Source organism: Asterias amurensis, chromosome 13, assembly GCF_032118995.1.
Source record: "Asterias amurensis chromosome 13, ASM3211899v1".
Lineage (NCBI taxonomy): Eukaryota > Metazoa > Echinodermata > Asteroidea > Forcipulatida > Asteriidae > Asterias > Asterias amurensis.
The window spans coordinates 4,548,659-4,786,145 of record NC_092660.1 but is presented as its reverse complement, the minus strand read 5'-3'; the positions used below and the strand labels follow the sequence as shown (position 1 = coordinate 4,786,145).

The 237,487-nt window shown below is 38.7% G+C and overlaps 8 protein-coding genes and 2 long non-coding RNA genes across 18 annotated transcripts; 5 read left to right on the top strand and 5 right to left on the bottom strand.

Annotated features, from left to right (window-relative positions):
- Window positions 1-2,702: 2,702 nt before the first annotated feature.
- LOC139946551 (uncharacterized) lies at window positions 2,703-13,008 on the bottom strand. Of its 2 annotated transcripts, XR_011787262.1 has the most exons (7): window positions 12,908-13,008; window positions 11,696-11,864; window positions 10,882-11,025; window positions 10,064-10,297; window positions 8,976-9,180; window positions 8,247-8,334; window positions 2,703-7,904 (listed from the first exon to the last, which is right to left on the bottom strand). It is a non-coding gene; the product is annotated as an uncharacterized lncRNA (long non-coding RNA). The 2 variants fall into 2 exon arrangements; XR_011787261.1 differs by lacking the exon at window positions 8,976-9,180.
- Window positions 13,009-17,559: 4,551 nt separating this feature from the next.
- LOC139945728 (uncharacterized) lies at window positions 17,560-19,650 on the bottom strand. The gene is made up of 3 exons (XR_011787170.1): window positions 19,379-19,650; window positions 18,584-18,726; window positions 17,560-17,667 (listed from the first exon to the last, which is right to left on the bottom strand). It is a non-coding gene; the product is annotated as an uncharacterized lncRNA (long non-coding RNA).
- A 13,653-nt stretch (window positions 19,651-33,303) lies between these two features.
- On the top strand, window positions 33,304-87,318 carry LOC139945934 (prostaglandin E2 receptor EP4 subtype-like). Of its 3 annotated transcripts, none has more exons than XM_071943456.1 (4): window positions 33,304-33,773; window positions 79,842-81,943; window positions 82,529-82,980; window positions 83,694-87,318. In XM_071943456.1, the coding sequence occupies exons 2-4, from the start codon at window positions 80,999-81,001 to the stop codon at window positions 83,923-83,925; spliced, it is 1,629 nt and encodes a 542-aa protein (XP_071799557.1). In that variant the 5' UTR covers window positions 33,304-33,773; window positions 79,842-80,998; the 3' UTR covers window positions 83,926-87,318. The 3 variants fall into 3 exon arrangements, with proteins under 3 accessions (XP_071799557.1, XP_071799558.1, XP_071799556.1); XM_071943457.1 differs by having other exon boundaries at window positions 33,304-33,872; XM_071943455.1 differs by having other exon boundaries at window positions 33,304-34,315.
- Window positions 66,527-150,503, bottom strand: LOC139945935 (CAP-Gly domain-containing linker protein 3-like). Of its 3 annotated transcripts, none has more exons than XM_071943460.1 (9): window positions 150,385-150,503; window positions 148,977-149,273; window positions 147,706-147,961; window positions 146,493-146,836; window positions 144,492-144,627; window positions 142,199-142,336; window positions 141,170-141,301; window positions 140,655-140,778; window positions 66,527-66,815 (listed from the first exon to the last, which is right to left on the bottom strand). In XM_071943460.1, exons 2-9 carry the CDS (start codon window positions 149,256-149,258, stop codon window positions 66,797-66,799), a joined length of 1,431 nt encoding a protein of 476 aa, XP_071799561.1. In that variant the 5' UTR covers window positions 149,259-149,273; window positions 150,385-150,503; the 3' UTR covers window positions 66,527-66,796. The 3 variants fall into 3 exon arrangements, with proteins under 3 accessions (XP_071799561.1, XP_071799560.1, XP_071799559.1); XM_071943459.1 differs by lacking the exon at window positions 66,527-66,815 and adding an exon at window positions 70,010-70,095; XM_071943458.1 differs by lacking the exon at window positions 66,527-66,815 and adding an exon at window positions 136,983-138,448.
- LOC139946195 (uncharacterized) lies at window positions 89,290-97,354 on the top strand. The gene is made up of 3 exons (XM_071943819.1): window positions 89,290-91,696; window positions 92,074-92,098; window positions 95,836-97,354. The coding sequence occupies exons 1-3, from the start codon at window positions 89,802-89,804 to the stop codon at window positions 97,291-97,293; spliced, it is 3,378 nt and encodes a 1,125-aa protein (XP_071799920.1). The 5' UTR covers window positions 89,290-89,801; the 3' UTR covers window positions 97,294-97,354.
- On the top strand, window positions 120,240-123,843 carry LOC139946053 (uncharacterized). The gene has a single exon (XM_071943645.1). The coding sequence runs from the start codon at window positions 120,586-120,588 to the stop codon at window positions 121,672-121,674; it is 1,089 nt and encodes a 362-aa protein (XP_071799746.1). The 5' UTR covers window positions 120,240-120,585; the 3' UTR covers window positions 121,675-123,843.
- Window positions 127,581-136,188, bottom strand: LOC139945933 (uncharacterized). The gene is made up of 3 exons (XM_071943454.1): window positions 136,062-136,188; window positions 130,449-132,739; window positions 127,581-129,688 (listed from the first exon to the last, which is right to left on the bottom strand). Exons 1-3 carry the CDS (start codon window positions 136,147-136,149, stop codon window positions 129,371-129,373), a joined length of 2,697 nt encoding a protein of 898 aa, XP_071799555.1. The 5' UTR covers window positions 136,150-136,188; the 3' UTR covers window positions 127,581-129,370.
- A 128-nt stretch (window positions 150,504-150,631) lies between the features above and the next one.
- LOC139945979 (E3 ubiquitin-protein ligase RNF220-like) lies at window positions 150,632-168,938 on the top strand. 2 transcript variants are annotated; one of them, XM_071943542.1, is made up of 15 exons: window positions 150,632-150,815; window positions 151,618-152,089; window positions 157,432-157,552; window positions 157,768-157,810; window positions 159,548-159,628; window positions 160,060-160,102; window positions 160,768-160,910; window positions 161,259-161,394; window positions 161,926-162,103; window positions 162,862-162,899; window positions 163,831-163,888; window positions 164,403-164,504; window positions 165,619-165,748; window positions 167,177-167,251; window positions 168,445-168,938. In XM_071943542.1, the coding sequence occupies exons 2-15, from the start codon at window positions 151,681-151,683 to the stop codon at window positions 168,514-168,516; spliced, it is 1,629 nt and encodes a 542-aa protein (XP_071799643.1). In that variant the 5' UTR covers window positions 150,632-150,815; window positions 151,618-151,680; the 3' UTR covers window positions 168,517-168,938. The 2 variants fall into 2 exon arrangements, with proteins under 2 accessions (XP_071799643.1, XP_071799644.1); XM_071943543.1 differs by lacking the exon at window positions 164,403-164,504.
- A 2,625-nt stretch (window positions 168,939-171,563) lies between these two features.
- Window positions 171,564-189,071, bottom strand: LOC139946245 (EF-hand calcium-binding domain-containing protein 14-like). 2 transcript variants are annotated; one of them, XM_071943866.1, is made up of 13 exons: window positions 188,983-189,071; window positions 188,115-188,263; window positions 187,616-187,779; window positions 180,747-180,859; window positions 179,816-179,890; window positions 178,780-178,881; window positions 178,229-178,390; window positions 177,615-177,794; window positions 176,915-177,046; window positions 176,340-176,541; window positions 175,877-175,927; window positions 174,875-174,964; window positions 171,564-174,641 (listed from the first exon to the last, which is right to left on the bottom strand). In XM_071943866.1, the coding sequence occupies exons 2-13, from the start codon at window positions 188,234-188,236 to the stop codon at window positions 174,460-174,462; spliced, it is 1,575 nt and encodes a 524-aa protein (XP_071799967.1). In that variant the 5' UTR covers window positions 188,237-188,263; window positions 188,983-189,071; the 3' UTR covers window positions 171,564-174,459. The 2 variants fall into 2 exon arrangements, with proteins under 2 accessions (XP_071799967.1, XP_071799966.1); XM_071943865.1 differs by lacking the exons at window positions 187,616-187,779; window positions 188,115-188,263; window positions 188,983-189,071 and adding exons at window positions 183,501-183,649; window positions 184,421-184,758; window positions 185,673-185,924.
- Window positions 189,072-189,263: 192 nt separating this feature from the next.
- Window positions 189,264-232,663, top strand: LOC139946062 (phosphatidylinositol 3-kinase regulatory subunit alpha-like). Of its 2 annotated transcripts, XM_071943659.1 has the most exons (21): window positions 189,264-189,452; window positions 193,316-193,895; window positions 194,862-194,993; window positions 204,639-204,701; window positions 206,153-206,298; window positions 207,650-207,784; window positions 208,444-208,555; window positions 209,624-209,740; window positions 212,252-212,347; window positions 213,331-213,426; window positions 214,355-214,564; window positions 215,792-215,993; window positions 217,184-217,290; window positions 219,043-219,139; window positions 220,288-220,389; window positions 221,133-221,313; window positions 221,972-222,100; window positions 222,823-223,118; window positions 227,466-227,534; window positions 229,859-230,023; window positions 232,444-232,663. In XM_071943659.1, the coding sequence occupies exons 2-21, from the start codon at window positions 193,604-193,606 to the stop codon at window positions 232,661-232,663; spliced, it is 2,967 nt and encodes a 988-aa protein (XP_071799760.1). In that variant the 5' UTR covers window positions 189,264-189,452; window positions 193,316-193,603. The 2 variants fall into 2 exon arrangements, with proteins under 2 accessions (XP_071799760.1, XP_071799761.1); XM_071943660.1 differs by lacking the exon at window positions 194,862-194,993.
- The last annotated feature ends 4,824 nt before the right edge of the window (window positions 232,664-237,487 follow it).

The following is a 237,487-nucleotide window of genomic DNA, read 5'->3' as shown; positions in this document are numbered from 1 at the left end:
AGGCAAAATTTGACAAGTTCACGAGGCCTATAGCCTTGTGAACATGGCCGGGCAAAATGTTCTCAATGAGCCCCAAAATTCCACAACACTATTCATAGCCTTGCGTTGTTATCAAATTTTGGTCATATTTTGCCCCAAAATCTCACAAGACTATAGCCTTGCGTTTTCATCCAACTTTGCTCAAACTGTACCAAAAAATTCTCCAAGAATACAGTCTTTTATATTTGTCAATTTTTGCTCAAATTGTGCCCAAAAGTTCCACAAAACTATATAGCCTGGCATTTTTATCCAACTTTGCTCAAACTGTGCCCCAAAATTCTCTAAGACTATAGCCTTGCGTTGTTATCCAACTTTGCTCAAATTGTGCCAACAAATTCCACAAGACTATAATATAGCCTTGCTTTTTTATAATTTTTTTCTCAAAATGTGCCCACAAATTTCACAAGACTATAGCCTTGCGTTTTTATCCAACTTTGCTCAAACTGTGCCAAAAAATTCAACAAGACTATAGCCTTGCGTTTTTATTAAACTTTGCTCAAATTGTGCCCAAAAATTCTCCAAGAATACAGACTTGTGTATTTGTCAATATTTGCTGTAATTGTGCCCAAAAGTTCCACAAAACTATAGCCTGGCGTTTTTATCCAACTTTGCTCAAATTGTACCAAAAAATTCTCCAAGACTATAGCCTTGCGTTTTTATCCAACTTTGCTCAAATTGTGCCCCAAAATGCTCCAAGAACACAGCCTTGTATATTTATCCATTTTTGCTCAAATTGTGCCCAAAAGGTTCCACAAGACTATAGCCTGGCGTTTTTATCCAACTTTGCTCAAATTGTGCTCAAAAATTCTCCAAGACTATAGTCTCGCGTTTTTACCAATTTTTTTTTCTCAAAATGTGCCGACAAAATTCACAAGACTATAGCCTGGCGTTTTCATCCAACTTTGCTCAAACTGTGCCAAAAAATTCTCCAAGACTATAACCTTGCGTTTCTATTCAACTTTGCTCAAATTGTGCCCAAAAATTCTCCAAGAACACAGCCTTGTATATTTGTCCATTTTTGCTCAAATTGTGCCCAAAAGTTCCACAAAACTATAGCCTGGCGTTTTTATCCAACTTTGCTCAAATTGTGCCAAAAAACTCTCCAAGACTATAGACTTGCGTTTTTATCCAACTTTGCGCAAATTGTGCCAAAACATTCCACAAGCCTTGCGTTTTTACAAAAAAAGTTTTTTTAAATGTGCCCAAAAAATCCTCAAGACTTCATCCAACTTTGCTCAAACTGTGCGTTTTTATCCAACTTTGCTCAAATTGTGCCCAAAAATTCTCCAAGAACACAGCCTTGTATATTTATCCATTTTTGCTCAAATTGTGCCCAAAAGTTCCACAAGACTATAGCCTGGCGTTTTTATCCAACTTTGCTCAAATTGTGCCCAACAATTCTCCAAGACTATAGCCTGGCGTTTTTATCCACTTTGCTCAAATTTTTCCCAAAATTTCCTCAAGAATATAGACTTGCGTTTTTATCCAACTGTGCTCAAATTTTGCCCAAACATTCCTCAAGACTATAGACTTGCGTTTTTATGCAACTTGTTTCAAATTGTGCCAAAACATTCCACAAGCCTTGCGTTTTTATTCAACTTTGCTCAAATTGTGCCCAAAAATTCTCCAAGACTATAGCCTGGCGTTTTTATCCAACTTTGCTCAAATTGTGCCCAAAAATTCTCCAAGAACACAGCCTTGTATATTTATCCATTTTTGCTCAAATTGTGCCCAAAAGTTCCACAAGACTATAGCCTGGCGTTTTTATCCAACTTTGCTCAAATTGTGCCCAACAATTCTCCAAGACTATAGCCTGGCGTTTTTATCCACTTTGCTCAAATTTTTCCCAAAATTTCCTCAAGAATATAGACTTGCGTTTTTATCCAACTGTGCTCAATTTTTGCCCAAACATTCCTCATGACTATAGACTTGCGTTTTTATCCAACTTGTTTCAAATTGTGCCAAAACATTCCACAAGCCTTGCGTTTTTATTCAACTTTGCTCAAATTGTGCCCAAAAATTCTCCAAGACGACAGCCTTGCGTTTTTATCCAACTATGCTCAAATTGTGCCCAAAATTCCTCAAGACTATATAGCCTGGCGTTTTTATCCAACTTTGCTCAAATTGTGCCCAAAAATTCTCCAAGACTATAGCCTTGCGTATTTATCAAATTTTGCTCAAATTTCGCCCAAAAATTCCACAAGACTGTATCCTTGAGTTTTTATCAAATTTCGCTCAAATTTTTCCCAAAAATTCCACTGCGTATTTTTCCAATTTTGCCTAAAATGTTGCCTTGTGTCTGTATCAAATTGTGAGTGTTATTTTATATGTTCACAAATAAAGGCTGATGCTATTTACGGACAAGTCAACTATTAGTTGACTCGTCTGAACTCGAAACTGTTGTCTCATTATGTACTTGGCCGCCATGTTTTCCCAAAATGACTTGCTAAAAGCGACTAATATACGCACCCAATTACTGTGGCACCAAAATGACAGCCCGAGGGTCACACAGGGTAAGGTGGGCCCTCAATATTTAAGTTTGGGGGGGGGGTGGTAGGGTTAAGGCAAATAAAAGACAAGTTACAAGGAGAGTCATGTCCAATTTTTTATTGAAAAATTTGGCCCAAAAAACGCATAGTTGTGCAAACACCTGTGTCTGTCGGTGGACCCCGTCGGCCACCTAGAACTTGTGATGATTTAAAGGCCCAAGTGCAATGGTAGATATGTTTTATGTTCAGTGAAGTTCAATAAGATGTACCCCTAGTGTCTACTTCAATAATGTCTCACACAATGTAAACGAGCTAGACGCAATTTGTTTTTTAGACGCAAGTGTTGAGCAGAAGGTAGTTGTTGCTTGCTTAAATGAACTGATGCCCTCAAGGGCCAAAGATTTCACCAATTGTTGTCTCGCAACCAAGCTGCACTGGTGGTGCCCAGAGATGTCGAGGCTTGTTCAAATGGGATTCGAACTCAACAGATGATGACGACTTCTGTCCAGACGATGATGTGCTGATCGGAGAAACAAGTTCTAACAATGGCCACTAATTTCCCCCTTGCTTTCCATGGGGCTGCAATTTGGACGTTCAGCTGTAGTACACTGACAAAATGGCTACAAGTGAACTTGTTTTTTGACCAACTTTGATTAATAACAAAGTTTATGAGTGTTTAAAACACTTGATATGTATCAACCAAAAGCTCAGAGAAAAACACTTGACGTATTCACAAAAACGCTACTTTTTTGTTTACAGTTAAAGTACGGTGAATGGTGATGCTTTCTCACTACATGCTTGCCAATAAATAATAACAAAGATGACATTGGATTAATATAACTTCTACCATCCTAAAATAGAACCAGCTATGACCATAATGACCAAACATTTTAACATGGCTAAGATTGAACAAAGTCAGCTGAGACGCATGTTCTGGCAGACAGAGGAAAAAATAAGTTAACTTGTGACGTTTAATTCCCCCTCAAGTTATAATGTAATAAAATGAGGGACTATGAAACAATTTAGGGCACAACTGTTTCCTAAATTGCTGTCTTGTTATGAATACTTTGACTTTGGTTACATTAACACATTGTTGGCCTTGCAGATAGGAAAAAGGGACTAAATAAAATTAGGAACAAATTTCTTTGCAACTCAGAAACAACTGTTTCATACATTGTAAACTGAAGTTTTTGAAAGGAATATTTCCACTTGGTTTGCACTTAGAGTGACCTTACAGTACGACAAAACTTGTGTACAACTGATTTCCCCTCAAATTACTATCTAATAAGGCGAAGGACTAAAGTAAAACTCTTGGCAATTTTGGGCACAACTGTTTCCTAAATTGAAGGTTTTTAAAAGGAATACTCAACACACAAAGGAAGTTTGAGCAACTCAGAGTAACACAAGGGAAAGTGTCTGTACTCAACACACAAAGGAAGTGTGAGCAACTCAGAGTAACACAAGGGAAAGTGTCTGTACTAAACACACAAAGGAAGTGTGAGCAACTAAAAGTTACACAGGGGAAAGTGTCTGTATCAACACACAAAGAAATGTGAGAAACTCATGCAGAGTTACAACACACAAAGTGTGAGCAAGACTCAGAAAACACAGGGGAAAGTGTCTGTGTTCAACAAACAGGAAGTGTGAGCAACCCAGAGTTACCCACTCAGGGGAAAGTGTCTGCACTCAACACACAAAGGAAGTGTGAGCAACTCAGAGTAACACGGGGGAAGATGTCTGTACTCAATACACTAAGAAATTGTGAGCGACTCAGGGTTCTGTGGTAAAATTCTTACCCTAGAATAAGATTTAGTTTGGACTTAATTTTCATTAGAATTTTCCTATGTACACTGCCTTAAAAATAAATTAGTTGTACAAAGTGTGATTTTAAAAACCATGGTCTTAGATAAGTTGCCAATGTCTCCATAAGTTTTAGAGAACTTATATGATACTTTCTGTTTGGCATTGCTTGGCAAACTAAATCTGTGATCTCCTGCAGTAATTTGCCCTTGACCATGACCAGACCCTAAGAACCTTGACATAGACCTGACCTTTGACCTCTTCTAAAAACAACCAATTCAAAGAAACTACAAACTATAGCTATCCAATGTCATCTTTGGTATCAAAAGGCAATAAAATTGGGGTTCTTACTAGGATATTTTGGATGTGAAGTGGCATGACCAAGCAGAACATGTTTCTCCAGCCCTCATATCATCAACTGGATAGAAGTCCTCATCATCCACCAAGTCCAGATTCCATTGCTCAAGCGAAGACATCTCTTGGCACATTTGATGATCATGAAAGATCCCCAGTACAAACCTATTTACTCAAAAACAAAAGATTGACGTGACCAACAAAAGGCTAAATAATAAGGGGCCCTCATCCCGACGTCTTGAGAGATCGACCAGAACGTTTTAGGGACCAACCACTACCTTCCAGCTCAGGCCCTAGTATGAACGCATGCTTCCAAAAATGCTCGCTCTCGCTCGTCAAATTGTGTAAGGCATTACACCAGTGAAGGAGAACACTAGTTGTGCATCTAAAAGAATTTCACTGAACAAAGAACATACCATCCATTGCACCCGGGGCCCGAAGGACCACCACTTGTTCCAGGCAGCCGAGGGGGTCCACCAATAGACAGGTGCTTGCACAACTCTGTGAGTTTTTCAAAGGGTTTGGATGAGGCCCTAACATACATTCATCAAAATGAGGTGCTCCTACACAATGAGTCCATGTTTTAAATCTTAAAAATTTCATTAAAAACCCTGATCCGAAACAAACAAAATTGAAGAAACGCAAAAACAAAATGCTGTTTTCCCGAAAATACTGCTGAAAAAACAAATATTTCAATTTATTTTGTTAGAAATGTCCTCACCTGTGCAAGATACTGACATTTCCACAGTTTTGATGTCATGTTTGGTCTTTGAAACAAAATTAATGGCTTCGCTTGCAAGAAAAGTCATTTCTTTTTAAAAATTTGACAAAAATTTCCATAGTTGTATTTTTACGTTTGGTCATTAAAACAAATAATGGCTTCGCTTGCAAGAAAAGTCATTACTTTTTGAAAACTTTACTGCGATTTCCACAGCTGTTTTTAAAGGCAGTGTACACTATTGGTAATTGTCAAAGACAAGCCTTCACAGTTGGTGTATCTCAACATATGCATAAAATAACAAACCAGTGAAAATTTGAGTTCAATCGGTCATTGAAGTTGCGAGATAATAATGAAAGAAAAATAACCCTTGTCACACAAAGTTGTGTGCGTTTAGATGGTTGATTTCAAGACCTTAAGTTCTAAACTTGAGGTCTTGAAATCAAATTCGTGGAAAATTACTTTTTTCTCGAAAACTATGGCACTTCAGAGGGAGCCATTTCTTACAATGTTTTATACCATCAATCTCTCCCTATCACTTGTAACCAAGAAAGGTTTTATGCCCAAAATTATTTTCAGTAATTACCAATAGTGTCCACTGCCTTTAATGTTTGGTCATTGAAACAAAGTTAATGGCTTCAGTTGCGAAAAAAAAATCATTAATTTGTTAAAGTTTCACTCTTTTAAATGGTCTCGCTTTTGAGTAGGAGCAGCTCGTACTTGACTAAAATAATACAAAGACATATGATTCAGAATTGATTGTTAGTCAAAATAAACAAGAATGAGTTTGCATTTTTCATAAAATCAAGATCCAAAAGTTTTGTTTAAAACATCTGTTAACAGTTTCAATCAGAGTGCTCCCAGACTGGTAAAACTGTTTCCCAATAAGACAATCAGAGTGCCCTGATTATTGCAAGAGAAGTTGTCAATTATATTTATCCAAAAGTTCTGCCACCAGAATGGTTTAAAATGTCTTTAAACAGTTTCAAGCAAAGTGATCCCTGACTAGTAAAACTGTTTCCCAAGAAGACAATCAGAGTGCCCTGATTATCCGCAAGAGAAGGTGTCAATTATATTCATCCAAAAGTTCTGCCACCAGAATGGTTTAAAATGTCTTTAAACAGTTTCAAGCAAAGTGATCCCTGACTAGTAAAACTATTTCCTAAGAAGACAATCAGAGTGCCCTGGTTATCTGCAAACTGCAAGGGAACTTTTTCTTTGATTTTCAAATATTTTGTTTTGTGAGTTTGGCATTTACGAATCTGAATCATAATTTTTATATCTTTGAGTGTGAAAGGGACGGATCTTTATGAACTAAAGAGGATGTTTGAGTAGTATACCACACAGGGGGTAGTGTGGGTAACTCTAAACACAACTCAGAGTAGGTAAAGGGGCTAAAGCATAAAAGGGAAAGTGTCTGTACTGCACACACAAAGGAAGTGTGAGCAACTCAGAGAAACACAGGGGAAAGTGTCTGTACTGCACACATAAAGGAAGTGTGAGCAACTCAAAGGAACACATGGGAAATTTGTCCATACTCAACACACAAAGAAAGTGTGAGCAACTCAGAGTAACACATGGGAAAGTGTCTGCACTCCACACAAAAAGGAAGTGTGAGCAACTCAGAGTAACTCAGGGGAAAGTGTCCGTACTTCACACACACAGGAAGTGTGAGCAACTCGGAGTATGCAAGGGAAAGTGTCTGCACTCAACACACAAAGGAAGTGTGAGCAACTCAGAGAAACACAAGGGAAAGTGTCTGCACTCAACACACAAAGGAAGTGTGAGCAACTCAGAGAAACACTGGGGAAAGTGTCTGTGTACTCCACACAACAAGAAGTGTGAGCAACTCAGAGAAACACTGGGGAAATTTGTACGTACTGTATTTTGTATAAAAGATTTGACATTTCCAGAAGACCAGGCACAGCAAGACTTTGTGCTGTGTTTTGAAAAAATGTTATGGCTGTGAAAACCAAAACCATACAAATAAGATATTGCATGCCTGCTAATTGCTGATATATGAGATGGGCAAAAACCCCCGTGGGGAAAAGTTCCCATGCCGGCTCCACTATATGGCAACCAAGTTTGTCAACTCCATACATCAGCATACATCTAAATTTAGAGAGCTTAATGAATGTGCTACAATAGCGAAACATTCTTCCAACTCAGCCCTATACAACGTTTCAGTTTATAAACTTGATAACTCACGACACAAAGTAAAAGTATGAGCTACTCATAGTGGAAGTCGGAGAAATTCACAACACAAGATGGATGTGCAAGAAATTCACAACACAGGGGAAGTGCAGAATTTCACAGGGGCAAATGTGATCAATTCCCACAAAGGGAAAGTGTGAACAATTCACCACACCAACTAAAATCTACACCTGTAATCTACAACTAATTACAAACTATACAAACAGGTTGAGGCATCGATGTTGATGGTTGTATGATGAGCTGCAAACTCCCTGTGATTATCCGACACTCTCTGTCTGGATTTAGTTGATCTGCAGAAGATGGAAAAAAAGGGAACAAGAACAAGATTTAACATCTTTGTTGATATAGCAATCATCATTGATTAATTTGGCAATGCAAAACATATATGTGACTCAATGATCGAGGCACACCAAGGTAGAACTCTTAGTCGCACAAGTACTCATCAGAGTTTAGTAAATATCACCTCACATTATGCTTCTTTACTACAAGCCATGATAAAGAGGCAAAAGTTTAAAAGATTGCAAGGGTTTTTACGCTAGTAACCAAGGAATACCAGGGTATTAACCCAAACTACTTGGGTTTTCCGTAGAAATATTATGTCTGTTCGTCTCCAACCAATAATGTTTACATACCTGTAAAGTTGACTGATTGTTCAAGGCAGAGGACGTACTCCCACTCTGAATGAAGATCTGACACTCTCAAATGTCTGGATTAGTTGATCTGAGTAAATGAAACAAGGTTAGAAAAAAACGTTTAACATAACAGCAATAAAGCCATGTACAGATATTCAAGAGCAAATTCATTCGAATCTATAGACCATGTAACCTGTGACATCAACACATGTTTAAAGAGGATGCATCACCGAGGCTGGACTTCTATTCCTGCAGGCATGATTTGCACATGTAAGAAAACGTTGTATGATAACTGTAACATCTGATTTCTATCAACCTTTGATATGATACCCCCTGATACCTCATCTTAAACAAGTGGGAATTTGCAAGACAAATTAACAATAATAAGTTGGAAGGCTATCCTTACTTGCAGCTAAGAGCTGAATTGCGAAGGACGTGGATACAACATGTTCGAGAGACACGCATGCACCTCTGGCAGCCAGCCACATCAACTCATTGTGACCATGGAGCACAGACAGAAATCAAAAGTGTGTCATTTCTTTCCTAAGGGAGAAAAACCAGATGGTCTGGAAAACCCTTGTGGCACAGCCGTAAAATCAACGCACAACTCAACTAACAAACGGACCTGGCCGGCTATCGAACCAGGGTCACCTTGGTGAGAGGCGAGCGCTTTACTCGCAAGCCAACCATGCCACTCCGAGATAGTGTTTAAAAAGGAGTGCATCATACCTTTGATGGTATTAAAATCTATGAAGTCTACTTCTCAAGGTGTAGTATGGGTCAAGGCTTGATGAGCGAGACAGTCGGTTGACTCAATTGAGGGTTCGCTTCTCCAAGGGGTTTACTTGCAAAGGACGACCCAGTGGTTTGAGTTCATCAGGGTGCCTCTAAGCATCATCTCAGGACTCTGTTTTGTCATGGTCATGCATGGATCCTGTTTGGACAGAAAAGAAATAAAAACAATAAATACAATAACTTAGCACTGGTCTTAGGCAATGCTAAGAGATATAACCAGTCCTAAGTTAGGTAAGTTACTGGTCCTAACTTAGGACTGGTCCTATCTCTTAGCATTGCCTAAGACTAGTCCTAAGTTAGGACTTTTGCTTCTTCTTTTTCCTACATGTTAACGTCAAGCTATTTTCTTTTTATTGTTCATTAACTGGATTAAGTTTTCCTTAGTACAAGTTATTATATGTTTTCTGAACAATGTTATTACACTGTATTGATTGATGTTGACATGAAATAAATGTATCTGAAAAATAAAAATTAAAAAAAACCTGTGACATCAACACATGTTTAAAGAAGATTCATCACAGAGGCTGGACTTCTATTACTGCAGGCATGATTTGTACATGCAAGAAAACGTTCCATGATAACTGTAATGTCTGATTTTTATCAACCTTTGATATGATACCCCCTGATACCTCATCTAACACAAGTGGGAATTTACAAGACAAAATAATACTAATAATAAGTTGGGAGGCTATCCTTACTTGCAGCTATGAGCTGAATTGAGAAGGACGTGGCTACAATGTACGAGAACAAGCATGCCAGTGTACCTTTGGCAGCCAGCCACATCAACCCATTGTAACCACGGAGCAGACAGAGATCGAAAGTGTGCCATTTCTTTCCTAAGGGAGAAAAACCAGATGGTCTGGAAAATCCTTGTGGCACAGCCGTAAAACCAACGCACAACTCAACTCACAAACGGCCCTGGCCGCCTATCGAACCAGGGTCACCTTGGTGAGAGGCGAATGCTTTACTCGCAAGCCAACCATGTCACCCTGAGATAGTGTTTAAGTAGGGGTGCATCATACCTTTGATGGTATTAAGATCTATGAAGTCTCTCCTCAAGGAGTATGATGGGTCTCTGTCTGGGAGTAGGGTTGACTCTGGAGAAGGCTTGATGATGAGCAAGACAGTCGGTTGACTCTTGAGGGTTCACTTCCCCAAGGGGTTCACTTGCAAAGGACGACCCAGTGGTTTGAGATCATCAGGATGCCTCTAAGCATCATCTCAGGAATCTGTTTTGTCATGGTCATGCATGGATCCTGTTTGGACAGAAAAGAAATAAAAACAATAAATACATGCAGGGTTACAGTCTTTGTCAAACAATCATACAGTGTTGTAAAGCATTCTTAGTCTCAGCACTGAGTAAAAGTCTCTGGGCTGGATTTCACAAAGGTAGTCCTAACTTAGGACTAGCCCTAGGCAATGCTAAGAGATATGACCAGCATTGCCCAGGACTAGTCCTAAGTGAGCGGACTACCTTTGTGAAATCCACCCCAGAGTGTTTTTGATTATCAGAGTGTAGTTTTGAGTCCAAGCAGTGTCACTTGATCATGCAGTGGGTGTTTTCCTGGCTGATAAACTTAGTTAGGTGGTAGACCATTCAAACTGATAGTTAAGTGAAGCAAACACATTTATGCATCAGGCAATTACATCAACACAAACCAAATTGGTACACGCTGTTTTTTCCCCCAAACAGAGGACACTGGCCAAAATATACCCTTCAAGGCAATTTTACAGCTTGGAGGTAATTGGCAAAAATATGAGTGTCATCGGCGGCTGTCACCAGTAGCGAGGTTGGACATCTCATGTTTGAATGGGAAAGGAAAACAATTGTTTATCTTACCTTTGGTAAATTGCCAGCGTTCATGTTTGGGGCTGGAACGGAGGACGATGGTTTAACTCTTGGGTGGAGTAGGGGTGTCTCTCCTGAAGGCTTGAGCAAGAGGAGTGGTCGACTCTTGACGGTTGGCTTCTCTAAGGGGTTCACCTGCAAAGGATGACACATTAGTTTAGGTTAATCAGGGTGCCTCTCAAAAGCATCATTTCAGGACTGGTCATGCATGGATCCTGTTAGAACAGAAACAAATTAAACAATAAATACATGCAGGATTAGTCTTTGCCACGCAGTCATACAGTGTTGTAAGCATTCTTAATCTTGTGAAACGTTTGACCATAATTTGAATTAAGCGGTTAAGAGCACGGGGCCCAATTTCATGTTTATGCTTACAGCAGAATTTTGTGCTTACGATCACCATTCCCCGCGTGCATGGCAAGCACCATTCTGCGCTAGATGTGTAAGAGAAAAAAATATGCCTAGGGATGGAGTACGAACGCACACAAGCCAACATGCCCTGCCAACCTGTGACATACACATGATGTAAGCGAAGAATTCCCCGCTTCTGCAAGCGCCAATTCTTTGCTAACGATAAGCAGAGTCATGAAATTGGCAGAGTCACGAAACTGGGCCCTGGACTCATGGCTCTGACATTTTTGAGCATCAGTATTTGTGATTTCGAGGGCCAGCTATGGCACTTGTGTCTTTGACCAAGATACTTCACCATAATTGCTTTGTCTCAACTTGCTTGTGATTGGCGAAATTTGAGTGAGCAGGTCTCTCATGTTTGAATGGGAAGGGGACCAAACAATGTTTATCATACCTCTGGATTCTGGAGATTGCCAGCGTTCACGCTTGGGGCTTGGTCAGCGAGTCGGTTGACTCTTTAGCAGAAGATGATTCAGATGTTCCGCAGAGAGTGACACTGCACGATGATTACCTTCTAACTAAGGAACGGATCAAGGTTCATGTTTCATCACTGATGGATTTATCTGTTGAGCCCAAAAAGAATGGAATTATTTATAATATGTGGGCACAATTAAATTACAGTATGTAACATGCTTTTCCATGGGTCTTAAAAAAACCTGTATAAAAGAATGAGTTACAAGTAAAACATTTTAGTCCGATTGTTATTTTCATTTTTTAAATGTGATGAACTGAAATCTTAGCATCACCATGGGTCACAATAACAATGAAGTTGTTTACATCCAACCCATTTTGGGGTGTGATTAGATTTTCTAGACCATTCTGTTAGAAGGGGTGTTATGCTGCAGTGGGTGTGTGCTATATGCAAGAATGGCGGGCATCGTAAGCGGACGGCGGGCCGTCTTGTTGCGTAACACCCCATCAACAAAATGGTTTAGTCCAACTCGGTCCTGGCTCCGCAGTTCGGCAAGCGAGTAGGCTGGTGCCTGCGTGTACAGCGCTTGGTGAACAAAAAATAAGGCGTTTTAAGTCCTTTTTTTAAGGTGTTTTTTAATTTAACTCGACCAAAATGCCATACAAACATCATGAATGTATATGGAGTGTGTGGTGAAAGTTTCTAGAGTGTACTGTGTAGTACAAAAGAAACTTTAGTTATTGATGGCAAACGGTCGCAAAACTTTCACCTATCAACGTCGATTTTAAAAACGTATAGTTTTAAGGAGGTCCAAAATATTAGTTAGACCCCTATATTTTTCATATATAAAGCTCACGGGGAGCCTTTGTTTCTAGAACTTGTGTCAAGATACCTTCGTGTGTTATTGCCACAAACAGCTAATGCTGATTTCATACTATGTTACTTTTTGTATGAAGTGTTGCAGTCATAGGCATCCATCCGAATCCAACCAAAACAAAAATTACAATTAATGACAATTAATAAGAATAAGTTCATTAAACATTAAGCTCCGGCCATGGCCACCCAGAATGCAATGCGAATTATAGAAAATGTGTCTTTTTCTTTAAGTTTAATCTTTGAAGAAACAAACCAGAGGCTACAGAAAAACTTGATTTACATCAGAAATAACGAATCGAAAAAGAAACTAAAACTTACCAGAATGTTCCTAAACACTTTTAAAATATGTGGCTTAAAAGGTGTAATTTTTGATGGTTTTCCAGTCGACCGGCCTGGCAATTTGTCTATGTGTGTAGCGCCATCTTTTGGAAACGACCGCATAACACCTCAGGCAGAAAAAACACCTACGCCGGGATCTTCAAGTTCCTAGTAAAAACTACATTTATGTTGAAAAATGTATCCAAAGCGATCTTCAACTTCTGTCAAATAATTTAGCTTGGATTGCTGATGCCAATATTTAATAGCAAAAAGCTTCTTTATTTTCACAGCAAAATCTTTCAGGCGGAGGAATATTTCCCAAAGTAAATTTGGGACCTAACACTTTTCACCACGGGGGTGTTTTATTGTATTTCCACCACCACAGCAAGAAATAAAATGGCCACCGCTCTCCAGCCACCCAGAATACAATGCGAGTCATCGAAATATTGTCTCTTCTTAATTTGGAAGAAACAACTAGGTCAAAGAAAACAACTTTATAGTGAAAATTTAAAGAAAGATAAATCTCCTGAGAAAGTTTCAGTTGAATAATAGTGCCTACTTGTTGAGAACACGTAGCACATTTTCAAGCACTTTCAGTCAAAATTTGATAAGTATACATACCGGCTAGCCATGTACTTATCAAATTTTGTCTTAAAATTGTGCACTTTAATCAAAGTTCCTGAAAATGTGTACAAGGCTGTTATAACCTAATGTACTTATCAAAATTTGCCTGAAAATGTGTACAAGGCTATAGCAATGTGTACATGTCAAATTTTGCCTTAAAATGCAACAAATTTGCCATAAACTTGTGTACTTGTCAATTTGGACTGAAAATATTTACAAGACCTTGTGTACTCATCAAGTTTTGCCTGAAAATGTGTACAATGCAAATAATAGCCTGTTGCATATCAACCGTTACCTAAAAATGCAACACATTTGCCAAGAACTGCAACAAGGCTATAACCTTGTATACTTATCAAATTTTGTCTGAAAATGTTTACAAGGCTATGAATTGTTGGGCCTACTCATCAAATTTTGCTCTAAAATGTGCACAATTTTAAGACAAAATTTGATAAGTACACATGGCTAAAGCCTTGTTGTGCAGTTTATGGCAAATTTGTTGCAGTTTTATAGGCAAAATTTGATATGTAAACAAGGCTTTAGCCTCGTTGCATTTTAGGGCAGGTCACTTAAGATGGAAAGCATGCAACAAAAATGTACAAATATTCTGCATTCAATAATTTGATGTTTAATTCTCATTTTATTTCAATTCTTCAAACGAGTTACAGGACTTCCAATGAACAAACAAATAAACAGATCTTTAACATTCCTCTAAAGGACCTAAGAAGGTCAAACCGAGGGATTTATCTTTTTATAAATGCGTATAATTAAACAAATTATATAAATTAAAACTATCATTTCAAAATTTCAAATTGGTCTTGATTTTGAGATATCGTTGAAAAATTGCAGTGAATATTTCCATGGAGAATCCCTAAATACGACTACACAATCTAAGAAGCATTACCACACAGTTACTACATTATTGCTAAGTGAAATACTTCAATTCAAAATATACTATATCATATCGAAAGCTGCTGAGTAGGCTTCTAAACCGATATTTTGTTTGCCCTTTAAAGGGTCTTGTAACTTTTGTAGGACAAAAACACAATGTCCACAGATTTACACTAAACTTACACAGTTTGAAGATAATGATAGTAGAAAGCTTCCCTGAAAATACTATGTGCTGAGGTGCTGTAGTTTTTGGGAAATGAGTAAAACAATGTCATTAAAATAATTTTCGTCTCATGAGACGAAAATTATTTTAATCATTTACAAACGTATTTTCATTACATTGTTTTACTCATTTCTCAAAAACTACAGCACCTCAGTAAGTAATATTTGAAGGGAAGCTTTCTACTATCATTATCTTCAAACCCTGTAAGTTTAATCTAAATCTATGGAGATTTTTAAAAAGTACCCAAATCCTTTATGGCACTGTACACGTTTGGTAACTACTATGTTGTTGTGATTCTTGCCATGTCTTTTTGTTAGTTTGCATTTCTAGCGCATTTGGGTAACACATGCATTTTTGTCTATTTTGCACTCAATACACTTTGACTTGCTTCGCATACATCTTAATTGAATTGAACTTATTCAGCGATATGTAAAGTTACCCCGACTAGTTAAATTGAAGGGCCTAGGAACATATCCATTGATTTAATCTCACACACAAAAATGATTACCTCAAAATACTTCAAGAAAGTTGTACACATTAACATTGTAAATTAGTCTACATACTTTGTGGAGTTTTTACAATAGGCCTATCACACATTATTTTACAAAGCAGTGTTGCATATTAGACCTTTATCACAGTGCAGCCATCTTGAATTTCTCCCGATGATACCAATGTTACCAAACCGAGGCTGGAAGAACAAACTATAGCCTGGTTCCTAAATGCAAAATGATTATCAGCATTCATCATTGTTATTTGATACCAGGAACATGACCAAGATGGAGGCAGCATGATAAAGGTCTATACAGACTAAACCTGAGCTTTTTTTTTGTTTTCTAACTTTTCTGAGAACGTGATGTGCGAACAATTTTGTTAAATTCTCCAACTTCATTCAATAAAGTATTCAGATTTTTCCCTCACTTGAAATCAAAAGGCTTCTGCAAAAGTACAAACATCTCATGATTTAAAGGATTGTCTTTGGGTTGTTGTGTTTGTTTTTCTTCGCAAAAATTGCACCATCTTAAGAGTTGCATTCCTATAAAAACTACTTTGACACCATCAAAATCCAACAGGGTATTGTAAATAAATTTAATTGTCCATAATGAACTATTCATGCTTGGAATGAGGCCAGGCTTTAAGTACAGAGCTATTTGTACAATCTGTGATTGGATTTTGATGGATTCAAGATAAAATAACAATAAGGCTTCATCTGAATTAGTGGCTTAGGATTAGTCCTACTTAGGATGTGGCTTGATTGTCACATGTGCCAAAGTATAGAACGAGGCCCATAGCAACAGCTGCAGCCAAAGCCGTATAACCACAAACTCAGTTATGGAATAAGATTGTCCTCCCCTTGAGTGTCGACTTGAAGTAAAGCCCGGTTCATACTTCCTGCGACTGCGATGCGATGCGATGCGATGCGATGCGCTGCGATGCGCTGCGACGCGATGCGCTGCGATGCGCTGCGATGCGCTGCGAATGTTGACGTCAGATGGCTGTTTTTGCAGTAAAAGTTTCACAGGAGTTGGGCACAAGTCAACTGATGTGAATTATTCATTGTAAATTTGTGACATCACAATTGGTATCTCAGGAAGTATGAACTGGACTTTTGGGTGCCTTCATGGTCCAGTTTCAGTTGAGGTGAACCATCATTTGGCTATAGACTGGAGACAGTCCTTTCTACAGTTGGTGACAGTTCGAAAAGCATTGTGTAAAACATCACTATTACGTCATTTGTGACAGTTAAACTTGTAGTGGAGAGTCATCTAGCTAGAATTGATGGCCCATTAATTGACAGTTAAAGGCTCACAGTTAAAAGCAGTGGTGATCATCACGGAAAAATGTCACCCAAATGATGACGCAGTTCTTCAGTCCAAAATGTGGGGGGGTTATCCTCGACATCCCCTATATGTCACTTGGTAATAGTTCAAACTTGTAGTGGAGATTCATCTCGCTTTAATTGACAGTCCTACAGTTAACGACACACAGTCCAAAGGCAGTGGTGGTCATCAACATTATTATGTCACCTAAACGATGAAGCAGTTCTTCAGCTGTCAGTCTGTGGTGTTTATCCTCATGTCAGTTGGTAAAATGTTAAAACTTGTAGTAAGTAGCCATCTGGCTACAGACTTAACACAGTTCTTTCTTCCGATGGTCATCACATTCCAAGATCGTTGGTTAAAAGTATAACTTCCCTCAGTCACTTGAGTGGTTGAACTTGACGCAGAGACTTATTTAGCTAGACTTGCCACAGTTCTTCCTCAGCTGGTGGCACTTAGTCCAAAAAGTGTTGGTACGCCTCCAAAGATCAAAGGTCATCATCTCATCTGTGGTAGAAATTAAACAAATATAAAGATGAGTTTAGAGAAACTATTTTAATTACAAGTGTGCAAGGAAACTCTCCTCCATCTCAAATCACAGTTCAACTCGTTGAACATGACAAGACTCAACATTCCGGGTTTAGTTGGACTTTCTGTGTTTAAAACAAACATTTTCTGACAACTTTGACCTCCTATTTTAATGAAGTTTCATTAACAGTTAGTTGAGTGTGTATATTTCAAACTAACATTGTTTCAAATTGATGATGTGAAACCTTCACACAGGTGCTGATTTTGGAAACATTATCCCTTTGCCAAATTTGTAGTTGAACTTTGTGTGTTTTTTAAAAGTCCCACTGGCTAAAATTACTTCTATTTTGAATGAAGTTTTACACCAGTTCGCTGTATGGTGTGTTTATTGCAAACTTAAGGATGGGATGAATGTGTTCTTTCAAATCGATGACTTGAAACCTTGAAGATTGAACCCTTTCTTCAGAGAAAAGTTGTCTTACTTACACAGTGGTCTCAGTCCAAAAAGTGAAGCTATAGCCTCAACACCGTTTCAACAGTTGAATCTGTAGTGGGATGGGGGGGGGGGGGGGGGGGAGGTCATTTCTGGCTCACTTTACAGTAAACTGACTAGACTTGACACAGCCCTTCATTAGTCTAGATTGGCCTCAAGAGGGCATCTCCAAGGTCATCGTCTCAATCTTAGGAAGAAAAGAAACAAATTAAAGATTAATTTTCTCATAAATTCATTCAATACACTTATGAGTTGTTCTGAGGAAAATGTTTGAATGCTGCCATGTGTGTCAAAAAATCCTCCTCCAGCTCCAATTTTATTGAGCAGCTTAAGCGAAAGTTTTGCTTGAATTGTCGACTAAGCAGGTATGAGCAGGACATAATACTAACAAATTGTACATGTGACATGGTCATTCAGCTTGTAACCTCATTCTGGGCCCAATTTCATAAAGCTGCTTAAGCACAACATTTTGCTTCGTAAAATCAGATTACCAGCTAAGACTGCACTCAATTGTTATGCTCAGTATACAATAGCTAAATACCAGTCACAAGCAATGTATGTGGCATAAAATTTTGAATGAATGAAGTAACATGTGTAAAATAAGCAAGCTATATTCCTGCTTAAGCAAATTTTTTGCTTAAGCAGCTCTATGAAATTGGCCCCAGTTCTTCAACTCATTGCCCACTCGATCATGATTCCAGGTTTTGTTTTTAAAAAATCTTCTTCTGCCAAAATTGGCTTTCTCTTTAGAATTAAGTTTTCCTCCATATCGGAAAGTAAAGGATGGTAATGAATGTATTATTTCAAAGCAAGGATTTGAAACCTTAAAAGTTGCTAATTATTCAAACAAGACTTGTTTACTTAATTTGTTTTATGGGATATCACAAGGCTTGATACTTAACGTTGGCGATGCAGGCGAGGCATGAAGGGGATTGCCCCCATGCCCCCTGGTGATTGCCTTGGTGCCCTTGAAATACTCCAGTGGTAAGTTACAATTTCCTCATAGGGATGCCCTTTTCCAAGGAGAAATTCCTTGGTGCCCCTGCTCTTTCAAACATACAGGCCTGCGTCTACTAACGTCAACGTTTTGTTTTAAAACTTACCAAGTGGTGGTCTGTTGTTGGGTCTTTTGCTACTGTCAAAATAGCGAGATTTTGATATAGTATTCTTCAGCTGATGCTACAGTCAAAAGGAATTTAGCCTCAATGTTCTGGGTGTATGCCATCTCCTAGATCAACGTCTCAGTCTGAGGTAAAAAAGAAAACCGATTTCTAAAGATTAATTTGTACAAAATATTTTTTTATGTATTAACTATCGTTTTAGGAATGTGTGTTAGGACTGTAAACAATACTTTCCCGAGCTCTGTGAAAACAAATCATAGGCATTTTATTCGGGTGGGATTCGAACCCCTAACCTTTGCAATTCTAGAGCAGTGTCTCACCAACAACCAACTACAGGATTTGAGCTGCCTCTCTACCGAGCAATCCTGGTTGTCTAGAATAATATTCATATGATTCGTTTTCAAAGAGCTCTGGAAAGTGCTTACACACATCGTTGTACAATGTAAAATCAAAATTAAAATTTCTTATCCCCGATGCAATCTGTTGAATTGTTGATGTAGCTGTCAGTTTTTCGGAGTAATAATAAAGTCTAAATGCCATCATGTGCAAGACATTTCTCCGATCAGTTCTCAACCATGAACAAACACAGACATGACATGACACAATACTCCAGGTTTTGTTGAACTTTTGTGTTTTCAAAAATTCCCTGACTAACTTTGTATTTATTGAAGTTTTCCATCAGGGCCCGATTTCATAAAGCTGTTAAGCAATAATTTTCTTTGCTTAGCAAGTTTTTAATGCTTACATGCTGTATGAAATTGTGCCCTGATACGTTACCAGTCTCTGCATAACTCCAGTCTCTGCTAGTAGACATCACACCATCTCAGTGAAGACTTCAGCACAAGAGCTCCTTCACCATCCTGAAGAAAACATTCACTCTGTGGACAAAAACAAGTCTTCAAAGTTAGCATTTTGGGTCACATCAAAGGGAGACTTTTGAACGCTAGGTGGCAGCAGACTAACCCTGTTGCAAATACTCAGTACTGACGCGTTATGTGTGGAATGAGGTGCATGCTAGTCTAGCTAGAGAAGTTTGATCCTTAGCTAGACCAGCATGTATCTCATTTAACAGTTAGCGCGTGTGCAATGGGTATTTGCAAAGAGATCTACCTGGTAAGTCTGCTGCCACCTAGGGTCTTAGAAGTCTCTGATCAGCCAAAGTAAATTTCACCATACACATCCCACCTGGGGCCGATTTCACAAAGCAATAAAATTCATCGCAAGACAAATTTTCAGTTTCACCATAAAGTGATTTGTATTGTGACATCACGTTTTACGAAGCAATTACGATTGATTTGCAGTTATAATAGATGTTAAATTTTGCATCGGGATAAAGAATATTAATTTTGGTTTTTTTGCAGTTACTGATCAATCTTAGATCTTTGTGAAACCGGCCCCTGAGCTAACTACAATACTTTACCAAATGGTGTTATCCACAGAGCAGCCATTTCTGCAAATAAAAAAAACAAGCATGGTGCACTATTAGTCTCCTTTATTATTAATATTTGTAACAGCCTACAGGGAGAGAAAGTCTCAAATCAGCCAATGTATGTTTCACCATACACAACTGAAATATCCATAATACTTTACCAAACGACGTTATATCTACTGTGTCCCAGAGGTGCCATCTGCAAAAACAAGCACAAGCATGGCACATTATTAGACTTGAATATTATATTTGTAATAGCCTGTGTGGAGGGAATCGTTAATAAATTGTACCACAGAGAAAAGACTACTAAGTTTACTTTCCAACTTTACCCATAAGCCTTTTTTTTTATCATAGGTATGACGGATGTGATAGGAGTGTACATGTACTGGTTGGTTTGGTGGTATACGCAAATGTACCCAAACCTTACAGGGTTGTAGCATTGCGTCTGCCATAGACCAGCATGCATCTTATTTAACAGTTAGCGCTTGTGCAAAGAGGTCTACTTGGTAAGTCTGCTACCACCTAGGGTCTACAAAGTCTCAAATTAGCCAAAAACACAATACACAATTGAGCTAAATACAATACTTTACCAAACAAGGTTTTCTACAGTGTCCAAGGATCTCTGAAAAAACAAGCACAAGCATGGCGCACTATTAGTCTCAAGTATTATTATTTTTACAGCCTGTGGAGGGAATCGTTAATAGCTGTGGAGGGAATCGTTAATAGCTGTGGAGAGAAGCGTTAACACATTGTACAAGAGGAGAAAAGCCTAGTTGCTTTCGCAGTTAACCGATAAACTGAGGTATTGCGGACGTGATATAAGAGTATCTGTTTGGTTTGGGGGTATTCACACAAATTTACCAAAACTTTACAATGTTGTGCCATATCTCAAAAAGGCTTAATCTAACTGATACTTGACCAGCAGCCAATATCACAAAACTTAATGCAACTGCGTAAGTCCACTTGCGCAACATTTATGGCGTTGCGACTTATGTTGGATTTACGCAGTTGCGGAAAAGTTTTGTGAAGAAAGACTGCTGGTATACTCAACCATATGCTCCAAACTGCCAACCACCGACTTCCAGTCACTTGGGGACATCGGAGGGAGTCTTCATCGTCTACTCAAGTGCCGCGATTACCAATGACAGCGTAGTTCTTAGCCTTAGTTCAAGACAATATCTAATACTTATTTAGGGACTTGTTTTTACTGTCGGTAGCTGAAACTGCATTTTTTGCATTACAGCTTAGGAAACTAGATTGAGCATCTTGAAATCAAGACTAAGTACTACGCCAGTCACACCTCATACTTAACCTCATATACTTAACCTGTTGCGGCCACCTGTTGAGAAAGAAGAAAGTTAGTCTTATCTCTAGGCCTAACTATAGGCCTTTAATGGCTCATCATTTATACGTACCCAGGGTGCGCTTGGGCGGTCGCAACCAATAACTGTTTCAATTCTTTGGCCAGTGGTTAACCAATAGCCAATACAACCAAAACAGTTATTGGTTACGAACGCGCAAAACACACCCCTTGAAGCATCACTGACGTCCGGCTTTCTTCTCTAGATAATCTGCTCTCTCGCCGTCTTCAAGTTCTTTTTTCTTTATCTTGCTTTTTTTCTTCTTTTTTTCGCGGCAATCCAGGGAAGGATTTGCAATGAGCCCTAAGAGATTTAAACTAAGAGATTTGCATTTCGTGAGATTTTTAAAAGGCTTGTGTTCCTTACACGCCCCCCTCCCCCCCCCCCACCAACGCTTTAATTAAACCTAAATCTTTAAAATTTCTACACTCAGAATTGATGTAAACACTGATATTAGAAATATGTAAATACGTATTTTAGTTGTTCTAAAAGTATCTATTTAATACTCCTTAATCGAGCATTAACCATCACAAGAGCATTGTTGTTTATTAATTATCTTATTATTTTGTAATTTTTAAGGACTTAATTCAATGAACATTTTTACATACAACATTTTAACATTACTTTTAAGTTGAATTAACAATTAAGTTAATAACACAATTTATTAATATGACAACTGACAACTTAAAGTATCAACACCGACAGAATCTTCCAGTAAGACTAGTCTCCTAATTAAAAAACATCATTGGCTACGACCAATATGCATCAAGAAAATGCCAAGAAACGTTTGAAGACGCCTTGAAAGAATCATAAGTAAGGACAACATCAACAAGATCGCAGATTGGGGCAAGGGGGCATTACAAAGGGGGTGGGACTCTGCAAGAGAGCGGGTTAGATCTTCTCTTACACTTCGAAGTCTTCGTCTTGTCTTGGTCTTGATCTTGATTTAGGTCAACTTGCGTAATCCGACCTCCACTAAATTGGCTCTAGGATAACTTTCGGTATGGTGCCACTACTTTTTCACTAATTTTTACAAAAAGGGATATCTCATTGAGGTATGTTAGATACTATGTTATTTCCCATCGAATGAAAAAGTGGTGGCATCATACAGATATTTGTCCTGGCTCTATGAATAATTTAACTGTTGCTTCATCTTTTTGCTTTTTGAAAGGTCAACAATTATGACAGGTCAACAATTTTGAAATGTCAATAATTAAGGTCAACCGTCTTTCAGAATCATCGCAACTCATAATTAAGAGAGTTGTACTTGTCAAACAATTCAATTCAATTTTCAACTGAAATATTAATCATGTGAGAGCACGTGTTTGTTTTTCGTATAGTGCATCCATTCAACTTTTTTGTAAAAGTATATGTGTTTTTTTCTATCAACTTTACTAGTTGTTTTTTTACTGCCATTCCAGAGTTCTGGATAAGTGTACTGCATCTGTTAAACTTGCCATAAAAAACTTTTTGGAGACAGTCCATGCTTCCAAAAATCTTACTAGATTTTGTTTACTGCCATTCAAGAGGTTTTTTTTAACAGGTGAATCGTAAAAGCAAACTTTTAATTGAAAAGTGGAGGTCGGATACACAGCAAAGTTCTCCTTACCGTGGTCCATTGGCGAATCTCAAATGTTGTACGTCCACATACCACACATCCATAGATCTTCAACCACACATCCATAGATCTTCAACTCCCATCTGCCTGACCAAGATCTACATGCTGAGGTAAAAGAGAATCAGAAATTTAACATAGATTGAAATTTACATCTGTCCTGGGGTCGAATTCACAAAGAGTTAGGAGATATACATATTGCATGGAGAGTCCTAAGTTAGGACCAGTTACTGGTCCTAACTCGAGATAAGACTAGTTTTTAACTCTTTGTGAAATCCACCCAGGGGAGGATTTTACAAAGGTAGTCCTAACTTAGGACTAGTCCTAGGCAATGCTAGGAGATAGGACCATCCAAAGTTAGGATGAGATACTTGTCCTAACTTAGGACCAGTCCTATCTCTTAGCATTGCCTAGGACTAGTCCTCAGTTAGGACTACCTTTGTGAAATCCACCCCCAGATGTTGAGAAAGTTTGTTTCTTAATTACATTGTGTTTACATTGTCCTTTCTGGTCCTGAAAAGTTATAAACCAGCATACTAAAACACAGTTTGAGAAAAAAGATGACGGCCATTTGAAAATGAATTTAATTGAACACATCACTTAGCACATCATTATTACTTTCACAAAAAAATACAAATTTAAAAAAGGGACATTTTGCTGAAAAAGATAAACTGCTACTATACTAGGTTAAGAAATCGTAGCTGAACAAATTAAAGATGGTATTGTTTAACAATAACATAATTATTAATTTGCAAGACATCGTTTGAAAAATTACTCAAGTGCTACCAATGTAGTCTTGTAGCGACCAAAGTGGTCTGGGTTGAGCCTCAAAGTTGCCTGTAAAAGTTGCCTCTTGTCATGTTGTGACAAGACCTTAGTGCTCCCCGCCCCGAGCCTTACCTTAACCGACAGGGTCCATGTGTTCAGCATGCCATGGCCGTGATGTTCCTACAGCAATTCACACACCGGATCACAGCATGGAGGAAGAAATAGCAGCTACCCCCTCCCCCGCCCACGAAGAGCCAATTTAAAGCTCAAAATTTATTTTAAAAGTTCGTTGTCGGAACACGAGAACTTCGTGGAACTCTTGACATGTACGGGATGATCAACAGTGAATTTTGTGTTGAATGAGGAGGCCTACAGCAGTTTTTAGTGGGTTTTTTTTCTCCAGTGGCAAATGTGACCCCCAAAAATGAAAACGGTTCGTATTTCTTGTGTTCTATGTCTACAAGATTTTGGTGGGGAATGTCACAAACCTAAACGTGCAATAGCTTTTGTATAAAAACTTCTGAATGCATGAGGCCGACTATTCATGAATATCGTGAAATTTACAGATAAAGTTCTTCAGAAAACGCGACGTCCAAAATGAATGCCGAGAGATACGGCAATGGCGGTCCATTCTCCAGCGCGACTTGTCCAGTAATGCACAGCCGATGCCCATCCCATGCCATGCGGTATGTATTGACTACAGTGGCTGCTTCAAAAACGGTGGGCAGAGCTCCAGAACAATGAAGACGTTTTCAATTAGACATTCCAATCACATTCCTCAATCCTTTCCCTTTTTTTCTCCTGTTTGTACCGTATAGTTCACGCTTGAGAGGAGTCCACTTTATAATTGTACATTTATCTTTGGTTTTACAAGCACAAAACTGCAATCTGGGGCATCATTAATTCATCATGTTTCTATGTCCGAGTTTATAAACTTTTGGTAAAAAAAATATCACAAGGGGTAGGTCCAACACTTCCTCATTGTTGGGTCCAAAAGTTAAAGAAATAAATCATAACGGGTTAGTCCAACATTTTCATGATATTACAGTTTAGCATTTTTATCAAATTTGGGTAAAAAAAAAAAGTGGTTAGTTCAGCATTTTTATCAAATTTGGGTCCAAACATTGAAAAATAATTCTACCCAATTGGGTCACAAAATGAAAATTTCATTGGGGGTAAGTTCAACATTTTTATTAATTAAATTGAGTCCAAACTTTAAAAACTCACAAGGGGTATTGTTCGGCATTTTTAACAAATTTAGAAAAATAAAAAAGGGTAATGCTCGAGAAAAAAATACTGTACCCGAACTACACATTAAACAAACAATCAGCTTATTTTCGGATTTCAACAATTAAAGACAATGTGTTTTACATGTTAAAATTGAACGCTTTTTTTTTGTCGCTATTTATTTTACTCATCATTTAGGCCAACACTAGCCCAAGTTTGCACAGGATTTTTTTTTTGATTGATCACATTGGAACGTGCACTGTCCGTGACTATTTTTGTCCTTTCTTTAAAGGTACAAGACACTTTTGGTTATATTACTCAAAAGATATCTTAGCATAAAAACTTACTTTGTAATGAGCAACGGAGAGCTAGTAAAAAACATTGTAAGAAACGTCTCGTCTGAAATAATGTAGTTTTTGAGCATGGGGTAAGTTCTCACTCAAATATTTGAATCTGAACAAGCATGAAGCCACAAATTTTGTGCAACAAGGATGTTTTTCTTTCATTATTTTCTTGCAATTTCGATGACCAATTTGAGCCCAAATATTCACTGATTTGTTATTTTATGGGATACACCATGTGAGAATACTGGTCTTTGACACTTATTTTTTGCAATTTTGACGACCAGTTGAGCCCAAATTTTCACAGACCTCTTGACAGTTACTAACAATTTGGCCCAGGTGAAGCTGTTTTCTTACATCAATAACACGTTTAAATCCCACCAGCTAAAACGATAATTAACGCACTAAGTCTGATACTGGCAAATATATTATTTTATTTAAAGGCAGTGGACACTATTGGTAATTTCTCAAAATATTTATCATCATAAAACCTTTCTTGATTACGAGTAATGGGGAGAGATGGATGGTATAAAACATTTTGAGAAACAGCTCCCTCTGAAGTGACGTAGTTTTCGAGAAAGAGGTAATTTTCCACGAGTTTGATTTCGAGACCTCAGATTTAGAACTTGAGGTCTCGAAACCAACCATTTAAACGCACCCAACTTCGTGTAACCAGGGTGTTTTCTTCTTTTATTATTATCTCGCAACTTTGATAACCGATTGAGCTCAAATTTTCACAGGTTAAGTTATCTTATGCATATGTTGTGATACACCAACTGTGAAGGCTAGTCTTGGACAATTACCAATAGTGTCCACTGCCTTTAAATTCCACCAGCTAAAATGATAAATTAACTCACTAAGTCTGATACTGGCAAATATATTTATTAAACATCATCTTTGCTCAAAGAGCCTTAGTATTTTATTCATATTGATTATAAATAAACACACACAGTCTACATGTCTGCAAAAATCTATACGGGAAACCATTATACATCGATGATATGCAATAATTAATAGACACGCTTGATGCATTAGCTTGGGCTAAGATATAATGCAATAATTAGACACGCTTCCATTAGCATGGGCTTGGTACGGGCCGTCTTCTTCATTAGCAGCCTAATTGGAGAAATAACAAACCTTCACACGTTGATGATCAGCGGCACTAGAAGTTCACTCGACCCTTTTGTTTTAAAGGAACTAACTGTAACAATACTTTTTGTTTGTTTGCGAACAAAACAGTTAATGGCAGTGTATAGAAGCACTTTATGTCTTCCCCAAATACAAAAATGGCAAACATTTAGAAGTTTGAAATCGATTTGCCATATGGGTCACGAGAAAGTATATTTAGTGAAAAACCGATTGCACATTTATACTTGCATGACATCGACTTAAAGAAATAATCCGGAATGTTTTCTATTATCATCGTCATTAGACCGTGTAAGTTTTATTCTATGTTCCTTGAAGACACATACACAATGTTTTAACACAAATAAAAAGACTAGTTCAATAGAAAGGCTCACTATCCAACTCCTTCGAGAGAAGACGACACACAGTTACGCAAACGAGGGCCGGTGTCACATGCAATTATTTCTTCTATGCAATACTATCCGGAGGACATTATTGCATATGCAATAATGTTTGCCGGACGGTTTTGCATATGCAATCGTGTCCGGCCGGACTCTGCTGCATAATGCAATTGTGTCCGCTCGGACACATTTGCATATGCAGTTGTGTCCGCCACCGTGCAAAACCGTCCTGGCAGTAAATTAAACGCCCCTTGGTCGACCGAACACGTTCGCCATTGTTTGCAAGCTAAGTGCATGTCTTGAAAGAAAGGTTCGGCCGTTGGGTATTCCCTGCAATCATAAAATACGTGAATATTCATGCTGCATAGGTTCAGTGTGTGCACGCTCGCTTACGCGCGCACATACATGTACAGTCATGTACATGTCCAGCGGACGGTTTTTGCATAGCCCCGGACACGATTGCATATGCAAAAGTGTCCGGAGCGGACAGTATTACATGGCGGACACAATTGCATCTGACACCGGTGTCCCATGGAAGTCTGCCCGAGATCGCGTCCCCTATAATGAAAATTTACATGGGCTGAAGGTGGATGATTCACAAGAGGGCGCTAGCAGAGGAAGTTTGTACACAGATCGCAATAATATTTTTTTTTAAATGGGGGTGAACCCATTATGCCTTAAATTTCAAGTTAAACCATACCATGCACCCAAGAGAAGGGTGTCAACCAACAGGGGTCAGGAGAACAACGTTGTCATCACTGAATTTTTTTTATGTTTTACCCGATTCTAAAACATTGGATCATTAAAGGCAGTGGACACTATTGGTAATTACTCAAAATAATGATTAGCATAAAACTACTTGGTAACGAGTAATGGGGGATGTTGGTATAAAACATTGTGATAAACGGTTCCCTCTGAAGTAACGTAGTTTTCGAGAAAGAAGTAATTTTCCGCGAATTTGATTTCGAGACCTCAGATTTAGAAATTGAGGTCTCAAAATCAAGCATCTGAAAGCACACAACTCCGTGGGACAAGGGTGTTTTTTCTTTCATGAATATCCTGCAACTTCGACGACCAATTGAGCTAAAAAATTTCACAGGTTTGTTATTTTATGCATATGTTGAGATACACAAAGCAGCCAAGTGAGAAGACTGGTCTTTGACAATTACCAATAGTGTCAAGTGTCTTTAAAATTAATAAATTCACTCATCCAAAAATTAACCCCCAACCAACTTTTGCAAAAAGTTCCATAAGCAGGCTGTATGGCTTGATGAAATGAATTTTTTACGCCAATATTTTTACTTCAAAATGAGCAACCTTTACCATCATTCATTTTGTTTTATAACATCAGTCTCAAGGCTGTTTCGGATGTCTATGGAGGTCTCCAATTATTGTTATAATTCGCATTTTGATTGAAAAAAAAAACCTCATGACCGTGGCGTTTCAATGAAAGGCAAAGTAGAGGCTATTTTTAGTAAGCAATAAAAACGGGATTTTTTTCCTTCTATAAAGACTTGGTCAAAAAATATACTGATAGCTTAAATTTATTTGAGGGTTGAACAAAGACAAAGGGAGTAGGACAGGACTTGAACCTCAGACCTTCTGATTAACGTGCCAAGTTTGTGCTCTCCTTGTTAGGTAGACATACGTTTGGTTACATTCTTGTAATTAAAGGCAGTGGACACTATTGGTAATTGTCAAAGACCAGTCTTCTCACTTGGTGCATCTCAACATATGCATAAAATAACAAACCTGTGAAAATTTGAGCTCGATTGGTCGCCGGAGTTGCGAGATAACTATGAAAGAAAAAACACACACCGTTGTCACACGAAGTTGTATGCTTTCAGATACTTGATTTCGAGACCTCAAACTCTAAACTTGAGGTCTCGAAATCTAATTCGTGGAAAATTACTTCTTTCTCGAAAGCTATATGTTACTTCAGAGGGAACCGTTTCTCACAATGTTTTATACCATCAACCTCTCCCTTTACTCGTTATCAAGTATGGTTTTATGCTGATAATTATTTTGAGTAATTACCAATAGTATCCACTGCCTTTAATGGCAATACAACGTTTTGGGTACAGAAGCCTACAGCAGCTTACGACAGTATATAAAGCACTCTGAGAAACGTTTTTTTCACTAGTCTTAATGATCATGCAAAAAGATATCAGTTGTTATGCCCCCAAAATGTTTTATCTGAGAATAACATTTATCGGATTGTGTATTCCCTTTACGGATTATTATCCCTGGACATAATATTCGCTCCAGATTTCCGGCGATATCTTAAATATTTTCACATGCTAGTTTTTATAGTAGGCCTATATAAATGTACAACGTGTTCAAACAATCCAACGGTTCTAAAAACCAAAGGTAAACGTACCCTTTAATGTCATTTACCATTTTTTGTTGGCAATTGCGGGGTACGATATTTAGGGGCACGCCCTCTGCCCCATTGGCACCTTAGTTACGCCACTAAGTGCCCCACCGAACGAAGATGCATCATGAGGTAAATCCTAACTTGAAATCCACACGTCGGCATGAACGGATGATGAAATATCACTGACAATCGCTGATTTCATCACCACCATAAAGGTAAATGTACCATACACATGTTGATTGTTTTACCACTAGAAATACCAGTGTTGCGTGAAAGTACATCGACTCCGGTGATCTAGAAAAGTGGAATTTATTAGTCCCTGTCGGTTGTTCGTTTTTTTGTCTCTAAATTATGCGGGTATTTTTTTATGATTATATTTTTGTATAATATGTTTTGCATTTTACAATTTTCGTATACCCCTAAGATTCATAATTCACTCATGGTTGTGAGTCATAGCCATGACGTGGAACGAAAACCATTCTGTTAAGTATTTTTTTTTTTTTTATATTTTTTTTTATCGTATGGATGCTTAAGTTATAAAACCTCCAATTAGCTAGAAATGTTGTTCCTACATATTTTAGCCATGGTTCCTAAAAGGTAGTGGACACTATTGGTAATTACTCAAAATAATTATTAGCATAAAAACATACTTGGTAACGAGTAGTAATGGGGAGAGGTTGATAGTATAAAACATTGTGAGAACTGGTCCCTCTGAAGTAACATAGTTTTCGAGAAAGAAGTAATTTTCCCACGAATTTGATTGCGAGACCTCAGATTTAGAACTTGAGGTCCCGAAATCAAGCATTAGAAAGCACACAACTTTGTGTGACAAGGGTGATTTTTCTTTCATTATTATCTCGCAACTTCGATGACCGATTGAGCTGAAATTTTATGCATTTGTTGAGATACAAGTGAAGACTGGTCGTTGACAGTTCCAATAGTGTCCACTGTCTTTAAGACTGTTTCGCTACACACGGATTGTCAGGCATGTTCCAGCCTATAAGTACACCAATCACAGGCGATTTCTGACGGAATTCAACATGCCCTTATTATAGATACCAGTGACCTAACAAAACGGTGCACACCAAACGGCCCATTAAAGGCACTGGACATCTTTGGTTATTGTCAAGGACCAGTGCATCTTAGTGCATCCAAACAAAAGCATACATATAAAACCTGTGAAAATTTGGTTTAAATGGTCATCGAAGTTGCAAGAAAATAATGAAAATAAAAACACGCTTCTTGCACAACTTCGTGTGCTTATAAAAAGTTGCATAATAGAATCTGAAGCCTTTTTATTATTTTAGTGAGAATTTGCCTCTTTCTCGAAAACTATGTTAATTCAGAGAGAGCCATTCCTCAAAATGTTTTATACAATCAATAGCTCTCAATTGCTCAGTCCAAAGTACTGCTAATATTAACAGTAAGTAATTACCGACAGTGTTCAGCGCCTTTAACAGTCGCACGGATTTTAGCTACACTTCATCTCCAGCAAAAATGGTCAAAGTGAAGGTCATGTTCTGATTAGGAATTTCCCAATAATTCTCATGTTTACATAAACATTTCTAAAGAAAATAACCAACGCACGCACACCTTTGGTATGATTTTTGCAGACATTTTACTGGGGAAAAATGAGTTTATAAACTATCCACACCAGCCATATCTGATGAGCGTATGGTGACGAATGGAAAGACTGTGCATCAGGCATGCTTACACATGTTACTACCATTCATGCTAAATAGTTTTGCTTTTCACAAGGTTACGACGTTGTAAACCACTTAATAAGAAAGGCAACCCACAAAAAGCACAATTATTTTGAACAAGGAGAAAACATTATAAAAAACATTCGACAAAATATTGCCTTTGCTAGTTTTCTGAAGTCCTTGCGAACTAAGGTCAGTTCAGATAAACACAAACTTATTTGAAGGCACTGCTTGTTAATAATGTCAAAGCCCATTGGTCTCACTGGGTGTATTCCAACATAGGCATATGCATAAAATAACAAACCTGTGAACATTTGGACTCAATGGGAGACTTTTGGGACGCTTGGTGGCAGCAGACTTACCAGGTAAAATCCATTGTTCTCGGTCATGTGCACACGCTCAGAACTACGTAAACAATGGAAATTTACCTGGTAAGTTTGCTGCCACCTAGCGTCCCAAAGTCTCCTATTGGTCATCGAAATTGCAAGAGAATAATTAAAGGACCTTCTTCCACATATTTATGTGCTTTCAAATGTACAATTAAAGACTTCAGGGCTCAAGTCTTTTATTATATTGAGTGAATAAAACCTCTTTCTCAAAAACAATGTTACCTCAGACAGAGGGAGCTGTTTCTCAAAATTGTTTAAACTATTAACAGCTCTCCATTGCTCGTTACCAGGTAAGTTTTTAAAGGCAGTGGACACTATTGGTAATTGTCAAAGACTAGCCTTCACAGTTGGTGCATCTCATAATATGCATAAAATATAACAAACCTGTGAAAATTTGAGCTCAATCGGGCATCGAAGTTGCGAGATAATTATGAAAGAAAAAAACACCCCTGTCACACGAAGTTGTGTGCGTTTAGATGGTTGATTTCGAGACCTCAAGTTCTAAACTTGAGGTCTCGAAATCAAATTCGTGGAAAATTACTTCTTTCTCGAAAACTATGGCACTTCAGAGGGAGCCGTTTCTCACAATGTTTTATACCACCAGCTCTCCCCATTACTCGTTACCAAGTAAGGTTTTATGCTAATAATTATTTTGAGTAATTACCAATAGTGTCCACTGCCTTTAACCTAACAACTATTTTGCAGGAGTAATCACGGGTGGATTTCACAAAGAGTTAAGACTAGTCTTATCTCTAGTTAGGACGCGTTACTCGTCCTAACTTAGGACTAGCCGTACAGTTTTCGTATCTCCTAAGACTAGTCCTAAGTTAGAACTAGTCCTAACTCTTTGTGAAATCGACCCCTGTGCCTTTAAACGACGGTTGCGGTTGAAAGGTTCTTAACTCGGTCAGTCCCTCGGGGATGCCCAAAGTGAGTGAGTGTGTCTGTAAAACGTCTTTAATTATTCACGAAAACAATTCATATTTACAATCAGACCTTTCGATTTTGTGTTGTTTTGGTGTGACGTCGTTGACGGCTGTTGCATCCTATTTTATTAAAGGATCTATGCATAATTCAACTAAAATTACAGGTGTGTGGACCCTTCACCCTGAGACTTATTACAGATGTAAATTTAAACAAGGATAAACGGTCAATTTACATACAATATAATTCTGAGAAAATAGAACTAGCTGTTGCAAACTGCCTACCAACCAAAAGGATCTATGGTATAAATGCAAAAAGCATAATTAATGGCCAGACGTTTTGGCCCTTTCATAGTCCGTTTCTCGGACTAAAAAAGAAAGAGCGTCTATAAGTATTTCGAACAATATAATTATATCTATATAGCGCAGAGAATTTTAAAAAAAACCAATGAAATATACAACTAAAAATCATCATGAAATCACACCTTTAACCGTAGTGCTTCGTACAAAATAAAAACTCACTATGCGCAACAGCGTAATTATGTTTGGATACACCAAGTGAGGACATTGGTCTTTGACAATAACTGAACGTGTCCATCACCATAAAATCAGGTTACACATTTATCCGTAGTGCTTCAAATTAAAAACATGAAGGGACATCATGCCTGGAGAATGGCCTACCCAATAATAAAAATGCATAATCAAATATACTGGAAAATAAAAATCATTACCATTAAAGCCAGTGGACACTATTGGTAATTGTCAAAGACTAGACTTCACAGTTGGTGTATCTCAACATATGCATAAAATAACAAACCTGTGAAAATTTGAGCTCAATCGGTCTTTGAAATTGCGAGATAATAATGAAAGAAAAACACACCCTTGTCACACGAAGTTGTGTGCGTTTAGATGGTTGATTTCGAGACCTCAAGTTCTAAATCTGAGGTCTCGAAATCAAATTCATGGAAAATTACTTCTTTCTCGAAAACTATGGCACTTCAGAGGGAGCTGTTTCTCACAATACTTTATACCATCAACCTCTCCCCATTACTCGTCACCAAGTAAGGTTTTATGCTCATAATTATTTTGAGTAATTACCAATAGTGTCCACTGCCTTTAAGTGAGGATGCAACTTTAACCGCAGTGTTTCATGCACACACTGAAATCGTCATGCAACGGCCTTTGTAGATACGACGGGAAGCATTAATGCGAAGATAATATCCCACATTTAAAAAAGGTTACGTAGAATAAACTAAAACATAAAAAACATCGCCATGAAATTAGGTTGCACCTTTAACCCTCAGTGCTTCATATAAAAAACTCCTCATGCAACAGCCGTTGTGAACGCATCGGCGGCAACAATCGCTCATCCTCCCCTGCCTCTTTTCAAACTGTTGCCTGCTCACAATACGCATCATTGTAGAAACAGGTTCAGCTGGTGTTACTACGCCGCGGGGTGGACACTACAATCGTCAATGGACAGTTTTCAGCAGCCTCCCCCGCTCAGTGGAAGGTAAGCCCTTCATTAATTCTCATCCCTACCTGAGTTTGTCTCCAAAATAATGAACCAACAAAACCATCAAAGCTCACCCGGTGTGTTTCCGCCACGCAGGTTAAAAAAAAAAACGTATTGATACACGAGCGCGTGAGTTTATATATATTACAGTCTAGTGCTCGCATCGAAGTGAAAATTATTTCAAGCGGGAGTTATAGCAACGCTGGTCCGCGTGTGAGCTCGTGTCACTAGCTACCAGGCCTTCACCATCCTGGCTACCCGCTATTCCTTATCAAACTGATGCCATGTTATTCTTCAACGTGCAATCTACATTCCTGCTTTGAGAGCTTGGTTTAGGTGGACAGAGTGCATCTCTCTCAACTGATATTATCGTGTGTTATTAATTGACCGTACATATTGGAGTTAACATTGAGTGTATAGTCTATCTACCATGGAGTTTTTAATTACATGCTGCGCTCCATAATCGGCTGGATTATTAGATACAACACCCTACTGTTTGAAAGTCCCCAATGGTTCAACCATACAGCTGCGAAGAAGAGGTAGATATAAATACAGTGTTAGATTTGGGATGATTTAAAGGGAAGGTATATGTTTGGTAATTACTCAAAACAAATATTTAAAAAACTGACTAAACTTAAAAAACTGCCTTGGTAACGAGCATTGGCGAGCTGTTGATAGTATAAAACATTGTGGGAAACTACTCCCTCTGAAGTAACGTAGTTTTTGAGAAAGAGGTCATTTCTCACTCAAATAATAGAAGACTTCTAGTTAGAAGTCTTTTATTCTTATCTGAAAGCACACAAATTCGTCCAACAAGGGTGTTTTTTTCGTTCATCATTTTCTCGCAACTTCGATGATCGATTGAGCCCAAATTTTCACAGGCTTGTTATTTTATGGTTATGATGGGATACACCAAGTGAGAAGACTGGTCTTTGACAATTACCAAACGTGTACCTTCCCTTTAATCAATATGACCACGTATCATTATGTCGATTTTTTTGTCGAGTTTTCTCAATGCAATGGTTAGGGACTGCAGTAAGGCCTTCTTGATAAGACGTGATAAGAGGGGCTTAAGTGGAACAAAATAAGAAGATCTTTTAAAAACCAGGTACAGCTTGCAAAGAATGTTGGATGACAACTTCTAAAATCTTGTAGCAAATACAGCTACTGTTGGTTTGGTTTAATCCCCTTCCTCTTGCTGGCTTATAGCCGGGAGGGATTGATGTCAAACTCCGGGGAGGGGAAAGGGGATACATCAATAAGCCTATATGGTGGACACAATACTACAACATTATTAGGTTTGGGTAAATTTGTCTGTACACACCCAAATCAAACAGTGCACTAGTGTCCAACATATTTCAAAAAGGCTATTGGGGCTTGAGTTAATAATACATAATAATAAGCATGTCGAATATGCCTGTAACATTAAAGGAACACGTTGCCTTTGATCGGTCGAGTTGGTCTTTGAAAAGCGTTTGTAACCGTTTTTTATAAAATGCATATGGGTAGAAAGATGTTGTAAAAGTAGAATACAATGATCCACACAAACATGCCTCGAAATTGCGTGGTTTTCCTTTTACCTCGTCGACTAACACGTCGGCCATTTATGGGGGTCAAAATTTTGACTCCCATAAATGACCGACCGTGTTAGTTCGCACTGTAGAAGGAAAACCACGCAATTTCGAGGCAAACTTGTGTGGATCATTGTATTCTACTTTTAAAACATCTTTCCAACCATATGCATTATATACAAAACGGTTACAAACGCTTTTGTTTTGACCAACTCGTCCGATCCAAGGCAACGTTTCCTTTAAATAGAACTCCATTGCAATATTGCATGCTCTTCTTCAAAAACATATTTTCACGTAAACAGCGCATAGCGACTATCAAAACTATATGCACAAAAATGTTTCGGTTGTGACTAAAGTTGGTTTGAGACTTTACAGGGTGGATTTTACAAAGAGTATAGGACGAGCTACCCGTCCTAACTTATTCCTAGGGCTATAGTCCTAAGTTATGACTACCTTTGTGAAATCGACCCATGGCTTGCCACGTTTGGTAATTGACAAAGAACATGCCAGTTACCTCACTGTATCCCAACACATGCATAAAATAACAAACCTGTGAACATTTGGGCTCAATGGTCATCGAATTTGCAAGAAAACAGTGAAAGAAAAACAACCTTGTTGAACAACGTTGTGTGCTTTCAGATGCATAATAGGCTTCAGGCCTATTATATTATTTAGTGAAATTACTTCTTTCAAAAAACTACGTTACTTCCGAGCTGTTTCTCACATTTTTTGAAAATACTATTACCAACTCTCCTTTGCTCGTTACAATACCAAGTAAGTTTTTATGTCAACAACTATTTTTGAGTTACTAAAAGTGTCCAGTGCCTTAAAATATTCTCATGCAAGCGCAAAACTGTACGATACTTATGCCGTGAATTGTCGTCGGTTTCGAAAGTCCATAATACTTGTTTATTGCAATGTTCTTCCCCCAATAGACGTAGTTATAGAGCAGCGAAAATGTATTTCCTTAAGGCAACAAGGTATGCCTGGCAGTGAAGTGCTTTTCAGATTCTATTTCTATATTTACTGAGGAGGCGGCCGTACAAATAAATTCAGAGGAAAACAGCACATCCCAAATCTTGAAAGACAAAAAAGTGAGCGATCAATAACCATTTTTTTCGATAGCCTTGTTTTGAAATCGATAATGAGTTGTGTTTGAAGTATCGACTTGCGTGGCTGCTACAATGAGACATGTTCTGGGAATACTACTCCCAGCATATGCCCAGCAAACACCTTAACATTTGTTCTCTTTTGTTGGAGTAATGCCCACCAGAGGGCAACCGGGGATCCTACACAAGGTCACGGCATCTCTCGGTGGGTGCAAAAAGGATAACATATAGGCGTATCCTGAGCTAATGAAAGCTTTTCGTACGGGGTTCTGGAAGTGCAATCCGATTATGTTGAGGTCCTGAGATGATTTACTGCAGGATGATGCGTCATGAGAATATTTATCTGAGATGATCTAAGATGAAGACATCTTCAAAGTATAGGATGTTGTCTTCCCAAGATAATTCATACTTGGGGATGTCGACGACTTACTTGCATGAAGTACAGTCGACATTAAGATGAAATACTTCTTGGAGACGACATCTTACTAGTAGGATGTTGTCGTCACGAGATAAATAATCTCATGTTATCTACATCTAACGTTTATATTTATAATGCCATCATCTCGCAGTAAATTATCTCAGGATCGCAAAATGTTGGATGGCAATTGAAGAGCCATGTAACCTTGGATGCGTCATCATACTTTTAAACGTGAATAAGTTTCATTCCGAACTCCGATTGCCCGAGTAGATTTGTGACATTACACTCAATGACGTTTGCACACAAAACCTTTTGCGAATCGTCTGGTAACCTACCCCCCCCCCCCATACCATACACCCATTCGTCTGGTGCAATTTGCTTCCACTCAAAGACAACCAGACGGGGGTTACGAGAACAACAATATTATTTAAGACGTTTCCTGAGAATGGCGATAGAAGGAGCATGCCTGATATTGATGGGGAAAGAGTTTCATAGTTTAAGACAGCTTTCTAAGTCTCAAACTAAGTTTTCAGTATAACAAAAATAGCTAAAAAACCTTTAAGACTATCTCCGATACCAGTATTGAATAAAACATGTTGATATTTGGATGGTCAATGTATACCTGATTATGCTATAATTGATTGCAAATTGTTACTTAATGTTAATCCGACAGGTAGCTCAATTTTAAGCCTGGATAGAAATTTCAGTTGTGGATTAGTTGACTAGAATATAAGCAAGAGCAGTTAAGTGGTTCATGGATGCAATTATGATGCATGATATTGTATGTAAAGAACAATTACTTTTGGTAATTGTAGCAGACCAGTTTTCTGACTTGGTGTATCCCAACATTTTGTATAAAATAACAAACCTGCGAGAAAGTGGGCTCAATTGGTTATCTAAGCTGCAAGATAATAATGAAAGAAAAAAAAACACCTTTGCTGCATATAGAATTGCAAGATGCTTGCGAAATAATCTCATCCTCTAAAACTACAATACTTGAGAACTTTTTTTTCCCCTTACCAAAAGGATACTCTCCCTTTAAAAATTCAATCAGATATACATATTATGGGACTACACGAAATGTCCATATTTAATGGGCAGACAGTCATTAATGAAACAATTACAACAACGGTGCGCTGAACACTGCAGGAAACATGGCTCTTACGCTGTGCTACGTTTCGTGATCAATCGTTCTTTCCAGTCAAAATCAAACTCTTTACTAAATTTGTCATTTTTCCCTCTAAAAGGGGCGCAAAGACTTCATCCTCAGCTAGGAAAAAAAACCTCAAGTATAACAACCAGGACTAAAATCATGGTAATTATCAGTAATTTCAGCGTGTATCTTATTAGAAAGGTTTCAGACACAATTATCTAAGAACACAGAAAGGATTTCCAAAAACAAGATTCAAAATTCTGATAAATGACTTCTGTCTCCTTCTCATCAGCAATTCACAGCAATCCATCTTAAGACTATCGGAGGATAAGCAGTAAGGCAAAAAAAAAAAGAGAAACAAAATGGAATTTTTTTTTATTAAAAGGGGTTTCAGACACAATTATCCAGGAGCAGAATTTGTTTCCAAAAAACAAGATTCGAAATTCTGATAAATGACTACTGACTCTGTCTCATCAGCAATTCGCAGAGATCCATCTCAAGACTTTCAGAGGAGATGTAGCTAGCAAAAAAGAATATAAAAAAGTGGACACACTTTTTTTGTCAGCGTGTTTTTTATTAAAAGGGGTTTCAGACACAATTATCCAAGTGCAGAATTTGTAAAAGAAAAAAAAGAAAAAAACACAAGATTCGAAATTCTGATAAATGACTACTGACTCTTTCTCATCAGCAAATCGCAAAGATCCATCTCAAGACTCTCAGAGGAGATGTAGTTACATCTTGACAAAGAGCTCTTCTGGTTATTTGTGACTTGCCGTCCTCCCCTGATATGATCAACCCATCTTTCCCAGGCTTATTATTATACATAGGACCCTCTTTTATCATTCGGTTTATAAGACGCGGGTTGTATAAAATCAAGGCCTTAAAGGCAGTGTTCACTATTGGTAATTACTCAAAATAATGTTTAGCATAAAACCTTTCTTGGTGACGAGTAATGGGGAGAGGTTGATAGTATGAAACATTGTGAGAAACGGCTCCCTCTGAAATGCTATTGTTTTCAAGAAAGTAGTAATTTTCCACGAGTTTGATTTCGAGACCTCAAGTTTAGAATTTGAGGTCTCGAAATCAACCATCTAAACGCACACAACTTTGTGTGACTAGGGTGTTTTCTTCTTTCATTATTATCTCGCAATTTTGATGACCGATTGAGCTCAAATTTTCACAGGTTAGTTATTTTATGCATTATGTTGAGATACACCAACTGTGACGGCTAGTCTTTGACAATTACCAATAGTGTCCATTGCCTTTAATATGAAAATGCTTTTAACATTCGAGGAGAGTGAGTTTGGGGGGATGGCGTGGGAGATAATTGCTCTGTGCAACTCGATTCTGTCTCCATCTTTAACAGAAATGATGCCTGGCGCTCTGATGCATTGATGTGATTTAAGAAATTGAGTAACAAATCTTTTGAAACAGTTTACAGAATTTTTTGGTTCGCATTACACAATGTAGCCCGATTATAGTCGATTACACTTGATTATAGCTATAGGATCGCCCAACCATAGGTGTGTAATTGAACAGATAAGATCCATGGCGCTGCAGCATTGATGTGAATTTGGAAATTGAGTCACAAATCTTTTGAAACATTTTACAGATTTGTTTTGGTTCGCATTACACAATGTAGCCCGAATGTAGTTGATTACACTTGATTGTATATGTAGCTATAGGATCTTCAAACCATAGGTATATTGAACAGACAAGATTCATGACGCTGCAGCACTGATGTAAATTTTGAGAAATGGAGTCACGAATCTTTTGAAATATTTTACAGAAAAAACCGGAGTAAAACATAATCGTTATAAAATGTAGCATATGACTGTAAGTGGCATTGAAATGCATTAGCGTAGAATCGCCGGACCAAGGTATCTTGACCAAAAAATGAGGTCCGAGCATTGATTTGATTTTTGAAATGGAGTCGCTAATCTTTTGAAATATTTTACAGAAATTTTGTTCACATTACAATACAGAATGAATGTAGTTAGTCGCATTGGAAGGAATTTTATTGTAGCTTATGACTCGCCCAATCAAAGGTACATTTTGTCTTGAAAAGAAATTATGCCCGGCGCTGGGACAGCGTTGATATGATGTTTGATATCGAGCCAGTAATCTTTTGAAATATTTTGTACAGAAAGAAACAACAATCGCAATACAATGTAGCACAAATCTCTAGTTAGGCCGTGTCCGAAACGACAACTTTGGCTACAGCTACGTCTAGATCAGCGCGTCTACCAGTGTTGGAGAATAGGCAGACGCGCGCGATCTAGCCGTAGCTGTAGCCGAAGTCGCCGTTTCGGACAAGGCTTTATAGTTACATTGGAAGGCATTGCTTGATTTTGGATCACCCGACCATGGTATATTAAATAGAAGTAATACCCGGCGCTGCAGGATTGATGTTGTTTTTGGTATTAACCAACTACTCTTTTGAAATATTTTATAATAAAAAAAATCCCTCGCAATACGATGTCGCTTGAATGTATTTATGTAGCATTTAAAGGCTTATATCTGATTGTAGCTTGGGATCGCATGAGCAAGGTAAGAAGTAAGACATTCACTGTACAAACCTATGTGAATTTCCACTATCCTATATTGGTGTACAGGGCAGACATTTGCTGTACAAACCTATGGGAATGTCAAAATGTCCAATATCGACATACACGGTATAAACCTACGTGTGTCCAATGTCCAACATCGAAAAAGCAACATGGGAATGTCCGAAATCCAATATTTAGCATTGAAAGGCTTATATTTGATTGTCCAAACCTACATGAATGTCCAATATCCAATATTGATGTGCAAGGGTAGACATTTGCTGTACAAACCTATGGGGATGTCCAATATCCAATATTGATGTACAAGGCAGACATTTGCTGTACAAACCTAAGGGAATGTCAAAATGTCCAATATCGATGTACAAGGTATAAACCTGTGTGTCCAATGTCCAAGATCGAAAAAGCAACATTGGTTTTCACTGTAAAAACCTATGTGAATGTCCGAAATCCAATATCAACCTAACTTTACTGTCATGGTGAAACTTCATGGTAAAAAAAAAGTTAAAGTTTACTGTTGCTTATTTCAATAGCATGTCAAGCGGCCTTTATAAGAGAGGTCATTCTAACTAGCCTACCGGGTGGTCCTTCCCAGGAGTTATGAATGAAAACAAATAACCAAAATAACAAAAATCGCCACAATAGGAAGCCTACAAAATTGAAAATCCATCAATTAACAACCCTCTTTTCCAGAGTGACCTAAAGAACTTCTAGGTTCTAAAACCCATCGATCCTTTGCCGATGCACGAGGGGCGTAGTTGACAACCGCGGGACCAGCGGCGCGTGAGTCCCCATAACCGGTCAGGCCATAGACCCGTCGCCATCCGTCACTTCCGAGCCCCAATGCTCTCTTCAATCAACACACACTCAGATCGGTACTTCACAACCGCTAGATACCTCGAATTGACTGTCAAGAAATCGCCAAAACGGGAAATTAAGATGTGGTTTCGTATCTTGCTCATACAGTTTGAGATAGGATTTTTCAAGCATTTATGGATCGCAAAATTGGAGTAGACTCCATGATGTAAAGCAACTTTTGCGGGTTTTAATTGTTTTTAACGATTTATATGGTTAAAAAATAAATAAAGTTGTGTGAGGGGTGACTCCGCCTACCCCTTTTGTGACGTCAATCGAGATAGACTTTGCCTCGATCGAACATCGAACACACGTACGTTAAAATACATTCAAGTCCAAGTCGTGAGTTTGTACGTTTCGAAAAAGTTTTTTTCTTGCATTTTGCCGGCAATATTGACCAGGGGCCGATTTCACAAAGATCTAAAATTAATTGTAACTGCAAATCAATCGTAGTTGCTTAGTAAAGTGTGATGTCACAATACAAATCACTATGGTGATACTGAAAATTTGTGTTGCGATGAATTTTGTTGCTTTGTGAAATCGGCCCCAGGTGTAGTGCTGCTGGATGCAGCAAAACAACTAAAGATGGGGTCAGTTTGCAAGTCTTTTCCAGCGCTGTGAGCTGAGGCAAACACTTCGAGCCGTCGTGCTTCGAGAATCCGGAATACACCTCACATTTTGACATGAAGAGAAAAGTTCTTTTCTAAAACATTACGCCATCCCAACAATTTTTTCCAGCTAGTGGGGAAGTCGATGAAGGTAATGAAAGACGTAACGAACCTTAAGGAGCATTTGCCTTGCGTGAAACAAAATCAGGGATTGTTTCAACTATGAGGGCATGTTTTAGCTTGCGCAAAGCGTCACTATCTTGTGTTGGCACTGCCTCGATTGACGTCACGAACAGCGCCCTCTCGGGTCGGGCTTATTTTCAAATTTGATAATAACATGGAAACTAATTTTTTGTTTACCTAGTTAATTGTTTATTCATACTCCACTCATCAAAACACATATTTAGAGACAAAAGCTTTATTTTGACAAAATACCACTTCCAGGTGACTTTAAAAGTGATTAGGCCTACCAAATGTATATCTTCCCTTAAAGGTTATGCCTCATCACGTGAATCATAATTACGTGTTTGTATGTCCAATTTGAGGTGAGCGATTACTTAATATTAAACGTCCAATATTACCGAACCTCTGTTTTGTTGCTATCAATCTTAGTTAATGACAGTAATTACAGTTCATTATCTTAATTTCTGTAGTAAACTGCAATATACAAACTGCCACGTTAATTAAATCGCCACATGGTCATCAGCCAACATCTTTTCGCGCGTAAAAAAAAACAAAAAAACTTAATTTCCCGCCATTCACAAACACTCTCGCTGAACACCTTTAAAAAAGCCCCGGGCAGTTCAATTTCTCAGCCCTGTCCACGGTACGTGACACTAAGGTCTAATCTACCAATATAGCCCCGGTGCATCACTAGCATATACTTGTAATAGTTCCATGCGAGTGGCGTTCATGCTGTTTCTTGCATGCATAATTTGGTCACAATAATTAACCATGTATCGTCGTGAATTGACTTCAGTATTTTTTTGTTAGATTTGAGAGATGATCATTGCTGTGAGTCGTGAGTAATCTTAGATGTGGTTTAATGATTCGTACCATATTGACCTGTTGTTGAGTAGATGACATTGCTTAAGTATTCCAACAAACGCCGCCATCTTGTCGCCGTTATTATCGCCATGGACTTGACTAAAGAGTTTTATTAGAGGGGGTGTTGCATTAAAGGAACGCTACATAATTGGTATGAAACAAAAATCGTGAAGACCACAGATTTACATCAAACTTACACGGTCTAATGATGATGATAGTAGAAAACATCCATTGAAATATTTCTGTCTGAAATGTCGTATTTGATGAGAAATAAATAATCTTATTTCGCATTTGGAGTTTATCGCTCAGTGAGCGTTTTATTCATTTTTGTTTTGCCATCGATGCAATGCAAAATATGTAATCGGTTTTTCACTATTCTCTCGTGACCCAGATGGCCGATTGATCTCAAACTTCAACAGGTTTGTCAGTTTATGTTTATGGTAGATTACATAGAGTGCTTACACTGCCAGCAATTTTTTGTGCAAGCCAAACCAATTCTGTAATGTTCCTTTAAATTCCAGTTCACAACCCAGCAATGTTTTTTTTAGCGATGTTTGTTGGTGGACTGTTAGAACAACAACAACAACCACAACACCCTGTAATCAACACAAACAAGATTTGAATATTGACCTCTACACCATCAGTTACTGTACAAAATGTCATTTGTTTTGCTATTCAAGTTTTAGATGATCAAATTCAAAGTAATTTCAGTAAGCTCAGCGGGAATGAGCACCAATGCTTATTTTCATCCACATCTAATGCTGAAACGTTCTTCCCTGTCTACTCTCCAAGGTTTTCTTTTGGTTAAGTTCACTTTTGTTATAGTCCTAGGCCTCACAACCAGAATAAATGAAATTATTTGAAATTAAATGAAGACAATGACTCAAGGCACTCGACACGTATGATAACTGCCAAAGTATTCTCATTTTGTGTATCCCCCATAAAATAACACAATTTGGACTCAGTATTGATCGTCGAAGTTGCAAGGGAATAAAGACAGAAAAACACAATTGTTGGACAAATTTGTGTGCATTCAGATTCCTGTGGGCTTTGGGCTTCAGACCTGATGAAGTCGTTCATTATTTGAGTGAGAAGTTACCTCTTTCTCAAAATCTACGTCCTTTCAGAGGGAACCGTTTCTCACAATGTTTTATACTATCAACAGCTCTCCATTGCTCGCTATACCAAGCAAGATTTTATGCTAACATATATTTTGAGTAATTACCAATAGTGTCCAAGGCCTTTAAAGGCAGTGGACACTATTGGTAATTGTCAAAGACCAGTCTTCTCAGTTGGTGTATCTCAACATATGCATAAAATAACAAACCTCTGTGAAAATTTGAGCTCAATCGGTCGTCGAACTTGCGAGATAATAATGAAAGAAAAAACACCCTTGTCACACAAAGTTGTGTGCGTTTAGATGGTTCATTTCGAGACCTCAATTTCTAAATCTGAGGTCTCGAAATCAAATTCGTGGAAAATTACTTCTTTCTCGAAAACTACGTCACTTCAGAGGGAGCTGTTTCTTACAATGTTTTATATCATCTATCTCTCCCCATTACATGTAATCAAGAAAGATTTTAAGATGATAAATATTTTGAGTAATTACCAATAGTGTCCACTGCCTTTAAACCTACAAATTCCCAATTTGAATAGTGAATATTGCATCAGTAGGCATTGACATTCTAAATGAACTTCTGATGGTCAAGGTGTGTTCAAGTTCAATGCTGATTATCCGCTTAGAAAAATCCGAGAATAAAAAGCTAATTACAGTCAATATAAAGGTCGAATATTTGCAAGAACCTAACACGCTTTCAAAACATTAATCACAAAAGTTCAGCTTCACTGACCTTTAATACATTAAAGCACAGGCAACTGCCTGATAATTAGTTTCCCAATGTCATTACCCTATTCACTTCTATAGCACCATTAATCATATTACAGTAACCCAATATACAAGTCATTATATTTTCTGCGGTGAGCTGTTGGTATTGAGTTTTACTCTTCCATCAAATTGATTCACAGATTCTTTCTGCCAGATGTTATTGATGAAACAGATACAACAAACTCGGGGGAAACAGTGTGATATCAACGATGACTAGTCAAAATTTCTGATTCTATCAGTTGCATGCTGATAGCAAAAACAACAATAGTTGGTTCTTATAAATTAGCGCACATATCCTTGAAGCTATAGCTATAGATCAAGGTACTTTATGGCTTTATTATCCCTGTTCATATGGCATGCTTTGGTATAGACCAAACCTCTAACCTTCTCCACTCCCTGTTGAAAATACACCTTATTTCACGTATTTCTGTGAGCTTTTTTACTGACATGTTCCCGCGGCCTGCTTACTTTTGCACTTCATAGTACGATATTACCCACACGTGAGGCTTGTACTCGTATAGAAAGAAGAAAAGAAAAAGAACACACTCCCTGTTGAAAATACAACCCAAAGCTATGGTGGCCCTGACGGGACACAGCCAGTCGTGAATATTTTTGCGACGTCGTGAATTTATTCACGACAAGTCGCGAATATTTTTGCAACGTCGTGAATATTTTTGCGACGTCGTGAATTTATTCACGACAAGTCGCGAATTTTTTCACGACTAGTCGCGAATTTTTTCACGACTAGTCGCGAATTTTTTCACGACTAGTCGCGAATTTTTCACGACTAGTCGCGAACATTTTCATGACGTCGTGAATATTTCTGCAACTAGTCGCGAATATTTTTTCAGTAGCTTGAGTGTGTAATTACTGTATTCGCGTTGACGGCTTAGTAAGACTAAGTAAAAGCTGTCCCGTACGATGATGATGGATCCGGAGGAGATATCCGACTCTTGCAAATCGATGGTGGGTTATTTAAACAAAACTAACGTTGACGTATGGCCCTTACGGTAGGCCTAGGCCTAACGTTATAGTTTTACTAGTACTTTAGTAGGAGTAGGCTATCCTATGCTAGGCAATAAACGTTGGCACTTTCACTCTTCAGATAAAACATAACGTTATATGTCACCCGCTCCTTCTTAATGATGAATATCGAGTACATTTTATTTTTGAGTTTATATCATAATAATCCCAACAAGCAAATCTCAACATTTTAAATAAAATAAAAATCATGATCATACGACCTTCCTGTCTAAAATAATATGTAATTTTCGATGACCTTGACACCATAAATTTTACGACCCGTTTTGAAAAACACAAACACTAGAAAAACTTACTTTTAAAAGTGCGACGTCTCACCCACTCATGAAAACAACTATTTTTTTAAAGAAATGAAAACATCTATTTTTAACCCCGGCGTAGTCGGATCAACAATAGGTAAATTTTACAAACAACCCAATGATAAGTTTAATTATAATGTGTTGACAATTTCAGCAAATAAATTTGAAAATCTTTACCTGAAATGTTAGAGCAATTTGCGTTGTTATTTCCAACTTGAAACGCGAGTTCGTTCCGTCACGGCAGGGTGCAACGCATCACGTAATCCCCCACCAAGTTTAACTGAAAGATTAATCCTTTAGCATTCAGAATTATTTGGGTTTGGAGCAATTCAACCTTGAAAACCCCCGAAATATTGATGAAAATCAGACACTGTTTTTTCGAACTATGATAACAATTCTACTGGATAAAACATGGGCCCATTACACATAACCGAGTGGCTACAATCGTCATAGATTGGCTCTCTACGCGTGCCGTGTAAGAATTACACACTCAAGCTACTGGAAAAAATATTTATGACTAGTCGCGAATTTATTCACGACTAGTCGCAGAATTATTCACGACGTCTTAAAAAATATTCGCAACTAGTCGTGAAAATATTCGCGACTAGTCGTGAAAATATTCACGACGTCGCGAAAATATTCGCGACTTGTCGTGAATAAATATACGACGTCGCGAAAATATTCGCGACTAGTCGTGAAAATATTCGCGACTTGTCGTGAATAAATATACGACGTCGCGAAAATATTCGCGACTAGTCGTGAAAACATTCGCGACGTCGCGAAAATATTCGCGACTTGTCGTGAATAAATATACGACGTCGCGAAAATATTCACGACTGGCTGTGTCCCTTCAGGGCCACCATACAAAGCTGCTTCAGTTAGTGCTAAGAAGTTAAGCCAACACAATACTATCTAAGCTGAGGTTGTTAATCCAACACATATACTGTATCAGGCCCCTCGGGTTCCCGTCTCTACATCTGGGTGAAGAGGACCTGATGTGGCGGAGTGTCTTGCTTAAAGACATACGAGTCATGACCAAGAATCGAACCCCAACCCTGAAGATTCAACCACTCAGAACAGTAGGCCAATCGGCCACGACAAACAACAGACGCAAAGAAGTGTTGTTTCCCCTTACATGTTTCTCTTGCAATTTCGATGACCAATCGAGTCAAAATGTTCAAAGATTTTCTATTTGATGCATAATGTAAGGACAACACCAATTGAGAATACTGACAATTACCAAAGGTGTCCAGGGGTGGATTTCACAAACGTAGTCCTAACTTAGAACTAGTCCTAGGCAATGCTAAGAGATAGGACCAGTCCTAAGTTATGATGAGTTACTGGTCCTAACTTAGGACCAGTCCTATCTCTTAGCATTGCCTAGGACTAGTCCTAAGTTAGGACTACCTTTGTGAAATCCACCCGGTCGATTTCACAAAGAGTTACGACTAGTCCTAACTTAGGACTAGTCCTAAGAGATATCAAAAACGTACAGCTTATCCTAAGTTAGGACTAGTAACTCGTCCTAACTCAAAATAAGACTAGTCCTAACTCTTTGTGAAATTCACCCCAGTGCCATTAAACAACACTACAGATGGAAAGCTATATGCAACCCTAATGCATTGAATGAAGAGTGTTGGTTCGCAATAGCCCCCCTCTGTGACAGACACTCTCGATCAATAGCACTCCTTAGCATCTCTTCCTGAATCAAGATCTTATGTCCCGCGGGGGTCACTTTCTTCATGTTAGCATGAAAACAGACAAAATCCATTTTATTGACCATTTTGTAAACCTCTACGAGCAGAAGTGTGCAAAGGTTAAACTCTCTTTAATTTTTCATTTCTTTAAACCTTGAAGGTATTGCTCTGGAATAAAGGTTAAAATAACCGTTTGTGACGAGACGCGACTATAAAGTGCATTATAATAGGACTGAGGTTGCAATTTAGACATCGATCTTGTCTGTGTTTTGATGTTCAGTTATTTTCCTAATTCAATCATAGTGCGCACATTTTTTTTGATGGTCGTTGTGCGAGTGATGTGTAGGTCACAGAGCTGAAAACGACGCCGTCAGATGATCGGATTGTACGGCGGGGATTAGACGTCCTTTTAGGAGCTTTACCTGACGATTAGTTTCAATTCATGCATTCAAAGTGTTACAATGGTAATCAACCTTGTGGCCATTATAAAAAATACCTTTGATTCGTTAACAAAAACGGGAAAAAATAGATTCCTACTGCGAACCAAGTTCATGAGACCTAAAAGTCATTTGATTTAGGGCACGAATCAGCAACTATACATATTTGAATATGAGAGTCATAAAATAAATCATATATCACATTGTGTTTTATTTTTGCTGTACAAATCTGCTAAAAGGAAAACCCACGTGAATGGCCTGACGTTTCGAACCTAGCCTAGTCTTTCTCGAAGGCTAAATTGCAACACAACAAACATGAACAGAGAACGGGTAACTAAGTGTAACATTGCAGTGGAAATTATGAAGAGAGAGAGAGAGTCTGGGGTCGATTTCACAAAGAGTTAGGACTAGTCCTAACTTATGACTAGTCCTAGGAGATAAACAAATTGCATGGATAGTCCTAAGTTAGGACGAGTAACCGGTCCTAACTCGAGATAAGACTAATCCTAACTCTTTGTGAAATCCACACCAGAAAGCACACAGAAAAAGCAAGAGGTGAATAATGAATATGAGGAGAAAGGGGGATGGGGTGGAAGGAAGGGTGGTTCGATCACAAGAAGGGCGGACAGATTAAGGACAATATCGAGGTTTGGAAGAGGGAGAAAAGTAATTAATTAGCGAATGAGGCAGACTAAAAAAAAAGGGTCATCTGTGGGAAAAAGGAGAAGGCAAAGACAGAGGGTTATTAATCACTTCCTTATTGGATGCTCAGACCATGAAGGCGCCTTATACACAGTTTCTCCCTATACCCACACGAACAGTCTCTCGGTGGTTGATAAAAAGGTCAGAAACACACCACGCATTCACAAGGCGCTCCTTATGTACCAGTAATCCACCCAAACAATTCGCACATCCCGAGAAAGCAAAAAAAAAAAAAAAAACAGCAAATGAATTCATGTGTTTGTATTCGCCATACTCTGTTCATCCCATCGCAGTTTAAAGGCTATTTACTCTGAGATTACCGACGTTTCAAGACAGAGCAACCCTAATCACGCCATTAATCTACGGGAGGATTTGTTAGCCAATTAGTGTAACCGGCAACGCTTGATGACGTGCATGAGTTGCAGAGGCAATGTTAAATGGGCAGCAATTTAATCGGTGCTAGCTTTCTGATATTGTCGTATAAACAGTCAAATAATTTATAGAAGAGTTTGCGGTAACACCATGTAATAACTATCTCTAAATGAGTTTGGGTGGTTCTGAAAAGAACCGTTGGTTTAACTCGACGTTTCGATCAGTATGCTCTGATCGTCTTCTGGAGAATGACGATCAGAGCATTCTCAAGAAGACGATCAGAGCATACTGATCCAGAAGACGATCAGAGCATACTGATCGAAACGTCGAGTTAAACCAACGGTTCTTTTCAAAACCACCCCAACTCATTTAGAGATAGTCATTACATGGTGTTACCGCAAACTCTTCTATAAATTATTTCCACCATGCAAAGTTTCAAATCCTACTAGTCAAATAATTATTCCATTATTATACTATAACTACTTTTGTTTTTCTCTTTTGTATGATTGGGCAAGGGGAAAACACAATTCATCAGTACTTTTTCATGTTTCACATCGGTGTGTATGGATAAAACAAAATATTAATATTATTTTATTGCCTAGGCCTATAGTTTTTCTCTTCTTTTTACCTATTTAAAGGCAGTGGACACTATTGGTAATTAATCACAATAATTGTTGGCATAAAACCTTATTTGGCAACGAGTCATGGGGAGTGGTTGATAGTATAAAACATTGTGAGAACCAGCTCCCTCTAAAGTGACGTAGTTTTCGAGAAAGAAGTAATTTTCCACGAATATAATTTCGAGACCTCGGATTTAGAAATTGAGGTCTCGAAATCAAGCATCTGAAAGCACACAACTTCTTGTGACAAGGATGTTTTTTCTTCCATTATTATCTCACAACTTCGAGGACCAATTGAGCTCAAATTTGTTATTTTATGCATATATTGAGATACACCAATTGAGAAGACTGGTCTTTGACAATTACCAAAGGTGTCTAGTGTCTTAAATGATGGCTTTTTATTGTTCGCATTTTCAATTCAATTTATATGTGTAGGCCTGGTTTTTAACGTTACTGTGTACTTATTTTTTTCTTAAAATAATAAAGTGTACAGCGCATATACCGATCTTGGGGTTTTACATGATTTGTTTTGCTATGTAGGCTTAAATACTACATTTTCATTATAGCTATACAAACCATATTGAAGAACATAACAAATATCGCTTTATTTATCTTTCAAAATGGAGAAAAAACGCATATTCACAAACAGAGACACTGCCAATTTTAGGTTAGAAATCAGGTTGTTGAGATATCCACAGTCCTGAAGTTGTTAATTTATACAAAAATGAGCTGTTCTGTTCCTTCCCAACTTGAAACAAAACCCCCTAAATTAGACCGAAGGATTGACCTATGTGATCCGAATGGCGCTCTGCAGATTAGAGATGGGCGTTTCTAACTGATCAAGAGCGATTGTCAGTGCCCTCGGAGTGAAAGGGGGAATTTATGTTTCTATGACCGCTATCAAACAACCGTCCATATCAGCAGAAGTCATAAACTCAAAGAGTCTTAAGGGTTTACTAGTCCCTATAAATCAAGCCCTTGATTGCTCCCAATTTTCCGCAATGTCAGAGATTCTAGCTTAAAGATAATGTTTAGGTTACTTTTTATTTTACCTCGGTGGGTATAGCACGAATGAATGTTGCAGCGATCTAAAGTGAATGTACTTCGATTTGTCGTTCCGTTATTGATAAAAGTAGAGTGTGAAATAGAATGAAAATTGTGCATTTTTAATGACGAATATTAATTCTAAAGCATCGTCTTAACTATCCGGCCAGAGCTGCCAACATTAGCATCTTGCTATGAGGGAGATTTTGTACAACAACAAGGGAAGTATTTAGAGTTATATTCAACATCTGGAAAAAGTTTCCAAAATCAGGGAGATTTTTATATTTGTTTCATGAGAACATGGAGAGGTTTATTTTCAGGGAACTTACTGCAGAACCAGAGAGAGTTTCTAGCAATGTGATGAGGCCTTAATAATCCTTTGCTCTATGAATAAACCAAATTTGGTTCTTGTCAGGATTACCTCATTGTGAGATTGGCAAGCTGACACATACCTCTCCTTTAAACTAAAATGAGCTCCTTCCACATGGTTTGCATGTGATTGTCGAACATGAGCTCAGGTCCCCATCCCCCAAGGCACCCATTGCGAGGTAACTGCAGCCCCCAGGGTTTAAGTATTCGATCGCGGTGTAAGTTGATGCATCTAGACTATACATCAGTTGCTCAGACAGTATGCCGACTTATTTGATAAAGTATCCATTTGTGGTATAACTGAGTTTAACAGAGAGAAATATTTATTGGTGAATATGCCATTCTTGAAGGCAAAGATAATTTGAACGAATGCTTCAGCGTGCGCTATAAAGGAATAGAGACTTATAGGTGTCGTATTTCAAAAACGTAGCTCCACAAACCGTACAAAATACTGTGAGCGCTTTGATACGTCATTCGTGAGTGATAGAGTACGATATAAGAACCTCGAATTATGGTTATTATTATCAGGTTTCTTTGCCCGACAATATAGGATTCAATTCGAAATTTATCGGCATTCTTGCAATTGTCAGACATTTGTTGCTCAAAATTAAAGGAACAAACCAGCCTGTAAAAGTTTGAGATCGATCGGCCATCTGGGTCACGAGAGATAGTGAAAAAACGATGACAAATTTTGACCAGCTTGCTCTATAGTCATGGTGGTTGTTTGTTTCCTCAACACTCACGAAGCCCCAAATAATCTCATCAGATCATCCACTTTCATCACATGGAGTATTACCTCACCACCTAGCTACGTGATACGATTCTAAAGACGTCAGTACCTCGTCAATGAGATCGAGAAACTAGAGTGTGGATGGTATATGAATACTAAACATGAGTTAAATTTACATAAAGCTAGGGGGTTCGATACTATATCGTCTCGCCTCTGGAGATCATTTCCATGTCCAATATTGTTTCACATTGTACAGAAACAATGTTCCTCTCTGATTCAATGGCAGAGTAAATACTTTGAATTTAGATTATATTGCTCAGTAGGCCCTTATAACTAGACCTGTGGACAAGTCGTTAAATCGGCCCACGCGCTGAGATAGTGGTCTCGCGAGATCACTGTTCTCGCTCCCCGATTTCAGGAGTCGAAATCGGGGAGCCTTCAGTTCGCGCGAGAGCAGTGATCTCGCGAGACCACTATCTTAGCGCGTGGGGCCGATTTAACGACTTGTCCACAAGTCTACCTTATAGATGAATTATCTGATGAATTCAATTCGGCGTACCAATCTACTCCAGAATATCTACGGAGCCCTAGAGGGACATGTGGAGAAAACAAATTCATGTACGAAGAAAGAAATTTACTTCGAGCATAGGGAGTTTATTTTTAGCGTACGAAATATGTTTTGAGTGTAAGAAATAATTTCGAGTGCAAGCAAGAAATTCGAGTGGGTGAAATGTTGTCCCAAGTATAAAGAAGTGGTTTTACTTCTGGTTCGTGAATTTAGTTCATCTTCTGTCCCTTTAGGGTCTTCGTCAAGAAAGCATTTCGTCCCTTAAGGATCTTCGCCAAGAAAGCATTTCAGAAAGTAAGCTGAGGAATGGACAGTGCATGTCAATGGTTCCACGCACCTTATTTTAATTGTGCTAAGGAAACATCCTGAGAACGCGCAAGACTCGCAGAGTATTTACGGATAACATCATGTGATTTACAATCGATTCGCACAGATGACACACTAAGATCAAAGAAGCATTTCATCTGAGCAAAGTCGTATAATGTCCACATTAGTCACTTTCATTGATAAGTTTTAAAGGTTGATATCTCCTTCATTATGTATCAAAAACATGGATATCTGATAACGATCGTCAAAAAACATGGGCTGACTTAATTGGTAAAACAGCAACAAGAATGTTGACGAGTATTAACAATGATCATGATCAACAATATTTAAAGGGAGTGTTCACCTTTTGTAATTAATCCAAAAAAGTATGACCATAAACTCCCTATGTAAAGAAGCACTGCTTGTTGATAATGTATATTTATGACTATTTGAGATAGAAGAATTTAACAAAATTTCAACTTGAGCAACGAATCATAGATTGTGTATTCCGATAGCGGATTGTCATTCCTGTGTGGACATATCTGCCCCAGCGTCAAGAAAACGCTTCCACATTTTGAAATGATTTTTGTTTGTTACAGATTATAGTTTCATTGCATAAGAACCATCTATGGCAACATTCAATCACAGAAGGGCAAAAGTCATACGTCGCCTTTAACATGTTTATGGCCAGATAATGATCACCAAGCCTTGGATACTCATCGAGTCTAAACTTGATTTAAATGACTGCCACTGTAATAAGATATCTGTCATCAAAAAACTCATTCAAAGTCCATCTGAAAAATATACATACCTCAACATCAAAAATACATATTTTCAAACCTATTAACCTTTGCATAAAGTGTGTCGCATCTAGTTCACAACAGCCCCCCCCCCCCCAGCCCCCCCCCCCCCCCCCCCCAACCCACAAGACGTGACTACACACCACAGTGGTGTAATAATATTTCATCTAATCTTAAGGGATTTAATCATAATGATAATTATCATTTTAATTGCAAGTTATATCATACATGGCTATACGTGACTAATATCTTAAAGGCAGTGGCAAAGACTAGCCTTCACAGTTGGTGTATCTCAACATATGCATAAAATAACTAAACTGTGAAAATTTGAGCTCAATCGGTCATCGAAGTTGCGAGATAATAATGAAATAAAAAAACACCCTTGTCACGCGCAGTTGTGTGCGTTTAGATGGTTGATTTCGAGACCTCAAGTTCTAAATCTGAGGTCTCGAAATCAAATTCGTGGAAAATTACTTCTTTCTCGAAAACTATGGCACTTCAGAGGGAGTTTCTCACAATGTTTTATACCATCAACCTCTCCCCATTACTCGTCACCAAGAAAGGTTTTATGCTAATAACTATTTTGAGTATTTACCAATAGTGTCCACTGCCTTTAATTAATTTCCCCACCATACGGGAAGGCATTGCCAGTATGAACTTCTTGAATAAGTGTATAATTTATAACCATGAATTTTCACACTGTGTGAATGTGATAGCTCTGTGTGTAATCTGATAGAACCAAGAGTGTTGTCGTCCATGCAGAAATACCCCTAAGCCATTGTGACGATTATCAAGGTTTTCGATAAATTAGCAAAACAGCAATATTCTTTGACTTAATTTAAGATCAATCTAAGCAAAGATATGTGAACAACGCTATTTTTTTATATATTATATTATATTGTGTTGGACAAAGAGACCATATTATGGTTTTACCCATTTACAACGATTAATAGCAATCATTATTCTGTGATTTAATTTAAGATCAGTCTGAGCACATAAGTGACATCAGTTTCCTTAACTTGCCTGATTTTGTTAATAAATAAGCAAATAAGCGACACGTGACTTAAAGGCAGTGGACACTATTGGTAGTTACTCAAAATAATTATTAGCATAAAACCTTTCTTGGTGACGAGTTATGGGAGAGGTTGATGGTATAAAACATTGTGAGAAACGGCTCCCTCTGAAGTGCCTTAGTTTTCGAGAAAGAAGTAATTTTCAACGAATTTGATTTCGAGACCTCAGATTTAGAACTTGAGGTCTCGAAATCAACCATCTAAACGCACACAACTTCGTGTGACAAGGGCGTTTTTCTTTCATTATTATCTCGCAAGTTCGATGACCGATTGAGCTCAAATTTTCAAAACTATTTTTAGGTATTTTATGTTATTATATTATATTGGACAAAGAGACACCAGTTTCCTTTTTGCCTGCTTTTGTTTGATTGATAAATTAACAAACAAGCGATGTTCTTTGATTTAATTGCAGATTAATCTGAGCACAATTTTTTGAGAAAAACTATTTTTTAGGTATTTTATTTTATTATAGTGGACAAAGAGACATCGGTATCCTTGGCTTTTCTGATTGGTTGTGGTTAAATTAGCAAATAAGCGATATTCCTCGACTTGATTTAAGATCAATCTGAGCACAAACTTATGAGAATAACTATTTTTATGTATTTTATTTTATTCCTAGACCTTTCTTCTTTCGTTGTGATTTATACATTAGCAAATAAACGATACTCTGTGACTCTGAGATTTATCTTAGCAAAAATATCTCAGGAAATTTATTTTAAGCAAAGGTATGAAATCGTAAGATAACAATTCCCACAGGGAGTACACTGAGTTTTTTTTAGTGTGAGGCAAGATCAAAAATTCACAGGGAGTACATACATGGTTGAGGTCATTGCCCCTACCTCGCTATTTTTAAAATCCGTTACAATCTGTTTCCGTTTTGACAAGAAATGAAGAATGATTTCCCAGGGACTGAGCCTCACACCTGCCCGATGCAGTTTGATCAATCAAACTCAAACTAAAGTGCCCCAAACCCTGACTGCATAGCGGGCTCAGTCTCCTCGAGGTGTTTAATACAGCCCGTGTCATGACGCTCACCCTCGGCCCGGGTCTCGCTGCTGCTGCTGCTGCCGCGACTGTGAGTTCGGTACAACAACCTGACAGTAAAGTACTCTCACTGATACGAAAAGGTTGATTCATTCAGATTGGTAGCTACTCACACAGTCAGTTTGTTTCCGTGTGTGTCTTATGTGGTTATAAATTATAGCTTTGTATAGTGAGTTAAAGGCAGTGGACACTATAGACCTTATGCACATGACGTCATTTCAGTAGGGCGCCCTCACCTAGAGGTCAAAAGGAGGTTGTTCATTGGCCAATCCTGTGCGGCGCGCGTACAAATCTGTGCGTTTCAATTGTTTCGTCACCGTTTTTCCACTAAGATGGCCGCTGGATGACGTCAATGCATAAGGTATATTGGTAATTACTCAAACTAATTGTCAGAATAAAACCTCATTATGAGTAATGGGGAGCTGTTGATAGTATAAAACATTGTGAGAAACGGCTCCTTCTTAAGTGACGTAGTTTTCGAGAAAAAGAAGTAATTTTCCACGAGTTTGATTTCGAGACCTCAAGTTTAGAGTTTGAGGTCTCGAAATCAACCATCCCAAAGCACACAACTTCGTGTGACATGGGTGTTTTTTCTTTCATAGTTATCTCGCAACTCCGACGACCAGTTGAGCTCAAATTTTCACAGGTTTGTTATTTTATGCATATGTTGAGATACACCAAGTGAGAAGACTGGTTTTTTACCAATAGTTACCAATTACCAATAGTGTCAACTGTCTTTAATCATCCAAACAATTTGCGTGTCGTTTTAAATTATTTCTTCAAATCGATCTCAAGAGAGAGTTCCTCGAAAATAACTGCCCGCTCGGAAGGAAGTTTTTATTTTTATATATTTAACTACGGGGTATAGGCCTACTAAAAATTATGGGCCAAGAAACATTTGTTTACAGAAAGACTGAAGACGAACATAGCATACGGCTCGAAACGTCGATACCACACCGGCTCTTCTCAGAGCCAACACTCCCACTAAAGCGATTTACACATGGTTGTACCCGTTTACTATTTATTCATAGTTTCTTCATAAAAAAGAGTGATCGTGTACATTCCTGGGTATTTATGGCAGACAACATACACTTAACATACGGGGAAATGTTTACACATTTCGTGTCATAACTTTCCAAGCTGAACAAGTTTCAAAACGTGCCCCTTTCTTTATAAATTATCACGAGTGGATAAAAACAACCGCCATAAAATATCAGATTTTCTTCCTTTCAGCTGCATGCATAGGCTACAAATCGTTACAAACAGGAAGTCCATGCCCAGTGGCGCTTTTGTAAACCTGTAAACCTGTGTCACATGTCCTAGAGCTATAGTACAACATTTGAGAAGATTTAAGAGAGGTTATTGAACGCGGCAAATGTTGAAAGAGAACGTGAAATTAAAGTTGAAACCTTTTAAAATGTTGACCAAAGTATTATTGTATTTTTTTTTTTGTCATAGAGGGCAAGGCTATTTTTATTTTGGAAATTGAAATGAAAATAAATGGTTTATTGATAAAAACGTCATCGCAGCATGAAGCCGAATTAAGGTATTTTTACGGAAAAGAACATTTACAAATATTTATTTAAAAAAAAACAAAAAAACATCGAGTACAAAAGCACTTATATTTAAAAAATCTATGGGAAACTTTTGAAGGGGCACCAAGGCACTGACCAGGGCAATGCCCCGACCAGCAGGGCAAGGCCCCGACCAGCAGGGCAAGGTCGTGTTCTTCTCTGACCTCCGTGTAATTCCAAGCCTATAATGAAATTCCATCATCAATGTTAATTTAACGATGGTGTAAATCTTCTTCCTATATAAGCTGCCTTTTCATTTAAAATAGTTTTCAATTTGACACAAATAGTTTCCAGATTCCTGCCCATTAATTACTTCAGGAATGGGTAAACAACATGTGTTTATATATTCTTGACCAGAAGAAATTTCATAGAATCATGATTTGACCTGCACTTGTTTGCATTTACATACTATTTTTTCCTTCAAGAAAGCTTCATGAAACGAACGTACTTATTACACATTAGTACGGTCTGTGTGATAGTAGTTATTTGTAATTCTAACCTGAAGTGTCTTTGCTCTACTGTTACAATTATAGTCAGGCAGCTTAGCGAATGGATGTGGACGTTCCGGACAAAAGCACCAAATTTTGTCCACGTGTTCCTTATTACCTAAACTTTGCATTTTTGATAGGAACCACCTCACCAAGACGTTATATGGCGGCCATCTTGGATTTCCAAGATGGCCGCCATTTAAAAACCTGTTTTTGCCAGTATCTCACCTCCTGGGTCACATAGGATTACAATTATGGTATCTAGATATACATTTCCATGGTCAAGGAATACATCTTCACCACTTAGTAAAGCAACAGTGCTTTATTTCCTTAGTATGGCGGCCATCTTGGATTTTTAAGATGGTCACCATATGAAAAAGCCATATTTGCCGGTATCTCGCCTCCTAAGTCACATAGAATCAAAAATATTGTGTCCAAATATATATTTCCATGGTCAATGGATCCAAGTGTACCACTCAGAAGAGCAGCAGTGCCTTCTTTCTTTTATATAGCGGCCATCTTGGGTTTTCAAGATGGCCGCCATATGAAGAAAACACATATTTTATCAATATCTCACCTTCAAAATCACCTATAACCACTATTATGGTGACCAAATATACATTATCGTGGTCAACGAATCTAAATGTACCACTCAGAAGAGCAGCAGTACCTTCTTTGTTTTATATAGTGGCCATCTTGGGTTTTCAAGATCTTACATGTAACCTTGTAAGTCACGTCAAATACATATGCATGGCCAACGCATACAAATAGAACAGCATAAACGTTTTCTTTTTTATGGTGGCCATCTGGGAGTTTTAAGGTTTATTGAAGGCCTTGAAAGCACCAGGTAAAAAAGTCCACACATGAACCAATAATTGGCTGTCATCATCGAGACTCACTCACTCACTCACTCACTCACTCACTCAGTCGACCCAAGTTGTCGCGTTGCAGCATGTTTGAGTCGGGCTCTATGTCTGACACGCCACACAACTCTATCCTGCATACAGCTGATTAGCTCCTCCTTGTTGATTACTCCTGCGTTTTCAAGCAGGGTCTTTAGCATAGTCTTGGTGGGTCTTCTGGGGCCGCACCTGCCGTGAGTGGGCTCCCACACGATGACTTTATTGGCTGGTAGCTCTGGGTGCCGTAGACAGTGACTAGCTCCAGGTTGGTGATGTGATCCCTCCAGGAGACATTCTGTGCCATCCGTAGCATCCTGGTGTAGCATTCTGGTGTAGCAACCACTGATACATTTGGTCATCGCATTGTGGAGAGTCCAAGACTCACACACATACAGCAGGATAGTTTCTATTACCGCATGAAAGAATCTCAGCTTTAAACCATTTGGGAGCTGAGATGTCCAGATCTTCTTCATGTCATGGAGGACTTTCCATGCAAGCGCCTTATGGACTTTGATGTCTTTCTCTGTGCTCTGCATCGTGGAGCCGAGGTACTTGAAGTCGTCCACCTCCTTTAGTGATGAACCTCCTAAGGTCTTTTAGCGGAGCATGATCCCCAATGTTGTATACCATATACTCCGTCTTCTTGGCTTTGAGATGGAGACCAACCTTCTCACACTCCGACTCAACTCTGCTGAGTAGCTCTTGCGCCTCTATGATGTTGTCAGACAGTAGGGCTATATCATCTGCGAAGTCTAGGTCGGAGAGGGCCACTGGGCCGATTCTTCTAAACTTTGTTGGGGTGATGGTGAAGCCTAGATCCTCGTGTTCTTTGAGGGCTCGTCTCAGGGCATAGTCAAGTGCAATGATAAATAAAAATGGAGCCAGCGTGTCGCCTTGAAGAACTCCAGCCAATATTTCGAACGAGAGTCCATCCTTAGTCACTGGAATGTGTGGGTTTTTTTCACTCTGCTGTCACTCCAATCTTTTAGGCAACTCGTGTTGCATGCTGCAACAACTTACAATTTGGGGATCTCCATTGCCTCTCTTCTGGCTCAACCCCTCTTTTGTTTCATTTACATGTTTAAGGTCACTAGACGTATCATACTGTACAATAAGTAGTTTAAGAGTGAGGAGAGTCTTGGCATGGAAGGCACTTCATGGCATGAGGCGAGTGAGGTCTCAACGGTGACATCAACAGTTGCCACAGTTGAGTCTGTACTTCTGTAAGGAGCCGAGGCATGGACTCTCGACAGCCAATCAAGAATGCGCACTAGATGCTCACCTGGTGTAGCCAGACCTGGCTCAGATCTAACAACATCTCACCTTGTGTTGCCAGACCTAGCTCAGATCTAACATCATACCTGGTGTGGCCAGACTTAGCCCAGATCTAGCATCATCTAACCTATGTTGCCAGACCTTGCCAAAATCAGACATCATCTGACCTGATGTGGCCAGACCTGGCCCAGATCAGACATCATCTAACCTGCTGAGGCCAAACCTGGCCAAGTTCTAACATCATCCAACCTTGTGTGGTCAGACCTGGCCCAGATTTACTATTATCTGGCCAAGACAATGCCATCAAATCACCTGCCACGTCTGGACCAGATCTGGGCCAGCCATACATGGTTGCTGGGAAGAGAGAATACTGGTCTTTGACAATTACCAATGGTGTCCAGTGTCTTTAACAGCCACAGCTGGCACAAGGGTAGAGTTGTCTGACAACTGGTGATTTTTCGTTTAAGACACAGCCAGTTTCATTTCATTTTGCTGTTCTCTCAAGTAATTTGAAACATGCAGATTCCAGTGTGCTATGAAATTTAACCTTTTGCAGTTGTACTAGGTGGGGTATGACCCAAGTTGTCAAATAGCAAATTTGTGATCCAGATCAACGAACGAAGGAGGTGAGATATTGAATGGGTTTATACTTGGCAGCAAGATCGAAAGTGATCGATGGCCTGCTTCTCCAAGTGGTACAGTTGCACTCCTTGACCATAACAATATATATAAGAAGCCATTATTGTGACTCTAAGTGACTTAAAGGTGATATATTGGCAAATACGTTTTTGTCTTCTTATGACGGCCATCTTGAAAGCCCAAGATGGCCACTACATAAAAGAAAGAAAGCACTGCTCTTCTAAATGGTACAGTTGGATTCCTTGACCATGAAAATGTACATTATTTTGTTAACCATAATTGTAATTGTGATTATAAGTAATTTAGGTGCGATATTGAAAACAAATATGGGTTTTCTTCACATGACGTTAATCTTGAAAACCCAAGATGGCCGCCATCCAAAACAAAGAAGGCACTGCTGCTCTGAGTGGTACAGTTAGATTCGTTGACCACGATAATGTATATTTGGTCACCATAATAGTGGTTATAGGTGATTTTGAAGGTGAGTTATTGATAAAATATGTGTTTTCTTCATATGGCGGCCATCTTGAAAACCCAAGATGGCCGCTATGTAAAAGAAAGAAGGCACTGCTGCTCTTCTGAGTGGTACAGTTGGATCCATTGACCATGGTAATATATATTTGGACACACTATTTGTGATTCTATGTGACTTTGGAGGCGAGATACCGGCAAATATGGGTTTTTCATATGGTGACCATCTTAAAAATCCAAGATGGCCGCCATACAAAGGAAATAAAGCACTGCTGCTTTTCTAAGTGGTGAAGATGTATTCCTTGACCATGAAAATGTATATCTAGACACCATAATTCGATCCTAGGTGACTCGGGAGGTGAGATATTGGCAAAAACAGGTTTTTAAATGGCGGCCATTTTGAAAATCCAAGATGGCCGCCATAATACGTCTTGGTGAGGTGGTTCCTATCAAAAATGCAAAGCTTAGGTATTAAGGAACACGTGGACAAAATGTGGTGCTTTTGTCCGGAACGTCCACATCCATCTCAAATATGGTCATAAGCTGCCAGACTATTAACCTAGATACCATACTTGCCAGTAACAAGCAATATGCAACAATAGGAAATTTGGTTGGTAATCCTGTTTTTTTTATCAAGGAAGAAATTTCATGCAAAGCAAATTTTTGTGCTTAGCAGCTCTATGAAATTGGGCCCTGGTATTTCTGATCCGCAGAGAGTATACAGTTACGTGTGCCATTCTGTTTTGAACATATACGAACATTGTTGCAAGTCAAGGGAAAATACAAATGCAGCGAAAGTGAATTGAAGAAAAGTGAAAAAGAAAAATTATTTTCTGGCAACTGTTTCCACCCGCTGTTATGTCATACTTCATGCATGAAACAGTCGTCTCCTTCACCGTTCCGTGCCAAACGTGTCATTGTTTCGTACAATGAATCATGGGGCGGGATAATTAAATACGCTTAAAGAGGACGCCATGTTAGCGAGCGATATCATTGTTATTTCATCCCTTAAAGCGCGATATTAATATTTAGTCGGCGCTATTTCATGGTGTATCTGGTCATGTCTGGACGGAGTCATTAGTCTATAGCAGAGATGCCAACGGTGTGTCTTGAATAAGTAATTACTTTACCATTATCGTCTGCTCAGAACTGTTACGGTCCTTTAGTGCAATTTATATGGATTTCAAAAAAATGCTTTTGCATAATTTTGAGCTTCGGGAAAATGGAGTTTATTGATCAATTGAGAAGTCTTGAAACATTCATATATTTTGATTTTAATTATTTAACAATTTGTTTTACACAAGAGTAAATGACAGTAAAGTTAATTCGATATTTGATGTTATAAGTTCAATGTTTGTACATTGTATTGGTAGTGGACATGAAACTAAATGTCAAATGTACAATATCTAAAAAAAGAAACCTTGACAATCACTGTACAAAAATATGCGAATGTTGAATGTCCCGAATAGATTACTGTCATGACTATTGTCCATCTTATTATAAGATAGGCACAATGTTCAACTAGTAACTACCTCCTGTCTCATCTATCTATCACCTTTTAAGGCTGCGTCCAGCATGATTGTCCAATGTCCAATATAAAAAAAATGCAACGTTGACATCTACTGTACAAACCTATGTGAATGTTCAACATCGAACTACATTGTATAAACTTTACTGTCATGACATTTACCATCTGTTTATAAGATAGGCACAATGTTCAACTAGTAACTACCACCTGTCTCATCTATCTACCACATCTCATAGATAAGATCTTTATGACAGCGTCCAACAGTGTAACTCGGGGCTTGTCTGGGGCTTGACTACATACAATGTTCAACTAGTAACTACCACCTGTCTCATCTATCTATCACACCTCTAGATAAGATCTTTATGACAACGTCCAACAGTGTCCAACTCGGGCTTGTCTGGGGCTTGATTACATACAATGTTCAACTAGTAACTACCACCTGTCTCATCTATCTATCACCTTATCTGTATGACTGCGGCAAACATTGTAACTCGAGGCTAGTGTGGGGCTTGATTACAGGAGTGCTGTATAATGATTTTAATTAGTGGTTCCCTTGAATGTTGATTGAAACACTGGTGTATATGCAATCCATTAGTGGTGTATTGTTTTACATCGTCTCAGCTGTATTCTTACTTTTGAGTTGAACACATAACAATTGACTAGAGCGGGATTTGAACCCGCAACCTCCAGATTAACGTCTCACATTACAACCCGGCTGTGAGAGGGTCACCTTAAACATTTTCTGAAGCCGAAATTTGCAGGAAACCGGTCACATTGGACATGTTACATGGTATTTTGGCTGGTAACCTTGTTCTGGTAAGCATAATGTTGTTGTGCTTAGCTACTTTCTTTGCTTAAGCTTCTCTATAAAATCGGGCCATGATTTTACTCCTTCTTCCAAGCTTAAACATTATACATTGAACCAAAATTTTCGTGTGTCAAAAAACCCATATTGTAACCACGTGCAGTGATACACAAAGTTGCTTCGCTTTGCCTTATTAAAGGCAGTGGACACTATTGGTAATTAAGCAAAATAATTATTAGCATAAAATCTTACTTGGTAACGAGTAATGGGGAGAGGTTGATAGTATAAAACATTGTGAGAAACGGCTCCCTCTGAAGTGGAGTAGTTTTCGAGAAAGAAGTAAATTTCCACGAATTTGATTTCGAGACCTCAGATTTAGAATTTGAGGTCTCGAAACCAACCATCCGAAAGCACACAACTTCGCGTGACAAGGGTGTTTTTTCTTTCATTATTATCTTGCAACTTCCATGACCGATTGAGCTCAAATTTTCACAGGTTTGTTATTTTATGCACATGTTGAGATACAGCAAGTGAGAAGACTGGTCTTTGACAATTACCAATAGTGTCCAGTGTCTTTAAAGGACTTTTCCATATGGACGCAAAAGTCAAGTGAAAAACAGATTTATAGAATATAGTCCGACTAAGTCTGGGATTTGTAAACCATTGTCTCTGAAGATGGACACGTGTCCCATGGGAATCTCACTGCTACGTGACCAAAATACTAAATTAAACGTTCAAATCAATAATCCCCAAACCCTTGTTCACTTGGCAGATATGAGGTTATAAAAGATGAACATAGATTTTATTTGGCAGTTTCCTTCCATTCACCATAAGGTTTATAGTGCGAATATAATTTGCATAAATGAACAATTTGTTGGTTCAAATTGCTATATGCAATGTCAACGGACTATTGTCATTGTTTTTTTTTACACAGCATGCACACGACTTCAGGACAGTAGTTTATATGAAACACAGGACATCCATTCTCCCTTGTTCATACTGGTTGAATACATGAATAAATGAATAATTTGTTGGTTCAGATTGCTACACATCAGTACTCTTGTCATTGTTTTTAAGTGCATTAACCACAAGACATCCATTTCTCACTTATTCATACTGGTTGAATAAATGAATACATGAATGATTTGTTGGTTAAAATTGGTATGTAATGTCAACGGACCATTGTCATTTCATTGTACTTTACATTGTATGTTAATGATACATCAGCTTTTATTATATTCAGTGCATGAAGCGAGAGACATTTATTTCTCCCTTGTTCATAGTGGTTGAATAAATGAATAAATGAATGATCTGTTGTTTCAAATTGGTAGGTAATGTCAACGGACTGTTGTACTTTTCATAAAATGTAAATGATGTCAGTGCATGAAGCACGAGACATCCATTTCTCCATTGTTCATACTGATTGAATAAATGAATAAATGAATAATTTGTTGGTTTAAACTGATATGTTATGTCAATAGACTATTTTACATACTTCAGTGCAGTTATCATTATTTTTAGTGCACGAAAGCACAACACATTCATGTTACAATGCTTCATACTGTCTGGTGCATGTAAATTTGTGTGTATGCACCCAGACCAAACAGTATATTCCTATCACGTCCGCCATATACCTCAATTAAGGCTTATGGTGAATGCTCTTGCCCTCTCGAAAAAAAATGAAGCATATGGGTCTGCATCAGTACTTTTCAGATTTTCACTATTAGATCATTTTAGGGATCTTGATGATTAATTTTGGCTTTTTTAGTCCCATACACCAATGTGTGTTAGCACTGTATACTCTCCCGAGTCATGTGAACAAATATCACAGGCATGTTACTCGGGTGGGATTCGAACCCACGACCCTTGCAATTCCAGAGCAGTGTCTTACCAATTAGACTACCGAGGTTGCCCGGTAGAGGCAGTTCGAATCCTATGTTTTGGCAGCGGGTACCGCGCAACGATATAAGATCTTGATTAGTTACGTGTCATATAAACAAGCCCCAACGATGGCGATTGCCTCATTTGTGCATTACAAATGCGCTAGTAGAAATTTACAGGGAAAATGCCTTGGTGCCCTTCCCCTTTCAAAACGAAGCCTACAAGCGTTTCAGATTTTCGTATTTAGATCATCTAGGCAAGCCGAGGGACGGGACAAGGGTGTTATTTGTTCCAGCCAAATAGATTGAGAAGCATGGTCTCCGGTACGGCCTGTCAATTGAGGCATTGCCAAACCGTCTTAAATTACATCTTAGATTTGTTGAAGGGTACAGTCAACCAGAGATTTCTAGTGCAAGATTAAAATCAGGGTTTCACACTCTATCTATAATACCAGGATTGTACATGGCTTTAAGGAACAGGGGTGGATTTCACAAAGGTAGTCCTAACTTAGGACTAGTCCTAGGCAATGCTAAGAGATAGGACTGGTCCTAAGTTAGGACCAGTAACTCATCCTAACTTAGGACTGGTCCTATCTCATAGCATTGCCTAGGACTAGTCCTAAATTAGGACTACCTTTGTGAAATCCACCCCTGGACACGTTTTTGGTAATTGTCAAATCTTAGACTATTTGGCGTATCCCAACATGTGCATAAAATCTTATCTGTGAACATTTTGGGCTCAATTAGTTACAAGAAAATAATGAAAGAGAAAACACCCTTGTTGCACAAATTTGTTTGCTTTCAGATGCCTGAGAAAGGCTTCAGGTCTGAATTCATCAGATTAAAATAATTTAGTGAGAAATTGCCTCTTTCTGAAATACTTCAGAGGGACGTCGGACTCGTTTGGCAGACTATCAACAACTCTCCGCTGTTCCGTTTCTTTTTAACGTGTAAGTTTATATATAGATGCAGTATGTTTTATATATTACCCACAGGTAATTACAAAAGTATCCAATGCATTTGAGTCAAAAAAGAAGAAGAAAAAAAGGAAGAAACTGAACTTACATTCTTAATAATTCCGCTCCTTCACACGATGTCCCGATTCCGACAATGAATTCTGCTCACGTTTTCAAGAAAACCTTGAGACTATACCTCGAGGCAATTGCTGCAACGAAAATAAGAAATTCATTGAAATAGAAATAATGCATCCTTCTTTCTGCACAAATAGCTTTGAACTTTTCCTGAAACGAAGATGTTTTAATGCAGTGTTAGGTTTCTTTTGAAAATCATTATTTTTGTATCATTGGATTGGAACTTGTATTGTGTGTGCTTATATCGTTGAATCCACACCAAGTGTATTTTAGCCTTCGAGAAACGCCAGGCCATTAAAAACTAGTTTATTTGCATCATCGCATAAGTCCCTTTGGCAAAAATGTTTGCAACCGATAACTATATATGCCATTGTAATTTGAGCAATCGCACAGCAAGGCTGTATTGAAAATAAATCAGCAATGAAAACTAGCATTATGCAAATGAAAATACGTCATAATTATGTATGACATAAAAAAGGTAACCTTGTTGTAGTAAGTCAGACTCTTTCAATTTGGTTGGTCATGGCCCAACGTCTTTAAGGTCAAATCCCTCAGAGCAATTTACAAGTAACCAATTCCGGGTAATCTCCAAGAATAACAAAAAGTCACATTCTAACTTCCACAGCATTGTCTTGGGACAGTTATAGTAAAGGGAAAATGTATTTTGAACTACCGAAGTGCTCCTTTTGCATACAGTGCAGTTAGCTGCCACAAAGTTGCCAGTAAAAATTGCTCTGTGTGTGTGGTGGGAGGGGTGTTTTTTTTTAATAAATCGGAGCAATTTACAGATAACCAATTCTAGGCAACCTCCAAGAAGAAAACAAGACATATCTAAAATGTCTTGGGGTAGTAAGATAGTGTATTAGGAAAATATATATTGTATCGCATTGTGTTGGGACAGTTGAATGTATGTTGTATAGACGGGAAATGTATGTTGTATAGACGATGTGACCTGTGACCTGTGACATCACATGTTTACAAAAGAGACACAGAGCCTGGACTTCCTGCAGGCATGATTTGTACACAGCTCAATGGAAGAAAACATAAAATCTTATATTTTATGGAGATTGCACTGTCTAATTCTTATAAACTTTTGATATGATGAAAAGGGGGCACATCTCAAAACTTTGCCAGCTTTTACTTCATAACTCTTGGTTTTATGTGGAGATTATGACACAAATTGTCAACTTTCCCATATAGGACCAGTGTAGTATCTTGCCTGCCAGAATACTCAAAGAATGTACAAGGTCACACTTATTGTAAACAAGGTTCACATGGTCTATCCAACATGTTCCTTTCACAATGCAGTGCAGTCGGTTGCCTTCACAATCTGCTCTGTGTTGGAAAGCCTTTTTCACTCACTCAGCAATTTACAGGTAATTCCAGGCAATCTCCAAGAATACAAAAAAAACCACGTGTCTTGGGACGGTAAGATAATGTAAGGAAAATGTATGCTGTACTACAGTATTGCTCCTTCCTATGCAGTGCAATTAGTTGCTCCTAAGTTGCCGTTTAAAAATTACCCCTTGTGGCAAGCAAGGCCTTTTACAACATCCACGTCAAACCACATTCGCCCCAGCTACTTATTTTCCATGCAACAAATTTCAGCTACTAAAATTTATTTTCGCCGAGAGAAAAGGGCTGACCTACCTATTAATTGGTAGGGTTAAATAGAAATCTCAGAATATAGTTTTGCTAAGGGAGGCCTCAAGCGTCGGAAATCAGACTCAAAAAGAACATCCAGCCTGAAACCAACAAAGAGATACCCCAGATCCAACAATGTTTAACCTACATATTTAAAAAGTCATTCATGAGTGAATTGCAAAGAGCCTGCGAGGCTAGTTTAGAAAGATGTAAGTATGTTATTTACATGGGAAAGTATTCCTAACACATGTAGCAGGTGAGATGCTTTAAGGGGCATTGTTGACGGACATCCGAGTGCGAAATAAAACCTACATTTCCGGGGATGAAGCTCTGACAATGTTGAGACGTTCTATAATCCCATCTCTCAATGCTATGCATTTATAGGATGCTAAAATACGTCAACTTGTCGTCCATGCACACTTGCAGTTCAGTAAAAAAGTCAAACACTATTATGGTCACGAAGATAACATTACGACAATAATGGATTCACAGGAAATGTTTAATGGCTGTCATACTTATATAGGATTTGAGGCATTGCATGGTGAGGTATCAATGTATATTTTGTTTGCGGTAACACCATGTGTGTATCTTCTTGCCAGGTAGAGTTGTTCTTAGAGAACTGTCTTGCTGTGTTCTACTGCCGCGTAGTAGATAATCGGAGGTTCGGGAGACTTCTCAGTTCTGAAAAGAACTGTCCTGCTTTTTAACGATTACCAGGGCGGATGGTATAGACAATATACTGTCATACTTGAATTGCGGATAATGAATATAAATTGCCTTAAAAATATAGTATATAAACCGATGTGAATTAAGCATTGTGTACTCGGTACTTTCCAGAGTCAGGAAAACATTTCTTAACGATATTGTTTTCCTAGCAGAAATTAGCAGGATATCGATCACCAATTCTACACATGACATTGTAGTTTGGCTGGTAACCTTATTCAGGTAAGCATACTTTTGTTGTGCTTAAGTTAAGCGACTCTATGGAATGGGAGACTTTTGGGACGCTTGGTGGCAGCAGACTTACCAGGTAAAATCCATTGTTCTCGGTCATGTGCGCACGCTCAGAACTACGTAAACAATGGAAATTTACCTGGTAAGTCTGCTGCCACCTAGCGTCCCAAAGTCTCTCATTAGGCCCTCATCACTATTTTGAATACAGCGTACGTTTGTTGAAATTCATGTGCATGTGTCAAATTTCAGAGTAATTTTGTTTTGCTGTTTCTATATCTGATAAAGTAGTTGTTGCTACGAAAGCCATGCGGGCATTTTATCGGTCATTGGGTTCTACCTCTTATACCTTTCCTATCTACTTCTACAAGACCATCTCCAATCATAAAGTGTCAAAAATAGTTGGCACTTTTGCCATCAAACATTTCACAGTATCTAATAAATAATTACATGAATAAAGCGTGGACATAAATATTCTCGATCGGTGTGCTATAATACCCCTCCGTAAAAGTCCACGGGCGAAATATTCTTCATTGCAGAGAAAATTTCTTTTTAAAAAAACATCGAAGATGACTTCCCAGAATAGAACCGTTCTAGTTATGTCCCCTCCGGGTCAGAAATTCTTCAACCAGAAATGTAAATTTTTCCAGAAGAGAGACTGGGGATATTTTCTCTTCCGAATTAAGACAGTATTATGCTGACTTCACTCCATTAGAATTGAATCCAGCAGAAAGGTTTAAATTCGAGCCCGGCAAGTGCCTGTATCATAATGAGATAATAAATAAAAAAAAAACATTCCAGTCAATACATTAGAAAGATTCTTAGCATAGCTGCTCTTTCCCCGGAGGGGGTGAGCTTATTGGGAAAACGCCTCTGGGGAAATAAGAACCCATTTTTTTTTGATACATCAGCGACATGAAAAACACAAGTTGATTGTACTTGAAGTGCACGAATTCGGTAATACAAAAAAAATCGTACAGCGTAAGAATTGTCTGATCCTCAGAATGATAATATTAAGTGACAATCCATGCAGGGGGAAACACTTCTGCTTATCCGACATAGCGTGTATAAATAGCCCCGGCTTAGGCATGTATAAGACTGTCTGGGTTTTACCAATGAGTTTACACGTCGTCTTACACCTTGCCGTTATTTTAAATGGGGTGAGGCTGAGCAAACAGGAGAATGCTGACTGTTACCGCAAGAATACGATCCCTTCAAAATATGTGATTCATTTACTTATTGAAAAACGTCACATTGAAAACATGAAACTGCTTTGCGGTGTTTGATTGGACAGCAACGCCAACGTTCAGAAAAACCGGGTTCCAAGGGAACTGTATAGAAAACGAGCAGAAGCAACAGCACCACAGCATCAACACCTCACTGAAAAAAAAAATCTAGAAAACAGCAACAGCAACCACATCAACATCTACATCAACATCATAAGCAATTAAGCAACAGCATACACCAGTACTGAATATACATTGCTAAACACGCATCGGTGTAAGGGTGAAACCAAAAATAATATTCTTTATCCCCGATTGCAAATTTAACATCTTTTAAAACATACTCCAGCCAATGCAAAAAAAAAAAAAACAGCGGTGACATGGCCAAGTCTAACGATCAGGCAAGGGAACTATCTGTTAAAGGACAATCTTTAACGTTTAATTGAAACGTTTAGTTATCAAATGACAATTTGAGCGATTATTAAGCAAAGTCTTTTACTCAAAATTCAGCAATCAACATTGGGTCTCGTCAAAAGACAGTTCTGCAAAGAAACCAGTAATTTATTGAGACTTTCTGTTCGACTGAACCGACTTCTTTAAATCGAACCATAACATAACATTCCTGGCACGATCAATTCGTGAGGACGCATAGCAAAATCTGTTGACAAATATTTGCCTCTTTGATTAATAGAATAAACCAGTGACGCAGTGAAATCCACGGAAGTCTGACGGGTAAAAACCAGAGTTCATAGTTCACATATAGATTGACATGACAATAATTGATCTAATAAAATGCGGACATTTCACGTGTGTTTTTGTGTTGCTTGGTTACAGCACGTTTAACCCATAAGGCGAGAGTCGTCTGCTGCCTATGGCTCCCGGGTGCTGTTTTAACATAACATTTTATAACATGTACTATATTTAATATATTTCATAACATTTCCAGGTATTCTAAAAATTACCAAATGTATTCTCTAATAAAAAAAACCACCCAAATTGAAGTATGGAACAACACAGACGTCTCATTTTGATCATACCTTGTGATTTAGCACTCTCTCTGGCTGAAATGACCCATGTTATTTCCAAGCTGTGGTATTTATTATGTATGTAAATTCCTGCAGCTAAAGGTAATTCCAACAATATTGAAGGCATATGCACCACACATGACTCTCTAAATCAAAGTTCAAAATGTATAACACCTACAGGTATAGTAGTACTATGCTGCCAGATATCTTAAAGCAATATGTGTTTTTGTGCATTTCAACCTCTTTATAAATTGATTTTTTTTCTGAATGTACTGTGGCATTTATAAAAATAACAGTCGAGAGGCGTTGTCTCCTTCATGGTTTGATCTGTCTTTTCTATTACACGAACCCCTAGACTGTACAAAAAAAACCCCATCTGAGGTATGTAGTTAGATACTGTAAACTACGTGCGTTTACATGGGTTTGGATAAACACTCCAACCTGTAACTATCGTCATACGATAGCACGGTATCTCGATGAGTGCGGTGAATGAATCGGGCGCACTGTGCGCACACAAAGCAAACATTCATAAAATTGCCTTGCTCTGCTTGGGAAATAAAGGTAATTGAATGAATTCTTGACCAGTATAGAGCAGTTCCATCCAGATTGGTTCTCAGTACACTGCACAATTGAATACGTGACGTGTTTTTTTAAATGTTAAAACTGACTGTACATGGAGTTCTTGTTTTCACTGAGTTTTGTTTGCTTTAATTTTATACCACTTTAATTTATTACTACAAGATGATTTGTCAGTCTCGACCGGTATTGGTCGAAGATCGGGTTGATGGCTTTTAGTATAGCATTACTGATATGTAAAACTAAGTATATAAACACCACTTTCATCAAGCATTACGCTTTAATTCAAGCTGTTGTAGAAACCTTCTAATAGATTATATCTAAAATGCTATTTACGGTTTATGAATTCAAACTGAACATTGTATTATTATCCAGGTTGAACACTGATGACCTAAACTGCTCGTACTTTCAGGTGCTTTCAAGCATATCAACAATTATAGAAACAGATGTAAGGCAAATTAAATTAGTGCCAGGGGTCGAAAACATCGGAGATCAGTTTGATATTTTGCAGTTAACCAAATAATAAATTTGTTGACATATTGACAAAGGGGTTCGGCTGCTTAAATTCACTTTACTATCTAAATTATCATCAGTAATAACACAGACTTTTGTTTTCAATAGTGAATTAATTTCCACCCTGTGGTTTTCACTATCAAACACTCCACCACAACCAACCTTAGAAATTATCATCAAACTCTGTGGTTACCACGAACAAAACCTACTGCTTAAAGACCTATTTGAACGAAAACGTCATCAAAACAGGTTGATCTTTTTTCTGAAAACCATTTAAAACGTTTTCGATCGATCAGAAAATTAAGTTCACATTATATTTTGAAGAGTTTAATTGCAAAAAAACAAAACTTCGGTGCTTTTGAAAAAGATTAGCAAAAATCCCTTTCAGGTCATCTTTCATGTGATGTTGAGTGCTACCATTCCCGAGCAATATCCAACAAATGACGTCAAAGGTCACTTTGACGCAAGCCGTCAACGACAGAAGTGTTTCTATTTTTTTCTTCAAAACCTCGAGGTTTTCGCCTATTTTGTTGATCGATAATTTTTCCTTTTAAATACATCCACCGTATCTAGACGTTCGATATTTTAAAAATATGTATTTATTTAAAATTACAATGTTGGACTCGGCTACAACACATTGAGCCAAAACTATTCATGGTCATTTTAGGTGAACGCTTTCAGTTAAAATAGTTAACATACACAAAAATGTTGCATTGGTTCGCACTGCACGTCATCGTTTCATGGTGCACCATACCTTATAACACATAACGACTCTCAACAGTATTAATATAAATCATCAATATTCCATTGACACAACACTATGCTTACCCGAAGGCCCATTCTTTACATGTATTTGCCTACACTATTGATTGGCAATTTTAGAGTCCCAGCCACTAACAAATAAAAAGGAAATTGAAAAGAAGTGGTGTCTTAGGCTGTACGTGCTGGTATGGACTCCTAAGCGTTATTGATTCCCCTTCTCTTGTGTTAGTCAAAACCAAGACGTCTTGATGCAAAGGTTTAATTTGTCAGCGATAATTGTGCTCCAGACGTCGGGGTTGTTAACTAATTAAATAAAAGTGTTCATCATTAATGCTGAGCAGACAAGAGATATGTTTACACTGACTCAGGTAAGGGTTCGAGATGTTTTCTATTTGGCCGGAACGATCAGTCCGGATTGAAGTCGCGCGGTCCGGTTGTTCGGAACGCTGCTTTTTTTGAACACCGAGTGATCATGCAGGGCGCGGCGGGCGGGCATGTCAACAAAACAACACTGTGTATACACGATCCGTTGATGAACTTTTCACGACCAAAATCACCCTAAAAACATGGTGTACTCTCAGCGGCCAAAGAAATATTTTACATTTTGTGTTTTAACGAATTGGATGTTCACACTTAGCTGTATAAAGAAGTCACCAAGCGGAAACTCCAAGCTAAAAATCGTTAGAAAATCCTTGGGATCTGGAACCGGCAACTCCCCCGCACGCTGTAGGCGTCTGAATAACTTGATTAGGTTTTGAAACTCCCTCCCCCCTGACACACCCATCCCCGCCCTGCCCCTTTACCACACAGTAGCTTACAAAAAAGGTCCCTTTGATAATATTCAACCTTTTGGCAGCATGCGTGATCAAATTTGGTAATTAACTTAATGGGCTCTCTCTAATTATACATTTCCAATTTTTGCTGGTTGATATTAATTTGTTTGCTTTTTGCCTTCAAAAAGGATGAAGTTTGTTGTGTACTGTATTCCTAAAAAAAAAATGAAATTGAATATTCAATATTGTTTATGGAACCTTTAATAAGGGCTAACGTTTGGGATGCCTTTTCCTTGTATTTTTATGGAAATTCTGGTGTAATCCAGCCCATATCCTGCATTGTCATTTTTGTTATTCAAATGCAACACATAAAATAAATGAGCTATAATATATATTTCGACTCTCCATTGAACCTCAGAAAGACACACGTGCTGTCTCAATGATGTGCAGATCATAGTTATACCGCTAGCGAGTTGTCCTTGTTTGCAATTTACTCTTAACAAGGAGTTCAAATTTATTGTGTATTTTATTCATAAACAATATTGAAGTTTGTGTATTATGGTACCTTAAAGGCACTGGGACTATTGATAATAACTTATGAAATAAACGATAGTTTACTTGGTGACGAGCAATGGAGGGCTGTTTAATAGTATAATATATTGTGAGAAAACGCTCCCTCTGAAAGTTACGTAGTTTTTGAAAAGGAGGTAATACTTCAGCTGAGGTATTTTATTGTGCATCTGAATAAAAGTTCACAATGGTGTTTTTCTTTCATCTCTCGCAACTTCGATGACCAATTGTGTCCAAATTTTTACAGGTTTGTTATTGTATGCATATGTTGGGATACACCAATTGATAATACTGGTCCTTGATAATTACAAAAGGTGTACAGTGCATTTAGTGGCTGTCGTTTAAAATGATCTTTTCTTGTCATTGTATGCAAATTAAACTGTATTAAATTCAGCCCATGCTCTGCATTGCTATAATTATGTTATTCAATTATAAATGCAACAAACAAATTAAATAAACCATTTATAATAACAAAACAAACATGAATAATATATGTGTTTGTTTTAATATTATAAATATTATTATGTCTAAGTTGAACCTCAGTCAGCAGACAATACGTGCTGTCGGAATGATGTGCACATCATATACCGCAAGTGAGTTGTCCGTAAATTGTTTTTACAATGTTTTAAAGAGCAGACCTCAACCTTATGTCAAAAAGCTCTCTGAATAAATATTCACAATTTGTTTTGTGGATCGATTCGTGCAATCGTCAAGTCCGTACCAACCGGCTGCGCTGTTGCTGGAGGGTCTATATCCCGTATTGCTGTATAACACAAACTTGGTGTCATACATTTAAAGGGTGGTTTGGTATTTTGAAAACATTGGTAAGTTTCAATCCAAAAGCTTGCTTAGAGGGTTTGTGATGTTTTTGTAGGACACAAAATGCAATATCCAAAGATTTACATTAAACTTATATACACGGTTTTAAAGACAATGGACACTATTGGTAATTACTCAAAATAATTATTGCCATAAAACCTTTCTTGGAAACGAGTAATGGGGAGAGGTTGATGGTATAAAACATTGTGAGAAACAGCTCCCTCTGAAGTGACCTACTTCTGAAGAAAGGAGTAATTTTCCACGAATTTGATTTCGAGACCTCAAGTTAAATCAAGCATCTGAAAGCACACAACTTCGTGTGACAAGGGTGTTTTTTTGTTCATAGTTATCTCACAACTCCGACGACCAGTCGAGCTCAAATTTTCACAGGTTTGTTATTTTATGCATATGTTGAGATACACCAAGTGAGGAGACTGGTCTTTGACAATATTACCAATACCGTACCGTACAATGTCTTTAAGGAACATGGTGGTAGAAAGCTTCCCTTAAAAGATTACTTGCTGAGGTGCTGTAATTTTTTTTTTTTTAATGAGTAAAACAATGTCACGACAATAATTTTCGGCTCAGGAGACAAACAATATTTTAGCATGAACAATGTATTTACCAGTACTGGTAAATAAAATAATAAAATGATACCGTATTTACGCCACTCTCCGGAAAACATCGCCCTTCACCTTCGTTCACAGTGAGTAGGGATTAATGTCATGGCCAAAAACTTGATCTACAAAAGGTATCGAAACCCAACGTTCATGGAAGTACCGATCCTCCAGAAAAAATTCACTCAGTCTAAAACTGTAATTCAAATACATACGAGGACCCCAACCATCCCCCATCCCCACCCACACACACACACTTATATCATATATTGCTGCTGCTTATTTTGATTGCCACATACTTTATGTCAAAACACCTATATCCTATTTGCTAATAAAGTACTCGGTTTTAAATGTGTCCAAACTATCGACTACGGATGCGGCTGTGGCTAAATCACCGCCCCGCATGCGTTAAAGTCCGTATATAGCAACGCCCTCATAGCAGCAGACGTAGCCATAGCCGTAGCAGCTAAACACAGTAACAAATTGAAATTACGTCATCTCGACCTTGTGGACGATAACCGAACAATGCATGATGTCATTCTGATTGTGTCAGGCAAAGTTAATGAAATCCTTATTATGAATTGTGACTTGTGACTAATCATTGGTAATCCCCTGTCATCAAGTTGTTACCAAACAAAATTATTTCGTGGGTTAAGCGTTCAGAAGACAATGTTACACACAGAATTGTATACAGAACTTGTATCTACATGACATAGAAGATAAGCATAACCTAGAAAATATAATATAACAATTTGAATACTGATGACGCCATATTGCGATAGACGTGCACGTGCTTACTCCACATTAAAGACCATTTTTGGGCTCAAGGGGAGATTCCCCACTAATCCCTATAGCCATGGCGATCCATACATTGTCTAATCCCCTCAGTAGGATGCCGTTAATCTCTCCAAGATCCCGGCTATTGTTTTTACCCCAATCGGCGCACGTGCAAGTGCTTTCCCCACATTACAGACCATGTTTTGGTTCAAGAGGGGATTCCCCACTGACCCCCAGCTATGACGATTCATACACTGTCATCTAACCACCTCAGAACCCCCTTAATCTCCAAAAGATCACGTGTTATTTACCAAGCATCCACTCTCTGCCGATATCACAACATGGTGTCTTAAGTTTCCCGCGTTTTTCTTAAGTAGCAATAATAAGAAGCGGTTCAAGTCTGACCGCGAGTGAACACCTTGTGGGCTTTGACACTAAATGATGTTATCTTAAATCGTGTGAGAAAACAGGACCAGCAGTCAGACGTCTCTGACAACATATAGCCTAACAGAAATATGTATTGCTTAAAGGCACTGTACACTATTGGTAATTGTCAATGACCATTATTCTCACTTGGTGTATCTCAACATATGCATAAAATAACAAACCTCTGAAACATTGGGCTCAATTTCATCGAGGTTGCAAGAGAAAAAAAGAAAGGAAAAACACCCTTTTTGCACAACTTTGTGTGCTTTTAGACGCAAAATAAAAGGCTCCAGCTGAAGTCTTATAAATATTTTGAGTGAGACTTTAACTCTTTCTCAAAAACTATGTTACTTCAGAGGGAGCTGTTTCTCAAAATGTGTTATGCCACAAACAGCTCCCAATCGCTCGCTATAAAGTAAGTTTTTATGCTATTAATTATTTCAAGTAATTACCAATAGTATCCAGCCGTATCGCTTTAAATTAGTATTGGAATTAGAAAGGAATTATTTTGCCAACCTGGGCAGTGTGAATTCTTGTTTTTGCATGAGGGAGACGTCATACGTAGCAGCGCACAGCAAGTCAGCTAATTAAAAGCAAACTATATATCCACGCCAGAGGAGTTTGTTTTGACGGTTATGGACGGGCAGGCAACGCACGTATGGAGGATCAACATTTCTTTGCAAAATGCTTCATCAATATTACTCATGCTGTAGGCCTATACCCTTTCACGGTCGGGCAATGTATAAGAGGAATGCTTTTAAGAAACTTCTTAAGTATCTTTTTCAGAAATGTGTCTTTAAAGGCACTGGACAATATTGGTAATTACTTTAAATAAAATTACTAGCATAAATACTTACTTCCTCTGAAGTAAAGTGCAATTTTTGAGTAGGATTTCATTATCTTAATCATTCAGATATTAAAAAAATTCAGGCCTGAAGCCTTTTATCTAGGCATATTAAATGTGGACAGTGGACATTATTGGTAGTTAGTCAAAATGATCTTTCTTGGTAAACCTTTCTTGGTGACGAGTAATGGGGAGAGGATGATAGTAAAAAAAAAAACATTGTGAGAAACGGCTCCCTCTGAAGTGCCATAGTTTTCGAAAAAGATGTAATTTTCCACGAATCTGATTTCGAGACCTCAAATTTAGAACTTGAGGTCTCGAAATCAACTATCTAAACGCACACAACTTCGTGTGACAGGGGTGTTTTTCTTTTACTATTATTTCGCAAGTTCGATGACCGATTGAGCTCAAATTTTTACATGTTAGTTATTTTATGCATATGTTGAGATACACCAACTGTGAAGGTTAGTCTTTGACAATTACCAATAGTGTCCACTGCACACAAATTTGTGCAATTGGTGTGTTTTTTCTTCATGATTTCAAAATAACAAAGTGAAATAACAATCTGTTCTAGTATGTCTCGTTTATGAAAAATGCATGTTTATTTATAGACCATATGCACCAGTTATTCTGAAGAATATACCACAATGCATACGGGTAAACAGAGAAGTTAACAAGTAAACCAAATAACTCCCAATAAGCCTTTTTGAGGTATGGCGGACGTGATACTTGCGCGTCACACGCTGCGACTGATGCCAGGCTCACCCTGTTGGTGGTCATTAGGTTTACGTGTAAACGCCACGTTGCCTAAAATGCACACTTCACTGAATAACATACGTTCTATTTCTATGGTCCATACGCACAAATTTACCACAACTTTACAGTGTTGTAGGTGGCCCGCCATACCTCAAAAAGGCTTATAAAGATGCCATGCTGTATTTTAAATGTAAATAAATTCTTTTGAACCACTATACAATAATTTATAGTTGTGTGCCGCATCGCTTTCAAAATCAGCGCGCCATGGTGATGGTTAGCAGTATTACTTGGACTTGGATGTTACCCAGAATCCATTGCGTGTCGATCATGCGCATTAGGACATGCATAATTATGGGAGCTTTTTCTGTTTAAGAATTAATCATCGAAACTATTATGATAATTTTTGCCATTATTTGTTTGTCCTGGTAAAATTGGCTCCACGTCTGAATTTACCTCACGATAAAAAGCTTAATGTGGACAATTTTCATCTACATTATAGGCTGATGGATCAGGCTTCTAGACGCCCTTCGGTAAAAAGACAGACAATAATTTACAACTGACATATATATATGCTATACACTCCATCATATTGTAATATACGATGAGTTATTATTTATAGTAGTATCTTTTAAATTAATAATGTGCGTATCCCCCTACTCCTTTCCCTTTTAATATGTGGTAACTCGAGAGTCTGTTTCAACCAGTGTGACTTCCACACAGCACTCAATTGGTGACAGTCGCCCCATTTAACTCTTGACCGCGTTCATATTGAAAACAAATCGTCTGAAAAAAACTTTCGTTTTTTATTCTCTTTCCTGCCACAGAATTCATCCGACAAGGGAGATCTGAGAGTGCGTGGTTAATGCGGAATGAATTGATGCTTGTTGGAGAAAATCGCTTGCCAACCCAATGTTTATTACTCAGTGAGCTACAACATTAGATATTCAACTCACGAGTTTTGGAGGAACCATACGTCTACGGTAGCAGTACATTGGAAGTAGATGCGCAATAACGTATTCGGTTTCTACTCCAATTGTCTACAGGGAGGACCCAATTTGATTCTTGTTTAATTGGATAGCTGTTAATACGTTGATTACTCTATGAGTTTCAACATTAGGTATTCAACTCACGAGTTTTGGAGGAACCATATACGTCCACGGTAGCATGTAGTGACATTGAGAGGGAATGCGTAATAACGTATTCGGTTTCTACTCCAGTAATCTACAGGGAGGACCCAATTTGATTCTTGTTTTTAGTTGGATAGCTGTTAATATTTGACGGTGGGTGAGGAGGAGGACGAGGGGAGTTCAACTCGCCCGAGAGTTATGACTAATTAATATTGGAGAGACTTGTTTTATCGAGTCCTCTGTACTCGAGGTTGAGAGAGACGCCGATAAAAATACATGACGCTGTAGACATACAGACCTGACAAGAATCAATCACCGACGACTTTATGGATCGAGATCAAGCGCGGGAAAACATAGCAGCACATTTTGGAATTAAAGCGAGGGAAATATGCCCCATTGAAATCGTCTGCAAATAGTATTGGTGTTTGCTCATACGCCCCTCGTCAACTCGCCGGCCCATCCAGTAATTTACCGGGAATATATTTTCCCTGTCGTCATCGTCTGGGTGACTGCATAGAAACGTGAATCAGACGAGGGAATTTTTTAGATTTGTGTTTCATGTCGTTCAAGTGGGGTGTTTAGGCAACGCTGGCATCCAGTACACACTCTGCTTGATTTAACTGAGGATGTTTCTAATGCATTACAGACACATACCGTCCTTGCTGTATGCAGATACTTAATAGTCATAATCACACTGTAGCATACCAACTCTGTGTTTGATTAGAACCAGGTTTTTATATAACAAGGGATGCTGGTGATTTGATGGTATGTGTAATTTGGTTAATGGATAACATCAATTCAATAACTGATAATATGTGATTCTGCACTGCTGTCACGGACCAAAAAGCTCGACAATGTCGACTCTAGCACCGTATATCCCGGAACCCCAACCTGCACCAAACATTGCTGCCTTTGACTCGGCCTCTGGGCTAAGTTCACCCATGGATTTGGAGGGCAAGGGAACCACAAACATGGTAGACACAGACGACATGGCCAATATGACAAGCATGGTGGCGCTGATGCCTAGCGTAAGCGTCATAACACCCATCTCGACGATGGGAGTTGGGATATTCGGTAATGTCATAGCCTTAGGGATTTACAACTGCTCATGTAGGGCCCATCGTAAACTCCCTTTCTACGGGATACTCCACGGACTACTATGGACGAATATCTTTGGATACATAGCCGTGTATCCGCTTATAATTGCCGCATATTTCAACGGTTTACAATGGATCGGCGGGAGTCACACGTGCAACTTTCAAGGACTGTCACTTCTGAGCTTTGGTATGTCCACTTCACTCCTAGTTGGTTGCATGGGGTTCGAACGCTTCTTAGCCGTCTGTAAGCCACAGCTTCATGCTAAGCGAGTTGAAAGGAGGAAAATCCCGTACTTGATTTTCTTAGTATGGGTGTTTGCCGTCTTCACAGCGTTCATGCCGATCGTGGGGTTTGGTGAGATGGTTCAACATTACCCCAACACGTGGTGTTTCGTAAATTGGCGGCACCAACAGACCGTTGGTAAACTGTATACCAGTATCCTCGCTGCTGAGCTATCTGGTGTGTTAATGCTAGTGGGGTCCTGCCTGGGGGCCGTCGTTAGCATGACTGTATTCAGAGCTGTGTGTCTGAAACATGGACGTCCCGGTGATATTGTGGAGGTAACGGGAACAGCCATCAGGCGCCTGTCTATTCGGACTGCCAGACGGCATGGGATCAGCCCTGCTATAACCTCAGTGTGGTTGACTACACATTATGTTTTATTCGCCGTTGCAGTATTAATCTGTGTTATTCCAATTGTGGTAAGTATAACGGTTTCAAGTGTTCCAATAGACCTCTGTACCGATGACGTCACATTTTGTTTATCACATAATTTGAGCGCTGCAACTGGGTACTGCATTACCGACAGTATTCAGAGAAGTAATGTTTTCCAATTATGTGGTAAACAAAATTTGACGTCACAAGTACGTAGGTCCACTCTTCCAAAGGTTTTACGAAAATAGTTTGTTTTTCAAACCAGTACACGTATTCTCTGCAACAACTTTGTAAGAGTTGTGTAAGGCAATTTCAAAACTGTATATTGGGCCTTGCTTTTACTAGCCTCCGCCAACACATACCTGAGAAAGCCAAACTGGGGTTTCGAAAAGGCCCAAACCCAAACCGGGGTTTCGAAAAGGCCCTTGTCTTTAAAGTCGAGGTACAAAAAGTTCAGATATGCAAAGAAACTACATTGTACAAAATAAATGGTAAAACGCCACAAGTTTACAAGCAAAGAGCCAAGTCACTGTATAGCGTACAAAGAAATTATGTTCCTTTTTCTAGAGTATAGTGTTAATTTGGATCTCAATCTGTACTTAAACCCTCTCAATATTGTTTATCCACCATAGTTGAGAATAATCCTGAATGTGTCAGGCCAGCCGGAGAATCACTTCGCAACCTTTTTAGCCATGGGCTACGCCGAGTGTTTCCCCGCCGCCGCCCCGTGGATTTACATGCTGTTTCACCGTCAGTTCTGGAAGCGTGTCTTGCCGTGTTGTTTCTCCAAGAAGCTGACGAACTCAAACGGCATCCACGCCGTCAACTACTACCACCGACCGGTATCAAGAGGCAACGACATCTCCGGTGGGGAGGAGGACCACGAAGACGGGAATGCAAACAGTATACTGCCCAACAGTAACGGGGATGATATGAACACGTTTGCGGTGATGAGTGAGGAGGGCACCACGGCCGATATTTTGACGATAGGAAATGAAGCTCGGCAGCATCCGTTCAGACAGGGGTCGGTTGAGGCCACACCGTCTTGGAAGAATTACGTGGAGGCGCCCAACTCCAATAGAAGGTGGGCATCGGGTTACTCTATATTATCGAGTGTTCAAAACGGTCACCCTTTGTATGGCTATCGTCATTTTTCAATATCCATCAGTTATGGTCCTTGCTCTATGATCAGACAAACAAGGATACTCCTTTTGACAATGCTGAGATGTAGAACAAAGAGCCAACCAAAAACCCTGTGTATTACTGCTGCAATGAGTGCATCCCCTTGGAACTCCTTGATGCAGTTGCCTTTTGCCTCCAGCCTACAACAAGACTGTTTTAAATTAATAATTCCTGCCGTCATCTCCCTCGAGTTGTATTCATCTTAAACATTTTCCTCCTGTAGCTATAGCTTCTTGGGGGGCTAGGGTGGCAAGAGTGGCTGTTAGCCTCGTTTGAACCGAACTAGCCTGAACACGCAAATGACCGGTCAATATCCTACGTACATAACAACATACATCCATTGAATGTTCATAACTTTAGTTACACACAAATCACAAACATTATCAACGCTGCGTCAGACGTAACAAAAGTACAGCGGACAAACATCACATCGGACCAATCAAAACACAGATAATGGAAAGTTTACGTTACGTCACTGCAGGATTATCCATGAAATCGCTGATTTGGTAAAACCAACACTGTCTTTACATGGCCGAACTTGCATTAAACAAAAATACGAACAACGACTATTCTATGTTTATGTTTTTTACTGTTGATTTCCTCTCTCTATTATAGAAACAATAGCACATCAAGGGTACAACCGTATCAGGACAACTCTAAAGTCTGTTGTCCTCCTCATCACGTGACAGGCCACAAGAGCCACCACTGTCCCCATGGCAACATCGCCCGAGTAGAATACCACGCACTCGTCCGGATGATGGATGAAGACTCGCACACAGAGGGCGCTATTGACGGTACTTCGGATCTGGTTAAAGCATGTACATTTGGCAAGGAGTCCACTATCTAATGGCTACTCACAGAACGTTTTTAGGATCCTGCTTGAAGACACTGGACACCTTTGGTAATTGTCAGTTTTCTCAATTAGTCATCGAAGTTGCAAGAGAATAACGAAAAAGAAAAAACGATGTTGTTACACAAATTTGTGTGCTTTCGGATACCTTAAAAAGGCCCCAGGTCTCAAGTCTTATCATATTTGAGTGAGACAAAAACTCTTTCTCAAAACCATTAGTCACTTCAGAGGGAGCCGACTCTCACAATGTTTTATAGTATCAACAGCTCTCCATTACTATACTGGTTACCAAGCAAGTTGCTTACAGATATTTTGAGTAATTACCAATAGTGTCCACTGCCTTTAGAGTTTAGATATTTTGAAGGAGGGCACGATTATTTATTGGCCATGTTTTTTAGTCGTTGGAATATTGTGTGTAACATTATATGTTAACTTCAACGGAACAGGCTGAACGTTTGTAGGTTTTTTTCACTTTGGACATAAATACAATGAACAAATCAAAAAATTAACACTGTTTGTTATATACAACTTTCAAAGTTAGTTTATATAATTGCTCACGTAAATTGCATGCTGTATCATATCTATACGAAGATAGTCAATGCATGAAGTATTATAAAATAAAACAATATGTAGACCTTACTTTGTTATAGGGAAGTCTAAAATTTGTAGACTTCAGTCAAGGATCAAAAACAAACCAAATCGTTGTTGATTTAAACTCGCCAGTAACTGTACATGGACTTCAAAACTGCTTGTTTCCCAAATTGGCCTTGCACCCGAGGCAATTTACAGGCAACAACACTCTCCAAGAAGATTCACATTTCCACGTTCACCGTTTTGATATAGTGTTTGGAACTCATGTGCTACCTACGTGGTCATGTACCATGCACAGCAGTCGGTTGCATCGGAGTTGCTTGTAAAAGTTGCCTCCTGTGACAAGGCCGCTAGATTTACAGAATATTAACTTTCATGATAGCACCTTTGCAAGCATCTGCCGCCATCGCTTAAGTCAAACAATGGCGGCGGACACGCATGTATTTCGCTCGTCCCCAGCGCCTTGCTTTAACCAAAGGCGCTGGGATGGGCAAACGTATCATGCACTGTCATTGGTTTCATAATGCGCAGTCCCATCATGCATCACACTCACACTGCGCCATACTTCTATGCACTGCATACGTGACGTACTTCCTGAACAAGAATTTGTTCAAGCGATTAGCCCATCCCAGCGGTCCTGGATAGATAGACTGGCCGCAGGGCCGAGCGAACGCATGTATACGCACCGCACACAAGTTTTAGCCAATGATAGGTGATCGTTGAGGGCGCTGTTTGGGCTATTGGCGTCATTATGCAAGAGGTCTGGCTTTAGGCTCTGTCATTATATTGAAAGCGTACATATTTCGGTTGAAACAGAGGACGGTTCTTAAAGACACTGGACACTAAGTAATTGTCAAAGACTAGTCTTCTCACTTGGTGTATATCAATATAATATGCATAAAAAAACAAACCTGTGAAAATTTGAGCTCAATCGGTCATCGAAGTTGCGAGATAATAATGAAAGCAAAACACCATTGTCACACGGAGTTGTGTGCTTTTAGATGCTTGATTTCGAGACCTCAAATTCTAAATCCGAGGTCTCGAAATAAGATCCGTGAAAAAATACTTCTTTCTCAAAAACTACGTTACTTCAGAGGGAGCCGTTTCTTACAATGTTTTATACTATCAACCTCTCCCCATTACTCGTTACCAAGTAAGGTTTTATGCTAATTAATTATTTTGAGTAATTACCAATAGTGTCCATTGCCTTATCGAAAAGGCCTCAGTGTTTACCAGCCGTTGTGCTATTCTGGTTCAATGGATTATACACTTCCTAGTCTTTCTTTGTTATTACTAAGCAGAAAATACTGTTTAGCAAATGTCTATGCTAAGCATTGATGGGGCATGACACCAATCATAAGAATATAAACCTTATGGACTTTTGGATAGTAACCAGTTTCTGATAAGCAGTACTTTGTCTGCGCTGAGCAAGTTTTTGTGCTTGCATGCATTTGGGCCGTGTGTTTATAAGCCAGTCATTATGCGTTGATTACATTAATCATACTTTAATAAATGTTCATGGTTTAATACCCTATTTTGAATCATTAAATATATTTTTAATAATGTTCAATTTTCAAGATACAGAAACAACAAGAATGTATTAATTCAAAGCAGGTATAGGCCTAATCGTTGTCAGGTTTCTTCTTGTCGACACATTGACCTGTTACTTTGAAAGTGTTCAGAGGTCGATTTCACAAAAGAGTTAGGACTAGTCCTAACTTAGGACTAGTCCTAGGAGATATACAAAATGCATGGCTAGTCCTAAGTTAGGACAAGTAACTTGTCCTAACTTGAGAAAAGCTAGTCCTAACTCTTTGTGAAATCCACCCAAGATTTTATATTCTTCTATTTTATTTGAATAAAATGGACGCACATATTTGAAACCGTTAAAATATATATATATATATTTCCCAGATTTGTCGTAGTATTTAAATTAGTGGTGCAGGCTTGATGCTTGATTTCTGTAGCATTATTTGTTAATATTAATGAATATCTTCGCTACACGGTGCTGGACCACCGAAACTCTAAAAATGACTTTTCATTGCGATAGTAGAAATTAACATCGAATGTCGAATGAGTTAATTTTGATATTATTTAACTAATACTGGTTGATTTCATATGAACAAAGCAGAACAGTTGGGTGATGGCAGTTATTGAAAGTTACCAGGACGCTGGAGAGAGAGGACCGGTGTCAACGGGAAATTTGTCCCCGGAGATAATGTATGATTGTGTGCCCCCCCCCTTTCACTGGTACGAGGAGGATTATTCAACAGAGGGCGCTATCCAGGAGAGGTGTGTACAAAGTTTGCCACATCAGAGTATCTCCGGGTGACCGAATCTCCTGCCACACCGAAACTGAACTCTGGACGACTTTGTTTATTAACTTGTTAGCTTGTTGGCTATTGTGTGCATTTTGAATTATCATAATGATTATTACTTAAAGACCTGGACACTATTGGTAACTGTCAAAGACCAGCCTTCTCACTTGGTGTATCTCAACATATGTATAAAATAACAAACCTGTGAAAATTTGAGCTCAATAAATTGGTCGTCGAAGTTGCGAGACGATAATGAAAGAAAAAACACATTGTCACACGCGAATCAAATTCGCGGAAAATTATTTCTTTCTCGAAATCTGCGTCACTGTAGAGGGAGCCTTTTCTCGCAATGTTTTTTTCTATCAACCTCTTCCCATTACTCGTTACCAAGTAAGGTTTTATGCTAATAATTATTTTGAGTAATAACCGAAAGTGTCCACTCCCTTTAACATAATTATAAACACAGTTTAATCATTGGATAAAAGAGGAAACACATGTACAGTATTGCTTATTTTACTGTTATTTTGTGAAGATTTCGGCGTCGAGAGATGTGGAAATAAATTTATTGAAATTCTTTGAATCAAAATGGTGTTTTGTGATTCACTCTGACTTGGGCATTAAATTGCACTGGGCGAATTGTCTCACATTGTTGTTTAACCCTGCGCATCGACATCGTTAACCTAGCTGTAGCTAGCCCCCAAAATCACTAGGTTTTTTTTGGTTAGCTAACAATTGTTTTAAAGGCAGTGGACACTATTGGTAATTGTCAAAGACTAGCCTTCATAGTTGGTGTATCTCAACATATGCATAAAATAACAAACCTGTGAAAATTTGAGCTCAATCGGTCGTCGAAGTTGCGAGATAATAATGAAAAAAAAACACCCTTGTCACACGAGGTTGTGTGCGTTTAATAGATGGTTGATTTCGAGACCTCAAGTTCTAAATCTGAGGTCTCGGAATCAAATTCGTGGAAAATGACTTCTTTCTCGAAAACTATGGCACTTCAGAGGGAGCCGTTTCTCACAATGTTTTATACCATCAACCTCTCCCCATTACTCGTCACCAAGAAAGGTTTTATGCCAATAACTATTTTGAGTAATTACCAATAGCGTCCACTGCCTTTAAACAAATCGTTTGGTACAATCTTCCTATCTGAGAAAACCCGTTAAGCCGTTTGAGGGCCTACAGAAATCAAACTTTAAATATCCTATAATGAGGGCACACGAATCACTAATAACTTCAAAAAGATGTTAAAGTATTTTTTTTTAGTGTAAACAGTGCGTGTTACGTTTCACTGTCATGGTCATTTTACCAGTAAGCTTGCAGGATTAATGTTTACATTTTTGTGTTTATGTTGGGGAAATGGAACAGAGATAGGTCCAAAGGTGGTGAACACAATCTTTCACTTCTTAAAGGTTATAACCGAAGAATGTTGCATCATACAGGCCCAATGGAGGGCGCACTTGCGTTTACTTCACTCCCAATCCAATGAACTCATCTACTAGTAACAATTGGTAACTCATCTTCAACATCCAAAAGAAAACATATGTGGGTGAAGGATTCAAATGAAAGCATTCATGATATTTAGAAGAAAAAAAACCTTGTGAAGTCTTAAAAGGAAGCTTCACACATACGACTCTCTTTAGAACCTGTTCAACTCCATGCTATGACATTGACAGCGAATGTCCCCCTATTCATTGTTTACCCCCTGCTTTTTCTGTATGCTTTCTAACCACATTCATGTATTTCCACTTCACTGCTTATGTTTCACTTAGAATACCTGTTCATGTTTGTTGTGTTGTCATTTAGCCTTCGAGAAAGCATCTGCTAAAGTCGAAACGTCGGGCCATTAACTATTTTTTGCAGAAATAAAAGACTTGATACTTCAGAAAGTACCTTTTAGTGATGACGGGACGCAAGGAATAATTGCTAACAAACCACACAATAAATTAACGAACCAACGACCTCCGGATTAACGTGCCGGCGCTCTACCAACTGAGCTATCTAGCCCTACATATGTTGGAGGTGTCCCTATTTTGTCAATATCTTTGTGCGGGGTGCTAGTCAGAATCCATACAACCGTTACCTGCCGTGTTAATTAATAACATATGTGGTTAGGCTTAAAAAAAAAAAAAAAAAAATGGCGCAAGCTGGATTTGAACCAGTGCCATTGAATATTTACACACACATTTTATTGAATCTACTGAGGCCGATGATTGGCTAACGCAGAAAATGTCACACCACCGATAGTCTGCCACTTTAAGGGACAGGTTGTTTCTTGGTGATGTTGTACTGTAAAATCAATCAATAAGACAAGACAGGGGGTCCCAGCCCGTCCCATAGAAAACTATTAAATCCTTTTAGCATACCCATTGAGCGAGAGATTAAGCCGAACTATATACTGACGTAACAACAGTTAGTGAGAATGGTGCTAATCTATACTATATGGAGGTATACCTACAACTTCAAATTTGTTCATGGTCACTATGATTTTATTTACACCAATATTTGTTGTTATGATTTGGACGTCATTGTAACTAGATCGCCGAAAGAGACAGGGAAACACAACCACCCATCACGCCCCATCGACTACGCAAACAAAACAGGATTTCTTGGGATTCCTAAGCATAGGGAATTCACTGGAGATTGTGTGCTGAATAAGTTGTCAGTAAAGCTCTATGGTGCAACGTGTGGCACGAGTGGTCACTAGTTTATTTACCTAGGATACACTCTGATGCAAATGTGGACAAAAAGATACTGCCGCGGGACGCCAACGCAAGTGCTCGTCACCATTTTCGCTGTACACAAGGGCCTTGCTATTGTGTTTTAATGTGTCGTAAATCGATGACCAGCCCCACCATTTGCAACTGTTTAAACATGGCATAAACAGTCACTCAATTCATTTCACTTGTTGTAATCAGTTAACGCTCATTGAATATCACGGTGTGGTGAGAATACAAAACAATGGAGAGTGACATAATACCACCCGAGCCAGTTCCTGGGAAAATCGGGGTATGGAGTAACCACCAGTCTGACACTGTTACCAAAATCAACCCCAGTATACGACTACCGGACATCAGTGTAGGAGGGACCATGGCTGCCGCAAACTCCTCCAAACCATCGGCAGAGCAGTCGATACGATTGAGCCCACGACCAGGCCGTAAGCTTCGCCTAGCTCCCGGTGATGAAGGGGAGCGGCTGCGGTCCACAAGCCCTCATTCTCCGAGGAAACCACGGACCTCTAAGTCACCAAGCAGAGACATTTTGGGTTACATCTCTGATAGCCCGCCCAGATCCCCTAGACGAATGAAATACAAATCACCATCCCTCGAGGATGAATCACACGTAATCAAAGGAACTTTTGCATCGAGTTATTCACCGCAGCCAAGGACAAAAAACAGCACACCCGTTTCCATTCCGAAGAATCTATCTTCAGACGACTCACCTAATACCGTTCGTCTTAGGGTAAAACCTGGTGATCTTCGCTCCCGTTCCATGACCAGATTGGGCGCCTCCAGTCCAATGAATTCCCCCACGCCTCGTCGACCTCCCAGATTGGGTAAGACTATAAGTTGGTCCACAGACTCTGAGGAAGACTCCCCAAGATCAACCAAACCACTGTCATTAATCTCTTTATCACCAAAGAGAGACACTCCACTCAGCTCCAGGAACGGACTGTTTGAAACTAACGACAAAAACCACGATGAAGTGAAACAACTTTCGGAGGTGTTTTTATCATCAGGAGGTAAGTCGTCTCAGCAATCACCAAAGACATCCCTAAGATCCATTCTAAGAAAAAGTGCCTCTTTTGAACAAGAAGACTCTCCTCAACCTGAGCCCGTGAAAACCGAGAGGAAATCCCATAAGAAACACTCCAGCAGCCCAAGGACTTACAACTTGATGCTCAAAAAACAAGCCTCATTAAGTGGCGCTAGTGAACCTGATGAAGAAGATGTGACTGATGCACTCCTAACATCATTCTCCCTACCAGAGCGTGCCCCACTCCCGGACACCTCCTCCATATTCCAGCAAGCTCTTACCAACCTGAACAGCCGAAAGCCAAGTGAAAGCAGCGACCCGGGTGACCTCCATGTCCGCAGATCATCTCTCATCACCAGCTTCATCAACTTAACTGTCGATAGGCCTAGCAATTCACCGACAACTCCTCCTTCGAGTGGGATAGACTGTTTGTTCGATGTGATGTCAGAAAACGATACGGACAAAGAGCCGAGGTTGTCAAACTCTGTACGTCTGAAAGTTTCAAACTGGACCGGCAAATCTCGAAAGAAATCAGCCCCATCAAAGATGGTGACCGTGGACCAAATACCTCAGAGTTCATCTCCCCTCACACCTTCACCGCCAAGACGCAGGAGGGTAGTTTCTGAGGTAGCTCCCCCTCGCCGTGACCTCCTGGAAGGGGTGGACAATCCCCGTCCCAAGAAAAGTACAGATTCAATGAGCGAATCCAGTGAGGGAACTTCAAGCTCAAGCCAGAATAACGTCGCTCAAATATCACGTCCCTTGATTAGCAAAACAGCTATGAAATATATTATGAACTTCATCTCCAAAGCTACTGTCTCTGATGTTGCCCCGGCAATAAGCACGAAATCCACGGCACACCAGCATGGGAGGGAGAGCGCAATGTTTCCGGAAATCAACAACTCCGGATCGGCTCGCCGGGCTCGGAGTAGACGGGACTCCTTGAGAGCAATTCAGTATTTCATAAGTGGAGAAAACACGGTAGGGGACACGACCGAGATAACTAGTTTTGATGATTTAAGAAATTGTAGGTATATTCGGGACTTTAAACCGACTGGAAATGAGGTTAAAAATGGCAAACGTACAGCATACCACGAATGGTAATGCTGGTTATTTTATGCGGTAAAGAAACATTTTTAAAAACACTAAAATTATTCCAAAATAATAATTTATTGTTATGACAATTAATACTGTACATAGAAAGTTGGGTTTTGAATCCCAACAAGCGTAATTGAAATGCCAAAAATATCTTCACATATTGTCAAATTATAATGTGTCAATGATTTTTTTTATGGATTGCTTTACAAAAGTTTAGCAAATTGTATGTAGTATGAAAATATCTTCCTTTTTTAATTTCTTTATTTTGCATGTATCTTGTTTTCTTTCTACATTTACTTCGATGATTAGTATGAAGGTCATAACATTTTGAGTCAAAATGTCTTTAAGATGTTTGTATGACTTATTTCTTCTATTTCAGTTTGATTGTTGAAATCTTACATAAGGTACACAAGATTGGGCGTATATGTTCACTGATCTGCACATTGCCAACATCACATTAGCTATTTTCACGATGGAACATTATTGTGAAGTATTTTTGTCTGAAAAGTTAGTTGTTGTGACATGAGAAGTTGATTTAAATTTTATCTTTGCGAGTCCAAAAAAAGAGCCCATTTTTTTTATAGAGCATGCTTCAGCAGACACTAATATTGCTAAACAAGTTTCTATTTTGCCAAAGTTAGCTGGACACCAGCCACAAATGTTACATTTGACATGGTAATTTGGCTGGTAATCTTAATCCGGTAAGCATATATAATAATGCTTTTGCTTAGCCACTTGTTGTGCCTCAGCAGCTAACATAAATTTGACCAAGAAGGCCCAATTTAAGAGAGCTGTTTGTGAACACAACCAACAAAAGTACGCTAGATGGTTACTAATATGAATGGAATCTAACATGTACCATCAACGACTGGTATCCTGCTAATTTTTACTTAGCAGAAATGTATATTGATAGTAGAAAGCTTCCCTTAAAAAATATTTGCTGAGGTGCTGTAATTTTTGAGAAATGGGTCAAACAAGTCACAAATATGTTTTCGCATGTAAAAACACGTTTTATATGTTAAAACTGGGACGAAAATTATGTTCGCGACATTGTTTTAACTCTATCCAAAAAACTAGCACATCAGCAAGTTATATCTTACGGAATAGCTTTCTACTTTCATCATCTTCGAACATTGCAAGTTTAATGAAAATCTGTGGCCATTGTGTTTTGTTTTACAAAGAGTACCAACATCCCAAAACTAAGTTTACACTGGTTATATATTAAATCCCTGCTTAGCAATGAGCTGGAAACCCCAAATCAAATTTTACATGTTAATATATATTTTGGCTGGTGACCATATTCTGGTTAGCATAACTTAGTTGTGCTTAGCTTATTTTTGTGCTTGAAGCAGTTCCATGAAATTGGGCCCTGATGACGTTTAATGTATTAATTTAATGTGGTAGTGACGAATGTAACTTCGATTGAACTACTTCTGTGACGTCACTCTATTGATGTGCTAGAATGGCGAGGTTCTTGTACACGTGTGCAAGAATATAATTTCAATTCAACTATTTCTGTGACGTCACTAAAAGTTCGCGTGTGCCAGGTATGGGTCTATTACATACATTACCATGCCGTACTTAACACAATGGCGAGATTATTGTGACGTTTATGTACACGTGTGCAAGAAAATAACCTCGATTAAACTATTTCTGTGACGTCACTCTATTTTATTGAAGTGTAGACTGTTTTTACACATAGACTCAACTGTACGAATCTACACTGTGTTCATGAACAAACTAAGGTGAATGGCTTAACATGAAAGACTGAACATGTACATGTTTTTCAAATTTACCAGACAAATCCGGTTAAACATTTTACTTTAGTAATACAATTGTAAACTTTGTGTTCGATATTATCTTGAAAGCACTATAAAGTATGCCTATACATTTTGAAAATCAGTTATAAATGTGACCAATTGTCGTTATGTTAAACGAACTACACATGTACAATCGATAATAAGATGGAGTAATTCTTTGGCATATTAAACGTTAAAAGCACTGGACACTCTTGGTAATTTCCCAAAATAATTGTCAGTTGACAGATAGAGACGGTATTTGAATATGCAACAGATTATATACAGTACAACCGCAAGTTTACTAGTTTATGTGCCTTTTATCAAGTTGGCGTGTCGGTATCTTGCCTTCCATCAGCTCAAGGACCCCGTTACAAATCCCATCGGGGGCACTATGTGAACTGCGTTTTCCGTGTCTGCTTGAGCCTAGGTTTACTCACTGTGATTTTCTTCCCAAAACTGAAACTTTCTTCAATGCCTTCTCCCCACATGGGTTATTTTGCTTGGCTTCCCAATCAGAATTAGTAAATTAAAAATGAAATGAAACAAAAGGTCCAAACATCATATTACCCTTACTAGAATAAAAAAGCAATAGAGGGCGCTGTTAAAGTCGCCTCAAAGGGGTCACCCCACTTAATAACCGCAGTGCAAAATGCAAAATAATAAGTAAGTAATAATAAGGACAATTTATATTGCGCATGTATCCACCTAATAAGGTGCTCAAGGAGCACGAAAAGAAGAACACAGAAACAGACCAATAGAGGGAAGAGGAAACATCAGGAAAACACAAGAAAAAAACTACTGAAAAGCTGTTTGAAACACATGAAATTTCAATTTGTCTTTAAAAGTGTCCACGGTGCCACTATCCCGAATGGGTGATGGCAACTGATTCCATAGGAATGGTCCAGCGTGCGCAAAGTATAACAGCTGTCCCCCAGTTAGTCAAAAAGACAAAAAAAAAAATACTTTAGAAGTCTCGTAGTTTTTTACAGTAAAGAAAGGAGACCGTATCCCTTTACCTTGGGTCTCGGAGGCCTATAACACAAAACAATGAGGCCGACGCAAAGCATTGCTCTCTATGTAGTGGGGTGCACCCTGAATAGTGTTGGATTTTGCTAATCTGTGACCAGACGTACCAATAATCCTACAATGACATGGGAAGATTAAGACACATATGAAGATGTTTTCCAGACGCCAGAATTGAAGGGTCTTATTTACGTGTTTGCATACACGAGAGGCATATCCTTGGATGCATGTCATTGAGGTAGTAGAAAGTCACTCGTAAGAGCATTCATCGTGAATTTTAAAGCAAATTTATTCTGTTCAGCAAATATTTGCAAATTAATCGACTTCGTTGTAGACGGTTTGGCTTATACACATGTTAAGTCACAGCTTTCTAAGATACACCCAAACGATGCGCCATAGCCATATGCAAGCTTATTGGTGTGTGGCTTATTGGGAAATGTTGACTGTCTTGCGCAATTTGAAATATTTTCTTAGAAATGGTAAAATGTATGCCTATTATTCACATAAAATGGTAAGCTAACAATGTTCTGCTGACATACTGCACAATCTCAATACATCGGAATGTATTGCATGTGACTGGGCAGCAATGTTTACATATGGGCCCCCTTATGTTCATGTTACCCGTGTCCATATTTAAATAAAGCTTGAAATCTACCCTTAAAAATACCAGTTATAGTTGGTGCTATTGTGCAGTATTTTGGAAAGATTTTGCTTTGCCTCTGTTCAGGTCTGATCCTTCACTGATGAACGAAGGCGATTGCATCGGATGCCCCCTGGTCATTGCCTTGGTGCCCTTGAAAAGCTTCAGTAGAAATCCACAACTGCCTAATATAGGGTGTCTTTTAATTTACCAAGTAGAACATGCCTTGGTGCTCTTGCCCCCTTTCAAAAACGAATCGTACAGGCCTGCGTGTTTGTGTATGAATGCTTGAATTCGTGTCGGGAGAGCAGCAGCAGATCAACGGGTTTCCGATCAGGAAGTAATTTCCACTATTTATTCGTTTACCTGGTAACCCAGGGTGATCAAAGCCATAATGTTTTGAATAACATAAAACGACTGTACAGTACCAGGAACAACAATACGTGAGCATGTAGTCGGCAACGTTCATGCTGACGAAAAAGAAAGGCTGTTTTGCCAGGGTTTTATTACGATACTGGGCTATAAATTACAGAAACCTGATTGTTGTGATTTGTCTTTTGTTAGCGCCGAAGAATTGCAGTTGGCTTTTGTAAATAATCCTTCAAAAAATACTTTGCCTGTTGCGCACCGGAGTTACATGCCATTCCAGTCACATTAACTACCAAACTAGACAGTGTGAAACATGGCTACCCCCAACATACCCAAACCATCGGCAGAGCCGTCAGCGCGGCTGACCCCACAATCGGGCCGTATAAAGCTTCGTCTTGCTACCGACGAAGGGGAGCGACTCCGGTCGACAAGCCCCCATTCTCCGAGGAAACCACGGACATCAAAGCCACTGAGCAGAGGCATAAGTGTGGAGTCTATCTCAAGTAGCCCTCTAAGTTCCCCAAGAGATTTGAACCACAGCAAATCTTCACCATCCATCGGCGATGACGAACCGCCACTAAACAGTCCCGTCACAACTCCACAGTTTGTGCTTTCAGACAACTCGCCTAAGCGCGCTTGGCCTCTGGAAAAACCTAGTGCTCTTCGCTCCCGTTCTACAAGCGATGACGCCTCTAGTCCACTCACTTCTCCAAGACCTCCCCAACCTCCCAAGACTGTAAGATGGTCTACAGACTCCGAGGAGGAATCCCCAAGATCTAAACCTCTGCCTCCAATCTTCCCATCGCCGAAAAAGGACGGTTCAATCTGCGCTTGGGATGCATTGTCAGAAAATAAAAGTGACGCGAGTGATACTGATGACGATGAGATTGAATCATTCCCACCAACATTCCCCCTTCCAGAGCGTGCCCAACTCCCGGACACCTCCTCCATATTCCAGCAAGCTCTTACCAACCTCCGAAAGCCAAGCCTATGTGACCCAGGCGACCTCCATGTCCGTCGGTCATCTCTTATCACCAACTACATGAACTTGGGTAGAAAATCAACCACAACAACTCCTCCGAGTGGGTTGGACTGTCTGTTCGATGCGATGCCGGAAGTCTCAGAAAACGACAACAGGAGCAAACAAACAATGTTGTCAGATTATGTACTTTCGATACTTTCAAAACGGACCGGCAAATCTCGGAAAATATCAGCCCCACCGAAGTTGCAGCCCAGGAGTTCCTCTCCCCTCACCCCTACACCGCCGATACGCAGGAGGGTAGTTTCTGAGGTAACTCCCCCTCGCCGTGACCTCCTGGAAGGGGTGGACAATCCCCGTCGTCCCAAGACAAGTGTTGGTTCAATGAGTGTATCCAGTGAGGTAACTTCAAGCTCAAGCATTAATGTCACTGAAATCGCTCGTCCCTACATGAGTATGAAGTCTATGAGTTATATCATGAACTTCATGTCGAATGCAACGGTCTCCGAGGCTGTCCCGGGGAGGGGCTTGAAACCAACCCGCAAGCCACCACCGAGGATGAAAACAGTACTTCCGGCGATACCCAACTCTGTCTCGGCCCGGAGAGCTCGGAATAGACGGGACTCGCTGAGGGCAATCCAGCAGATTGTGAATGAACAGAACCCATTAGGGGACACCACGGAGATAACTAACTTTGAAGATTTAAGAAATTGTAGGTATATTCGGGACTTTAAACCGACTGGAAAAGAGGCTGGAGCTTCGAAACGTACACTTTACCACGAATGGTAATTCTGTTTAACTCCTTAACATGCCACAAGATAGTAAGTAACCGTTTTGAACACAGTTAAAATACAAAGGATTTCTTTTAAAATCTTATAAAATATTAAATTCAGATGTCCTAAATTCCGGGTCCCAGTGGACCTGAAGCAGTTCATTGGGTCAAGCTGACCCGGAAATGGTTACTCTAATTAACGTGCGTCACCTTGACCCTAGTTTCAACTGGGTCAGTATATGTCAAGCTGACCCCAAACACGATCAGGCCAAGGGACCTGGATCATGGCCATTGTAAAAAAAAAAAAAAAAAAAAAAAATCTTTTTGTACTCTGTTTATATCAGAAACAGAAAGTCTAGCTAATGAAAACTGCTTAATATCAGCTGTAAATATTTTTTTTTTTTGTGGTACGGGAAATTACTTCACAATACGAGAAGCATTACTGACAGTAAAGTGTTTGGGGCAATTTTACATAACTACATTAAATCTAAAAGTGAAATGCTTCTCAGAATGATTTGCACTATCGAAATTATGTTGACTTCATAGACATCTACGCAGTTTTAATTGCAATTAATTATTTTGAGTGATTACCAAACGAATACAAATAAAGTATTCGGTGCTTGTCACATGTAAATAAAAAACGAAGAGCACTTTTTCTTAAACAAATTCCAAATGTGCATGCCTTTCTGATTGGATAGTGCCTGTAACTGCATGTTGCTTGTAAAATGCCCCCTATAAAGTGACACGGCCCTTATTGTAATTATTGATGGATTTTGTCGACGAATGCTTATAGGCACAATATGGAAACATAAAATAAAAGTCAAATATGAAGATTTTAAGCTGGTTACAATATCTACTTGCTGAGTAATTAGAGGGGGAAAAACTATCAAAAAATTTAAGTTGATTCCATCCGCGTTTGGCGAGGGTGGCAGCGGGCACCAACCGCACCTCTAGCAGCAGCATTTGCGAACGGACACCAGTCCTCAGAAATCAGAGATCAAAAATCAGAAATCAGAGATCAGAGATCAGAAATCAGACATCAGAGAAACGATTCCTATTCTTAGATTCAAATGTTTTTGGGGGGTGAATAATAATATCCAAACCATTACTTAGAAGGGAATCTTTTTAAAATTGTTTACACTAATCAACAGCTGCAGTAAGCCTAGTCTTGGCCCAAGACTATGGTGCTTGATATTGGACAGTGTACTACGCGCGATTGAATCGCAAAAGCGCGCCCGCCACGGTATGATTTAGTTAACTGGACGGCTTGAAATCTAGACTATACTGGCAGGCAGCTACCCAGTATAGTCTAGATTTCAAGCCGTCCAGTTAACTTAATCATACAGTGGCGGGCGTGCTTTGGCGATTCAACCGCGCGTAGTACACAATCCAATATCAAGCACCATAATCTTGGGCCAAGACTACAGTAAGCCCAAACCTGCACAAAGTCAGTTTTTATGATCATACGTTTAGAGTATTTACCAATCTGGGACAGTGACCTACCGTCACCTCTTTGTGTGGCAAATTGAATATCACATTCACCCTGACTACAATTGGTGAAGTCCCTAATTCATGGTGACGATAAACCACTGATCTATTCAGTGCGTTAAATGGACCGAGAGCCCTGGGCTGGATTTCACAAAGAGTTTTAATTGAGTCATATCTCGAGTTAGGACGAGTTACTCGTCTCAACTTAGGACTAGCCACACATTTTGTTTATCTCTAGTCATTAGCTAGGAGTAGTCCTAACTCTTTGTGAAATCGACCCCTGAGGTATCGGAAGACTAATTCGTTTCAACATGAGTTTACCAGTGGGGTCAGTATGCATTAGAGGTAGGTACATGTAGGTTTGGCGGAGTTTTCCAATAATAATTTGCTCGTTTTCCAATAGGGCAAGTCAATATAGCTCTATGGCCAACACTTTTTGAAAAGTATATGACGAAATAAGGAAATGTGTACATCTCCTTTCTACACATTTATATTCCAGATATGTCAACGAAAAGCAATAATTGAACAGAACTATAAGACATGCCACTGAAAATGTAATAATTGCTGTTCACATAACACCACAAAGCGACAGAGGGCGCTATACAAGCGCTTTCGCTTTTGCGCGACCAACGTTAATAATTGGATTTTACTCATCTGAACCCAGATGAGTTTACAATAAAAATACAATGATAATGGGTTCAAAGGCTTAGACACACTACAGTGATCTTTTCAAGGTGCAAGCTTAACATTCGTTCAGAAAATAGTTGTATAACCTTTTAATCTGCAAGCCTGTGTCGTCACTAGGTAGAAATTCAGTGGAAGGGGCAGTTGTCGTGTCTTAACACAAATTTATTTTGTTCGGCAAACATTTGAAAGTGAACAGACTGCATTGTGCAATGTCTGGCTTGGCGCATGTACGTCACAGCTTTCTTGGACACGTACCCAAGATATCGCAAGTCATATTCATACAACCTTATTGTATGGCTTAAGTTGGTATTTTGTTGTCTGTGTAAAGTCTGAAACATTTTCTTCGAAATGAAAATAGGCCAACCATGTTTACAGAAAACTGTTAACCTCTACACTTTACATGCTGTCCCGGGAAAGCTTTACGCTGCCCCATTTATGATTTGACGCTTGAATTCACGCGAGAGAGAGACAGGGGGGGGGGGGGCAGTTTTTAAGTTCCGCATACAACTTTCGTTTACCAGTAACCAAGGTGATCAAACAACACAACACAAGTCAAGTTTACATTGCTTTGATAACACAGCGACAAAGAAGCTACCCGTGCGTGGCTGTAAGGGGTACGAGTGACGTACAATTTTAAAGCTTACGGGAAAGGAATCTTAACCTTTCGAAAATCTGTTGTTGTTTTTATTTTATTACTGAACCGAATAATTAAACTAATTTAAGGTCCAAATAGTGAAGACCTCTAGTCACGCAATCTGGTCTGAATGTGGCATTGCCCACATTGTGACAAAGACTACATTAATATTTAACTAAAGCTTTCGGAAAAGTCAGCCAAACATTAAGAAACTCTTTTGTGGTTTTCATTTTATCATTAATCCAAAGAATTAAACTAATTAAAGGTGCAAATAATGGAAATTTCCAGTCACGCAATCTGATATTAATGTTTTGATTATGTGACGGAAAGGAAAAGCTATTTAACTTTGCTTTCGGGAAACTTGGGAAGCTGAACTTTTACAGTTGTGGTTTTAATTTTGTAATTAAATGAAAAATTAAACTTATTATTGGTCTAAGTAAAACAAAAAATTCCAGTCACGCAATCTGAAGTTAAGGTTGCATTACCCATACATATTATTTGACGGAACAGAAAAGCTATTTTAACTTTGCTATCGGAGAACTTGGGGAGCTGAACTTTTAGAAAACCTTTTGTGTTTTTTATTTTGTTTAACTAAGTGAAATAATTAAACTAATTATAGGTCTAAATAATGAAAACCTCTATAGTCACGCAATCTTATATCAATGTTGTAATACCCACGTGTAACGGAAAGGAAAGACTTAATCGGAGAACTTGGGAAGCTGAGATTTAAGAAAATCTGTTTTATTTATTAAACCGAGAACATTCAACGAATTGAATCTCCAAGTAATTAAGATTTTCAGTCACGCAATCCAAGGGCCCAATTTCACAGAGCTGCTAAGCATAACAAATTGCTTAGCATGAAATTTCTACCTCGATAAAAACAGGATTACCAACCAAATTTCCACATGATTTTCGGGATGAGCAAACAACAGTCGAATACCAGTAACAAGCAATATGCAACAAATGGAACTTTGGTTTGTAATGCTGTTTTTATCGAAGGAAGAAATTTCATGCTAAGCAAGTTTTTGTGCTTAGCAGCTCTATGACATTGTGCACAGGGCATCCCGTGTGACCATTATAGTCAAAGCTCATGGTGAGAAGAAGAAAATAGTATACAAATACTTCGCCTCGTGAAATGGAAAAGTCCAAATTTTACCTTGCGATAATATTCCTCCCATTCCACTCTGAGCCACTCAATATTTGTTTTATATAACTGACATATAGATCCTTGTCTATTGATGTATTTTAAAAGTATAACACTATGAAAAATCACACTTAAAACTACTGACAACCAAAAATCATATAGCGCCTAACAATGCACAAGTCGGATCACAACCTTTTGAACAGGTGCTCCTTTGTTTGCGCGGCGGCGCTGTACTGCTCAAAAACATTGGGAACAAGGATGATCCTAACTGTTGAATGGGAAATGCTACTCCCCACGGACGAATAGGTCTTTTTGATCGCCGTTGCAGATGGGAGTAATAGTGAATGTCACGTGAAGTAAGTTCCACCAATCAAATGACAAGGATCTGTATGTCAGTTATATAAAATATTTTAACAATAGAGCGAGGACAACTCTACGTTTTTACATGTTTTCGCGGAAAAGGTTTTCGCAAAAAAGTAAGCTAAATATGTTGTGATTTATTTTTACATAAGACCGAAGCATTATAAGTCCAAGTCATTAAACCCTCTAGTCACGCAATGTGGTATGAAGGTTGCAATACCTACTTGTGACGTAAATTTAGGCTATTTTTATTTAACTGTAAGCTTTCAAGAAAGGAAGCAGAACCTTTAGAAAATAATTTTATGTTCGTAAATAATTTAGTAGTAAAACAATTTTAGTATCGAAAATAGGCGACAATATTGAAAATGTCAAGTCACGCAATCTGGTCTGAAGTTGCAAAACAAATTCCCTTTCCACGCTGTTATATTCCACTGTTACAACATTCTTTATTTAAAAACAGTTTTGGCATATTCTGAGCTGAGAGATGGAGAGCTACATATTATTGAACTGTGTCTAAAACTATATTTTGGATGTTATTGCTTGAATTTATTATCTTATTTCATGTATGTATATTAGATCCATACTTGGCACAGGCGAAAGTCAGTGATGGTTGCGAAGCAGCAATGTGGACATTTTTGTTTGCTCAATCGACCAAACAAAGGGAATGAAGAAAAAAATATAGTTAATTTTAGTTTCAGATAAAAATCCGCCCGCGGGAGGTCTAACATATCAAAAGTTCAATACACTTCCCCTCTTATGTACAAAGATTTCATCAGATTACAGTTTATTTATTTATAGCTGAACATTTAGAAAAGCAACGTCATTCTACACACATCACGGTATCTGAAATCACAGGGCAACAAATCACACTTTGATCACGTTCTCTGACTTGAACGTGTCATTGTGCCGAATGAGTAAACTAACACACACACAAAAATCACTCTAAATCCACCTCGACCCCCCACAAAAGCCTGGCCTTGATGTTGTTCCATTCAAATGCGGATTTTGCTTAAAAAAGCCACAACAGAACTCCAGAATTGGATACAGAACTGAACGACGTTTCCTATATACATAGAGCCGTTGAAATACTTCATAGCGTACTTTATGGATAGATCCGGGTTCGCAAGAATCTTGTTTTTAGTTTCTCTCATCTCAGAAACTCGAGCTCATTGTTCGAAACTGAAGCTCATCAACGCAACATTTAATTGACAGTGCTTTTTATACGATGGGGCTTTCACTTCGACCGGTACGCACTGGTGGCTGAACTTTCCCGTACTATCCGCTTACCTGTAGACAGTGAAGCTGCGTTATGTTTTCTGCTCCAAATCTCTCCTTGGTTGATCGGGACTTTGGATTCTTCATCCAAAGCTCCAGTCCACCACGAGAGGTTTTAAACAGCTACAAGCCTTCTTTTAACCACACACCCATCAGCATGGGTCGGTCAGCTAATAGTCTCTCCCCGGTGCATGAGGGAAATGAGGAGGATAATGGCGGTAGCCTCAGCATCCACAACCCTGTCTTTGTTCCTGTCATTGCCACGAGTGCCGCTCCAAGTGAGACTTTCTTAAAGCTTACAATCAGCGGTGTCTTCAAGAATCCCGCTGAAGAGCCCTTGGATGTCGTGGACCTGGAGTTAGCCCCACCGGATTGGGACAGAAGTCCAAAGATAGGGAACAATCTATCATACATTACGCAAAACATTGGCCCCAGTACCGGCTTGTCCGATGACCCAAGTGATGCCTCACTCAAGCAAGATCAGCAAGAAACGGTTCTTCAAGACGACAGCGAGGTTGAAACAAAAGACACATCAGATGCAACTGTTCCCCACGACCCAGATCAAAGTGACCCACCCTCGCCCATCACTTCAGATGTTAAACTCTCTAAAACAGTCAATAGTCCTTTAACCCGGCCAAAGATGAGGAGCAACAATTTAAAAGTTGTCCCACCGCCCAAGCAGCAAACCAAGAAGGCGTCACCCAAACCAAGGCGATTACCGGGAAGCAGATTTGCATCACAACCGTCTTTGCCTTCAGTGGAGCAAGCAGTACACCGTGAACGAGTGAACTCTCTCCCGCTGGCAGCTAGCCCTAAGCCTACCCTCAAAAAAATCGGTCCTCCGAGTATTACAGCACAGGCTACCAGTTCAACATCTCGAAAGCCCACAACCTCAAAAGACAACATCCCCGTGGCCAGAAAAATCAGTCCACCACACGCCCCTCCTAAAAACGGTCAACGCAAGACATCCGTGCCAAGCCTGGCTTCACTTCACCCACGATCTGATAACGGTACCCCACAACGGAAAATCAGTCCGCCCAAACTACCACCACCAAAGTCAAACCCATCCCGGAAGATCACCCCACCCCGCATGCTCAGAGTGACCACACCCAGTCACATTGAGAAGCCCCAGAGAAGAAAGAGCTTGCCTGATATCATTCTGGACCACTCTCAAGCAAGCACTAGTAAACCCATCACAGTGAGCCGTCCCGTGGGTAGTCCCAAATTATCCCCTCGTCCGGTCCCGCCAAGACGCAAGATATCAGAGCCTTGCTTTCCTTCTTCCCCGTTAGCCTCGACCTCACCCTCTGATCGCCAACGGGGAGGGATCTTCTCTGATCCCCGTTACAACCCCATGATTGTCACCCCAAAGACCACCAATCCCGGGCCCGATTTGGCCAGGAAATACGCTGAAAAGTGGAGGGTTTCCGTGGACAACCGACCCCTTGCCAAACTGTCTTCCCCGGACTCCGAAGGATCGGTTACTAAGACACGTTCAAGCTTCGACGACGACGAGTATGAAAAACTGAAAAACTGTCGTTATATTAGAAGAGCTGCTTGGAATATGAACGATTATGTGCCAAATGCATAGCTATTAATTATAATTTGTATATCACTTTTATTGGGTTTGAGGTAACACCATACACTTGCCATGTAGATTTAGTTTTTTTTTTTTTCTTCAGTAGAATCTAAAGCAAGACAGTTCTCTAAAGAACAAAATATACCTGGCAAGTAGATACACACGTATGGTGTTACCGAAAACCGTTCCATTCAACGTCCAACCATATTGTTATCACTACCATTCAGCGATCAAATTTGGGATGTTTTTAAAACATTAAATATTACGCATTTGGATACCGGTACCTGGGATACCGGTACACTTTAACAAACTTTTGTGTCAATATTTGACCTGGGTCCGGGTCCTGACTAATTTCTGGGTCAGTTTGACCCGGAATCTGTGACAAAATGTCAAAGAAAGGGCTCAAACTGACTCATAATCATTAGTTATAATCTAATTTGTAACTATTTTCTAAGACAGCCTGATCCAGAAATGGGTTGGTCCCATCATGGTACCTGGAATCCTGGTAAATTCTTTCTAGACTGTACTATAAACCAGAAACTGTGATTTTTATTTGCATGTCCTAAAAACTTTGCTTTCAAATCTCTTCACCGACCATTCCAGAATAATTGTCACCAATGCTTTGATAAGTTCAATCAAGTTTGTTTGAAAACTTGATTGAATTTAATACAGGCATGATAGTTGTTACTGGGAAAAAGTAGGAAAGGGCAGTGCAAGGGCAGAACTACACAGTACATCATGATGTTTAAGCTTTATTCAGAATATTAATTTAGAATATTTACTCAGAATGTTTATTCACAATTTTTTCTGATGTTTCCAGGGGCAAACAATGGAAATCAGACTTAAGTTCGAAGAATACCATGACTGGTAATAAACTGTATTCCGTCTACATCTCAATTTTGAAGAAACAAAAAATAAACAAGCAGATTCTCACTTGAAACTTCAAAGGGCACTTCAAGCAATTGCCTCTGTTGACTTGGTGCTCCTTATTAAAGTGTTAAGGTAGAAATTTGTACATTCTTCATAGTGGTGTTATTTGATAAGGAGAAAAGGAGAAGCAACAAATTGGCAAAACTTCCGGGTTCCTTTGAAGAAAATTGTATTATATTGTAAAAAGAAGATTTGTTTTTATTTGAAATTAAGTAATTAACACTGTATAAAATACCCCTTCAGATTTTTAATTATCTGTGTTCTTGACTGCTAATTTAGAAAAAGATGTTTCAGTTTTGATGGTATTTTTATCTCAGCTGCTCAGCAATTTGTTTATATTCAGATATAAATTCAGACATGGTTTTGACAGAACATGTAGTTATTTGTTTTGTTTAGTAAAAAAGCCTGTTAAAATTAATGCAATTTGTTAAAACAAATTAGACTTGCCATAAACAAACAAGTTTTATTTTGTATATTTGAAAACCCATAAATGCTTTATTATCAGATTTTGTAATATATTTACACAACTACCCAGTGTTGGTCACGCAAAGAATGTTGAAGTTATTTCTAGTTGTATAAAGCCTGTATAAATTAAAGCAATTTTATAATTTATTTGCCATATTTTTTACGCAAACATGTTTTTTGTTTGTGCCTATAATAAAGCCTGTATAAATTAATGCAACAATGAATTTGCCATCTATTTTTTATAATTTATTTGCCATATTTTTTTTACGCGAACATGTTTTTTTTTTGCCTGACGTTTCGACCCAGAGTCTTTCTCGAAGGCTAAAATGACAGCATAACGAGGCCATTTGTCGCCCTTTCTTTTGTTTACCTTATGAACTTTTAGTTGGTAAGCAGGATCCAATTTCATAGAGCTGCTAAGCACAAAAAATGTGCTAAGCATGACATTTCTTCCTCGATAAAAATTGGATTACCAGCCAAATTCCCATTTGTTGCATAGTTCTTGTTAATGTTATTCAGCCTTTGTTTGGTTATCCTGAAAATCATGTGGAAATTTGGTTAGTCCTGTTTTTATCAAGAAAGAAATTTCATGCTAAGCAAATTTGTTTGGTTATCCTGAAAATCATGTGGAAATTTGGTTAGTCCTGTTTTTATCAAGAAAGAAATTTCATGCTAAGCAAATTTGTTTGGTTATCCTGAAAATCATGTGGAAATTTGGTTAGTTCTGTTTTTATCAAGGAAGAAATTTCATGCTAACCAAATTTTTGTGCTTAGCAGCTCTATGAAATTGGGCCCGGTTTACAACAGCTAACTATATTTCCTGATCATCAGATACTTCACGGAGGCAACGAAGGCGATTGCCTCCGTGGCCCCTGGTCATTGCCTTGGTGCCCTTGAAATGCTACAGTACAAATTTACAATTTTCCTCATAGGGTGACCTTAACCAAGGAGAAAATGCCTTGGTGCCCTTGCCCTGTCAAAAGCGAAGCATACAGGCCTGATCAGATCTTGCATGAATTTGCATTATTTCTAACCCAGGGTTGGTACAAAAGAAACCCTGTGTGTGTTTATGAATCAACGCTGGAATAATGCCTCGGGGCTTCTGCAATATACATTTATAAACACTCAATTATAAACGTCATAAATAGTATTGGGTCGAGGTCGGAGATCGTATACTTATTATCATTATCGTTTACACATTTTTAAAGGTACGGTTTGGTAACTACTTAAAATATGTATTAACATAAAAATTTACTTGGTTACGAGCAATGGAAAGCTGTCGACAGTATAAAACATTGTGAGCAACGGTTACCTCTGAAGAAACGTAGTTTTTGAGAAAGTGGTAATTTCTCACTCAAATATTTGAATGCATAAAGCCTTTCTTAGGCATCGGTTAAAAGCGTACAAATTTGTGCAACACGGTTATTTTTTCTTTATTTATCTCACAACTTCGACGACCAATTGAGTTCAAATTTTTCACAGGTCTGTTAATTTATGCAAATGTTGGGATACACCAATTGAGAAGACTCTCTCTAGAGGCGGTGGACACTATTTGGAAATTATTGTCAAAGACTAGCCATCACAGTTGGTGTATCTCAACATATGCATATATAAGATAACAAACCTGTAAAAATTTGAGCTCAATCGGCCATCGAACTTGCGAGATAATAATGAAAGAAAAAACTTCGTTGTCACAAGAAGTTTGTGCGTTTAGATGGTTGATTTCGAGACCTCAAGTTCTAAATCTGAGGTCTTGAAATCAAATTCGTGGAAAATGACTTCTTTCTCGAAAACTATGGCACTTCAGAGGGAGCCATTGTGTTTTATACCATCAACCTCTCCCCATTACTTGTCACAAAGAAAGGTTTTATGCTAATAATTATTTTGAGTAATTACCAACAGTGTCCACTGCCTTTAACAATATTAACATCAGTTCTCCAATGCCTTTAAAGCTGACGACAATCGGAACAAAAGTGTCAATCGTACTTTCTCTGGGTCACTTGAATAAGCTTTTCGTCTCTTATATTTTTTTACAGTCCAATTTATTATACAATCCAGTTTATTTAGTCACGGCATAGAACCGTCCAGGCCCATACGTTTGGCATGAGCTGTACTTTCTTTAGTTAGTGACAAGGATAGAGAAAAAAAGGTCTCATCACCCATATTGCATTCATTGTTTGTAAACTTCATGTAAACAATTTATGGTACTTTTATTTATTAATGGCAAATCTCATTCAAAGAGTGCCATCACCGGATCAGATTTTACCAACTGAGTTTGGCAACAACAGTTTGAAAGCCAAGATATAGCGCACTTTCCTTTAGATTGAAAAAGTTGAGCAAAAAAAAAGGTTTCATCACCCAAGTTATATTTTTGTCTGCGTATTTTACGCTAATTTGTTTTCGATAATATCAAACATTGCTAAAATCTTCCTAAAAGAGCGTGACCGGATCATCAATTGAGTTTGGCAATAATAGTTTTAAAGCAAAGCTATATTTAGTGTTCTTTCCTTTGGATTGGAGAATAGGGTCTCATCACCATCAACCATGATACATGTCTACGAATTTTGCCCTAAACATCAAAACAATTTATGGTTTGAAGGCAGTGGATACTATTGGTAATTACTCAAAATAATTATCATCATAAAACCTTTCTTGATTACGAGTAATGGGGAGAGTTGGTGGTATAAAACATTGTGAGAAACAGCTCCCTCTGAAGTGACGAAGTATTCGAGAAAAAAGTAATTTTCCACGAATTTGATTTCGAGACCTCAAGTTTAGAATTTGTGGTCTCGAAATCAAGCATCAGAAAGCACACAACTTCGAGTGACAAGGGTGTTTTTTCTTTCATTATTATCTCGCAACTTCGACGACCGATTGAGCTCAAATTTTCACAGGTTTGTTATTTTATGCATATGTTGAGATACAAAAGCTGTGAAGACTAGTCTTTGACAATTACCAATAGTGTCCACTGCCTTTAATACTAAAAAGATTGACACAATCTCCCTAAAAGAGATGACCGGATCAGATTGTATCAAAGTGTATTTGACAAGGCAGAGTTGAAAGCGAAGCTATATTTAGTGTGCTTTGCTTGAGCGTAAAAACAGGGGGGGGGGGGGGACACACAACATGTCTCACCACCCCATAAGGAGACTTTTTGGGACACTAGGTGGCAGCAGACATACCAGGTAAAGCTATTGTTATCGGTAATGTGCGCATGCTCAGAACGACGTTAACAATAGCAATTTACCTGGTAAGTCTGCTGCCACCTCACCCATTACGTGCTTACGAATATTGACCTTAAACTATAGAAAGCAATTTATTGTTAAGATTGGCAAAATCTCCCAATAAAGGAGTGTGAACGGATCAGATGTTATCAAGCTGAGCTTGCCAATAACAATTTGAAAGCAAAGCTATAGTGTGCTTTCCTTTATGTGTAGTGAAAAGAGAGAGAGCGAGAAACAGGTCCCACCACCTAAGTTGAACTTATTGTTTGCAAGCTTCTCCCTAACTTTTCGATGTAATCGATAGGCCTACTTTGGCAAGTCTCAAAAAAACAGTGTGACCGGATAAGATTTAATCAAACTGAGTTAAGATATTCCGTAAAATGTCCGACTCGTAAAAGTGAAAGTGACCTTTTGATGACCAGGGCCGAATTTCATAAAGCCTGTAAGCACACAAATTTGCTAAGCAAAGAAAAGTTTTGCTTAACATAGCCAGGTTACCTGCCAAAATTACATTTAGTTTAAGTTGTTGTGACTTGTGCACCATGCATTTCTTTGCTAAGCAGGATGAGAAACTTTGCACGGTGAAGTTTTTAAAGCAATGGATACATTTGGTAGGTGTCAAAGACCAGGGATCTCACTTGGTTTATCTCGACATAAATATGCACAAAATATTGAACCTGTGAAAGTTTGAACTCAATTGGTCGTCGAAGTTGCAAGATAATAATGGAAGAAAAAAAACACTTTTCACACGAAGTTGTGAGCTGTAAGATGCTTGATTTCGAGACCTCAAAATCTAATTCTGAGGTCTGGAAGTCAAATTCAAATATTTAAGTGGCAAATTACATCTTTCTCGAAACTACATTTCTTTAGAGGGAGCCGTTTCTCATACTGTTTTATACTATCAACAGCTCTCCATTGCTCGTTATTAAGTGAGATTTTATCATAGAGCTATATAATAGCTCTATGGTTTTTATGCTAACATGTATTTTGAGTAATAACCAATAGGGTCCAGCCGTCGACGGCAGTGCCTTTAAAGGCAGTGGACACTATTGGTAATTGTCAAAGACTAGCCTTCACAGTAGGTGTATCTCAACATATGCATAAAATAACAAACCTGTGAAAAATTGAGCTCAATCGGTCATCGAAGTTAATAATGAAAGAAAAATAACCCTTGTCACACGAAGTTGTGTGCGTTTAGATGGTTGATTTCGAGACCTCAAGTTCTAAATCTGAGGTCTCGAAATCAAATTCGTGGAAAATTAATTCTTTCTCGAAAACTATGGCACTTCAGAGGGAGCCGTTTCTCACAATGTTTTATACCAGCAACCTCTCCCCATTAATCGTCAACAAGAAAGGTTTTATGCCAATAATTATTTTGAGTAATTACCAATAGTGTCCACTGGCTTTAACTAAGAGAGGTTTGCGATGCACCATGTGAATTTCTATTTTTACCAAATTGTTTCCGTCACCCAGAGTGTATGGTTCTAGTTGCACCATACGTAACTGTACAATTAATTGCTTCGTTGATAATCTAAAAATGTTATTACTAAATAGTTTATATGATAATGATTAGATTAATTCAGTTAGTCATACACAGCTGGTAGGTAATAAGCCTCCGCCTGCCACAAAGAAATATAACAATAAGCGTTATTTATACATAAATATTTATGACTTTTGTCGAATCAAATCTCATATCAATACACATCCGGTATTGTGCTGGCTTACTGTAAACAACTATTGCGTGTGGACCTCGACACTAGATGGCAACCGCACCAATCAATTCATGCAATGCAAGTACAAAACAGAAACTAATCACAATTGACGGCAATTCAATGAGTCTAAATGCATCAACATGTTTTCCCGCCCGGTTCATACTTCATGCGAACACGAATTCGAAGCGAATTTGACGTCACACACTCCTTTCGCAGCGATTATTCGCAAGGGAGTAGAGCAGAGGGCAACTGCTGCGAATTGCCCGTAGCGAATTTGTGACGTCAAGATTCGCTTCGCATTCGCATTCGCAGGAAGTATGAACCGGGCTTCATTATAGTGTTGTTTCATCGTTTGCCTTTTGTTTGTATTCAAATGGATTTGAACCATTTTAAATTATGATTTGCAAATTTAGTACAGCACCAATAAGTTCTTCAAACCCCAACTCCAACAGGACTGCATGTGTATTTAAAGTAAAACATAATCAGAATAAACTGAGATCTGACTGCCGTTTAGTGTTCGTCTCTGATTTAAATTTTAGCAAAATCCTTTTTAGGATATAACTTTAAAAATTCTATCCTCACAGACAGGCCCGATTTGACATGACCTCTGACCCTTGGCCTCTGAATATCCAGTTAGAAAACACTCTACATAGGCTTGTGCAGAAAAACTCTGCGGTATACAGTGTAAACACACTAATTAGCATTAACAACAAATGTAATATTAAGTTGGGTTTTTGTGTCAAACTGTCCCTTCAGTATTGGAAACGGTATGAGCTTTGCAAATCATTTGAAATCAACATTACAACCGAGTTATTCGTTCGGTATGGCATACGTGTAAATCTGACATGGGCGGGCATAGGTTAAAAAAAACATCGGCGGGGCATAGGTGAGGAAAAAAAAAACCTCGGCGATGAAATTTTGTCACGAAACAAGTTGTCATCATTAGCCATTATACTACGATAAGCCTGATTACTAATGAGTTTCCCCCCTCCAATGTGGACTAATAGAACTCTTATCGAACAAACAACCCACTTCAGCGAGCTCTTAACTGATAGCCCGCGCCGTCTGAAAGCTCAATAAGCCCGCTCAATTTATTACTGTGTTCGCTGGAGAAGTCTTTGGTGTAAAATGGTCGTATCTTTTTTTATTAGTGGTTATAATGACATTATTTCGAGTAGGGTCACTGATTTACCAGATTCGTATAATTATTATCTAAAGTATTTTGATTACTATGTGACGTAGTAGGCAATGTTCAACTGCACTGATAATGACATTGTTCATTGTTAAAAAAATACATTTCTGTGTCGCAACTCAGTGGTTGTTGGCTGTACAGATAAAAGTAACCCCGTGAAAGAAAATGGAGGAAACTTTGTTTGGCATGGCTCAAGTAGCGACAGCATCCTCCAGTGTGGTTCCTGTTGAACTACCAGACATCCATGTTACAGATTGCCTAAACGCAAATGGCAAAAAGGTAACCATTAAAAAACTGGGGAGGACCGTGGAACCACGAGAGTGTTGGACGGGCAGATCGCTTTTCATCCGGGCAGATGAAACCAAGATATCCTCGGTGGCGAAACGTCCGGGATGTACGCCACCATCGACATCCCCATCGTATCTAAGGAGTCCATCTAGTCGATCTTCACCCCGATTGTTGAGGAGGGCTGACTCTACAACAAACTCGGGTCATATTCACTCGGAATCAACACCAGGCATGAGCTATGCACGCAGATACTCAAGCCCAAACATTTCCCCTGCTACTTTCAAATCTTCCGCAAAGCAGACTTCATCTTTACCGGGAACTCCCCAAAGCCACCGCCATCAGGAGCCTCAGATTTCATGCAGTTTTCCCATGAGTGAGGGGAGGGAAGCAATATCCCCTCGTTCTCAAAGTCTCAACGCTAACTGTTTCGGCCGTAAGCCTCACACTGCTTCTGATAGCCAACGACCACTATCATCACTAAAATCTACCAAGCAAACCAAACTGCAGCCGAGTTTCAAATCAGTCTTCAACGATCTGGACATGAACCCCGTCATAATTTCCCCCCTGCAACTCCCAACATCACCAAATAACATGCACAAGCGCGAGATTGGATTCGAACTCCGGCACCGTGTCATGCGAAGAGCGTGTAGGCTGAGTGATTTGTCCACGGCAACGGCACCAGAGGATCCCGGGACGCGCCACCAGCAGAAACGCTCCCCGGAGTTCGAAAGTCAAGCACCAATTGAAGAGAAGAACTCGTGCGTCGTGAAGGACATCAAACCTAAAAGTCTTGAGGAGCAGTTCAAAGTTCTTCAAAATTGCCGGTATTTGCGAGGCCCAGTTGATAACCAACTGTGATCTGAATTAACTCTGTTTGTACCTAATTTAATATAAATAATATCTTTACAATGGCATTGATTGTTACCGATTACTGTCGATACTGTCGATGATTTTTGAAAAGTTGAAAAGCGTTGTTTTCCTTTTTAGCCACAGCTTGGTAGCATTGCTTTGTTAGCAAAGTGGATCAGTGTGATAAAGGTGTACTCCCTAACCTTTTGTTTAAAGGCAGTGGACACTATTGGTGATTACTCAAAATAATTATTAGCGTAAAACCTTTCTTGGTGACAAGTAATAGGGAGAGGTTGATGGTATAAAACACTGTGAGAAACGGCTCCCTCTGAAGTGCCATAGTTTTCGAGAAAGAAGTAGTTTCCCACGATTTTGATTTCGAGACCTCGAGGTCTCGAAATCACCTATCTAAACGCACACAACTTCGTGTGAAAAGGGTATTTTTTCTTTCATTATCATCTCGCAAGTTCGATGACCGATTCAGCTCAAATTTTCGCAGGTTTGTTATTTTATGCATTTGTTGAGATACACCAACTGTGAAGGCTAGTCTTTGACAATTACCAATAGTGTCAAGTGCCTTTAAGTAAAAGGACACATCTTTGTTTAACCCAACCAAGCTTGAACATCACATATCATAAAATAAATAAATAAATTAAAAAAACGCTGTCCAAAGTTACAGCTTCGGCAGAGTTCTGAAAATGCAAATATTAGGCAATATTTTCCACTGCATGCAGCCAGCGGTCATATGATACGGCCTTTATATGACAATTTTTGCCTCCATATGCACGACAAGAGTGTGTATTATTTTGTGGAAAATGTTTCCTTATCGCTAGTTGTCGCTGCTTGCTCGGGATACATCCAACTAAAAAGGGGAGAAAACAGAGCGTCGGCATAACTATTTTTTTGTAGGCAGGCCCTCAAATCTTACACATCATACTTTTTTTGTGATCCCAACAAAAGGGATACAGAGTAAAACATTTGCCCACTTGTGACCTTGGGGTTGTTGACTTCCAACTAGAGGTTTTTATGATGGCATAGGCCCTGACATAAATGGTCCTTATCCGAGAGGTGTAGGGAAAATGTTCAAGATTGATGATTGGATGTTGGAAAAGTTACACCGGTGAGGGGGTGATTCATATTGAGGGAGAATAACTCGACGGGCCTTGGGACTCCCCACACGTCAAATTGAGCAGAGGATACAAGTTCAAGAGTCAAAAGATATTTTCTCCTTTGCTGTCAAAAGCTGTGAGACTTCGAAATAAAAAAGTGTGTTTTGTTCTGTTGAATATAAACAAGTTACACTGTTTTATTGTTATTTTCAGTAATAATTAGTGGTGTGCCACAAGCTGCTGTGCGCCACAGTCAAATACCGCCCTCTTTTGGCCGACCGAACAAACACCATCATCTGATTTTGGATAGGGCGTTATTGTACAAATCATCCCAAATCTGAGAGAAAATCTACCATGTGTCGCATTGTAAATTAACTGAGATAATCCAGAAATTGTCCCAATAACTGTGTAGAGTTACCAGCATTTGCGTCTTGCAAACAGGGAGATTTTTTATTCAACAACAGAGAGATATTACGAATTGCAACAACATGACGGAGGGAAAGTTTTAATGTTATGGGAGATTGTCAAATATGTTCGACACAGAAAAATGCAACCATATCGTTTTTGAAGGAAGTCTTTTTGAAATGGATGCACCACATAGTATTTGTCTGTTTATAGCTCTTCACTCTTGGTGCAGGCCGAGTTTATTGCAATTGTCAGTGTCACAGATGGAGTGAAAGCTTTGCGATTTTGTTATAATTACACATCAACGTCGATCAGGTCAGCAAGTAAACATTCAGTTGCAGAATTGAAAAGCGACAAACCTACAGGACTTATACCTTGCTGGCAATTAAATTTGGATGTGTGCTTCGGCGTGAACTTTTAAAAATATCCAAGGAAATAAACATTTTTTTATTATTTTTTTTTAGTTTGAAGGGAGAGAGAGACTGCTAAGTTAAATTGAAAGTTGCTCTTCTCACGATGATGTGTTAGGCTCAAAAGGCACTGGACACTATCGTTGATTACTTAATGCATTTGTTAGCAAAATAGTCTGTTCAATGAGCAATAGAGAGCTGTTGGTAGTATAAAACAATGTGAGAAGTAACATAGTTTCTGAGAAAGAGGTAATTTCTTACTCAAATATTAAAAGACTTAAGGCCTGAAGCCTTTTACTAGGCAAATGGAAGCAAACATCCTGATGTCATTTGAGAGCTGTTGGTTATAGTATAAAACATTGTGAGAAGTAACATAGTTTTTGAGAAAGAGGTAATTTCTTACTAACTATTAAAAAACTTCAGGCCTGAAGCCTTTAATTAGGCAAATGGAAGCAAACATCCTGAAGCCCTTTGTTAGGCATATGGAAGCAGACAAACTTGTGCAACAAGGGTGTTTTTTGCTTTCACTATTCTTTATTATACTTTCATTATTGACCAATTGAGTCCAAATATTCTCAGATTTGATATTTAATACATATGTTGAGATACACCGAGTGAGAGTACACGATCCCTTGACAACTACCAAAAGTTTCCAGTGCCTTTAACCCTTTTGCCTAACAAAGGGCTTCAGGATGTTTGCTTCCATTTGCCTAATTAAAGGCTTCAGGCCTGAAGTCTTTTAATAGTTAGTAAGAAATTACCTCTTTCTCAAAAACTATGTTACTTCTCACAATGTTTTATACTACCAACAGCTCTCAAATGACATCAGGATGTTTGCTTCCATTTGCCTAGTAAAAGGTTTCAGGCCTTAAGTCTTTTAATGTTTGAGTAAGAAATTACCTCTTTCTCAAAAACTATGTTACTTCTCACAATGTTTTATACTACCAAGAGCTCTCTATTGCTCATTTAATAGACTCTTATGCTAACAAATATATTGAGTAATTACCGATTGTGTCCAGTGCCTTTTAAGTCTAACACATCATCGTGAGAAGAGCAACCTTCAATTTAACTTAGCAGTTTCTATCTCCCTTAAAGGCAGTGGACACTATTGGTAATTACTCAAAATAATTATTATCATAAAACCTTTCTTGGTGACGAGTAATGGGGAGAGGTTGATGGTATAAAACATTAGGAGAAACGGATCCCTCTGAAGTGCCATAATTTTCGAGAAAGAAGTACTTTTCCACGAATTTGATTTCGAGACCTCGTATTTAGAACTTGAGGTCTAGTCTCGAAATCAACCATCTAAACGCACACAACTTCGTGTGACAAGGGTGTTTTTTCTTTCATTATTATCTCGCAACTTCGAATAAAGGATTAAACTGCTTATTTTTCCCATGAACCGAACTCAATATTTGACATGAATACACCCCACGTTGTCCTGATAACACTTGACATAACCTGCTTTTGGCATCCTCTCAATTCCGTTAAAAAAAAAGTTAAGCTCTTTTAATCTAAGAAAAAGCCATTGATCTAAACCCTAGTAAATAAGCAGTTTAATTTCGACGTTAAAAGGAAGGTATTTACGTTGTGGTAATCACTCTTACAACTAATGACCACTCATCACAAAATTACTTTTTTTAGAAGTGCAGCAGCTTTCGACAGTGTGGTTACGGAAAAGTATATTATATCAATAAAAGTTTTTATTGCCCACCTTCAAATTTGAAGAATCGTTACTGGCAGTTACGGCAGCTTTGCTGCTTAAAGGCATTGTAAAACATTACTGAACGTAAACCTTAATTATAAAGGGCACTGCGGAGAGCTGTTGACATTATAAAACTTTCGAGGAGGCTACTGTAGTTTTAAAAACACTGACACTATTGGTAATTGTCAAAGACCAGTCTTCTCACTTAGTGTATCTCAACATAAAATATGCATAAAATAACAAACCTGTGAAAATTTGAGCTCAATCGGTCGTCGAAGTTGCGAGGTAATAATGAAAGAAGAAGAACTATGTCACACGAAGTTGTGTGCTTTCAGATGCTTGATTGCGAATTCTAAATCTGAGGTTTCGAAATCAAATTCGTGGAAATTGCTTCTTTCTCGAAAACTACTTCCTTTCAGAGGGAGCCGTTTCTCACAATGTTTTATACTATCAACAGCTCCCCATTACTCGTAAGCAAGAAAGGTTTTATGCTATTTTGAGTTTGAGTAACTATACCAAAAGTGTCCACTGCCTTAAAACCAGTTCTTGTCAGAAAAGTTTGGCCTACCCGAATTCCGAAAATCTGCTCCGCGGCAGTAGAATAAATATCAAGTCAAGTTATCAAAGATCAAAATCTACATAAAGAACGCAGTCACAGAAAAATCAGTAAAAACAGCTGTTGAAAACTGCTCAACCAAAAGGTTATGGTGATGCAACAACAAATTGAGGCCTGACGTTGACAGAGAAATTCCCGAAGCCCTCAACAAAGACGATCTGCTGTACGAGTCAAAACGTCGGCCATTAACCTCTTTTTTGCAAAACTGTGACAAAAAAATCAAGCTAGGTTGTGTACATTGTACAATGGCTGTATGGTTACCAATGACAACAACTATCAAAAACACTATTAAGAGTTAAAATGGTATAATTGGAATTTCCCCATTTTGATTTTTTTTTTATGAAGATACAACCGCAGTTGCACGAGCAAAATATAGAGTAATGTTCAATGAAAAACCAGAGATAGTCATTTTTCTCAGGAGCCATGAATCATGAAACTCAGGCGAATATGCAAGGAGACCTATCCATCAAAATGTAACCCGGTGTGCCACGCTATTTTAGTATAGGTTATCAATCTCTTTTGAAATGTGTTGTTTGACCCAATCAGCCACTGGCATCATAAATCCCAACAATAACAGGTTTCACCCTACGGGTCAACTCACTGGGTTGCAACCAACATAAGAACTTTGACTGAAAATTTTACGAGCTTGCTTCTGAATTATGGTTGTATTTTGCCCCCGTTAATAGCGGCCAGCGGGCAACCCGGTCATACGATGCAATGAAGACAGGATCCTCGCACTGTTATTCCCTATTATCGACTACAAAATCAGGCCCTAACCTAAAGGTTTTGAAAACCTAAAAACACTTTTGCCGTTGACGGCGCGCGTGATAGGACAATGTTGCTGACGTCATTTGTGGGAGTTTGCTGCAACAACGCGGCTTTACAAATTGGAGCTCCCAACTATGACGTTTTTCGCAAATCTCCCAGAAAAGCGATGGATAAGGGTATTCGAAATGATTGTTTTGTTTACACAATTAAAACCTATTTATAATCATATGACTCGATTTCCTTATTCGTTGAAAACATTTCAAATGAAATTCACGACTTGACATTTTCACATTGAAGTAATGCGGTTGTGGAAAGAAAAATATCAGTTTTTATTCCAAAACATTCAATACAATTGTGTATTCCAATAACGGATTATTCTTCCTGCATTCGATGACCATAAGTGCTCCGGTTTTTCGGCAATGTGACCCGAACATTTCACAGGTTAAAGGAACACGTTGCCTTGGATCGGTCGAGTTGGTCTTTGAAAAGCGTCCTGTAACCGTTTGTTGTAAAATTAATATGGTTAGAAAGATGTTGTAAAAGTAGAATACAATCTACACAAATATGCCTCGAAATTGCGTGGTTTTCGTTTTACCTCGTCTACAAACACGGTCGGCCATTTATGGGAGTCAAAGTTTTGACTCCCATAAATGGCCGACCGTGTTAGTTCGCGACGCAAAATGAAAACCGTGCAATTTTGAGTGATAGTTGTGTGGATCATTATATTCTACTTTTAAAACATCTTTCTAACCATATGCATTTCATAACAAACGGTTTCAAACGCTTTTCATAGACCAACTCGTCCAATCCAAGGCAACGTGTTCCTTTAACTTTATCGTATATATTATATTTATCAATTGGATATGATTAAATTTAAAAAACCGAATGGTTAGAAACACAAAAGGTAGCTAACTTTAATACTTTGCCTAAACAGTGTTGCACTTAAGACCGGTATACACACTCAAGACCAAGACCAAAACCAGCATATCCAAGACCAAGGGGGAGACCTAAAACACCTCCTTTAAAACAGCGCACAATATTGCATACTGAAATATAAATTGTTGTAGGCCATTCATTCATTTTCAGAAAACAGTCCCATTCACCCATTTTCAGAAAAAAAGTATCAGTGCCTTCTCAGAAATTTTGCTTTCAATAAAATACGATGACGTCTAAAAGGGTCAAGGTGATTCAGGTATAGGGGTGTTCAAGACCGATTGGAATAGTTTTGTTTAGGTCACGCAGAACAAAAATATTGTCTAGGGGTTCTGACCAGTGTGGATATTAACCTCCAGCCATGCGGGTCCATTTATTATTTTCCTACCAAGAAAAAGTTGGTATCCACCGGCGAGTAGTGACGCAGAACGACATGAGCCAATGATATTTTGTTGACAGCTGCCAGGGGTGCTTTTACCCAGTGAACTCCCAATCCAACGCGGGAGAAGGGGGTCAGCATTGATAACTACAATTTCTCTTGTCTGTTTTGTGTTGAACACGAATTGCGGCTCTCATTCTGTGGCTTTGTGGAAGTGCAATCAGGTTAAACCCCCGCGTGTTTAGATCAATGTGGGTATCGGGACCTGGATCAATGCAATATTGAATCAAATACCCATTCATTGATCGTGGAACTGTGCGATCGAAAAGATTACATGCGTCTGAAGGGTCGGAAGATGAAACTGCATTTGCATTTATGCATCACCCTCTATCACTACCAACAACTTCGTCCCAGCAGAGGACATGTTTACACGTGTGAAACATGGACGTCAAGTCATGGACTCGTTTATCGTTACCTCCAAGGTGGAATAAATTGACGGGAAAGGTGGCAAAATTTACGCCGTGAAGGAGCTTCAATTACACGGGGAGATTTCCTGCAGAGTTTGATCAAACACCGAGAAAGGAAAACAATACCGGAAAAGTAGTGCGACAACCGCTGTTTCTAATTTCAAGCTCACAGGACATCATGGAGACTTTTCATGAAAATCACACAGATGTGATTATTAACTCAAAACAACATTATTTCAAGAATATCGTAGCGGGTGACGACGGGTATAGCCTTGAATGTGATTCGAATCCCAGGAAGGGGACTTTTATCTCCGGAGAGTTGATAATTGGAAATGCTCCGGGGATTCGCTGCGTGTAAATGGATTCTTACATGAAAAGTACTGTCAATAAGGTACATTTCGGTAACTTTTAAATATACCTGAACCTTATTGATATGAAAGTAGTGATACGAACAAAATGATGCAGGTGTTGAGTTTCGCCTGTCTTAACCACTCGATTTAACCATTGCTCTATGATCTACTCAAGAGCCTTCCTCAATGATTCAATAGCATTACTTACTATGTTACTAATGGTCAGTACGGCGCCATCTTCGATCCATTACAAAAGGCGGACCCCAAGCCTGTATAAATCTCGCTAATGGACTAGATTCTTTCATACAAACAGTGTTTACAAACATTTGAGTGATTTTCAATGCAAAACCCGCAGACACCATACGAGGATATTATAATACCACTAGACATGTCGTCTCTATCGGTGAAAGCAAAGCATGGGACGGACCCAACAATGCAGTTGTCCCCATCAATGCGACGCAAAGTAGTGAACCCAATGTATACACTTGATATGAATCGAGCCAAGACAGTCAACAACATTGAAGAGCAACAGCTGAGCAAGAAACTGAAAGACTTGGAGAAACAGCAGAACAAGATGAGATCGGATATGCTGCAAATGAAGGCGAGTTTACTCCCTGAGATCACTGTGACATCAGCATGGGGAGATAAAAACACCAATGCTGGTGGGTTGTTGACCGGTGACGCCTCGTCAGAACGCACCCGTAAACGAAGCGGGTCTCTACCCCCTCTCATCACCAGTCCAGAGACGGAGAAAGCCAGGCTGGGTGGCTCATCATCAGAAACCACCTCATCAACCAAATCCTTGATTGCCCCGACTCCACCGGCACAACCCATTCACCGTTCCCGTTCAATGAACGAATTCGACCGGGGACGGCCGCGGGTACGGCCCAAGTCAGCCATATGCCCCGTTTCGGCAACCAGTGCCGAAGCCAGGCGCCAAAGCTTCCAGACCTCCAAAAGCGCCAACTCATCAGTTGAAAGCCTCCCATCGGAGCTGTCTCGCAATAAAGCTGGCTCTAACCCAACCATCATCGGAGACAGTGGATCACATGAGGATGTAACAACAGGGAAACAACGCACAAAATCAACATCTGCTCTTTTACCACTCAGAAAAGCTAAAAGTACCTCAAACCTCGCTAAAGTCCGTCGTGCAACGGTTGACTCTGCAGAATTACCCATTAAACATGATAGGAATAGTATTTTCCGGAACTCTTCTTACAACCCGGTCCTTCTGAACCCTACTCTACCCCCATCTAAAGGGCCCAGCACATCAAATAGTCGAAGGAGGAGCAGCCAACTCCGGTTGAACCAGTTGAGCTTGGACAGTTCCGAATCACCCACTGCCAATAGCTTACCGTCCCTCGAGGCACAGTTTGAACAACTCAAAGCGTGTAGATATCTTCGTGTGCCATCGGATGAGAGTGATTAACAATATCGTAAACATTCATTTAACAACTGTAAATATTACAAATTAATGCTGTTTTTAAATTGCCTTAAAGCTGCACAATTTTTGGATGAATCCAATCTCAAATTTGTTACAAGTATGACATATTTAGGTGTTTTTAAAGACACTGGACACCATTGGTAATTGTCAAAGACCAGTATGCACAAAATAACAAACCTGTGAACATTTAAACTCAATTGGTCGTCGAAGTTGCAAGAAAAGTATGAAAGAAAAAACACACATGTTGTACAAAATAGTGTGCTTTAAGGTAGGAATAAAAGGCATCCTGCCAGAAGTCTGTTATTATTTTAGTGAGAAATTACCTCTTTCTCAAAACTGCGTTACTTCACAGGTAGCCAGTTCTCACAATGTTTCATTCTATCAGCAGCTCCCCAGTGCTCGTTTCCAAGTAAGGTTTTATGCTAATTTGGGGATTTTGGGTAATTACCAAACTAGTACAGTGCCTTTATTAACTGATGATTAAAATGAATGATGTTTCTAAATTACACGTATATAAATACATTGTACGTGTACATGTATATAATCACTAACATAAAGTTGCAGCGAAATTTGCGAACCACTCGGAATTGAAAAAGTTAAACAAAGTTCAACAATTATCGCTGTTGGCAGTTTCGTTGGTGTTGGTTCTTTGTGTTGAATATTGCAAGTTTAAAGCCCGAACCACTTACAACGATAGTCGTAAGTTGAATCTTGTAATCAATCATACAATAACATAGCCTTGCAAATACCCTTGGCTTGACGTCTATACCTATAAGGGATACCGTAGTTCAATACCGTAATTGATTGGGCTATTCAACGATGACTTGGGATAAAGCTCTTTTTTAAGAATTATCCAAGAGAGATCAGCCTTTTCAACTCGAGCCTATAATAGGATCCTGGTTTTAGACAATGTGCATCAATTAAGTTGTCTGTATTCTTACAACGGTACATGGGGCAGGTGGTGATGGAGTTGGGCATTTAGAACAACCTGCCTCTTGATGTTCGTCACATGTCATCTATAAGCCTACACTGTAAGGTTTGGGTTAAAGGCAGGGGACACTATTGGTAATTACTCAAAATAAATATTAGCATAAAACCTTTCTTGGTGACGAGTAATGGGGAGAGGTTGATGGTACAAACATTGTGAGAAACGGCTCCCTCTGAAGTGCCTTAGTATTCGAGAAAGAAGTAATTTTCAACGAATTTGATTTCGAGACCTCAGATTTAGAACTTGAGGTCTCGAAATCAACCATCTTAACGCATACAAATTCGTGTGACAATGGTGTTTTTTTTTCTCTCAAAATTATCTCGCAAGTTCGATGACCGATTGAGCTCAATTTTTCACAGGTTTGTTATTTCATGCATATGTTAAGATACACCAACTGTGAAGGCTAGTTTTTTACAATTACCAATGGTGTCCACTGCCTTTAATTTGTGTATACACCCAAACCATGGAGCTATGCCCACCCTAAACAGTACACTCCTATCGTGACGTCCGCCATACCTCAAACAGACTTACTCATAAGTTCATATAGGGCTTTTAAAGGCAGTGGACACTACTTAGTAATTACTGAAAATAATTATTAGTAAAAACCTTACTTGATTACGAGTAATGAGGAGGGGTTGATAGTATAAAACATTGTGAGAAACAGCTCCCTCTGAAGTGACGTAGTTTTCGAGAATAAGGAATTTTCAGCGAATTTAATTTTTTTCCAGACCTCAGATTTAGAATTTGAGGTCTCGAAATCAAGCATCTGAAAGCACACAACATGAAATAAGCCCGAAGTGGTGACGTCACACTAGCGGATCAGAAACAACACAATTTGTTAATGTTCACGTGTTTGCTCACGTGCAGCTAAACCTCCCTATTACCGCAATTTCACACAATGATCAAAATGTAAATAAATGAAAAATTCAATTTAAAAAGAAAAAAAAAAGAAAACAATCAATATCAACAAATACAAGTTTCACTTAGGAACTGATTTTTTGTTTTGTTTGGGGTATATGCTGAGACGACTCTTGATCAATACACGCCATTTACAAGGAACTCCAAAATATGCAAGAGCACTATAAGAAATTCATGCAAATTACACGCAAGTCACCTGAAGCTTTAGAAGACGTACTCGTACTAATTCCTTGATTGTGTCATCAAAGGCACCCCCTCCCCCCCCCCCCCCCCCCCCCCCCCACCGGCCATCTGCCACATTAATTCGTCATGTAGGGGTAAACTCCCCACTAAATATAGGGAGTAAACAGAGCGTCATCCTCGTTATTGTTTTGTAGGCCTTCAAAATGTTCTATTCTGGACAGATTTGAGTTACCGGGTAAAACAAAGTGTGTCTAATTATTGTGGCCTGGGGGTTGTTGACTTCGAAATTAAGGTATTTTGGATGACATATGGCCACGGGATAAATAGTCAAATTTGCCGGGAGACGTATGGAAATTTTTCAAGATTGATGCTCGGACATTTGGAAAATTACACTGGTTTAGGGGTGATTTTATTTGAAGGGCGGATGCATGGAGGTAGAGATAGGGTTATTTCATGGTGGAAGGGGTGGGGGCGGGTACATGACTCGACGGGCACTGGGACTCACAATTTAAAATTGAGCATCATTATGATTACTCAATGAACAAATTCCCCTCTAATTTTAAAAGCTGTGGGACTTCAACATATTTGTCGTCTATTTATGTTTTATTATTTTAAATAACACTTTGCACTGTATGAATGCTATATGAGTTTACTGAGTAGGTTATTTCATGGAGGCAGAGTTGTTATTTCTACCTCAGACTTTCCATGGTTCTACAACAATATACCGTCCGGTCTATAACCAACTTTCAGTTAAAATCATCGATCACAAACACACCATAGGTTCTATTCAACAAAGAACTCACATGACATTTTTGTTTACAAAAACCCTAGCCTCCTATTGTATCCCTGTACCATGCAAAGAATTTATGGTATTCATTTTGAAAAAATACTATCCCTTAGGCCCATGTCACACGAGGCAATTTACAGACAAGCGAAATCTACAAAAAAGATATTCCATGTTCTCATATCTTGCTGATCGTAGTACTCATGTGCTATAACAACAAGTTGTCCTGTGGCAAGCATTGCAGTTGCCTCCAAATTGCCCGTTAAAGTTGCCACGTGTTCAATGCTCTAAAAGTAGGCAGTGGACACTATTGGTAACTGTCAAAGACCAGTCTTCTCACTTGTAGTATCTCAACATATGCATTAAATAACAAACCTGTGAAAATTTGAGCTCAATCGGTCATCGAACTTCCGAGATAATAATGAAAGAAAAAATACCCTTGCCACACGAAGTTGTGCGAGTTTAGATAGTTGATTTCGAGACCTCAAGTTCTAACTTGAAGTCGTGAAACCAAATTCGTGGAAAATTACTTCTCTCTCGAAAACTATGGCACTTCAGAGAGAGCCATTTCTCACAATGTTTTATACCATCAACCTCTCCCCATTACTGGTCACCAAGAAAGGTTTTATGCTAATAATTATTTCGAGTAATTACCAATAGTGTCCATTGCCTTTAAAAGGTCATTACAACTGCTGGGATAACAACATTTTCATTTTGCAATCAGGGATCTGGTTGTATACAACAGTCAGGGAGATTAGTGTTTCATTCAACATACTTATAAGGAATACGTGTCTGTAATCAGAGAGATTATACATTAATTTGTTCACCGGAACACAGAAAGATTGTTCATTGTCAGGTAAATCTCACGGCCGCTCTTTTAATTGCAAAAACACTGGACGAGTGGCACAATTCACTCTACAAAAACAATGCTGTTTTAAAAACACTGGACACCTTTGATAATTGTCACAAACAGGTTTTTTTTCACTTATTGTACCCCAATATCATGCACAAAATAACAAACCTGTAAAAAATGTTCATCGAAGTTGGAAGAGAATATTAAAAGAAAAAAACACCATTGATACTCAAATGGGTGTGCTTTCAGATGCCTAATAAAAGGCTTTGGGCCTAATGATGTGTTTTAATATTTGAGTGAGGAATTACCTCTTACTCAAAAAACTACGCTACTTCAGAGGGAGCCGTTTCTCACAATGTTATATGTACAATCAACAGCTCTCCATTGCTCGTTACAGAGTAGGTGTTTATGCCAACACTTGTTATTTTGAGTAATTACCAATAGTTTCAATGCCTTTAATAAACCCTTCTCACCTTCAGAGTGTTAATGACAGTCAACAGAAAAACTCACCGTCTCTGGTAATCACCACCCTTTGTTTCTCTTGTTATTTTTTTATTTATTATATATTTTCATGTACATTCTTTAGAAGGTATTGTTTTTCTAAAGCAGTCTGCAGATATCACTCATGAACACAACAATTCTTGGGAAACAAATTATATTTAAAGACAGTGGACACTATTGGTAATTGTCAAAGATCAGTCTTCTCACTTGGTGTGTCTCAACATATTGTAGCGTTGACCGTGGGTTGCGTTGTACACAGTTTAACGACACAATTGAGGTACAATTAACTGCCTTTTCTGTCCGTTTCTTTGGAGGTTTACTTACACATCAAGTCATGAAATGACACGAAACAGAAACCTAAGCCAGAGAGCGCCCTCTCCGGTGAGCAGACACGATCGGCTTGTCTGGGCCACCGCGGTGCTCCGACGGGGAGTCGATCGGCACCACCGCCGCTACTACAATATGCATACAACTCATTTGAAGGGAATGCTGTGCGCGTCGCGCGTAAAGCGTGATGTGGCACAACTGTCCCCCGGCCGTTAAACTCGACCAATAGGAATGAAGAAACTGTCTTATAAGCACAGGTGCAAGCTCGCGTGTCACGCCCATGTTTCAACACGTTTTGCTGGTCATAAACAAAGTTTTAAACACACCCACGTGACGAGCTCTCCACCAATATGAATAGCGAAACTGTCTGAGGTATTTATGAATTTGAGTTATTACCGATAGTGTCCACTGCCTTTAATCTCTGGAGGCTATAATGTTTACAGTTTTATGACCCTCAGGGGTTTGTTTTAAAATGCCATTGCAGTATTCACACATGAACAGGCAGAACGAACTTTCTGAAACGACTGAAACTATTGTGTCCTTTTTGTTTGCGTCGATATGAGGATGAACTAAACCACAAATAGTAATATTTGATTTATATTAATATATTTAATAGTATAATAAATAGGGTAGATGGCCTTAGCTTTCGATCCAAACCGGACCTTCTTCAGAGGCATAACACCAATAATAGTTAAATATACAATTGGGTGTTTGTGCATGGTTTTCAGCTTTAAAATAAAATACAAGTGGATTCCCTAGTATTAAGTGCGAAGGGTTATATGCTTTTACTTCATGCATACATGTACAACAAAATGCAAGTTCAATCAGCCGGTAATTACGTTTTGAAAGAAATAGATAAATTGCGTTCTTGAAATTTGATAATAATAATAATCATTGTGGCTTCTTATATAGCGCACATGTCCGTCACTCAGTGACGCTCCTGGCACTGTAACATACAGTATTTCCTGCAAGATGTGGGACTACGTTTGAATTATGAGACCTAATTCTGATAGCATCATGTAATGTTTTACAAGGTGCTGTGGCGCAATTTGCTGCCGATCGGACCAGGAACACCGGGGCGAACCCCTTCTCTTTTCGATAAGTGCACTAGGTTCTTTTACATGCGTTACATAACACATGGGACCAACGGCTTAACGTCCCATCCGAAGGACGAAGCAATGGTGAAGTGTCTTGCTTAAGGACACAAGTGTCACAGCTTGGGACTCGAACCCACACTCCGCTGATCAGAAACACCAGAGTTTGAGTTGGGTCCTCTTAACCACTCGGCCACGACACTTCCATGATTGATGATTGATGATTACATTTCTTGAACAAGAGAGAATTGAAATCAGTAAGATTTTCATACAGGTTTACTCGATCAATCCTTTTCGAGTGTTATCTGTCAGTGCTAACAAAAATACAACATATCATGGAATAGTTACTTCACATACAATATCACTATGACATGGAATAAAACCGAGTGCTATTTATTTTAGAAGAAGCGATCACTGTGTTATAATCGCGCAGCCATCTTGATTTTCTCCCATTGACCCCAACGTAACCAAACCGAGGCTGGGAGAAAAATAGTCTGATTCCTTTTTTGTACGATGAATGTAAGCATCCATTACTGTTACTGAATACAGAAAACACAACCAAGATGGTGGCAGCAAGATAAAGGTTTACCATAACTGTACTTGCATACTATTTACAAGAAGTATTCGTGAGGTAAATAACTTTAAAATAAACCTATATATAACTATTTCCAAATTAATTTTGAACCTCAGCCAAGTCTCTTGCGAACATTAAACTTTCGTAAAGTACTTTCGATTTATAATAACTCTGGAAAAGCTAAATTAAATCCAGCCTTGTACATCCAAGCAATCCGGACAAAACTACCGGTACGGACGTCCCGTATGGCCCATTAACTTCAGGGGTATCGTTTATACACGGTCTAATCACTATGGTTACTTCTGGAGTGGTTTACTAAAAGGGTGGAACAGACTGAATTATAGGCAAATTACGAAACTTAATCGTGTTATTTCTCCCTGTTCATTTGAACCAAAGTGAGTTAGAGGACAACGCTCCTTGCAGAGACTGGTCTAAAAATAATGAAAAAGAGTTAAATGTTTCGAATTATGGATGGACCGACACGTCAAAAAGGAATTGCAAACAGGCCACACAAAGAAAAACGCACATACAATGAGTGTTGATTACTATACCCTCAACACCTTGCCATAAGTTACAAATAAAAGGTACGGCACTACTCCATTTTACAATACAGACAAACGAAGTTCCAACCAAACTACGCTTTTTCAGCTTCAACGACTAAAACTAAGTAGTCTTTGTTCACATTGCCGTACATAAAAACAGTACATGACATGAACACACTTTTAATTAATCGAATGGTTAGTCAAAAACTACCAAGTCACCAAACTTTTCACTAAATTAACTCCAAGTGAAACACTTTTGTAACATCTATCTCGACAGCGGACCACTCTATGTTGTAAACAATCCGGCGGGTAAACTACCTTGCCCGGGCCAGCCAAACTTAAAATTATGTTTCTCAGGTGTATTCTCTTAGAAGTCAGGGAAATAGGATTTTAACTAAATTCATACTGTACACAGGGCAATTACAACGTGTTCAGTTAGCCAAATGATACCTGTCAGTGGGTTAAAGGCAGTGGACACTTCTGATAATTGTCAAAGACTAGCCTTCACAATTGGTGTATCTCAACACATGCATAAAATAACAAACCTGTGAAAATTTGAGCTTAATCGGTCATCGAACTTGCAAGATAATTTTGAGAGAAAAAAACACCATTGTCACACGAAGTTGTGTGCGTTTAGATGCTCGATTCAAGACCTCAAGTTCTAAATCTGAGGTCTCGAAATCAAATTCGTGGAAAATTACTTCTTTCTCGAAAACTATGGCACTTCAAAGGGAGCCGTTTCTCACGATGTTTTATACCATCAACCTCTCCCCATTACTCGTCACCAAGACAGGTTGTATGTTAATAATTATTTTAAGTATTTACCCATAGTGTCCACTGCCGTAAAGGGTCAAGCCAAGACTTTAGCAAATGCCGTTTAGACCGATACGCTAAAGATTTCAACCCACGAGTTTATTCTACTGAAGCTTATCAACTCCCGGTCGCTCATCTTGCATCTGTGGCGCATCTCCTGACGTTACTGTGACGTTGACTAGATTCACGGGGGACGGTTCTGCCCCTTTCTTTTTTCGGTGACGACGTCGACATGAGATGCAGAAAATAACGGTTAACTTATTCCTCCAAAGCGTCATCATCCTCTTCTTCAGTAAGAACAACATGCCGATGAGGGCGCCCTGTAGGGAATTCACAACAACCACGATGTACCAGAGGATGGGGCTGTTCACCAAGTTAGCAGCAAAGAAAAGTGACCACGTGACTCCAGTAATGACGATAAGCTAAAGAGAATGAGTCAATCAATACAAGATTGAGATCTGGCAAACTTTAAATAAGTAAATAAATGAGGCTTCTTATAACACGGCGCTCGAATCCGGCATCACTGAGTGACGCTCACTGTGCTCGTACATTACCCCGGGAGTGGATTTTAGAAGAAGTTAAGACTAGACCTATCTCGAGTTAGGACGAGTTACTGGTCCTAACTTAGGACTATCCTTAAGTTTTAAATATCTCCTAGGACTAGTCCCAAGTTAGGACTAGTCCTAATTCTTTGTGAAACCGACCCCTGGTCACTTCACCGTCTCAGCTCCTTGGGAGATACAGTCTGTGTTGCCAAATGTAGCACATCACACTAAAGCTGAATACCCATTTACTCCTGGGTGAATAGAAGCAGTTTACAGTAGTGTCTTGCTCAAGGACACAAGTGTCATGGCCGGGATCGGAACCCACACCCAGATGACTTAGCCACCAGAACTTGAATTATGTGCTCAGTTAAAACCACTCGGCCATGACAACTTATATAAAGGTGGACAGTGAGTTCTAAGGGCCTTAATTTGTGTTGGTTGTTTCTTGGCCTGGAAGAATGGTTGCAAATTGCAAGTGCATCGTGACAAAAGTGGCTGTGTTTTTAAGTGTGTTCTTTCTTTTCCGTACACTATTTAGTAAAATATGATCAACTCGCTTCATTAGACCGCGAGCCTAAAGTTAGGGAGGGACGAGTTCCTGTAGCTACAAGGAAAGCTTGAAGGGTACATTTCTTACCTTAAAACACAACAGAAGTTCTGTTTTCAAATTGCACGAAATCTGTGCAGCAGCAAGCCTTCTCCGATTCGAAGAAACCTTGTAGATCATGAACACAGCCAACATGCAGTTGATGATCAGAAGCACCGCTACGGGCACACCGAATGCAAGGAGGGAATGGAAGGGGTCTACAATCCAGCATTGATCGCCACCATATTCAAGCCACCCCCATGATTGGTCTTCACTCAACCTGGAGATCAAGTAACAGGCACAGACAAAGATGGTTGGGGTACCCCAGGCCACTATACCCAGCTTGACTACTTTAAAGCTGGACCCACTGCGCTGGTCAGGAGGCGATTTGGATGTGATGCTCTTCGCCAAATCAGACGCCATCACAGTCATCCAGACGAAGACAGCCAGCCACGAGAAATGAAGCAGAGCAGCTCGCATGACACACAGGCAATGCACGGACACTTTACCAACCATCAGGACAGCCTGCGCTAGGATGAAAGCCACCATTAGATTCATTATGATTTTTCCTGGTTGGTTTTGCAGGACAGGGAAGATGACGAATGTCAGCAGAGATAATGACAGAGAAATCAACGAGCAGACACTGCCGATGAAACTTACTGTAGCGAGTTTAGTCAGCCATGTTGGAGGAGACTCGTTGTCCAATAGGAACTCACATATACGTAAGGTTTGATCGGGTAACTGCCATACGTCATCAGAATGGAAAGACTTCTCCGTGGCTTTGTGTACAAAAACGGTATCTTGCCCAGAACCTAAAACAACGAATTCGTTTCGATTGAAAACTGCCACAGGACAACTATTACCAAAAGGACTACACAATCTTAAATAACTTTGCCTGGATGTTTCAATAGATCCTCTATTTGCCGTTTGGTTATACATTGTAAGATGCATGAGTTCCATTGCTTGGTAATGGTAGACGACGCCACTGCTGTTGTAGGAGTAAACACCATCTGATAGGGTTATTTCATCAATTTTGATGTTGTCTACAGTAACTCCCTCACAACCAAGAGTTGGCAACCAAGAGTCGTTAGTGCCGACTCGAGAGAAGGCTAGCACCGAAAGTGACGTAGCATTGCACGGAAAACAAGTGTCGTTGTCGAAAATAATCTGTTCAAGAGACCATTGAAAGTATACAGCAACCAAAAAATCAACATGGATCTCGATTGAGTACGCCTCAATAATGTTTCCCTGGACGATATCATTGGATGTGAAGTTGTGTGCAGAATCGAGGGTGTAGATTTGCGAAAGGAAATGTTGTAGACAGGTCTGTGACGAGTGGTTGATGTTCGGTATGTCTTTTACCGCTGCGTTGACGCACATACCGGTATTTAGTCTGGTGCCGCCGATGGGGCAACGCAGGTCTCTGCAAACATTCAGGAAAGGGTCATAGATCTGCCAAGAGCTGCATGATCCCAGTATCTGAGGTTGTTGTCCCGGAATAAAAGACTGCTCCACCATGACTGTCAGTTCTGTGAAATCAAACAGCAGAGTGAAAGAAATTGACGGGTCGAACAACGGTCTCCAGCTGACTCGGCATAAGATCCGTTTACCAAGATTCACATTACATGCTACACAATGGCGATTTTTGTACGATATCGCCACACCCTCAATTATTGTGAAAACACGCGAAGTAGAATTCTCGCATAGTGCCGTTTGGGACTCCGTAGCGTTGGGGGAACAGCTGTCGATAACGTTCGGGTAACAATGGTGAGGTGAACTGCTCACTGAAGATGGAGGAGACATTATAAAGGAAGCACAGCGGTCGAAATTGAACAGTGTGGTACCTGCTAATTTGTAACAACGTGATAAACTAAGATGCCATGGGTCGAGTTGGTCATCCGGGATGCCGTGACAAACTGCACAGAACACATTCTTGAAGACGATTTCATCTGGCCCGTTTACAAGCATCGTCAAAAATTTCTGAGACCTCGCCAAACTTTCGTTCTCGCAGTTGTTGCGGACGGTATCCCTTGGCCATTCGGCTGGGCAACTTCCAACAACAACAAAACTCTCTAGAATATTTCTTTCGTCCAAAGGGGTGACGCATTTAAAATACGAAGAGAATCTGGAACTCACTACAGGTGGATGCGTCTCGTTAACACAGTGCTCTGAATAATCAACGCAGCAATCGCCGTACAAGGCGCACCTTCGATCACAACGGCAACTCACCCGGGTTTCGTTAGTATTCGAATCTGGTTGGATTGTCACTATGGGAGAGCATAGTGGGCCACAATGCGTAAACCGCACATCACATTCTCCCGATGCAATCTCTGTCGACCGAACTGGGGAAAAAAAGGGACAAGTGAACAAAAAGTATTAAATCGTAAATAAGCTACAACATAATATAACAGGCTGTAATTTGCATCGAGGATAAAGAATATTTATTTCGGTTTTACCGATTATAGAAAGCAGCTCTGTGAAATTTGGGTCCAGATGATGCTGTTTTCCACATTCAGAACACGTTTTAAAGGCACTGGACACTATTGGTAATTACTCAAAATAATTGTTAGAATAAAAACTTACTTGGTAACAAGCAATGGAGAGCTATTGATAGTATAAAACATTGTGAGAAACAGCCCCCTCTGAAATACTGTAGTTTTCGAGAAAGAAGTAATTTGCCACGAATTTGATATCGAGACCTCAGAATTAGATTTTGAGGTCCCGAAAACCAATCTGAAAGCAAACAACTTCGTGTGACAAGGTTTTTTTTCTTCTTGTACTCCTATCTCGCAACTACGGTGACCAATATTGAGTTCAAATTTTCACAGGTTTGTTGTTTTGTTCATATCACTAAGATGTTGCAAATACATATCTGTCAAAGTATAATATTCATACTGATGTTAAATTGCATCGGGGATAAAAATCTTAATTTAGGTTTAACCCATGTATACACCTGTGTGTGTGAGCACTTTATACTTAGTACTTTCCCGAGCGATGTGAATAAATCACATGCATATTACTTAAGTGGGATTCGGACCCACGACCTTTGCAATTCTACAACAACAGTTAATTTCAGTACCGCTTCGATACTAAAAACAAGTTTTTCCCCAAATCGCTTATTGAGTCCTTCCATGATAGAGAAACAAACACTCCCAATTACTTTAGACAATCGCAAAATGAGTATTAATGTGGGGTAAAGTATGACAGGATCGGGCACAACAATATAATATGTAGTCATTACGCCGTTATTTTGTTTGACACATTTGGTAATTGTCAAAGACCAGTGTTCTCATTTGGTGTATCTCAACATATGCATAAAATAACAAACCCGTGGAAATTTTGGCTCAATGTAGTCATCGATTTTGCAAGAGAATAATGAAAGCAAAATACCATTGTTGCATTACGTTCTGTGCTTTCAGATGCATAATAAAAGGCTTCAGCTCAAGTCGTTTTATAACTTAAGTGAGAAATTACCCCTTTCTCGAAACTACGTTACTTGAGCCGTTTCTCGCAGTGTTTTATACTATATATTATCTCCATTGCTCTTTAAGTTGGTATGTCAACACTTATTTTAAGTAATTACCAATAGTGTCCAGTGCCTTAAATGTATAGTGTCAAAACACTTGTTTTACCGCCATACTACCTTGCACAGATTCATATGGCGGACAACTCTTGGACCGAAAGACGCCGGAAAGACGTCGTTCCAATTTCACTCAAAAAGAGTGACACGGATTTACTTTCATTCAAGAGCGAAACTGACACCAGTCGGACAAAAGGGTGAATGTTCACTCTTGTACTCGCCGCAAGTTCTGGGCCTGGGGTGGATTTCACAAAGGTAGTCCTAACTTAGGACTAGTCCTAGGCAATGCTAAGAGATAGGACTGGTCCTAAGTTAGGACCAGTAACTCATCCTAGCTTAGGACTGGTCCTATCTCTTAGCATTGCCTAGGACTAGTCCTAAGTAAGGACTACCTTTGTGAAATCCACCCCTGGACTCCCCCCTCGTCACCGGGGACGCTCGGTGGTCCATAGGTGCGATCTGCTTGGTCATGGGTTCGTTTCTCGCCAAATAGCTTTGGATTGTATAACTTTATTGGGTAAACCAAAAATAACCACTCTGTATTCCCCGCATGCCAAAAACAATCATAACATCATATACAAAAGTGTTTCTAATGGCATTTTGACCAAGACCAGTATAATTTCAACAAATAATTTTGATTCACATCATTTTCTAAGGGAATATACTGAGTTATTATAGTAAAGGCTCGAAACAGCAAAGAAAGATCCACAGACAAGACAAGGGACAACCATATGGGATGTAATAAATAAACAACTTACAAAACAACTCACAACAGGTTCAATTGTTTAATTGTTCACTTTGGGGGTTAATAAAGGAACTTTTTTTGAAGTTCTTTTAATAAATAAGGTTGAAATTATGCTGTTTTTTTATGTTTCTTTGACAAAAAAAGGTAAGAATCTGGTGCACAAACCTAGCCAAAAAGAGTAGGGAATTGTCAATTATTTGTTGCTCAAACCCAGCCAAAAGATGGAAGAATATTATATTATTTTGTTATCTCTTGTAACTCGTTCAAACATGACAACATGAGCGATATAGGGGCCTATTGCTTACAAGTAAAATGAATTTATCAACTTCAAAACTGTAAACACAGAAAAATAAGATTGACCCCTAACATTGTTTTACACACAATTGGAAGGATAATGGTAAAAGACGAATTCGTTGCTTTAAAATCCTTTTTTCGATAGCAATTTTCGGACGAAATTGAAAATCTTATAGCCGTAAAATTTGGATAATGACACAAACATTGTTAAAGTGCAGTTAAAAATGAACCCGTCTAAATGCTTTTTAAGGGCCCAGTGTCATGTTTTCACCGTTTTGAAGGCACTGAGCATAATTATGTTTCTGGGTTTATTCGTGGGGGATCTCGGGTGTACTTGAACATCGAGGGGGTCTCATGTGCCTCCCCCTATACGCTGCTGATTTTCAAGCAGCCCTTAAAGGGACACATTGCCTTGGATCGGTCGAGTTGGTCTTTGAAAAGCGTTTGTAACCGTTTTTTATAAAATGCATATGGGTAGAAAGATGTTGTAAAAGTAGAATACAATGATCCACACAAACATGCCTCGAAAGTGCGTGGTTTTCCTTTTACCTCGACGACTAACACGTCGGCCATTTATGGGGGTCAAAATTTTGACTCCCATAAATGGCTGACCGTGTTAGTTCGCACAATAGAAGAAAAACCACGCAATTTCGAGGCAAACTTGTGTGGATCATTGTATTCTACTTTTAAAACATCTTTCCAACCATATGCATTATATAAAAAACGGTTACAAACGCTTTTGTTTTGACCAACTCGTCCGCTCCAAGGCAACGTGTTCCTTTTAATTGCCAAACATGGTCAACAAAAAATATATAAAAATAATAACAAAACGTCTTATAGTTAATCACTTTTGCTGATATTTATACCAGTTACAGTTACTTGATTTCAATCTCATGTTAATATTGTACGAAAAGACTCTACGAAAATAAAAAGAAAAGAGTTTGAAAGCAGACAAATTAAAACAATATTTAATATCTCTATAGATACGGATACAACTTTAAGATACCAACATTGAGAGAGAAAAAATTCGTTCAATTGAACTCACCTGCATGCTGGTTAATGAAGGTAGCGATGCAAGCTAAAGCCAACAAGGCCCACGGCCGAACGGTGATACTTATTCTTAGATCTTTCATCTTCTTCTCAACTGTATTCAACCACCTTCAACATGTCGTCTTGGAGCTAAGTAAGTGCAGCACCAACATCTCGCGCTCTTATAAAGGCCTCCGTGTGCGTGACAGTCAATAATCTCCCCTATTACTTTCTTATAAGCAGTGGCATTGTTTCCAACTAATTAATTTGGAGAGTTCTTATGGGTTTTTTTTTTTATATCTATGGGTTGTTATTTTGTTAACGAAACAAAATTGCATTCTCTAGCTAGCCTGGAACCCTGTCTTTACGCAAGGGCAATGCAGTGATTGTGACGTAAGCTTTCCATATCTGCGTTATGATTAGTCCGAGGTGATGTAAAGTCAGCTTGTACATGGTGTATCTGCGTTATGATTAGTCCGAGGTGATGTAAAGTCAGCTTGTACATGGTGTATCTGCGTTATGATTAGTCCGAGGTGATGTAAAGTCAGCTTGTACATGGTGTATCTGCGTTATGATTAGTCCGAGGTGATGTAAACTCAGCTTGTACATGGTGTATCTGCGTTATGATTAGTCCGAGGTGATGTAAAGTCAGCTTGTACATGGTGTTTAGGCCAACATAATGCAGTGTTGTATTGTTCACTTCGCATACACAAATAGTGAATGTTTATGAGTGTGTATTTTTGTTATGTGTCCACTCGTATAAAGTCACAGATTTACATAAAACTTACACGGTTTTATGATGATGATAGTAGAAAACGTCACTTAAATATTTCTGTCTGAAATTTCTCATTTGATGAGAAATAAACAACGAAGTTACTGTTTGGATTTTATCGCTCACTGAGCGTTTTATTAATTTCTTTTAATGTGTAATCGTTTTTTCACTATTTTCTTGTGACCCATGCCCAGCTGGCTGATCGATCTCAAACTTCTACAGGTTTGTCAGTGCTTACACTGCCAGCAACGGTTTTGTTAGCAAGAGCCAATTCTGTCATTTTTCGGTAACTATTTCTAGGCAATAAATTCTTACATTCTACTTTCCTACAATCCATAATTAAAATGATGACTTTTGTGTCCTCTCCAGCCTTCCTTTATCATGAACCATTGGTCTTGTTACCAGACCCCCTACTCCTTGTAGCAACAACTAAACAGGTGGTATCACCACCCTAAACACAATTCTCATATGGCCCTAAAATAGATCTCTGCGGCACATAAAAACACGTTCTAAAGATGGTGCCCTGAACTTCCTTGTGATACAATAAAAATATAACCATAATATGACAGCCTGTTGCACAGTATAAACTAGAGAGGGTTGCAGTTGAACTTCAGTAAAAATGGCAAAATAGTGAATATGACAGCCTGTTGCACAGTATACATTAAGGAGGTTTGCAGTTGAACTCCAGTAAAAATGGCCATGTAGCTAATAATATGACAGCCTGTTGCACAGTATAAACTACAGAGGGTTGCAGTTGAACTTCAGTAAAAATGGCCAAATAGTGAATATGACAGCCTGTTGCACAGTATACATTAAGGAGGTTTGCAGTTGAACTCCAGTAAAAATGGCCATGTAGCTAATAATATGACAGCCTGTTGCACAGTATAAACTACAGAGGGTTGCAGTTGAACTTCAGTAAAAATGGCCAAATAGTGAATATGACAGCCTGTTGCACAGTATACATTAAGGAGGTTTGCAGTTGAACTCCAGTAAAAATGGCCATGTAGCTAATAATATGACAGCCTGTTGCACAGTATAAACTACAGAGGGTTGCAGTTGAACTCCAGTAAAAATGGCCATGTAGCTAATAATATGACAGCCTGTTGCACCGTAGGACCTATACATTACAGAGGTTTGCAGTTTGAACTCCAGAATTTGGCAATTCAGTAGAAATGTTCGTGAAAACATTCTCACAATGTTTAAAGAAATACAAACTAACTTTTACTCCAAAACCATAAATACAAGATCGATGAGAATAACATTAACTAAGTCAAGATAAAATCAAACGTCCATAATAGCCAGTCTTTTGAAAGTGAACTGCTTTCCATAGTTCAGACACGAATTGAATACTATTCGTGCAGATATGAATCTATTGCATGCGCTCAGTTTAATAAATATGTATTCTTAATCATTATTATATTCTTTTTGAGTTGCATATTATGTGTCAAGATAATTTACATTTCAGTTTGTTTCTAAAAATAAATAATAAAATATACAGTTGTAAAATACGAATACTTTTGGTGAGAGTTGAATAACTTGCAAGTTTTGTTTATTTCTTGATGGCAGCTTTTTTCTCAAGGCCTTCACAAGACACCGAACTTTCACAAGAATCCCTTAGAGATAGATTGCATCTGAAAATACATTTGGGCAAAAACAATTGGGTAAACATTTTATCAACAAAATAGGCCCTTCATTGTGTTTGTTCATGTAGCTTGTATTAATGTGTGTATAAATCAGTCACTATTCTAAGATGATAAATGTTTGATGAAATTTGTGTATGTGTTAGCTTAGCCTGTCCCCAAAGAATATGATGCAAATATAGCCCTATAAAAGATCTCTGCGGCAAGATAAAAAAGCATGTTCAGAAATAGTGCCCTAACATATGACCCTAATATGGCACCTTGTTGCACAAAAGGGTCATGAATGGCTCCCATGTGCACAACCATCTTCACTTGTTAATGTAAGATGGCGCCATATGGCAATACACTGTGTTCCATAGATTGTCTTGTTTGGGTCATTACACACCAAATCCATTAAGATATACAAAAAGCAAAATCCTAAAACACCAATATCCTTAAGACTGTGCCCTATGTCACAACATGAAAACCTTACGTTACAAGCAGTATCCTATGCACAATATTCAACGTTATGCACTAAGGTGTGACACAACTAACAAAAGTGTCCCTAAGACAAAGTCCCCTAATGCAACACTTGGTAAGCCTTAAGATGTGTAGCTCGCTGCAGCTAAATATTCAAGTTGTGGTCCTAAAACTGTAGCGTATGGCATAACTAGTATGGCACAAATAACAAATACACGAAATAAGATGGTGCCTACAGCCAAGTATACACAAATACCTAAGACACCAAAAATGTGCTGCATCCTCTGGCTGAATTTTCAGTTGTGGACCTTAACTGGTACATTATTTGTCTCTGGGTGGTTCCTGTAGTACTAATTACGGTCCTATGAATGTATCCTGTGAAATAAATTACACAAGTGGTCCTAAAATGGTGCACTTTGGCACACTGTAAAGGTGTGGCCTTGCTGCCCTAATGACATTCTGCAGCAAACAAAACACACTCGTCCACTAAGTCCACCTTAACTACTAGTTACAGAAGTGGTGCTAAGATGGTGCCCTGTGGCAAACTGAACACAAGTGGTCATAAGATTGTGCCCTGTGGCAAACTGAACACAAGTGGTCATAAGATTGTGCCCTATGGCACACTGTACACAAGTGGTCCTAAGATGGTGCCCTGTGGCACACTTTACAGGTATGGCCCTGATGACATTCTGCAGTAAAAATAACACACTCTTTGCCCTAACACGGTCACATTAATACTATTTAAAGGCTCTATCAATGTGCCCTGTGGCGCAGTATACAAAAGTGGTCCAAAGATGGTGCCCTGTGGGGCAGTATGTACCAGTCGTCCTAAGATGGTGCGCTGATAAATGTATGAGGCAAACACACTTTGCCCTAGGTCGTCACAATGGAGCTATTTTAGGTATGGCCCTATGGATGTGCTCATTGGCAAATACAAAAGGGGTCCTAAGATGGTGCCCTGAGGCGAAGTATACCTGGTTCTAAGATGATGCCCTGTGACACACTGTTCAGGTAACTGGGTTAAAAGGCCCTGACAATGACATTCTGCGGCAATTATACATTGTACACTCTTTGCCCTTAGTTGGTACCAGTACCAGTAGTCTATTTAATCATGGCCCTATAAATGTGCCCAATGGCTTAGTATACACAAGTGATCCTAAGATGGTGCCCTGTGGCACACTGTGCAAATGAGGCCCTGACATAACATGCGGTGGCAAAAAATGTGCCAAATGGCTTAGCTTACAGAAGTGGTCCTAAACAATATGGCACCCTGTACAGGAGCGGCCCTAAGAGGATATTCTACATACTCTATACTCTGAAGATGGTCTCTGTAGCACAGTACATATGGTCCTATGAGAGTGCCCTGCGGCACACACTCAGTTCTAAGATGGCACCTTTTAGGGCAGTCTTACAGTGCCGTGTTTAGGTTTCTGACCAGCTACTGAACCCTGGCTTAGTTTACACTAGTGGTCCTAAGACTGTGCCCAGCCATATGGCAGACTTTTAGTGCAGTGTTCACTCAAGGACTTAACAAGGTGGTCAGTGGAAAAACCTATAATAAATTGTCCCAAAAGTGCCCTGTTGTGTGTTATTAGAATATTAATAATAACCATTGTATTTTAATACAATGGTTATTATTAATATTCTAATAACACACAACAGGGCACTTTTGGGACAATTTATTATAGGTTATAGGTCCTTCATCAGTAATCATAAACATCAGAATGAAACACCCTACCTTGTTATCTTGGAAGGATGAGCGAAGACTCCATGAAGTAAACTGCAGGTAAAGTAGCGAACACCTGCCACTGAGCCATCATTCTTACCGTGTGGCTTATCCAACTCAATACCAAACCACCATCCTGAAAAAATAACATTCATATTGTTAATAAAAGTAGCTAGGGTCCCCGGAGTTCTGGAACACCATCAAGATAAAATTTGTAAACAGACTGTAAAAAGTTACAACTACGTCCACTACAGTTAAAGCCCGTTTGGCTACATTATTGCCGAACCTGATTGCGGCTTTGGCAATACAATTTGCAAAGTATTTTTTTCTTCTGATTTACTGCTTTGTGAAATTGGGCCATGGTGGTTCCACAATTATTTTGTTTTTATACTTGGTTTGGTGAAGGTGTGAAAGCATAAGGAAATATCAACATTTAATCTGAAGTTTGTCTCAATAGTGGTTTTGAAAATTATTGCAATAGCAGAAGACCAAAAGGACATAAATTCTTTTAGGAAAGAATCTGGTACCTGAAGCAAATTGAGTATGTCCGCTGTATCTTACATTGCCGTGTCTAGGTTCCTGACCAGCTACTGTAACCCTATCTCCTATTTCAATATCGTCCATTCTGTTGATTGAGGAAAACACCCTTGTACGAAGACCTATATTAAACAAAAGCAGACAGTATTTGTAAATTTGCAACTGATATCAATTTTCACAATGCAAATGATAAAAAGCTAATTAAACCATAGCACCAGTGTATTGGAACTCCAGACTACACTCTGCTGAAAACACCAGAGCTTGAGTCCCTTGTTCTGATTTGCTAGGCTGGGACATGCCACAAGTTCATCAAACTGGTTTGGATTTATAATTCAAAGTTCTTCAAACATTGTTTTCCCTATCACTGGACCATTTAGTTCATTCCTTAAATGAACACGTTGCCTTGGATCGGTCGAGTTGGTTTTTGAAAAGCATTTGTAACCGTTTGTTATAAAATGCATTTGGCTAGAAAGATGTTTTAAAAGTAGAATACAATGATCCACACAAACATGCCTCGAAATTGCACGGTTTTCCTTTTACCTCGTCGACTAACACGGTCGGCCATTTATGGGAGTCAAATTTTTGACTCCCATAAATGGCCGACCGTGTTAGTTCGCACAGTAAATGGAAAACCACGCAATTTCGAGGCAAATTTGTGTGGATCATTGTATTCTACTTTTAAAACATCTTTCTAGCCATATGCATTTTACACTTTTTATAGACCAACTCGTCCGATCCAAGGCAACGTGTTCCTTTAAATCATCTCAGCTCCCCTGGGAGTATATACAGCCTGTGCTATCAGCCTAAGCTAAATCAATCTAAACCATCTCTGCCCTCACTGCACCCATTTACCCATGGCTAGAGAGAAGCGATAATTTAAGCGTGTTGCCGAGGGACACAAATGTCATGAACAGGACTCGAATCCACACTCTGCTGAACAAAAAACACACCAGAGTTAGTGAGTTCGGTGCTCAGCCACGACATCCCACAAGTTGATAAATAATAACTAGTTGGCTTACCAGTATCAACACGCGGGGAAACATGTGAGACATCAATCTTGCGGTGGATGACAGCAAGAGGGACTCCTGAATCAGCCTTAGGTGTACCAGGTCGAGGGCTACCATCCTTGCTGATTTTAGACAGAGGTGCAAAGATACCTGTGGAATAAAATATTAAATGTGAAATACATGCATCAAATGTCACCATATGGAAAAACTGACTGGGTAATTTATTTTTTAAGAGTTGGGGTTGAACAAACACATAGGGTACCGTCCTTGCTGATTTTGGACAGAGGTGCAAAGATACCTGTGGAATAAAATTACCAATGTCAAATAATGACCCACATGAAAAAATGACCAGGTCAGGCCTGATACTTCACGGCGGCACTGGAGGCAATTGCGACCGTTGCCCCTTGTCATTGCCTTGGTGCCCTTGAAATGCTCCAGTAGAAATTTACAATTTCCTCATAGGGTGCCCTTTGAGTTTGTGTCTTCCTATTTTGTCAGGGCCATGAGCTAACCACGTGACCAACTTTAGTCTGAACTTCTGGTAAATATAATAATTACTAAACACCCCAATCTAATTGGTCGCAAGCTGAAATCGACTGACTTGTGGCTAGGTGCAGTCCGCTGCCCAACCACAGCCATGCCTGGCTGGTCTATTACATAACATAATTCATAAGTAAATAACAATTCCTGCACTAGGGGGGAAACTTCTTCAGTGTACCATATTAATTATTACTACACCTCATACATATTCATGACAGAGAGTCAAGTTCTCATTGGTCCATTCATCATCACGTGCCAGGTGTTAGTTTTAACTACCAGGCACGCACGTAAGTATTCACGCAAGTGGTAAATGCGCATGATAAGTAATAGTTCCCCGGGAGCTATTCAACTTATCATGGGCATTACCATTGCGCGACGTCATCCCCCGGCGCTATTGATCGTGGCACCGTTTTGTATACACGCACAAACAGCGCTCTCTAAGCGCCATCCCACACATGAACAAACTTATCATGTGCATTTTGTTTAACAGTAATCATTTTCTCTTGCTCAAAACTCATGTTCCAGTAACTGAATATGTATGAAGTATAGTAAAACAAACACAACATGGTTTATTTCGGGTGACTAGTCGATGAGCTCCCCTCGGTATTGGAAGTTGACAAACTAGTTCCCGAGGCGAAGTTTGTCAACTTCCAATACCTCGGGGAGCTACGACTAGTCACCCTCAAACCATGCTATATTTGTACAATATTGCACTCTCTCCAGGACCAGCCTGTTTGAGGGTGCATAAACAGTAACAAATATCGTACGAAAATTACACAGCAAGAGTTTTACCATGTGAACATCTGGAGTGTACCTGCTGGTAAATATTTATAAGTATTAAACACAGTCCAATTGGTCGCATGGTAAACACACAGTTGCAAACAGTTGTGCTGTCGCCCAACCACAGTCAAGCCTGGCTGGGGTTGTTATGGGGTTGTTACATAACTATACATGACATTATATAACAATGTACATAACAATCACTGCACAAGAAAACCTCACAAACTAACCATATTTTTATTTATTTAAAATAATATTTAACCAGAGTGACCCATTCAGCACGGCTAGCTAGGGCCCTCAAAATATATAAAAAATATGTCCAAAATAAATTAACACAAAAAGTTTGTCAGAAGGCCAGTAAAACGAAAAAAGATTACTAACAATTAACAAAAGGCCTATTACAAAAGATCAAAGAGGAATTAAAGGCAGTGGACACTATTGGTAATTACTCAAAATAATTGTTCACAAAAAACCTTTCTTGTTGACAAGTAATGGGGAGAGGTTGATGGTATAAAACATTGTGAGAAACGGCTCCCTCTGAAGTGCCACAGTTTTGGAGATTGAAGTAATTTTCAATGAATTTGATTTCAAGACCTCAAGTTTAGAACTTGAGGTCTCAAAATCAACCATCTAAACGCACACAAATTCGTGTGGCAAGGGTGTTTTCTTCTTTCATTATTATCTCGCAACTTTGATGACTGATTGAGCTCAAATTTTCACAGGTTTTTTATTTTATGCATATGTTGAGATACACCAACTGTGAAGGCTAGTCTTTGACAATTACCAGTTGTGTCCACTGCCTTTAAAACATCCTAACAGCCAACAACACAAAAAGATGGAGATTAAAAATGCGAATCAAAAGAAACGAGCGCCACCCATCCTCCCAAATGCAGACAAACTGCAGTCTACCAGCTGGTAACTATAATAATTACTGAACACACTACTAGAAATGGAAATGTGATTGTACAAGGTTTGTACACAGTACCATGATTTGAAGGACATTCAAAGTAGGAGATTCCTGCAACTGAGCCATTATTCTTCCCGTCTGGTTCGTCAAGAGCAACTCCAGCCCATAATCCTGAAGCAAAATGGGTCGTCCCACAGAACTGTAGCGTACCAATCTACACAGAACAAAATATGGCAACAACAAAGATATAAATAAGGGGAAAAAAATATATATATATTTTTTTCTTTTCTTAAATACCCCAGCCACTTGTCTTTGGATAGCCCAGCCACTTGTCTTTGGAAAAAGAAAAAGAAAAAAAAGGCCTTTCTCCTTCCTTTTTTCAAAAAGGCAGGACGCTAAACAACTGACCTTACATTTAAGTTGGGGTCACGCACAAACTTTAGGGTCACATAATGTGGGGTGTAGTGGCCAGGAGGTTTAGAGCACCGGATTCAAGCTGGGGCAAATCTTATAGAGCTTAAGCTAATAATACTGCTTAAAGGAACTGGGATGGGCACTATTATATTGGTAATTATTCAAAATAATTGTTAGCATAAAAACTTGCTTGGTAAAGAGCAACGGAGAGCTGTTGATAGTTTAAAACATTGTGAGAAAGGGCTACCTATAAAGTACCATAGTTTTTGCTTATGTTTTTCGAGAAAGGGGAAATTTCTCACTCAAATATAAAAAATTAAAAAGGAGAAGTCCCGGCAAATTTGCTACCTTCTGCCCAGGTAGAAGACAACAAGCAGGACAATTTTTTTTTTCAGAAATGAGAAGACTCCCGAATTCTCAAAATCTACTCCGCAGTAGTCGAATATAAAGCAAGACAAGTTGTCATAATATAAGAACAAAATCTACAGCCTGGCAAGTAGATACACTCATGGTGTTACCACAAATCAAACGCCTCGAATACCATTTATCTTCAAGTACGCGCTAATCCACCAATCAGAATTGCAGAATGGAGCTTGGTGAGAAAAACCTATATTGCACGGCTAATATCACTACCTGCGTCTTGTGTGTTCTATGTCACACGCCAAGTTTGCTTGAAGATAAATATGTTATCACACGCGCTCATGGAAAAACGGAAAATATAGCGGGTCTGTGTCCCATGTCCAACTCGACCTTCAGCCTCGTTGGATAAGGGACACAGGGGTCGATTTCACGAAGAGTTAGGACCAGTCCTAACTTAGGACTAGTCCTAGGAGATATACAAATTGCATGGATAGTCCTAAGTTAGGACGAGTAACTTGTCCTAACACAAGATAAGACTAGTCCTAGCCCTGGCGGCCTTACACTTTCGTTTTGTACTACAGTGACGCCCTGGACATCAGGGTACGTTTCTGGGGCGGAAAATTTTCACAGCTTCATAACTCAAATCTTACCTGCAACAAGCCATAAAGTTCAACAGATTCACATTCTATGGCGGCATACATTTTGTCTGCGGTGGGTTTCGGTCCTCATATATTTCTCACAAATCCCTCATTTTCGTGAAATAATGCAGTTCCAACGTTAAAAAATTCCTGTTTCGATCGTTTTCCCATAGTGTTGTCTGTTGTCATGCGTACGCGTATACATTTGCGTGCAAGACGCATGATGCAAGCTTAGACGCATGAGTTCTCGGTCACCGTATCTTGACTGCACAGCTTTAACACGCAACACAATTCAAAATTTGCGCGTCGTGCGTGCGTCTTGCGTACACACGGCAGACTGTACAAAAATGGGAATTCCTTATCGTTGGGAGCTGCATTATTTCATGAAATTGACGGATTTGTGAAGAATAACTTACGATCAAAACCCACCGCAGAAAAACATATGCTGCCATGGAATGTGAATCTGTTGAAATTGGTGCTTTCTTGCAGGTAAGATTTAAGTTATGAAGCTGTGATTTTTTTCCGCCCCAGAAACGGGCCTCAGTAGTTAGTACTCTGTTCCTGTGTACAGAGAAAGAGTCCTATATAGGGCTAAGACTAGTCCTAACTCTTTGTGAAATCCACCCCAGAACTCACAAGACAGGAGATATTGAACCATGTGTCTTACCTTACTGTCACCCACATACACTCGATCCCCTATTCGGAGACCCTGCGAGGACAGCAGAACTTTACTCGGCACATCATCATAAGTCTGCGGTGCATACTTTGGTCTCTCAAACGTCGAGTCTGGATGAAGCAGTTGCCTTAGTTTACCAGCGGTTACTTCCCAACCAGACTTCATGAAATCGTTAGAGTCAGGAACGCAGAGGAGTGGAATACGACCTCGGTCATCCTTGGCTCGACAGTTAGCTCCGAGCTGTAGGAGACATCTAACTGACTCAAGGCAACCGTTGGATGCAGCTATATGGAGTGCCGTGCCATTGTCAAACTCACTGCATTTATTCTCTATATCTGTGGAAGGTTAAAGCCATCGGACACTTTCAAAAACTCAAAGTTCACAGATTTATAAATAACTTTACAGGATTTATAGAAGGTAATGGTGACTTCTCTTGAAATATTATTCCATGAAATGCTTTACTTTTTGAGAAAACATTAAAACAATTATCAATTCTCGATATATCGAGAATAATGGATTTATTTAAAACACATTGTCATGACACGGCGAAACGTGCGGAAACAAGGGTGGGTTTTCCCGTTATTTTCTCCCAACTTAGATGACCGATTGAGCATAAATTTTCACAGGTTTGTTATTTTATATATATAAGTTTTGATACACGAAGTGTGGGCCTTTGGACAATACTGTTTACCGATCTTGTGTGATTGCTTTAGATAATAATAATACAAATTTGATTTTGAGACCTCAGATTTAGAATTTGAGGTCTCGAAATCAAGCATCTGAAAGCACCCAACTTCGTCTGTAAAGGTGTTCTTTTTTCTTTCACAGTTATCTCGCAACTTTGATGACCAGTTGAGCTCAATTTTTCACAGGTTGGTTATTTTATGCATATGTTCAGATACACCAAGTGAGAAGACTGGTCTTTGATAATTACCAATAGTGTCCACTGTCTTGAAGTGATGAGAGTTTCAGACACTATTTTTGTCAACTGTTGTGGCCACTGCCAGTGCCTATCTAAAAGATTCTTTGATAATATTGAATTTGCCATCATTTGAGGCTTTTTTATACGACGTTGGGAATCCGGTTTAAAACAGTCAGCCTCAAACAGTTTTTGAGTTTATTAACTGTAGTTAAAATCTTCTAACGTTCATTATTGTGTCATGTTGGAGCTTAAAAAAAAGTGTTCCAACGAGTCAGCTCTCACCTTTAACCTCTGTCGCCTTCAAAAGTAGTCGGATTGCTGGAACCACATCGAAAAATGCGGCATAGTGTAGAGCTGTCATGTGCGTCCAGCGACATTGTAAATCTGGCGTGGCTCCGTTATCTAGAAGTGTTTGTATGAGCTGGAGGGTCCCCAATCTGTCACCAATACCTTCAGATCCTGCTTTCGAGGCATAGTGAAGGAGCGTCATATCCGTTAAGCCGTCACGATCATCCACATGGAAGTCACGCTTAAATATCTGTAGGATTAAAGGCGAAGTGTACCTTTGGTTTTTTGAACAATTTGATTGTTTTAGTCAGATGAAAATGCAGATGTCATACAATAAAACTCATAATGTGAAAATTTTATTTTTAATTTGTTCATTGGCATTCATTTTAAGAGTGATTACCAGATGTATTTTAGACAATATAATTGGTAATGGCAGGCCGAAAGGATGCGTTTTGCTGGCTACTGCTACAGGAGCAAAGACGAACCAGTGTCCAATATTGATCTGTGGACCCCTAAGCATGGGAGGAGGAAACCTGGTAGACCGGCAATAACTTACACTGACATTCTCAAAATAGACACAGGACTTTAATCGACAGATTTCTAGTCAGCAATGGGGGACAGAAAGGCTTGGGGAACCATCGTGATTCGAGGACATCACTCGACTTAAGCAATGGCAGGCCTGATGCTTCAGTTTTTGGAAAAAAGGGTGCCAGATTATACCTACCAGGTTCTGTTTCGTACCAAACATGCAATAAACGTATTTATAACGCGCCTTTTCCAAAGACTACAAAGCGGCAAGTATTTACTGCAAGGTGAGTGGGACAAAGTTTGAATTATAAGACCTAACCCTTAGCACCATGTAAATGCCTGTGGCGCAATATGCTGCCAATCCAGCCGGAAACACCGGGGTGAACCCCTTCTCTTTTTCGAAAAGTGTACTGGTTCTTTTACATGCGTTACACAACACATGGGACCAACGGCTTTAAGTCCCCTACGAAGGAGGAAGCAATAATTAAGTGTCTTGCTTTAATAGGACACAAATGTCACACAAGTGTCACGACTGGGACTCGAATCCACACTCTACCAAGGGGTGGTCATCCTTTAGTTTTTGCCAGTGTCTGTTGGATATACTGTCTTAAATGTTGATACCTTGCTTTACTTGTAATTGCAAGAAGTGAACAGTTTGGACATCCATTTTTTGTAAGTTTCCTGCAAATTTGGACACCCTTTTAGTTGACCTGACCCTGGCTTAAACTTGACCTTACCTCCTGACTAATTGCACATAAACTCCTCTGCACTTGGGGCACCCATTGTCTGACGATAGCAAAGAGTTCTCCGACACTCCTCTTAGTATCCTGTGCTAGGGACCAACATCCAGGGCACTGGGGGTCAAAGAAGGCAAGTTGAAGGTCTCTGCATTGGGCGCAAAGAGGTGCCTCTGAGACTGGGTGAACTGTTGGTTGTGTTCGGCAAGATGGGATGATGGTGAGATTCGGTGACGATGACAGCAATGATGTGTTGTGTTCTGAAGTTTGGTCTTCTTCCATTTTTTTTATGAGTGTCTAAACAGAATTTGAGATTATTATTAATGGACAAGAAAACATTACTCAGGGAGGTACAAGTAATTGTTTTAATTATTTTAAAGTCAATCTGTGGAGAAGACTTTGAAGAATAACAACAATGACATCATCACACAATTGTCTTTTCAACCAGTGCAACATACGTATTTCTGCAAACATTCTTTTTACCATAATTTCTGATTGGAAATGCAAGTTTCGTTTTTTAAATTCACAAAATAAGCTTTTATCGATATTGTCTAGCTATCAGTAAAATATTGACGATAAAACTTGATGGAAGAAATATTTACAGTGCAGGTTCAACAAAATAAACTTAAATAACAGGGCACTGAGAAAAATTTGATAATGTACAAAATGTTTTAGTTTGAAAAGGCCACTAACTATGAACAAAAATGTTATAATCCAAAGTTAATTTTGACTGCAGAGCTAACAAATCAAATATATTTTTTACTTCAATTCAACTTCCAGTATTTCCACTTCAGTTTGATCAGGAATACTACATATGAACAGTAGAATGAAGGTTAAGTTTCCCATAGGCTATTTCATGGGGATTCTATCTCAAATGGAAAATAAGTGCATACAAAACAGAATACGTACTTTAACGCCTAGTAAGTAGGCCTATAGCTAGCTAGTAAAACAATTCATTACAATATGTTCTTGATGCCATCACTTCCATTGACGAGCAAAGGGTTAAATTGTCAATAATTATAAAGGCCTAGTAAATTTAGTTAGAGTAAGATAAGACTCTGTAATTTTGTTAACTAAACCTCAACCAGTCCGTGGCAAATTAAATTGAATATTAAAAATTACTAACTTGTATTATCATTGTACATTCACACTCTCTAACTAATTCTAAACAAACAAATTATACACAACTTCTGACAACATTTTTGTACCTCCCCGCTAAAGTCTCTCATATGGAGCTAAGTGTGACAGACAGAAGTGAGTGACTACAGTTTTTCACGCACGGTCAGTGACAACAACAGAAAAAGTGATCGAGAGAAAACAAATTAAACTTACACTCAGCAGGTACTCTTCATAAAAGAAAACGTTCTTTATTCCCACAATACCACTCGCTACTAACATAAATACTTACTCTCAAGTGACAGGAGACACCAGAATTCTTGTCATTTTGCAGCAAAAAGCAGCAACCTGCTGGCCGGTGTGTGTGTCTTTGCGTTGGAAAATTAGCAGACGGTAAAAATTAACGAAAAGTTTCACCCCAAAATTGTGGTCTCATAAATAGCGCCACCAATGAAGTTGCTGGAAAAAAAAAGTAAGAAGAAAACTGCAAAAAGTGGTGGAATTGCGCCACCAATTGACAAAATCTCGCCAGTGTTATTTACCGGGGTCCAAAAATTGTGACAGTGAGTTCTTGATTCCCATAATTTGTTGTCATTTGCATCGTAACCGATCGAAGCGATCGCTCTTCTTTTACTCCAGGCTGCGGTTGTATTGAGTCATGGAAACTTGAGGGAGCTTCCTGAGTTCTTTATTTGCAGTCAAAGAGAGACATTGAAGTAATCGGTGAGTAATGAACATCAACGATGAGTTACTTTTTTGAGTAGGTAGTTGAAAACGGTATTGCGGGCCGTGGAGCATGATTGATGATAGGTTGTTGTTGTTGTTGTTGATGCTTATGATCTTTCCAATAACTTGGGAACTCGGCAAAGCTTCAGATGGAGGTAAATGTCTTCTCTACAACTTATGAGTATGATCAAGGATTATGACTTGCAGAAATATTTTATGTGAAATTGTGATTCAGTTAAGTAATTTAACTAAGTAAAACTAGGTCAGCTCAGCTGTAATTTCCTTCCTCCATCTACAACATTGTCATTAGACCTATCATCCTCCATGATTAGAAAAGTGTTTGGTTATAAACATCATAAAGGTTTCCTTAACAAATCAAGGAAAGTTTGGGAAAGTTTTTGTATCATTCGAAAATAATCATGAGATATCCCTTTTTGTAAAAAACTAGTGAAAAAGTGGTGGTGCCATACGGAAAAAAAATTACTTTTATTATTTATATCATAAAAAATAGACGTAATATTTGTTATGGCAGAATGTTGTGCATGTAAACTGTAAGGGAACTGAAGCATAAGGTTTATCGCGAACAGCAAAATATCAAGAGAGGGCGCTGTTGAACCCACACAAAGGTATAGGCGTAGCGTGCGCGAGTCGTAGAAACTGCTTAGAAACCGCCCCATATTCCTTCCCACAATGCATTACGTTTCTGAATCGCGATAAACCTTATGGGAAGAATTGAGTGCCTGTGTCTCATGCAATATATAAAAACAAATTTTATATGTATACTCTCTACGTTTCACAGAGAATCAAGTGACTCATCTTGACGGATGGAAATATTTTGAAAGAAGAGCCTTTTTATCTTCTGATGGAAGGGGCACCGTCAAACTCTGTCAAGCATCAGGACATGGATTCAGCAACGCTCCTCCCCTCCCAGCACCAACCCCTAGAATCCCACCACCGACCTCTCACCACCTCGACCAACACCCCCTTCTTCTCCACCCGACAAGACCGAGAACCAGCCTTTGCCATTTCCGATTACGGTAAACCGATACTGAGATCGTCACACTCCCTAGCGGGCGGGTCCCGTCTAGAAGGAGCGCGGAGGTTGAGCGGACATATACCCGGGACAGGTGCGTTCCATCCTGTCCAACCACTCGCCATCCATCGCAACACAGAACAATTCGCAAACACTTTGACGCCAACAAATGGAAGTCAACCTTTCCATTCACATTTAGCTGCCGAAGAAGTTACCGAAGATAAAAGATTATCGAAACGTAAGTAATGTTTCTCCTTTGACTTTTAAAGCTACAAGTAATGTGGTTTTAAGAATACTTTTTGTCTGCCAAAATGCTTACTATTTTGCTCATTTTACAGCTCACCAGTTGAAAGCTAACAAAAATGTGGTCCAGGTATGCTTTAAATGCCTTTTTTAACATTTGGAAACTTTGGAAAGGAGAGCTGTAATCTATTTAAGTTCATATTTGCTTGAAGAAACTGATTTGTCCATCAAATTGTATCATGGACACTGGACAGATATGCAGTTTTTATTTCCTGCCCAGGGCCCCATTTCATAGAGCTGCTAAGCACAAAAATTTGCTCAGCATGAAATTTCTTCCCTGATAAAAATAGGATTACCAACAAAATGTCCATTTGTTGCATGGTGCTTGTTACTGGTATTCAGCTAATGTTTGCTCATCCTGAAAATCATGTGGAAATTTTGTTGGTAATCCTGTTTTTATCGAGGCAGAAATTTCATGCTAAGCAAATTTTGGTGCTTAGCAGCTCTATAAAATTGAGCCCAGCTGGCCGGCCATACTGCCACAAAATACCACAGGAGACTGTAGAGACTACCTTGTGAATGGCAGTCAGTGGTACATGTACAAGTTTCTAGTACTTACATAGGCGTGGAAAGTCTGTGGAAAGTCTATGGTATCAGCGTATTTTTTTTAATAATGTGTCCATGATTATTGGGGTTTTTTCAAGCCAAGACGAGGGCCCAAACAAAGTGCCTTACAGTCATTTATAGCTGTGATTTATTAGGCAAAATGCATTTTAAATTGCAAGTGATCTTGTTCATATCCTACATAGTGTACATGTAAGTGTACACAGACTTGATACTTTGTTTGGGCAAGACAGTTTTTGTTTTTTTTTCTACTATGGGCACCAAGGTGAGTGGCAAGTTCCATGAAGTTGATTGCCTAAAGTGAAATATCAGAGCCTTTGCGGTCCTTTTAAAAAACAAAAACAATGCAGGGCTGTATGCTTCGTTTTTGAAAGGGCAAGGGCACCAAGGCATTTTCTTTTTGGTAAAGGGCACCCTATGATTAAATTGTAAACTTGTACTGGAGCATTTCAAGGGCACCAAGGCAGAGACCAGGGGACACGGAGGCAATCGCCTTCGTTGCCTCCGTGAAGTATCAGGCCTGACAATGAATCTTATATTATGCAAGATAATTTTGGGGTAAGTTGAGGTTGTTTTTTTTTTTCATTTCAAAGTTTCAATAGGCATGATAACTGATGGTTTTGAATGTCCTATCGGCTTCTTTTTACACTTTCATCCCTTTAAGTCAAAACAGCTTTTCTCGCTTTTCTTAAAATGTTATCTTTCGGTTTAGGTTATTTTACCATGGAAGGGCCTTGTGTATGCACACTGTGTGTTGTAATTTACAGTTCAGACACATACAAGACACGAACAGAAATACTAACAAATTGCTTCAATTTAAAATGTGTCAAAAACGCAGCCCATAAACAATTCGTGAATTTGTTTAAAAAGCCGAGACATAGCCCCCATGTCGCTCATTAGCGGCTCCCCAACTTAAAAAAGAAGCCGTCAAGTTTCTCTGTTTTCAAATTGAGAAAACGGCGAAGGAATAAATAAGCTCGTCGCAAAGAAAAGTGAGTCCTCGTGGGACCTCGTCGTGGTCATTGAACCTCAGTAGTGAGATACGTCTTAAATAAATGCAGGATTTTGTTTCGTAAATGCGTCCCTGTGGCCATATTGCGGTGCTCTGGAACAGCAAAGTAGAGATTGTTACATAGTTAGCCCTTAGGCAATTTTGTACTCCTTCAGACCGGAATGGAGTCTGTACATTTATTTTGGGAAGACACAAAAGTATACAATAATAATATTAGTATTGAATTTTTCAGACCTTCTGTTTCATTCAAAGATAAGCTTATAATTCGTCCAAAGAAACAAAACACTTTTCACTCAATTTTGTTTTAATGTTAACAGTGTAATTGGTAACTTTGTGTAAATGTTTTTCGGTGAACAAATAAAAAATGTCTCCCGTCCATCCCTACTGTGGGATTTTCTGTGTGAGGTAAAATTTACATGTAAGGCATTGTCCAAAATGGCGGCTACAGCTACGGTTACATTTTGGTCGCTGCGGTACTAATATGTATACGTATCTTGCCTGTAGAGCAAATCTGAAACGAACATACATGTAGGTCACTCTTTTTGTATTCAAAACTTGAATAATAATAAAGTCTTTTATAGCGCACGTATCTACCAAACTTTCATGAGGAAAGGTTATTGCAGTGATGAACTCTGAGACACAATTATTTGCGCACCTTATAAGGGTTTACAAGGTGCTTCGGCGCAAACAGCAGCCACAGCCAGGAACTCGGGGCGAACCCCTTCTCTTTTCGATAAGTGCACTGGGTTCTTTTACATGCGTTACACATATTGTATACATGGGACCAACGGCTTTACGTCACATCCGAAGGACGAAGCAATGGTTTAGTGTCTTGCTCAAGAACACAGTGTCATGGCTGGGGATTCGAACCCTGACTCTGCTGATCAGAAACAACAGAGTTTGAAGTCGGTGCTCTTAACCGCTCGGCCAAGACACTTCCACTTGAATGGTCTCTCAAATATCCAGACCATAGAGCAATCATGGCAGAGGTACCAATCACTAGTAAGTCAAATGAAGGCAGTATATACAGAAAAACCTTATTGATTTTTGGGGTTGAACAAAGAATTGACTAGAGTGGGATTCGAACCAACGACCTCCGGATTAACGTGCCGGCGCTCTACCAACTGAGCTTTCTAGCCCTATATTGGCGGTGTCCCTATTTTGTCAATATCTTTGTTCGGGGGTGCCAGTTGTTGAGTCATTTGAGGTAGTGTATGACTGGGTGAAAGGGGGGTGTGGTGAGGACCAAGGCCCAATTTCATAGAGATGCTAAGCACAAAAACTTGCTTAGCACGAAATTTCTTCCTTATTAAAAACAGGATTACCTAACCAAATTTCCACATGATTTTCAAGATAAGCAAACAACAGCTGAATACCAGTAACAAACAATATGCAAAAAAATTGACATTTGGTTGGTAATCCTGTTTTTATCAAGGAAGAAATTTTATGATCAGCAAATTTTTGTGCTTAGCAGCTCTATGAAATTGGGCCCTAGTCTTGGGAGGCAAGGAACAGCAAATTAAAAACGATTCTCTTTTAGGAATCCGTGTACAAACAGTTGGTCCCATAAGTCATTGGATCGGTTCTTTTGTTACTACAGCGACACCACCTCCAGAGTTAAAACGATTCTCGTAACAGGCTCGGTGAACGTGATGTGAACTAATGGACAGTTTTGTCTGCGACCAATCATACCACAACCGTGACACTTTGCCTCAAAACCGATTCCCGTTTGTAGATGCAACTATTTAGTCTTTGAAAGCCATGACCAGTTTAAAAGAAGGGGGGGAAAAAAAACCTCTGAATATTCTGGCAATTATCGTCCTGGACGCCATGGGGCATCTTGAGCTAACCCACATGGGCATTGCCTCCATTACAGCCACTTGCTCTAGGCGAGTGAAGATTCCGTAAATGAAGATGGTGTTGGGTAAACGACTCCAGTCTCCTGGGAGTGACTCCTGATGATACGGCCATGTGTGGTTGTAATTTGCATGTTAATCGGATTCCACAGTGTGTAATTCGAAAGTGTGGATTTTGCTTGCGCTGGTGACATATTAGGTTTTATTAACACGTACATGTACAGTTATTGTTTCCGAATAGCCAATTGTGTAACCTATTAGCTCAGTAAGTTGATGCCTTTATCAGCAGTGGCCTGGTACTTCATGGAGGCAATTACCTCAGTTGCTCCTGGTCATTGCCTTGGTCAGTGTTTTAGCCACGGTGGGCGGTGCCGGGCGGACCTGCCCAGCGCTCTTGAGCAAAATACACTGTGCTGCCCAGCAAAGATTCCCCCAGTGCACTTCAGAAATGATGGCCCATCTGCCCACGGTCCTTAAACATGAATAGTTTTGTTAAACAGCTTGCCCTCGGTGGATTGAATTGGATTTAAAGTCCACCACTAAAATTGGTCTCGCTATAACACACAGGATTTGGTGACCCTTGAAGTGTTCCAATAAAATGTTAGAAATGTCCTAATAAAGATGCTCTTTACTTTACGAAGGAGAATACAATATATGCCTTGGTGCCCTTGCCCTTTCCAAAACAAAGCATCTGGCCAGTTATGGTGATTTAAACAATCAGTACTTAAACAGACTGACCATATCTGTTGTTTCTTAAAGGCAGTGGACACTATTGGTAATTGTCAAAGACTAGCTTCCACAGTTTGTGTATCTCGACATATATCCATAAAATAACAAACCTGTGAAAATTTGAGCTCAATCGGTCATCGAACTTGCGAGATAATGAAGAAAAAACACCCTTGTCACACAAAGTTGTGTGCCTTTAGATAGTTGATTTCAAGACCTCAAGTTCTAAATCTGAGGTCTCGAAATCAAATTCGTTGAATATTACTTCTTTCTCGAAGACTATGGCACTTCAGAGGGTGCCGTTTCTCACAATGTTTTATACCATCAACCTCTCCCCATTAATCATTACCATACCAAGTAAGGTTTTATGCTAATAATTATTTTGAGTAATTACCAATAGTGTCCACTGCCTTTAAAAGAAAAGTTACATTTGGTTTGATCAAATTAATCAACACTCATTGCGGGAAGAAACAAGCATGACAAGATGCGTTCAACTTTTACAAAACAAATTGAAATCGATGTGCTTTCAAATTTATGACTTCCATAATAAGTAAGGTTTAGGTTAAATGTTTTTAATGAATTGTATTATAAATTGTTATAAGGTTTTGTGATGGCGTTGTCAAATGTACAGTAGTGTGCTTTGTTCTGTCATGTGTAGTAAATTTGTCAGCAAAATATTAACAAATTGAACTTTCCTTTTCGACCGAGCTACATGTTCCAAACTCACATCATCAATTTCTCTGATTTTCACAAGAATCGTGGTATGCTGAGTGTGAAGTAGGCCTATGTCAACTTGCCAAGAAATGGCTCAATTAACAAAACCACTTCCTGGGGTACCCCATGGGTGTCGTTAGCAAACCCTGCCGCTGCTGTGTGTACATTATCCTCAGCTCGCCGGGAAAATAACACAGAGATGAAGTTAGTATTTTGTCTCAAGGGGTCTCGGGCGTCTTAAGTATTCTCTATTTTGGCACCGGAATTAGGTTTTTTCGAAATTGTTTGCACCGCAGAAGTTGATTAAAGATTTGGAATCGGTTTTCCTATTTAGTGGATTACTAACACCGGACAGGGTGGAAATGTCGTGAACAATCATTGATTTTTGTGTTTGTGTTATTTCAGGAAAGCGTAAAGCCAATAATCTGGTCGGATCTGTTTGTACGATTTGCGGAGTAACAGTACGGCCGGTGGAACTACCTGCTCATTTTGCCATTGAAATAGAGAAACTCAATAAGATAACGAGGTTAGTTACCAGACTATCAAGTGTCGTAAATACAAGACTATGGAATGCAAAGTGGGGCTTGATTCTTGAATTAAACTGGTGCCTAGCCAGTCCATCATTGTGCTATTTCAAAAATAATAATGACAAGATTCATGACCGTTTTCACCAATAGATTTCTTATGTTTATAGATTTCACCGCTTTTGTATTTTTGTGTGTTTTTTGTTGCTCCTTTTAGATCAGGAAAGAGTAGCAGGGAAACTTCAAGTCAATCAAGAAAGGTATTTCTAATAAATCCATTCAAAGAACTTTCAGCAGAAGCTAAAAAGGTCGTTTTTGTGTTTGACAAGAACAATACATAATTGGTTTTTGGAAACATGTACTTGCTGGGTATATACATAATCTACCCATTAAGTGTTACTGCAAACCAAATATACATGGATACCTTACCGTGCAATACCTCAAATCCAATTGTTTTATTTTGTGATTTGATAGTCTGAAAAGTCTCTTAAAGACGCTGGACACTATTGGTAATTGTCAAAGAATAGTCTTTACAGTTGATCTATATACATAAAATAACAAACCTGTGAAAATTTGAGCTCAATTGGTTGTCGAAGTTGCGAGATAATAATGAAAGACAAAATAACCTTGTCACACGAAGGTGTGTGCTTTCAGATGCTTGAGTTCGAGACCTCAAGTTCTAAATTTGAGGTCTCGAAATCAAATTCGTGTAAAATTACTTCTTTCTCGAAAACTACGTCACTTCAGAGAGAGCCGTTTCTCACAATGTTTTATACTATCAACCTCTCCCCATTACTCGTTACCAAGAAAGGTTTTATGCTTATAATTATTTTGAGTAATTACCAATTGTGTCCAGCATTTGTCCAGTGTTTTTAAAGCCATTGGACCCTTTCGGTAAACAGTATTGTCCAAGGCCCACACTTCGTGTATCACAACTTCTATATCAAACAACAAACCTGTGAAAATTTGGGCTTAATTGGTCATCGGAGTCGGGAGAAAATAACGGGAAAACCCACCCTTGTATCCGCGCGTTTCGCCGTGTCATGACATGTGTTTAAAATAAATCCGTAATTCTCGTTAACGATAATTGATATTGTTTTACTGTTTTCTCAAAAAGTAAAGCATTTCATGGAATAATATTTCAAGAGAAGTATTTCACCACTACCTTCTGTAAACCCTGTAAGTTATTTGTAAATCTGTGAATTTTTTTTTTTTTCTGTACCGAAAGGGTCCAATGGCTCTAAAGCATACACCATTCATTATTATTTATGCAGGTCAGCTGTTTTACTGATTAAATGATCCTGCTTACTAAGATGTCATGCCTGGGGTTGATTTCCCAAAGATCTAAAGATTGATCGTAACTGCAAATCAATCATAGCTGCTAAAGTAAAGTGTGATGTCACAATACAAATCACTTTGGTGATACTGAACTGACAACTTGTCTTACGATGGATTTGATTGCTTTGTGACAACGAGCCCAGAGTTGATGGATTTCACAAAGGTAGTCCTAAGTTAGGACTAGTCCTAAGTTAGGACTAGTCCTAAGTTAGGACTAGTCCTAAGTTAGGACTAGTCCTAAGTTAGGACTACCTTCGTGAAATCCACCCCTGGGCCCAATTTCATAGAGCTGCTAAGCACAAAAATTTGCTTAGCAAGAAATTTTTTCCTTGATAAAAACAGGATTACCGACCAAATTTCCATTTGTTGCATATTGCTTGTTACTGGTACTCAGCTGTTGTGTGCTTATCCTGAAAATCATGTGAAAATTTTGTTGGTTATCCTGTTTTTATCAAGGTAGAAATTTCATGCTAAGCAAGTTTTTGTGCTAAGCAGCTCTATGAAATTGGGCCCTGGTATTTGGCAGTTTCAAAACAGGTCCATTGGGCCCCAAAATCTACCTCTTTGATCTACTTTTAGACCTTGGGATATTGTCCCTGAAGCTCATATTTTAAATCTTTGCAACTACGTAAACAATTTCAATCCAATTCGTCTTGTAGGTCACCCCAAGTGCATCGTCCACGAAGAGGAGGCGGGAAAGTAATGAAGACGTTCTTGAAAGCAGAGAGAGTAGGCACGAGGTAGGGACAAACGTAACCGAGGTATATTCTGGGCCCAATGTCATGGAGCTGCTAAGCACACAAATTTGCTAAGCGTGAACTTTCTTCCTTGATAAAAACAGGACTACCAACCAACTTTCAATGTGACACTCAGGATAAGCAAACAACAGCTTAATACCAGTAACAAGCAATATGCAACGAGTAGAAATTTGGTCGGTAATCCTGTTTTTATCAAAGAAGAAATTTCATGCTAAGCAAATGTTTGTGCTTAAAGCAGCTCTATGAAATTGGGCCCAGGTCTTGTATAAAAAAATGTTGGTAAGGAAAGAATTTTGAGCTAAAAGCCCTACATGCCGTCATTGTGGATATTCACCCCAACTGAAAATAAGCCCTCTGTGTTGTATGCCACTTTTTTCAATTTTATTTTTTCATTTTTTTTATTTTCATTGCAGGAGCATAAAAGAGTGAAGCGCAACAGACTAGAACGGTTGAACGGTAATTATTTATTTTTTAGAAAATACATTTTAAAAAGTAGTGGTGAGCACTTTAAAGACATAACATACGCGGTGAGACGTACAGCAGCATTGGATAGTACAAAGCGTTTTGAGAAACATTTCAGTTCGAAGTACTACAGTTATGGAAAAAGATATCTTTTTGTTTCCTCAAAACTAAAATAATAAGAATAGACTGTGTATTCCTACAGGGTTAATCTTCCTCCTCATATTTGCTCCAGACTTTTTGCCACCTTTTTAAATGAATTTTCAAAGGGTAATTTGATTGTAAACATGTATCAAGATTAGGGCAAGAAGGCTGAGACTAGCAGGTCACTGTCTCAGACATGGTGAGCTGGCAGTGAGCAAGCTTGTGCTTTGGGCCCCTACTCAAGGTCACTGTTCCAGAGGCAGACCACAAACCACCTATGATGTGGACACCTTGTGCCGGGACTCTGGACTGCGTCGGGAAGAACTGCGTACAGCAATGGAGACCCAACGTGTTTGGAGGGCCATCATCCGATGCTCCGCATCCACTGAATGAATGAAGGAAACAAGTATCAGTTCTAAAAACCAAATGTGACCTTTGCCCCTAAGATGCCCTTCGGGTGTGAAAAGTGCTATATGTGTTATTATTTAACGATCACTTTATCCTGCCTTGCATCACAGCGCGTCTTGGTCGATGTCGCAAGGGCCTAAAGAGATCGTCAGATGAGATTGCGAGCAGCGTTGCACTATGTCCAATCTGCCATGAGGTCTTGACTGGTTCGGCGGAGGATAGGAACACACACGCTGTGGCCTGTCTCAGGAAGGTATAGGCTTTTAATATTCAGGAATGAGAAGTTTCAATATTTTATAGGAATTCAGAACTTTTCATGTCTGACATTTGGAGCTTGGTTGTCACCTTTTTGTCAGCTATGACTTACACCCCTTTCATTTTGTTCTGGGCAAGTAAAGTTTACGTGTATTAATGCCGCGTTGCCTAAAACGCGCACTTTCACTGCATAACGCACATCATAGAGTCATATATAAAAACGTACAGTGAAATTGCCCACCAGTATGGCGCATTCAAGTTTTTTTTTATGATGACGTCAGGTGAAATGGGTCAATATAAATACTGTTTTATTATTATTGTTATTTGTCTTTGTTATTGTTGGCAGGTCAACCCAGGTCAGGAAGATGTTGATGAAGACATCGATGTTGATGGGGAGGAGGAGGAGGAAGGGTTTGAGGAGTATACGTGGTGCGGCCAAACCAGAGTACGTGCTACATCAATGCTTGACTCAAGATTCAGTGGTAGGTCCTTAATCATTCACTATAGAGGCATTGGACACGTTTGGCAGTTACTCAAAACATATATTAGCATAAGATTTTCTTTTGTAACGAGCAACCGAAAGCTGTTGATAACACAAAACATTGTGAGAATTGACCCCCTCTGGAGTAACGTAGTTTTTGAGAAAGAGGTATTTCCTCACTAAAATAGTTGAATCTGAAAAAGACCTTAGTCCTGAAGCCTTTCTTATCCATCTGAAAGCACACCGATTCATGCATAAAGGGTAGTTTTTTTTCCTTTATTTGTCTTGCAACTTCGATGACCGAGTGAGTCAACATTTTCACAGATTTTTTATTTTATGCATATTTTGGGATACACCAATTGAGAAAACTGGTCTTTGACATTTACCAAAGATGTCCAGTTCCTTTCTGCAGATGGATTATGAAAACTTGACCCAGTATTGCTTCACCATGATAAAGTTTTCACTGGATTATTACTGTACTCTGAAAATACTTTAGAATTTCCAGTTTCCAATTTCACTTTTTACTCATCAGAAGCGGGCTTCGAAGTTGGTCGTAAAGAAACCGACTGCGACGCAGAATTGAATGTTGACGATGACGACACGGCAGAGTTTGGACCAGAGCAGTTTACGGAGGCCGACATTATCCCGTGTCCGTCAGACGATTCCACCGAAGATAAGCAACGACAAGCTTTAAGGGACGCTGTTGTAGGGTGAGGGAATAGTGTAGTAGACTGTGCAAGTCTCGTGAGGATTCAAAATTCCGGGACTAGGTTGGTCCCAACCAGATTGAGTTTTACTTGTGTGCGATTCTGTTTCTTCAAATACTTTAGTTTAACATAGTTTATGGCTGTTAAAATGATATCATATCAGAGGGTAGCTTTGTTATATATGAAAGTAATTAACGCAAAGTTTACAAGTCAACAAAGAAAACCTGACAAAAAGACTTGACCTCCGTTTCCGGTTACTTGTAAACAATCAAGAATTTTGCCAACCATGGAAGGAAATTCAACTCGCATTCATGTTGGCAGGTATACATGTTACATAGTGAATAAAAAACTATACATGCATGTACAAACACATGCTGCATGCAGACGATCGAAAGTGCAAGCTGACAAACTACATCATCTCGGACCAATCATACCAACTAGACCACCGAGATTTCCCGGTAGCTAGAGGCAGTTAGAATCCTATGTTTTAGCAGCGGGTACTGCAAATGGTTATAATAAGATGTTAAATTTGCATCGGGGATAAAGAATATTCATTTTTTTTTTTTTTTTACCCATATACACCGATGGGTGTTAGCACTGTATACTCGGTACTTACCCGAATCCTGTGTGAACAAAAAATCACAGGCATATTACTGGGGTGGGATTCGAACCCACGACCTGTGCAAAAACATAAAATGTAAAAGTTCCATTTCAAGTATGCATTAAGTTTGTTTTATTTTGTTTGATTTTCCTTTTTTTAGTAATGATGGGAGAACTAGCCCCCTGGATTCAGTTCCAGGTAAGCATCAAAACTGACTCGGAATGAAAATCAAGATTTTGCTTTTTATTGTTTTTTGCTCTTTATAGCAGTTAGTCCGATGGGTTTGGGCAAATTTTTTGGTAAAATCATGACTGTACAAGTCATGAGCAAATTGTAGTAAACATACTTCAGCAATTATGGCTTTGAATTCCCAAGCTATATTCACAGATAACCAATGTTGAAGTCCTGCTGTAGTAAATTTGTATTCGGTTTCCCTTGTGGTGTATTACTTGATATTTGAAGTCTTATCCCCTTAAGGTGATCCCTCTCCTGCCACTGCCCAGGTTTGGTCCTTAGCTATATAGCAGTTACAGGATAAATGGCTTCAGACATGGCACCCTAAAGCAACAATATTGACAAATAAGGGAGACTGTCAACATTATGGCTAAGTAGCTTAGTTGGTAGAGCGATGGGCTCAATTTCATAGCGCTGCTAAGCACAAAAATTAGCTTAGCATGAAATTTCTTCCTTGATGAAAACAGGATTACCAACCAAATTTCCATTTGATGCATATTGCTTGTTACTGGTATTCAGCTGTTGTTTGCTTATTCTGAAAATCACATGGAAATTTAGTTGGTAATCCTGTTTTTGTCAAGGAAGAAATTTCATGCTAAGCAAATTTGTCTGCTTAGCAGCTCTATGAAATTGGGCCCTGGTGTCGTAACTTAATCTGTCCCCCGTCTGGGAAATTAACAGAGGCTTGGCTAAAGGAGTTTGATTCAATAGAGGGCGCTAATCTTACCACACCGGCATGTCAACCTGGGTGTCGCAGGTTCAATTCACACCGACTCAAGTCAGAGAAATATTTACAAATGCTCTCGTACCACGTTGAAACATGGTATCCCTGTCACGCATTTCTTGAGAGAAAATTCACTCACGATTGAAAAATGTTAATTTGTTCTATTTTTAGATCCCTGGTTGCCTTCCACCAGTAGTGAGCAGTCGAGCGACAGCAAATTACCAAACAGGTAAGAGACCACCCTTCATGAACACTTGATTTAAAAAACGTTTAATGACCCACTTGGAAAAAAACTGTCACCACACAATCTCTGCTGTAATTCATTGAAAATGTTTTTCAATCAGCAAGGAAATTGAGGTCACGTGAGATGTAACAGATTTTAAAGGCAGTGGACACTAATGGTAATTACTCCCAAAATATGATTAGCATAAAACTTAGGGAGAGGTTGGTAGTACAAAACATTGTGAGAAACGGCTCTCTCTGAAGTAACGTAGTTTTCGAGAAAGAAGTTATTCTCCACAAATTTGATTTCGAGACCTCAGATTTATAATTTGAGGTCTCGAAGTCGAACATTATTGTCTTGCAACTTCGACGACTGATTGAGCTCAAAATTTTCACAGGTTTGTAACTTTATGCATATGTTGAGATTCACCAAGTGAGAAGATTGGTCTTTGACAAATACCAATAGTGTCCGGAGTCTTTAATTGTGTAAACAAACAATCATTTTGAATACCCTTATCCAGTGCTTTTCAGAAAGATTTGCGAAAATCCCTGTTATGTCATCACTCATGGTACGTCATATGTGGGAGCTCCAATTTGTATAGCGACTTTGTTGCGGCATTGAGGTAAAACAAAGCAAACTCCCACACATGACATTAAACTATTTTGTCATTTTACACGAGCTGTCAACGGCAGAAGTATTTCTAGTTTGTTTCAAAATGCTTATGTAGCCTACCTGTTAAAAAGATTTTGCATTTCAAACAGTCGATGGTTTGTAATTGCATTTGTTGATTTCCAGCGTTGATTTATTTTTTTTTTTTTAAATCATCCATAACTTTTGTATTGATTTCTTTTCATGCCATTATATTATTTAATTTAATGCGAATGAATACCTCTGTTTTCTTAAACAATTAGCTCGTTTTAATCCTACGTATAAATGTAGATACATACAACAAAACTAACTTGTGAATATATTAAAGCGTTTATGTCGTGCAGAAAGAATAATCAATAATTGGAATACACAATCTGAGACCATTTTATGACAGAAATGCTTCTCAGATTCAAATTTGTTGGGGGAAAAAAAATGTTTTACTTAACCATATTGCTTTGAAGTGAAATAATTCACGTTTGTACATGCTGAAACAATTTTCGTCTCACTGATACAACAATTATTTTGTGACATTGTTTTGCTAATTTCTCAAAAACCACAGCACCTCATCAAGTAATATTTTAAGGGAAGCTTTCTACTATCATTATTTTCAACTGCGCAACTTTTATGTAAATCTGTGGATGTTTGTCTTTTTTTTGTGTCGTATAAAAAAGGACCCAAACCCTTTAAAGGGAAGGTACACGTTTGGTAATTACTCAAAACAAATTTTAACTTTAAAAAACTGACTTGGTAACGAGCATTGGAGAACTGTTGGTAGTATAAAACATTATGGGAAACGACTCCCTCTGAAGTAACATAGTTTTTGAGAAAGAGGTGATTTCTCACTAAAATTATTTGTATTCCTATCTGAAAGCACAAAAAATTCGTCCAACACGTGGTGTTTTTTCTTTCATCATTTTCTCGCAACTTGGATGACCAATTGAGCTCAAATTTTTCACAGGTTTGTTATTTTATGCTTATGATGGGATCAGTTGGATGGGATACACCTAGTGAGAAGACTGGTCTTTGACAATTACCAAACGTGTACCTTCCCTTTAACATCTATGTACATTGTATTCTTCTCATAACAGAACAATGAATACAGGCAGCATGTCAGCCCAATCAGAGACGATCATCGATTGTTTAAAGACGAGAGTACGAGAGCTACAAGAACAAGTGGATTCTGCTGCTGCGTCGAGAATCAAATGCCTTATATGTATGGTGAGTATTGCTTACTCATCATTGACATCATACGTTTTAATTAGCCCTCGGAGTAGCCGAGGGGCATGAGTGGAAGGACTCATCGTCAATTTCACCCAACTCTTCCTAACTTAGGATTAATCTTAGGATTTAGGACAAGTTAAGTTCCGTATCTGAAGACATAAGAATGCATTGAACCCATCCTAACTCAAGATAAGATTAATCTTAGCATTTCTTAAAATCGGCTGCAGCTTTATACTTTTTTTAATAACTACAAAATATGTGGATAAATTTTTCTGGTTTTTGTTGTTCGAACTACCCTTTAAGGAACACGTTGCCTTGGATCGAACGAGTTGGTCTATAAAAAGCGTTTGAAAACCGTTTGTTATAAAATGCATATGGCTAGAAAGATGTTTTAAAAGTAGAATATAATGATCCACACAAGTATCATTCAAAATTGCACGGTTTTCCTTTTACGTCGCGAACTAACACGGTCGGCCATTTATGGGAGTCAAAAATTTGGGACTATGCGTTGGGACCAACAATGGGTCGGGGAAAAATTAAAATGCCAAAATGATCTTGGGGTTGAACAAAGAAAAATTGACTAAAGCAGAATTTAAATCAACGAACTCTGGATTCACATGCCAGCGCTCAACCTACATGAGGTATCGAGCTATCTAGCCATTTTGTTAGTGCTCTCGTTAAATATAATTGTTTCGTTTCCTTAGAAGAACAGGGGAATGGTTCAAGTTAGTGAAAATGTCTTGACAAGGCACCATCTTCAAGGATTTGTCAAACTCAAAAACTAATAACATTGATACTAGACAGTCTATTAAACACATCTTATATGTGATAAGAAATCGGGTAGATGTGACAAAGCGTGGCTTTTTGTCAAGGATTTCCTCCACATGGCTTTTTGTCAAGGATTTCCTCCACATATAATAGTATCCATGGTTCTTGTGATGTGTTTGAAGCCCCTTCTCTTAATTCCTTTCGTGGTCAGGTTTTGTGTGCCATATTCTCTTCCAGTAACTAATGTATACATGTATTTACAGTGTTTTGTTTTATTTTATTTGGTATTGTTTACATCGATTTGTTTATATTTTATTTGATTTTAAATTTATTTCCCTTGTCTTTTATTGTTTATTCTATTTTATAATTAATTTAATGTAGGCTTTTGCTTTTAAAATTTATTTTAAATATATTTTCACAGTCATTCACGGTGGTCTGTTTCTGTTTCCTATTTTATTTTATTTAATCTCCAATGTATGCTTTAATTTTTCTTTCCTAAGATGATTCTATTTTAATTGTTAACTTTGTACATATCAGATTGTTTTTTATATAGGCTATATGAATATTTCTAATTGTTTTTTATCCTTTCCTGTAATTGGCGGCTCGTCCGCTGTTGGTTTGGTCAATAAAATATAAAATATCTGTTTGATGTTACAGGATTCATTTAGTGTTCCGTTGGTGTCCATCCAATGTTGGCACGTACACTGTCAACAATGCTGGCTCCGCACACTGGTAAGATTTCTTCACAGATCAAATGTGGTATTTGGAACCGTTTGATTGTTTTAACTGTTTAATCTTATTTAAAGGCAGTGGACACTATTGGTAATTGTCAAAGACTAACCGTCACAGTTGGTGTATCTCAACATAAGCATAAAATAACAAACCTGTGAAAATTTGAGCTCAATCGGTCATCGAACTTGCGAGATAATAATGAAAGAAAAAAATGTCCTTGTCACACCAAGTTGTGTGCGTTTATATGGTTGATTTTGAGACCTCAAGTCCTAAATCTGAGGTCTCGAAATCAAATTCGTGGAAAATTACGTCTTTCTCTAAAAACTATGGCACTTCAGAGGGAGCCGTTTTTCACAGTGTTTTATACCATCAACCTCTCCCCGTTACTCGTCACCAAGTAAGGTTTTATGCAAATAATTATTTTGAGTAATTACCAATAGTGTCCATTGCCTTTAAATGTAGATATACATGTATACAATAAAACTTCAAGGTACCGTCGTGTTTTTTGAGATATTGCCGAAAACAGGAGTGATTATGTCCACGCAGGAAGAATTGTTTGAATATGCAATACACAATCTGAGAGATGTGTAAAAACTAATGTTTTTCAATAACCACATTTCTTTGAAGTGAAACGGTTTTCAAAATGCTTTATACTATCGAAACCTGGTGCAGGCTTCTAACCAAAAGTTTTGATTTAAAGGCAGTGAACGCTATTGGTAATTACTCAAAATAATTATTAGCATCAAACCTTCCTTGGTAACGAGTGATGGGGAGAGATTGGTAGTCTAAAACATTGTGAGAAACGGCTCCCTCTGAAGTGAGGTAGTTTTCGAGAAAGAATTAATTTTCCACGAATTTGATTTCGAGACCTCAAGTTTAGATCAAGCATGTAAAAGCACACAACTTCGTGTGACAAGGGTGTTTTTTTTCTTTCATTACTATCTCGCAGCTTTGACGACCAATTGAGCTCAGTTTTTCACAGATTTATTTTCTTGTGCATTATGTTGAGATACACCAAGAAAGAAGACTGGTTTACAACAATTACCAATAGTGTCCATTGTCTTTAAGAGTGATTACCTAACGTATTGGTTCCCTTTATGAAATTGTGGTTGCGTATTTACACTATTGTGTTACCAGTAGTGCCATCATTCATGACCATTCTTTGTTTCCTTTTTTTTCCCCGCTCCCTACAGGGAGCCAAGAAATTATGCCCACAATGCAACATGATCACGTCTCCGGGGCAACTGAGGAGAATTTATCTCTAGGGAGATTCCATTTCGACAGGAGGGAATTTTGATCGCCATTCACAAACTGAATTTGGCCCAAGGCCAACCGTTTGTTTAATTTCAAATTAGTTTAGTATCTACAACAAATTCAACATGTTCAATGGGAACAAATACACTCGCTGTGTAAACTTGTTTTTTTTTAAACTCGACTAATATGAACATTTTAAAGTTGTTTTCCAACTTGTATTTTAGTTCAACTTAGGAAGAATGGTTTCAGACGTAGCTTTACAAATTTGCAAGCGACACCTTAGATACGGTTGAACTTGTTAATTTTAAATGGACATTATTCTTTTTGTGTGTGTATATTTGTAAACTGCAAGGAATATAGGCATATTCTTATGTGGGCAATTTGTAAATATTTGAAGATACAATTTTCTGGAAGGAAATAAAAAATCTGAGATGAAGCCAAAAATTGTGTCTTGTGATTTGTCTCCTTACTAAAAATAAATAAAATAAAATGTTTTGCGAAAAATATTAATGGCCTGACAATTGGACCCTAGCAGAGTCTTTCTCGATTGCTAAATGACAACACACAGACCAGGAATGAAATGCAGGCTAGGTAGGCCATGGCACCCGTTCCCCCTGGGCCCAGTTTCATAGAGCTGCTTGGCACACAAATTTGCTAAGCATGAAATTTTTGCCTTCATAAAAACAGGTTTTCTAACAAAATTTCCGTGTGGTTTTCAGGATAAGCCAACAACGGCTGAATACCAGTAAAAGGCAATGTCCATCAAATGGAAATGTTGTTGGTAATCCTGTTTTTATTAAGGAAGAAATTTCATGCTAAGTAAATTTTTGTGCTTAGCAGCTCTATGAAATTGGGCCCAGGTCTTGGCCTTGGTGTCTGTCCCTTTAAAAGTTTCCCACTGACTTTAAAGATTTGCCAATGGAAATGCCCTTTGCAAAATTAAAATGGCCTTGCCCGTTCAACATGTTCAAAGATGAAACTCTAGGCCTTGACACAACAAGAATTAGTGTAAGAGAAACAGTCAAGTGGAAAGAGATAGTGAGATAAAGAGAGAGAGGCAGAAAGTACATAGAAAAAGCAACCCAGGGGTAAATGGGTGCCTGTGAGGGCAGAGATGGTTCTTGTGATTGATTTAGCCGAGTAGCACATATTAATGTTGCACAGGTTGTATACTCCCCAGGGAGCTGAGATGGTTTAAGGAGTGATTACTAGGGGTAATAATGTGAAGCGCTTTGGGACGCGGTGTGAAAAGCGCTATATAAAAACGGGTTATTATTATTATTATTATTATAGAAAACGCAAAGGATGGTGCTGGTTTAAAAAACCAATAAAGGATGATCTCAAATATATAGATAATACAGTTTTATAATAGCTGGAGTCCATAGGAAACATTAAAAAAATATAAAGAGTCTCTTACCTCACGTTAAAACATGGTAAAAATGTTTTTTCTACAGAACGCTTCTAGCAAAATTTCTGAAAAACGCGGGGTCAAACAAACATGCGCGGCAAAGGAATCATGACGTCAGTGGTGGCTATTTGGTGTGGAAAATAGCGCCCTCAGTTTGCCAAAGCTGGAGAACTGTGTTCACACCCAATTAGGGGAATATCGTCACTGGCGTCAAGAGGTCATTATAATTGATAAGCCGTTTTTGACTCTCGGCTGAAAAAGCCACGCGGCCTGGTGCATTTTTGACTCGAGTTATTCGTTACTAAACGCAAATTTTGAGAGTAAAATGATTATTAACCGGTATCTACAATGTCTATTTGGCCATAAAAAGGTAATAGTTGAAATATTGAGATCATCCTTTATTGGCTCTTAAAAGACTCTGGACACTCTTGGTAATTGTCAAAGACCAATCTTCTCACTTGGTGTATCTCAACATATGCACAAAATAACAAACCTGTGAAAATTTGAGCTCAATTGGTCGTCGAAGTTGGAAGATAATAATGAAAGAAAATACACCATTGTCACATGGAGTTGTGAGCTTTCAGATGCTTGATTTCGAGACCCCAAATTCTAAATCTGAGGTCTTGAAATCAAACTCGTGGAAAATTACTTCTTTCTCGAAAACTATGGCACTTCAGAGGGAGCCATTTCTCACAATGTTTTATACCATCAACCTCTCCCCATTACTCGTCACCAAGAAAGGTTTTATGCCAATCCTTATTTTGAGTAATTACCAATAGTGTCCACTGCCTTTAAAGGAATACGTTGCCTTGGATCGGTCGAGTTGGTCTTTGAAAAGCGTTTGTAACCGTTTTTTATAAAATGCATATGGGTAGAAAGATGTTGTAAAAGTAGAATACAATGATCCACACAAACGTTCCTCGAAATTGCGTGGTTTTCCTTTTACCTCGTCGACTAACACGTCGGCCATTCATTTAGGGGGGTCAAAATTTTGACTCCCATAAATGGCCGACCGTGTTAGTTCGCACAGTAGAAGGAAAACCACGCAATTTCGAGGCAAACTTGTGTGGATCATTGTATTCTACTTTTAAAACATCTTTCCAACCATATGCATTATATACAAAACGGTTACAAACGCTTTTGTTTTGACCAACTCGTCCGATCCAAGGCAACGTGTTCCTTTAACCACAAAAGTTTGGAAGCACAAAAGACAAAATCATCAGTTGTTGGAAGAGGGAGAAAAACTAATCAATTAGTGATTAACACAGGATAAAAAGGGTACATCTACAAAGGAAAAGGCATAAACAATAAGTCGTGTATCATTTCCTTGGATGTTCGGACAGAATATTTTATATCTGGATGTGAATTCTCAACGCTGTAATTGGAGTCAAACAAGAAGAGAAGACAATGAAGAAATTTCAATTTTAGATGTGAGAGGAAAACCCCAGATAGAAAACCAACGCAGTCAGGAAGGGACTGTGAACCCAATCCACTTAATGCCCCCCTGTGTGATTCGAACAAGGGTCCCATAGGTGGAAGGTGAGACAAGACACCAACCAGACTACCATTGTAGGTCCAAAGGTAGTGGACAGAATTGTGTACTTTTCTAAAACAATGACGGCCATTTAAGACATTTATTCATTTTACTGGTTATGTTTATTTTTCAAGTAATAAAAATCAACTATACATGGTTTTTGAAAATACATCGTTGTTTACTTTTCTATATCTATTTACATCATTATTTGCTTACTATGGTTGTGGGAATTAAATACTAGAATATTCTAATTTGACTTTTTTTTTTTTTCAATAGAGTTATCATTATCACTTGCATTTTCAACCCCTTCAATTTTGCAAAATCTTAAGAGGTATAAAGTCCAAACAATTGGAGAACAAAGATAGGTCCTTAGTTTACAGGAGGGTCCATGTGGGTTCTTCTAAATCAGACCAATGGACCCCACAATGTTTCTTTGTTCAACTTGGACCAAAGAATAATAGGACATTAGCAAGACCCAACAAACCCAATCCCTACCGCGTTGCCGATGTGCATGTGGAGAGGGCTGGAGGTTGTAACATTACGACAAACACTTCCTGATCAGTGATCACAACTTTCTAAAATGGGAAAATATTCTAACACTTTTCATGCAGTTCAATAATGATTGTCACAGATCTTGATTCTTATAATAAATGACCATGTCCACAAAGTAAAAAAGACTTCAATAACATAAGATGTCACTCTTATAACGTTACCAAAAAACAGCAAAACAAAAACAATCAACAAAAACTATAACATACATATTTTCTAAACGTCATGATTAAACTATAAATTGGGCCCATAATGTTTGAGTTCTAAGGGTACCTTGATTGTAAATAATCCATTATATACACCACTTTATATATTTACAAACAATGTACATTATAAACAATACAACACATTCCTATAACAGGCATACTATGAAAAGAAACTGGGGGCTGACAACTTGACTTTTCGATCAGTATGCTCTGATCGTCGGAGAATACAGACGATCGGAGCATCCTGATTGAACCGTTCAGTAGTCAACCACTGGTTCTATTTCATAACCACCACCAACACTCAAAAGAGATTTTGAAATGGTGCTGCCCCAAATCTCCCCTAATTATAGTTGCACGTTTCAAATCCTACGTATTTATTGTCGCAGTGGTGTGAGGCAATAACTTTTTTAAAAAACACTCCAAATATATTGCTGAATTGAACCTCGCAGTCAAAACAGCTTTAAAAAAAAAAAAAAAAAACATAGATGGAGCATAGTTAACTTGTTTAATCTAGATACTTACTTTAAGATTTGAATATTTTACGAGTACTGACAATAACGCCCCCCCCCCCACCTCCAATTTATCATTTACTCAGTTCAAAAATATACATGGCACACTGTTAAATCAATGGAAACAGTTGACAATAAATATCACACATACTTTACCATTCACACAGGTGTTTTTTCTATATGAACTACATAAGTCTAGAAATACTTCTAAACTATGTAGGTCATTATTAATAGCACACTTTGACACTTCTCTTCAATAGCATCAACTTAAAGGAACTCGTTGCCTTGGATCATTCGAGTTGGTCTTTGTAAGCGTTTGAAGCCGCTTTTTTAAATGAAATTCAAATCGTTAGATATATAATTTAATGATCCACACAAACATGCCTCGGAAGAAACACGGTCAGCCATTTTGTGGACACAAAATTTTGACCATGTTAGTTCGCGACGTAAAAAGGAAAATCGTGCAATTTCGAGTGATACTTGTGTGGATCTTTATATTCTACTTTTAAAATATCTTTCTAACCATCTGCATTCCATAACAAACGGTTTCAAACGCTTTTCAAAGACCAACTTGTCCGATCCAAGGCAACATGTTCCTTTAATAGTTGTTTTTATCTCCTAGCGCTTGTTACTAAAACTACGGATACCTTTACATTCTCGTCGGTTTCTATCCTATTCCAGAAACCTAAACACTGTATTACACATGATTATAATGCTGGTTAACAATTCAAGAAATATATGTTGTCTAGTACAGCAACTCAATGTGGGCCCGATATCAAAAAGCTGTCAGCAGAAAACACTGCTTATCAAATTTCTTTGCTACCCAAAGAAATAGTTGGGCACCAGTTGCATCAATGTAAACTTTATGGCTGGTAACCAGTTTCTAATAAGCAAGATTTGTTAGTGCTTGGCAAATTCGTATGAAATTGTACCCAAAACAGTTGACTCCAATTGAGGAAATGGTGTTAGTAGGGAAGGATCAACTTGAAAGGAATATCAGACAGTTTTCCAATACTTTAAATGGAAGACTTGTATATCATTATATTGTTACAATGGATAATTACAATCAACTAAAATAATGCCCACAATATATGGTCCTGATTATTGTATTGTCTATTGACTGCAAAGTTTGTGCATCTTCAGACTTTTTGGTACCCAGAGAGCGCACATTACTATTTTCTTCAGAAGTAATTGAAGTGGGAACCCATGAGTAAAACTAAAAGCTTCGGAAACGCACAAGACTTGCATGTTGTACTGGAGATGGAAGACAAACGCTGAGTTTGCATACAAAGAAAACTCATCTCTAGTATTGGGGAGTTTAAATTACAGAAGCACTTTGAATTTTAGAGAGATTCATCATTGGCGCTATTTTTTCAAAGATTGTGACGTGTGCGTCAATGAAGAGTTTGTTGATCACAATAACCCAGAGAGCGCTAAGCTCAATCGCCCTCGGTGTCGTCTGTGAACTCCGCATATTGATACCACACGACACGCGTGTATGACATAAAGATCATCACATGACTAAGTGTATGGCTAAATGTTCATCATGTGACACGCATGTCTGGCAAAATGGCAACGCACATAGACCGTTAATTTGATGCATGGAACAGTCACATGGTATGCTTTTTTGTCGTACACTCAATACAAAAATGTCGAACGCACGTCCATATATTTGGTCTCACAGCAAAATCGCACGCACATTGACACACCCAGCCTTCTCCAGGTTCTTTTTCTATGATTACAGCTCATTATTCTTGGATCCCAAGGGCCGTTTCCATCTCAGCAAGACTCCATTTTCCATTTCCGTCTTTGTCATAATGCATCAAGACGTCTTTAGTTGGCGCATCAGGTCCAAGGAAATCCTTAAGCTCGTCGTAAGACACCGAATCGTCAAAGTTTTTATCCCACTTGAAAAATTCTATTTCTAGTTCTGTGAATGTAACCAAAAAAAATGAATAAGTAAACTGGAAGATTTTATTGATGAAATAATTGCATCAGGGAAAGAGAATATGTAGTCTTAAGAAGGAATTTTTGTTTCAATTTTTAGAGTTTGAGGTGGACGGCATTTCCGTGTCTAATTTCTGTGTTTAATGTGAACAAAACTTCAAATGAAAAGGATCTGCAGGAGTTCAATAAAAAAAAATTAAAAGGATTTTGTCTTACCTTTTAGACTTGAAATCCCTTCAATTGTAATGGACTGTAGATTGTCAGTTGTAGAAGACATAGCACTTACTTCTGTTGTTACTGATTTATCTAGAGTGCGCAAGACAAAACCCACATGTGTTTCAATAAGAAATTGGATTTGTCATGCTCCTTAAATAATAATAATAATAGTATTTATTTCCTATATAGTGTCTACATCAACAAGTGTTTTCAATGCACTTACTTATTACAAATACTGGTTATTGATTACAACACACATTAGCTTATAGATTAAAATACATTAATAGCAATTTGAAAACATTGGTACAACAATAATAGATATATACCTGTACAAATGTAAAAATAATACACAATAAGATGCATTAAGACTTAAAATTGAGAATAAACAAATCACAAACCATAACAAAGACTTGTCAAAAATGTTTTTAGAGCAGACTTAAATGACAAGAAAAAGGGCGCATTATATTTAATAAAGATTTGACTTAATTTCTCTTCTGATAGACCTCTATTATTTATCATCTATTATTGGACATCCAAAAACTTCTGGTAAGAAAAACAAAGGATGCCTCATAAGTGAACTTCGACACTGTAGAATGCAAGCGGTCCTTGCTTCGTGAACCAGAAACACAGGGACTAGCAAACAAATCTGAAACCTGACTTAAGTGGGAAGAATATTATGTCTGATATTGAGAGTTTTAGAGAAACATTTGTTTGGCAAAGATATACATAAATTTTGTGAAGACAATTTTGTGTTTGAAATTTAAACTTATTGAAATATAATTTGGCGTTGAACAGAGAAAGAAACAAAATATTTTTTTAATATAACGGGAATTTTTTTAAATTTTTATTCACGTTCCAATGAGGAGAGGTTGAACAGTCAGTATCTCCCAAACAGTACATGTACATTCAATAATTCTATGCAATCCTAACGCCAGAATTATATTACCCATTGGCACCTAATCTCAAACTTTCTTTTGAACTTAATTTGGATTATAACGTTACCTGCATTGGATATGTCATCATGAGTCTGTTCTACTGGAGTTTCAGTCACACCTAAAGTTAGATATAAATAACGTAGTATGAAAGGCAGTGGACACTATTGGTAATTACTCAAAATAATTATTAGCATCAAACCTCACTTGGTAACGAGTAATGGGGAGAGGTTGATAGTATAAAACATTGTGAGAAACGGCTCCCTCTGAAGTAACGTAGTTTTTTGAGAAAGAAGTAATTTCCACGAATTCCATTTCGAGACCTCAGATTTAATATAGAAAGGTTTGCGGTAACACCATGTAATGACTATCTCTAATGAGTTGGGGTGGTTCTGAAAAAAACCGTTGGTTTCAACTCAACGTTTCGATCAGTATGCTCTGATCGTCTTCTGGAGAAAGCTGGACTCTGATGCTGCATGCTACTTTAAGTACTTGTAGTATTTTTTGTTATTTTTATTGTTATTTTCACCTACCAAGTATACTAGCCACTTCTTCCTGTAGATCCAAAATATCATTGTGTTGTTGTAGAAGACGACCCCAGTGCCCAGTGTCCTCATGCTGGAGGTCAGCGATTGCTTTCAGGTTCTCCTTCTTAAACGACTCAAAAGCATCCTGTATCTGGTGTTGGGTCGTGTTGAGACGTTGGAGATTGGCACTCAGATCACTGAGGTCCAGCTACAAGTAAAAAAGATAAAATATTTCTGTTGAAGGCACTGGACACTATTGGTAACTACTCAAAATAATTGTCGGCATAAAACTTACTTGATAATGAGCAATGGCGAGCTGTTGATAGTATAAAAACATTGTGAGAAACGTCTCCCTCTGAGGTAACGTAAATTTTGAGAAAAAGAGGTAATTTCTCACTCAATTAAGTCACTTTTAAGGAGCCACTCAGCGTTGTTTCTCAGTGCATCTCTATCAGAGGGTTAGTGATGAGAGGTATCGATACAGCGCACTGCCCAGGGTAGCAAGGTTGCCTATGTCTACGCTGCCAAACAATAAAGCTAATCGGTATTTTTTACTGTGGAATTGATGAATCATATCTTACCTCAGTGAGTCTGTTCTGTATTGTCTGGAGCCTTGACTCCATGTCTTGGTGCCAGGCCGATTGCTCATTCGTTGCTGTGTGAATGGGTGCCTGGATTCCTGACTCTACTGTCTGGTTGTGTAAACTTCCCATCTGTTTTAAATAACATTCAGAGTGAATTTGATCGATGCTACCCTGACAGAAGCATTTGAGGATAAAATTAACAGCAAAGATAGCGCCACTTCTTGACACAATACAGTTACCCAACATAAAACACAAAGACAGTGTAATTAAAAGAAACAAGAATTGTCAATTCGAACACTTTTACACCCCCCCCCCAAAAAAAAGGGCATTTTAAGCATAACAACTTGCTAAGCACAGAAATATATTACTTAGAAATAGTTACCAGACAAAATACCATAAAGTTGGCATTGCTGCGACTGGCACCCCCACTCACTTCTTGCTCAGCAACATTATTTTGCTAAACAGAACTAACAGCTTTGTGAGGTTGTGACCTGCCATCGACTTCACAAAACTCTTCCTAACTTAAGACTAATCTTAGGACTTAGGACGAGTCCCAACCCTGCACTGTAGCATGCAGACCTTAAGATTTATCCTAAGTTAGGACGAGTTACTCGTCCTAACTTGAGGTAAGACGAGTCTTAACTCTTTGTGAAATCAACCCCTGCTTCTAAAAGGTATCTTCATGTGTTTGGCTTACCAGTGCATTGACCTGTGTTTGAAGCTGGTTGACTTTCTCGGCCAAGTTCAGATCAAGTGTACCTCTAGAAGAAGCCGATTCCAGAGCCACGATTCTTGGCATAAGGTCTTGTTTCCAAAGCTCGACTGAGACCATTGAGTCATTCAGCTGGCCAACAGCTGATGACAGTCCACCAAGACCCTACACAATACCAACAATAATTATATTTGTGACCAAAATCTGATTCAATATTAACCCTCTCATTAAAGACACTGAACACTATTGGTAATTGTCAAAGACCAGTCTTCTCACTTGGTTTATGTCAACAAATGCATAAAATAACAAATCTGTGAAAACTTGAACTCAAGTTGTCCAAGTTGCGAGATAATAATGAAAGACAAAACATGCTTGTCACACAAAGTTGTGTGGTTTCAGATGCTTGATTTTGAGACCTCAAAACCGTTTAAACGGTTGATAAAGACCAGCTGGAACTGTTTAAGACCGGCTAGCTTCCAGCATGTCACATGTACAATTTGAGACTGGTGTTGTTCTCATTTCTGCTAAGCAGGAAATTGTTAAGTAATTTTATTTCTGCTTAAGCAGCTCTATGAAAATCAGGCACGGGTTTTACTGACCTGCTGTAGGGATTGAATGACACCGTCAGTGGACATTGTTGGACTTTTGGTGTCAGCGGTGGGATTGGCAGGTGTAGGTGTAGGTCTAGAAGTAGATTCAGATGGTGGAGGGGTTGTTGGAAGCATCTTAGTCACTTCTCCTTGGAGGTCTGAGAGACTTGACTGTAGAAGCCAAACATAAAGTTACCACAATAAATGTTCAATATTTGAAATATCGATAACAATGTAAACACACCCACTGGTGAAAATGATGTATAGTTTCCAAGTTGTTGTGGCGAAACTCGTGAAAGCTTTAATGGAGCTTTCCCAAAATGATGACAAAAACTTTGCAGTGTCTTAGAAAAGGTGAAATCCATGAATCAGAAACTCAAAACTCACATCAGAAGTGTTGAAAACAATTTCCATAATTTAATATGTAAAGATCACACAAAATGACCAATGAGTTTCGAAAAACAACTAACCCAAAACAAAAAGTCAGAGATGAAATATGAAAGGCAAAGTTCTAAAAAGGCGCTAGGATTTGGCCATGGGTCTTGTGAGTATCTACGTACCTGTAGGCCAGCAATGGAGCTTGTTAGTGTGTCGACCTGCTCAGAGTGATGAGCTTGTAGTCCTTGCACACCTTGCATTGTACTTCCAAACTGGGCTGTAGTCTACAACAGAAAGATTCATACAAATATTGTGGTTTTAAAGTCATTGGACATGATTGGTAATTACTCAAAATAATTGTTAGCATATAACCTTACTTGGTAACGAGTAACATGAGTAATCATGAGTAATGGAGAACTAATGATAGTTTAAAACATTGTGAGAAACGACTCCCTCGGAAGTAACGTAGTTTTCAAGAAAGAAGTCATTTTCAACAAATTTGATTTCGAGACCTCAGAATTTGATTTTTTTAGCACACAACTTCGTGTGACACGGGTGTTTTATCTTTAATTATTATCTCGCAACTTTGACGACCAATTGAGTTTAAATTTTCACAGGTTTGTTATTTGATGCATGTTGGGATACACAAAGTGAGAAAACTGGTCTTGGACAATTACCAAAGGTGTACATGGCATTTAACAGGTGCTCTTCATCTCATAATAAACCACAAAGGAAACTTACGACTGGGTATAATTAACAATGATTTGGGGTTGAATTAAAACAACACCATACATAGATAGGAACACTTGTCTCACTGTTTGTATCTACTGCCATGGTGTAGATTGATTGGGAATCTGGAAACTACCTAGTTCAGACCGAAAGTACATTTACATATGGAAACTGAAACACTTCTACTTTTGCGTAGTGGATCGTGGGAACTTCTTGTAATTCTGGATTTAGGGACTTCACTGTTTTTGTTATTAGTACAGAACGAAAGGTTAATTACAATTACTTATTTATAAGTAGGATTTGAAACTTTGCATGGTGGAAATACGATATAGAAAGGTTTTGCAGTAACACCATGTAGTGACTATCTCTAATGAGTTGGGGTGGTTCAGAAAAGAACTGTTAGTTTCAACTCATTTTCAATTTGTTTTATAATAAATATTATATTCTTGTGTGTTTGTATGGGTGGGGTGAAGTCTGAAGAATACTCACTTGTTCTAATGTTCCTATTCGAGAATCTGCTTTTATTTTAACTTGTAATTGACTTGATAAATTCAAAGCACCGATCTGAAGAAAAAAGGGAGAACAATATGTTTACATTCAACAAACTTTGTCAAGTTTGTTTGTACACAATACAAAGACAACACAAAACAAATAATAACACATTTCGCCTCCCCCTCAACTTTCAAAATATTTCGCATTAGCTGTTGGATTCTTAGACACAGGTTTCCTCTTCAACCTTTTCAAAGAATCCTAGTGCTTAAATCTGACCCTAACCACACACTGTTCACATACATGTATAGTGCCATGCATGGAATTACAACAAGACCATGGCCTCTGTTGCGCCAGGGCCCAATTTCATAGCGCTGCTAAGCACAAAAATTTGCTTAGCATGAAATTTCTCCCTCGATAAAAACAGGAATGCCAACCAACTTTCCACGTGATTTTCAGGACAAGCATACACCAGCTGAATACCAGTAAGAAGCAACAGACAACAAATGAAAAATTGGTTGGTAATCCTGTTTTTATCATCGAAGACATTTCATGCTAAGCAAACTTTGGTGCTTAGCAGCTCTATTAATTGGGCTCTGGTCTTAGCCTTGGTGCCCCTTCTATAGTTTCCCATAGACTTTCCAATGGAAGTGCTCTTTGCAAAAAGAAATGGCATTTCCCTCCTAAAGATGAAATTCCATGCTGGATGTACCCACAATATAATGAATCTTATTTAGTTTTTACCAACACACCGAGGTGTTAAGTACTATGTACTTGGTACTTTACCCGCGTTCTGTGAAAAAAAATCCCAGGCATATTACCGGGGTGGGATTCACACCCACCACCTTTAGCCAATCTAGAGCAGGTGTCTTACCAACTAGACCACAGATTCAAATCCTAAGATAATGAACTAATCTATTCTGCACTTTACCTGTCTATTAATGCTGCTTATCTGCGCAGGTAGATTTTGTAATTGCTCTATTTTGGAAAGAAGTGTACTGACTGTAGAAGCTTGCTCTGTTGAGGTTTCTAACGATGACTCTACTGCAAAATCAAACGGCAAAATAAGAAATTGCGTTAGACGTAAAGATAAGATAAACAATTCCCAATGGTATGGATTGCTTTTATTATTATATATAAGCTCCATAATTGTCTCATTTGGGTAGTTTGATAGATGTTAGTATAAAAAAAAGTTCACAGTTATACAAATGACTTACAGGGTTTACAGAAGGTAATGGTGAAAGACTTCTCTTGAAATATTATTCCATGCAATGCTTTACTTTTTGAGAAACATTAAAACAGTTATCAATTCCTGTTGTCGAGAATTACGGATTTATTTTAAACACATGCCATGACACGGCGAAACGTGCTGACAAGGGTGGGTTTTCCCCGTTATTTTCTCCCGACTTGGATGACCGATTGAGCTTAAAATTTCACATGTTTGTTATTTTTTATATCAGTTGTGATACACGAAGTGTGGGCCTTTGGACAATGCTATTTACCAAAAGTGTCCAATTGCGTTAAAGCTTTAGCTACAATTTTGAATATACATGAAAATATACTCATATAAATCACTAAAAGCACCAGCAGACTTTGTTTTTTATGCAAATCAAATGCACTCGTATATAATTCATGTAAGTTTTACCTTCTTGATCTGCTGATAAGAATAAAGCTTGATAACTCAGAAAACAATGCACATCAAATGGTACCTTTCATACAATGTTACTAATCATCACAGCTGTGTACAGATTAACTTACGATTGTGTTTAACTGTATAACAATTGTGTAACTTTCAGCTTTGCTAAAAAATGTGAGGAAATCCAATTGTGAATAGTACAAAGGTCACTTAAAGGATTCGGGTACCTTTTCAAAATGTCCATAGATTTACATTAAACTTACAGGGTTTGAAGATAATGATAGTGGAAAGCTTCCCTTCAAATATTACTTACCGAGGTGCTGTAGTTTTTGAGAAATGAGTAAAACTATGTCATGAAAATAGGTTTGTAAATTATTAAAATAATTTTTGTCTCATGAGACGTAAATTATTTTCATGACATTGTTTTACTCATTTCCCAAAAACTACAGCACCTCAGCACATAATATTTTCAGGGAAGCTTTCTACTATCATTATCTTCAAACTGTGTAAGTTTAGTGTAAATCTGTGGACATTGTGTTTTTTGTCCTACAAAAGTTACATTAGACCCTTAACATGATAATCATACGAACTACAACCATAAACTTAGGAATAAAATGGTTCAAACAGGAAATAATGAATCACTAAAATACAGTTGGTTTATCATCAGGAAAATGAAGGGAACGTAGAATTATATTTCTGGAATCAAGCCATGTACACTTTCATAATATTTACGTGCCGTGTGTAAAAGATTTGATGATATACAAAATCCATGCAATATTCCAACTACACTATAGAAAAGAAATATCCAGGTCAGGACTTCAATAACACAGAGGGCATGGCCTCTGTTGCCCTGGGCCCAATTTCATAGAGCAGCTAAGCACAAAAATTTGCTAAGCATGAAATTTCTTCCTTGGTAAAAACAGGATTACCAACCAAATTTCAATTGGTTGCATATTCCTTGTTATTGGTATTCAGCTGTTGTTTGCTCATCCTGAAAATCACATTGAAATTTGGTTGGTAATCCTATTTTTATCAAGGAAGAAATTTCATGCTAAGCAAATTTTTGATGCTTAGCAGCTCTATGAAATTGGGCCCTGGTCTTGGCCTTGGCTGTCCTTCAAAAGCTCCCATAGGCTTAATAATAATTATAATCATACATTGGGAGGCTAATCATGCTAACTGGCAGCAGGGAAGCTGAATTGCACAGCTACAACATGTTCAGGTTGCAAGCATTCAAAGCTGCCTCTGGCAGCCTTTCACACCTTTTAAACATTTACTAGGGAAAGCCGGAGGGCCAAGAGACAAAACCTCTTTGGCAAAGTATTGAACCACGATCACTTTGTCGGGATGCGAACCCTTTGCGCACTAGCCACCCATGCCACCCCTTGATGGTTTTCCAATTGGGGTGCTCTTTGCAAACTCAACATTGCCTTGCCCTCTCACAAAACCAAATTCCAGGCCTGCCACAATGAACCCTTCCCATGAAATATGCTAATCACATTCACGCATGCGCACAGACCCTGTTGGTTGGCAAACGCCATAGAGTTGTGCACTAAGCAGACGCGCAATAGCGTCAGCGTCACGCACCCATTAGCCGTGTACAAAACAGCGCGATGTTCCCTCATTTTGCCAACCAAAACGTTAGTGCACACGCGCTATGTGCAATTTACATATTCATGGGAAGGGTCTATTATCATGATTAAACATAAAAATTCAGTATCATTTAATTGTACATTGATTTCAAAATATGAACACAGTGATCGATTTCGCAGAGCAAAATTCTACACAAAATGCAATGTTGCTACTCAAAAATATGTTCATCCCAAATAGTTGGCAATACAAAATTGCTCGACACTGTTACGTGCTAAATTACAAAATAACCAAGGGTGGATTTCACAAAGAGTAAAGACTAGTCTTATCTCGAGTTACGACGAGTTACTCATCTTTACTAAGACTAGCCAAAAAGCTGTTTTATCTCCTAGGACTAGTCTTAAGTTAGGACTTGTCCTAACATCTTTGTGAAATCAACCCCAAGGACCTGTTTGTCACCTTTAGCGATGCGCAACCTGAGTTCATCCAAGTCTTGTTTGAGATCTAGGTGCATCCATATAAGACCACCAGTAACGACAATACATGCTACCATGACAACAAAGACACCCAGCTGGACACAGGTGGCACAAAATCGCCAGCGATGAGGTCTGCAAAAAATATAAAAATAATATTAATGTTGATGAAGTATTTTGATTTTGTTATTCATTGTATTCAACTAAACTGTTAACTGAACTTTCTTTGCAAACATTGTGTCACAAAAATGAGTATTTGAGTTCATAAATGATATATTCTTTGAAATGATATTCTGACATATTTTTGTTTAAACTAAAACTGGCCAAAAGTTAGTACGACTTAAAAAGTTTATTTGTATTTTATTTGCCACAATCAGCGCCAATACCAGGAAAATAGGATATTAAAAACGTTCAGCTTTAGCTGTGGGGAACACAAGCAATCAGGTAGGGACTGAAAACCCAATCAACATGCCAAGGCTCCGGGCTGAGGTGGGATTCGGACTGGGGTCCACAGAAGTAGTAGGCAGGGTAAGAAACCATGACTGGGCCATCTGGATCCCCTAATTGGGACAAGAATTACCAGTTTGAAAGTAATCTAAACTGAAAGGTAAAGTTCTAGAGTAACTCAACCAAGGGCTCAAATTCACACTTGTATTTTAAGTGTCGGGCCTGTGTAAACTCTTGTTGGAATGATTCTGTTCCAGTTAACATTTTGAGCAAAAAGCACTTTGGTCTTGTGGATTTTTTCCTAAAACTCGAGCACTGACTCAAGTTAAACTTTGACTGAGTGGCTCACAGACATGAAAAGAGGGCATTAATTGTTTCCTCTTCCTGCAATAAATCGCATGCTTGAATTCAAACACTCTGAGTGAAAAGAATGTGAAGAAAAAAAAACGAGTTTCTTACGTTCTGATCATCAGCTTCCTCGGTGGTGAAAAAAAGTCTTCATTCTCAGTGGAATTGGAGTCCCAGCTTGCCTCGTTACGGAGCAACTCGTGTCCCTCTTTACCATTGCAACTTTTACTGATCTTCTTGCCGTTCATGTTATTCAATAGAAGTGCATCTAGCTCCTTCCTCTTTTTCATCTTTTTAATACCGTTTGTCCGACCCGGCACCGGGCCGGGAATATGATTTTGTAACTCCAGTTTGACGGGATGTTTACAAAGGAAACAGCACCAGATTGTGACCACATTCAGACCTCGTTTTACCTTAGTTTGTTCTGAGCCACGTGCCACATTGTGTACCTATTTAATACAAAGAATAATTAACACAGATAAATAAATTGTGAATCTAGTAATATTTAACTTTTAGTTTTGAATGATTTAGGGCCTAATAGGACTTTAAAAAAGCTTTACAAATGTTTTTTTGGTCATCATTTGTGATGACTTGCAGCATCCATTGGATTAAACCATCTACATGAACAAAATGTACATAAATGCCAAGCTGGAAACAGCCAATCCCTCTCCAGATACAAACATTGATTGATACAAAACTTAGATGATTCATAAACAACAATTCAATAATTGTGGTTAAGTAAAGTAATTCAACTACAATACAATTTACAAGTTACAACATTTACTACTCTCTACTGTAAAATCAGTGATTAGCAATGGTCGGACTAAAAAAACGTCAATTACATTACATGGTAGGATTACACGTAGGATTAGGCAAGTTAGGCAAGCATGGTAAGCAGGTGGTCAGGTAAGACTTGAGTTAGGACGATCGTCAATCAATCATTGCTGAACTACTTTGCTTAGGTACGACCTTTTCACATTTATAATTTAGTAAGGATGATAAACAGTATTATTAAAGTTTAGTTACATGTAGTTCAAACACCAGTGTGACTGTTTTATTTAAAAAAACAAATCTCTTGGAGCTACAAATACTTTAATGGTACAGGTAGGACCAAGGATCTGTTGGAGTGGACATTTGTACTTTGTAGGAGGGAGTTCATATTGGCATTTAACTTGTCATTCACAATCCCAAAAACCAAATCATTATTTTTTATAAAAAATAAAAAAGTAAATCACATCAGTCACTCATCATCATCAGAATCAATCCGAACATGTTTTAACTTTAATAATTAACCTGCCACACGCTATCACTTAGTTTTTTACAGACAATAACAACATTTACGGAGAGAAACGGAAAACATTACCTTATTTAAACGAGAATGTATGACTTCTAATCTATAAATGCTTCTTCGAGTCGAAGTTCGACAGCAAGCTTTAATCTCTCGATCTTCACCACTTTCGGATGGCGTTTGCTGTGCTGCACACTACGCATACACAAAATATACTAACAACATTTCGCCCCAAGTCCACCTCGCCCCCTATTGCTTGTCGCGAGTGTGTAATGGGGCGGATTGGTCACGGTAATTCACGGTCACAGCGTTGAAAAACACACGCAATGTGGGGCGGCTTTGCACAAGAATAATATGTCAAAATTGATTGACCGTGTATCAGGTATAGCGCCCTCTATGCATAGGATCGTGGCGACGTTGTTACGCGTGTCATCTTTTCGGACCCGCCCATTCCTGTAAATTTTAAGTTAGTTTTTGATAACTTATTTTGATAACTTGAAATGATCGCATGATTTTGTTTTCAATAGAACATAAAACGGTAATAACAAAACACTAGCCATAGTTTATGAGAAACCATGCTACATGTGTGTGTGTTTTTTTGTTTTTTTGTTTTTTTTGTTTTTTTTTGGGGGGGGTGTATGTCAATAAAGAAAACAATACAAAATTAGCTGAGACTGTTTTTAATTTAAACCTGTTTTCTTGTTTAGTTGTGATCCCCTATAGATACAAAAGTTACACAACCAAATCTTTTTCCAATAAGGTTCAGTGTCTAAGTGAGGCAGGAACCATGGGTCCCAATTTAACTTACAAATGGGCTAAGCACAACAAAACTTTGCTTACCAAAATAATATGTTTAACAGTCAAAGTACTATGTCAAATGTATCCTGCTTTTGTTTGCTTAGCAGACATTTGATTAAGCACCATTTTCTGCTGAAGCAGTTCTATATGAAATTGGGTCCAGGGCCCAATTTCAGAACTGCTTAAATATTTATTGCTTAGCAAATGTATGCTATGTCAGACCATGGTAAGACATGGTAATTTGGGTGGCTGCTTATTCTGGTTAAACCAAATTTTTTGTGTGGTGGTTAGCTCAAATTTCTGCTTAAGCAGATATACAAATTCGGGCCCACTTAGCAAGTGTGAGCATAGGAGCAGAGGAATGTGTAGTATGTTCAACTCAATTAGAATGTCTGTTAAAGGACACTATTGGTAACTACTTAAAATAATTATTAGCATAAAACCTTACTTGGTAATGAGTAATGGGGAGAGGTTGATAGTATTAAACATTGTGAGAAATGACTCTGTCTGAAGTGACAAAGTTTTCGAGAAAGAAGTAATTTTCCAAGCATCTGAAAGCACACAACTTTGTGTGACAAGGGTGTTTTCCCTTCAGTAGTTATCTTGCAACTTCTACGACCAATTGAGCTCAAATTTTCACAGGATTGTTATTTTATGCATATGGATGTTGAGATACACCAAGTGAGAAAACTGGTCTTTGACAATTACCAATAGTGTCCAGTGTCTTTAAACCTTTACCCAATCTTTAACATCCTGACTGAACACTTCACAAAATAAACACCCAAACAAAGTTAAAAGCAGTTATCACTTCAATTGTTTATTTCAGTAAACAAGAACTAATGTGCACATTTTTACAAATAAAGTTAATTTATGTAAAAAATTAATATGAATTTATGTAAAAAATTAATATGAACCTCTAACAAACAGAAGTAATGTTAAAACAAATCGTTCAAAGAAACTCTAATACATGTAATGTCATAAGGTTATTTTCTACAAATATTTTCTTTTAAGTTGGGAAAATAATAATAATATTATTAAAAACCTGCAAATTTACAGACAGTGTGTAGGTTTTGGAAAATATTTATTTGTGTACAATACCTATGAAAATTCATTTTATCGATGTGTGAACTTGAATATATCAAGGCTGAAATACTTCATTTATTATTATTTGATTGTTGATTTTCCAATAAATTATAATAATAAAAAAACATGTTACTTACAGTATTTGACTCGCCCTTGCACCGTTTTGATGTCTTCTTTCAGCTGAAACACAAGGTATCCGAGTGTCCCACATGCACAGATCATCAGCAGCACAATGAAGAACAAGATCAATGACCTTCCACTGCAAGTACAGGTGTCTCTTGACCTTTGGCCCCTGACCCTCCTGTTAGAAATAGTGACCAATTGGATTGTGTTAGGAGGGTAAAGTTATATTTGGGAACAAAACAGCAGGGGAACTATTTTGATTTTTAACGCTCAACCTCTCCTTCTCCAATTATGGCACGTTAATGGCTGAGCGGTCTGTTGCACTGGGCCCGTTTTATAAAGCTGTTTAACAGAAAATACTGCATGAGAAATTTTTTGCTTAGCAAAAATTGAGTCGGGCATCAGCCACATGCAAACTTAATGTAATATTTGGACACGAGTGTCATGACCGGGATTCAAACCCGCTTGTTTTGGTGACTTGGTGAACTGAAAGATGTTTTCTCAGATTCTTACCTGTGTCTGGAAATCTTTGCTGTTGGGATCTGAGTTAACGGATAAACATCTTCCTCATCTGAATCTATCTCCTCCATGTCATTGAGGAGCATCTTTCTGGAATCTTTCCCCAATCCTGACATCTTGGCGGGAATGGGTGTGCAGCCAAGCTGAAAAATGAACAGACAACTAGATGCAGTAAGAGTGTGTTGTCATCTAAACTATCCCACTTGGGGAGAACTTGGGGACAATTTCATGTCCACAATTGGAGTACTCTAGATCTGTCTCAATGCGCAGGTATCTTCAATCATTATAATCATGGGCCCATATGGTTTTGAGAGTTGCCTGTTTTTAAATTTAAGGCACACTAGAAAATGCGCTACGAATTGGGCACCTCGAAAACAGGTCCTTCCAATCCCCAATCCACTGACTGATACAGTTATGAATTTGACTGAATGATAGTACTGAGAACGAGGTGGTAAGCAAATTTACAATTATGTCCTCAGCTCACAGCCTGGGACTACATTAAATTTCATAATAAAGCTGTTTAGTTAGTGTTGTTTTTAATTTTAGGGGTTAGCAGAAAACTACTTCAAGAACTTCTTTGCATGCCGAGCAGAAATTGGCATCAGTCACATCAGCGAAAACTTATTGTGAACCTATTTCTGTTAAGCAATACTTTGATCTTTGCTTAGCGAATTTTTGTGCTTACACAGGTAACCATGTAGCATGTACCCGGCGGTCATCCCACGGCACTGGTCACGTCGTCTGCTTCGTGTTTTGTTTGTGTGTTTTAAGAACGCAAAATGAGATCAAACAAGTTAATTATTTGGTCTTGGGGAAAAATACCCATTTAAAGAAATGTTTACTTTAAAAAGGGAGTTTTTACCTGCGCCTTGACTCACTCCTGTGCTCTTCTAACTTCTACTTTACTTCCGAAAAAACAATAATATGATTTTTCCACGACTGCGATTTCCTTCCGGTCAACTTATATAGCGCCCTCTGTTGTCCATTGAGGGTTGTCAATGTCTGGTACCCAAGAAGTCTTCCACATGCTCAATAAAGATACAAGTGGCATGGGGTATCTGACTATCCGCACATTATTCCATGGTTCCATTTCCAAATACAAGGCTACGCCGTTACAATAATGGGTACCAGTTCTTTATTTGCAGGTTCTTCCGTAAGGCTGTTTCCTGTTCAATCAAGAGAAGACAGCCGCAAAATACTTTCTGATAAATAAGTGTTTCTTCACAACGAATGTAAACTGACAACTTTAAAAGAGAAGAGGAAAAAATGCAGGAGATGTCTGGAGGATGCTACTCAATGTTTTGAGCTACTTTTAACTGGATTTGTTAAGTGGTATGTATGGAATTGTTTCGTAGTTCCACCAGTTTGTTGTCTGCTTAGTTTTTAGTGCTTGCTTTTTTTTTGCACTCCCATTTTTCTTTTTTGACTCCTGCCTGGGGAGAGTGAGAATGACATCTCATCACTGGGGACTGCTGACCAGTAACACATTGATGATGTCGGTCACTTAGTACCAAAGTCTCTTCATACTTAAAATATCGCAAAAAGTTTCTGTATGGCACCACCACTTTTTCATCGATATGAAATAATTGTATCTACAAATTCTAATTCTAATTTACCTCAATAATGATATCCCTTTTTTTTGTAAAAATGAGTGAAAAAGTGGGGGCGCCATACAGAAAGTTATCCAAAATATCATTCATACTGAAATCATTTTGCCGTACCTAGGTCATTTCATACCCACCAAGTCAATTCGTACCGGCCCACACCCAAAATGGCCAAGTAATTTTGTAACCCCAAACACTGCAAAAAAAAAAAAAAAAAAAAAAATTCACCCAATCAGATCACTTTTATTGATATCGGTGCCCGGTGTTGCGGATGTGTAAGCGCGACAAGTGCTTTTTGGTCAATGCAGTTTCTTTGCTCACAGCACCAGCACAGCGCCAGCCACCACACAGCGGAACGTGAATCAGCACCAGAAAACGAGAAGCGCAGCAAACGAGTAATGTGGTCATCCCAGGGAATTGTATCAGCTCTCGTGATTAAGCGCATCAGTAAACACCATGACCCTCCATGGCTCAGCGATGTCCATCGAGCGATTGCCAGCTCCATAAATTACTACGTTTGTTGGGCCAGCTTGCTGTTTATATTGCAAGACAGTGAATGATGGAACCAATGGTGCAATAGATTGTGTATTATTTTTGTGTATTATAAAGAACAATGTATTTGTTAAGTTGGTGTAAGAGTCCAGGCTCCGCAGGAACCAACGGTGAATATACCAGCAAATACAAGGGTGCTTATTCAAGATGTGTGATGACTACCAAGCAGGGAGTATCAACTGCCCTGGTAAAATCCTGCAAACACCTCACCGGACCATCAACGCAGGCTTCAGGCTTGCAGCAAATCTAAATCAAAATTTCCTTTTCTTTTCAGGACCACACACCAACAAAAGAGACTAATCTGCTTACAAGTCTTGTTTTTTACGTTCACAAAAATGTTGTAATTTTGAAGTTTACCCACCACCAATATAATAAAAGCTAATCTTTTCTGATAAAAAAATATCAAATTTTTTACAATTGAATCAAGAACTTTCTTTTTCAAGAAAAAAATGGTAATTGAATAGGGCTCTTTTCTGATCAATTAATAAAAAATGATAAAATATGATAAAATTTGATAAAAATTAAATCAGAAATTTTGTTTTGAAAAAATAGTATTTTAATTGAAAAAGATTGCTGACCATTGAGATTATAAAAATGAATCCTTCCTGACCAGGCCATGTTCTTAGCATTTAAACAAGTACCCAACCGGGCTAATAAACTCTGGGTTTAACTTGCCCCAAAAAAGTTTAAATAGCCCTGATTTTAAAAATGTATCTTTTTGATGCATTGATGGTAACAATCACAACCAGTAATAATAATAGGCAAATAAAGTTACACTCGACCACTAGCAAATAAATTATAAAACATTTTTAAAAAAATTAATATTTACATTTGATTTGAAGAAATGGCATTTTAAAGGCAGCTGGACACTATTGGTAATTACTCAAAATAATTATTAGCATAAAACCTTTCTTGGTAACGAGAAATGGGCAGAAGTTGATAGTATAAAACATTGTGAGAAACGGCTCCCTCTGAAGTGCCATAGTTTTTGAGAAAGAAGTAATTTTCTACGAATTTGATTTCGAGACCTCAAGTTTTGAACTTGAGGTCTCGAAATCAAGCATCTGAAAGCACACAACTTCATGTGACAATGGTGTTTTTTTCTTTCAAATTTATCTCGCAACTCCGACGACCAATCGAGCTCAAATTTTCACAGGTTTGTTAATTATGCATATGTTGATATACACCAAGTGAGAAGACTGGTCTTTGACAATTACCAATAGTAGTGCTGGGCGAATAGTGAAATTTTGTTATTCGGATACCGCTGGCCAACTATCCAAAATTAACCGGATATTCGAATAGTTTTTTCGCCACTAGAGGGCGCTGTTTAAAAAAAAAATTTTTTTTGCCGCTAGAGGGCGCTGTTCGTTTGTGAATGAGATCTTTTGGGCGGATTGATATTAGTTTTAGACAGTGTCACTCGGTTCATTCATAAAAATGACCGGATCTAATTTAAAGATGGCGATTTGCTTTTTCTTTTGATCGTGATTGACTCTACGTGAAGGAAAACTTTTGTAATCTTTGAACAAATTACGTCAGAAATGTCATTGTTTTAACTCTTCACGGAGGTGAGCATAGTTAAATACTTAATATATGCTGTTTTATGCTGTCTGAATAGAAGTTTCATAAGGATTCAGACAAAACATTCATATCAGTTGTCGCCCGACGTCCGCGGATATTTGGATATTAAAGAATATCCGGTTACTCGGTTGTAATTACAGAATTATCCGGTTTGTAAATAGGTATTCGCGCCCTATGCGGATATCCGGTTAAGAAAAAAAAGGCATTCGCGGTTACGGATAGGAAAACCTATTCGCCATTAACCGGATATTCGAATAATTCGCCCAGGCCTAACCAATAGTGTCCACTGTCTTCAAGCAATAATGTGTAGGTTACACAGTTTTGTGTAGCTCTTGCAGGGCAAGTTGAGAGGTGGTGTTAGGGTGAAAGGTTGCTGACTATAATAGCAAACCTGAAACAATAACTTCGTAAAAAAAAGAAAGAAAACAAATCGTGCTTAAAGGAGCTTTCTTTATGGGCAGGTTGGCGGTATTGTTAAATTTGTTAACTTACCTCTTATTTCTGCCCTTAATAATACTTTTTTCATTAAAAACTAATCCATTTTTAATTTTCGTGTTTTTTTATTTGAGGGTTTTATGGAACTTCTTTTTCAATAAAATCTTTGTTTTCTAAAATAAGGTCCAAATGTCATTCCTAATAATATAATTTGATACCATAAATTACACATTTTAATCATTTTCACCATACAAAATCTGTATGAAGACAGAGTTGAATGTTAACTACCAGCAAAAGCCCCATCAATCAATTTGTAAAAAAGTGATATACCATGAACACCTACATGTATTAACCATTCGGGCTTAAATGTCAAACGTGAAAGCTGTCAAGTGCTCATTATTTTCAGACGCGGGTTTCGTAACCACGCATCTGATTGGGTAATTAAGTAGGATGCGAGGCCATGCAAAATTGAATGAGATGACTCTAATGACATATCCGTAGGTAATATGAAATAAAAAAATCACATTAAAACTTCCTGTCTGCCTGTTTAGCACTGTCCACCTCTCTGGTTTAACAATCGTGCGGTTGCTTGATTTCATTCTGTCCTGTCAGTGGTTGTTGATCAACTGTTACACTATGTAGGAATTGAAGTCACATTACTTTCGCTAGTCACATGTGCTGAACATGTTAATTACGATCCTATAAGCTAGAGTAGTACTGTAGTCCAGTCTATTTTCTATACCATCTGCCCTGGTAATTGTTAAAAAGCAGGACGGTTCTTTTCAGAACTAAGAAGTCTCCCGAACCTCCGATTATCTACTCCGCGGCAGTATTAAAAGCGATACAGTTCTCTAAGAACAAACTCTACCTGGCAAGTAGATACACACATGGTGTTACCGCAAACGAAATATACAAACATACATGTAGAATACCCTTTTTTATGTACATGTACCTAGATTGATTTCCAGAGATGTGCGCATTATAATTCCAGATCATTTATAATATTTTTTATTTATCTTGCAGGAGCTGCAAATTCAAGCACGGCGGAGACTAGCAGACTTGACTGTACACAATTTGTTGGCAGCCCTCTTTAAATATTTTGGATAACTCTTTGGAACAATAAGGGACCATTTTGAAAATCATGTGTTTGGAGCAGCCAGTCTGAAATATGGAATATTTGTCAATCTACAATGTGTTGATGCAGCAATTACACGTGCCAGTTTTGTGCGAATAAACTTTGACTAGATATACTTTTCTGATCAGAAACATTTTTGAAACGGAATAGAAAGTAAAACACTTCACGCGAGCAAAATGGAGGAGACGGTGAGATACATCGCTGCGTTTCCTTACAAGAAGAAGGCTCCACAAGATATTGAGATGCAAGAAGGGGACATAATGCAAGTGAAGAATCCCACTAAGATGGCTTGCTTCAAAGGGACCCTCGAGGAGCCGACAGGGTGGTTGGAAGGCGTCAACATGAGAACCCAAGAAAGAGGAATCTTCCCGGGGACGTTCGTCAAGTACTTTGTAATGCCCCAAGAGGTCCCCAGAGTTGACGTCATGCGAGACAGTGCTGACTCTATAACCAGACAGTCTATAACAAGTAAGTATCCATTCTACAAGCATATAAATCCTATTCTGGCATGTATGCTTCGTTTTGAAAGTGCATGGGCACCAAGGCATTTTCTCCTGAGGTGAAGGGTACCCTCTGAAACGAATTGTAAATTTCTACTGGAACATTTAAAGGGCATGGGTGCAATCGCCTTTGTTGCCTCTGTGAAATATCAGGCCTGCCTATTGCTGTTCTTTTTACTCAGCTCTATGTTTTATTGGTGCCCTTTGATGTGGAAGGTTCCCCCCCCCCCGAAGTAGAATGAGACTCTAAAGCTCTAAACCTTGTGGCACATTTTTATAGGGTTTCACAGGCCTTGAGTTAACCAACAGCACCCACAGCAACTGTCTTGGTGCCCTGTGCTTTTTGCTTTGGTGACCTTTGCGAAGTTCCACTGAGACAATTTTACATTGTCCTAATGAGGTATACTGTTGTCCCCCTTTAAGAGTAAAATTTAATGCCTGGTGTGCCGGCCAAGTGGTTTAGAATAAAAGCATCAAATTCAAAATCTGGAGGTTTACAATTATCAGGGAGTGGGTTCAAATCCTGGTCATGACACTTGTGCTCTTGAGCAAGATGCTGAACTATAATTCTCTTAACTTACATGTAGGGGTGTACCTACAAGGGTAGCGTGACGATGGTATTGTATTTGAAAAAGCCTATTGGAGCACTCTGGCTAACCTGGCTGGACATTGTACAGGAAGCTGCGAAAGATTACAGGAATGATACGGGCCCAAATAACCAGACCATGTTATGTAAAGTGCATTGGTACGAAATTTTAAAATGCGCTACATGTAAAAGAACCTTGTGTTATAGTTTTTAATATTATACATTAATTGGCGGTGCAGTCATCGGTTGTCAGCTTAGGCAACATGGACTGGCCCTGGAAGATGGTTATCCCCTTCTTAAGGAATTTTTTTTATACAAACATAATTTTTATACATGGCACCTCTGTAGGGTCACACCCTGTGAGCACAAGACAGCTTCCCCAAAAGTTAGTACCTCGCTCGCCAACGGCTACCAAATCTGTCCAGAAGCAGAGGTCACCTCTAGATCTGTCAAAGCAGTTTTGGGATATTCAAAAACCTGGTATTGTATTTTCTTATCATGTACATATCAATTGAGCAAACTAGTATTAAACCTGCTTTGATGCTGGTGGTAGTGGGGGCTGCTCTCATTTGCCTTGTTGAATGTTGGTTGGAAACTGAGTTTGCCATGAGTTCAGGGTTTTCACCAAGTTAGCATATATCGGTCATTCTGTTGCTTACCAATGTGCGTAAACTGTGGCCAATAATCCATCCCCACCCTAGCCATTAGGACTCTTTCCCTGTACACAGATACAGAGTCCTAACTATTGAGGCCCGTTTCTGGGGCGGAAAGTTTTCAAAGCTTCATAACTCAAATCTTACCTGCAACAAGCCACTAATTATAACAGATTCACATTCTATGGCGGCATACATTTTTCTGCGGTGGGCTTTGGTCGTCTTATAATGTTCTTAACAAATCCGTCATTTTCGTGAAATAATGCAGCTCCCAAAAATTCCTGTTTTGATCGTTTTCTCACAGTGCTGCCGTGATGAGCATACGCGTATACATTCGCGTGCAAGACGCATGATGCAAGACACATGAATTCTTGGCCACTGTATCTTTACTGCAAATCGTTAACACGCAAACGCAATGTAAGATTTGTGCGGCTTGCGTCTTGCGTACACGTACGGCAGACTGTGAGAATACGAACAAAAATGGGAATTTCTTAACGTTGGGAGCTGCATTATTTCATGAACATGACTGATTTGTGAAGAATATACATGTATGATGACCAAAACCCACCGCAGAAAAATATATGCTGCCATGGAATGTGAATCTGTTGAAATTACAGGTTTCTTGCAGGGAAGACTTGAGTTATGAAGCTTTGAAAATTTTCCGCCCCAGAAATGGACCCTGATATCCAGGACGTCACTGTAGTACAATACGAAAGTGTAAGGGCCAGGGCTATCCCCACCCCAAAAAAGGGAGAGCTTTTAAAAGTGGCTTTTAAAATCAAGAGAAACACACCAAGTAGAAAACTTTCAGAATGCTTAGATTTGTACAAAATGCCCCATAGTTTGAAAAATCGATCAAATGGAAAACAAGAGATATGACATGCTGCATTAAGCCAGGTTCATACTTTTGATTTTTTGACGTCACATGGCCGTCTTCGCAGCAAATGTTTCACGATGTTGAGCGTAAGTCATCTGTTCGCAGGAAGTATAAACCGGCTTTAATCATGAAAAGGACACGTCATCTTGTAATCAAAAATTATTTCATACCTCGCATAAATTACAAAGTGGTAGCTGTCAATGACATCTAAAACAACATTAAAAGTATCCCTGCTTCCCAGTGCCCAATTTCATAGAGCTGCTACGCACAAAAATTTGCTTAGCATGAAAAATTACCAACCAAATTTCCACGTAATTTTCAGGTTTTGTAAGCAAACAAAAGCTGAATACCAGTGACAAGCACTATTCAACAAATGGGAATTTGGCGGGTAATCCTGTTTTTATCAAGGAAGAAATTTCATGCTTAGCAAATTGTTGTGCTTAGCAGCTCTATGAAATTGGGCCCAGGTTGTATTGTAAACTTGGGTGTGATCCATGGCTATGGCTACACACGGCAGAAACTTAACAGGTTCAATGCCTTCTGACAATGACAAATATTTCCATGTGAATTGCTTAATTGTCTGTGAGAAAGTGACGCTCTGCAATTCAACATTTAAACAAGTTCTAAAAGCCCATTTTTCTCCTTGGGCCCCCTCTCTTTGATTTGAAAAGCCAATTTACATATTCCCCCTCGAAATAGTCTGAAAACCTCTGTAATCGTGCTTGTAGCTTTTGTTCAGGGTAGCGGTACTACTAATATAAATGGTTTGTTGTTTTGCTCACTGCTTACATTTATAGCTTTTTTAAGTAATAGGCTAAACCATTTAAGGGAAACAGTTTTTCTTGTTGATTATGACTTGATATTTCAAAGACAATGGACACTGTTGGTAATTGTCAAAGACCAGTCTTCTCACTTTGTGTATCTCAACATATACATAAAATAACAAACCTGTGTAAATTTGAGCTCAATCGGTGATCGAAGTTGCAAGCTAATAATGAAAGAAAAAACACCCTTGTCGCACGACGTTGTGTGCTTTCAGATGCTTGATTTCGAGACCTCAAATTCTAAATCTGAGGTCTCAAAATCAAATTCGTTGAAAATTACTTCTTTCTTGAAAACTATGTTACTTCAGAGGGAGCCATTTCTCACAGTGTTTTATACTACCAACCTCTCCCTAAGTTTTATGCTACTAATTTTGGGGGAGTAATTACCAATAGTGTCCACTGCCTTTAAAATCTGTTACATCTCACGTGACCTCAATTTCCTTGCTGATTGAAAAACATTTTCAATGAATTTCAGCAGAGATTGTGTTGACAGGTTTTTTCCAAGTGGGTCTTTAAGGTATTTTGAAAACTATGTTACTTCAGAGGGAGCCATTTCTCACAGTGTTTTATACTATCAACCTCTCCCAATAACTCGTTACCAAGTAAGGTTTTATGCTAATAATTATTTTGAGTAATTATCAATAGTGTCCACTGCCTTTAAACCAAATGTTGCATCCCGTTAAAGAAGGTCCTCCTGTGATTTATATTTTGCGTGAAGAAAAGTTCTCCCTAGTCAGATTCTGACATGTTAAATTTGCATCAGGAATAAATAATACCATTGTTTTTTTACCCTTACAGCAATGTAAAGCACTGTATACTCACCACTTTGCTCTGAAATGGCAAAGACTGTGGGTTCGAATCCCACCCTTGTAATATGCAAAGTTGACTTTTTTTTTCACAGGGTTCGGAAAAGTACTGAGTATACAATGCTTTACACACATCAGTGTACGGGTCAAACCCCCAAAATGTGGAAAAACTTAAACAATGTATGTCATGTGTCCATGGGTCGATTTCACAAAGAGTTGGGACTCGTCTTATCTCGAGTTAGGACGAGTAACTCGTCCTAACTTAGGATTAATCTTAAGATCTGCATGCTACAGTGCAGGGTTGGGACTCGTCCTAAGTCCTAAGATTAGTCTTAAGTTAGGAAGAGTTTTGTGTCATATGTCTAAAGTCCACTTGAGACTTTTTTAACATGCACAGGGGATGATAAAAACTCAATCAACTTGAAAGTGAAAGCTCGAGATCTGTGTACAATTTGACTCCATGGTCTGATAACACACACACCTTTCAACTTCAATGTACATGTATGTATGTACATGTACATGTACAGTATGATTCAGAATGCCTTATGTACAGTATTACATACATCCCCAGGGTATTTTAAATCTACACTAATTGCAAGTTGCTGCTAAAAGTCACTGTGAATAAAACATAGAGTTATATGTAAGAACTAGAGGGCCCACTGGCCTATATACGCGTTCCGGCATGCGCTCAGGCGGCCATTTTCTAAGTTGACAAAACTGGCATACTCACAGCGTGTGTTTGTGCGGCCATTTTGTTAGTTGAACAAACAGCATCACGTGAGCGTTCAATGAAAAAAAACATCAAACGTGTATTTCATATTCAACGCGCGTGCATAATGACGCGCTTGTCATCTTGCGGTCCCAGGGCGTTTGTGCACGAAGCATCACTCGTGCACCCTCTAGTTCTTATATTAACTCTATGGAATAAAAGCATTACTCGAGAGAAGATAGGCTCATTAATATTTATGAACCCCCTTGAGGATTGAACGTGTTGTGAATGTATTGATGGAACGATCCAGCGTTTGTTGTACAAAACTGACAAACCATGCTGTAAAAGGTTACATCTGCTGTTGAGGGATTTTAGTAAGGTTCCTTGAACACAATGACTTTGGGCATTACAAAATTTCTGCAAGTAGAGAATTTTGTGTAGTAGGTCTGGACTGTCGACAAAATTTAGCAACGTTTGAGGAGATTCCACACGATTTCACGAGGGGTCTTGGTTGGACAGTCCAAATGTCATTGATTGTCCTACCTGCTATTAAATTGCTGTCATGCGAAATTGACTTTTAAAGGGAAAAGAGGAAACATTCACTCGGATTGGTTTCCATTTTTTGCTCTGTAAACAGGCGAAGGAAACAGGGTGTTGAGATTAATAGTGGGGGGGGGGGGGGGTCATGCAAGTTCAATGTTATTCCCATTTCCCAGTTGTGTCCTGCCATACTGGAGTCTTGGTTAGTTTTGCACTGACTGCACAAGGAAATAAAATATACGCCAACCTTTATGTCATACCATTGCTTTCTACTCAGTCCAGAGAGGTCAACATATAAGCTTCCTTGATGGTAGTACTGTAACTTCAGCGTATGTTTTAACCTTGAAATCAAGAATGGCCCACTCAAAGATCACGTTTTGAAGAAAACAACAAATTGCACTGACGATTCAATTAGCTTCTTTGTGACGTTTTGGTATGGACACCATACAGTTGTAGAAGTGCACTGTTTGGTTTGGGATTATACAGCCCAATTAATCAAAATCTAATTAGTGTCATATAAGCATTGTGTCCGACAGTGAACAATTTCACAAAATGCTGCACAAAATGTACCAGACTTTGCTACTCAAAATTAGCGTTTAGCGTGCACAGAACATATTCCGGCCAAATATTTGTAAAGCCATCGCAAAAGACTCTGCTAGAGGGTCAAAACTATTGTTTGCATTTATCATACAATGTACACAAACATGTCGGTAAGCTCCTTTTGGTTGGTAAGCAGTTTGCAATGTCAGCTAATTCTCTCAAATATTTTGCTTTGCGAAACTGCTGGGCGAATTCGTTCCCCGCCGCCCACCATATCTCATAAATGGTTTACTGTGTTTGTCGTAAGTTTCTTATGACTCAGTAGGCCTATGTGAGCAATACCAGCTCCATGAAAATAACCCTATCAACATTTGTATTTAAGAAAAGCCACTTTTTTTTTTTTTTTTTTTTACCCATACACCGATGTGTGTTAGCACTGTATACTCAGTACTTTCCCGAATCCTGTGAAAAAATATCACAGGCATGTTACTCGGGTGGGATTCGAACCCACGACCCTTGCAATTCTAGAGCAGTGTCTTACCAACTAGACTACCGAGGTTGCCCGGCAGCTAGAGGCAGTTCGAATCCTATGTTTTGGCAGCAGGTACCTCAACGATATAATAGATGTTAAATTTGCATCGGGGATAATGAATATTAATTTTTATATTTTTATAATAATAATAACAATAATGGAGTCTTATATAGCGCCGGTATCCGCCACCAAAAGGCGCTCATGGCTCTCGCTCAGGATACAAAATAAACAGTTCAAAAGAATGGAACAGAAAAAGTTTGTAGAGAGTCGCTGGTCATTGTTTAACTGCAAAGAGGTGGGTTTTGTGGACAGTTTTGAAAGAAGATGTTGTATTTGCAGTCCTGATGTGGTAGGGAAGACTATTCCACACCTTCCCCGCAGCACCCATACATGTACACCGATGTGTGTTAGCACTGTATACTCAGTACTTCCCCAAGTCCCCAATATCACGTAGGCATGTTACTCGGGTGGGATTCAGCTATTGTCGGCTCTCATGCATGTTGGGTAATAACATACCACGCCAGGCAGATTATTCACTAGTCGTACATAAAACAGGCCTGTTTGCTTCATTTTTGTAAGGGCAAGGGCACCAAGGCAATTTCTCCTTGGTAAAGGGCACTCTAGTGTAAATAACTAATGGAGCATTTCAAGGGCACCGAGGCAACGACCAAGTGGGGCATGGAGGCAATTGCCTTTGTTGCCTTCATGAAGTATCGGGCGTGGTATAATAAAGTTCCTGGACTTTTTCATTTCATAAACCAAGGTCAAAATGAAGGATTCACTTCACTTTGCCTTTTCCCTAAAGAATTAAATTACAATTGACTGTCAGATCTCTTCCTCCACGTAATATTGAATGTGTTTGAGACCTTTGCACCGTGGTGGCAAAACGACATAACGTATTATGTTTCACCTGTGTGTACTTAACCACTAACTTCCTGGTTATGTACCAATTTATCTTTGTACAAAACAGAGTTGGGCGAAGGCATTTAAACACCTCCAGTCAGCATGGTCAGAAGTTGATTTTTTTAATGTGCAATATATGCTGAACAAACAGTCTTAAGGTTGAAGGTTGGGGGTGGGGGCTAACAAACTCAAAGATGGGCAAAAGGAGGAAGTAACGAGTATTACGGCCTGATACCACGGAGGTGTATACGGAGGCGATTGCCTCCATGCCCCGTGGCCATTGCCTTGGTGCCCTTGAAATACTCCAGTAGATATTAGACTTTCCTCATAGGGTGGGTGCCCTTTTACAAAGGAGAAAATGCATCATGGTGCCCTTGCCGTTTCAAAAACAAAGCATACAGGCCTGCAAGTCATGTCACAAGGAAATGTATAGCAAACCAGCTCCAGGCTATCTCAAAGCAGAGAACTCATTGATTCAAAATTCATTTTTTGGGGTAGATAGTTAGTTGCTGCCTGAATAATGTATCTTTTGCTGCCGTAGTATTCCTTTTGTTGCCAAAGTGTTCCTTTTACTAAACAGTGCAGTTGGTTGCCTGCAAATTGCCTGTGTTTTAATGGCCTTAAATGCCATGTCACACTGGTCTTTGAACACTACCAAAGGCGTCCAGTGCCTTTAAAAGACACTGGACACTATTGGTGATTGTCAAAGACATGTATTCTCACTTGGTGTACATCTACTGCTACTTTACTACTCGGCAAAGTCCCATGATGGGATATCACGCCAAGATGCGCATAACATGTGAAATCTGTAAACAAAATTTGACTGAATTGGTGATTGAAGTTGTAAGAGAATAATTAAAGATGAATCACCCTTGTTGCACAAATTTGTATGCTTTCAGATGCCTAAAAATATTAAAAGACTTCAGGCCTGAACCCTTTTATTATTTGAGTAAGAAATTACCTCTTTCTCTCAATCATTGTTAAAAACTACGTTACTTCAGAGGGAGCCGTTTCTCACAATGTTTTATATTATAACACCCCTTGCAAGTATTCTGCCTGCTCATTGGTTTAGAGCGCGTCACATGACATGTCTTAGTTTTGCTAGACGACGGCCGTGTGCGTCGGTTTGCCATGCGCTAGTCCGAAGACTAGCACACGGCGCCGTGCGCTAGTCCGACAGACTAGCACACGGCGTGCAGTACCCAGACGTCCGTTGCGTGTGCGAGGATGATAAATTAATAGTCTGTAACCATTTCGGATTGCACGACACTACATGCAACACAGTAAGTAAAAGTGTTTGCAATCTGTATTCGCGTCGTCCGTGGATTGTAGCATTCAGGTCTGTAACTTAATAATAGTACAGTATTTAGAAATGTTTGGGGTGTTATAAAACAAATATTGACTGCTTTTACTCGTGCAATGGTTTAAAACTATGACTCCCTCGGTGATCCCTGGAGCGTTCTATTTTCCCGATGCGAAGCCGAGGGGATCACCTCGGGAGTCATAGTTTTAACCATAGCACTCGAAGCAGTCAATATTTGTATACTATCAACAGCTCTCCAATGCTCAGTACCAAGTCAGTTTTTATGCTTATAAATGTTTTGAGAATTACCAATAGCGTATTTAAGACACCCTCCAATACCCCTGTTCATAAGCGAGTGGAATTGCAAAATGCTTGAAGAAAGGTTAAGACTTGCAGTAAGGGTCAGTATTCATTACATCATATTTCAAAGCGTGGGATTTTTGTTATAATGAGACTGACATTATACTTGTCACGCCAGAATTATTAGCCATTGTGTTGTGTGCGTTGGTCTCCATTGATGATTACAAGAATATGATGTACAGTTTATGTAATGACATTGAATGATGTAGCTCCACCCACCTGAGGATTGATGAGAATTTTGTGCAGTGTTTTGTGTTTTGACCGGTCCGCAGGGAAAACGAAGAAAGGGATTTTACGAGCCAGTTTGTGTATTAATTTCAATTTGCAAAGTCACTTTGACATGTTTGATGAGTTGCAGTGCTTTCAATTGCTTAGAAATTTATGCCTCGTTGCTTTTCATTGCCAAACACAATTTATGATTAATTACTACAATTACCAGAATTGCTTTTACTTTGTGTTGTAAGTATTAATTTTCATGACACCTGAACTACATGTAGCTAATTAGTAGGAGTGGGCCTAACGAGTCAATATTTTATGATATATGTATATAATAAAAAAAGTTTTGTGTAACAGGAACAAAGATGGCAGTTGTTAAGGCAAACTGATAAGAGCTTTTGAAAATAGTGACCAGTAATGGCACTGGATACGTTTAGTAATAACTCAGAATAGACCGATACATTATGTATGTATACGTTTAGCATAAAAAACTTACTTGGCGACGAGCACCAGAGAGCTATGAAACTACTCCCTCTGAAGCAACAAACTTAGCTTGTTGAGAAAAAGGTAAATAAAATATTTGAATCAGAGAAAGACTTCAGGTGAGAAGCCTTACTCAGGCATTTGAAAAGCCTTTGTTATTATGGTAAGCATATATATAGTTTTGTTGCGCTTAGCTACAATTTGTGCTTTTAAAACAGTTCTATGAAATTGGGCCCTGGATGTTCGGCCATTTTTCATGGTTTGCAAGTGCTGCAGATAAATCATCATTGTCGTATTTATCTGCTGTGTTTATAAATGCTATAGATCATGTAGATAATAATTTCTGGCAGCCATTTTAAGGTCCCAAACTGCCTGTGCGATGCTGAGCTACAGGTATCATTTTTCGTAGTCCAACGCCTTAGGAAAAAAACGCCCTCTCCTGGGTAAACTGTGGGGGCGCCCTTAATGCGAATCGACGGTATTGACATCGAGTCCCCGGTGTGTATTCGAGTCGCAGCTTTTTCCAGCTTGTCACATGATACTGTGTCATGCTTGGCGCAGGGGAAGCAACGCACTTCAAATCACTAGAAAAAAAACCAATGTGCAGTCACCTATGATTTGGTGTTCAAAGGTGAACTATCATTTTTAAGAATTTATACTGTATTCGTTAATGTGGGGGCTTTGTTGACTTAAAGGAACACGTTGCCTTGGATCGGACGAGTTGGTCAAAACAAAAGCGTTTGTAACCGTTTTTTTTTTAATGCATATGGTTGGAAAGATGTTTTAAAAGTAGAGCACAATGATCTACACAAGTTTGCCTCAAAATTGCGTGGTTTTCCTTCTACTGTGCGAACTAACATGGTCGGCCATTTATGGGAGTCAAAATTTTGACCCCCATAAATGGCCGACGTGTTAGTCGACGAGGTAAAAGGAAAACCACGCAATTTCGAGGCATGTTTGTGTGGATCATTGTATTCTACTTTTACAACATCTTTCTACCCATATGCATTTTATAAAAAACGGTTACAAACGCTTTTCAAAGACCAACTCGACCGATCCAAGGCAACGTGTTCCTTTAACAGGTTGTTTGTATAAAGCAAACTAATGCATAATTGATTTAAAATACCGGTATGTGTACATGAGGCTTACTAATGTGTCATGTCATTCCGTTAATGATAACTGTTAGTTGCAGATATCCGCTGACATTGATTATCGTATAAAAAAAGCAAAAAGAGACCAAACTAGGACAAAGTTGGTATCGTATGTTTGAAAAGCTAGGAAGAACGACTTCTTGAACTAGAGTTAGTCAGTCACGTTTACACAATTGTAAAAAATCATTACTGTCAATACATTAACTAAGCTTGGTTTTTGTTTTTCAGATTCTGGTAATGGTCACAGGCTAGTTGAGCAAGGATTGGTCACACCTGTTTTGTGCAAGCACTGTAAGTAAAAAGAGGTTTAGACTGGTCCCCTGGGCCCAATTTCACAAAAATTTGCTTAGCATGAAATTTCATCCTTGATAAAAACAGGATTACCAACAAAATTTCCATTTGTTACATGGTGGTTGTTACTGGTATTCAGCTGCTGTTTGCTTATAAATCATATAAGTCACGTTGGAAAATTGGTTAGTAATCCTGTTTTTATCAAGGGAGAAATTTCATGCTAAGCAAATTTTCTTGCTTAGCAGCGCTCTGAAATTGGGCCCTGTTCTTATCCGTAAGGATAAAAACGGTGGGTATTGGTTTAACAGAAGCAGGGATTTCATTGGTTACAATGATTGCATTTGATAAATGTGCAGTGACGTACATGTACTGCAAGCTTTCCATGGCCCAATTTCATAGCGCTGCTTAACGGTAAGCAAGTTTGCGTGCTTACTGTAGCAGAAAAATTTGCTTAAGCCTTTAGCGTATTTCACAGGTTAGCAGAAAAATTGGGCGGCCATATTGCGTGTTTACCGTGGATTTGCATTGTGACGTCATTTTTTTTGGTGCAGTAAGCACCGGAAGGTTAGCATGCCTTTTCGTGTGCTTACAGTTTAGCAGCGCTATGAAATAGAAATTGCACAGTAAGCACAATATCGGCCGCTAAGCCAGCGCTCAGAAATTGGTCCCTGATCTGTGATTTGATCGTTGGTCTGCGGTGATGTTTGGCAGCTGCGCTTTTGATCGTCTTAATGCGCTCAGCAATGTGCATGCTATATTTTATATACATAAGATTTGACTGCCAGTCTCCATGAGGCAGGGTGAAGGTGCTTTTAGACGGGGGTTGACGCTAGGCTCAAGGCAGACCTCTGGTGTAATTCACAAACCTTAAAGGAACACGTTGCCTTGGAACGGACAAGTTGGTCAAAACAAAAGCGTTTGTAACCGTTTTTTATATAATGCATATGGTTGGAAAGACGTTTTAAAAGTAGAATACAATGATCCACACAAGTTTGCCTCCAAAATTGCGTGGTTTTTCTTCTACTGTGCGAACTAACACGGTCAGCCATTTATGGGAGTCAAAATTTTGACCCCCATAAATGGCCGACGTGTTAGTCGTCGAGGTAAAAGGAAAACCACGCAATTTCGAGGCATGTTTGTGTGGATCATTGTATTCTACTTTTACAACATCTTTCTACCCATATGCATTTTATAAAAAACTGTTACAAACGCTTTTCAAAGACCAACTCGACCGATCCAAGGCAATGTGTCCCTTTAAAGTTTGACATCAGATGTTCAGGCTAAGAGTACTCAGTTTTCACTACTCATAACTCATTATTCATAATCTTTACTATTTACTCATTACCCATTACTCTTACTTGTTATTCTATTCTTTACTACTCTTTCCTTATTACTCACCACTCATTACTCGTTACTCGTTACTCATTACTTGTTAATCTTGTTCTACCCAGGTAATGACTACGTATGGGGCACAGGCAAGATTGGACTACAATGTGAGGATTGCAACCTCATGTATCACAGGACCTGTGGACAATATGCCAATAACTATGAATGTAATAAGAATTTAAGTGGCTACACGCAAACCAATAGGGAGATGGTAGGTACCGCAAAATACAGGTTCACAGATTAGGTTTTGTTCTGCAATGTGGGTGAAAAGTTGTTCAAAAACGAAAAAGAATCAGCTTTGAAGCACTGAGGTTTGGTAGTTGTCAAAGACCCGGGCCCAATTTCATGGCTCTGCTTACCGTAAGCACGGAATCGGCGCTTACGGAAGCAGGGAATTCTGTGCTTACGGCAAGCGTATTTCACGGGTTAACGGCGAATTGGGGCTTCTGCGCGTGCATACTCCACGTCACTAGGCATTCTACGCTTACAAGGCTAGCGCAGAAATTTGGCGCTTGCACGTAAGCGGGTAATCGTGATCATAAGCGCAGAATTCAGCGGTAAGCAAAACCATGAAATTGGGCCCAGTTCTCACTTGGTGTACCCCAACATACATGTATGCATAAAATAACAAACCTGTGAAAATTTGGGCTCAATCTGTCATTGAAGTTGCAAGAGAATATCAAGAGAAAAAGCACCTTTAGTTGCATAACTTTGCTTTCAGATACATAATAAAAGGCTTTAGGCCTGAAGTATTGTCTCACTAGGGTGAAAAATTACCTCTTTCTCAAAAACTGCATAACTTTGGAGGGAGCAGTTTCTCACAATGTTTTTTTACTATCAACAGCTCCTCATTACTCTTTACCAAGTGAGTTTTTATGCTGACATTTTTTTGAGTTGTTCCCAATAGTGTCCAGTCCAGCCAATATTGACGGCAGTATACATTGAAACTGTAGAAATCACATTATTTCAACCTGCACAGCTGTGTGTTGCACACACTCTGTGGACATTCCTCTATTCTGTGCACTTTAGAAAAACGTATGCTTCAATACTATAGAAAACACTGTGTGGACACGTGTTTCCAGTGCCAATATGATGTGGACTTCTTTTGTTCTTAAACACTTAAACAATTTTATGCTTTGACTTTGTAAGGTCTTACAATACTTTAGAAAACACTGTGTGGACACGTGTTTCCAGTGCCAATATGATGTGGACTTCTTTTGTTCTTAAACACTTAAACAATTTTATGCTTTGACTTTGTAAGGTCTTACAATACTTTAGAAAACACTGTGTGGACATGTGTTTCCAGTGCCAATATGATGTGGACTTCTTTTGTTCTTAAACACTTAAACAATTTTATGCTTTGACTTTGTAAGGTCTTACAATACTATAGCAAACACTGTGTGGACATGTGTTTCCAGTGCCAATATGATGTGGACTTCTTTTGTTCTTAAACACTTAAACAATTTTATGCTTTGACATTGTAAGGTCCTCCAAGATTTTAAAATATTTCTGCAAATCAATTTTTCCGCAGTTATTTAGTTTCCTTTTTTCTTCTTCTTCAGCCAATGTTGAAATGGACTGTTGAAAATGTCTTGAATTGGATGGCTGTAACTCATCTGTATCGCTACGCCGATGTCTTCAAGAAACATCAAATAGACGGACAGTATCTGATGGAGCTAAACCTGGAGAAACTTGAGGTAAAATAGCATCATCTTTAAAGGGACACGTCGCCTTGGATCGAGTTGGTCTATGAAAAACGTTTGTAAACCATTTGTTATGAAATGCAATAGTTGGAAAGGTGTTTTAAAAGTAAACTTTAAAAATACGCACAAATGTGCCGTGAAATTGCGTGATTTTCCTTTTATTTTGCAAACCAACACGGTAGGCCATTTTGTAGGGTAAAAAATTTTGCGTGATGGTGTTTAGTACACCGAGGTTGGCACCCGAGGCGAAGCCAAGTGTGCCATTGGCCAGGAGTCATTTGCACTGGTTGAATTCGTTCAAATAAGCTTGAAATCTGGCTACTACCAGTTTGAAATTGGACCTTACATTATTTTGCGTGACTCAATTTTTTCGTCTATCAGTGTGCCTTGTCCCACAGGCACTCAATCAATTTACACATTAGGTCTCTGATGCTCACCGGATGCCGTGCATAATGGTCTATTGTTTAGGGAAAACATAACTGGTATTCGTTATCCCTGACGCAATCATGCATCAATAGAATTGTAATTATCAAAAATGTTCTGATTACCGGCGCCCCATGAGTGTCCTTTATTAACACTATTATTATTACAATTATCGGTGGAAATTGATGCACTTCAATCATTGATAACGGAAGTAAATGTTGTGTCCCTAGGCGATAGGGATAAAAGACGACTTCAACCAGCAATGTATCCTGTATACGAGAGATGAACTTGTGAAAGGAGATTCCAGACAGCATGGAGTTAAATCAGAACCAGTAACGGAAGGTAACAGTCGGCTTATAATCTAAAATCGAACATTCCTTTCATCATGTGAATGACTTTTGGAGTCCTTTTAATTTTTAATGGAACTCAAATTGATACTAGTGAAAGAAGGTACACATATTGAGAATTAAACGACACCCTTTCTTGGTGATATTATATACATTTTACAATGACAAAACTAATCTATGCCCCTTCCGACGTTTTACTTGATTTCCTTTTTGGGTTTAACATTTTATTTTCCTCATGTCATGTATACCATTTTTTACATGTGCATTTAAAAAATAAAAAAAATATATATAAGAAGCATTGCAGCTGTTAATAGTGTCAAACATTCCGAGAAAAAAAAAACTCCCTTCAAAGAACTGTGATTTGATAGACGGGGATTCAAACACATAAAAAAAAAAGGGAAAGAAACAAAGTTTCTCAGACAGTCTCTCAGATTGTGTATTTCATTATGGATTACTCTTGCTGCGTGAACATAACCGCTTCACATTCTCGGCACTACATGTATCTGAAAAAGCACTACAACCTTTTCACAGTATTTTTTAAGTATTCAAACAAACCAAATGTATAACTTTTCTTTAAAAGGCATTGGACACTATTGGTAATTACTCAAAAGTGTCCACTGTCTTTAAAGGCAGTGGACACTATTGGTAATTGTCCAAGACTAGCCTTCACAGTCAGACAGTTGGTGTATCTCAACATATGCATAAAATAACAAACCTGTGAAAATTTGAGCTCAATCGGTCATCGAACTTGCGAGATAATAATGAAAGAAAAAAACACCCACGTCACACGAAGTTGTGTGCGTTTAGATTGTTGATTTCGAGACCTCAAGTTCTAAATCTGAGGTCTTGAAATCAAATTCATGGAAAATTACTTCTTTCTCGAAAACTATGGCACTTCAGAGCGAGCCGTTTCTCACAATGTTTTATACCATCAACCTCTCCCCATTACTCGTCACCAAGAAAGGTTTTATGCTAATAATTATTTTGAGTAATTACCAATTGTGTCCACTGTCTTTAAAGATGATGAGCTAATAGTTGCAGCTTTGGTGTGTTTTCTATACAGTGTTGTACCCCTCCTCGCAGCATAAACTTCAACCGAGCACATTCTCAACGCTACAATGGTGTGACCAGTGTAGGAAATTCATGTATGGAATGACGCATCAGGGTCTAAGATGCACAAGTAAGTCGTAAAAGTTTTCAGGGCTGGTGTCTCAGTTTCCTCTTCTTTATTTCTTCTATAATAATAATAATAATAATAATAATAAAACCGTTCTTATATAGCGCATATCACTGTGAGGTCCCTATGCGCTGTAAAAGGAAATCAACAATTATTGTACAAAGTAAACAGATATGTTTTCAACCGGGTTTTGAATTGTTCTGATGTCTCAGCCTGTTTAACAACCTCTGGAAGACTGTTCCATAACTGAACTGCTGCATATTGGAAAGAGCGGGAACCGTACGACTTGGTTTTGATAACTGGGGGGGGTCAGAAGGGATTTATTTGAAGATCGTAGATTCCTGGTTGTTTTGTACTCCTGAACTAAGCTTTGAAGATAAACAGGGGCAATACCATGGATACATTGATAAGTCAGAACCAAAACTTTAAAATCAATTCTAGCCCGTATTGGTAGCCAATGAAGGTCCTTAAGAATGGGTGTGATGGATTCCCGAGTGCGAGTTCTGGTGACAAGTCTTCAGATGGGACGTAAAGCCCTTGGTCCCATGTGTTGTGTAATGCATGTAAAAGAACCCAGTGCACTTTTCATAAAGAGAAATGGTTCGCCCCGGTGTTCCTGGCTGTGGCTGCTGAATGCGCCGTAGCACCTTGTAAACCCTTATAAGGTGCTAACTAATTGGGTCTCAAAAATTCATCACTGCAATTACCTATCTTTCTGAAAGTTTGTATATACTCAGCGCCTTGAGTACCTTGTTTGGTAGATACGTGCGCTATGTCATGTAAAATATAAGGCTTCGATATTATTATTATTATTACTCATGTTATTATTATTTTGCATTTTATAAAGCCTGTTACATACAAATGTTGATGTCACATATTTTCAACAAATAATTTGCATCAGTTGACTCCGTTTAAAGGATTTGGGTGCTTTTTCAAAATGTCCACAGATTTACATTAAACTTACAGGGTTTGAAGTTAATGTGTAGTTTTTTAGAAATGAGTAAAACAAGTCACAAAATAATTTTCGTCTCAGGAAGATGAAAATTATTTTAGCATTCAAAACACATTAACCAGTTATGATATTATACCAAAACCTTAGCATAACTGGTGTTAACATGCTTAAACTGAGACGAAAATTGTTTGTTTTACACATTTCTCAAAAACTACAGCACCTCAGTAGGTAAAATTTCAAGGGAAGCTTTCTACTATCATAGTCTTCAATCTGTGTAAGTTTAATGTAAATCTGTGGACATTATGTTTTGTGTAAGGAAAAAGTACATACATAGACCCTTTAACTCATGGGAAACATTCGCTGCGAAAACAGTCGGGTGACAATAAAAATGTTTTCGCATCCCCAGGAAGTACGAACCGGGCTTTAGTCAGCAGACTTTGGTTCAGGGCAATTTCATGGAGCTGCTTCAGCACAACAATTAGTTGAAGGGCATACAAATTGCGCTCACCAGAAATAGGTTACGAGCCAAAATACCTGCTTGGTTTTGCTAACGAAGTTTCAAATCTGTAGAGCCTGCTCAACCATGGAATTTATCCATCTACAGAACAATTTTGTTTTACCAGAAAAAGTACTATGTAATGTTGGTGACATACTTCAAGTTTGTTTTTCCAAAATACTATTGTGTGCACTTTGTGCTGTATGAAGTTTGGCAAAACAATTGTTTCTACATGAAAATGTTTTACTAGCCAAACACACTAAATATTGCTTAAAGTTTTTCAGCTAAGCAACAATTAGCAAGATACCAATCACCGATTCTAATTTGGGTAATTCCTGGCTGTTAACCTTAATCTGGGTAAAATTCCACTGCAGTAGAAATGTCACATAAAAATAGTCAGCTAAGCAAAAAAACAGCAGAATACCAGTTGCAGCTGTGAGATATGCTACGTTATTTTGGCTGAAAACCTTCTTCTAGTAAGCATAAGTTTTCTTGTGCTTATCTATTTTTTCCTGTTCACAAGCAGCCCCATAAATGAACCATGTTGCTTGAAGCAAAAGAAACCCAACATTGGTCTCGTGCCAGTTGATTGCGGCAGACTTCCTTGTTTTCCAACATCTATTTGGTAAATTTGTTGAAAAGCTGCCAGGGCTCGTTGCTTTTAAAGTTTTGTGGGTCAATGGTATTGGTTTTTTTGTTTAATACATGCACAAAATAACAAACCTGTGAAAATTTGAGCTCAATTGGTTGTTGAGGTTGCGAGATAATAATGGAAGAACAAACTTGAGAATGTGAATAGTATAAAGTATAAAGACATGAAAGAGGAGTGTTGGGCCTATGTAGTTTTATTTTTAATTAGCCATTATAAGAAATGCATGGTGAGATAAGGTTCAACTTTTGATTTTTTTTTTCTTAAATCCGTCTCCCCTAAAGTGACCATATATGTAAAATATATACGTTCAACATGAAATGTATACCGCCTTCCATCGAGATCACAGCGGTTTATGATGAAACAATCCAGAGCAATGTGTACTAAAATTATTGTGTGCTTAATTTTCTTTTACAGCATGTCGGTTGGTATGTCACAAAAGCTGTGCTGCAGTTGGACTTGCCAAGTGTGATTCAAGCCACTTTATGTCAAGACAACAACTCTTCCATAGCGGTAATAATCAGGAAAGATTTTTTGTATTATAATACATAGAGTTATATATAAGAACTAGAGGGCGCACGGGTGATGCTTCGTGCACAAACGCCACGGGACCTAAAGGAGACACGCGCGCGCCATTATGTACGCGCGTTGAATATGAAACACACGTTTGAGTTTATGTTTATCAAACGCTACGCGATGCCGTTTTGTTCAACTTACAAAATGGCCGCACAAACACACGCTGTGGGATGCCAGTTTTGTCAACTTAGAAAATGGCCGCCTGCGTGCAAGCCGGGGCGCGTATATAGGCCAGTGCGCCCTCTAGTTCTTATATATAACTCTATGCATTAATAAGACCCACATAGTGTTTTGAAGACTGGGCCCAATTTAACGGCTCTGCTTACTGTCGGATTCGGTGCTTGCGATCGCCATTGCTCGCTTACAGTAAACCCTAGCTGTGTAATGAGGAATGCTTAGCATACTTCTAAAGTAACGTGGCCTAGCATGAGCAGAAATTCTTTGCAGCCTGTGAATCAAAGTGTGTTGAATCGGTTTTCAACTAGTGGTTTAAACTCGCCGAGGCCTGGTTCTTGATACCTCGACTTTGTCTCGGTAAAATTATCAGGAATTGGGCCTCGTTGGGATTAAACCACTAGTTGAAAACTTCTTCACCACACATTGATTCTCTTATTTATAGTTTCTTCTTAAATCATCCTAACTCTGGGGTCGATTTCACAAAGAGTTAGGACTAGTCCTAATTTAGGGCTAGTCCTAGGAGATATACAAATTGCATGGATAGTCCTAAGTTAGGACGAGTAACTGGTCCTAACTCGAGATAAGACTAGTCTTAACTCTTTGTGAAATCCGCCCCTGAACTCCTAACTCTGATTTTGTTTTACAGAAGATAAATTTGGGGGTAATTTGAGGGTCCCTGAATCTGGATTTCTTTTAAAGAAGACTGTTGTCCATTTCTGATTACTTTCTGTTTCTGTTCTCAGGGAATATTTTCGGAGTGGAGTTATCGGAGCAGTTTACATTGTCACAGCCTGCTCCACCATTTATCATCAAATGCATCGAAGCTATCGAACACCATGGTAAGTCAATGGTTCTTTTTTAACCCTCCTACTTTCAGTAATGTTTGCCACTAAGCACGCAAGGTACTGTACCCCCCTCCCGGCCCCCCCCCCCCCTCAATTTTTTAAAAGAATATTTATATACATATAATCTGAACAGAAAATAAAAGAAAAAACAGATTAAACAGAAGCAAAAAATCAATTTGTTGAAATTACAAACAAGGTGTTGGAACTGTTTTTTTTCTTCATTGTTTCAGTTTTACAATAAAACTCTGGGAGAAGAGTTTTGCCATTAACTTTAGTTATGAGGTTTGTGGCAACTTTATGAATTGTGATTGCAATCTATAAGCAGGGTTCTCCCATAGAGTTATATATAATTACTAGAGGGCGCACTGGTGATGCTGCTTGCACAAACGCAAGGGACTGCAAGGGGACATGCGTTTCGTAGTGTATGCGCGTTGAATATGAAGTACACGTTGGGGTTGTACGCTATGCATTGCTGTTTTGTCAACTTACAAAATGGCCTTACAATCTGGAGTAAAACGCACGCTGTGTGATGCTGTTTTGTCAACTTAGAAAATGGCGGCATGGGCGCATGCCGGGCCGCGCATATAGGCCAGTGCATCCTCTAGTTCTTTTATATAGCTGTATGGGTTCTCTTCATGATTTTTTTGTTTAAACTGTGGGGCATTCTGTTTGGGCCCAAGGACACCGAACAGATACAAGGTCTCCAAGGTCTTCTGAATGCTTTTTACTTTGTGTTTATGTTAGTTTTAAAAGTCCTACTGTGTAATCTGGAGCATTCTATGTGGGTTTTTTTTCTGTTGATAGTTATTTTTTGTTTTTGTGCGTATCCGCCGAAATTTACTTGTTGACTCGCTTGTACTGTCCTGAGATACTAGTTTGTGCATAGGGAGAACCCTGACAAGTTCTTTTGGTTTTTTTATAGGTTTGGAGATTCAAGGCCTTTACCGTCTACCATGTACTATGTTGGAGATTAACGAACTGAAGAGTCGGTTTGCCCAGAAGTTAGACAGCGTCGATCTGAATGGGATCAGTAATGTCCACTGCATCACGGGATTAGTTAAGCATTATTTGAGAATGCTACCTAATCCAGTTATAGAGTACGAGATGTACAATGACTTTATGTGTGCCAATGGTAAGTTGATTTAAAGGATTTGGGTACCTTTTCAAAATGTCCATAGATTTACATTAAACTTACAGGGTTTGAAGATAATGATAGTGGAAAGCTTCCCTTCAAATATTACTTACTGAGGTGCTGTAGTTTTTGAGAAATTAGTAAAACAATGTCATGAAAATACGTTTGTAAATGATTAAAACAATTTTCGTCTCATGAGACGAAAATTATTTTCATGACATTGTTTTACTCATTTCCCAAAAACTACAGCACCTCAGCACGTAGTATTTTCAGGGAAGCTTTCTACTATCATCTTCAAACTGTGTAAGTTTAATGTAAATCTGTGGACATTGTGTTTTTTGTTCTACAAAAGTTACATAGACCTTTTAACCTTAACCCACAGATATACCCTGCTGGAAACACCCTTCAAAGACCGATCTTCTTACTTGGTGTATCTCAACATAAGCATAAAATAACAAACCTGTGAAAATTTGAGCTCAATTGGTCGTCAAAGTTGTGAGATAATTATGAAAGATGGAACACCCTTGTTTCAAAATCTAATTCTGAAGTCTCGAAATCAAAATCGAGGAAAATTAATTCTTTCTGGAAAACTACGTTACTTCAGAGGGAGCCGTTTCTCATAATGTTTTATACTATCAACAGCTCCCCATTACTCGTTACCAAGTGAGGTTTTATGCATTATTTTTTAGTAATAATTACCAATAGTGTCCACTGCCTTTAACCCACAGGTATGCCCTGCTGGAACACCCATAAGGGTGACATTGCCATGTGGAACAATATACCATCTCACGTCAGATCACTGAACACTGTGACATCATTCTAAAAACAACTTTAAAACACACATGTTTCCAGGGGCCAATTTCATAGAGCTGCTTAAGCAAAAAAAATTGCTTAAGCACGAAAATAGCTCGCTTATTTTACACATGTTACTGGCCAAAATTTCATGCCATATACATTGCTTATGACTGGTATTTAGCTGTTGTTTACTTTAGCATAACAATCGAGTGGAGTCTTGGCCAGTAATCTGATTTTACTAAGCAAGGATTTTTTTGCTTAAGCAAAATTTTGTGCTTAAGCAGCTCTATGAAATTGGGCCCTGTAAAATGTATTTGTTTGTAATGTCCTCTCGTTGCTGAGCCCCATGATTTAGATGGAATGGCGCTATAGAAATCCTGTTATTATTATTATCATTATTATAACTTCACACTTTGTTATGTCAATCCACAGCTATCTACGACGAGCCCAAAAGATTGACCAAGCTGTTAGAGTGTGTATCTAAGATGCAGTACCACCACCGGTGTACACTGTCGTACATCATGGCTCATCTATGTCGGATCTGTCAGCTCAACACGGCCAACAACATCTTCCCCAAGCATCTAGCCTCGGTGTTCTGTCACTCGTTACTAAAACCGCCACATGATAAAATCATGTAAGCTTTTTAATGTATCTGGTATTAAAGCAGCGATGTGACTCCTCTGTTTAAAACTGGAATTCAATATTTTTTACTCTTAAAAAAAAAAAAAAAAATCTTTTTTTTTTAAAGATCAATATCATAAAAAAAATTAAGATAACACCGTAAAGTAACGCCCAATTATTATGCTCCCATGTTTTCCTGCTTTGCCCTCAGAGTTAATTTTTTTGTTCCTCAACAGCCTATCGCATACTTTGTCATAAGTGTACCTTTGGTTTTTGGAAATATTCGATTGTTTTAATCCTGTATAAATATAAAAAGATTAATTAAAATGTAATAAAAGTAACCTGTGAAAATTTCATTTCAAAAGGTGGTAATGTTTGTTATATATTTCTGAAAACTTCCAGTGGTTATGTCAACGAAGGAAGAGTAAACCATAATTGGAATACACTGAGTAACGCTTTATGCAGAAACATTTTCTCAAATTGGAACTTGTTTGAGTTCCTCTCTCTAAAACCACATTTCTTTGAAGGGAATTATTTCTCAAAATGTTTTCCATTATCAATAGACGATGTGACCTATGTTTACATTCAAACCGCCCTCTGTTGAGGTCATGTTTCGCTGGGCAAAAAGACACGTAGTCATGGTAAGATTGCATACACTTTCTAGCTGGCTGCCAAAACACAAAGGTTTTGCTCCGTGGTATGCGCGCGCATCATGTTATGGTTTCCGTGTGACGTCAGAGTTCACATCGTCTATAGCTGCCTTGCTTCTTACCAATGTAGTTTTCATGGACATTCCTTTTTGAAGTTATTACCAAAGGTACATGTATATCCTTTGCTTAGCATTTAAGATTGATACACAGTTCAGATCAATCTTAGCTCCTTGTGAAATCAGCCCCTTGACTCAATGGACCCTTCTCATGAAATATGCTAATCACATTCACGCATGCGTACAGACCCTGTTGGTTGGCAAACGCCATAGAGTTGTGCACTAAGCAGACGCGCAACCGCGTCTGCGTTACGCACCCATTAGCCGTGTACAAAACAGCGCGATGTTCCCTCATTTTGCCAACCAAAACGTTAGTGCGCACGCGCTATGTGAAATTTACATATTTCATGGGAAGGGTCTATTGTAATGGCACATTACTCTTTTGCATGAATGAATATTTATTAGCAAGTCATGAATATTGATGACCTTCTCCTCAGGCATGTGATTCACAATATGGAAGCTCATAAGCGACTTCTAGTGACATTGATAGAGCAGAATGAGTACTGGGGTGTTCAGCAGCGACCGCCGATCATTAATCCATCAGGTAAAGATAAACAGCTGTACTAAGTATAGGACTTATTAAAGACACTGGGGTCGATTTCACATAGAGTTAGGACTAGTCCTAACTTAGGACTAGTCCTAGGAGATATACAAATTGCATGGATAGTCCTCAGTTAGGACGAGTAACTGGTCCTAACTCGAGATAAGACTAGTCCTAACTCTTTGTGAAATCCACCCCTGGACACTATTGGTAATTGTTAAAGACTAGTCTTCTCACTTGGTTTATCTCAACATGTGCATAAAATGACAAACCTATGAAAATTTGAGCTCAATTGGTTGTCGAAGTTGCGAGATAATAATGAAAGAAAAAACACCCTTGTCACAGGAAGTTGTGTGCTTATATTATAGATGGTTGATTTCGAGACCTCCAATTCTAAACCTGAGGTCTCGAAATCAATTCGTGGAAAATTACTCCTTTCTGCGAAAACTTCATCATTTTAGAGGGAGCCGTTTCTCGCAGTGTTTTATACTATCAACCTCTCCCTATTACTTGTTACCAAATAAGGTTTTATGCTAATAATTTTTTTGAGTAATTACCAATAGTGTCCACTGCTAATGAAGATTTGTTCTTTATTGGCATTTCAGTCAAATTGAAAATTGTGCCTTGAAAATTGAAATTTTGTATTACTCTGAGTTGTTTTTGGAACTGTTTGACTGTTTTTAAAGATACGTGAATGTGTACTATGAAACCAAAATGTGAAAATTTCATTTCAAAATGCGGTCACATTTTTTGAGATACCGCCGGAAGAAAAATCCCGAATAGGAAGTACACCATCTGGGAAACACTATTGACAGAAACGTTTCTCAGATGCAAATGTTTTGGGGGAAAATCTGATACATTTTTAGATAACCGCATTTTTTATGCAAGTCGCCTGACACACAAGGCCTAAAGGCCACTTCAAGGTGTGGGCTACAATTATTTTATCCAGAGGCCGTTGCCACCTACTCCTAGGGCTGAATCAGGGTTACCCCCTTTCACAGTCCATACGAATGTAGGCTTGGGTATCATCAATCCGAAGTGTGGCTGGTAGAGCAGAAAGCAATACCTCCCCAATTTTATGTAGCAAGTGTCACGACCGGGATCCGAACCCACACCCTGCTGATCAAACACCAAGCTTGAATCCGGTGCTCTTAACCGCTCGGCCATGACACTGCCACTGCATTACTTACATGTACAAGTGAAAAGTTTCTCAAAGTGCTTTATACTATCGAAAGCTGCTATAGGCTTTTAACCAAAGCTTTTATTGGCATTAATTTTAAGATTTACATACATGTAGCATACAAGTATTGACTGCTTTGAGTGCTATGGTTAAAACTCTGACTCCCGAGGTGATCCGTGGAGCATTCTATTTTACTGAGTAAAAGCATGAGTAAAAGCAGTAAATATTTCTTTTAAAACATCCCAACAGACTATTATTTATCATCCTCGTACACGTGACGTTCGTACGCGCGTTTCAGATGCACAACTGATTGGGTTTGAGATGGGTAAAAAGACATCTGGGTACTGCATGCCGTGTAACGATGCACTGTCACACGGCCGCCGTTTCTAGTAAAACTAAGACATATCAAGTGACATGATCTCCTAAACCAATGATAAGGTAGAATATTTGTAAGGGGTGTTATATTTTTTTATAATATCAAATGTAAACTTTCCTTTTACTCATTCTAGGCATGTTGTAGCTTTTCCTACGGTTAGGGCGATTCATGTTACTTTTGATTTGTTGTCATGTTGTAGATGTCCCACCTGTACCCCCGAGACCCTCTCAACCTTCGCTCTCATCTGAACCACGGACCATTGAAGAAGCGGAATGGTACTGGGGAGACATCTCAAGGTAAGGGCCCAGGTGGGATTCGATCCCATGGCATTTGCAATGGACCCTTCCCATGAAATATGCTAATCACATTCACGCATGCGTTACAGACCCTGTTGGTTGGCAAACGCCATAGAGTTGTGCACTAAGCAGACGCACAATCAGGTCTGCGTCACGCATCCATTAGCCGTGTACAAAACAGCGCGATGTTTCCTCATTTTGCCAACCAAAACGTTAGTGCGCACAGCGCTATGTGCAATTTACATATTTCATGGGAAGGGTCTATTCTGACTGGTATCCTGCTAAACTGTCCTTTGCTATTTGCGGGGGCTGCATTCTGGTGGTTATTCTACTTTTGCAGCCCCTGACCCACATAGCCGTTTCTTTTTTATTCTTTTTTTTTTGCATTTTGGTTCGTCTTCGGTAAGTTGTATTAATGTTGTATTGGCCCGTTTAAGTTTAAGTTTTTAATAGGTGTATTTCAAATGTTTATTTTATGTTATTTTGCACATATTTATTATTTATAATTTTGTGCTGTTATACATATTTTTGTACAGTTTGTGTTGTTCTGGTCGAATAAATAATAATAATAATAATAAACAGAATTTGTAAGCAAAATTATCTGCTTAATAAGCAGCAACATGAAAAGAGCCCTGATGTCTTGAACAGATTTCATAAAGGCAGTGGACACTATTGGTAATTGTCAAAGACTAGCCTTCACAGTTGGTGTATCTCAACATATGCATAAAATAACAAACCTGTGAAAATTTGAGCTCAATCGATCATCGAACTTGCGAGATAATAATGAAAGAAATAACACCCTTGTCACATGAAGCTGTGTGCCTTTAGACATGTTAGATGGTTGATTTCGAGACCTCAAGTTCTAAATCTGAGGTCTCAAAATCAAATTTGTGGAAAATTACTTCTTTCTTGAAACTATGGCACTTCAGAGGGAGCCGTTTCTCACAATGTTTTTACAATGAGTAATTACCAATAGTGTCCACTGCCTTTTAGAATTGTCTTGGGTTCAAATCTCGCTCTATTCAATTTTCTTTGTCAAGCCCTAAGTTTTTCTATTGAAAGGAGACTTTCAGAGTTGTCGAGATTATTATGAATATTTGACAACCAAGAGATAACTTTGGGTTTGTGTCCTTCCCTGGTTGGTACAGAGAGGACGTGAATGAAAAGATGAAAGATATGCCTGACGGGACGTTCTTAGTACGAGATGCTTCCAATAACCCTCTGACGGGTGACTACACGCTGACCCTCAGGTAAGGTTGCACAACAAATTATCTTGGTTTGAAATTAGGAAAGTGTCATTGCCGAGCGGTTAAGAGCATCAAACTCTGCTGGCTAAGTCATCAGGGATTGGGTTCGAATCCCAGTCAGGCCTGGAATTTCACGGAGGCAACGGAGGCCACGGAGGCCATGGTCTTCGTTGCCCTGGGCATGGCCTCGGTGCCCTTTCAAAAATTCCCATAGACTTTAAGATTCTCCGATGGAAGTGCCCTTTTCAAAATGAAAATGGCCTTGCCCTCTTAAAAGATGAAATTCCAGGCCTGCCCAGTCATAACACTTGTGTCCTTGAGTACGATGCTTGACTAACAAACGCTTTGAAGACCACTCTATTTTGGAGCTCCAGAGATTGAAACCCGTACCATTTTGCACTTAAAACCTTATAGTTCGAGCAGACTATGTGTAGGTATCAAGGTTGTTGTAGACCATTCTTTTGCAACGTCAAAGCCCAAGTTTTACCAAAGGGAAGCCATAAATGCAAAGCAAAACCAGTTAGCCACAGTTTGGGATAAGGTTACACAAATTTTCAGAAATAGTGTTGAATTTTTTGGGAAACAAAGCTGCCAATTAAGTTTGCAGAATTGTTGAATTTGGTGACAACATCTGTTTACATGATTGATTGTTTTACTAACATTGGCCGGCCATGCCAACCAGCACGGTTTGTTTTTATCAACAATTTAAAGGGACTAACGTGGAGTCATTTTGTTGTTGTTTACAGGAAGGGCGGCAGTAATAAACTAATCAAGATCTGCCACTCCAACGGACGCTATGGCTTCTCGGAACCACTCAGGTTTGTGTCCGTGGTAGAGTTGATTCAACACTATGGCCTCGTTCCCCTCTCACAGTACAACGCTAAGCTGGATATCAAGCTGACGCTACCGGTGTCCAAGAAAGATGCAGTGAGTTTTTTCTACTCTTTATAAAGTTATTATTATTTTAGAAGTAGGGTGAGAAATTTTGCATGGTGGAAGTATAAAGCTCGGTTCATACTTCCTGCTAATGCTTTGTGGAAAGCGAATTTTGATACTTTTGATCATCAAAAGTATGAGCCAAGAAAGAAAGGTAAGAAAGTACCGAGTATACAAGCACTGATGTACGGTTAAAACACAAAATGTATTCATTATCCTTAATGCCAGTGGACACTATTGGTAATTATCAAAGACCAGTCTTCTCACTTGGTGTATCTCAACATGTGCATGAAATAACAAACCTGTGAAAATTTGAGCTCAATTGGTCGTCGAAGTTCCCGATAATAATGAAAGAATAAACACCCTTGTCACATGAAGTTGGGTGCATTTAGATGGTTGATTTCGAGACCTCAAGTTCTAAACTTGAGGTCTCGAAATCAAATTCGTGGAAAATTACTTCTTTCTCGAAAACTACTCCACTTCAGAGGGAGCCGTTTCTCACAATGTTTTATACTACCAACCTCTCCCCATTACTCGTTACCAAGTAAGGTTTCGTGCTAATAATTATTTTGAGTAATTACCAATAGTGTCCACTGCCTTTAATGCCAAGTTTACATTTTTGAATACAATTGTCTGTTTATTCTTGTAGACAATACCAGACATGCCAGATGGAAATATTGACATGGTCATCAACAAACTGAAGGACAAGAATAGAGAGTATCTAGAAAAGACTCGGCAATACGATGAGCTGTATGAAGAATATAGTAAATCATTACAGGTAAGGAGTTATATGGGATTTGAGGCATGGCATGGTGAGTTATCAATGGTTTGGTTTGTGGTGACTCACCATGTGGACAGCTACTTGCTGGGTAGATTATGTCCTTTTAAGAATCTGTCTTGCTTTATATTCTACCACTAAGTATATTTTTTGAAATTCAGGACACTTCTCTACTACCAGTATGGTGCTTTTCTACTATGGAACAGATTTTTACTGAACTTGGGACACTTCGCTACTACCGCGGAGTAGATTTTTTTTTTTTTCGGGAGACTTCTCTGTTCTTAAAAGAACTGTCCTGCTTTTTAACTACGGGCATTGTCTGGGCGAAAAGTACAAAATTGGCCGGGATTACCACTTTCACTCGGAGGATCGAGGGGACTTGCTAGTCATTATGAAACTTCATTATTAACTTTGACACTAGTCGCAACAAATTTTTAATTCCCAAGATGCGTTGCAGCATATTGTTTGCCGCAGGCGCATCATAGTAAAACTCATTCCGAAAGGATTGGAGGATTGTGTCACTGTTGTCTGATTGTGTTTCATAAGTTAGCTATATTGTTGTGAATAGTCGTGAGCGACACAATTGGTTAACCAAGCAGGAAGTCGCGACAATTTTTGTAGTAGTCGTAGCGGCACGATTAACTGAGTAGTTGAGTAGCGGTAGTCGCAACTCGGCTAAGTAGTGTCAATAGTCGCTTACCTCTGTCACTCTTTCCCAACAGACCATTCAGCTGAAGCGCCAAGCCCTAGAGGCTTTCAACGAAACCGTCACGGTCTTCACGGAACAGCAGGAGCTCCACGAACGCTATCATAAAGACTGCCTCCCCCAGGAAAGAGAACAGCTGATGGAGAACTTTGCCCTGTTGCAGCAACGCCTGGGGGAGATCGTAGCGAGTCGGAAAGCCCTGGAGGAGGAGCTGAAAATGGAGGTGGATGCCAATCGGGAGAGGGATCGTACCATGAACAGCATCAAACCGCAGATTCTGGACTTGCGCAAGTTGAGGGATCAGTATGTCATGTAAGTTTTGTAGTCTTTGTATTCGTCTTTGATGCATTTGTTTGGTTGGTTGTCATGGATTAGTTGCCGTGGATTTGTTGATCAGAGAGTGAGAGCGGATGGGGAATGTGAGCTCAATGATGATGTGTTCTTTGTGTTGTAGAGTGTATGTGACTTCTAAGCTTAATAGCAATAATAACAACAAATTGTTATATAGCGTTTTTTACACCTGAAGGGCATCTCAAAGCGCTTCAAACATTTTTGCCCCCTGGTCACTTGGCCATTTAATTAGTTTCTTACACCATCTCAGCTCCCTGGGAAGTATACAGCCTGTGCAACAAATACGCGCTACTATGCTAAATCAATCACAAGAACCGTCTCTGCCCTCACAGATACCCATTTACCCCTGGTTGGAGAGATGCAATTAAAGTTCAATCAATCAATCAAACGTAATTTGTATAGCGCCTAAATCAAAAGTTTGCTCAAAGGCGCTGAGGCACAGAAGAAATAAAAAGACATTGATGGTAGGCCTCCTGAAACAAGTTAAGCGTCTTGCCCAGGGACACAAGTGTCATGACCAGGACTCGAACCCACACTCTGCTGAACAGAAACACCAGAGCTTGAGTTCGGTGCTCTTATCCGCTCGGCAACGACACCCTAGCTTAGATTGTCTCTAAGAAACTAAGAAAATATGATGGTCCCTTGAGGATATAATGCGGACAGGATATCTGCCCCATATCTGTCCCCTTAGTTTCATTGAGTTTCCACTTCCCACCCTGCCCCCCCCCCCCAATCCCCATGACCGTCCATGAATTAATCCCAATTCCAGGTTTTCTCAAAACGTCCTTGAGCCTTCAGATTTTCTCGAGTGAAGATTAGCAGGAACCAAAGGGAGACAGAAATAATCCACATTGTTTCCAAACCTGTTCTTGGGGACATCTTTCTGGCGATGCATTGACTCTGCAAACCTCCTGAATTGTTGCATCTGAGAGGTTCTGGGTCTAGAATAAAAGGGAACCCAGGCCAGAGAACAGGGCCCAGTTTCATGAAGCACAAACATTTGCTTAGCACAAAATTTTTGCCGATGATAAAAACAGGATTACCATCAAAATTTCCACATGATTTTCAGGATTTAAGCAAACAACAGCTGAATACCAGTAACACGCAATATGCAACAAATGGAAATTTGGTTGGTGGTTTTCATCCAGGAAGACATTTTCGTGCTTAGCAGCTCTATGAAATTGGGCCCAGCTATTGCCCAATGATTTGCTTCCTTTGGCCTCAGTTAGGGCGTTTTTTTGGACTTTGTTAGGGTGCTTTTTGAGATTGTGATCAGTGTTGTATCCGCGGTGCTGGGCGGGCCTGCCCAGGACTCACAATTTTTGCCCAGCACTTTTTGCCCAGAAAAATACATTATGCCGCCCAGCACAGATTTTAAATATTGTCCACTTTGCATTGGTCTGAGACACAGCTAATGATAAGGAGTGAGAAAGAACACAATCAAAAGGCCAGTCAACTTATTGCATGGCCCCACAGTTCGGGAACCTGGCCCCACCTCAGCAATAACGGCCCCATAATTAAACATGAATAATTTTGTTGATCTCCTTGCCCTTGGTAGACTTCCAACAAAATTTGATTCACTGCCCACCACTAAAATTGGTCTAGCTACAACCCTGATTGTGATGTCATATGCTGAGGGGGCTATAAGCTGGATTGGGTCACCATAGCAACCTCGTCATCCAATCCAAGCACAAACGATGACTTGGCCTTTGCTAAAGTGCGGTTTCTCACAATGATTCATTGTTTCAAGGAATTCCAGTTTTAATATGGGAAGAAAAATCACCCTGCAGTTATTCTCAGAACCAGTTAGCTATGCATGGTGTGGAAATCCACATTGACCTAAAAGCAGGACTAAAGAATTTCAAATTGAGTAGTGTGATGCACTAAGTTTCCAATAGAAAGAGCTCTTGGGACAAAGTGGAAAAATTACTAAAGCCTCATGTTAAATTGATGTCAAATTTTATTTGATACCCACTCTGAGCAAAGTTTGAAACATTATGTCATCGAACGTTAAAAACAAATGGGTCTGTACATTCCAAACAGGGGTTCCTGTGCAAGTCATATTGTCAAATTCAATGCTGTTTTGATTGACCGCATCAGACCTCAGGAATGAGTTGAAGATTCCCTGTACAAACTTGTACACATCATATATTTGAAATGTGATGTCATTGAATTTTTAAAAGATTTTGACAACAAATTCACTTGAAGGGTATAAACACAGTGTGGTATTTTACACCATTTTTTATGTGAGGTCAGGAGACTTGTATTTTGTTCCCAATTTTTCATGAGGACTCTAGCTATTATAAATTTTATTTATTTATTTATTTTAAATCTTTAGACATACACAATAGTTACAAGTTGTACAGGGGCTGTCAAGGTTAAAACAAAAGTATAAAAACTGTCATTAAAAGATGTGTAAAACCAGACCCCTGCCAACGATAAAAATATAATTATACGACATAAAAAGGTGATTGCACTGAAACATTTAAAAATCACACAAAAGAAAACATTAAAACACAAGCAAAACCAGACTATTGAAAACAAAAAACTACACCCACAACAAAACACCGCAGCGATAAGAGGAAGGGACAACAACTCAATGAGTGTATCAATGAAACTGAATTTGACCTTGGAGCTTCCCCTTTTAGTGTGCGTTCGTTCAGCTTCCCTGGGTCGACCCCGGTCTGCCTCTGAAGTGACGTAGTGCAATGACACTGCTGATCATTTTTTTTTTTCTGAAGTACTTTTTGCATCTGTGGTATGCTTACAAAATTCGTTTTCAAATGGTGCAGTTACGCCACTGCTAGTTTTGTTTTATGTCAGTGACAAATGTTGGAGGAAAGTTTTAAACTTTTGTTACAAATGTAATTGTTCCTGTTGAAACCAATCTGGTAAATGCTGATGTTGTCCAAGGGTTGCTTTTGGCTCTACACCTTATTGTTATAAGGGTTATTTTTAAACCAATCTACTTCAAGGTCTTTCTAATATTGTCCACGATATCTCGAAGAGGTACATGTACAAAGGACCTAGGCAGATCGCCAACATCCCCCTCTCTCGTACTAATTCCAATCAGTAACAAAGACCTTGGTGTTTGTGTATGAGTCATGGCATCTGTGGGAGCCCGTCGTGATTCACTGCCAATACTGTCATATTGTGTCATGCGTTTGTCACGACACGGCAATCCTTAAAAACCAAAGTGCCGGTCGCTCGAGCGAACCACTCGGGGGGAGTTTGATGGTGTGTACGGTTGTTGTGCTGTCTGTGTGTGAAGCATGTGGATTCTTAGCCTTGTGTGGTTATTAAAACTTGGTCAGTGAGCGTCGTGTTCTTCTGACGGATGAAAATGCAGCAACACTTTGTATCATACTCCAGTTATCTGCAAGGCACAAGGTTAGGATGGTAGTCTACCAAAGTCACTGCCCAAAGTTAACATTATTGTATCATTAAAGGCAGTGGACAATGTTGGTTATTACTCATAATAATTATTAGCATCAAACCTTTCTTGGTGACAAGTAATGGGGAGAGGATGGTGGTATAAAACATTGTGAGAAACAGCTCCCTTTGAAGTGCCATAGTTTTTGAGAAAGAAGTAATTTTCCAGATATTTGATTTCGAGACCTCAAGTTTAGAACTTGAGGTCTCGAAATCAACCATCTAAACGCACACAACTTGGTGTGACAAGGGTGTTTTCTTCTTTCATTATTATCTCGCAACTTTGATGACCGATTGAGCTCAAATTTACTCAAGTTTGTTATTTTATGCATATGTTGAGATACACCAACTGTGAAAGCTAGTCTTTGACAGTTACCAATAGTGTCCACTGCCTTTAAAGTTTGTTGTTAGATGGCTTCAACTGTCATATCAGTTATATAAGATGATATATCAGTGATATAAGATGATATACCAGTGATATAAGATGATATATCAGTGATATAAGATGATATATCAGTGATCAAAGGTCCAGTTTGGATCGAAAGCTTAGGCCATCTACCCTACTTCATATTTGATATTGTCAGTGATGTAACAGCATCAGTGATGTAACAGCATCAGTGATATAACATCTTGTATTTGTGGTATACATGATTTATCTGTGGTATAACATGATTTATCTGTGGTATAACATAATATATCTGTAGTGTATCAATGATATATCTATCCAGGAGTTTCTGGAAATTTCCAACACAACTCATTCAGCTGATTTTTTATTTTATTTTTGTCTGAACTAAAGTTGTACATTTTGCTTTATTTTTTTCACCGTGGAATTGCAAACATTAAGTTTATCGAGACCTATCCGTTTACTTATCCCAGGTGGCTAGGTACTCAAGGTGTGAAACAAGACAAGATTAATGCCTGGCTTAGCATGGAGAATCTAGACAAGTAAGTACCACCATAAATCACCTCACAATCACAACCCATCTTAGTATTAGGTTTTACAAAGTCTAAATCACTTGCACTTACATTGTGTGCCTTCACAGTTTTGTATACTAACAAAGCAAGGCACAAAGAAACAGCGAATTCTACCTAATTTTGTTCTCTTTTTTTTCCTCTTTCTCTTAAGCAAACGAAAAAAACAATATCTCTGAAAATTTCTATTGCTGTCCTTTATTTCATCAGGTACAGAATAAAAGAAACTTGGATTTAGCGACTGCCAAAATGGAACAGTGAGCAAAAAAAAAGTCCATCAATATATTCTGTATATCAACATTAATCATAACTGTTGCAAAACTAAAACCAAATAGCACCCCCTCTAAACCACAAGTTTTGTTTCAAACATTTGTTCATTGCACCCCCATTTGCAATATCCACGTTTATGTGTATTGTTGGATACGTTGAAAATACTTTCAGCGCATGATTCAAAATAATCGTGTTTTTTCTTTCTTTGTCTTTATGCTGTACTAATAAATCACATGAGCTTACTTCTTTTTGCAAGAAGAAGCTTGGTATTAAAAAAGAATCAGCAATTCACAAGTAATTCAAACGACTGACTTTCATACTTTGTTGTACAACAACATCAGCGAATAAGTTTGATTAGTGGCAGTGTCAACATGGCCGAGCGGTTAAGAGCACCGGATTCAAGCACTGGTGTTTGATCAGCAGGGTGTGGGTTCGGATCCCGGTCGTGACACATGCTACATAAAATTGGGGAGGTAGTGCTCACTGCTCTATCGGCCAGGCTTCGAATTGATGATACCCAAGCCTACATTCGTGTGGACTGTAAAAGGGGTAACCACGTTCAGCCCTAGGAGTAGGTGGCAACGGCCGCTGGAAAATATAATTGTAGTGCACACCTTGAAGTGGCCTTCAGGCCTTGTGTGTCAGGCGACTTGCATAAAAAATAAAAAAAACTCATGTGTTCAACTTCATCTTGGCTTCTGACTGGAACCCCTCCCCCCCCCCAAAAAAAAACCCAAATATATTGACAAAATAGGGATACTGCCAACATTAGGGCTAGATAGCTCAGTTGGTTGAGCATCGGCACGTTAACTCGGGATGTAGCAGGTTCATTTCCCACTCTAGTCATTTATACTTTGTTCGGCCTAATCTTGTGACATTGGCATTTGTGGTTCGACGAATTTGTCAACTTTGGTTTTAAGTTGTGCCTGCATCCGGCTGCTTGTTTTAACGCAACTCGGCATATATCACAAAACAAAATTTTATTTACACAGCTTTTATTGTCATTTACGTACATTTTGGAAGGAAAAAAAAGTGAACTAACAAGAGTTAAATTCAAGTCCAGGCTTGGAAATTTGTTCCTGCATAAGCAAGGTCACGGGTTACAAAGGAAGGTTTTACTGTCTTCAAATGACTTAAAAGTTCAGCTCTCCATGACCCTTGCGTTCCGCAATTCCAGGCCTGAAGAATAGTTGTTTCAAAACCAACATTGTTTGAACACTTATTGCAAACAAAAACAAACTTTTTTGAGCAAACATTGAATGTGCACATTTAACATTATTTTGTTTATACAGTAGCACTCTTAACAGGTAATGGCTAGTTTGTTTAAACGATCTTCCCATAACGGGAACTCAGCAATCTCCCACAAGGGGATATCAACACCAAGCTGGCAACAGCCAATTTCTCTCATGCAATCATTGGTTTAAGGTCAATGATTATGCATTGCTCAAATCAAACAATCGTGATTCGAACCCACAACCTTGTGATTGCAAGTCCTGCAGTCTAACCACTGGACCACACTGTTTCAAGAAAAGAAAAACAAACGTACCAAGCCTGAAATATACACTTGCGCCCAGACCCGAGACCAGTGATTGTAAAATCTGGTCTTTGTAAAATAAAATCTAGTCCAGTAAACGACTTGAGCTACAAGCCCTGCTGCGATCTTATTAAAAAAATTCCCAAAATCGTGCTCTGGCTCTGAAAGAGCTTTGTACTTCAGAGTCGTTTTAGGAAAGAAAAGTCGAAAAAAGTTCTTTCTTGTTTAAATTTATAAAATAAATTCTGGTAAATGCTTTGAGGCACAGGGGTCGATTTCACAAAGAGTTAGGACTAGTCCTAGGAGATATACAAACTGCATGGATAGTCCTAAGTTAGGACGAGTAACTGGTCCTAGCTCGAGATAAGACTAGTCCTAACTCTTTGTGAAATCCACCCCTGGCCCTTCAAAAATTTGAGCCCTGCCCTCTGAAAGCGCTTTCTACATCAGTGTCGTTATTTTAAGGATTTTCTCTGGGTGTTTTTTTTTACAGTGAGTCTTCGACAGATTCAGACTCCTTACCTCACCATAATGAGAGTCTATGGCTCTCTCCAACGGTAACAAGAGCTGAAGCTGAGGCCCTACTGTGGGGCAAGGCTAAGGGTACATTCCTCATCCGGCAAACACGGCAAGGGATCGACTGGGCTTGCTCTATTGTGTAAGTAGCACGTCTTAAAGGAACACGTTGCCTTGGATCGGTCGAGTTGGTCCTTGAAAAACGTTTGTAACCGTTTTTTTATAAAATGCATATGGGTAGAAAGATGTTGTAAAAGTAGAATACAATGATCCACACAAACATGCCTCGAAATTGCGTGGTTTTCCTTTTACCTCGTCGACTAACACGTCGGCCATTTATGGGGGTCAAAATTTTGACTCCCATAAATGGCCGACCATGTTAGTTCGCACAGTAGAAGGAAAACCACGCAATTTCGAGGCAAACTTGTGTGGATCATTGTATGCTACTTTTAAAACATCTTTCCAACCATATGCATTATATAAAAAACGGTTACAAACGCTTTTGTTTTGACCAACTCGTCCGATCCAAGGCAACGTGTTCCTTTAATTTTAGGAACGTTTCTGAATCCATCTGAAATCTTTACGGTGATTCAAAACCCTCACTTTTTGTCTCTTTAACTTTTTAATTCCCTATTCATTGTTTACCCCTTGCTTTTTTCTGTGTACTTTCTGACATGTCTGACTCTCTCTCTCTATCCATGTATTTCCACTTGACTGATTATGTTACACTTTTAAAAGGATTTGGGTACTTTTTCAAAATGTCCATTGATTTACAATAAACTTACAGGGTTTGAAGATAATGATAGTGGAAAGCTTCCCTTCAAATATTACTTACCGAGGTGCTGTAGTTTTTGAGAAATGAGTAAAACAATGTCATGAAAACACGTTTGTAAATGCTTAAAATAATTTTCGTCTCATGAGACGAAAATAATTTTCATGCCATTGTTTTACTCATTTCCCAAAAACTACAGCACCTCAGCACGTAATATTTTCAGGGAAGCTTTCTACTATCATTATCTTCAAACTGTGTAAGTTTAGTGTAAATCTGTGGACATTGTGTTTTTTGTCCTACAAAAAGTACATACAGCCTTTAAATGTAGTTACCTGTTAGTGTCTGTTGTCATTAAGCCTTCAAGAAAGACTTTGCTAGCATCGAAACGTCAGGCAGTTATCTCTTTTTGGATTGTGATTGCATTAACCCTTTAGCCCGCATACCGCCCGCACGCGCTCGCGCAGTTTGACATGGTGTACTTTGAGTTATAAACATGCGATTATAACGCAGCAAACAGCCGTAGATAGAGCGTGATCTCAAGATGACAACAGTCTAAAGCTAGCACATGGTCCACATAAGAAAAGATAGGTTGGGGAAAACTTGTGTGCACAACTTTCCAGGTAAACAAACCTTCACTTGATACGCAAACAATGTTTTAAAAAATTTTGTTGATCTCTCTTATGTTTCCAACCTGAAAGCTTGAATTTGGTGAGTCAAACAAAGCAACTGTGAAAATCATTCAAAAGATAATTTCATCCTCCACAAAATAAACTCAACTTGTAAGACAAGAAAATAATCACACCGACATTTATCCGACGATTTCTGGAGCGTGTGACGTTATGTTTAACTTAGTATGCTTCACGTATGTTCAGGGCTCGATGTTCAGTCGAAAACAAATATTAAACCAGAACCTTGTTGGTAGCTTTGCAATTACCCTAATCATATAGAAAGGTTTGCGGTAACACCATGTAATGACTATCTCTAATGAGTTGGGGGTGGTTCGTCTTCCAGAAGACGATCAGAGCATACTGATCGAAGCGTCGAGTTGAAACAACGGTTCTTTTCGGAACCACCCCCAACTCATTAGAGATAGTCATTGCATGGTGTTACCGCAAACCTTTCTATATCGTATTTCCACCATGCAAAGTTTCATATTCTACTTATCAAGTTTAAAAAATAAAGGATATTCATTCATTCAAACTTATATTTATTTCCATACTTCATGAAAACAGTATAAAATAATGTTTCAATTAATATGTTGCTATTTTCTTTGTGTCTTGCATTGCAAAAGGAAATGATAAAGTCTGCTGTAGTAAATTTGCCTTTGTACATTAAATAACCCCCCCTTTTTGTCCCCCTATTCATTGTTTACCCCTTGCTTTTCTATGTGCTTTCTATATGCTTTCTAACCCCATTCATGTATTTCCACTTCACTGCTTATGTTTCACTTAGTTACCTGTTCATGTTTGTTGTGTTGTCATTGAGCCTTCGAGAAAGACTCTGCTAGGGTCAAAACGTCAGGCCATTAACTATTTTTTACATTAAACCACAAAAAATATTGTAATAGTAAAATAACTTTTGCCAGTAGCTTAGAGAACACAAAAAAGGACAAGGATATATACCAGTTTATATGTTACTTTTTTTATTGTGTTTTGCAGTGCAAAAGCAAACGGTGAAGTCAGACACTGCACTGTAATAGTAAAATAACTTATGCCAGTAGCTTTTAGAGAACACAAAAAAGAACAAGGATATACCAGTTCAAATGTTACTTTTTTTATTGTGTTTTGCAGTGCAAAAGCAAACGGTGAAGTCAGACACTGTAAGATCAACCACACGCAGACTGGCTATGGGTTTGCGGAACCCTACAATCTGTATAGCTCCCTCAAGGAACTGGTGCTAGCCTACCAGCAGAATCCATTAACACAACACAACGAGGAGCTGGATACCACACTAGCCTATCCAGTCTACGGGCCTCAGCCGCCACCGGATATGTCTTTGAAATTGTTATAACTGTGAGGATTTATTATTAATTAATTATAGAAATGTATTTTGAAAGGATGTTTGATTTTGAAAGAATGCTTGGGAACAAGAGTGCATTTCTGTCGGGAGAAATTTTAAAGAAATTTATTACTAATTAACAGGCAGCTAGTAGTCTTCGAGCTAAACTGGAAGATTGTACGAGACGTCTGTACTAGTTTGTGGGCGGTCTTGCGTTCCAGTGTAGTTGGTGCCATCATTGGATTTCTCGGTGCTATAGGGTCGTTAATTGCAATTTCATACTTGTAATAACCAAAAGGGCGTTAAAGGCACTGGACACTTTTGCTAATTACTCAAAATAAGCTTCAAAAACTTACTAGGTAACAAGCAATGGAGAGCTGTTGATAGTATAAAATTTTGTGAGAAACGGCTCCCTCTGAAGTAACGTAGATTTTGAGAATGAAGAAATTTCTCACTTAAATTTGAATTGAATTCAAGACCTCAGGTGAGGTCTCTAATTCAAAGCATCTGAAAGCACCCAACTTGTGTGACAAGGGTGTTCTTTCTTCCATTTTTCTCTTGCAACTTTGATGACCAATTGAGTCCAAACTTTTACAGATTTGCTATTTTATACATATGTTGAGATACATACACCAAGTGAGAAGACTGGTCTTTGACAATTACCAAAGGTGTCCAGTGTCTTTAATGTCTTTCTTAGAAACTGAATGTTTCTTTTTTGCAAAACAATGACACTTCGGAGAACACTCTTGGTCAATAAACTCCATTTTACCAGGAGCTCAAGCAGTTGCAAAAGCAATTTTATGAAATCTGTACAAAGTGCACTGATGACCTTATAGTCCTTAGTTGACGAATTAAAAGTACAATCAAATCAAAATTAAACACAGTTCATCCCTAAATCAGTAGAATAAACATCATTAAAAAAACTGTGGTTTTGTTTGTGTTAACTTTTCTAACCTTTGTGCATTCCAAGACAAGCATTATGTATATTATTCCATATTTTGTTATTTGAAAGCTTAGATTGTATGATACTAAAAATTATAGTCAAAATGTATAAATCTATTTTTCTTGCAATGCTTGGGGTCTGTGTTTGGCAAAGTTATGTGTATATTGCAGTTTATGCGAGACAAAGTCTGTTTTAGGAAATGAGAGACGGTACAGTGCGGTGAGAACACCAGCGGCGTATCGTTTTGAAAATTGAAATATTTTGTTTAAAGTTAAGAGGGGTATAAAACCTACAGAGTGTTAACAAGTTGTGGCTTAAAATGCAGTGGTAATTACAGTTAAGTCAGTCTTTTCATTTATGTTAAAATGAGATACACAAGCCAATCAGGATCCTATTTCACAGAGCTGCTTATTAAAGCACAAAAGGTAGCTAAGCACTGAACAGTTTCGCTTTGCACAATAAGGTTACTGACCAAAATACGATGTTAATTATGCAGTGTGCAACTGGTATCGTGCTCATTTTTGCGTTGTAGGTATTTGTTAAAGCAATCGCACAACATCGATAAACAGTATTGTCCAAAGGCCCACACTTCGTGTATCACAACTTATATATGAAGTAACAAACCTGTGAAAATTTAGGCTCAATCGGTCATCGGAGTCGGGAGAAAATAACGGGAAAACCCACCCTTGTTCACGCACGTTTCGCCGTGTCATGGCTTTAAGCGACATTTTCTGCTTTTAAGTAGCTCTATGAATTTTTGCCTATTTTTAGTTAACAAAGAATGCTTACATCATACATACATCGCCTTTTGTCAAAGGTATCCGGCTTTTGCAAATGGGGACTGTGAATCAGAAAAACAGCCCATCTTGAAGTCCCCATAAACTGATGTAAATGGAGTTAGGGTTTATTGAATTTTTTTATTTTTGTAACTCTTCAGGTGATGCCTTTTTGAAGTGGCACCTAATAAGTATTGTGTGTATCATTACCTTCAGAGAGCTGTTTATGTAGGTGTATAATTATGATTTCTTTATGTTTTTATGTTGAAAATGATCTTAGTTGTTCTGGTGGTAGGCCCTATGTGGCTGCAGTGTTTGATTCTGCGTATATTCTGCATATATTCAGATACTATGCAGATCAACCAGTTGTTTACCAGATTAGCAGACTTATGCTGCAGACTTATTCTGCAGATCGGCAGACTTACTCTGCAGACTAGCAAACTTATTCTGCAGATAAGCAGACTTTTTCTGCAGATAGGCAGACTTATTCTGCGGACTAGCAGACTTTTTCTGCAGATTGGCAGACTTACTCTGCAGACAGGCAGACCACCTCAGCAGATTTACAGACTAATGATGCAGATTAGCCGACTTATGGTGCAGATAGAGCATTTGTTCTGAAGATCAGCAGTTCTGCGTGTCGACAGATTAATTCTGCAGATTAGCAGACTTATGCTTGAGACTAGCAGACTTATTCTGCAGATGACCAGACTTTTTTTCGGGTGGCTGTTTCCCTTTCTCAATATTAGCTAAATGCTATGCAATTTCTTATTTACTTAGCGATTCATTGGGGGTTTCACAAGTTCTGTTGAGAAGTACCACATGCAAGAATTGTTTACAAAAGTGAAGGCAGTTTTTAAAAAAGTTATAAATTGTCTCATTCGTCAACAAAATATTGAACCATAGAGCAAGAAGGTAAATTGAGACAACATAGATAATTGTCTTGTTCTTTATTTTATACATAGAGGCTGTTGTGAATACATACATTTGTGGATTTTATAAGCAATGGTTTCCTATCAAGCTTTAAAGGCGCTGGACACTTATGGTAATTACTCAAAATAATTATTCGCATAAAACCTTACTTGAAAACGAGTAATGGAGAGCTGTTGATAGTACAATACATTGTGAGAAACGGCTCCCTCTAAAGTAAAGTAGTTTTCAAGAAAGAAGTAATTTTCCATGAGTCTTATTTCGAGACCTCAGATTTAGAACTTGAGGTCTCGAAATCAACCATCTAAACGCACACAACTTCGTGTGACGGGTGTTTTTACTTTCATTATTATCTCGCAACTTCGACGACCAATTGAGCTCAAATTTTCACAGGTTTGATATTTTGTGCATATGTTGAGATACACCAAGTGAGAAGACTGGTCTTTGACTGGTCTTTGACAATTACCAATAGTGTCCAGTGTCTTTAAGACAAATTCTGTTCAAAACATTCTGAGAGTGTATCATTGTTTTGATAACTTTCTTAAACATTTTATAAAGGCATGGATATTTGTAAGGAACTAGGGTCGTAGAAAGTGTACTCGTTTAAAGTTTGGACTGCATAAACAAAGAAAGAAAGAGTTTAAAGTTAAAAACACCCAAACACTGTTTATCTTAATCATTACAATAACCAATTACATTGATGCTCTATGTCAGGTGACTACCATCAGCCAATCACAACAATGCCCATCCTTGGCATAAAATTGAATAATGCCCTTTGTCATGTTTGTTCAGAAAGTAACTAATAATTAGAAAATCAACGTTTTGTCAAAAATGGAGATCAGCAGTTTGTTTTTTACGCATATTTATTCAAAATACAATTCTAAAAAGATGAATTGGGACTTAAATTGTAAATTAAATTGGTTTTGATTTTCATAAAATAAAATAAAAAGTAGTACCAAGTAATAAAAGAGCATTATTTTCTTGGGGAAAACAAAAAAAAACAACCCAAACTCAGTGTAGAAATTACACTCCTTATAATGACGAAAAATAATAACTGGAATCCTAAATTAGGCAAGCAATCGTGTCCACTGGTTTAAACTGCGGTTGCTTGCCATAGGTATAAAAAATAAAATAATGAAACTCGCAGATGGGACACAGATTCAACTTTGATGATAAACTAAAACAAACTTGGAAGGTTAACAAAACTTAAAAAGCAATGGATATATTTTGACTGTCATGCCATAAGGCTAAATTTATCAAATAGAATTGGATGGTAGTTTTCAATGAAAATTTACAGGTATGATAAATCAGTGTTTTGTCAATTTTCGATACACCTAGTTCAGTTAAAATGTTCAATTAATACATCAATGCTACACATCTAATCAATGGGTTTTTTTGCACCTTCGATAATAATAATAATAATAAAAATGATAATAATTTTGAACATTTCTAGTGCGCCATGTCTGTCATTGACACTCCCTGGCACAAAAAACAATAACTCCGCCAAAAGGATATCGATTGGTTTGACCCTTACACCAATGTGTACTTTCCCCCCGAGTCCTGTGAACAAAACCCACAGGTTCGAATCCCACTCAGGTGCTTTTCCGATTGATTCCTTTCCCAGACCCCGGGGGAAAGTACTGAGGTTACAGTGCTCAATTCACATCGGTGTACGGGTTAACAAAAATATATATTCACATTATTTGTGATGTCTCTGATGCTTAATTTTAACTACTTAACAACAATTGTACAGAATGATAACAAAAGGTACTTGAGAAATGGTCCAGGAATAATTATCCCCATGTAATGTCGGAATAACTAATTGAATTGCATTTATAAATTGTATATATACAGGTGGTCTGTCTCCATGACTAACTATAGAGCTAGCACTTAACAGTAGGACAAAGTAATATAATTTTTACTAATAAAACAAGTCCTCGACTGTACACAAACTTGTCTGAAGGCTCTATACTGTTTGTTTGTTGGTTTGTTTAGATGATCTTCCCACAAAAGGAACTCGGTAAACTCTACATATACACGACCCAGCATGCGCGCATGTGGCCATTTTGTAAGTTGACAATAAAGCTTCGCGAAGCGTATGTTTGCAACACACACATTGGTATTTCACATTCACCGTGAAAATGACATGCGCGTCTCCTTGCGGTCCCGTCATGTTTGTGCACGCAGCAT

What these genes read in the sequence shown, in the direction of transcription:
- LOC139946195 (XM_071943819.1), top strand. Translation starts at nt 89,802, where the DNA reads ATGGAGAGTGACATAATACCACCCGAGCCAGTTCCTGGGAAAATCGGG. An exon ending in CGTACAGCATACCACGAATG is followed by an intron (nt 91,697 to 92,073) that starts GTAATGCTGGTT and finishes CTTCTATTTCAG; the next exon opens with TTTGATTGTTGAAATCTTAC. An exon ending in TTGTTGAAATCTTACATAAG is followed by an intron (nt 92,099 to 95,835) that starts GTACACAAGATT and finishes TAGACAGTGTGA; the next exon opens with AACATGGCTACCCCCAACAT.
- LOC139945934 (XM_071943456.1), top strand. Translation starts at nt 80,999, where the DNA reads ATGTCGACTCTAGCACCGTATATCCCGGAACCCCAACCTGCACCAAAC. An exon ending in TCTGTGTTATTCCAATTGTG is followed by an intron (nt 81,944 to 82,528) that starts GTAAGTATAACG and finishes TATCCACCATAG; the next exon opens with TTGAGAATAATCCTGAATGT. An exon ending in GCGCCCAACTCCAATAGAAG is followed by an intron (nt 82,981 to 83,693) that starts GTGGGCATCGGG and finishes TCTCTATTATAG; the next exon opens with AAACAATAGCACATCAAGGG.
- LOC139945979 (XM_071943542.1), top strand. Translation starts at nt 151,681, where the DNA reads ATGGAAGGGGCACCGTCAAACTCTGTCAAGCATCAGGACATGGATTCA. An exon ending in AGATAAAAGATTATCGAAAC is followed by an intron (nt 152,090 to 157,431) that starts GTAAGTAATGTT and finishes GTGTTATTTCAG; the next exon opens with GAAAGCGTAAAGCCAATAAT. An exon ending in CCCCCTGGATTCAGTTCCAG is followed by an intron (nt 162,900 to 163,830) that starts GTAAGCATCAAA and finishes TTCTATTTTTAG; the next exon opens with ATCCCTGGTTGCCTTCCACC.
- LOC139946062 (XM_071943659.1), top strand. Translation starts at nt 193,604, where the DNA reads ATGGAGGAGACGGTGAGATACATCGCTGCGTTTCCTTACAAGAAGAAG. An exon ending in GCCGATCATTAATCCATCAG is followed by an intron (nt 217,291 to 219,042) that starts GTAAAGATAAAC and finishes GTCATGTTGTAG; the next exon opens with ATGTCCCACCTGTACCCCCG. An exon ending in AGCATGGAGAATCTAGACAA is followed by an intron (nt 227,535 to 229,858) that starts GTAAGTACCACC and finishes TTTTTTTTACAG; the next exon opens with TGAGTCTTCGACAGATTCAG.
- LOC139946245 (XM_071943865.1), bottom strand. Translation starts at nt 184,599, where the DNA reads ATGAAAAAGAGGAAGGAGCTAGATGCACTTCTATTGAATAACATGAAC. An exon ending in GAATAGGAACATTAGAACAA is followed by an intron (nt 178,882 to 179,815) that starts GTGAGTATTCTT and finishes TTTCTGTTGTAG; the next exon opens with ACTACAGCCCAGTTTGGAAG. An exon ending in TCATTCAATCCCTACAGCAG is followed by an intron (nt 177,795 to 178,228) that starts GTCAGTAAAACC and finishes GGTATTGTGTAG; the next exon opens with GGTCTTGGTGGACTGTCATC.
- LOC139946053 (XM_071943645.1), top strand. Translation starts at nt 120,586, where the DNA reads ATGCAAAACCCGCAGACACCATACGAGGATATTATAATACCACTAGAC.
- LOC139945933 (XM_071943454.1), bottom strand. Translation starts at nt 136,149, where the DNA reads ATGAAAGATCTAAGAATAAGTATCACCGTTCGGCCGTGGGCCTTGTTG. An exon ending in CTTCATTAACCAGCATGCAG is followed by an intron (nt 132,740 to 136,061) that starts GTGAGTTCAATT and finishes TTTTTTCCCCAG; the next exon opens with TTCGGTCGACAGAGATTGCA. An exon ending in AACTTCTGTTGTGTTTTAAG is followed by an intron (nt 129,689 to 130,448) that starts GTAAGAAATGTA and finishes CATTCTCTTTAG; the next exon opens with CTTATCGTCATTACTGGAGT.
- LOC139945935 (XM_071943458.1), bottom strand. Translation starts at nt 149,258, where the DNA reads ATGGAAGAAGACCAAACTTCAGAACACAACACATCATTGCTGTCATCG. An exon ending in TTCCCCGCGTGTTGATACTG is followed by an intron (nt 141,302 to 142,198) that starts GTAAGCCAACTA and finishes TGTTTAATATAG; the next exon opens with GTCTTCGTACAAGGGTGTTT. An exon ending in CATCCTTCCAAGATAACAAG is followed by an intron (nt 138,449 to 140,654) that starts GTAGGGTGTTTC and finishes ATGTATTTTCAG; the next exon opens with ATGCAATCTATCTCTAAGGG.